The sequence below is a fragment of the Emydura macquarii genome, unplaced genomic scaffold (assembly GCF_026122565.2).
Source record: "Emydura macquarii macquarii isolate MOO-44397 ecotype Brisbane River unplaced genomic scaffold, CSIRO-AGI_Emac_v2 contig_2897, whole genome shotgun sequence".
Classification (NCBI taxonomy): domain Eukaryota; kingdom Metazoa; phylum Chordata; order Testudines; family Chelidae; genus Emydura; species Emydura macquarii.
The window spans coordinates 12,443,970-12,732,327 of NW_027133034.1; the positions used below are offsets into that span (position 1 = coordinate 12,443,970).

The 288,358-nt window shown below is 40.8% G+C and overlaps 6 protein-coding genes, 2 long non-coding RNA genes and 1 other non-coding gene across 21 annotated transcripts; 3 read left to right on the forward strand and 6 right to left on the reverse strand.

The window, feature by feature from the left end:
- Positions 1 to 21,503: 21,503 nt before the first annotated feature.
- On the reverse strand, positions 21,504 to 55,145 carry HSD17B3 (hydroxysteroid 17-beta dehydrogenase 3). 2 transcript variants are annotated; one of them, XM_067568552.1, is made up of 11 exons: positions 54,934 to 55,145; positions 51,576 to 51,622; positions 46,120 to 46,195; positions 39,724 to 39,831; positions 38,656 to 38,723; positions 37,491 to 37,526; positions 34,570 to 34,604; positions 33,457 to 33,538; positions 30,472 to 30,537; positions 30,017 to 30,166; positions 21,504 to 23,551 (listed from the first exon to the last, which is right to left on the reverse strand). In XM_067568552.1, the coding sequence occupies exons 1-11, from the start codon at positions 55,085 to 55,087 to the stop codon at positions 23,441 to 23,443; spliced, it is 933 nt and encodes a 310-aa protein (XP_067424653.1). In that variant the 5' UTR covers positions 55,088 to 55,145; the 3' UTR covers positions 21,504 to 23,440. The 2 variants fall into 2 exon arrangements, with proteins under 2 accessions (XP_067424653.1, XP_067424654.1); XM_067568553.1 differs by lacking the exons at positions 33,457 to 33,538; positions 34,570 to 34,604.
- Positions 55,146 to 57,610: 2,465 nt separating this feature from the next.
- On the reverse strand, positions 57,611 to 90,748 carry SLC35D2 (solute carrier family 35 member D2). Of its 3 annotated transcripts, none has more exons than XM_067569305.1 (12): positions 89,836 to 90,748; positions 83,721 to 83,754; positions 81,721 to 81,807; positions 78,703 to 78,770; positions 77,319 to 77,390; positions 76,332 to 76,400; positions 75,373 to 75,475; positions 73,463 to 73,555; positions 68,252 to 68,274; positions 66,974 to 67,052; positions 63,790 to 63,872; positions 57,611 to 63,044 (listed from the first exon to the last, which is right to left on the reverse strand). In XM_067569305.1, the coding sequence occupies exons 1-12, from the start codon at positions 89,970 to 89,972 to the stop codon at positions 62,942 to 62,944; spliced, it is 951 nt and encodes a 316-aa protein (XP_067425406.1). In that variant the 5' UTR covers positions 89,973 to 90,748; the 3' UTR covers positions 57,611 to 62,941. The 3 variants fall into 3 exon arrangements, with proteins under 3 accessions (XP_067425406.1, XP_067425405.1, XP_067425407.1); XM_067569304.1 differs by having other exon boundaries at positions 68,252 to 68,319; positions 89,836 to 90,732; XM_067569306.1 differs by lacking the exon at positions 73,463 to 73,555 and having other exon boundaries at positions 68,252 to 68,319; positions 89,836 to 90,738.
- A 2,104-nt stretch (positions 90,749 to 92,852) lies between these two features.
- Positions 92,853 to 104,038, reverse strand: ZNF367 (zinc finger protein 367). Its single transcript, XM_067568760.1, has 5 exons — positions 102,647 to 104,038; positions 99,933 to 100,083; positions 97,493 to 97,612; positions 96,984 to 97,122; positions 92,853 to 95,522 (listed from the first exon to the last, which is right to left on the reverse strand). Exons 1-5 carry the CDS (start codon positions 102,983 to 102,985, stop codon positions 95,285 to 95,287), a joined length of 987 nt encoding a protein of 328 aa, XP_067424861.1. The 5' UTR covers positions 102,986 to 104,038; the 3' UTR covers positions 92,853 to 95,284.
- A 2,436-nt stretch (positions 104,039 to 106,474) lies between these two features.
- LOC137166873 (uncharacterized) lies at positions 106,475 to 109,745 on the reverse strand. 2 transcript variants are annotated; one of them, XR_010923853.1, is made up of 2 exons: positions 109,710 to 109,745; positions 106,475 to 106,772 (listed from the first exon to the last, which is right to left on the reverse strand). It is a non-coding gene; the product is annotated as an uncharacterized lncRNA (long non-coding RNA). The 2 variants fall into 2 exon arrangements; XR_010923854.1 differs by lacking the exon at positions 109,710 to 109,745 and adding an exon at positions 109,331 to 109,411.
- A 202-nt stretch (positions 109,746 to 109,947) lies between these two features.
- Positions 109,948 to 136,046, forward strand: HABP4 (hyaluronan binding protein 4). 2 transcript variants are annotated; one of them, XM_067568686.1, is made up of 8 exons: positions 109,948 to 110,431; positions 120,195 to 120,345; positions 122,720 to 122,881; positions 123,071 to 123,142; positions 125,623 to 125,706; positions 132,073 to 132,241; positions 133,998 to 134,180; positions 135,497 to 136,046. In XM_067568686.1, the coding sequence occupies exons 1-8, from the start codon at positions 110,125 to 110,127 to the stop codon at positions 135,551 to 135,553; spliced, it is 1,185 nt and encodes a 394-aa protein (XP_067424787.1). In that variant the 5' UTR covers positions 109,948 to 110,124; the 3' UTR covers positions 135,554 to 136,046. The 2 variants fall into 2 exon arrangements, with proteins under 2 accessions (XP_067424787.1, XP_067424788.1); XM_067568687.1 differs by lacking the exon at positions 123,071 to 123,142.
- Positions 136,047 to 140,867: 4,821 nt separating this feature from the next.
- Positions 140,868 to 210,832, reverse strand: CDC14B (cell division cycle 14B). 8 transcript variants are annotated; one of them, XM_067569346.1, is made up of 15 exons: positions 210,544 to 210,832; positions 194,313 to 194,406; positions 193,066 to 193,141; positions 188,667 to 188,759; positions 177,498 to 177,574; positions 172,992 to 173,058; positions 171,720 to 171,782; positions 170,378 to 170,465; positions 169,807 to 170,037; positions 167,669 to 167,807; positions 167,357 to 167,510; positions 166,467 to 166,567; positions 150,152 to 150,268; positions 145,426 to 145,485; positions 140,868 to 145,158 (listed from the first exon to the last, which is right to left on the reverse strand). In XM_067569346.1, exons 1-15 carry the CDS (start codon positions 210,695 to 210,697, stop codon positions 145,122 to 145,124), a joined length of 1,551 nt encoding a protein of 516 aa, XP_067425447.1. In that variant the 5' UTR covers positions 210,698 to 210,832; the 3' UTR covers positions 140,868 to 145,121. The 8 variants fall into 8 exon arrangements, with proteins under 8 accessions (XP_067425447.1, XP_067425445.1, XP_067425450.1 ...); XM_067569344.1 differs by having other exon boundaries at positions 140,868 to 145,161; XM_067569349.1 differs by lacking the exon at positions 210,544 to 210,832 and adding an exon at positions 195,397 to 196,639 and having other exon boundaries at positions 140,868 to 145,161.
- Positions 210,833 to 218,502: 7,670 nt separating this feature from the next.
- LOC137167264 (U1 spliceosomal RNA) lies at positions 218,503 to 218,668 on the forward strand. Its single transcript, XR_010924077.1, has one exon. It is a non-coding gene; the product is annotated as a U1 spliceosomal RNA (small nuclear RNA).
- A 2,333-nt stretch (positions 218,669 to 221,001) lies between these two features.
- On the reverse strand, positions 221,002 to 229,086 carry PRXL2C (peroxiredoxin like 2C). Its single transcript, XM_067568590.1, is given in 7 exon segments — positions 221,002 to 221,694; positions 222,366 to 222,497; positions 225,422 to 225,527; positions 225,946 to 225,999; positions 227,889 to 227,957; positions 228,600 to 228,785; positions 228,788 to 229,086. Coding segments are annotated over 7 exon segments (804 nt in total). The 5' UTR covers positions 228,917 to 229,086; the 3' UTR covers positions 221,002 to 221,566.
- A 22,328-nt stretch (positions 229,087 to 251,414) lies between these two features.
- Positions 251,415 to 258,805, forward strand: LOC137166711 (uncharacterized). Its single transcript, XR_010923774.1, has 3 exons — positions 251,415 to 251,676; positions 253,289 to 253,333; positions 258,732 to 258,805. It is a non-coding gene; the product is annotated as an uncharacterized lncRNA (long non-coding RNA).
- Positions 258,806 to 288,358: the final 29,553 nt, after the last annotated feature.

The window sequence follows — 288,358 nt, forward strand, 5'->3', positions numbered from 1 at the left end:
AGCCGTTCTGTATTTCTAATGCTACAACATCTGTCCCGGCAAATGGGGGTGACGTGGCCTGGATAGGAAGGCAGGTGTCAAAAGCACCCTTACTAGTTTTCTAGCTCTTATACTAATCTGCCATAATCCTCTTTGCTATTAGGTTACTGCCAAAAGGTCATTCTTGGTCTTCACATCCGGGCTCATAAATTGGGGGATTTGTGTCTTCGCCTCATATTAGCTTACAAATACCACTTCTAAAATGTTGTTCTCCTTGACTAACCCACATGGGCTAAAGTTTGATATCAATCAGTTTGACAGTTTTAATGTATCTTTGACTTACTCTGTGCTGGCGGCTAAGTCAATTTCCCTTTCCTACAAGAGCAAATGTACTCTGAGCCATCATTATCAAACTATTCATATTCCCCATAGCATTGTCCTGCTTTCCCATTTACTGGTAACTATATTTTCCGGATTGTGTGTGCATTATGTATCAGACTCTTTTTTTTTTGTCAACGAGGAAGAAACTCACACCAATAAGAGTAAGTCAAGGTCAAAGCAGAGGACATGGGGGAGATGAAATACCTTGAACTTTCTCAGTAGCTCATACCACTTCACTCTCTAGAAATTGTATCAGTGTAGGATGTGTTCTTTCCATTTTTTTGTCTGGCATCAGAACTTGCCAGACAATGGAAAAGACTCAATCCCGCAAGGTGATGAATGCCTCCTGTGCGGTGCTGAACTCCCACAACTCCCAGCTAACTTCAGCACACAATGCAGGATGTAGCCCACTGTGATGGACAGAGGTTAGGAGCAAACCCCTGTGAGAAATGGCAATGCTAATATGCACTGTTGTGAACTCCTGTACAGTACTGAATAATGGTAAATATAATACTTTACCTTGTATTGGCACCACATCAGGGCCACTTTCATTTTTGTTTGAAAACTTCACACATACCTTGGAAGAGTCAAAATGGAATACATTTGGTTAGAACAACATGAGTTTTTCTCTTTCCAGGAGAAGCTAATTAGCAGCATTAAAAACCAGGTAGAAATGAAACTTCAAAACAAAGCCACCTGTAATTCACTGACGCTGTATTTTGTAGAGAAGAATCCGGTGGGCTATTAAATGGTAAACAGTGGCAGTATATAATCACTCCAGATACTGCAGCTGCAAGTCAGATTCCAATCATTTTGAATTCTGGATTTGATAAATGCTACAGTATGTGTGGTCCGAAAGAAAGGATGTTTATACTTAAATTTTTCTTGTGCAAGCATGAAACACTTTAAACAATAACAAAAATTCAAGACTACCAATTTTTTTTGTTGTATCACAGTTTTACTCTTGTAGATCAGCAGGACTTGTCACTCATATTGTTTTAAACTCTCTTGATAGCACTTCCTTTATTTTGTCAGAAAATTTCTCTTCTTTTAAAAGACTTTTTTCTCCAAATATTCTATAGCTTTATGGTCTCTATTTTCTATAGCATTACTAACAATAGGTATTATTTTGTGCATGGTACTGCACAAACAAAAAATACATGGCTCCTGTAGTTAACAATCAAATCAAAGATAAGACAGTTCTGACAGAAAAAAAGTTGTTGAGTCCCATAGGTTAGCAGTCTCAGGCATTCTTTAATAAGCAATAGCAGTTTGTGGGATACATTAGGTGAGCTTATGGTTTTCCTCCAGGAAAGTCTTTATTTTCTATGGGGGGGTGTGGGAAAAGTTGCTTGTTTAGACATTGTAAATGTCTAAACAGTAAACCAGCACTGTATTTTTGAAGAAAAGGATAGGAGAAAGGCAATATGGGAGTATGAATTGCACTGTAATTATGGCCAGGTGCATGGTAGTGTTTTATTACCTTAAAGCAGCTGAAAATCATTTATGAACATGTAAGAAATGTACACGAATAATTTTGTGTATGTTTTGGTAATAAATACCAAAAGGCATTGTAAATGACTTGACACCATCAGAAAACTGCCTCAGAGTATTCACTTTTATTCCAGATATTGTATCATGAGTCCGTGTGGATGGGGAGGGATGAGGAGAATACGATACATATTTCATACCTTTATTCCTGTGAATGCTAAGAGAGCTCTGTGTGTGTGTTGAACACACTGTATTCAGAAAAGGAAAGGGAATTACACAGCCAGGGGGCCGCTCTAACTTGTGTCAGGAGGTCGTACTGATGCCAGAATTGAGGACCAACAAAGGTAGCATAAGCACCTTTGGCTCTCTCCTATGAACACAAGTCTGCCAGTAAAGTCTGTAGTAACCAACAGGCATTACCAGCTGATGGTTGTTCAATGACCTCCTGGGACATGAAATGAGTTAGCTGTCCCAGATCAGTGTCTAGCAGATATGTCCCTACATCACAAAATACTGTAATCATCAGTGCAGATGGCACCGCCACCAATACATGATGCCGTGTCTTTCTCTTTGGGCTTGTCTAAACGAACATTTAATGCATATCAAGCTCGAGGGTGAATCTACCCTGCACTATCTTGCTGGGCACAAACTGTTCATTAGTTTGCTTTGAGCTAGTCCTCTTTGCTTTGAGCTAATTCTTTCCAACTAATAAACTGTTAATGTACATCAGCAGGGACACACAGTTAATGAACATAGCCAGTTAGTCCATGGTAGGCTGGTATGAGGTAGATTCACCTCCAGCTTGCTGCAAACTAAATGTTCATGTAGACAAGCCTTTAGTGGTGTCTCATATATTGTCTGATCTGGTTTTAGCAGGAATTTCTGGTCTTCCTGTATGTGCTGGAGTTGGTACTTGCAGTGTTCCAATAAATCCCGTGACGCTATAATTAAGTATTACAATACATTACCACAATTAGCAATCTCGGCAGAAAGAAGGGGCATGGAGACTGAATTACACTTTCATTAACACAGATTGGCTCAGTCACAGATGCTTGGTCTGTTTGTGGCTAGAGCGGGGACAGTGAGTCTGATATGTGTCACTGATTTTCAGTGTATCATGTCTACATGCGTCTGCATAGCCAGGTTCTCTCCCCTCCCCTGAAGTAGGAGGGATGGAATGCTGTATCACAAGAGAACCTGTTTTGAGAGTGGGTGAAATTCATCCTGGTGCACAGAGCCAGAGCAGGCCCTCTGCACCACTTAGGCCCCATATTGGGCTGTAGGGAAGGGAGACCTGGTTAAAGCAGCTGCACACAGGTATGTGCCCATTACAGAGTGGGCCTCTGTAGCAGCCCAGAATGGCCTTCCTCCATAGCCAGAAATAGACTGTGGAATCCATGTTTATGCAGATCTAACAGCCCTTCCACACGGTGCACATGTCTGGAGGGGCTGTAACCATCTCTCCAGCCCATAGTGGGCAGTCATGGCTCTGAGGGAATGAGCTGGTTTTGGGCTGGGAAGATTAATTTATTTCTAGCATCCTATCCTTTGTCAACATACTGGCTAACAAGGGCTTAATGCAGGCGATGTGAATGTCATTCAGTGTTTTATGGACCTATGATGATGTTAGGATCATTAAGAAAACCTGGGATCATATCTAGACTTTTGAATGTTTATCTGGACTGCATCTCAAATCCTTAGCTCACTCCTGAAGCCCATATGCACATATTTGTCCTATTCCAAGTTAACCCTAGCCTAATCTCCAGCGCCTTCTGATGGAGAGGCAGGCCACTAGCTGAAATAGAGGAGAGAAAGGCTTTTAGAAGCCCCGTCTACATTTGTAAGGCAAGCATGTCTTGAAGCAGACTACATCTACATTCAGGAATAGCCGAGTTTCAGCAGTTGGGGTGCCTGCACCCAGTGCTGACCCTGAAGTGAAGGAAAGATTGTACTAATTGAACTAATCAAGGTTTAGTCTGCTTAAACCAGAGTAAATCCCAGTTAGGTAAATTGCTACAAACCCCTACATGTTCTCCCCTATACCAAGGGGTCAACACTGACTGTTGCTACAGGGCTGTACCTGAGAGTAGACAAAGCCAGGAATCCCCCAGCCTGCACTGTATTTGAGTCCCTATTGTACAGTTTTCCTATTGTCTCCCCCCATCCCATTGCTATTTTTGCAGAGAGAGATCATGAGCCAATGAAGGTGCCTCTTCAGGTACCAGTTCAATAATTTCTAGCTTACCATTTTTATGGCCATATTAGTGAAGAAGTGGACAGTGGAATGCTGAGGGGAGGAGAGAAAGGTGAGTCCTGGGACCGATGCATTCGTGTGTAATGCATTTGATGGAAATGGAGAGACAGAAGCATAAAACGTAAGTTGGTTAAAGAAAAATACTTACTTAGTGGCACTTTAACTTTTCTTCATATACTGCTAAGGAAGCCCAATGCTTAAATTACAGAACTCTGTATGGCTCAAGAAAAATAAAAATGAGGAATAGCAGAAAGTCCTTTATATTCCTCTCTGCCAAGCTGTCTCCCTTTCAGCCTGCTGGCTCAATGTTCAGCTCCACTGTTGTCGCAAGGACCTTGTGTGTATCATATCCGAGGATGCCTCAACAGAGGCTCTCCCCTCTTACGGTTTTCCAAACCTCCCCAAAGATCATTATGTAGGAGACAGGATGTTTTCTGACCTGTGCTTTTCATTTCACGTTAGCAGGTTTTCTGGTGAGTGGTGGTGGGCAAAGAGGTGGGGCCGTTAAGCCTCATCATACCAAAGTGAGAAAGTAGGATGGGTAAATTTCAGCATCTAATAGTGCTGAAGTTCAGTTTCATATAGTCTCTGGTGTTACCTAATTAGAAACACTGCCTCCTCTGTGTAATCTGGTCCAGAGAGAGGATAAGGGAGCCACTCTGTTATGGGAGAAACCTGTTTCTCAAGAAGAGGAGGCTAATGGTTTTGGAAGTGAATGACCAGAATCTTAGCACAGCTCTCCCGGTGTGTACATGTGTAATTTATCTACCATAGTTTAATGTAACCACTCCAGGGTAGGAACTTTTTATTTTCATTTTTATTGTAAAGCTCCTAACTCAGAAGTGATTTGAAAATAAGGAACACTTTTCTGGCAAAAATGTCATTCAAAATGTGTCCTTGTCGGTTCCCCCCCACACACACACACAAACCAAAAAACCCTTCTAAATTCAAAAATTTTCAACCAGCTCTAACAAGTAAATTGTCTGCAGACACTTGAATTCATTATGCATTTTCAGTTTTGTCATGCAAATACCCTCTTATAATTACAAACTAATGTTTGTGTAAAAGCACAGCATCTATTTAATATTGACTTGATTACAGCTCTCTTCTTTCTACTGCAAAATCTTTCTTCCAACAAACCATCATAAATCACTTGCTGGCAATGGACCTGCTCAGACTGAAATTGTGCTGAAAACAAACTAAAGTGATTGATTCAGAGTACAATATGTTGATCATGTGCTTGCCATATGCATATGTTGTAAGTGTTGCCAGGTCTACATGGTTAGTCAGTATTAAAAGAATATTATTCAACTTTTACTGACATCCTCTGTGATTTCATCAGTACACTTGGTTTCTGTGATCCAGATGGGATGGGTGACATGGTTTAGTTAGGGAGGCAGCTCTGGAAATCAAGGTGTTATCATATAGGCCACCCACACAGTGCCATTCATTTGGATCTGCCAAATGGAACATGAAGCAAAATTGGCATCTACTGTGCAGCAGCAGCAGAGACATTTTGTCACTGTATTGATCTATTTATTGATTTATGAGGTGGGTGGACTTTTTGGAAGAAAACAGTCTTCTAAAGCCTATATATATATAATCAACATATGATGATAGTTAGAGGCTGTTCTGTGAACACTTATATCCGAAACCAAGGGCTGCTGCTGCTGTTTCTTTGTACAGAATGTCATTAAATATCTCTTTCAAAACTTTTGTCACTTCATTGGAAATTACGTGGAATGCCTTGCTTACCCATTCACAGCAGATCACATATTGGATTCGTGATTAAGAATGATGCACATAAAAAACCTTCAGAAGTTTTCAAACATCAGAGTCTGAATAACTTCCTTACCAAAAATGACAAGTTTTTAATTAAAACCTGGGGCTATTATATAATCATAGATGAAAATAGCACCAGCACTGGAATCGCATGAAAAGGTACATTTAATAGCTAGGAGGGTTTAGCATAAACCATTAAAAGTCAGGAGACTGAGCGTGAAAGATGAATCTCTGCCCTTATAATCTCCGCTCTGCACAGGCTGTGTGACAGTATCTCCTTTCAGTGATTTAGAGGGCCAGGTTTTTCTGGAGGCAGACACTCCTGTCTGAACACAGGAAACGCTGGCACAAAAGTGTCCCCAGCTTCTGCACACTAGAGCTGTCATGATGCTAAGCTTAGCCCGGTATCTTCTGACTTTGGGCAGTCTGTGGCAAACCAATGTGTGTTAAACCAACTTGAATAGGGTTGGTAATTTTTCATTCAAAAAACATCTTGGATTGAAAAATGACCTTTTTTCAAAGTGAAAATCTTCATGCACATTTTTTTTCAAATTTTGTTTTTTCAAAATACAAAAACGGAGGGTTTTTTTTTTTTTTTTTTTTCAGGTTTATAGAATCTGAAAACCGAAAGCTGAAACATTTTTATGAAAATCTGGGGGAAAGGGAGGGGAATACTTTAATTTCTTTTCTCAAAATTTACAGCAGAAAATACTTACCACTTTCAACCAGCTCTAATGTTGATAATATGTAACCATGGACTCTGTATTCTGCTTCTGTGGGTGGAGAGGTTAAAAATACCATTGTCTTTAGAACTGATCAGTTCTAGCAGTTTGTGTTATGTAATAAATGTGCACTGTGAGGTCACATACTGACAATGCTGATGGAAGGAGAATGGATGATTGAGAGAATGGATGAACCATTACTTCAAACGCAGCCCAGGTCAGTATTGATCACTGTCATTTGATAGTTTTTTTAGAATGAGTTAAGTAGTAGACAGTTGTCTACATCAAAAATATCACTGTTGCAGCCAGCCTTAAGTGGTAATCTGGTTAGCAAATCAGGAAGAACGAGGATAAAATACGTGTGGTCTGAACTACACAGTCATCCCTAGAGTGGTCTCTTCAGATCACGCTTGAAACACCTTAAGTTATTTGACCATGAAGAAAAAAGGCAAAAAAGCACCATGATGGCTCACATACTGACTATGGCGAAGAAGTGGTGGGCACAGATGAGAGACATGTATGAAAAGTACTTTAAGCCACCTTTTGGCCTCCCTGATACTGGGATCACCAGGTGCCAGGAATAAATTACATCAGCTGCTAACAGTCCCCAGGAGCCTGTCTGGGAGTCAGATCAGTTAGGCATAAAGGAACCCAGTCAAACCACCTTTACCCCAGTCATACCCTGTCACATTCTGGGTTGCAATCCAGACTAGTGAGGGGTTGTCACCACCTGCCCTGTAACCCTGAGTGCCTCAAAAGGCTCTGCTGCTGTGTTTCTCTTGTCTGATTTCAGTAGGTAGCTTGTTACACCCCAGCCACACTCTGGTTACCCCTGGGGTAAATACACCCTTCCCTTCAAACACAGCACTGAGTTGGTAAATTTAGAAAGGGGCTACAAACAAATGTAAAATACGCTTTCTGTTGCATGTTGGCTAAGACCTAACTTAGCAAGCTACTGTCTTTGTTCAAGGTCCTTACCCATCTTAATTTCCCAGAGACTTCAAACTCTTTGGCTGAAAGACCCATCTTTCTCAGCTTGCAAGAGTGCTGGGCTTTTGTGTCTGTCCATTGATGGATGCCAAGATGACTTCTCCTTTCTCTATGTATCTTCACAAACTTACTGTTTTGTCTCCAGACTCAGGATGACCTCGTCCTTTTCGTCCCAGCCCCCAGCTGACTTGCATGTAAATGGAGTTTCCATTGTTTTTGGTCACACCTGGCTTAATTTCATTGGAGACAAGTAGGTAGCTGTCTTCCCTCCTGTTTGGGGGGGGGAAGACCCATTTCTCCCTGTGTTTGGTCACAGCCTTTAAAGCATTATGTCATAAGTATCCATATTTCCTCATATAGTGTTAATAAAAGCGTTTCACAGTGATATTAATCACCAGTGTGCTACTAGCTTTCTGAAAAGACCTTAGTTGATACACTTTTCTAATACAGTAATACTGTATACAATCATTTGATTCAATTACTTGTCATTTGAGGTTCAGACCTGCCATTTTATAATCCAGATAAAGTTTCTCTCTCTTGCTGAGGTGTAAACACCATGCTGCCTTCTACCCCTGCTTCATGGGTTTGTTTACTTTATATGTAAATAGACCTTAATTATTTCTGACTGATGACCAGGCTGGATTGACAAACCCAATAAATGTTTCTTGGGCTAGGATGGACTGGGCTTAAGCATTGCTTGCCAAACGCATTTTAAGAACACAATTATAGCACATTCATAACTTTTTGTACATAGCCTGTGTATGCATCATGCAAGAATATTAATGATCACTGAGTTACTAGTTTTCCAATGATATCTTACATGCCCCTTTTTTAGATATAACATCAGTGAGTTGAGGTACAGTGTACTGGTCAGGCAGTTAAAACTTACTCCCAGATATCAGTAAGCCCCTTGTCTTCTTGCACTGGGATGCTGTTACAATCACACAACCCCTATATCAGCAGCAGCTGCAGCCACTACTACTATCTTCACTAACTGTGGATTTCCCTACATGGGGGGATGCTCCTGGGACTGGTGAAGCTGAGCTTAGGGCTGCTTTCCACCAACATACTGGCGAATCAGCCCCTGTATGTTGAGAATAGAAAACTTGCCCTTAGATGACTCAGAATTGGCTCAAGTGATAAGCTTCAGACTCAGACCTCTGTTCACATTTGTAAAATGTCAGCCCTGTATGAATATTTAGGACCAGGCATTTTTAAAATGAGCCCTGGGGTCTGTACATACCTTCAAGTCTATGCTGGTGGGGAGTGAGGGGACAGACTCAAGCCCTACTCCCAGGCCTTTGACATCCTGTCTCCTTATCCTTGCCCAACTGAGCTGTTTTAGTGCTCTGCCACTGTTGGGCTGGCTGGGCACTGTCTTTTCTGGATGTTCAGACCAATCAGCAGCTAGCCTTCACCTACACTGCCATGTACCTGGCCATATTCACCACAGGGAACACCACTTTAAAGATATTTGAGGGATTTCCTTCTCACTTTAAAGACAAAGTTTAATGTAACCTTAACTATGGAAGTCACTAGTAATGCATCCATCAAATAGATATTTCATAATGAGGGGGATAAGAAAGGAGTTGCATATGAGAACGTTTCAGCCTTTGACTAGAATATATCAAGGCGGTGAACACTCAGCTAAGCATTCACATGCTATGTTACTAGCCACACATCAAGGAAGAGGCTGCCAAAACCATAGCCAGAAAAAAAATAGATTAAAGGAGATACTGTAAATAATAAAACAATATCACTAGGAGAAGGGGCAATATAACTGTATATGATCACCACCCAAGTATATAATGTTCTTTTGTGTTGCTGAAAGGCAGAGAGACAATATTGATCTAATACCATTTATACCTTTGTTTGTTCTTCCAGATCTTTAAATAGTTCTGCTTGTGTAAAGCATAGTGAAAGACAAGTGCATGTAAAAGTGTACAGTTGGATGAGCTCTTAGCCATGTTAGTCTACCGATAAAAATGATTCAGACCAGCTTCTGCTAGCAGAGCAGATGTACATCAGATCCATGTGTTTCCCTACAGTTTGATTTCCTGTAGAGATGGTCATTCCTCAATATTGTGTTGACATCAGTGGTCTTTCTGTCTGAGCATGCTCAGTTGGCTCATTTTGACATTATTAGGGTGGACTACAGTCTCTTAATAGGTGTATTGATTATAAGACTTCTTGCTCTGCTGTAGCACTGAGTTGAAAAGTGCCAGAAAGTGCTGATATCTAAGTTCTGCACAGGGCTGGATCTAGAATCTGGATTTCAAATTCTGATGTTTTTACTCAGTCCTTATACAAGCAAAACAATCACTGATGTCACAGTTTGACTTTATCTGCTATTGAACACTGCATTTGATCTCAGAAAGATAAGCTAGATGAACTTACAAAGGTTTGCACAACATACAGGGAAGAGATAGATGGTGATGGCAAAATCCCTCTGGAATTTGTTACAATGAAGTAATAGTGCCCTCTTCTGGTAATGTTTGGCGAAATATAAAAATATCTGTTAAAGGAATATACACATTTGTTGTTTATTGAAACATGTTTTCCCCTGAGTTTTAAAGCTAAAAGGGATAAATATTAAAAACATTGCTCCTAGAAGCTGATATTTGCACTCTTAGGGTAAAATTCTCAGAGGCCCAATGTCTGCATGGAAAATATATATAGAATTCTACATGCATTTACTGTGATTGTGCATGCAAACTGCCATTTGCACAGCAATGTGCATGAATTGCATATGCTAATTTAGGCATGCTGTATTGAATGAATGGAGAATGCCTGGCATTATGAATGTAGGTAGACAAAGGAAATCTTAAAAAATTATATATGTCTGCAGTGTCCGTTTCACTGAGCAAATGTCAATAGCTATAAACCACAAATAAAAACAGTGCCAAGATTTTCAGAAATAACTTTAGTTAGTCCAGGCAATTGTCTTATTGAATACAACATAACATACTTACCTTTACATAGTAATTTACATCTTCAAAGCACTATACAACTATTAACCAATTAGATATGTATTATTATCCTTATTTTACAGAGATTACTGATTAACCTAAAGTCATTCAGCAGAACTCAGTTCATGGCTGCTAATCCTGTGCCTACTCCACAAGACTACACTACTGTATTTATGTTCTTATATTGCACCCATTGCTGTGGTATCTCAGCCCATTTACACTGCTGTAACATCCCTAACAGCACTCTAAGGCCTGGTCTACACTAACAATGTAGGTCGACGGAATGCGGCTTCCATTGACCACATAAAGTATGCGTCTCCACTGGCATGTCAGTTCCGCCTACCTAAATTGCAGTAAAATTTGACTTAATAAAACCACCTCCCCAAGTGCTGTAGAACTGAAGTCGAATTCTGTGGGTCGAATGAGTATCAGTGTAGGCAGAGCACAATGTAAATCAACGTCATTGGCCTCCAGGAAGTATCCCATAATGCTCTATTGTGATCACTCTGCACATTCGCAGTCTGCTGCACTGTGGCCACTTAAATAGGAAATAGCTCCCCTCCTCAAGCCCCGGGAAATTTTGAATTCCCATTTCTTGATTGGTCATCGTTGAGAGAGCTTGCCAGAACAACCGATCATGGCGACTGCATGCCCCATATGCACTCCAGACTGGAGGTGACCTGAGGTCTTGGATCTCATCGGTCTATTGGGCAAAGAGTCTGTTCTGGCTCAGCTCCGAGCAAGCAAAAGAAATTTGGATATCTACGAGGAGATATCTCATGGCATTTGGAGAAGGGGCACAACAGGAATGCGCAGCAGTGCCGCATTAAGATCAGAGCTGAGGCAGGCTTATCAGAAAACTATGGAAGCTAACAGTCGTTCTGGCTCCTCACCAAAAACATGCCGCTTTTTTGAGCAGCTGCATGCGATTCTCAGCAGGGACCCACCACGCAGTGTTGATACCTTTTTCTCGCTTATCTGTGACAGGCGCTCTGCAGGAATATGAGATGATGTGTTGAAGGCCACATTGTCCACTGGAAGGGAAGCAAAGCATAAGGTACCCATGGATATCTCAGGGGAATCTGAGGCCAGGATGAATGTGGATGAATCCATGGACGAGGAGAAGGATGAGGAGGAGAACAGGGGGCAGGCGAGTGGGATATTCCTTCTCCCTGAAAGCCAGGAGCTGTTTGCAACACAGGAGCAGCCCACCCAGACACAAGAAACCGTGACTGATTGGGATGCCGGGGAAGGCACATCTGGTGAGTGTGTACTGCAAATTGCATATCTTTGGTTATATCCCCAGTCCAGAATCTTGTACCAGTGGGAAAAAGTGGTGCTTGTGGCAGTGGGGTTGTGCTTCCTCGTACTTGGTGTGCTTAAGCATTGGGTTCACCCCGGAAAAGATGATTTATGTGCACAGGGATGCTCTGAGAATCCTCCATGCATATCTCCAGGAAGCTTTCACGTATGTACTCTGCAATCCTTTGCAGCAGGTTTCGTAGGAGGGCAGCCTTATTTCTTCCACCGCGATAGGACACTTTCCCCCACCACTCTGTTATTAGTTGTGCAGACATCATCGCGGAACACAGCATAGCAGCATAAGGGCCAGGCCAGATGCTTGCAGCAAATCCTCCCTTTCCTCCTGTGTGACCATCAGCAGGCTGATATCACTCATGGTTACCTAGGGAAGATGGCACACATTTACAGTAGCCACTCAAGAAAGTTTTTTTAAAGTGTGTGTTATATCACAGCCAGGGATGGTTTCTTGATTCAGCACACCGCAAATCCCTAAGCAGGACATTGTTGCTATGGGCCTTAGGCATCCGCAAACGGGTTCCCATTCTTTTCCACCAGAGACAGTTAACCCATACCCACCTCTCACCCTTTCTACCACCTGTTAAAAGCCTGATCAATGGGATCCCGACTCCATGTTTCCCTAGGGAGCATGGACTTGTGCAGCATGGGCCCTGGGAATTTCCCTAACATAGATGCACTAGCCCCTCACTTATCATGGCTGGAACGGCACTCCGACCCCTGCAATAGTTAGGCAATGGTATGCGGTTCTAGCCTTCCCTTGTGAAGGCTAAGGGGAGTTATTTATAAATTGTAACATTGCTTCTCCTTCATGGGACAAGTTAACAATGGGTACCTTATGCTTTGCTTCCCTTACAGTGGACAATGTGGCCTTCAACACATTGTCTCCTGCAGAGCACCTGTCACAGATAAGAAGGTGGGGAAAAAAAACTTGGGATGACATGTTTAATGAGATAATGAATGCCTCCGCGGCTGCTGACACAGAGCTAAGAGAGTGGAGGATTTAATTATCTGACAGGCTGAACATGGACATGGACAACAGAAAGGCAGCACAGGAGTATGAGCAGTCAACACAAGATGAGATGCTGCGTATAATGTGTGATCAGTCAGACATTTTGAGGCATCTGGTTGAGCTTCAGGAAGCTCAGTGGCAAGAGAGACCCTCTGCAACCCCCCACAAAATGGCCCCTTTAAAGGAATGTGTGATTCTTTCATTTTCCCCCCTCTGCAAAGGATCACAATAAAAAAAAGTACTGCTTTACTATTCATTACTGTTTATTTATTGATAACAAGGGAATAAAGGCAGAAGTTGGGGGAGGGAATGGATCAGTGGGGAAGGTGGAAGGTTGTGGGAGGAAACATACTGTTTCACAATTCATTACTGTATATTTATTGATAAGAAGGGAATAAAGTGGGGGATGGAAACTGGAATGATGGGTGAGGGGGAAGAGAGAGAACTGGATCAGTGGGGGATGGGTAGGGGATGTGAAGTGAAAGCACAGCACAGATAAGTGATGCACATTACTGTTGTGTCTCGTTGCAAAAGCGTTTTTTCAATGCTTCCCTGAAGTACAGCGCTCCGCGATTGTCTCTCAGCGTTGCAGTGGCATCTGGCTGCTCAAAAGCTGCAGCCAGCCTATCTGCTTCCACAATCCAACCCAATGGGAACTTCTCCCCCTTTGTCTCACAGACATTATGAAGCACACAGCAGGCAGATATAACTATTGGGATGTTTTTTTTCATTGAGTGAGCAGACTGCACCAGCATGCCTTTAAACATCCAAATGCACATTCCGTGGTCATTCTCCGCTTGCTGAGCTTATTATTAAAACGTTCCTTGTCGCTGTCTAGGTACCCAGTGTAAGGCTTCATTAGCCAGGGGAGCAAGGGGGTAGGCAGGATCCTCCAGGATCACTATTGGCACTTCAATCTTGCCAATATTTATTTTTTGGTCAGAGAAGAAAGGGCCCACCTGCTTCTTTTTTAACAGAGCTGAGTTCCTAAAGATGTGCGCATCACGCATCTTTCCAGATCACCTCACACTGATGTTGGTGAAGCGTTCCCTGTGATCCACAATGACGTGCAATGCCATGGAGAAGTATCCCTTTCGATTTATGTACTCTGTGGTTGCTTCCACGGTTGGTTTACTGACTCCAAATTGATTCCCAACTGACCAATAGCAGTCTGGTGTTGCTAGCTTCCACAGAGCGATGACCATTCTCTTTTCCACTGTCAGAGCTGGTCTCAAGCAGGTATTCATGTGTTTCAGGGCTGGGGAGAGCTCTCCACAAAGTTCAAAGAAAGTGGCCTTTCACATTCAAACGTTCTGCAACCACTGCTCATCATCCCACACCTTCATAATGATGCGATCCCACCAGTCACTGCTTGTTTCTTGGGACCAGAAGTGGTGCTCCACCAACTGAAGATGGTGCGTGACAGCCAGCAGAAAATGGGACTTGTTAAGTTCTATGGCTTGTAGCAAGGCAGCCTCTGTAACATCGCAATTTTCAGCACTGCGGCTCCTGTCTCGCTCCTGAAAATACTGCAGAATAAGTCGTGAAGTGTTTGTGATGCTCACAATAGTGCAGAGCTGAGCGAGCTCTATTCCTCTCTGGCAATGGCATGCGCGCGGCAGAGAGTGAAGGGTTTGAAAAAATGGCGCAAAAAGGAGATCGTCTGTTTGGACTGGGACAAGAAGGGAGGGGAGTACGTTGAATCATGGGAGGATGACAACCTTCCCAAACGCCCCTGCAGGTAGTTGCACTGTGGGATAGCTACCCATGGTGCACTGCTTTGATTGTCGACGTAAGCACGGATGGTGGGGGATGCAAGTCCCTGATGCAATGAGCGTGGTGTGATCACGATCCTCTGAATTCTGCACCTCGGCGGGTGAGGTCGATTTAAATTAAATCGTGTAGACGTATTCTAAGATTAACCCATAGCTATACTGCTTTTCCTTTAGGAGGATAGCTGCAAAAGAAAGCTGTCAAGTTTCTTGTAATGAATAGAATATATTTTTCTTTTAGGGGTGAGAGTGAACCCACATAGCTGACTCATACAGCCTGTAAATAATAAACATGCTAAAATAAGAAAATCATGTCTTCTGGAACATTAAACTTCAGGCTAATTGGAATAGTTATGCTTTGGCATCTGAAAAATAATCTCACAATTGATCAGTCCGAAGAAAGCTTTATTTGCAGTTTAGAAGCTATTGGAAGGCAAACAAGCCGAAAGCAAGTGTATAAATATGTCCATTGTGCTTAGAATATCTCCTAAACATGATTCTCATTTGTTCATACATTTGCATTGATTGCCATAATATTTATAAGTTAATAACCCTAAAGTTCTGAGCACACAACAGTAAAGGTCTGAGTTTTCATCCAAACCCTGAATTTTCTCGGTTTTTATATAAAGTCAGATCTTCAGTGTCATTTTAATAAGATGTCATTTTCTGCAGATTATATCCACATACTACTGGTATTTCTCCTATACATGTGCTGCAGGGATATTTATTATAATTATGCACTCCTGTAGTGCCCCTTAGTGGTGAATTTACCTCTTTAGTTATTGTTACACAAGGGGGGAGAGAGGCTCTGAGCAAAAAGCAACATTCATACATTTCAGACTGACTCCAGAAAAACTCAGATTACTGTACATGACCTATTGCACAAAAGCCTTCTCTGCAACATTCATCTACATTAATTAAATTCCCTAGATGACTCATTCTAGCTATTTGCAGGTCCATCCAAGGTGGCAGAGATAATATTCAAACTCCGTGTGAGAAAAATAGTCCAAATAGCCCTGATCTCCTCTTGAAACTGAGGCATTGTTTTGTTTTTCTTTAACCAGTTACCTTTTAGCCACATTTACGTGTCTGAATCATACAGCTGTTCCATTCAATCTACTGTTGCCTGGTTCCCTATGAGCAAGTTGTATGGGACCATCTGGAATACCCTGTTGACACTGAGAAATACTAAATACGCTTTATAGCAGGGGGTTCTCAAACTGGGGGTCGGGACCCCTCAAGGGGTCGTGAAGTTCTTACGCGGGGCTCATGAGCTGTCAGTCCCCACACATGCTGTGGCTGTCGTCCCTGTGCATGGCTGATAGCCAGAGCCCTTCAGAGCTGGGTGGACAGAGAGCAGCGGCTACTGACTTGGTGCTCTGAAGGCAGCGCGTCCCAAGCGGCAGTGCAGAAGTAAGGATGGCATGTGGGGTGGTCATCACTTTTTTGGGTGTGTCATCCCAGCCTGAAATATTTTCAAAGTTGGTCCCAGCAAAAAAAATTTGCGAACCCCTGCTTTATAGCCTGTCATAAATGGAAATCAAGGATCAGCTTTGCCAGAGGTACTCCTGTTTAGTATCTAACTTTACCAGGTAGTCCCTGGGTCCCTATGACCCCAGTCCAAAGGCCACTGCAATCAATGGGAGTCTTTTCATTGAGTTCAGTGGGCTTTCGATCAGGCGCTATTTCCCTTCTAAACACAAGCAGCATAGTTTGCTCTTTAGGACCTCACTTGTTCGCTGAGGGCTCAGAAATAATTGCCAATGGTTTTGATACTAGTTCCTGTAGCACTGTTGGGACTTTCATTAGGTCCTGCTCACTTGAATGCAAGCAAGTTATAATATCAGTCTGTCCTCTTTTTAGTTTGTATCTTTTTCTCTGTGTTTAGAAAGTGCCAAGCCTTTAGGGCACGACTGCAATCTAAGTAATCAACTAGCGATCACACTATGGCTCCATAATGACACAGCACTTTTTAATACAAGGATCTCAAAAATTTTTTAAAAAATTGATAAAAGCCTCCAAACTAGGGGGAAGGTGGGCAGTTATCTCTCACCTATGAGGTAGATGATTCATCTCTATTTTACAGATGTAGAAACCCAGGCCCAGAGGGGCTGAAGGGACTCACTGAAGGGCAGACCATGAATCATTGCTAGAATAAGAATACAGACGCTGTATGATGTATGGATTTTAATGTGGATGAAATCAATAGATTTGTGGGGCGTAACCATCTCTCGCCTGCTCTGGGGAGAAAGTAAATTACAGTGGGTCTATCCCCAGCACACCATGTGCTCCCCACTATGCCGGCACAGCTACACTGCTGAGCACACTGATGAGCTCAGGTTCCACCCCTTGCCCTGCCTCCCCATGTGAAGGAGGAGATGGATAGAATGTACCAACTCTGCAGCACCTGTTTCCTCTGTTGTGCCCCATGATGTGGTTAGCCAGTGCAGGGGCATGGATAACTTTTATTTATTGAGGGGGAGGAGGTGTGACGGGGTGGACTAAGTCCAAAAGCCCCCTGCTGGAGGCCTCAGAATCCTGCCATACCCATCCTACAAAAGGAACAGTAGAGGAGTCCTCCAAGCAGCCTAGAGTGGCTGCAGGGGACGCAGCCAATCAAAGAGGCTGCAGAGAGCAGTCAATCAGGGCCCAGGAGGGCCATATAAAAAGGTGCTGCAGTGTCCACCACAGTCAGAATCTTGATGGAGTCAGAGAAGTGTAGTGTGTTCCTGGCTAGCTAAATGGAATTGCGCTACCACAGATAGCTCAGCGATGGCAGGGACCAGGCAAGTGAAAACCAGCTTCTGACTGGCTGCTGGGCCCTGAGATAAGGGTAAAGAATTGGAGATGGGGAAGTGACCAGGGAACTGAAAACAGTTTTGTTAAAGGGTCCCAGTGGCACATAGCTGCTATTCTTAGGGTCCCTGGCCTGGGACCCAGAGTAGTGAGTAGGCCCAGGTTTCCCCCCATCCTCCATAGGCCACTGGCAAAGTGGCTTACAATTTGATAGTGATAAAGCCCCTCAGAAGAGGATTTAAACTACTCTGTTTGAGCTGGAGAGATGGGCCCAGAGAAGAAGAAACCATTGCCTCCAGGGAAGATGCCCTGGGGGTATGACCTGATATCAGGGCCAGAACTGTTTAGACTACAGCTAGACCTGATCAGAAGGGGGTGCTCATGAGAGGTGGGTGCCACTTTGTTAGAGTTAAACATGATAGTCAACAGCTGTGTGAGAGAAATATCACTAATGAGTAGTTTGGTACCATAACTAAATGTCCATTTTATTAAAGTGAGCTAAATGAGCTTCTGTTCCAAACTCAGTGCTTCCTTTATTAAGAACTTTCCAGAGAAGTTAGATCCCCCACACGCCTCCAGTTGTCTGCCCCTGGATGCCTTACAGGCCCCCCACCCCCCAATCCCTTGTGTCATTGTGCAAGCTGGCCCACACTTGGCCCTAAATTGCACCTATTGTTTTAAAATGAGACTGCATGTTGCTAAATACAGATGTAGGTACATATCTTTAGGCATCCAACATTGGGTTTAAAAAGATCTCTTTATCCCACAACTTTCCAGGGAGAGGGGAGGAGGGTCTCAAGGAAAGCTTTGAGCTGCAGTCCGTTCCAGGCTTGTGTCTCTTCTGTCCAACCATTGGCTATCACTGACATTTTGCATTTTTGAAAATTCCTGGCCTTGGTATTGAATTATTGGCCTACTCTCCCTCCTAGAACTCCAAAGGTGCATGATGCAAGGATTTAAGGATCATGAATAGAATGTGCAAGAGTATTTATAACTGAAGATGTTCCTCCAATAAAATCTGGATAACTGACCCTTGCATGCATTTCACTATCAATGTGCTGCGGGGATGGGAAGATGACCTAATGTATCAGAATAGCCTGAGAGAGAGTTTGCAATCTTGTTCTCCTGGTGCCTTTTAGGAGGACTGTATGGCACTTTTTGCAATATGTATTGCAGCCAATGCCAAAGGCAACCCCATCAAATGCTTGCTCAGCAAGTGCTCCTCACTTCTGTAGCTCTTTTAGGCTGTTGCCACGTAGCAATATATCTCAAATAAATATTTTGGGCAAGCTGCCACATCAAATTCTTTCTCTTGTGGGTGGTCCTTGAGAACAGTCAGGTCCTGTCAGTATTACCAATCTTGATAATAGTGTTTACAACACTGGGATTCAGTGGTTTAGATTTTTTTTTACTGTGCTGTAAATTGCTTGTCTAGACAGATTTGCAGTTCCAATCGCTTTAAAAGTAAGACTTTGACTCATTTAGTGCTATGCCACTGATGTAATGCACTGATTGAGTACATCGTTATTGTTAAAAGCAATCTTGCCCTGAATTGCTTCTATTTTCCTTAATGTAAGTAGTCTTAGTTACAGATTGACTGCCCTTTTTTTACTGAAACAATGTCCACTTTGCTTGTACAAACATACATGAAGCTAGTTCAATAACTGAAATGTTTTGTAAGTAACGATTGGTCACATTTTGAGACAGTGTAAAACATTTTTAGGTCAGTAAACCAGACTCTGTTGAGCCAGTTAACATTTCATTTATTAACTGAGAGCAGGAGCTGTCAAAGGCCACACTCTTACTATTAAGGAAAGACTGTCCAGATAAAATACTATCACAATTGACTGACTTTGTCCAAATTGAGACACTATGATGGGGGGCTGATTCTCAGCAAGTGGGGAGCACCTGCCCTATGACAGTCAGGGCCCTTTAAAATGCCTCAATTTGGACACCCAGAGTCTAAGGCACCCAAGATCAGCATATACTCGGTTTATTTAGCTTTGTATTTTTACTTGGCTTGCATAACAAAATTAAATTGATCATTTTCAGTTTTGAAACTCAATAGGGAATTTGGCTAATATGCAAATTTTTCTAATTGAAATCCTATCTCCTAGAAGCAAATATTTCTTAAAATCTGTATTTGGCATAGGGACATTAATTATACACTCCTGGAGCTCTTGGTTTGTTAATTTTATTGATGGTCTAGTAGTCACTTCCTGAACAATTTCCCAAAATAGCCAATTCTATCCCACCCCTTTTCCAGCGGAGTGAGTGGGGTCCTTGTGTTACTAAATAATGCAGTAATTGATTTACCCAACAAGCAAAGAAAGTGTCATCACTAGAGGAAACTGAAGGCCTAAGTGATAATGCAGTGTAGGCTTTCCCACTTGGGCTGGAGGCCAGGCTCTGAGACCTTCCCCCATCACTGGGTCTCAGAGCCCACGCTCCAGCCCAAGCCCAAAGGTCTGCACTCCTTTTAGCCCTGTAGTATGAGCGCAAGTCAGTTGACCTGGGCTCCGAAACTCACTGCTGCAGGCTTTTATTTGCAGTGTAGGCATATCCTGAGGCTACAGTCCTGCAAGCACTTTAGCGTTGTCTTTACTGAGGGGAAAAGTGTGTACCTCATTAGCTACCTCAGAATAATTCTAGGGAAGACAAGGTATCATGTAGTTTTCAAAGTTTCGTAGGTCAAATTAAAGCCTAAAAGGGCTTCATCCTGCACTAGTGAAATGAATGGTAGAGCACCACTGACTTTGATGGTGCAGGATCACACACTAAGAGACAGTCCTTTTGCTCACACGAGTAAGCTAATGGGACTACTCACATGCATAACATTAAGAATGTACATAATTACTTGTAGATCTGGGTGGCTGAAGGGCTAGAGAAAGAATGTTATTTCCTTATCTTTCCAGGACTTAATTTTATATCCCTAGAGAGAGGGTGTCCATCCCCCTCAATAGTTGATTCCAACAAGGGATTTCCCATAGGTCTATAGGTTTTTGCTCACATGTAATATTTATTACATATTGTAATCCATGTCCTATGTCTTGTTTGGTTGTACAGCTGCACAACTAGCATACTGTAAAGAATATATCTTTCAATCTATATAATGAAATGATGACCAAACCATGTCTATTCCTCATTTTTCAACCAAAGTTAATATGTATAACACAGATGCCTCATTGCCACTTGCAAATGGATGTCAATATTCAGTAGTTCATATTATATGAATTGTTGAACACAACAATGAAATGATTAAATATAAGTAATATAGAAAGACTGTTTAATTTAAACACTTATCAGGTGCAATGGGCATAAAATGTCAGAAACATTTTCCATACAATATTAGTGTGCTCAAGAGAAACAAGGTATTTGGCTCCAATGTACAGTATGTGAATTTCATAAATAGCAGATACGTTCATTTTGGGTTGTATTAATAATAATGTGTAACATTTTCAAAGTCCTTATGGCCCAGCTCCTCAAAGGTAATTAGGCTCCTAACTGCCACTGAAATAAAGGATGGCCCAGCAGTTGGAGCACTGCCCTAAGACACAGGAGACCCATATGTAATTCCTTGCTCTGCCAGGGGCTGCCTGTGTTGGATAAGTCACTTAGAGAACTGAAGCATAGAGAAGCTATCTGTAAGGGATCCCAGAGAAGATAAGGACTGCTAGGATAATATGACCCATTGGAACATCATGAAATTATGTCCCTATGTCTCAGTAGGTTTCAGAATCCATGGATATAGAACTGCCATTGAAATCAGAAGTTAAGAGCTTACATACTTTTGTGGATCTGGGCCTTTAAGTGACTTTGAAATCCTAATGGGATTTAAGAGTAAGTCATAGAGGTGCTTTGGAAAATATATCTATAATCTTTATTTCTAACAATTATTAACAGCACCCTACATACAGTACTGTGTTTTAATGAAATCCCTCACTTGTTTTTCTTCACAAAACAGAAGAATGATCTTTTAATACAGTGTCATTTATACAACTATCTGGATTCCTAAAGCTGGATTCTGGATATTAGAATTCAAATCTACTAACCTCAGATCTCTTACTGAAATAAATGTTGTAATTATTCCTTTCAAGGGAAGTTTGAAGAAATGTTCCAAACAATGAGACTCCCCCAAATTCACAGCTGATGCTACATTGCAATGCTCTCATGCCTTAATGCTTTCTACTGTCTTTGAGGAATCTGGCTCATTTTTCTCTCAGAATGTTTAATTTTCAGCACAGTCAAAAGGCTCATTTTAAGCTTCCAAGGCAGGAAGGACCTGGCAGTTTTGCCAAGATATCTTGTGGGTTTTTTTAAACCCCAGCTTCTGGAGTCATGTGATTAAATGAGAATTTTAGCTTATGTTTAAAAAAAGTTTTGCTCTCATGCTTGCAGAGACATTTGAAAAAGTGACCCCCTAAAGGTAAATAAAATATTTTTTACAAGAACCACCACATCTTATGATTTTGGAGGATTGACTCATGATTTTTGAATGCTTTGGAGTTGGCAACTCTGTCCATCTTAACCCCAGATCATGCAAACCCTGACGCACATGAGTAAATGTAAGCATGTGAAATAGCCCCACTGTACTCAGTGGAATGACTCCTATGTAAAGTTACTCATGTGTTTTGTTTGAGACCTTGAGTCACAATTTCCATAGAATAGTTTATTATACCTTACAGGAGGTGTGATATGTATTACATGACAGCAAAGAATGCGCTTTGTTTGTTTGATTCCCGGAGGTTGAAGCCATGAGAGAGGTTGAAAACAACATAATATTTCTATTATATGTAATGTCAGAATTAACTATTTGTAAATATGCATGCACATGCGTGCACACACACACCATAACATGCAGTATGCTTTGAAGTGTTCCCGCCTGTCTCTTTGAATGGAAGAGATTCAGAACAGTGCGTAATTGGTTTCTGTGGTGCCACATGGGGGGAGTTAGGATCTTTCCTGTCTTGTCCTTCTGATGTAAGTCAGACTTACAATGATATTTTAACATTATATTTTATGTAAAAGAGCTACTATGCTGCACTAGATATCAGTGGAGAGGCAGTATCTGGCCTATGTCACTAGCTAGCTCTTTGGCACAAGGGATCTTAAAGGAACTGTAGAAGTGGTTACATTAATAGGAAGCACAGTTTGCTTACACTACAGGGACATCCTCCGATCACATTTGGCCAACAAATGCAAATACATATTCACTCATATTGGAATGTTGCTTTATTTGAATAGCTGTTTGGAATGCACAAGTAAAACAACCTTGCAAAGTGTGACAAGACACCTGATAAGACAATTTCTGAATGTGATGTTTTCCAAATTATCTAAATTCAAAGCCTTCACCTTGATCTTCCTACAAGCACAGGAATATAAGTCACCATACGGGGTGTCCATCTAGTCCTGTCTCTGACGCAACTCAGACAAGACGCTTTGGAGGAACCCAAAAGCCCTTCCCAGTAATACACACACACTGCTGCAAACTTCCAAAGCCCCTATACACAGATTCCCTCCATCCTCTATAACCTCTTCCCACAATTATCTCCTTCAGCAAAATCTCCTTGTCCTTCCACAAGAATCCAAAGACCCTTCACATGTCATCTAGGTCTTCCTGAAAGCATGAAAACAAACTCACACTAGGCTGGAAACAATGCACAGTGTCTTAGTTGTAAACATCAAACAGCTGAAGATGGTTCTACCATCTGCAAGCTTGATTTAAAGAAGCAACAGCAGCAGCAGCAACATCCCTTAGTAACTGACCCAAAGCCCATTGAAGTCAGTGGAAAAACAATGACTTCCATGGCCTTTGGATCAGGCCCTTAGCAAATCTCTTCAGTAAGCATGCTGGGCCAAATTCACCCTTGATGTAACTGATTGATGGAGTTCAGCAAGAGCTGAATTTAGCCCCCAAAATTATAGCATCTGAAGTTAGGATTCACAAGGTCACACGTTCCAAAAAATTGACTTTGTTAGGGGGTCTTCCAATTCCTCTTGAGGTAAGTCGGAAATGTGTTCAGGAACGCCTCTTGAAGTCTGTCACTGTGGAATACCCACAACGGGATGAGCTGCAGGATGCACGCCTTCCAAAGCATGAAACAAAACCAAAGCAAAAAAGCACAGGGACAAAGTCATTACAGGCAGATAGTAAGAAATCAAATCAGTGTTCTTGTGGGTTATGATAATGTTACCTAGCAGCTCTGTGTTCTTGGGGAACCAGGGCTGGCTCACCTGAATACCCCCCTATACCACCCTGCTGGCTGCTTGAACCAGAAACCAAAGGCATTTCAGTATGAAAAGGCAGTGAAAACCCTCCCATCAAGGGTGATACAACTCCACATGCCTCATCAACATCAAAGATGTAAAAGGGGGCATACAGAAGCCTAATCTACATCGAAGATGGAAAACGCACTGAACTCTGGGATTAAAGCAGGAAATGCTGAAGCAGGGAAGCACTGCATGTTGGGAAATCTCTGCTCTTGATGTAAATGAACTAACACCTGTACACATCCAGCTCCACAGTTATCAGACCATTCTAGTTATTGATATGCAAAACACTGAAACCTGGTTGCATTGTGAGTTCTCTCTCAAGGAAAAGCACCCTTCCAGGAAGGATCAGCTCCTTTTGTCCAGACATTGTTTATCCATAAACAAACGTGAGGTCTACAAAAATCCCCTATCAAAGCTAAAACCTCTGTTCTGATGATTGGATCCAAACTCTGCATCAGTTCCACTGTAACCTGTCTTCTCTTCCTGACTGATTGCGCTAGGGGCTCTGCCAGACTAAAAGCACTCCGGACCCTAAGCCTGTTCCTGGGAACCTCTGAGATGCATGGAGTGGTGAGACTGCACACCACTTCTTCCCTCCTTTTCTCTCTCCCCTCCCCCCCCTCTCTTATTCCACATATAACTTTCTACTTTTGTAATCAAACCTGGGATAGCTTTCTCCAATACCCCAACTGTAATTGTGTAGTATTGTAAACATTTGATTGTTTTTCTCTCCTTGTATGGTATTATACCTAGCAATAAAATAACTGTTATAATCAAGTTGGTTGCCACTTTCTTTCTCTTTCTCTCCAAACTGCATTTACTCCTTTGTGTTCTTGGCCCCTATCTTGCTCTGTAGCAATACTTCTCTTACCTAAGCCAAAGATCTCTGGAGTGCCCAAAAATCCTATGGGGTTTGCTCATCAAGGGGTTACTGCTAGAACAATTGTGGTGTAAAGGGGCATATGAAGGGGACAACCAGGAAGTGCTACTCTGCCTAGCCTATGGGGTCCAGGGGCAAATAAGGGTGTGGCTCAAGTGCTGTTTGACCCAGCCTGATTGAGTCCAGGGGCAGATAGAGGGGAGTAGATGAAAGGTACTGTTTGGACACAGCCTGCTCTATTCTGGTGCGTTGCAAAGGGGCATATAAGGGTAGCCACTGAAAGTGTGGTGTCACCCAGCCTGCTGAGTTCAGGGACACATGAGGGGTCAGCTGACAGTGCTGATAGCGTGGTCTGCTCAGACACACTCAGTTAATCTGAAGTGTGTGTATCTGTGGGGGGTTTATTTGAATCTGGTGCTGGAGGAACCCAGCCCTGAAAACCTTAGGTTCTGCAGGATAGCTCCATTGGGAGGGGGCTTGTAGCCCTGTGAACGCACAAGTAACACAAGCAATACATTAGTAGAATCACACACCCCTTCCAGGAAGGTAACCCTAATAAATGAGCGTACCCCAAGGTGAAGGGCAAATCTGGTAACAAATTGGTGGAGAATGCGGGCAACACATGACCTTAATCGTCGGATAATTGTTGAGTAGTTGCTGCAGAGTGGGGAACTGAGGCACAGATTTGAGCAAGCTTTTTCTTCCTTTTTTTTCTACCAGACCAAGCTCATTTAGTGAGGTCTCTCTCTCTCAAAATACTTAGTAACCTGTAACTTTTAAGTGGGGAAACTGAGGCACAGATCTGAGCAAGTTTTTTTTTTCCCAGACCAAGCTCCTCTCTCTCTCTCTTTCAGAAAATACTTAGTAAGCTCCTGTAACTTTTAAGTAAGAATTGTGCATTAGAAATAAGATTTTAGAGCAATACTGTTTTAGTGTGATAAGGAAAGTTAAGAGATGGCTGGAAAAACTCCCTTGACTGCTCGCTTGAGACAGGAGAACACCAGCAGGCTAGAAAGATGGGTAATGAAGAAAGGGAAATGTCCCTGGGAAAGAGGGTGCTTCCAGGGGGAGAATCCCCTGATTGAGGCAGGTCTAAGCTTTGAAGAGTACTGCACAATCATTAAGCCACGTGGTAGTGCAAAGGATGCAGCTGCAGCACGGGCACTATTTTATGCATGTTGGGACTTGGTTGAAATGGTAAAGGGAATGCAGGAACTGGAACTTGAGAAAAAAGCAGTTGCAGCAGCGTCTGGAGAAATGTGAGACAGATGGGTGTGAATTTCTAGCAGAAAAGCTTAAAATGGTTACTATACTAAGAGATACGCAAGAAGAAAGACAAGACAAACAGTAATGCAGAGCAGTATAGGAAAGAGTTAACACACACAAAAATGTTGTTAGAAGAAGCCAGAGCAGCAAGTCGCTTCTTGGCAAATGAAAACAAGGCAGCGAAAGCATCAGCAAGTCACCAGGGGTGTGAGGCCGAGATCAGTAAACTGCGTGCCCAGCTTAGCGCCCATAAGGGGGTGGTAGCAGCTGTAAGGATAAGAGAGGATTGTGACTTTGGGCACCCTGGGAAAATAGAAATCCCCTCTGATGCTGTCCCCACAAGCCCATTCAACCCCGATTGGCCCCATGTGCATAATGTTGCCCCTGTTTCCACAAGGGAGGTTAAACACCTGATGGCAGGAGCCGATCTCCCCACAGCAGAGATGGTCACAGACATGGTGAGATGGTCTCCCAGTCAAGCCAAGGCTATTGCTGAGAGATTGGGACCATTGAACCGTGACACTGCCATTGCATGGCTGGCTCGCGTGTGGCAAATGTACCCCTCTGCTGATGGCATGGACTTAACCCAATTGGCTCAGTTATGCGCCTCTCCTTGTGATGCAAATGCTCTGGACTAGGCATAGGTTCTTGGGAGCGGACTGCCACTGGACTCCGGGAATGGATGATAAGTGCTCTTAAAATATTACTGCCTGCTTCTTCCCTTAAGAAACTGTATATAATGGAAGAGCAGAAACTAGGAGAGGCCCCAGAAGCTTATCTAATTCGAAAAAAAATGCTGGCATCTCTCTCTGATTCTTTACCCCAGACAGAAGAGAGTGGGATTATTTCTTTCCATTATCAGGGACCTGAATTGGTACAGAACACCTATGCAGGGTTAAATTCTCAGACCAAAATGACCCTGGGGGCAGTGAATTTAGAGCACCTCACCTGGCCTGAACTAGTGGCAAAAATCAAACAGGCAGGAGATCTGCTGCAAGAGACTAGGGCTTTTAAAAGACCACCCAACAAAGGAACTATCTTAGAGCCCGTGCAGGCGATCACCTTTGCAAATAACGGCCCTCACTCTGCCAATCGCACTCCCCACTCTAACCCCCCCACATCTCACAACCCTGGGCCACGCCAACCCAAAGGAACACTCAGAAGTATAGTTTGGAAGGAGCTTAGGGGAGGATATGGGAAAATATGGTCGCCAACCCCTTCGTGTCCTGACTAATGCTTTGTCTCAGGCCATGCAAAGAAATGAGTTAATGCAGGGAGCCACCCCTCGGCCCACTGCCCCAGTACGGCGTGCATCCCCCACACCTACTCCCTGTCAACACCAGACCCCTGCCTTCTCTCCTGAATTGAGGCTCCCAAGGGAATCTGCCAATAAGTAGGGGTGCCCGGTTCCCCATAGGCCTCCCCAGCTGATCGCAAGACTTCATTGTGATGTTTGGGGGAGACCCACTGTGAAGGCTACAGTGAGGAACCCAGGGATTTTAGCCCAGCTGTTAGAATATTTACAGATGCTCCAGTGTCCACTAAGTCCCCGGTGGATCTCTGGAGGGAGACCCACCACTAAACAGGTTCAGCTCAGTGGGTATGGGGGAGAAATCCAGGAAGTCCCAGTTTGGCAGGATGTGCCCTTGCAAATTGACAGACTACAGGGACGAGTGGAATGCTGTGCTCATGATGGAAATGAAAAGGGAATCCTGGGAGTTCCTTTCCTCCGAGCATTTCAGCTAACTGTGGATCTAGCTAATGGAGTGTTATGGAAATTAGAAGGGGGGCCAGCAGAGATCTCAGCTGTGCAGCGTTGTGCTGTTATAAAGGCACCCACAGCCACCCTAACCTCTGGTAATGATCCCTGGGTACAAGAATTTCCCAGTATATGGACTAAAAATAAGACAGAGTGTGGAAAAATAAATGCTGAGGAATTTTGATCATGAAGGAGGGAAAGATCCCCCCTGCTCAAAGCAGGACTAACCTCTGCTATATCATCCCAGTATATAAATACCCAGCTGCAGCAGAGGAAGGCATTAAAAACACTATAGACTGTCTCTTGGAACAAGGGGTGCTCGTACCCATGCAAAGCATTTGCAATTCACCCCTATGGCCAGTCCTTAAGGCGGACGGGGTCACCTACAGAATGACAATAAACTTCCATGCATTAAATGCGACCACTCCTGCAGCAGCCCCTGTAGTAGCTAAATACAATGAGATCTTAGCAGCAGTGGCAGCTGGCTCAAAATGGTTCTCTGTGATTGATCTGGCTAATGCTTTCATGGCTATACCTCTTCATCCCTCCTGTTGGTATAAGTTTGCTTTTACTTATAGGGGGCAACAATATGCATTCAGCAGAACCCCCCAAGGTTTCCACTCAGCCCCAAGTATCTGTCATGCCCATGTCACTAAAATGTGGACCCATTTGTGCCCTGAACACCACTCTTGTAATTTCATACGTAGATGACATTTTGATACACACCCCCACTTCAGAAATGAACAGGGAAATCACTAAGGAGGTGCTAACTATAATACAGGAGACAGGATTTAAGGTAAACAGAGAAAAGGCTCAGTTAGTACAGCAACAAGTGAAATACCTGGGTGTGTGTCTTGGGGAAGATGGCCGGACCCCTGATCAGCACAGGGTAGAAACAATAGGAAAGCTACCTGCTCCCACCAACATACACTCCTTACGAGCTCTCTTGGGAACTTTTCATTTCTCCAGAGAGTTCATTGAAATGTTTTCTGACAAGGCCAAGCCGCAGTACCAATTATTAAAGAAAAACCGGCTTTGGGAATGGGGACCAGAACAACAGACTGCCCTGGCCACCTTGAAACAAGATTTGGCTAATGCTCCTGCCCTGGCTTATCCTGACCCTTCCCTCCCATTTGTGATTCAGTTGGCTTCCTCAGAGACAAGAATCAGAGCCACCCTGAATCAAAGGCAACGTGACAAGCTCAGAGTCATTGCCTATGCTTCCAGGCTCCTGGATCACACAGAGCAAGGCTTTCCCCCATGTAAAAAGGAGGGCCTTGCATTGAGCTGGAGTCTCACACATTGGGAATTTATTACTGGAGGCTCAAAGGGCATTGTTCAGACTGTACATTCCCCACTCAAGTACATCATATCAGGGAAAATACAGGATGGCCAGGTCTCTAACCCACACATTGCTCAGTGGACTCTTACCCTAGTAAATCGAGGAGTAGAGTTTAAAAAAGAGCAAGTGGTTTCGCCAGCCCCATATGGGCTAATTATAGAGGGAGAGGAACATACCTGCCCCCTCCCCCTTGTAAAGCACATTGAATGGCCAGTCAAGGGAGGCAAAAGACTTGCAGAGGCAAAACAGAAGGGGCTTGTAATTTGGTTTACATACAGTTCAAGTTATTACCATGAGGGGTATATAAGGGTGGCCACTGAAAGTGTGGTGTCACCCAGCCTGCTGAGTTCAGGGACACATGAGGGGTCAGCTCACAGTGCTGATAGCCCAGTCTGCTCAGGCGCACTCAGGTAATCTGAAATGTGTGTGTGTGTGTGTGTGTATCTGTGGGGGTTTATTTGAATCTGGTGCTGGAGGAACCCAGCCCTGAAAACCTTAGGTCCTGTAGGATAGCTCCATTGGGAGGTGGCTTGTAGCCATTTGAACACACAAGTAACACAGGCAGTACATTAATAGAATCACACCCCTAGAATCATACCCCCCATCCAGGAAGGTAACCCTAATAAATGAGCATACCCCAAGGTGAAGGGCAAATCTGGTAACAATAATTAGCACTGAAAAAGCTTCCATGATACTGCTACAATCAATATTTCTTAAAGGGTGGGGGGGAATCTTTTTCCAGTTTTCAAATGATGGGCTCTACTCTTCTCTCAATGCTTGTATCAAATTCCCAGCATTGTTAACTGCTGCCATATGTAATTACCCACTTGAGCTTGTACCTAACTCCCAGTATGGTTAATGGGTGACATACTTCAGCATCAATAGTTCACAATCAGCACTAGGCCTGTTCAGAATTTTTCGTTTGGGGCCTGATCCAAAGCCCAATGAAATCAATGGGAAGACTCCTGTTGACTTCAGTGGGTTTTGGATCAGTGCCGGGGAACCCTCTAATAATAATTAAATTTAATTACCAAGATTTCATGGGCTAAACAACCACACGTCTCCTCTCCAACAGTGACGTAACGCAGTGATTCTCTAACAAACTCCGCTGCAGTCTTTGTTATCAGATTGGGTTTTTGGTACATTGTCATTTGAGTAGAAACACCATAAGGAGCCACCACCTAAAATAAAAGATCATTATTGACACGATAATATTAGTGCCTTTCATTCCAAAAGATCCTTAAGACATGATAGAAGATACATGTAACATCAAGGACATGACAGCCACCTCTGGGGTGAAATGAGGAGAGGAAGCTTGTGTGTTTGACAACAGAGAAGAGGAGGAGGAGGAGGACATTTTGGCAGGGACCCTGGGGCACCTAGTGCTTCCACAGGAGTGTCCAGCACTTCATGGGATTGGGCTCTGTGACTGTACTTAAAGTATTCATGAAAATGAAGGCCAATAATAAGAAAGATACTATATCACCTGTATGGTAATTCCCTTTGCCTTATATTCTGCTTGAAGTGCTTTGGAAAATGTGCATACAAAAGCCTAGAACAACAAAATTAAATAAATTTAGTCATAAGGAACTGAAATGACTTATGCACAGAGGTGCACACCTACACCCACACCCAAATATACACGCTAGGGCACAAATGTGTGTGCAAAACGTAGCCATGAATTATTTAATGCACCCACCTGCTGTGTCACATTTAGAAAAGGAGAGCCTGAGTCTGATCCCACAGGGCTTTTCTACACAGAAAAATGTGGACCTCTATTCCAGCCCAAGTCAGACGTGAAACAAGCACTAGTGTACGAGGGACTCAAAAGTATATCCCAGATTATGAAAATACAGTTGTGAGGACAGTGGTAAAAATGCCTGACCTGTGTTTACACTAGTTGCTAGCACAGTTGCACCACTGCTGGAAGATGATACATTTTTCTTTTGATGCATGTGATGGGGTGTCTACCCCTCACAAGACCTGAAGGAGTACATTTGGCCAATTAACTTTAGGCTGCACCTGGAGGAAACCTAGGGCATACGAGGGCCTAATTGCAGATGAAGTCCAGGTGGGGGGAGGAACTGGGCAGCATCTATAGAGAGAGGAAGTTGGCAGGCTGGGTGGGAAACCTGCAGTTCTTCTCCCTGATACAAAGGAGATGAGCAAGAAGCTGCAAGAGCAGAGTAGGAAGCAGTCCAGGAAGGAGCAGTAAGGGCTGGAAAAGTAAAAGCTCAGAACTGCTTGGTGGAGGATCTCTGGACTGGAATCTGGTTAAAAAAGAGGCCTAGGTTCCCCTACCAGGACTGGGGGAATGGCACAGACTAGGCAGTGGGGAGCAGACTGCCTGAGACAGTTTGCCTCAAAGGGCTTGGAATACCGTGGATGGGGGAGAACTTTAATGTGACTTGGCTGGCAGGCTAAGCTATGAAGAGGAAAGTGCTGCAACTCCAGGAGTGTAAGAGGCTGTGGAGTTAGGGGACAGATGGACTGAATAGCCACAGGAAGGGGCATCAGACCAGATGGCAGAGCTAATTCCCCAGATGAGCCACAATGAGGTGCTGTCAAGCAGTGAGTAGAGCAATCCCCAGCTACACTCATTTTATGTGTTCATCAGTAATTAGATGCGTAAATCCAGTACTTGAATATAAGGCTTTATGGCGCTTTCTAGCCATTATGCCAAGGGCAATTGATATTTTACATGTCTATTTTCATGCCAGCATCTGAAAATATAATGTGAGTAATAAGAGAAAGGTCCCTTTCTTAAATTGGGATTAATTACACAATGGTAGGAGATAAATCATTTGTATGGTGTTTTTTAGCCCATGATGTCCACTTAATACCAAAAGGGCATTTAAGCTCACTTTATTTAGAAAATAAAAATCACCAAAAGGCTAGATAGCTGAATGTGCCATTCCAGGCACCAGAGAATAAGGGCTGCATTTTGTGTTTGATTCTCAAGTAGAGGTTGGTAGACAGGCCCTTCGAAAAACAAGAATAGAGATGGGGGAGAAAAAGGATGAACTGAAAATTAAAAATAGCGAAGTGTTTGCCTTCTGGTGCCTCTCTGTTTCCTGTCACATACCGTTGTGAGATAAAGAGCACTGCAATGATGAGAGCCAAATTAAAAAACCCTGGAGTAGAGAAGAACCCAAGCCTGGAAGTGTGGCTCCAGATTCAGATCCATATGTCTTCTGATGTTCATGGACCCAAATTGCAAAATTCAGGTCTGCTGGTGGGTCTAGATCCAAATGTACCCATGGTTCAATGGTGTTCCTGTTGGCACCATCTCCAGTCTGGAAATTTGGAGCCTCATTATCTACCACCTTGCCCCTTGTATAGTATGTTACTCCTGTACAAATTGAGTAAAAACTGGGTGTAAACTACTATCAGATCAGAATTCTCCACTCATTTACATCACTGGTAACATTTTACACCCACTTTGCACAGACCAATGACTATACAAAGTGCAAGTAGAGAAGAAGGATGGTTCGGTTTTTAGGGTACTAGCCTAGGACTGGATCTGGGTCCGAGTCCCTGCTCCACCATGACATCCTATGTGACACTGGGCACATCACTTACCCTCTCTGTGCCTACGTTTCTCATCTGTAAAATGGGGTAATAACATTTCCCAACCTCTTAAGGGTCTTGTGAATATAAATATATTAGAGTGTGAGGTGCTTATATACTGTGGACAAGAGGGCCATATAAGGACGTAAAACAGACACGTCAGTGGGTCATCGGAAATGTTTAGATCATGCTGACCAAGCTTTTTCAGTCTAAAAATATTTGATTGAACTTGGTTCCACTTTTGAGTAAAGCCATAAGAAATTTAGGCAACAAAAAAACAAAGCAGAGTTTTTTGGTGTGTTACGTAGCTGAAACTTGGGCTAGTTCTGTACAAGTTTTGTCTGGGTTTTGAGAGAGCTTGGCTGGAACGTCAAGCAAACTAGAGCTGAGGCTTCAGCATTTTATGGTTTTGAAGGGATTCACTTTTTGACAATTTCCAATCGGTTTGAAGTTAAGATTTTGGGAGTTTTTTTAATTCTGCCTTTGTTTTATTTGGAGGCTTCACTCACTGTGAACTTGGGCAAACTATCCTCCATCCTTCCACTACACAAAAGCTTCACCCTCCGCTCTGCAAGCAGAATCTGTTACGTTTTGTGCATCTTCAGTTTTGAGTAAACCAGTTACCCTGTCCCTAGAAAAGTCACCATTGCCATATTCTTTCCCGTAGTTTGAGGGGAAAGGGGAAATGAATACTGTATTGTGGTGATGTTTAATTGTATCTGAAAAAGACAACATTAAGTCAGATTCTTAACTAGTGTAAATTTGCATTGTTTCTATAGACTTCAATGGCGCTACACTGATTTATACCAGCTCAGGATATGGCCCTATAGTAGTAGTGCCTACTGTGTTTTGGGTGAACATTTCAGCAACACTGATTTGCAAAGCAATATGAAAGACTTACTTTAGAAGCTGAATATATAGTATATAATGGACAAGGAAAGGTGCCCAAACCAGAAGAAAGGTTCAGAATAAGTCCTTTTTGTCTGAAATTCAAATTAAATTATGTTACATTAAATTTGCCTTTTACTATACAATATTACAGTAGGTTGTGGGTCCTGCATATGATTAAAACTGCAATGTTTTCCTGTAGACATCAGAATTCTTCTATTGTACAAACAGAATAGGCTATATTCTCAAAGAAAGGGTCTTAGGAGCTCAGTTAGGTGCAAACAAACACAAATATTTTAGAAGTGTAATTTAAGTGACTAGTGCAACTGAAACGATGGGGAATTTTGCTCATGCTGTTGTACATCTAACATAGTGTGACTATTGCCAGATATTTGAAAAATTCAGAGAGAAGAATTTATGCCCATAACTGCTCCTTAACCAAAACCTTCTTCTTCCCACTGCCTGCAAGAGTGCCTTAATTTTCCCTATACATAGTAAAAAAGCATTTAACAGCTATTTTCACAATCAACAAAGAGAAAATTATTAAAAGGTAAAAGCTTATCTTTATTGTTGCTGAAATAAAAATGTTTATTGGATCCTAAAATTAAATTTTCTCCATATCCCTTTTTAAATTCTTTCAGATGGAAATTAGTTTATCAAAATTATGTCTTAAATACATGTTCCCTTGAAACAGCTAAGAAAAGGAACCCTTTACTCATGAAGCTGAATTCATTGATCTTAGTAAATACGGTTATTGTAATTTTATCTCTAACTCTTAAATACTATTACACCAAACTCTACAGTTATCTTTAGAAAATATTTATGTGCACAAAGGTATATGCATGCCTTATTAGACTCATAATAGGCAGGTTTACATGTGCTACACAAGCATATCTTTTTGTAAATTTAGCCCAGTATATTGCATCTTCTGATCTGCTCTCTCTTTTACTTACTTTTTTTGCTGTAGTTCCTATCATTTGTTCACACAGCAGAAGGAGAAATAAATGAGACTGAGCATCGACACATCAGGAACGTGCGTAGTTATTGCAGAACTAATTGGAGCTGGCAAGTATTTGCTAGAATTGGAACCCACAAAAAAAGCTTAAGGAAAAAAATGGAGTTTTACCTTGGCACCATTTGTTTCAAAATTATCCGTGTCATCTACAAGAAATAAATGTGCCATGGGTTACACTATTTTGATTTTTACAGAGAAAATGTGCTAACACATTAATAAGTTCTGAAAGCACTGAGGGTCTGAACTAGATAGATCAGGTGCTTTAAAAAAGAAAATACTTGAAATTTTAAAGAGAGACTCTAGAAATTTTAATGGTACAGAATAGGACATATTGATGAATTGTTGTCAAAAGTTTCCAAGAATCAATTTGATATGCAACTAACTTTCTCCTGCTTATGCAAAGCTTCTCCAAACTATCTAGATTTCATAAGTCTGCAATATTGGATCAAAAAAATCTAACGAGAGAATCTGTGTCATGGTATTTCAGCAGTTCCACTTCTGCTCCCAACTAGGATCAAAAATTGCAAAAACACATGAAAAGATGAGGAAAACCATTATCAACTTTTTCAAGCCTCAGAGTAAAAACTTTGGGTTCATTCTGAATTTCAAAGGTTCTGGTTGGATCTTAATTATTCAGTCACCCACCTCTATCACTCTAACCCTGTTCTAGCAAAGCACTTTGGTATGTGCTTAATTTTAAGGATGTGCTTACGTCCATCCCTGTTTAGTGAAGCATTTAGTATTAACATTAAGCATGGGCTTGAGTCCCTTTGAACTCAATGGGTAAGGATACGATACTGTCACGGGGCAGGCTTGGAGAAGCTTTCAGCCCCATAGTTGCCGGAGCAGTGGCCCCAGGGCTGAAGCAGTGGCAGGGTTGGGTCTGCCTCTCCCCTACTCCCCGCCTGGGGCAGTCATAGCAGGTCCCCAGGAGAACTGGCGGGGGTTGAGTCAGCCCCCCCCCCCCCCCGGGTCTGGAGCAGCTGCCAGATATCAGTCCCTGGCAGCATTCTGACTGGGTTAGTCCCCTTCCCGGAGTATTTTTACTAAGAGTCAGGGACAGGTCGTGGGCTTCCGTGAATTTTTGTTTATTGCCCATGACCTGTCCCTGACTCTTACTAAAAATACCTGTGACAGAATCTTAACTTTATCAATGGGACATCTCACATTTTCAAAGACTTACACATGTGCTTAGCTTTTAAGGAGAAGAGCCTTAATAGACAACTTAAAGAAAAGCAAGGGCAACAATGTAAACAAGTGCAGAAAAATGGGCTGGTTGATAATTCCAGGTCAATAGAGTGAAGGGGGGTGAGACTGTGCATGCTGGGATTTATAAGCCTTATTTTCAAATGGGACTTTATGGAAGAAAAGATGGCGGTATCTCATATCCGACTGGGTGAAGGGAGACGGTTCCAATCATAGTGGGCCAAAGTATGGGGGAAAAGGTCCTGAGATGAGAGTGGATGGAGGATACCATGAATACAGAAATTTGCCATGAAGTTTCACTGGAACAAGGAGGCCAGAAGAAAGACTACAGTATAGATGAAAGCAGATGCCAGAGGGGACATCCTGCCCCTATTGAGTACAATATCAAAAATCCCATTGACTCCACTGGAGCTAGGATTTCATTCCAGGATGTTTAAAGTTTATATATGATCAGGACAAAAATGAGAAACCAGCAGAGACATTTGAAGAGAGGATGGATCTAGTTAGAGAAGTGGTTAATTTTTGTACTGGCATTTGGGATAGACTGAAGGGGGATGTGTATTTATGAGAAGCCAGAGAGGGGGAGGTGGTAGTAGTTAGGGGAAAGAATCAGGGCCTGGAAAGGGAGTTACTGTAATGGAGGGGTAGAGAAGAATAGGCAGATTTTGTGGAAGCTTTATAGAAAGAAATGCAGGAGGAAAAGTAGATTTACCCAATGAACTTGTTATGATTGGTTTGTGTATGGGTTGGATTATTTATTATTTTTGGTAATACGTATGCTTTTACTATTCTATTCATTGGATGTCTAATATGTTAAATGCTGTTTTTCAACAAAAATAGTTTATTTTAATTGAACAGTATGAACGGATTTATTCTTCTTTAAGGCTTGCCTAACAAGCCAAAATAAGCAGTGTTAGCTGGTAACTCAGCCTTTTATCCCCTGCCCTCGAAGAATTGTTTTGGGGGATGTGCTCTATTTTAAAATCCAAACATCCTTCAAGAAAAGAAATTGTGGTAAGTACTCAAAGCAATTCTCAGAACAGAGTGAGAGTTTTAGTCAAACAGGCTTGAGAAAGTATGTGGTGTGATCAAACAGCCCAAATTTGGTGAGGGAGGTATGATAGATAAGATGAGAAGACTCTTAACACTTAAAGAGGAGAGTCTGTTGATAAAGACCTCAGCATGTTTATAATGATATTAGCTAAGGTTGAGATGAACTACGAAGCATTTAGTTGTAGCTCAGGTTAACATGTTGCCCCAAACAGCAGAGGAACGAAATGTAATCAGAGCTGGGGAGGTGGTGAAATACTGTCTGAAAGGGAAATAGATAATCCAAATTAGAGCTGGCCAGAGAACAACGGTTTTGTTTTAAAACAACTTTCAAGGTTTCAAAATCTGTCTTCATTGCAGATTGACTAAACATTTTCACAAGGTGGAATTGTGTAAAAACATCCATTTTCAAAGCAAAAAAGTCAGGTTTTCAATCTCTCTGTAAGGCCAAGGAAGAAATTTTCTTGTCCAAGGTTTTGTCAAAATTGTTACTTTTCGCAAGGCTTTTTGGCTTTGCTGAAATGGCATATTTAGACAATATTTGGTTGAACTTTTTGAACAGCTGTAACCAAAATGTTTCATACGTAGCAGAACCTAGCATGTTAATTAGCCTCCTAAAATAATGCTTCCATTATGGCTCAGGCTGAGCAGCTATTTGAGAAACTAGACAAAATGCAGGAAGATAGGAAAACACATTGTCACTGTTTGGAACAATATCTTTCTTTGGTAGAAATAAATGTAGTTCTTTATACACTGAATGTTTGTGTAGTATATACCTTGATAGCAGAGATAATGTTGCAGCTGATGAGGTTCTGTTGGAAACAAGAAAATAATGCAAATGTAGACCTCTTTTGAGGAGTCACTTAGCTCGAATTTTCAACATATAAAAGGATTCAGCTTGCAAAGACTTCTAAAAGAGAACATTCAGGGTAAAAATAATTCAAAAGGAGACTACAGAAAAAACACATGCACGTTTCCCATGACACTACATGCAAATAACTATTTTCCTGCACAGTCATCCAATTTGTCGTGCATTCTCACTAACTGCACATGCTAAGCTGGGTACACACATGCACATGAACCTCTTGACTCACTGTTTTATAAATGTGGCCTTCAAAACTGGCAGTTGTACATACTTATGTTTTTTGTGAGCATCACTTTTCGAAGACAAGTCTTTGTGTACTCAAAAACTTGGAAGCTGGGCAAAAAACCTGCATTTTCACAATCAAATCAAGTAGACAGAACGAACAAATCACAGCTGACTCTCAATCTATGGTATGGCTTTTTAGCAAACTGAATGGGTATTTTGGAGGGGGGAGGGAGGAAAGAGTTAGTTATAAAAGCAGTATAAAAATGATAATTTCTAGCATAACAAAAAAATGGCAAGGTAAAGAATAGATCTGGAGATTTGACTGGCAAAACCTAACCAGGTCATTCATTCTCTAAAAATAGTGACACTTGGTATGTGCAAAGTGTTCCCCCAACAAAGTAAAATTCAGGCCCCTATATTTTGTTTCTCAGTTTTCCATTTTCACAAGCAACGATGATTTCAAAGCAGGGAAATATATTTAGAAGCTTTTTATTATTAAACTTTTATATTGGGCCCCATTGCAGTAGATGCTGTACAAACGTATCATGAATCACACAGTAACCAGACGCTACTGATCCTTCACTACATGCTGGGCCAGCAACTCCTACCAGATGGTCATTAAGCCCAAGGAGCTGTCTTGCCCTTCATTCAATATTGCTTAATTCTAACATCCCTTTTCCTTCACAGACCCTTCTGAAAGCCAGAAACCTAAGTATGTTCATTCAGGGCCCAGTTCTCTTCCCCTTGTATTCAACGGTGAAGCTTCTACTGACCTCAATGGACTCAGGATCTGTCCCTTAACAAATTGTTACATTGCAAGAAGAAACAACAGTACCACAGATTAATCCTACCTCATCTGTGTCTGGTCCATTAAGGAAACGACATGGAAGAGGATTATGAAGCATTCCAACATTGTTAACTAATCAAAGGAAGCAGAACAATAAGGTCTGTATTTGGATGAAGTGCACAGTTTAACTGATTGAACAAAAAGTTTCTCCTTAAGAAGCTTTTAAGCTGCATGTGAAGAGAAACGCTATTTCAGTGTCTGATCTTGTTCCCATTGAAGCCATCAGTACTGACCTCAGTAGAAGCAAAACCAGGCTATTTCTGAATTTTTTTGACTCCTTAAAGGACACACAAAAAAAACCTTTATTCCTATTCATTTCACTCCATAAGCTTTAACCAAAAGTTAATTTCTAGTGGCTTTCAGGTTCAATGCATAAATTCCACTCAGCTATAAAACAGAATGAAAATGAATTCATTAAAGCTAAACAGTGAGAAAATCACCACATACTACTCAGCAGGTGCTACTCAGCAGGTGCTAGATTGGCTTACATAGTAAAGAAATTACTGTACCCTATTAGAGAAATAGGGAACCCACAGAGTGTCTTAATTCACCTCTAAAACCTGTTATAAACCACCCAAACAGTGTATTAAGCAGCTGCACACTTGGTTTTAAAAACAGCTGCATGTTATAACAAGTTGTTCTAGTTCAGGGGTTCTCCAACTTTTTATGGGACCCCCTTTGAAAATAGTTCAGGCTGTGATGATCCCCACAAAAGTGACAACCCCCCATGCCATGCTACCTTCTGTGCTGTTGCTGGAGGTGGCATTACCTTCAGAACACCCAGCCAGCAGCCACTGCTCTCTGGCCACCCAGCTCGGAAGGGCTCTGGCTGTCAACCATGCACAGGGCTGACAGCTCACACCCCCACCTCCCTCCCAATAACTTCACGACCCCTTGATGGCTCCTGACCCCCAGTTTGAGAACCCATTATAGTTAGTGTAATATACACCATCTTCTAAAACAAGTGATGCTAATTTGTAGCTGCATCATAAGTTGCAATTATTTACATTCTATAAATACAAATGCATTTATTATCAAAATACTCTTCAGTTAATGGATGTAATTAACTTACCCAAAATTCCAATTTCTAAGCCTTGAAGACTTTCTTCAATATTCTCATATATGTAATCTTTTGTGAAGTCAGCTTGTATGATCTTCACATTTCTACCTGTGGCCTCTTCTGTAATTAACAACAACAAAAAGTGTATTACACTCTGTACTACATGCAGCTGTTTCAACACCCTTGCTTATTAAAAGTAATCAAAAGATAAGCAAAAGACATTTTCTGTAATACATTATCTTAAGGGAAAAGACCTGAAAAAAATATAGGATCAATTTCTGCCCTGAAATCTGTGGGAGCTCTGCTCAAAAATCAGGACAAAATTGAGCCCCCAAACTAGAAATAATACAAATAATGCAAAACTTCTAATATTTCCCCCCAATTATTTTAATGTTTACAAGAGCAGGGTTGCAATTTATTATTGAAAATGAACATGCAGACAGATCTTTGATGTAAACTCCCTATTTTATTATTTTATGCAATTATTTTAAAAGTTTGCTTCTTTGTGAGATGAACATTTTAACAAGCAGAACTAGACTTTGCATTTTGGGGGCAGGTTGTTAAACAATATTTTGCTGCCTCCCTTTGAAATATAGCTTGTTTTTGCTCTTCATAATCACTATAGGATGGGTCAGCATAAGGATTTGGGAGGGATTATTGAGACAACTCTTTGGGATACACCTCAAATTTAACGGACTTTGTTTTATATAAAAGGGGAAATGGGAGAATCTATAATCTCCCCCTGCATAAATACCCTTCTTGCTGTAGAAGCAGAACCCTGCTGCAGATTCCTGTCTCTGAGTTGTTGGTTTATATCCTTTTACATTTTCAATGCTGTCTTCACATGGAAAAGAGGCTGACTGACTGACTTCAAAATTGAAAGCTGAAATTCTCTTTTAGACAGCTCAACTGATAACTCTGCTACCACAGGGGCTCACCTGAGAAATATTTACTATTAAACCTGCTGTCAGGTTTCATGACCATCTTGAACCTCAGGCCAGGTTTGCTGAAAGATTTGCTAAGTGAATCTAGGACCAGTTGAAGGCTCTCCTCCTCCTTCCTCTCTTGACTGGCGATTTGAACGCAAACATGCGTCATCAATGGAAATTCAGAGACCATTTCAGGTGCACACAGACTCCAGAAAGTCTGGGAGCCCCCTTCAGTGAAATGGAAACTGATTCTGTAGCTATATGGAATTGGACTTTGTATCTAACTTTCCTATGTGGTTCTTATATGGGTAAGCTAGTGTCGCCAGAGCATGGTACCTGGGGAGAAAGGGAGACCCTTACTTCCCCAGAAATTGCAAGCTTCTAATTCCACTTCAGCTATTGACATATCTTCAGATTTGGCAAGAGCTTGATTCTCCCGTACAGTCAAACTCTGCTTGGGGCAGGACAGAGGGGCGGTTGTCAGGAAGCCAGTTATGACTCCCTTATTCTGTTGGCCGGTCTGTGCCAGGCCTGGCGTGAGTTAGAGGATCAGTGTTGTGGAGCGGAGCAGAGCTCCAATCTGCTCCCTCCCTGCCCCCCAGTGTGCTGTGGGAGTGAAAATGGCTGATGCAGGAGCCAGCACCATTAGGCTTATGCCAGCTAAGTCCATGCACTTGAGTAGCAGAAAGGAGCCTGAGCCTTTCTCTCTGCAGTGAAAGTCTCCCGCAGCAGGGAGCTGCTGAAGTCTTTCTCCACTGCCTCCCCTCTTCGAGCCTTCCACTGACAGATGTAGCTACACACCACAATGTGGACACAGCCTGCTTTTCACTGCAGCGTGTAGCTATACATACATTACACACTGCTGCCAGATATAGCTTTAGTTTTATGGTTTGATCAATGCTTTACATACAGTACACAGTGTATTAGATTAGTGGCCTAATAGATATAGTGGCTCTACTTGTCTGCCCTCCACAAACTCAATCTCTTTTTATCAAATCTTACCTTGATTTTTTTTTTAAAACCCTTCCTGTCTGAATAGGTGGAAATTTGACTCTACATTCCAACACTTCAGATAAATGTTTTAATTCTGGACTTCTGCCCATGTGGAATTCCACTTCTGGGAACTCCTCTATGGCACAGCTATAACTCATGGGCTGACTGCATCAGAGGAATAATCCTTTTCAACTCCTTTCCAATACTGGAGGAGGGTGTGTGCTCTAGTGGTTAAAGTACATGACTGAGAATAAGAAGAAGTGGGTTCAATAAACAGCCCTGCCGGACATTTATGTGACTTTGTTCAAATTAATCTCTCTGTGCATTAGCAAAGTATTCTCATCTGTCAGTTGGGGCTAATGAGACTCCTCAACCTCACAGGGTGGTATGAGAGTTAATGTTTTTTAAACACTTTGAGAAAGACGCAATAAAAAAAATATTTAGAAGACAGTAAATAAATTCTGGTTTAGATTTATGCTACAGTTTTCATTTCTGTTGCTTATTTACTCACATAAAACCCCACTAGGTTTGACCTTTATTCTTTTCTGATTACTGACATTATTAATATTTCTTGTTTTATTTCCAGCACTGACTAAAACAAAATGAATTCTTTGGATTGAAGTCAAAGGAACTATTTATGTACTTAACAGCAAGCACATGCGTAAGGACCTGGTACAAAGCTCATTTAACTCAATGGAGAGACTCCCATTGCCTTCACCCATCTTAGGATCAGACCCTAAGTGATTTGCTGAACCAGAGTCATCTCTAGTCTATGTAATCATGCGTTTCTATCACCTGTGTTTATCCTACCCCTTCCAATCCCCCCTTTGCTTGTTACATTCACTTGGTGCATTAGGTCTTAATTTCAACACCCATTTTGTAACTTCGGGCCTGATCCAAAGCCCACAAAAATCAATGGAAAAGTGGACTTTGGGAAAGATTTTTTTTTAGGCATATGAGTAGCCATGTTGAAGTCAATGGGATACTCACTTGAATAAAGTTACTTGTGTGCTTAAATGTTTGCAGAATTGGGCCCTGGGATTGTAAACTCTTGAGGGCAAGGACTGTCTTTTGCAAGTGGATTTGCATGGTGGGGGATTTCTGTGTAGTGGAGCCTCAATCCTGATTGAGGCCAGTGGATGATACTCTAATAATAAATAAGAATTTAGGGGGAATTGCAGTATATTGTTTTCCAGCGTCTAATTTAAAAACAATAGCATGAATTGGCCTCATGTACTTTAGTTTTCACTGTTTGGTCCTTATTGTAACCACAACATGTAAAAATGTTATGTTTAAATAGTTTTTATATTTTCTATGTTTTTGGGGAGAGGGGTGTTAGTTTTTGTGGGTTATGTTTGTTTTTTGGTTAACTTCTGTACAGAAATGTATAAAATGACAGAGGGTCTGATGCGCAACTCTCAGTGAAGCCAATGGTAATCTTTCTGTTTACTTAATAGGGGCCCAGAGTTATTCTGGTTGCATGAATATGGTTGTTTATAGCTCTGATACTCAGCCCTTAGTGGTTCAGGAGCCAAATTAGCAATCAACATTATCCAAAAGAGCCACAGTAGTGTGAATTCATTGTTTCATTTACTATTTTTATATATATTATTCTTACAGCAAAATCACTGACCACGTATTGGTTAACAACATAGTAAAATCATCCTGATTGGTTAATATTTAAATCAGTGTTTTAATATGTGCAGCAAAGAACCGCAAAAGACCCATTAAAGAGCAACTTGTGGCTCCAAAGCCTAAGTCTGAGTATCACTGGTTTATAGCATCTGATAATGGGTGATTGATGTTTTACTCTAGTGAGATTGCTCCCTTTTCAAGAAGAAACAAGGAATATCTCTAGCTCTGAGGGAGAGTGTCTGTTTCCTCTTCCAAAACTTCAGTAAAAACAGAGGGTCTTATCCTGCTCTCATTGAAATCAATGAAGGTTTTACCATTGACTTCAGAGGCTACATGTTTCCTCACCCATTGTTACCCCTTTTCTGAGGTAGGCATTCTTTCCCTCTGCAGGTAAACTTATTGGGCCAGATGATCTTTAGATGCAAGTGACTGCTAAACCTCTTTAAAAGGAAGGCACAAGAGTGATCTTGCAGTGAGATAGAGCTGATGTAAGGGCCTCTCTACACCACACATCCATTCTTCATCCAACATGCCAGAGCAAGGGGTAGAAAGAGAGGGTGTGGTGGTAATGCCCCTATGTTACACCAATCATTAAAACTAATGATGGTACATATCCAAATCTTCTAGTTTACTCTGAAACCTTTAACCACCAGTGATCTAAGTGGTTTCCATTGGATTAAGCTGTACATTCTCTCTGGTACATTACAAGAAAACAGACAGAATTAGTTTAAAAAGGAGATCAATTTAATCAAATTATCAAGCACCCACTATAACCTACAAACCTTTAAACCTTCTAAACTAAGAAATAAACCAGCCTTCATTTTATTTTTACTCATGTTTTTGTAACTTCTATTTACATTAATTTTATTGATAAGATTTTTTGCTCATCAAACTAGCACACATGTAACTCCTTTCTCTCAATCAGCTGAACTCGACAAGCAGTAGATTTTTGTTTTTAAAAAATAAATTTGGCATTACTTATGAAAATAAGTTCATAGACATTTAAGGCCAGAAGGGACTATGTAACCTGACCTCCTCTATAACACAGGCCGACAAGCCTCAATCAGGGCTGGTCTAGATAGCAAATTACTGTGCAGCAAGCAAGGGTGTGAATCCACAACACCACGCCAGCTTGCCCTGTGAACATCCCCTGTGAACAGTGCTACAGTGCAGATAAGGTCCTGCAGCACAGCTTAGTATAATGCTGCTTGAAAGCACAGTTTGCCAAGCCATGCTCCAGGACTTCATGTGCACTGTAGTCATATCCGCATAGGACGTTGCTGCCCAGCCGGCTGGTGCACTACAGTTTCAGACCTTGGCTTGCTGTGCAGTAACTTGCTGTTCAGACAAGCCCTCAATTTCTGCATCAGACCCACAACTTTGTAGGCACAACTTTTAATGGAATAGCCAGTTGTGACGTTGGCCTCGGGGGGTAGCCATGCTGAGATAGCTTAAACAGGGCAAAACTGCAAAGAATGAGACAGGTTTTTCTTCCATAAGATATACCAAGCCACCAACAACCAACTTCTGATCACTGGTTATTCAGAAGACAAAAAGAGTTCCCTTAAAGCCATCCAGCCCCCTGGCTTCTACCTAGACAGCCAAGTCAAATATGATGGAGATTACAGAAAATCTTTATCCATCATATGTTTAAATATATATATAAATAAATAAATTCTACCAATCCAAGGGACTGGACATATTACCAGTCAGGTCAATGAATATTTCAGATCACCCGAATACATGCTTTAGAGCCAATGCTTATTAACTAAACTAATGTTTATTAAAGAAATAGAAAGTATTGGTTAAAAGATCATATACATACAGATGAGAATAAAAGTTCACAAGTCAATTTCAAAGTAGAGATGATAAACCGAGTTGCAAAGTTCTTACTTTGCGAAAGTCTCTGGAAATTACCCAAATAGCTTGGGGGTCATCAGTCCTTGTTTAGCGCTTCTTTGTTAAAAATCCAGTCCAGAGAAATGAAGACCAACTGGAGATGATAAAGCTGCCTTATATACCTTCCTTCTTCCATGTGGGTGGATGGGTTTAGCCTTAGCTAGCTTGTGAAATTTTACAGGCACAAGATGGAATCTTGTGTAAGTAAGTCACATGTCCTCGTATGCTTTGTTGAGTCATAGGAGCAGCCATTGCCCACATTCTGGCTGAATAGCCACAGGCAGTGGTGTACTGAGGGAAGCGGGGGGCCAGCCCCCCAGGTGCTGGCCTGGGGAGGGGGCTCTGGGCTGGCCCTTCATGACGCGCAGGGGATGCAGGAGGCGCAGAGGGGCGCAGGAGACTTTGCACCCCCCACCCTCTGTCCGTCGTGAAGGTCTGGCCTGGAGCACACTTAACCACTGCTCCAGCTCGCAGCCCGGCACCGGCTCAGATGGGGCGGCCTTACCCCCTGGCCTGGGTGAGATTTGTATAAGATTTGTTGCAATTATATAACAGCAGTAGCAACAATGTTATGCATGGTCATATTTTAATCATACAATGTCACATTTTAATCATAGAGTGTCACACCAGTATAGACTTAGACCTCAAATGCTGGAGTGGTAATAGATGTGATTCACATTTCCATAATGCCTCAAGCCCCCGACTGAGATTGGGGCCCCATTATTCTAAGCACTGTACAAACGCATAGCAATCCCTGCCCTGAAGATTTTACAATCTAAAAGGCAAGACAGATAAAGGGTGGGAGGAGAAACTCTGAGTAGGTAAGTGATTTGCCCAAGGTGACACAAGAACTCAGTGGCAGAGTTGGGAATAGAATCCAGGGTCTCCTGAATCAAGTGCCCTAATAGATATCACTGGCTGTCAGTTATCTTAGTGTTATCTTCAGACTTACCAATTTCAGTGGCTACTTTCTGCAGTTTTTCAAGTGTTCTGCTTATCATAACAATATTTAATCCATGTTTCGCCAGCTATAAAAGAGGGATTTAAAAATTATTATTAAAAACGACACACTGCTGATGAGAACACTGTAACTTTAGCTTTTAAGACCCTGCGTTTTATTTAGTACTTAATTACTTTTGGGCACCCATCACAGTACTATCTGGAGATATGACAAAAATTAAAACTACACACATTAAACTGTTTATAATAGCCACAAAAACATCCCACTCCCTATAAGAGCCTGACCCATCATAACAAAATACTCTAAGCACCAATCTACAGCCAAACTAGATTGGCCAAAACTATGTCCTTTGAGCCTTCTCTGAAAGGCACTAATTAACTGCCAGGAGAAGAGTATTCTACCTGATATTCCAATGAGGAGCCTTCTGCTGTAGAACTGACTTTCCCATTAATTCACCAGAACCTGAATTTGTTGACTTCCAGGTCACTTTAATCTTTTTCCAAGGTTTTTTTCCCCTGAGCAAATGGACTAAGTGGGTTGTACTGAACAGGGAGAGAGTCCTAACTTTCAGATGAGTTTAAAAGAATTGTATATTTTGGACTTCAGTCAGAATATATATCACATTCCTCCAAAACTTGAATATGAGAATTCTAAAAGTGCAGTGACGTAAATAAACAAGCAAGAGTTTTTGTGCACACAAAAACACATCTATAAAAATTTAGGCATGAGTTTAGGTTTATAGATGCAAACACTGTTTAATATAACAGTCTGCTTAATAGCTGGTGAGGTAATGTGAAAATAATGTAAAACAAACAGTCATTCTCCCCTTATTCTTATGGCTTCTTGTGGTGATTTTTAAAAGCTCTGGGTGTAGCAGCAGTCAGTTTGCTGGCAGCCAGCCTAGAGTAAGGTGGGATGAGTTGTGCCGCTCTGTTTTAGAGCAGCCTGCTTTGTCTCTCTCTGTTTATGGAGTCCTGTGAGTTATAATTCTGAAGTCTAAGAAATAAAGTAGAATTAGGTTGCAACCTTCCAGCAAAAGTACGATGTTGTTAATCTAACTTCTCTCTATACATACCATGAACATAAACCCTTTCACTCTTATCAATCAGACCTTTGTGCACAGATTGAAAGGAGACTATGCCCCAGCTTGTAGACTGTATGTTTTTAACAAGCAGAAGCTGCACTAGAGGTTGGGTGCATCACCAGAAGAGAGAATTCAGCTGAAGCAATAGAGCTGTCCATGGAAGCAGGGTGAGGCAGAGTTAAATGAATGCACAAAGATAAGGCCAACTTCATCTAAAAATACCAGGTTTACATAGAATAATAAACTAGCTGACGAAGCCCACACACTGAAAAGCCTTTCATTTCTGTAATTAACTCCCTGCAATGCTTTCCCCCCTAAATCTATTTGAGGGAAACAGTTTGTCCCATTGAGCTTCCCTGAAACAATGAAAAGAATGTTAAGAAATAAGGACCTTTGTTTAAAAATTCGCTACATCGGGAGTCTGAGAGGGAGATTGTCCACTAAATGTATTGGAAACAACCATTTGCATTTTCAGCACAAAGACCATTCTCACAATTCTGAGCTTTTGGCGACTCTCTTACATAATTGTCCAATGCTCCAAAGAGACATGCAAACACTTAGAAACTGTGGTGGTTTGAAAGCTCATTTTAAGGACTGCATTTGAAGCACTCAGGGAGAGAACTCTAATTGTCTACGTACTGGCAAATTTCCCTTTGTCCACATTAAGCTTGACTCAAGCTGTTTCCAATCCATTTGGAAGGCAACAGAGACATATGGCCACTTATTCCAAGTTGTCATTTTGGGACCATTTATATGTGATATTTTTTTTTTAGCATTCAGATCCATGCTGATAATATAAATATCATCATAGTCATCAAAAATCATCACAAATGAGCTGGTTTTCTGAGCTTCTGTTTTAATAAATACATTTAACTGATTTTGTTATAAAAAGGAAGTGATAATGATTTTCCTTGTTAAGACCTTGCATGCCAAATATCAGCTAAGACTAAATGTTTATGGCCAGTTTATAAAACCCTAATAAACAGTGATCATTATGGGAGAGAGGACATCACTTTAGCTTCTGTATAGCAGGCTAAATGGAAATGTGATGTGATGGTGGCCAATTTTTAAGGCAGAAGAGTTGGAAAATACCACCCTACTTAGGCTTGCATACTATATGACCTTGTCTATACTGGGAACAATTCATTTTTAATCAACAGTCACGTTTAAGGGTAAAATCATGTTTAACATTATATTAGTAAAAACATCTTCGTTCAAACACTTTCTAATACAGTGCATTTTCCTAGTAAAGACAAAGCCTGTGATGTTAGAGAATAAAATTTCCCACTGCAGATGAGAGCAAGCACCAGCTCCCACCATTATGCAACATAAACCTATTTGTGTTAGGAAATCCTGACTCCCAGTGGCAAAGGATTTAAATGCTCATGAACATCTGAGATTCCTAAAAGGCAAGATAATCATTACCACTTCTGTCAGGGACAAATGTCCAAGCATGTGGAAACAGGTTAATAGAAGGCTTAGGAAGGAGGGAGGCTTAGGCAGGTATTGTAGTGTACTGCATGCACACTACCAGAAGGCTTTCACACACAAAAAACCACTAGATGCCTTAGAATGCATTTTTGAAGCTTCCAGAATTAGCCAAGTTTTCAGATAGCTAGAGCCACATGCAAAACTGCACACAAATTTTGGGCCTCATTTGTGCATGCTAGTATTGCAGCTGCACGCAAGCTGGTGACACTCAGACCGATCATAAAAACTTAAAAATCACTGGATTATGATTTCTGGGAAAGTTGTTCTACATTTCTAGAGTACATATACAAAACCTAGCACATAGAATTTTTCTCTAAGGTCTGTATGGTGGGATTTTTGGCAGGACGGGCATGCCTCACTCATTTTTTTTTTTCTTTTCATCTCTCAATGTTCAAACCTTAGACACCTGTATGACTCAAACCTCTCAACAATTATGTGGCCCAGAGGAACTAGGATAGGAGACCAAGATTGCAAAGATGAAGTTCACCAAAAGGAGAAAGAGCTTCTGCAAAACTGTTAAAAACGTTTTCTCCAGTGCTACCTAAACTAGGGATGTAAAAGTCTAAACGTTTATTTGGTAGTCAGCTGATTACCATTTAAGCTGGGGAGGGGGGCAGCAGCTGGGCTCAGCTCCCCCCGCATGTGCAAAGCAGGAGGGGGGAAGGAGGGGTCAGCCTCAGCTGGGCTTGGCTCGGCTCCCCGCGAGTGAGAGCTGCCCAGCTACGGCTCTGCATTCACGGTGGAAGGGAGCCGCAACTAGGCAGCTCTTGCTTGGCAGCGAGGAACCGAGCTCAGCACGGCCCCCCTCATCCCCCCACGTTTAACTGTCCTATTTGTAGAACGTTTAAACGGATTCTTTATTAAACTAATTTTACATCCCTACCGTAAACAACAACAACAACATTTGTGACTGCAGATGGATTTAATGGGAGAGTCCTGCAACACTGTAAAATATTGAACCAACTGGACTAGGGCAATCACGCCATGATTAATTTTCACTCAATTGTAAACTGTAACATGCTAAGTTTTAACAAATCACACAAGATTTTCCAAACACCAAAGCTTATATTAAATGCATGTGTGATTCCACGCGCTCAAAAATGATCTAATGAAACCCCGATTTAAGCAAATCAACCCTTAAATGTTTAGAAAGATGTGAAACTATTAATAAAAAAGGAGAGATTTAGTCAAAAATTTCCCTGTTCAGCTGAGTCAGTGTCCTCACAGAGACCTGTGTGTTCACTTCAGCTGAGCAAGGTAAGGGTGTCCATCCCGTAACATTCCAAAGGCCTTGGCATTGGCATCAAATTATCCAGTTAGAGAGGCTGAGCCACAGGCCTTACATAAATATTAGCCAAGTGAAGTAGAGGTGCTGAGCCAGTACACTCCCAAAGGCCAGTGCCTTGAGATGCTAAAAGTGCAAGGTAGTGACTTCACAGAGGCCTAAGACTTGACATCATCCCAGCAAGCTGTGGCTGCTGAGTAGGGTTGCCAGGTGTCCGGTTTTCAGCTGGAATGTCTGATCAAAAAGGGAACGTGGCAGCATGCTGACCGGATGCTAAAAGTCCGGTTACCTGCAGTAACTGGCCTCTGCCACTGTGGGGTGGGAAGAGCAGTCGCTGCCGCTGGGGCTAGGAAGAGCACTCAGGAAGTGTCCAGCTCCAATGGATGGAGAGAGATACCAGCGGCTCCCCTGCCCTGCCCCTCTCCTGGAGCATAGCTCTCCCTTCCCCATATTGCCCCACTCACCCCTGCAGCATAGAGCCCTGCTCAGCTGGCAGGGGAAGGGAGGTGGAGAGAGCAGCTAGCGATGTTAGTGGGGAGAGAGGAGTGGGAGGGCGGGGCTGCACGGGAAGAGGCGGAGCATGGGGCGGGAGAAGTTCTTTGCATCACTCAAGTAGCACAAAGCAGCTGGAGGCTGGTTTGGGCCCAGTAATAATTAACATAATGAATGTTAAATTATAAATACTAGAGCACTTATATTTATGCTTTGTGTGTTCAAACAAAATACAGTACTAACAACCCCAAATGAGTCAGACCTTATACGTCATAAGATTGGCTTTAAAACGTTATTTTTTTAAAAATTGGATCCTTTTCCCACTCCTTCTGGTTTTTGTGCTGTTAGGGTGCATGTAGGTAACATTTTCAAGCTTATCTGCAACCATGAAGGCTAGAAAATCTTTTTTTTTTTTTTCTTTTTAATTAAATGTGAGATTCTCACATGAACACTTGTTTCCAGGAGCAGAAGTTTTAAGTAAAACACCAAATATAATGGAATTTGCAATAAAATTATGAGAGTTGGCAATACTATTATTCACCTTTGTGAGATAGGTAGATATTATTATCCCAGTCTTAAAACTGCGGAAATGGAGGCAGAAAGATTAAGACCAACACTTTCAAGATTGTGTATTTAAAGTTAGGCACCCAAGTTTGAAACATTTGGTATAACCATTTCTAGTCAAAAAACAAACAGCACACCAATTGGGAATGGACCCCAAGTCAATGAATTTCCAATCCCACACCTAGTCCACTGTACTACATTGTCTCTTTATACTATATAATTATTACAAAATGATGAAATCTTTAGGATTACTCAGTACTTCCCTGTGATTTTCTTGGCACTATGGAAGTGGTTGGGGTATGAATGAATATTTCATGTCATTCTTCTAATTTTGAAAGTAAATGTCAAGTCCAATTCATAAGCTGACAAGTGATAACATGAGTTATGCACATACACAGAAGAAAGATTAGCATGTATAATGCTAGCTCTTAACTGTATAATCAGTCTACTAAATTGCAGAGAACGGTGGGAAGGGAAGAAATTTCCCGTTCATCTATATTTCTACTTTGATTTTCTAGGTGCTTATCTTACCTCAAGGGAATATGCTTTTCCAATTCCATCTCCTGCTCCTGTGACCACTAGGGAGGAAAAATAATTCAATTTATAAAGTTTCTTTTACTTTATTCTTCCTGCCATTATTCAGACTTCATGCTTCAGAATTTCCTGAACACTAATGTCCAGTGCTCAAAGAGCTGGACTAATGGTGCAAATTTTAGTCTCATTTTAGTTTTTTCCAAGGGATCTGCTTCCAATAATCAGTGATTAAATGCACTATAAAGAATGTATGGCTTATAATTCCCCCTAAAGTGTAAGCAGAACAATAATCTGTACCAAAGGTGTTTCATTCTAGATTTTTCATTTATTGCATTGACTTTTTCATCTAAGGATAAGTATCATCTTATTTAGCACTTTTCACTTTCAATAACTTTTCACTTTTTAATAACATTGACTAATTAATCCTTATAGTAACCCTATTAGGTACAGTTAGGTATGTATTATCCCCATTATAGATGGAGAAACTGAGTCAGAGATAAGCCAATTACCAAATGCCTGTGGTTAGGAAGAAATGTCTTGTGTAGGCATATTGTGGCATAATTGTCCATTATACCGGCTTTGCATTTTTTTCGGAAATATTTGGTTTTGACCAGTTGGAGACAGGATACCAAACCAGACAGGCATTTTCTGCAGAAGAATTTGACCAAAATGTTCTAACTTGGATGTCACCGGAAGAGATTTTCAGTGGCACAAAGAGGCAGTTGGGAGCACAACTGGATTGAAAGTCATGTTAGTTGGATCTCTTGAAAATTTCAGCCTTACCCCATTGTTTAAGTACCTATCATGAAGTACCTCCACCTGGAGGAATCTTCAGGTGGCCTCTAAAAATCCCACAGCCCACGGGGTTTCCTCCTCACACCAACTAGTAGCAAAACCAAAAAGTGCAATGAGTGAATCTGGTCCTGCCAGTCTCCACTTCTTCCCCCTGGACACAGCCTGGCCTTTTGCCCCTTCCCCACTCTACATAGCTCAGACCAGCCTAAGGGTATGTCTGCATTGCAGTAAAACATCCGGGGCTGGCACGATTCGGGCTCAGGCTGTGAGGCCATAGAATTGCACTGCAGCCATTGGGGCTCTGCCTGGAGCCTGGGTTCTGGAGCTGCCCCCTCTGCGGGGCCTCAGGGCCCAGGCTCCAGCTTGAGGCTGAATGACTACCGTGTAATTTTATGGCCCTACAGCCTGAGCCTGAGTCAGCTGACCCATGCCAACCGTGGGTGTTTCATACCCTAGGTGGCCTACAAAGCACAGTAGCAAGTGTAGTTCCCCCAGTCTCCAGCTAGCAGCAGAGGGTGCAGAGAGTGAATCCAGACCTGCCAGGCCACACTATTCCCCACAGCCCAGGCAGGAGCTACTGTTGTCATGACTCACCCTTCTTGCACTATCACATTCACTCTGGTGGTGGACCTCATCACTGAGCACCATGACCCTTTCTGTCCATCCTTCCCTTCCTCATCCTCTTCTCTCTGTCCCCCTTGCATCCCTCTCTTTTTGCCTACCTCTTTCCTTCAGTCTCTCCTCCATGCTCCTTTGCTCCGGCAAATCCTTCCCCACCACTTCATTCCTATCTAGTCCATTTCTACCCCACCAAACCTTTAAATACAATATCTTAATTTGTAGGTAACATTTAAAGGCGCTATGATCCTCAGGATATACCAACCATAATCAAAGCAAATTTGCCACCATATCCATGTAACCCTTCTCCCTCCATTCTCCTATCCATTCCCTTCATTCTTGCCTTCACACATCACATCATCACTTCATTTGGCTTGACATATCCTTGCGGCAGGGACCCAGCAACTAGAATGCTTTGGGTGCCATATAAACAAAATCTGACCCTAGGAACAATTCCTAAGGTAGACCCAACAAGTCTTCATAGTAAATTGTGTGAAATGGGAAATGTGAGCATTAAAAGATTTTGTCTTGTGAATGTCTCTGGAAAATACGATTTGGGTAATCTAAATTATGAGAGAAACTTTTTAAGATTAGTTGTTAAATAAACACATTACTTCCCTAATTCATATGGAGCCAGGAGCCCTAAACAAAACAAGCCGTGACTGGTTAGATTTCCTAGTAGACCAGTCATTAAAATGCAGTAGTCTTTTGGGAAAAGCAGCAGACTTAACCAGTCTGAATCTGCCAATTTTAATTCTAGAGCCTTTACATCACATGAAGCAGGATATTCTAATCAACTGTAAAAATAAACCTACCAATCTTCGCTGAGCCCAGAAGTCTTAAAGTTCACAAAGTACGGAGGGTGAACTCCTGGCTCCCTTGAAGTCAATGGCTAAATTCCCATTGACTTAAATAGGGTCAGGATTTCAACCAGAGCACTTCCACTTAATGAAATTCACCCCACACAGAGAGCCAGCGCAGGACTGGTGTCCCCACTTAAGTTCCACTTAATTCCTCAATATAGGGTTTCCATAGTGCCTGGGCCTTGTGCTAACCTTTTGAAAAGGGGTGGATATCACCCATCAATAACAAAATGTGACGTGTACAATGAGAGGTGATGTACTCCCATTAAGTAAATGAGACCAGGATCGTGGGACTCCAATATGGACGGTGGGGAAGTGTTTACACTAAAATTGGCATTTTAGGCTGATGATGGCATCTTGCTAATAAGTGACCTCATCTGTGACACTGGTAATACAGGAACTCAAACTCCAATAAATCCTCAATCCTGCTTAATGCTGTAGTTTAACAATTCTAAAAAACAACAACGTAGCATTCAATATAAAGAAAATGTTTTCTTTTTAAACACTGATACTCTTCCTTTGAGGACATGTGGTACTTTTAAAATAGAGAGGCCAAGTGGCAGATATATTACATTTTTAAGTCTACTGTAAATGTGGATGTTAATGATATTATTATTGACAGGTAACCACTTCAGACAAATTACATTGGAACAACATTACTATGAACATAGGAAACCAGCTTCCAAGGAAGGGGACCAGATGATAATGGTAAACTAGTTGTTTCATCAATGCTAAATCAAGACACTAAGAATATAGGCAATGTTATTAAAATTAAAGCACTTCCAGCAGAGAAAAGGTGTTGGAACAAGGGTGTGTGCAGTATAGGGAAGAATGAGGAGGAAGTTAAATTCCATATTATATATAACATATATGTGTTTTATTACCATTTAGCTTAATTTTCTTATAGTCCCAAGTAAATTGAAATTTCTGATTCATAAAAATTAAATCAGTGGGAAAGAAAAAAGCCCTCAGCAAATTTTGTTCTAAAAGTGGGAGGGGGACAGTAGCACTCATGATTAATAACATAGAAATTCATCACTCAATTATAGCAATAAAAATGTGAGGAAAACTTCCATTACCTGCCCATTCGCCCATTGACCGAAAGAAAGATTGAGGCAAAGCATTCCATACACGTGTGAAAAAATACTTCAGAAATCTAATGCATTTCACCAGAATAAACAGACAAATTAGACCCCCGAAGTAAGTGAACAGTTGCTGTTGGAATTCTCCCATGGTGAACAGATCCAGTGAGTTTGGATGGAATACTGACACTATCTTCCCCTTAACTGCCTCCTAGCGCACTGCTACTCTCAGAGCATTGGCAGCGAAGTATACAGTTTAATCAAATCCACTGTGTCATGTGATTTCTCCCCCCCTCACCCCACCCCCACTGAATGCCCATGGTTTAGATTAAAGTAATTTCACTATACTACACTCAGATTTGTAAACTACGGGGGGAAAATAAATAAACCCAAACTAGGATTTCTAATACCTGCTTTTAAAGAAGGTTACTTTTTTCTTGGGGAGGGGGGGACATCCAGGAACAAAAAAGAATTTTCATAGAGACTAAAGATGAGCCTAACCCAAAACCCTAGATCAGAACAATTCCAAATTCGGGGGACATTCACATCCAGATCTTTTGCTGTTGGACAAACTAAAATGGTCACTGCAGACTGCTCCAAGCTTTGGGCAAATTCATGTTGAACTAGGATCCAGCTCTGTGGCGTGGCCTCACCTCTAAATTCCCAGACAAAAATCTATGTTAAATTGCTTTTGAGATTGAGTGTTCATACCTGTAACATATGGATAACAAATATACAAGAATGTTGTAATTATCCTAAGACGAATCAGTGGAAACACAGAAAATTCAAGGTTAAGCTAAAATTATAAGAAATCCAAACATGTTAAGGTATGGAAATGTACAATTAAGGCACTCAAACAACCTTAACTCTCCTCCTTAGCAACACTATGAAGAGAAAAGAAATTTTAAAAAAAAATCTTTAAATGTCAGTTTAATCTAATCTGGGACCAGAAACACTAAAGGGCATTAATCATACACTTATTGCAGGGCAACATAAAGGTTGTTTATGTACCTGAACTACGTATTTCCATATTTTAACTTGTGTAGATTACCTTCTAACGTAAACTCTTTTAGCCAAATAATCTATGACTGAGAAGTCTTGACACGTGTATGGTTCCCCTCATATCACTGACTCATGTCAGCCAAGAGACTTGCAGTATGCAGATTAGTTGAAGAGGTAATGAAAGGTAATGACTGATTGAGCACAATGCTCCTACTCTATTTATTAGTCTTTAATTAAAACAATAACAATAATTAATAATTTAGCTTAACTGCAACTTGATTTTTCAAATGTAGGCTGTGCCTGAGATTCCAGTGAGTTTTACCAATATGGAAATTTGAAGTGTTTGGTATTTGTGTTATTCCCTTATTCAGATAATTTAGGACAAAAAAAAATCTGAGTGCTAAATTTCTTAAGGTAAAGTAATTTTAACTGAAAATGATTAAAAGATATACTTGCAAATTCTCAGGAAATTCAGTATGTACTCAGTGTGCTGTAAATTTGGGGAGGATATAGTGTTCTTCATACATAACAAGGAGGTTGAATCTCTTCAAGTGAAAATCTCAGTTCAACTTTTACTATGGAGACACAGCCAGTACCTCCGTAATAAGTGGAATATTTTATCAAGACTCTCGCTATCAGAGCAGATTGTTTTCTATACTATATTCTAATGAGATGCAGTATTTTCCAGTCATCAGACATGCAAAACCAGCCTCAGGATTCTTAGGTCTATTTCCAGCTCTGCCAATGACTGAAAGTGACCTTGGACACTTCTCTTTCCTGGGACTGGGTTTACAACAACTGTTTACAGGTTGCACTGTCAGAAAGTGTCTCCTGATATTCAGCATCAGTTTTTCTTTTCTTACTCTCATCCTATTACTGCTAGTACTAGAACAATCAATTCCTATCCATCCTTGATCTCTACAGCCCATAAATATTTGTAGTTATAATGTCCCCACCTCCCACCCAGTCACTGCTTATCCAAGCTCTGTGTACAGAATCTTTCTATACATGTTCCCTGATCATATCAGTTGCTAAATATGTGGCCTGATTTTCAGAAGTGCTAAAATATACAGCAGCTCCCATTAAAGTCAAAGGGAGCTACTGGCTGCTCAGCACTTTGGAAAAATCAAGCCACCTGTTTAGGTACCTAAATATGGATTTAGGTGCCTAATTTTAGGCATCTATTTTTAAAAATCCTGGCCTGTCCGCAAAAGAGAGAGTGGAGCAGTGAGTTCTAAGCATTTACAAAACACCTTTATGCTTTGGGTAAAACAACATATGAGTTTGCATAAAACCCAGATTAGGGTTATCTTCTGCTGTATTGCAAGAGACATTAGAAGTAGTTTTGATTTAGTAAATGGATACTTAATGGCAACTTTGTGTTCCCCACCCCAATCTGGCATTTCAGTTATTAAATACTTGTTAAAATGTTGAATTTAAGAATTACATTTGGTTGAACACTCATTTCTGTAACTTTCACTGATCTAAAGCTTGAATGGCAAATTGATAAGCACTAGAATTATGGATCAAAATTATCTATATAGAAAGAGAATAACAAGAGTACTGTTTGCCACTGTGTGATTAGACTTCAGATTTGGGATTTAATTTCTTCTTGATAAATTAAGTTTTGACATCCTACATTAAGTTCATCCACATAAACGCTGCAAACATCATCACATAATCACTTATTTTATTGTCTGTGATTTCTTAATTATCTTTTACATCTTAACAGACCATACAAATGTATAAGAATTCTCAATGTTTGTATTTTAGCTAAGCAACCCAAAATTCAAAGACTACATCAGACGCCTGGTATGCATAATTGGCTAATTATAATGATTCCAGCTATGATGTAATTATTTTTTTTGTAAACACATTTGAGCTATGGTTTACTTGTGACTTAAAAGCATCTTTCCTCTGTTCCCAATAATAAAAATATATACAAAAGTAACAATAATTGCATTTCTCTATTTATAAACACCGCAAAAAATATTGCAGAATTAAGCTAAACACCAAATTGAATGCAGTTATTTTCCTTGAGGGTTTCTTTCTAAGTGTGCCTCATTTCAATAGGTGCAAGTGCTATACACCAAGCAATGTTGTAATCCCACTGTTGTGTTGATCCTTTGATTATCAGTAAAAGCCATCCTGCCACCTTGCCTACCTGCTTAAAGTTGGACTGACAGGTAGTTTAGGCCCAACATTTAGATTTTGGTGGTAGTGGTGGGGCAAAGGGAGTTTTGTTACACAACATGAACAGAAAAATGTTCAAGATTTTTTTTTTTTAAATGTACAAGAACATTTTAAAAAATTGAAGCTGAACTGGCAGAATTGTGCTAAATCGTAATAAGCAGAAAGTGAAAGTGACTAGCATGCTTTCAAGTACACCAAACTACACTCCCGGACTTTTGGGGTGTGTTTACACTGTGATTAAAAACCTGTGGTTGGTCTGTAGTCAGGGTCGCGGGGCTCGGATTAAGGAGCGGTTTAATTGTGGGGCAGACATTCAGGCTCCCCAAGTTGTGAGACCCTCCCAACTCACAAGCTCTTTGAGCCCCTGCTCCAACCTAAGCCCGAATGTCTGCATCGCAGTTAAACAGCCCCTTAGCCCGAGCCCAAATCGGCTGGCATGGTTCAGCCGTGGGGTTTTTAATTGCAGCATGAACATAGACATAACCTCAGCACACTGCAGGAGTGTCCACGTGGGACATTATCATGCAGTAAACTGGTACGCTATAGATCTACCCCTTGGGTTGCTGCACAGTAACCTACCAGGTAGACAAGCCTTAAGAGAAATTAATTCAACCACAAAACAGTCTAGGCACAGCTGCTTTCTGGATTGGGAAATGAAAGGTAAGATTACAATATGGGTTTGGTTATGGCATGCAGCCCCAACTCCAGCCAGTGGAAGTGCAGGGGTGCTTCACCCAGCAGGAGTGATGTAAGATATTGTACCTCAAGCAGGTAAAATACCTCCGAGCGCTAGAAAGAGACCGGCTGTGCCACCTTCGGGGAAGGCGGTGTGTCTCTGGTCTCCTTGCTTTGGAGAAACTCGTGCTTACGATGGTACAGATCCTGGGAATGCAAAGACGACTCTTGTGTTTGACTCCTAAGCAGAGAGAGGCTATTTGCTCCCCAATCTGGTCCTGGATGTAGGGCTGGCAGAAAGTGGTTACACCTGTGAGAATTTGAAGAAGTTTTCAGTTTTGCCCTAAAAACTATTAAGCAGCAGGTTAAATATCATGCAAAAAAGATTTCAGCAATCAAGCAGCATGGTTTATATTTTAAATTAAGTTATCAAAACACACTGACTAGAGATGGACCAGAGTCAAAATGCTGCCTTCAACCCTGCCAAATTTTGGAGGGTATTTGAAATCCAAACCTGGCTCAGGTTTTTGCAAATGGCCTCCAGTTTTCTGGGCTGAAAGATAACCACAGAAACAAATGCCCCCTCCCCCTAAACTTCAGGGTGTTTAAATCCACATCCATAATACATGGCTCTCTAATACTAACAAAATACAAGGGTGTTGTTTGAACATCAAAATGATGAAACACCATTTCAACACCTGTTCTGCCTTTCTTTAATGGTTCACATACTGGTTTCTGGATTAGGGCTTGTCTGCACAGGGAAATTTACTGGTATAGCTATTCCAATATAATAATACCAGCATCAGGAAACTTATTGAGATAGCTGGGTAGGTGAGCCGTTAGGCCGTTCTTTGAACTGTTCAAAATGCAGTGGTTTCACTTCATGGGACTTCATACAAGCACGGTCTTTGGTTTGATCCACACAGACCTTAGAAAAGAAATGAATAAAAGGGAATATAAAGCATACAATACACTCCCATTTATTTGGCTGGCCTGGGGGGACAGCCCAAACTCTGAGATAACGAGGCATTCGGATAAACAGAAATGCTGTTCTGAGCTGCAGTTTCATTGATAAAGAAATACAGGGAACAAAGGGAGGAATGCCGATATCCCTAGGGGAATGTCTACCCTACAGACACAGACACAGCCCAGCTATGGCTCTGCTGTTGTGCCACTGCAGTGCATAGTGTGGATGCTTCCTACATCAACAAAAGGGACTTTTTCCATCTGTTGTTGTTATCCATCCCTCCGAGAGGCAGTAAATAGGTGGATGGAAGAATCCTTGTTGACCTAGGCACGTCCACATTAGGGGTTAGGTTGACCTAATTATGATGCTGAAGGCATGAAAATTTTCACAGCCCTGGGCAATGTAGATAGGTATAGGTTGACCTAAGTTTTAGGTATAGACCTGACCTAGGATTTCAAGAATCTGTAGTTTCTGCTTGATATCCAAACACAGCTCTTTTTATTTTTGACACTGTCCTGCCGAGCTGCTGAAACAAGATTAGGTCTCACTAACTGCAGGTAACCACTAATAATCACTATACAAATACAAACCTGGTGGGTAGCGCTAACAGGTGTTAAAAAGCTAATTGAGAATTGATCAGCGGGTGATTCATTAACATAGGGCTATATGAGGGACACACTGTGGATTCAGATAAACTAGGATTTTCGGATAAAGGGAATTTGGATTACTGGAATTGTACAGTATAAAACAGTGAGTTGTATAGAGAAGGTAGATTGGACTCTCAGCACAAGAACAAAAAAACCTAGCTGGCTTCAAGGCTGAGCTTGATAAGTTTATGGAGGGGATGGTATGATGGGACAGCCTAGTTTGGCAAATAACGGATCTTTGACTACTAGCAGTGAATATGCCCAATGGCCTATGAAGGGATGTCAGATGGGGTGGGTTCTGAGTTACTACAGAGAATTCTTTCCCAGTGTCTAGCTGGTGAGTCTTGCCCACATGTTCAGGGTTTAATTGATCATCATATTTGGGGTCGGGAAGCAATTTTCCCTCAGGGAAGATTGGCAGAGATCCTGGGAGTTTTTCGCCTTCCTCTGCAACATGGGGCCCGGTTCACTTGCTGGTGCATTCTCTTACCTTGAAGTTTTTAAACCATGATTTGAGGACTTCAGTAATTCAGTCATAGGTCAGAGGTCTATTACAGGAGTGGATGAGTGAGGTTCTGTGGCCTGCACTGTGCAGGAGATCAGACTAGATGATCATAATGGTCCCTTCTGACCTTAAAGTTTATGAACAAGGAGACAGTGAAGGAAACTAAAAAGGTGGGAAGTTCAAACGAATAAAAGGAAATACTTTTTCACACAACACATGATTAAGCTGTGGAACTTGTTGCTGCAGGAAGTCATTGAGGCCAAGAACTTAACAAGATCCAAAAAGAGAGTGGACAATTATCTGGCTATCAAGAATATCCAGAGTTGTCATTAAGGACAACAAAAATTTTGGAACCCTGTGCATCTCTGTTAGAGATCAGGATGAGACATATGTGGCAGATATCCCACATTTGCTGGCTGTGAGATTCTGACACCTTCCTCTGAAGCATTTGGTATAGGCCACTGTCAGAAAGGATACTGGACTAGATGAACGTCGGTGCTGACCCAGAATGCCACTTCCTATGTTCCACATGAGTTTACATGCCCCAAGTTTTGCTGAGTTTGAACCCCAAATCTCAAACTGAAATGTCAGTCAATCAATACTATCCCAATACACCTGGTTCCATGTCAAAACTTCGTGAAATTTCCAACCCTTCTCATGATTTCAACTTGGCTCATGCTTATCTGAAATTGAGAACCCTATAATAATAATAAATCACTGTGTACTCCTATCGTACCATTTGAGGTTCTCAAATGTTTTGTGGAGATTGATTAATTTAGCTTAAATACACACCCAGTGATGTAAGTAAAATATATATTTTCTGCCTTTTCAGATAAGAAAACTGAGGCAGACAGTAGTTATGTTATTGTCCAACATTTATGGCAGAAGCAAGAACAGAACCCAGACCACCCAATTTCAAGTCTTGTATTTCAACCACTGGACTATCCTCCCCCTCATTAGTGAATCTTTGGGAACACATTTTTGAGTTTAGAGTATAGAACAAAACCAGATGAATTCTGGGTGGTTTCAGCTATCATTATGTACATGGCACACTGTGGGACATCAATTCTGCATCAATAAAACATGATGGCATAAAGTCAGTCTTCCACTCTTTTTTTTTCTGCTCCAGTCAGCACACAGTCATAGCATTTACTATACAGATTTCAAAGGTAAGCACTGACAAACAAACCATGTGCAGAGGGGGACCTTTAATATCTAAGTATGCACACCTGAACAGAAATTAATTTACCTTTCTGATCTCTTTCATTTTTCCATGCAGTACTGGCTAATCAGCCAAGAGATTTCTGTTTAAACAATGAGTATTTCTCTCACTGCCCATCTCTTCCTTTTATTTGATCCAGAAGCACAGAGGATCACAGAGGAGGATAGCTTCATTGGAAGGATTAAGCAGAGAATTAGTAGGATCAGAGAGAAACTCCTTATTGAAAACATACTGGGCCATACTCTGAGTTCCTTACTTAGTTTTCGATCACTCCTTATACAGGACAAACACCCAGGGTCCAACTGATCATGGTTCTGCACTTTGTGCAGTCATTTACATTAGTACAAAATGGGTGTAAAACCATTCTGCTTTGGTAGCATGGTACACCCTCTTCATATATGTGAACAAGTCCACAGGTACCAGAAAGTAATAAATCAAAACTGCATCATATTCAGTGAGAGTTTTGCTGATGAAAACTGAGTAAGAACTTTAAGATTTGGCTAATTATAAATATCATCAATGACAAGAAGAATAGAGACAGTTACGACCGGCCCATTGCTTTGGATAGATGCTCCCTTGTTATAAATCATCCTTGGTACAAAAGAATAAAAAACAAAAGTTGTAACACTGTGTGTAAGAATACATCTCAGCCTGTAAGATTTGTGTGTACAATGGTAACTGAGGTAGATTTTTCTCATTTCAGACACATTCCTGCTGCATGTGCTTGATTCACTTTATGGCAGTGCTGCTTAGTGAGCTTGCTTCTTCACTGCCTTTCAAGTTATTCATTTCTGCTAACTCTTTGAATCAAGATGTGTGTTTTCTTCGTCTGTAGGCTGCTTAGGCTTGCTGTGTTCTCGTAACGTTAAAAATGAATATCTCAGTCCTCCTGCCATGCTGAAGAAGAGAGAGCAGACACAGTGTCACGGAGACTTGCTGACAAAAATCATGTATGCATATAACAACTTTACTTCCAAAAGATTTCAAAGGGCTTTACAGACCGAGAGCCAGATTCTCAACTGGTGTCAATTTGTATAACTTAGAGCTACCCTGATTTACATGTGCTGAGAATCTGGCCCTCAATATTTGGGGGGCGGAAGGGGAAATCAATAAATAACCACTCTGTAGCCCCCATATGGGCTGGGATGCAGCAGCCAATCTGCACTGGAAACACAACAGTTTTTCAGAACTGGAAATGAAGAATGATTACTCGTACTGAAAGTACACCATTCTGGCACACAGATTCAGTAACAAGTCATAGGGAAGAGCACATCTCATTGAATCAACATTCCCATTTCCTCAATACTCAGTTTCCTTAGATGACTCAGCCCCAAATTGACAAGACCCAGCTCTGTTCATAAAAACTAATGAGCTACAGCTCCAAGTAATAAAACTGCAGGCATATCTACATAATTAAAATCTTAACATGATAAAATAAATATACAGAAAAAACATAAATAGGCATTCAAATTAGAACTAATCCTAATGAATTTTATATCCTGAGGCAACATGTAGGACTTGCCGAGCAAAGGGATTCAAAATTACATCAGCCAAATTGGGCAACTGTAACAAAAATAAACTGGTCCTCATTAAAGAATAATTTCTCAGTTTACCAAATGAAGACCATTCAAATTCCACTCACCAAATATTGAGCCCTATAAAGTTTAATAGAGAGAATATGTAGTCTCCACCAACCAACATTCCAATATAAGCGATGGATATATTCTGAAAAGAAAGCAAAAGCCGTGCATTTACTAAACTATTTTAGTCTCTGAGAACTTAAATGTCATCAGATTAATTTACTTTTGTAAATGTTTAGTTGTTGGCTCTTCAAAAACTATTACTAGAATCAGTTTCACAGTGTGGTGGTTTTACTAATAAGGCAAAAAACAAGAAAATAAACATTCATCATTTTCCCATATCTGAACAATTCACTACAAGCTGATTGAGGTAGGAAGTTTTTGAAGGACCAGAAATTCCAAGGATTATTTCTGTAACGCTTTTCTATATACCATCCTTGCAGGGCACATTTTCAGCTGAGCCGTGTCTCTTTTTTTCAGGTGTAAATCTCAGCATTTCTGTCTACAGCTTTTTGATTTATGTCTGCAACTGTGTAGAAGTTCAAGTACTCAGATTTGCACTGGCTATTTAACCGTAGGCACAAATTGTGCCCTCCTCCACCCAAAAAACAGATGCTCCTTTTTGCAATATAATGCGGGTTCCTCTTCACTGAAAAAAGATATGTTCTTAACTCAGGTTAAAATAGCAGTGAAGATGCAGCAGCAACTCAGCCTTTAATTTAGACTAGACACTCAAGTCCAACCCCAGCTTCCCCTTTAGGCTCTAGTTCAAGCTTTTAACTTGGGTCAGCAACTCAAATGCCACGTTTTCATTGCCATTTTAAAAGGAGTTAGCTAGTTTAGATCAGCCAACCTAAATTAAGAATGTACCTTTGTTGCAGTGAAGACTTACCCTAAGACTCATTTCACCTCCAATTTCCTGAAAATAAGTCTCATGTCATCCGAGAGGGAAAAAAAGCATGCAATTAAAAAAAAAAATCCATTGTTCTACAAGGTTCACTATTTTGCTTTCCAGAATTAAAAGACAGTCAGATCATTTGGCTGTAGGTCAATATGGACACATCTTTTAATCCAAAAAATTTTTAAATTTCAAAAAAGATTGTTTTTTCTTGGAGACAGATGGAAATGTACTATATGTAGTGTGTTCATTTTGCCAATACTATGGTTTCAAAAGTTTTGGCATCTAATATGGTCAATGACCTCATTTCTACCAGGAGTAAGAGTCAAAGTGCCTTTCAAAATTCAAAAAACCTTTCTGAAATTACTTTCGCTATTTTTATTTAGTCGTCTTCATTCATGTGGCTTAAAAAACAGCAACGTGAACTGTATAAGTCTTGGCTGACAATCCAACTAATTGCTTCAGGTGATGTGTAATGGATGTCCAGAGATATCAGGAGGATAAGATCATTTGGGACTTTATTTGATTATGTGTTTCACAGTCTGAAGTTCATTTCAGCAGTCACAAATAAGATAGCAGATCAGTCCCCATTTATTGGAAAGGTAGAAGCATTTGCCCTGTGACGTGTGGATGCGATTTAAAGTGGACCATATTTCCTAGGGGAATGAAAAGTCACTGGATTCTTTGGTTGGGTCCTTGATGAAGTGTTATTCAGGACTCTGGTATGCTTCCACCTTGGCTCACCATTGATTTTCCAGGGAAAATCCAAGTCTTTGGAGCTTTTACAATGCAAGCTGAAAAGATTTTTTTTTAGATTTGAGTCAGAATTTCAGTATGTTATTTGAGTCTTCATATACTGGAAAATCCTTGTTTCTCGAAAGTGATGAGACCCCTAAAGGATTCTCATGTCACTGCAAATTTGGGGTGGGTATATGTGAACCAGTATGGGAAGCCATGGTTGTGTCACTGATTTTATTGTTCCTGTAATGATCCACATTTATTTAGTTATTATCTGATTTGTAATGTGCCCTGTCTAGATAAGTGGTTCTCAACCAGGGGTACATGTACCCCTGGGGGTACATAGAGATCTTACAAGAAGTACATCAACTCAGCAAGATTTACCTAGTTTTACAACAGGCTACATAAAAAACACCAGTGAACTCAGAACAAACTAAAATTTCATACAGACAATGACTTGTTTATAGTGCTCTATATACTATACTCTGAAACGTAAGTACAATTTTATATTTCAATTGATTTATTTTATAATTATATGGTAAAAATGAGAAAGTAAACATTTTTGCAGTAATAGTATACTGTGACAGTCTTGTATTTTTAAGTCTGATTTTGTAAACAAGTAGTTTTTAAGTGAGGTGAAACTTGGGGGTTTGTAAGACAAATCAGACTCCTGAAATCAGTAGTCTGGAAAGATTGAGAGCCACTGATCTAGATGTCTCAGGGCACATGTACAAAATTTAAAAACAACAACAATGCATGGCTCAGATCTGAGAGATAAAGTTTCCACTTCGTTTGCCAGAATTAGAAAAGAAAACATTGAGAAGACAGCAACTACAATCTTCCTTTGACAAATTTAAACACGTTGGAGGCAGTATTTTTCTCAGCCATCCAGGTGGTGCTTCTCTAAGCTTTTGCAACCAGTCTGACAAAGGGCATTCTAGAAGAGATGCTTAAGATCTTCTCTCCTTCATTCAGCTGGAGAACCAATTTACTGGGTCTTTTTTTTAAACCAGTTCTCTTCCTTCATTTGACAACTCTTAGGTTTTCCTCCATGAATTGGCTGGTGAGAGGTCAGTGACTGTCTCATCATGGACACTTGGGCCTTGTGTACATGAGGAAGTTGTACTTGTGTTATTTTAAATTGGTTTAGTTAAACTGGTGCAAAAGGCTGCACAGACATTCTTAATTCAGTTTAACCCATGCTTTGCTTGGATTATCTTAAATCAATTAGAAATCGGTTTAAGATAAACCAAAATAAGTCACTCAAACTGATATGAGTGTTCACACAAGAGCTTGCATCAGATTAACTAAATCAGTTTAAAATCAAACCTTTAGTTACACTAGTGCAACTTTATCATGTAGACAAGGCCTGAGTAATGTTCATTTCTACAATACATCTGAGTTTCACTTAGTCTGAGGAGAAATTATACTCATTCTCCTAATGTGGATCTCCTGTACTGTCAAATGTAGCACTGCCACCAAGACATGGATTAGCCTTTGTTGAGTTTCCAGCTCATACAGACACTCGCAATACCTGCAAGACACTTGGTGACTGTATACTCTGCACCATCTGTTTCATTGTTCTCACTTTTTTCCTTGCTACCACTTACCTTAATTGCACCAACCACTGATGTCGTAAGTGCAGAATTGTAATGGCTGCACAGGACCGTAGAATACATTAAGAGAAATCTAAGGTGAAAAAACAAATATTAGTAAGTTCATTCCACATTAATCTATTAAACAATTCAGCATTATACAATGGTATTCCTGTTAATCTAAAGTAAAAGACTTTTAAAGTAAAAAACATTTGCCTGACACTGGGTTACATTAAGTACAATACAGAATGGCCTCACTTCAGAGTGAGGCAGGGTACTGAGGTTTACATTAGCACTTCTAATGCTAAATTGTGCTATAGCTTCTTTCATAGAGATTGTGTTTCTATCTCTGTCCATAGGTTTGTGGACTACTCTTCAGCTGACCTAGGTCCCAATCCTTCAAGGCACTGACAATTTCTAAGAGATGCTAAACATCTCTCTCTCTATGAATGTCAATGTGAGCCAAAGATGCTCAGTAACACTTTCAAGTGCTCAGGACCTTGCATGATCAAGGCCCTGAGGAGGGTCCTCAAATGTATCAGTTCCATTAAAGTGCATTTACATTCGGGGGAGGGGGGGGAGATCCACTTTAAAAAAAGAAGACATTGTAGGGTTATTGTTTAGTTTCTTTTAATGACTCCCATACCAAAATCTGTTTAAATTACAAATCTGAAAATGATTTTTATAAATGTCAGTTGTGCAAGCCCCACCTGAGATGTCAGTCAGGCTGCATCTTCTCTGCCTCTTAAATCACCACCAGTAGTACCAATTTCATTATCTGTACTTAGTTGACACTGGTTGGTGATGTACCGAGACAGAATAGAATCCAGTCATGTTCTTATATTTTTATTTGCTCTGCTAACTGTACCAAAGGCTTATATTTTATTACTGTTCATCATTTTTATAGTGCCCAAATTGTGCTAGGTGCTTTAAAGAACAAATAAATAGACATGGTCCCTGCCCTAAAGAGCATTCAATCTACTGAACTCAGTGAAATAAGATCATATATTTTGAAGACAGATGACAGATATGATTGAGTAAGGTGACATTTTAGAGTCATATTTCTGACGACCACAGTGAAAAAACAACAAATGCAAGTAACTGTTCTGATCCTAATCTACATTCTTGGAAATTTCCTGAGCTTTGCCATCTGACATTTCAATGCACTATATTCGCCTAGAAATTCCCAGAGAACTACCTTGAGGACCTACTTTTTTCTGCCAAACTAACTATATTTCTGAGAGATTAAATAAAATTAGTCCAAAACCTCTTCATTTATCATTGCATTCTTACCCCAAGAAGCAGGAGAGAAGAAACTGAAAGAGAAATAAAAAATTTGTCCAGTGTTTGAAATCTGTGGCCTATTAAAAAGAAATAAATATGTAATTAAATAGTGTATAATTAAATATATACATTCATGGAAACATTATTAAAATGAAAATGTCCAAAATAAGAAACAACTGATTACAATTCATGTTAGAATTATGAATTCTCATTGGAGATAGCCTGCTAAAAGTATAAAACTAACAATACAATTGATTTGTAACATATTCTTTAATTATTCTGGTCATTACACAATCTTGTAATTGTGCAGAGCAGAGACATTAGACTGCATGTTGCAAACACTATGCAACCAACAAATAGTTCTTTATACAGAATCTTGATTTGATCTTTCATTCATTGATGCTGTTGCCTTATACTGCATATCATTAATCAGGTTTTTAAGCATTCAGCCCTGGTTGGGATGATGAGGTTAGTCCTGCTTTGAGCAGGGGTTGGACTAGATGACCTCCTGAGGTCCCTTCCAACTCTAATATTCTATGATTCTATGATTCTATGATTCTATAATATGCAACCAACTAACCCTTACACTAAAACCAGTGAAAGAATAAAGAAATAAAATCTTCTCCAAAAAAGACACCTATTCCATATCCATGTATTGCTTATTTACAGCTTTTAGGGCCCAATCCTGCACCTACTGAAAGCAAAGGGACTTTTGCTACAGATATTACTGGATATGGGATCAGACCCCCTCATCCTTCATTTCAATGAGATTTTACAAATGGGTGTATCTTTTTGAAGGTTTTCAAGAATGAGATTTGATATAAGGAGCACTGAGGTCTATTCCCCTCTCTGCCATAGGCTTCCAGTGTGACCCAGGGCAAGTCACTTAACCTCTCTGGACCTCAATTTCCATTGTATAGCTGGAGATGATCATTCTTAACCTTACAGGGGTATTTTGTGGTTAATATATGTAAATGTTTGTAAAGCATCACGAGATCCTTGGATAGAAGAGACTATGGTCCCAATCCTGCAAACCATCCTCATTCACTTAATTAGACCCATTCTACTCAACCCAAGTAAGGACTACTGACAATTCAGTGGGACTACTCACATGAGGAAGTGTTTGCAGGATTCATCACGCAGATACTATGGGGGTGGGCAGCAGTATCAAACACAAATATATAATTTAGAGAGGGAAAAACAATTACTCTTGGAAACTTTATCAACTATTAAAATAACCCACCCTCTTTTATGATATCTTTTATAAAGGTGCTTTTCACAAGTGGGGCTCAAGATCCATAACTTCTTTTATATGCGCACTTACATGCAAATCAGGAATTTATGCACATACAAACAGGCAGGCACTTGTGTAGCCTTATTTACATGCAGTTCTCCAGTTACTGGGCACAGATGGTAAATGTGCATGCAAAGAAGGAATGCAATTAGGCTTCTCTACTTTTTGAAAATCAGACCCCAGGTGATTTGTTTTGGTTCTTAGCTGTAGCCGTTTATGGGGGTAACAACAGTTTGTCCTTTCGACACCCATTATGCACAGCTGTATGAAAAGGAGGTCTGGCTATCCTGAAAGCTCATTTTTCTACCACTTTCATATATGGGTGTTGGGCAATATTTTATTTTGGGCACATGTTTTTGCCTCTGAGGTGGAAAAAAAGCCCTTACTCTGTTCTCTAAAAATATGCATTTGCGAAAAGAAAATCAAAAACACTCGCGTATACTAACAGCATCTGTTCCCAACGTGCAAGGGCAGCACTACACTTTATCTGAAATATTTCAATTATCTAGTCAAACAAAAGGCCCATACATCACTCTGAAGGCTGTTCCTTGGGAAGAAACACAACCAAACCAAAAATTCACATATCAGTCACCACTAAATGTATCAATAAGATTCATTTGCACATTCTTTGATGATAAACTGGAGTCATGATTGTTAGAGTTACTGAAGAGACTTCATTTCTGTTTTGTTAGTCTCTACTCCAGGGATAAACTCCACTAACATTCAGCTAGCTGAGTTAAGGACAAATTAACGATTAAGACACTCCCAGATTACCCTTTCCTCACAGAAAGCTTTACTCTACCAAATGTGTATGAGTTAGCATGAGTAGGAAAAGTTTCCATTCTACACAGACTGAACACAAATATTTTGGTTGGCATGTGGTTGTCTCTTCTCATTACAGGCACATCCTGCACAGTGCCCATGTTGGATTACAGCAGAAAATCCTTGTAATGTAGAACCAAAGCAACGAACATTTCTGTTACATGACCACCAGCTAAAAACAGATATCTCTATTGATCTACAGATCTTTCATCAATGTTTCTACATTACCATGGCATTTTCCACAATTTGAAGTAAATATTCATCATGCTGGATCAGCTATAAAAATGTCTCTTTGCATAGTAATGGGATTTAATTCTAATAGGTAAAAACGTGTTCTCCACAGCCATGATATATTTGGAGGAGGGGGGGAATCTTTTTTTAAAATAAAGTGTGCATGAAATTGCTTACGAAAGGTGCCAGAGGAACAGCCCAGGACAATGAAATCCTTGATGTAGTCACAGAACAAACAGCACAGGTGGCAGCAGAGTAAACTTCTTCATGCAGTCCCATCAAAATGCCTTCACCCTACCTTACAGGGATCACATCTAAGTGTAAGAGAGCAGTTAAATTCCCATAACCATATAAGCTTAGCCTCCACTGAGACTGCCAAGCAGAGGGGCTGCTATGTTTTATTGTGATGTGGATACTGGGTCACTGAACTGGACTAAGGCCACAAGATGATGTTTCACACAGAGGGCTGAACGAAGCCATAATACATTTGTAGTGGGAGAGTGTTCCAGATAACAGCAGAATTTTAAGAATACACCCAGTATGAATGGCACAATGAACTAAGTGCCCAGCAACGTGCAGCAAAGAACATAATAAATAAATAATAATACATACGCTCTTATGTAGCTCTTTCTAGGAGTAGATCACAAAGCACTTTACAAAGGAGGTTGGTATCATTATCCCCATTTTACAGATGGGGAAACCAAGGTATGGAGCAGTGATGATGTCACTTACCCAAGATCACCCTGAAGGCCAGGGATAGAGCCAGGAATAGAATGTGGGTCTCCAGTGCTCTTTCCACTGCACAACACTGCCTCCATTGATGTACTATAATTATCTATGAAGGGCCACTGAGCTGTCATGGGGTTATAACTAAGTGATATATAGGTCACAAGAGGGACTCAGGTCTAGCTAAATCTGAATATTCTTTCGACAGAAGAAGAGATGGCATGGAAGATGCTTGCTTTGGCTACTTCCAGCATCATTTTAGAGCATTTGGCAAAATTAAAAACTCAAATCACATGACACAGCTGGGGCCTCATCTTGTGCACACTAATTCCAGCTGGTATTCTTTAGTCATTAGTAAGTTTTACACACTGACTGAAATAGGACTAGTAATGTGGCTAAGAACCACTCATTATATAGCAAGGGTTTGCAGGATCTTTCTTGTGAAGCAAAAGTGCAAGTTATATGGAATCCAAATATGGAAGGGAAGATGCCTTGTAAAAATCCATGAAGTAAAGAGTCAAAATGAGAGATCCTGAGAGCAGTAATTTCATAATTCGAATTGTAATATAAAAAGGTTGAAAGGAAAGAATATGGTGCTAATTAGTATAGCTTTATTTTTATTTTATCATGGAGAGAAAGTGGGAAAATGAATGTACAATGTTATTACTCATCACTTTGTGCCATTAAACTTCACTACACTGAAAAAAAAAAATCTAAGTGGGATGAAGAATCCATGGCCAGAAACATAGCCAACTAACACCCTACACCATAGTTTCTCAACCTGTGGTAGGGGTACATGAGACACAGGCAGGGGGTACGTGGCAAAAAACCCAGTGAAGGAAGGCGAGAGGCAGCTGCCAATTTCTGGGGAAGCCAGGTGGCAGCCGCATGCTTCCCGCCCGGTCCCAGCTCCCAGCTGGGAGGCGAGTGGCAACTGCCAGCTTCTGGGGGAGGCAGGTGGCAGCCGCAGGCTTCCCACCTGGTCCCACCTTCTAGCTGGGAGGTAGATGGCAGCCGCCCCAGTCCTTGGATGCTAGGCGGCAGCCGCCAGCTTTTTGGGATGCTGGACGGCAGCCGCCTGCGTTCCACCCAGTCCCAGCTCCCAGGTAGGAGCCTGGCAGCAGCCTCCTGTGTCCTGCAAGCTGGGCTCGCAGCTGGGTGGCTACCATCTGTGCCTGACTCTGAGCTGAGGCAGCCTCCCGCGTCCTGGCTTGAAGACGGGCAGCAGCTGCCTATTGCCTGCCCACATCCCCGGATCCCAGCCTGCGCAGAAGCCTCCTCCGCCGCAGCTCGAATTGGGAAGCAGTCGCCCACTTCCTGGGCTGGTAGCCAGGCGGCAGCCACCTACAACTTGCCCAGGTGGCAGCTCCCCTCCCCAGCTCAAAGCCCGGTGCCCAGAAAGGCAGGCAGAGAGCCCAGCAGCTTGCCCACTCCTGGTGTCGGGCTCTACCTGCAGGCTTACTTGTCAATTTCACTGTTCTAGCTGAGCAGTGAAATTGACAACTATGACAGAGGCAGATATTACCAGTATAAAAATGTTAAGAGGGGCCCCACACAGTGTGATTTGCCCCAGGCCTGCACCCCCCTAGGGACAGCCATGAGAAGCGCTGCTATCCACTGGTGGGCCACTACTGCCTGCTCACACCTCACAAGTTCCCGTCTGTGTGAGGAGAACAGCACATGAACCCCACCATCAGGCCATAGTGATTGGCTGGCGTTGACCTTTGCTCCTATGTGGAGGAAGGGAAGGAGGAGAGAAACAGCAGGGGGTTTTGTGATCTGCCACAGCCACACAGCACTGAAGAACTCAGAACTCTCCTACTTTACGAGAAATACAGTCGTCCACAGTAAAGGAGGAAAAGATTTTATTTCTCAGAGTGGAAAATTGAGTGTTGGGGTACTTATTAACATTTTCAGAAGTTAGGGGGTACTTTCTACTTAAAAGGTTGTGAAAGACTGCCCTACACAATCCCATCAAAATTAACAGATTACATAGGGATGTAATTCAGAGCAGAATGTGGCCCTAAATTTGGAGAATGGGGCTATAGTATTTTGGTACAAGGAACTCTAGGTACAGCAAAATAACTAAAAGAGGTGAAATAATGAGGGTAGTGTACTAGTGTGAGATGTCTAACAGTGCTGCTCACCTGCTGAAGGTCTCCAGTAGAGAAACTAATAATCATTGTGGGAATCACCATAAAATAAGCATTATAAAAAAGGACACCATATTTTCCCAGCGCCTGTGAAAGATGAAATACACCTTTTGAACCATTTGATAACAACCAACATCCCTGTAATGTCAATTAAGGCAATTTATTTTTGAATGGGGCAAAATTTCATGCAATACAATTTGAATGACAAATTTGTTACCATTAGGTTCCAAAGCTAAACACTGAGATGAACTACCACTTCAGTTCGCCTTTCTTCAGAGTCAGTAAAGCAACATTGCCCTGGTTCACATATCCATCACCATACAGCTAGAAATTCAGTTAGGCCCAGATCTTGAACTGTTTTGTGTCACACAGCTGAAGGATTTAGCCTGCCATACCTGTCCATGGGAGAACCCACCACATCTAGCCTAGGGGAAATCTGCAGTAGTGTAGGGCACAGTGGCTCCTACATCACCTCCCAGTGCCTGTGCACTGGGTGTGAGGAGGAGAAAACAGAGGATCCCAGAGTGGTAATATGGAGTGTTTCGAGTCACTGGAAGCTGATGTAACTTAGCAGTCCTGAGGCTGCCATATATTTTGTGGGGGGACTTGCCTGGTACAGAGGCAGCCAGGAACCAGGGGAGTGCAAAGGCCATTTTTTAGCTACACTGTGTGGTCCTAGCCAAATATCTGGGTTTTAATTTTTGCTTTAAAATGAAAGCTTAAATTCTGCAGAAATAAATGGAGCCATTAAAAATTGCTGATACAGCACAAAGGACAGAATAGGTTCAGTTTGATGTCTGTGATTACTAAAGCACATATATCCACTGTAGAGGTGAAATCCTGGCCCCAGTGAAGTCAATGGTAAAACTCCTATCAACTTCAGTAGCGCCAGGATTTCACCTGAGGTATGTAATGCTTACAGCCTGCCAGCCTTATGGCACTTCTTGTTCTGGAGAGCTAATTGTTTCTTGAATTACAAGGGATTAGTGCATAATCTGCTTTTTTTGTCTTAGTTTATTCTTGCACTGTTTTGTTTTTATCATTTCTGCATTGGAAAAATGCAAGAAAAATTTAAGGAAAAAAGAATTACAACTCCAAAATAGCTTCATTTAAAAAAAATAACAAACAATCAGAATAAAATTCAAAGATTTTGCTGGTTTGAAAAAAAAAAAAAAAAGTGTAAAATGATTGTGATATTAAGTTGCTTAATAGGGTCATAATACCACCCAAGTGGGTACAGTATGGGAAGAGGCATTCCCTGAACAAAGTCTTAGTAACATGCTTCAAATGTGTGCTTGTGGAACCATCTATTAGGGCAAAATGGTTCATTTTCAATGCACATTCAGCTCTGGGGCTCTACAATGCTACCAACAAGGGTGCCAACTGTTGTGGTGGTGCTGTTATATTTAGCGATAAAAACCACGTGGCTACTTAGAATTGGATTGAGATCAACATCACTCCCAGCCCCTTTCATAGAAGTCTTTTGCTTTGAAAAAGATCATTTGTGGCCAAAAGGATGTTCTCCTCCAGATATGCATATCATAAAACACATTTTGCTTTTTTTCTAGTTTCTGGACAGAATTACTTTTTGAGAAAATTAAGTTTATTTTTTCCTTCTTTAGTAAAACAAGATTATGCTACATTCTGCCTCAAAGGCTAACTCGGATGAAAATCAAATATGTTATTCACTCATGCGTAGACTGAGAAATCCCTAACAGGTTTTCCCTAGGCTAATCTGTATTAAGAGAACATATATTAACTGACCATGAAGGGAAATGAAATTGACTGTATTTATTAAATTTGTTGTTACCCCACTCGTACTCAAGAAGTCACATAACAGCAGATGACTTTCCTTTATCACATGCACAAAATGACTAAGTGCAACCTGCTCGCCACAAAATTACCTTTGGATCCATTTTCTGTTTAGTGTATACTCCATTTGCTGCCGTGAAGATATCATTTAGCAACACAAAGGTGTAGCCTTCCAAATTAAAAGAGAGATCTGATCTGGAAAATATATTTTATACATATATACACACACACACTTGAAATAATATAAACTTTGAAAACCCCAGCAAATTCAGGGTTTTGCCATAAGTCTTCTTTGTATACTGAACAATTTCCATCTAGCTCAGTCCTGACAACTTGTCCAATACTTACTGAACTTTTTCCACACAAAACAGTAATTACAGATTAGAATCAATTTTTAAGTATAATCCAATGGGAAATAACTCTCTCTTCTGTTTTGTTTGGTTACTATTCTCACATAGGGCAATTTATTTAAATGATGGCAGAGCCATTAAGTTCCTGCCAGATGGAAATTATTCACTCAACTATACCTAGCTGCTTTATACTTTGTATGTTGCTAACCAAAATATGCTACATTTCTTATGGCTTTCCATCCAAATAAAATAATTTTCTAACAGGAAAGGCAGAGGAGATGGTAGATTATCCATCTCAAATTTAAACTTGTCCAAAATTATAGGATCTGTGTACATTGACTACTCTACTTACATGACAACCAACAGACCATCCCCTTCTATCAAGGATTAGTTTTTTTTCCCTTATGTTTGACTATGTTATATTTAGTTTTATTAAGGAAAAACAGTTGCCCTCCTTTATTCCTGGCTTGCTGTGTTACTTATATTTTTATGTCTATGCAATACCTAGTAAAAATCTAGATTACAGAAACATTATTTAATTAGCCCTTATATGTTTGCGATCCCCATACACTTTAGTAGATCTCTTCTCTAAATTAATTTATTTAATAGGATTTGCACTCATCTAGGGGCAGATTTGCCCTTAATAACAAAGAAAAAAAATACTTCAGACATTACTTAATGAGAACATATGGAAGCCTTACCCAGCGGCTATGAAAGCCCCAAGAATGATAGCAAATACGCTGGCTATAATACCCAGTGAATATCGTTTTCTGTAAAAAAAAAAAAAAAAAAAAAAAAAATCAGACCAGTTCATATTTAGAATATTAGAGGAGAAACTAAATGGCTTCCAGTCCATTTAAAAGGCTTCAAAAGAAATTTGTACTTGGAAAATAACTAATAGAAGGACAAAACTTGGTGGCCCTAAGCTGGTAAAGTTCTTTTTGACCTCAGGGAGGGTTCTGCCTATAAGACCTTCAGGATTTGATCCTGTGAAAATATAAAACCAGTAAGTAATAAAATCTGCAGTCAGACAGGATGCTTGTTAATGATTTACTTTGCTAACCTTGTCATAATAAGTATGGTCTTGCTTGATATATTGTTAATGTAACAAAATGCTAATGCTCTAATACTTTACCGAACCCAAACATGGATCGATAAACAGGGTCACAAATTGCCAAAGATCCTCTAGATAATTTCCAAGTAAAGCCAAGAGGAAGATGTTTCAATGCTGGTGAGAGTGGGACAAATTCTGTCTCAGGTACACTGATGCAACCGCAGTTGTCCTGCATAGCTCCACTGACTTCAAAAGGGCTCCATGTGGGTATAAGGATCTGCCTCTTCGGCCCAGCTTGCAGGATTGGTGTCTACATGCCTAAAACCAGCAGATCTTAGCCAACTGAATAACAATTTCGATCAAACCCTGCTTATCTTATTCAGGTGAAGTGAAGTCAGTGGAATCACTCCTGTGAAGTAAAGTGAGCAGCTTTGGTCCTCGATCCACAAAAATGGGTTGTGGTTTTTTTTTTAATTTTCACAAATAAATTCTAACTAGTTTCTATATTTTTCTCTGAGTTCTATTAGTCAATGAGAATCAGCCATGCAATAGCCGGACTGGATACCACAAATACTCCACTTCGCAACAACATAAAACAAAAAAGGCATTTTGCAAAGGAAGCAAACAAAATCACCCAAGAATGATGATTTCCAGCAGTAACGTAAGTGGAATGGTAAACTTCCTGAGCACTGTAAACATCGGCAAACTGTCAACAAGAAAAAGAAAAAGGAAAGAAAAATGATCCAAGCATTGTGTCAAATGAACTAAGCATTTTTATTTTTTAAATGTTTGTGTAACTTTACTAAGCAGAGGATGAACTCATTAGACTAGCATGAGAAGTTAGCAGAATGAATTCTCAGCCTCTTCCCATACATAAAAAATGTCAGTCTGACACCAAAGTCAGAATAGATAACCAGCATTGCAAATAAAGAGGCCTGCCAATTTTTTAAACAAACAAAACCCAGCTCCCTTTTACAAAGCAACTTGGAGTTAGAAAAAAGAATAGAAATTGTTATTTTCAAATTCTACCTAATGCGGCCCCTATGAACTGATGTTTCTGTAGAAATCCTGGTTATAATATAATTTAACCCCTGCGTTTGTTCTTCATTTCATCTCCTTCTCCCATGTACTCTGTTTCTCTTAGCTAGAAACAAGGACCATCAGCCACAGCGCCACAGACTACAGTTTGGGAACCTCCAGTATAATATTGGAAATTGCTCCGTGGGCATTATTGCAGCTTCAGATGCTACTTCAAACATGCTGCCTCTATGACACGTATGGTCCCCTTTCATAGGGAGCTTGGTCACTCAATTCACACAGCAGATCCTCTAGGAGGGTCTCTCTGTCCTGCCTATAAGCTTCACTCCTGCAGCACTGGTGTGAAGGGAACCACCATGGGGTAGTGTTCAAAGGCATACAGAAAATAAAAGTATGTATATCTTTTGTATGTCCTCCCCACAGCCTGCCCTTCCTTCCAGGCTGGTTTCACTGCATGTGAATTCCATCCATCCCCTGTCCCATTCTACATAACTCATGCAAGACTTTTGTATACAATGGAAAAATAATAATAATAGTACCTAGTTCTTATCTAGGGATTTTCAGCCATAGATTTCAAAGCTATTCATATCCATGCAAAGGTTTTTTGTTTTTTTTTAAACAGGTTTCATCCTTCTTGTTGGGTTACCCATGGAACGCTGGTCATTCACATGATAAGAGGAAAATAACATTTAAACAAAAACATGCATCTACGCAGTGAAACTGTGTTCACATTCTCTGTTGGTAGAGATCATGCAAATCCCTCCTAAACGCAGCACACAGGTCGTAAACTGATCAGCTGCTTTGGTTGAGATTTTCAAAGCAGTGCAGGGGATTTAGTCATACATCATCCATTAAACTTAATGTGCAGCTAAATCCCCTGCACTGCTTTGAGAGTCTTAACCTTTAACCTGATACTTTGTACCTACAAGAATAAAATAATAAAAACCAAATGGCCTAGCTACAACCTGCATTTACTGTACCTTAGTTTGCTGGTGCTTGATAATCCACTTATGTGATTTCCAACATAAAGCAGAGGCAGAGGAAACAACTGCAATAAAGTCAGAGCACAATCCAGATTAGACCTATGCTTTAAATTACTGTTCGGGAGCTTTCAGTTATTTTATTATGTAAAATTCCTTCAGTCCGAAAAAGAGATTATTTTTCTTAGGGAGAAAAAAAACCCCACATCCACTGAATTTATCAAGCCAGATCCTTAGCTGGTGTTTACTGGCATAGCTCTATTGACTCCAATAAAGCTACACCGAATTACAGAAGCTGAGGATCCAGCCCAACACAGGTTAAAGAAGAAATACTCAGCACTTGACTGGTTTCACTTTTGTAAAATTGATACTCAATTATTAGCCTAGACCTACGGTTTGTATTTAGACTTAACTTCAAGTGACGTTAAGCAACTGACCAGGTGGAATGAAAGCATGACTGATCTTTCTGTAAGGACACAACAGAGTACCCAGAGGAGCATAGACTACTAGGTATAGAAAAGAAATTATTTTAAGTTCAGCAACTGAGTCCTCCTAATGAACAATAATATAATTTATACAGCTTGCTACAAAGAAAAATGAAATGTTTAGGGCTAGATTATATTGCAGGCCATTTAGGGCAGCACCTGCAAAAATGGAGTCCTGACACTGACAGGAGCCATTGGGCCCTACCACAATACAAACCAACAGATTGCATCTAGCCCTAAAAGAGAATGCAAGGAGAATGTATACCTGACACATGGGAGTAGGGTGACCAGCCAGCAAGTGTGTTACATCAGGACAAGGGGTGGGGGGTAATAGGCGCCTATGTCAGACAAAGCCCCCAAATATCGGGACAGTCTCTATAAAATCGGGACATCTGGTCTCCCTACATGGGAGTCTAGTGCCAACAGGGGTAGCCAAGTGGGAGAGAGAAGAGCCATAGCCCTAACCTAGTTCTGCATCAGCTAGAAGAACTGGATCAACATGGGGGAAAAGCACATGCCATATCCTGGAAGGGTGTAAAAGCTGGTGCTGCTGGGTGTATTTCCAAGAGACACGGAATTCTGTGCTTTTAAAGCTCTCGATGACAGAAAAGCATATAGATATGAACATTTTATTTATTTTTTAAATTATGCCGCATTTGCTCTCCAGTGGAAGGGAAGAAACAAGAGACTGAGGTTGAAAGGAGCAACAGCATATTTATAGCTCATAGATCTCTCATAAAAGGATCCTGCAAATGTACAGAAATAACAACCCCCCTGAGGCAGCTTTTTGTATAGCAAGAGAACTTTAGATATGGGGTGAAAATGAAATGGAGATCAACAGAAAAGAAAATACAATTTCACTTCTTGTAATGGTAAAAAGCCACAGACAAGGTCAGCTCACCTCGAACAATCCCAGAGGACAGTGAAAAATTTGCTGAACAAAGGCCAAATGCTGAGAACTCCTCCCACTGAAATCAGCAGTTTGCAGGCTCAGGTCTCAACTTCAAAGTCCAAATTAAATTCATTTGTGATTCACTGATTCTCCATCTCAAACGTGGGTCCAATCATGCCAATTGCTAAGCACCCTCAACTTTAGAGGAGGTGCACCACGCAAGAAGCCTTTTTGTTTCATTTTGTGGCCTCTGGCTCTCCTATGATGGATAAGAGCAATGGTGGAGGATTCTATGCTTGGAATGAGAAGCCTCAGTAATGGTAAGAGCATTTGAAAGTGAAAGGGAATCTAACTGTGCTACGGTTAATTATTCCAGCCGAAATATACTTTACAAGATAAAAGAATCAACCAATACAAATGCAGCTGACTTGTGACTAGGAAAATCCAGTATTATGGCTGGTACATAACTGCTGAAACGTTGCAACTCCAGTTGTTTGAGATATAATCCTGGAAAGCCTCCAAAGCATTAATTTTGAAAAATATAAAAGAAATGCCTGGCCCCGAGGGTACAGCAGGAAAAGCATGTATGTGGGGAGCAGCATGGAAGGGGAACAAGGTCTCAAGGATCCAGTACGTTTGTGAGATTTGTGCCACTGCCCCTTAGAACCAACCTATCCACTAAAACCTTTTCCCTAACCGTATTAAGGAAAAAAAACAGGTGTTCCCCATGGCTATAGGTGACTTTAGGGCTGTTTCCGCAAGACTTCTATACACAGAAGTCCCATTGATTTCAATGGGAATTCCATGTACATAGGGCTCATGGGATCAGGCTCTTCATCTGTAAGGTGTGTTCTTGGTAAAACTTCTTATGCCCATTAGGAAAGATGATTCTGTAATTAAGGCACTGGACTGAGACTGAAGAGATCTGGGTTCAATTCCCAGTTCCGCCACCCACTTCCTGTGTGACCTTGGGCAAGATACTGCAACACAGGATGCACACAGGCACATCCATGCAAAATCCCAGTGACATCTATGAGAGTCTGCAGTGATGCAAGAGTCTTCCTATGTGTAGTTCACTGCAGGATCAGTGCCTTATTCACTCTGTGTCTCAGTTCCCTTCCCAGTATGACAAACTGAATTGTATCCTGTCCTTTGTCTTGCCTTTTCAGACTATAAACACTCTTATTATGTCCATGTACAGCATGTAGAATAATGGGGTCCTGGTTGAGGTTGGAACCTCTGGTCCCACGTAAATAATAAACAATAATAGTGTTTTTCCACTGCAGAATACTGGAGTCAAACTGTGATGCTGATCTGAGAAGACAATTTTATTGTTAGACAAAGTCTCCAAGGCATCCGCTCTCATGCCAAACATAAACTACATAATCAAACTACAATTTAATTCTGCCCCTATAAAATGCAAGATTGTTTGACTGAAATTAAATCATCTACTTGCAATAAATTAATAAAACAAAGATACAAAATCAAAATTTGATGGAACATCTAGAAAAAAATCAGAATATTTGCTATTTTTCTGTTTTACCCTCTCTCCGAAGAAAATATTTTTGAAAAACCACAGCAAGACAACTATCGACAAAGATATAATTTTCCTTCTAGTATCAGAACCCGGACATTTCATACCTTCACAGGGATACTTTTGTCAAAATCAGGGTAGTGAATAATCCTATTTAATTTTGACACATACAGAATAAGTATGGTGGTTGCCATCTAAAAAAAAAGAAAAGCAAGACAGTTGTAAGAGCACAATGCTATTTTAAACCTACACAAAATAACTGCTTCTAAGACAAGCTCATTATATGTATTTGACAAACACTAGACAGCATATCAATTAGGTGTTAGTTTCAAAGAACAGTAACAGAGTACAAAGAAACAACTGGGATATTTTTCTTTCTTATCAGTCCTAAGTGTTGGCTGAAACTACAGTACAAATGTTTTACTGGCATGAGAACATGAATGACACCTTAAGATATTGTATATGTTTACCGGGAAAATGAGCAATCAGAGGAACAATGCTCCATGATATTCATGCAAATTTCTTATTGCTAGTGGATTTTCTCGACCAATCAGAATGTAGATGAAAAAAAGACAACCCAGTATTATAGCTTTTCCGATGATATGAGAGAAAGGACTGTGAGTGGACCAGTATGTTGGCAAAGCAGTTGATAATCAATGAGAGGAGAAAGCCTGGAAACCCCATGGATTCTTAAGTTCTGCTAGGAAACCTGGCTGCATCCCTGCAGGACCTGACCCACTCCCCTAGTTTTTCTACTCTTTATTCTTTAAGCAACACAGCTCCCATAGGAATCATAGCACCACTGGGACTCCACTGACACCTCCACGTTTCAATCTCCTCAAAGAGGGGAGCAGCCACGGAGATCAGTCACTGCACTACATACATAGGAGAAATTATCACCTCACCCACTTTCCAGGAGAAATCTGCATGGTACAGAGGAGAATATATCATGGAGAACAACTGTTCCCTACTCCCATTTCAAGGCTGAGGAAACACAAAGATGTGTTTGTTGTATGGAGATGTTCCCACAGGCTCTGGAGGTGGACAAAATGCCACTGTAGTCCTGCTCTTCTCTTTCACGTAACTGAGCTCTTTTCTGGCCATTTTGCTTTCCTCCATACCACTTAGCAGAGAGGAGGTCATGGCCCACTGTTTCCCTCTGGTTCTCTCTACCTCGGTATCTCCTTGCCTTCATTTAAAAAAAAAAAAAAAAAAAAACAGCACAGTTCTCTTTTAAATTATTTGCATTAACAAATAAGACTTCTCTCTCGGGCTCTGTTCTCCCCACCTATTCCTTCTTTGAGTCATCAACTCCAGAGATTTCTCTCCTTCTCCTGCTACCCCTTTGTGCTCAGCTTTATTGTCCCCTCTGGACTATGAAGCAGTCAGTGGCGTACTGTGGGTCTCAGGTGCCCGGGGGCCAAGTCTACATTTGCACACCCCAGGCCTCACACACCCCCACGCGCACCGGGCAGAAGGGGTCCTGGCGCTGCCCCCCAGCTGCCCCAGAGAGGGAGGAACTGGGGGGCGTGAGGCCGGAAGGAGGAGCAAACGCAGGCTTGGCTCCACTCCCCTCCCCCACCCTCTGCACTAACCCGCAGCACAGCACCCACCTCTCCCTCTGCAGCCCTGCACCAGCTCCAACAGGGTGGCCTCACCACCCAGCAGGGGTGAGAGGGCAGGGCCGGCCTGGTGCCCCCCTGTAGGCCGGTGCCTGGGGGCCTGGCCCCCCCGCTTGGCAAGTCACTGGAAGGAGTGCAGAGACAGTACCACTACAGACATATCCAAGGTCTTCAATGGATCTCTTGGGATCTGTATGGATCTTGGGGAACTAGCAGATTTTGAAGGCTGAACATCTTGTTGACTGAATTCTGCAAGAGAAAGCTAATGGCATTTCCAGTCCTCTGTATGGATTTTCCCCACATAGGGGTTGAATTGGATCCTAATTTCCTGCAAGTTGTTAAGATAGATAAACTGTGAGGAAGAATGATTTATTTCAGTATTATTGCACTGTAAGATGGAACTCTCCTACTATTCCTTACATGAAAGCACTTAATTTCTTTATCAATCTTAACTACAGTATAATACATTTTATTGTTGAACATACCTGGCCAATTCCAAGAACCATTGGAGATGGGAAACTGAAAAGAAAAGAGAACTATAAACACATACAACAACAAAAATGCAAGGAAGCAATACAGTTCCTATTTGAAATTCCACAGAGAAACAAAAAGCTTTTGGCCAAGATTATCAAAAATGGGCATCTAAAGTTAGGTTCCTAAATCCACATTAGATATCAACGTGACTAGCCAGATTTTCAGAAGTGCTGAGCAATCAGTGACTGCCACTGAAGTCCCAGGTAATCTTGCACTATTTCAGTCAAATGCAACCCCTTCACCACCACCAAATAATGCAGTATATCACTGGCTAATTTTTTTTTTTTTTAAGAGTTCACTATGTATAGCCACCTGTACTCAGTGCATACAAACGTGATAATTTCACATTTTAAAAATATATTTTAAAATGTCCTTTTATACATTTTTATTGATAATCCTTTGAATTACACATTTCCAAAGTTGTATATTCAGTTAAAATTCTTGCAGCTCTTTACACTTGGAAGCCAGTCTCCACAGCCAAAAGTTCTAAAAACAATTTTTAAAAGGAAAACTTAAATTATGTCCCTACCTCCAGAACAGTGCTGTACGACCCACCTTGGGGCTTTGACCGTAATGTTGTGAATCATTTTAGTGGACAATTTTCTAGGATTTTAAGTGTTACATTGTTCTTTCATACTAGTTTTTAAAAATAGCTATATGTATGAATAGGAAGACAGGTATAATCAAAGCCTGAATTAGTACAAAGATGCCTGTATAAATGTTGTGCAAACATATAGTGGCTGCTAAAAAAATTGCCTATTTCTCCACAAAGCAGAAATACTTCAATGGAAGGAATGCAACAGTTTGAGTGAGATATTTGTAGAATCACAGAGCCTCCAGGGATTTTTTTTTTTAAATCCATATTAAATTAATTTTAAAAAAATTTAAAGGCACTGATTCTCACTAGTTCCTACAAATGCTTCTTATCCCATAGCAATACTGGCTGGAATCTCTGAGTCCAAACTTGTTAAATGCTGAGTGCCCTCAACTCAATAAAATTTAAATCATCACTGCTTCCCAGCAGCCACTTTGCATCTCACATAACTGGTCTACACCAGGCTTGCAGGACTGCAAAAGGTTGGTCTACACACAAACTTGCACCATAATAGCAAAACATACAAATTACACCCTATTTTGGGGCAAGTCTGCATGTAGCTTAGGAAAGCAGGCATCTGATTTCCTGGCAAACTTTCAAACTGTGCAGGTATCCAGAATCCAGCACTCAATGACAAATGTGATTATGAATCACAGAGGTCACTAAAAACTGTTACAGCACCACTGAGCATGCTAGGAAATACCCTTCTGGCCTGATGTCACTCAGCTGAGGATTGTAGTGTTAGTGGTAGAAACAATCTGAACAGTAGCAGAAAGAATGTCATAACTACACTTGAACCATAATATAAAGAGATGGTTAGGAAGGTCCATAAAAAAGAAAAATTCTGGAAAACAGAGATGAGATTCTGGAAATACAGAAAGGAAGAGGCAGGATATTCATTGATAGATGTATTACATATAAATTAGGTGTTAATCCGTTCTTTATGTTCATCACCATATGAGTACATGCTCTGTATTCATCTATACAACAAATGAAAGCTTGTATTATATCCAGGTCTGGGAGACATGCAATAGATGATATTGCGTGTTTCAAAGAGCACTAATTTTTAGCAAATGCAGAGAAATTGTATATCATGTTTTTTCCAGCTTCTGCTAAATACTGGAATAAATAATAAATTAAAAGAGAGGAATTGAGCTCTGTAAAAATGGCTGTGACAGAATTTTGTTTCAAGCCAAAAGATGTAATAGATTTGTTTATTAAATAATTAATTAATTCAATAAAAGTGTCTTTAATTTTACAGTGGTTTTTCTTTGTATACCTTAAAATGCATGCAGCACATCAAAAAATTCTTTCACCCCAATTCAAAACACAACATTTTGCATAATGTGATTCTTGATTGCAAATTTTTGTAATCAATATGTGAGACAGTGATTACTACAAATAGCTGGACTTTCAGGTATATAGGTAATTAGGCAATGAAGAGGTGTTTAGGGAAAACCCATTCTTTTGTATCTGATGGAACAGTGGTTTTGCCGCTGAACTGTGAAGAATCTTCAAATCAGGATAGTGCTTCTTTATTATTCCCCCCGCCCAAGACAGAGAAATGTAACAACAGTGTTTTTTTCTTCCGTGCTGCTACTGGCAAACAGATTACAACACTGATAATCATATTCACTTGTTCAGTTTATTCACTTTATTTACTAATTTTACATAGACTTGTTCTATTACTTTAATTGGTCTTAATTCTGTAACTGATTTTGTTTTGTAATCAAATCAATGGGACTCTACATGACCACAGGGATCTGTGTTAGTGCGCCTAGATGTAGGATTTAGGCATTCAATTTGCCCTGAGGTTGTTTGTGAGCTGGTAGATAGAAGAATGATTTTATGGATAAGGATCAGCATTGGAATTCAGGAGATCTGGGTTCAGACTCCCTCAGTGACCTTAAACAAGTCACTTAAGGAGCCTAAATTTTGCCTGATGGTTTCAGGTGGGTTTTGACCAGCTATGGAACTGGTCTACATTTTTGAAAAAACATTCTAAAATATTGAAAAAAAAAAATCAAAAATCTGATTTTTTACCACACTGCTTTGATTATATGTGCATATTGGAACTAAACCTGATCTAAAATTTAAGGATTAACCACTCCCCCACCTGATCTTTGCAAATGTAAGGGTTGGTCTATACTAATGAGTTATTTCAACAAAACAGTGGAGGTGTACAATGCTCCTCCCACCTATGTAGCTCCCTTGATATGCCGACATAATAAAACCACCTCAGTAAGAGGTGTAGGGCTTAAGTCGGCATAGATAGGACGATGCAGTGTCAATGTAGACACTGCCTTCCCTGGTACTTATCTGTCTAGCAGAGCTCTGAAATTGACAAGAAAACCAACTAGGTGCAGGGTGACCAGGCAGCTGGACCCTAGCTCCTGGCTGGGAGCAGGGCAAAAAACCTCTGGCGGCTGGACTCCCACTGTGAGCTGGGAAGGGATAAGCTGCAGGCAACTGGATCCCAGCTCCCAGCAGGGAAGTGAGAAGCCCTGGTTAGCTTTTCTCCCTGCTCCCTGCCTGGAGCTGAGCAGCCTTGTCAATTTCATGGCTAACAGCAGAGGGCAGGGAGGCAAGAAGCCAGGGCAGTTGGACCCTACTCCCCAGGGGCAAGAAGTCCCAAGCTGTTTCCCCCTGGAAACCAGGCTGGCTCCTGGTGGAGAACGGGGCGTGTGGGGAGGGGCAGCCGGCCAAGAGCCAGCCTGTGGGGCTCCCAGCAGAGAGCTGACTTCCCGCACTGCCCCTCTTAGGTCACTGTAAATGCTCCTCGTGAGGACACACTCCACTAACCTAAGGAGGATAGTGTGGACATCAGCCACCACAGCAACTACTGCAGTGGCTGTAAATTAACCCATGCTGTTAGGTCAACTTATTTTTTGAGTGTAGACAAGGCCTTACCTTCAGGAAGCTCTTGAGAGTTTAGTCTATTACTACTGTCAGGCTGTCTGGAGTGGCTCACGACTGAGAGTGCCTACTTCAGGGCAGACTGTCTAAAACAGGGCAGACTCCCCAAACTGGTAGTATGTTCTATAACTAGATTGTATCAACCCAGTACCAAATGTGAACTTCTGGATCACTGTAACTGTCTTACCATGGCATCAGACTGGAGAACCTAGAGAGGACGGTCTATCTTGCCACCCAGGCAAGCGGGACTTAGTTATAAATGGTCACTTATACCAAAAAGCACAAAATCTTCAGGGTCCTTCAAGTCCCAAGAGACTGAACACTTAACCCAGATCAATTGGTATCTTAGACTGCACACCAAAGACAACACCTGTGGCCAATTCTATAATAAACTAACTAAATGGTTAACTAGGAAAAAGAAATGAGAGTTATTTACAGGTTAAAGCAAGTAAGCATATAACACAAATAAGTTGCAGTCCAAATCCTAAGAGTGACAAAAACTGTAGTGATTTGTCGATACAGAATGTCTTTTTTCAGGGCTAACTCACGCCAAGCAGCATGAGGCTCTCTATGCTTATGTTTAGGAATCCTTGCCCCTCAGAGTACGGACAACATAAAAGAGATTCCATTTCTCTTTATCGGGGATTTTTATCCCCTTCTCTCAAGAGTCCAAAACTGATGAGATGAGTTCATGCGTAGGTCTCCTGGAAGGAGTTAGGAATGCAATCAACAACATCTCTGTCATTTGATGCTACATGATACGTCAACTGCTTTCAATGGGCCATTCTTGTATTCAAGGCGAGCACTTTACCTTAATCAATGCTGCTTTTCCAGTTTGTTGAATTACACAATTAGAGAGGTTTACAATGCAAACACTCAACATAACTTTACACAATGGGCTATAGAGATTAAAGCAAGATCAATATATGCAGCATCCTACAAACGTTTTATGAAGTCTAAACACTAAACACATCCTTATAAACTTAACATCTAATATCTATTTTGATGATGCCAAGACACAGGTAAATGAGACTGGTTTCCAGCTATGCATTTGTAAGTGTTCAGGGAGGCCTGGGGCCTAGGCATGAGCTGGCATCTGGTCTGCCCGCATCACAAATACAACATTGTATTCAAAAGTACAGACATAATTTATGGTTATGAAAACGTCACTGTGACTGTTGTTCTCACAGTACTGACATCATTGTAAACAACCCTGCAATGGACAAAGTGGTTCCTTTGCAACTCTAGAGATTCCTTGCTAAGACAAACTTTGAATTGTATAACTTGACCAATGCTATCCTACAAGTGAAAATCAAAGAACATATACTTTCCTTAACATAGCACGTGTAATTTACTGCTGATTTATCCTCTGTGCAGAACCAGCATCAGACATAGATGATGTAGGTGGCCAGCTAGATTACATAATCTATGGGGACACTAGATGTTGATGTCTCCCATTAAAATATGCAGAGTTCACAGGACCCAATGGACAGATTCTCACTTCCACCTGTATGCCTCAGAATGCTAGATTCCTTTGCATAGGCTATCAGAACACTTCCTTCTTTAAAGCACAACTGAAGTTGGTGCAAATGAGCCTGGTGAATGTTGGTGGGGGAAAAGGTATTGTTAAATCCCCATATTGCAATGGGCACAGATACACCTTCCTGTTGATGCACCTTCCTGTTGTTGTTGCCTGTCTAACATATAAGTAAAATATTAATATGTTTTTCTTCCTCCATGGTAGTGCACTTCACTCCCTGCTTGCCCCTGCCCTCCACCTGAGAGGTAGCTCCATTATTTCAGCTAGAGTCCCTATCTATAATTTACATAGCACTTTGGGATCCTTCAGAACGAAAGGTGAGAGTGTAAAGTACTAGTACATGGTGTCCACATCACAGCAAGTTGTCAGTGACCCAGCAAGTGTAACTCTTTCGGTGCAGGCATAAGCTTTCCTCAGCTTCAGCCCACTCCCTCAGATGCAGTTGGTAGAAATGATACAGCAACTAGGGAACATATATAGCAGGCAACATTACTGTATATGTGACCTGTTTGCTGTATCATTTCTACCAACTGCATCTGAGGGAGTGGGCTGAAGCTCAGGAAGGTTTGTGCCTGCTGAAATTCAATTTGTTGGTCTTTAAAGTGCTACAGGACTCTGGTTGTTTTTGCTGTATACAGACTAACAGGGCTACCCCTCTGGAGCTCTTTTGGGCAGTACAACTTCACCCTCCCTAGTCCAAGATCTGGCGAGTCCTAGCCAAGAAGGGTTTGCAGACACAGTCTAAGGAAACCCTGGGGGAGGCCAGCAGCCGGGGTCAGATCCCGCGCCCACTTTGGAGGATTGATGGGCCAGCATAAATGTCCCTTTTGCACCCTGCAAATTGCGCGCGTGCGTGGGCGTCGGTGGCGTCTCCCGAGCGAGGCGGGGGCGGGGGGGATATTCCAGCTGCACAGCAAGCAAAGCACAGGGGTGACAGAGCGGGGGTGGGGGCGGCGTCGGGATGAGTGAGTCAATAGCCAGACGGAGGGAAGCGGGCCGCGTCCCCTGGCCTCACCTGTAAGTGGTCAGCACGGTCTTGTTCACCAGGACGATCAGGAAAGAGCAGGTCCCGTAGAAGAAGGCGGAAAGCAGCCTGGGCAGCGGCGGGTGGGCGGCAGCCGCCGGCGCTTCCTCGGTCTGCCTCGCGCTCATTTCCTCCTCCTCTGGGCCACAGCCCGCACGGGCGGCAAGCAAAACCGAGCCGCCGGGCAGCGGGGAGCCGGGCCGCCGGACATGCCCGCAGCCGCGGGGGGCAGCAAGGGTGGGGCCCCACAGCACCCAGGGCAAGTGCAGCCGCCCCCGCCCCTCCTTCCCCCGGGCCGAGGGCCTAGGCAGCGAAACAGGAAGAGATCGCGCCCAGCCAGTCCCCTCCTTCGGCAGCGGGGCGCGTTGCCGCCGCTTGCTTTCTCCTGGGGCGTGTGGCTGGGACAAATCGCGGCCGGGCTCAAGGTCCAGGTGCGCGGCTGGATTGCAGCCGGGCCAGTTGCACTGGGGCAGGCGGGGCCCTGGAACCAGGCAGCAGGGGGGTGAGAAGGGAGATGCCGAGCACCGCAGCTGAAAAAGTTGGGGGGGCCTCTCGGCCTGTATCTGAGCCCTAGTCGAGCCCGGCTCGGGACGGAAGAGAGAGCCGGGCTGATTGGTTTCCTCCCGCCTCGCACTCAGGTGGGCTTCTTTGCCTTCCCAATTTCTGCCTCTCTCAACGATACCGATTTACTCTGAGCGTTGTGTGAGATGCACAGCAAGGTGCACGTCAGCAACAGAAATGGGAAAAGGTAGTTCAGAGCTGTAGTTTAGTGATTGGTTTTATATATATCACTAATCTGTGGCACTTTTTGGTTTTGATGATGAATAAAAGTGGCTAGAAAAATATATTCTGTAGAAATTCATGTGTTAATGAATTAAATATCAATAATTTGAAAAGCAATGATTGAAGTACTGTATTTAGGCTCTCTCTACACCAGAGTTGCTCCCATTTAACCACAAGTGTGATTTTTTAAAACTGATTTCATTAAACGAATGCAAAAGGCAGTGTGTGGACACTTATTTCAGTTTAATGGATGTTTATTGGGTATCTGTTTAAGGTAAATCAAAATGAACTACTCAGACTGATAGAGTATCAACATGGGGTTTTGCACCAGATTAACTAAATCACTTTAAAAACAGATTTAAGATAAATCAGTGCAACTTTCTCATGTAGATAAGATACTTACCAAAGGTCCATGATACTTTAACTATCCAAAAAAGGTAGTTACAAAATAAATGTGTATCGGATATGCTTAATGAGCAATTTCAACTTTAAAAAAAAATGGTAAACTCACTGGTAGCACAGACTGAGGGAACCTAAAATTATAAACATTTATAACCCTTAGTGTAATAGCAGTGATACCAGCCAGCGTCAAAGTAGTATGTGAAGGGGCTAGATCTGCAGAGCAGGCTTTTTTTGTGTGGGCTACCCTCATCTTAGACCAAAGCCCTTTTTTCAGAAGGCCATCACTCTGCATTATCAAACTGATCCCCAGTACAACCGCACAGGCCACTTTCATTGTGTAACATGTAGGAAATCTAGTATATTGCCATCCTGGTATATGAATACTAGTATGTTGATGACATTCATACACTGCTCTGGTCAGCTACATGCAATCTTTCCTACACTTGATACAACATTTGATAAAGCTAAATTATATCAGTACCTTCACAGATGTGATTAAGTGGTACCAGAGAGAAGGAATGGGTGAGGTGATATTTTATTAGACTAACTTCTGTTGGTGAGAGACCAGTTTTGAGCTTACACAGAAGCTCTTCTTCAGGTGGTACTGTCATATAAGTAAGACAATTCTGCAGTTTCTTGTTAGGCTGTACAAATATTCCCTTTTCTGTTATATAGTAATGCAAGATTCTCACAAAAGAACACCTGTTAGAAAGTGTCTGTCTGTGTACACAGATTCCAAGGTTAGGTTTTTAGATAAGTTCTGCCCACTTGTAAAAAAAAGCTAAGCAGACTGCTTATCTTTGGTAGTTGTTTCAGCTATGGCCTTGATCAGTAGTGCAGAAAAGCAGTTACTGTCAGTTTCTTCAGTGACTTCCATTCAGTTCCTGCTAGGTAAGCATGACAATTGCTACTCTTGTTGGTAACTTACCAAAAAGTCAAGGTAGCATGAACTTTCCTCCTGCTCATTTAGGAGAGGGTATGGGAATCTTATCTTTAGAAAATATTTAATTTTCCTCAAGCAATGCTTTTATGTACCGATTTTGTCCCCTCAGAGAACCAAGTGTAGATGTCTGATGAAAGTATAGTTTGTGTTACCAGTCTTGCCACTTAAGTATTCTGGCAATTCCAAATGTGTATCATTAGTTTTCTAGTGCCCACATGCTTACCTTAGTCTAAGATATTGATAAACCTTCATGCCTAACATGTCTGAAAATGAAGAGATGATTAGCTGTGAACTGAATTGTTGGCCATGAAATAGGAGACTTCACTAGCTTGGACTATTTAAAGAAAAGATATTCCCTACACACATTCATTGTGGGCAACCACAATTACTTCAAACAGGATGCTCATTCAAGTGAATTACCTTGAACTCATCAAGTACAATAATAAGGTTCAGAAACCAATTTCAAGTTAGGCGATTAAGTGCATATTTAAGAAGTAAATAGAAAGAATGTAACTAACAGTTAGTTTGCACTAGCCCTTATGCCAGCAAAACTTTTGTTGCTCATGGACAACACTATGTTGGCAGGAAAGCTTTCTCCTGTTGACATAATATGGCTACACAAGTGCTTATGCTGGCAAAACTTATGTCACTCGGAGGAGGAGGGGATTTTCACACACCTAAGGAACAAAAGATTTGCCAGCATAAGGGCTAGTGTAGACAAGGCCTGATTTTCTTTCTATAACAGTGCATTGGTCAGGCCAATAAACCCTTTTAAAGTGTCAAGGAACTATTATAAAGTGATTGGACTATGGGAGTTAAGAGAAACTAGCTTGACAATAGTTAAAAGCATGACCAAGAATTACCACTGCTGACACTTGGATTTTAAATTTAAAATTAAACCAACTTTTATTTGGAGCACCTATTAAAATTACAGCACTTTTACTCTTGCTGTTAAGTCATGCCAAACTACAATTGACACTTATGCAGCACAGAACACTTCAAAATTATGTTAAAAAAATACTCAAAGCAATCTTCAAACACCTCAAACAATTATATTTGGTATTTTCCCAAAATGTATAATTTACACAAACTGGTTAAGCTTCTTGAATGGGTACAGTTAGACAAAATTCAGCATCCTTGAATAATTTGTAGATAGTTTCTTCCAGTACTGTAACTGTTAAACCTGTTACAATTAATAGATTGATTGGGGAAAGTGTCCCCCCACCCCACCTCCAATAAATGGCCCTGATTCTGCAACTGGTTGGTGTTAACAAATCCCTGAGTCCACATGGAGTGCCCATAAAGTCAATGGTGTTCTATGTGGACACAGGGGTCTGCCCACGTGCAGCCACTTGAAGAATTAGGGCCCAAGACTTAGTCTAGAGGTTCTAAGTCTATTGCCAGTAAATTACCAAGTAGTTGTGTGTAGTTAGAATGTCCCAGGTGGCCACAGAAGAGTATTTTGCTTTGTTTAATGTTTTTTTAAAAAGCTGGAGGCCAAATAAATTTACAGGGAAATGAACACACAAAATTAAGAACTGTACTGGTAAGTCTAAAAATCACAACCATTGAAAGTTAGAATATCTCTGACCACTGTTTAGATAAGTGCACCAATACAATTCTCAACATGTGCTAGGTTAATAAAATTCATGCCATTATAGGCATCAGTTATTAGAAAACCTGAATCCAAGAGTTGCATTCTCCTCTGTAATCATGTTAGATTTCTGAATTTGCCCTCATCTGACCAGTTTAAATAAAAATGTACTATCAAGTCATTTAACTACCTTTTCCTTCCTCTCACACTAACAAAAAAATGCCCTTCCCCCCCTTCACATCTATATTTTCTGTTTTTGTTGTGGTAAGAGGGAGGAGTCTAGAGTCTGGGTAATGTTATGAAGCAGGTGGTCAATAATTTGGAAGACAATTGTTTTTTTTCCCTTAATATCAATTAAACAGAAGCCCAACTTTTTTCTTTAAAAAAATTCAAGATCTTGCCCTAGTCACAAAAGATTTTATAATCTGTTAGAATATTATGCATCTCTGGTTATATACGGCTCAAAAGTAAGGCAAAATAAGACCATGAGATAAGCCATGTTGTATGGTAAGTAAGATAAACCCAATATAAAAAAAGAGGTGATGAGAATGTACTGTTAAACTTATTTTTTAGTTTGTGTTTGGGAGCAGTAAGCAGTGTTCTGTAACTTCATTTATTTGGGAAAGATATATGAAACCACACAATTTAAACACACTTGCAACTATCTCTGGAAGCCTATTTTCTAATTGAACAGCAAATATTCTTCTGCAGTGTTTAACTGATAGCTGTATTACTTAGTGAACACAAAAACTTGACATCTTATCCTGAAGTAAAGCAATAAGGTGGCTTTATGCACTTAAAAAAAAAAAAGAATATGGAGGCTTCTATTTGCTAATACTCATATAAAAGCAGTACTTTAAAACTTAGTGTTAGCTAATAGTAAACTATTTTAGACCTACAAATCAATACCACCCTGTAAATACCCCCTTTATTAACAAAACAAGTGCCAAATCCCATTACAGGGTCCAAAATATTACCAATTGTTACCTTTATGTCTAGACTTTGCAAGACTAATTCATTTTCAAATAAGCCCAACAATGTGCAAAAGTTCCCAACATTATGTGCTAGGAAAAACAAGTGCTACTCAGACCAAGAGTTTCTACTGAAATCTCAAGTCTAAAATACAATAGCAAAGTCAGTCTCATACTTCGGACAGTCACAGTGAAGATCCTGAACTATTATAGTTTCTACATAAATGGTTTCTTCCCCGCCACAAGTTAGAAGCTTTGCCCTCTTCTCAGTGATACTAGGTAAAATATATTGCCATTAAAGACTTGGCTGCATCACTGCTTACAGTATTTTCAAACATATTAAATGTAATTTTGTTTAAATAGTCAGATAAATAAGCCTCCTTTTGTCATATGTATGAATCTCCTATTCATACAAGCATTATGTTCAGAAAGTGCTTCCTGTGAGAACTGCTTCAAATGAATGAATTAACCTTGCAAAAAATCTAACTTTCCACAACTTGCAATTTGTCGACCCTGCACTGTGCAGTCCCATATTTACAAAATACTTAAAAACTTTACATCTGTCTTTTACCATACAAAAAAGTGCAATTCTCTCACCCCATCTTGTGGGGCAACAACATTCTTCATAAATTCTACAGAATAGCAGCCTATGATAAGCAAATAAGGTGCTTAGCTTATGCCCAGGATCTAACTGGTTAAGTACCACCAGGTAGTACATTTTTTATACTGGCAGTTTCAGTTCCTATGCTACTGTCGCAGTGGTGCTCCAGCCAGGTTTGCAAGCTCAATAAGAGCCAGTGCACCATGCAGGCGTTCCCGCTGCTCCTGAAGGCGGCGGTGGGCAGCTGAGTGAGAATTATTTTTTTCTTCATCATCCTCTTCATCAGACTGAAGATATTCCATGGGATCTTGCTGTTCCTGGTCAGCTTTCTGAGCGGTTTTGCTTTTCAAAGTAGGAGTGCGCTGCTCTCTAGTCTCCCAGTACCTGTGAAGTCAAAGTTGTACATGTTTTATAAGCCTCTTCCAACTTGCATAACAAGTTTCATTGAAAGCTGACAAGAATCTTCCAGACCAGCATCTTAAAACATGACTGGATCACTCATTTAATTCCAACTGCTAATTTCTCATCTCTTACTTTGTAGCATTTAAACAAACAAAGCTGAATGTAAAGTGATATTCTAGCTCCCTGTCCTCACACATCGATAATGCAAATCCTTTCTACATGTTGTTTCCACACTTCCAGTCATAGAGTCTAAGGCTTGAAGGACCACTGTGATAATCTAGTCTGACCTCCTCTATAAACACAGGCCAGAGAACTTCCCTGAAATAATTCCTGTTTGATTTAGAGCACATCTTTTAGAAATGCACCAAATCTTGATTTTAAAATTGCCAGTGATGAAGAATCCACCACAACCTTAATTAAATTGTTCCAAAGAGAGGGAGTATTGTTATCCCCATTTTACAGCTGGGTTTCTGAAGCATTAAAATTTCTGAGATTAAATGACTAGCCTAAAATCATGCAGGAAGTCTGTGGCAGTCAGAAATTGAACTCCAGTCTCAAGTCCCAATCCAGTACTGTAACCACATGACCACTGGGGTCAGGTCTCATTACACCTACAATCACCTTCCCTCAGACATGCATATTCAACAGCATGAGCACTGCAGCACTAAAGGGCAGCACTGCATTAACAGCTGCTGCATAAGCTAAGAGCCACACAGAGAGAGAATCAGAGAGAGAAGGGAAAACAAGCGGGAAGTCAAAGAAATCTATCCCAATGAAAGAGAGGACCTCTTGGTTAGCCAAGCTGAAGCAACTACCACTACAGAAGTTAATTCCAACCTCTGGAATTTAAACAAACAGCATACTAGGGAACAGCTGAATCATTCAACCTGAATTGAAAATGAACAGAGGAAATGTGTTGTATCCTTTTTGGAGTACAATACTTCCATAGAGTATACAGTGGTACATTCATCAAAATGAAAAGTCTGCGTAACCATGGAGAGAATATTAAGAGAACTTTCTGAGAAATTACATCACCAAAATACCTAAAAGAAATTTGACCCGGGTGGTTGTGCCATTGCAAGGTTCCAAGAGTATCAGAATCGGATACTGATAATTTTCATTGTCCCTTTTAGAGATGCTATGGATCCCCCCTTGATAGAGAGAGAGAGAGAGTGTGTCTGTCATGGCATAGCTGTGAAGGATTCCATTCAGAAAGTGCAACATGAATATGACCCAAAGAAATAACGATGGGGGAATCTTTAAAAATTGCTTCACATAGAGATTGTATACAAAGTATTGTAATTCAAGAAGAATTTAAAAATAGTCTGAGATGACAAAAGACACCAGGAGTATAGAAGTTTTTGACTTCTTCTGAAGTTTTAAACCTCAGTGCTCTCAACAGCTTAATAAATAATTCTAAATAGTCAGTTTAAGAGAACTTACTTTGCTAGCCAATCAGCAACAGCTTTATTGTCAGCTGTTTGTTTTTTACTCAGTCTGCCTGTGGGTTCTTCTCTCTTCAGCCTTGCATAGGGATGTTTGGGACAATGGCGGTTTGCATGTGTGAATCTGCTTAAACATCCTTAATAAAAAAAGGAAGGACAATATCAAGAAAAGCAATCATCCAGCATGTTAGCCCAAAATTTAAGGAACTAACTCATTATTAAATTAACTTTCTTCCCTCTATAAAACCTGGATTCAATTCAGCAGAGAATGCCTTATAATAAAAAAATCAAGTAATTGTTTAAACAACCTGTTTGTACTTTTAAGAACTTGCTTTTAAACTGCACAAGTTTGTGGCTGCACAGAGATTTATTTTCCCCCTTTAAAAAAAAAAAAAAAAAAAAGAGTATCTAAAATTGAGATCCAGGGCACATGTATATGGTAATACTTGCAGTACTGCCAAACTTGCTCATGCTCTGAATAGAGCGAGTTATTTTCTGATGGCTTACCATTTTCCGAGCAGACAAAAGGCTTTTCTCCTGTGTGAAGACGTTGGTGTGTTTTGAGCTGCCCACTCTGAACAAAGGCTTTCCCACAATCTGGATAATCACACAAATAAGGCCTTTCACCTATAAAAATAGTTGAGTAGAATTTTAGGAGTTACAGTTTCACAAAGTCGGGACACCATCTAGTGATGCCCCTTGGCTCAATGCTTCTGCCAAGGATCCCCACCCCAAACAATGATGAAAAAACAAAATCCTTTATGAAAAGATATTAGAAGCCCACAAACTGCAGAAATCCACTTCCACAAGGATATCAACTTGAAATTTTGTCTATTAAGTTTAAGTAGCCTCAGGCACTACACTTCCCCTAATTCCCTTGACAACTGTGATTTTGCAATGATATTTTGCATATTTACACAGCCTTTCCCATGTTACTATGTGAAAAGAGCCACACAACCAAAAGAAAAAGTGACAGCATAAAGGAATAATAAATGCAACTGAGAAAACACAAAGCTTGATCCATGCACAGAAATCCACAGATCCTACCCTTTCCAAAAGAAAATGGGATATTGCCTCCACAGCACTATTAGTGTTTCCTGGACTTATAGAAGCACGAGCTTGACATGGATGGAGCATCATAATGACCCGAGAATGGGGATGGCAATATGCTGCTCCTTACAGTAAGTAATGCTTGCCCTGCTCCAAATTTCAATGTGAAGGTTTAGGAGAAGTAATATTACTGTCTGAAGCTCCATTTCCTCCCACTGTTAAGCCTCTGGCAGCTGTTACTAAGCAGTCATATGGGGACACAACCAATGGTAGAATGGCTCCAGGAAGGCTTTTGTCTTTTCAAGGAAAGGGAGAGTTTCCTTTACAGAGCCCTAATATCTAGGGTTAGGAGGAGCAATTCCAGGAAGACTGCAAAAACTTCAGAATTTCTTCTCTACCCAGCTATTTTCCCCATGCCGTCCATGGAAAAGTGTTAAGACCCTCAGTTATTAATCAAGCAAACTACCACTGAAGTCAATGGGAGTTTCCTAAGAAAAGACACCACGAATTAGAGGCTGAACTTTTTAGGTCAGCTGAAGACAAGTATGCAAATAATGAATACATCTAATAATTTCTGCATTCCTGTTCTACAAGCAAACCTCACAAGTAAATTAAATTGGCAAATGGTATATCTGTGATATTTAAGTGGCCAAATCTATTACAGTAGTAAATCTATTTAAGTCAATACAGCATCATCACCATGGATGAATCTTGCCCAATGAGTTTTCAGTTAAGACAATCTGAAGTAGTTAGCTCTTCAGGGATCGAAGTTTAACATTACAGAGGAAAATGAAAGAAAAGGACATCTTGTGTGACCAAAAAAGAATAGCGAAATTAGTGTTTAATATAGGCAGGCAGGCAGAATTGCCTTATTTTAGTCACAAAAATAAGGGAAGCAAGTTATTTTGAAGGTATTATCAAGTATTGTGATGTTTTATTGCAGAATACAATGTCTCATGTGCACAAGAAAAATTTGTTCAATTATGCTTGGTATAAGGGAACAATGACATCTCACTTTTCAGAAGCAAGATGGGTCCAGTAGGTCAATACATTGTGTTTTAGCAAAAAATTAGCCATTTTCTGTAACTCTCTTACATTATTCTTCCCTCAGAAAGATGTAGTTAGGTGCTAGTCACGTGATCAAAGGTTTGTGTGTGTGTTTCCCCGCCCCCCAATAGCAAGAGCTGAGCAGAACAGGGCATCTAGATAAAGTATAGTTTTAGAAAAAAATCTGATCTTTAATCTAAATGCATGTTAATTTCATAGTTTTTAAATAACTACTTCTAGGGAGAGATTGTATCCTTACATTTAACCCAGAAACATATTTTAGAGTCAAATAATGAACCCAACAAGAAGAGGTGGTGATGAAGAAAATGAGGGGGAAATGCTCTATTTATCAATTGTTTTTTAAATTCAAAGTATACTTGCCCTCAAGCTCCGCTACCAATATTTATAGATTTATTAACATTTTCCTTCTCTGCACTCATCTGTCTATTGCTGTCGGAGAGACCCACACAAGTAAGATGGAAACACAGAGAAAAGAAAGTGAAAAGTACTGTCAGATATATAGATTAAAATTAAGAAAAAAATATATTCTCCTTTTCTTTTTCCGTTACTAAGTGTAACATGTAAGTAAAGCAGATGGAAATGGTCGCTAAGTGTTTCTTTTTTACCATAGCAGTGCAGGTTGTTCTGCTACAATTACTCCAATATAAACACAAGCAGTTACACAAAGATGACATTTTTTGACCACATTAACAGACCTCAATGAAAAAAGTAGTCCATTCAATAACTAGACTGGAATATCAATGGGAAGAATGGAAGACTTTCCAAGCTAAAATCCTGACTATTTGATAAATAAGTTTTCTATGCACAATATTACCTTTGTTTCACTTACCAGTGTGAGTTCTTTTGTGTGCCTGTAAAGATTTCTCTCGTGGAAATACCCTGTTGCAGATGTTACAACGGATTCGACTGGATGAATGCTCTCCCTCACTTATTAAATCTCGCACTGTATCTGCTCGTGGTCGACCACGTCTAATACCATCCTATTAATAACAAAAGCACAATTAAGAAACTACGTTTTTTTTGGTTTTTTTTGTAAAATCAATATAGTATTTGCAGACACACTTGATTCAGTCCAAGGGAAGCTTTTCTTGTCAGGAACAACTTTCTCAAAAGAAAGTATGTACCAACACAACAAGAAAATAAAGTTGTAATAGTTTTTATTTTTCTCCATCTTAATTATTCACAAATCATTAAAAGAACCACATCAAGAGATTTAATCCATAGCAACTATTCTTCCCTACAAACCAGTTCATCACAGAACTCCATCTTAAATGTAATTTTTAAAGAACACAATTATTTAGGTACTAGAAACATGGTATCATTGCATAAACATATTCAACAGCATTCAAGAGACCTACTAAAGTTATACATACACATGTGTAATGAAGAGTGAAAGAGCTGGACCCAGGGATTACACAGATTTAACATGACCTTTTTAGTACCAGTTGGTCTGAACAGCCATGATGAATACTTGGTTAAAAATAAGCATATTTTAAAAGCACAGCAAATATGAAGTCTGAGTATATCTGGCATCCTGAATTATGTTATGGTTGGAAACATCAGATGGCTCTATTACATAATTTCTAAAGTTTTTTTTGTGAGCATTATTCAATCTTCAAATAAATGTTAAATTGTTCTTAATTTTGTGATGTTGTTTCTCTTTGGGATAGCTGCTGCAAGCAGCAGCAGAATTTGCTCTCTGCCTTAATCTCTTTAATTAGAGTAAATTCTTGGGGCAGAGTTGTTCCCTGGGAACCAGGCATTGGTGTTTGGGCTGAGATTCCTGAAAAAGAGGATTGCCTGTGTGCTACTTGAGTACTCCTGTTCAAGGATTGATTAATATAGTGTAAATAAAACCACACTCTGCATCATTGATTTCACCTCCCATGGGAAACCTACCTGTAGAGCACTAAGATCTTGGCAGAGGAGACACTATTATTGGATCTACATTTCTTAATGACTTTTTGTAACTTTAATATATTAAACTAATTCACCTAGCTTCTATCTCAGGGAGTGTCAGGACCGAGAGGGTCCTCCTGCTAAACTTCTCCCTCCCCGTACCACTGACAGCATGCAATTATTGTACAGTAAAACCTCGGAGTTACGAACAACTCGGGAATGGAGCTTATTTGTAGCTGAAAGGTTTGTAATTGTGAACAAAATGTTATGGTTGTTCTTTCAAAATTTTACTACTTAACACTGACTTGATACAGCTTTGAAGCTTTACTATGCAGAAGAAAAATGCTACTTTTAACCATTTTGCTTCACTTCTGAAAAAGAGAGAACTACCACACCATGCATAGTCCTTTAGCTGACAGATTAAAAGTGTGCTCAAATCAAATCCAGAAAATAGGTTGCAATAGCATTTGTATAAATATAAATAATGTACAGAAAGCCTTAGAATGAACTAAGAATAGAACTAAGTTGCTATTTACATTTTTAGTAATGCCCACTTTGGAAGATTCCTATTTTAATTCTGGGACATAAACGAGGTGAAAGATTGTTTTAGATGGGCCTTAACCTTGAAAGAACTTAGAGGGCTACCTGATTCGTAGGTTCATGTATTGAAATAAATACATTCCATCAATTGCAAGCACGAGTTTGAAAGTGACCAAATGACCTCCTCCCTCTCCACCTGGCATCTCGGTTTGGGTTACAGTACAGCCGAGATCCTTAGCTTGTCTACAGAATCAATTGTTACCAAGGCTGAGGCATGTGAAGGAGCACAGCTGGAGAAGCGGCTGGCTATATTGGCCTGGCAGTCTGGAGAAACATTTTAACTTGGAAGCTGAGCATTTGGCCTGGAATCAAGGAGCCACAGCTGGAGTCTCACGGGTCATTTTCACAGAAGCAGGGTGCGGGGCAGGGCTGCTGCACTGCAGAGGCTGGGAAAGGGCCGCGTGTTGCCAACAGGTGACAGTCTACCACTTAATGACCCCGTGCCCCAGAGTTTACGGAGGGGAGTCTCAAGGCAGTGGGCACCCCACAGGCATTAGTGCCTTCAGCCTCGCACCCCCTCCGAGGGAGGCCGCATCCGCTGCGCTTTACAGACGGGCGCCCCACAACTCCGCTGAGAGCCCAACCCTCCGCCCCCCTCGTGCTCAGTCAGGCTGCGGGCGCGCCCCCCAGGTGGAAGCCCAGGCTGACATTCCGCAGCGCCTGCGCAAACGAGCAGTGTCGGTGCGGGCCCGCGCTCTCCCTTGCCGGTACGTGTGACGCACACAACAGGCGAGCGCGCGCCTGGCCGGTATAATTTTGGCGCGCGAAGGTGTCGTCACAGGCGCACGAACCGCATCCGGAAGTGACTTCACTTTAAATCGGGGGGAGCGGCCCCCTCACCGCTTCACCCTTTAAACCAGACAGACACCCGCCTTCCACATGCCCGATAGGGCCCCGCAGCGGCAGCGCCTCCCCCCATCCCTCGCGCTCCGGCCCAAGGCTCCTATGGGCCACCGTGGGCCGGGCGTGCATGGGAAGAACTTAACCCCATCGTGTCCTGTCCGGGCGGCTCCCCAGTCCCTGGCCTGCTCCGGCCGGACTCACCTTCAGGTGGTGGCTGCTGCTGCTGCTGCCGCCGCTATCCGGGCTGCCCGCCTCGTCGTCCTCCCCGCCGGAGGCTCTGGCCGCTCCCCCTCGGGGCTGCTGGACGGAGGAAGGGGCGGCGGCACTACCGGGGCTGAGGGTCACGTTGTGCGCGTTCTCCCCCCAGCGCCAGGGATACACCATGAAGTCGCTGAAGCCAGGGCTGGTGGGGACGGGCGGGGCGGGCGCCGGCTCCTCACCGCCCCAGGACGGTTTATTCGGGGTGGTTTTGATAACGGAGACGAGGACCCGCTTCGGGGAGTCCTGGCAGAAAATCACCGAGGGCGGCCTCTCCGCCATCGCGACCCCCTCGCAGGCAGCGGGGCGGGGAATGTCTGTGGCGGCTCAGCCCCGCTCTCCCGGGCGCGGAGATCTCCCCCTGCAGCCGCCTGTCACCGCCCGAGCTGCCTTAGCCACTCATCCCCAGCCGGTCCTCTGCGGGTCTCAGTGTCTCCTCTCCCTCTCCGGCCGCCGACCAGCGGATCCGCTGTGTCAGTGGCGGCCGCCGGCCATGGCAGCAGCCCGCGGAGAAGCGGCCGTAGCTGCGCTTCTCTTTTGCTGCGGTGCCGGCCTCAGTCACAGTAGAGGCAGAACCCCCTTACCCGAACCGCCGCCACCGCGCGACCCCTCCAAACCTGCGGGCAGCCCGGCCCCGGCCGAGCCTGAGATTTTCCCGCGTTACATTTCGCGCCTGGGCGGAACCAATCACCAAACCCCGTTGCTACATCATAGAGTGACAGCCATGCCTAGCCAATCACCTGAGAGAAAATGGACGGCCCCGCCCCTCAGGGCGGGATACAGATGGGGCTGGGCCACATCCTGGCCCCGCCATTGGCTGAGGATCTCTGTAGCCAACAGAATTCGAAACTTATTGGGATCGCGGGCCAGCAGTGGCGAGCCAGCGGGCGGCACCGCTCCGATCCGCCTCGCCGAAGGATCTGGTCGGGTGCTGATTGGGCAGCTGAAGGAAGGAGGTGGGGCCATCATGGCGCTATAGTGGGTAGAGAGGCCAGGCCCGCTTTCAGTTTGGCGCGCGCTGTTGTTGTCTTATTCCCTTGACCAATCATGGAAGCGGAAGATAGCTTCCCGCGCGCTTCAAGCATTTATGACATCTCATGGTTTGCATCACGTGCTCATCTTAAAGGGGTACTAGGCGGGTGGCTCCAGTCCACTCCTCTCCTCCGCTAGTGGCCGGGAGGGTATGAGCACTGCTGCTCCCCTCCCCCGGCCTAGCTCCTGTCTCGCTCGCAGGGTCCAGCGGGCTTTCAAGTTTCAACCGTTGTGGCAGAAGGGAAACGTTTCATCCGCCCTTCCATACCCAACGCCCGGCCTGCCCCGCCTCCTTGGCTGGGGCTGCAGCCTCGGAAAGAGCCCACCCCCTTCAGCCTCGGGCCCCGCCTCGGGAGACGGCTCCCGCCGCCAGCCAGGAGCGCTCCAGGCCTCATCCTCCCCCTCGCCCAGTGCCCGGGTTCCGCGCATCCCCCGCGCTGGGCTAGGCTCCGAGCGGGCCGCGGGCCGCAGTAGGGGTCGGTACGTACTCGGCTCGGCGGGCTGGCCTGCCTAGAGCTCCCTGTGCTGGGAGGGTGGCCGCTGCTGCTGGCTTCGAGCACCTCGTGCCCCGAGCAGCAGGAGACGTAACACGGACGGCGGTCGGGCTCTTCAGCTGACGGTCCCTTTCTCAGGCTTCCCTCTGCACCCTGCAAGGCCCGAAACTGACTTTCAGAGTGTACGAGCCCGACCCTCTCATGATTCCCCCAGCGCCGGCCGGTCCTTGAAAGGGGGGCCTGGGCAAGGCTGTCAGATGCGCAGGGCAGACTGGACTGCTGGGCTGGCTTTCTCCGCTCTGCAAGACCAAGGTCTCCGAAGGAAGAGGGTGTTTGTTTGCCCCGACACGTGTGGCAGGGCGCATCTTATAACTCTATTAGCACTTCGTTTAGAACAATGAAAAAATGTTAAGGAGACGAATAAATACCATCCATATATTGATGATAACTTCGCTGCCCCCAGTCGTTGTAGATGCGTCCATGCAGAGGTGGAAGTGTGCTTTCCAAGTGTCTGAACCACTGTCCTATGAAAGCAATGTGATAAAAGGAAAAAACGCTGCCTGTGCTTTGAAGGCCTTGTGCTCTCATCTTAAAAAGGCAAACATCTCACCATAGTCAGAGATGACTTTTTAAAATATTCCTGGTATTCATACTGCAATAGCATCTAAAGGCTTCAATCAGGATCATTTCCTACATACTGCATGTCAGTCATGTCAGATGCCCTGTCTTCATCTGTTTTAATTAACATGAGATTTTTAAAGTTTTGCAAGTCAGTTTCAGCAATTTAGAAACTAGCCATCATAACACCTGGGGGACAGTTTGCCACTGGGATGCACAGCAGGGTTTAGAGCATCCTAAATTATTTGGAACTCTTACTTAGTACTGAGTCAGAAGTAATCCATAACAGCAATTGAATTTTATTAGTATGTGATTTCATTACATATTAACAGGTCTATGTGCTCTAAGGTGACCATTGTTTGTAATCTATAGCTAGAGAATTTGCTGAGTGAGTTAACCTTTCTAGCATAATCAATGTACAGACAAATTTGTTCCATTCTGTGATGCTTAAGAGTTCTAGGCATACAGCCAATTTCTTACAATGCTATTTTGCAGAGTTAGTTTCCTAGTTTGTCCATTGATATATCTTTGTTATTTGTTATTGATTCAGTTATTACTTCTATCTTCACAATATGGAGAAATCAGTAGATATGTCCAAAATATGCAAAAGATGTTATTTTGAACACAAGTACTTCAGCATTGATAAAAGTAGAGTAATTTGTCTTTTACATGGAACACACGCACATTGTATTCCAAAACATGAATTAGTAACTAGCTTTCCATCTTTGCAAGAGCGCACATGATTCTGTAAAACCAAAAAGATTCCCAGGTTTCATCTAATATGTAAATTGTAGCAATAAATTGTCTTAAGATGGACAGTGGAATTGTTCTTGAATTACACCACTATTAATTTTGTAAAAAATGTGGTTGAACCTATCTGTCTAACCATTTATACTGTAATCGCCAACATGATACCTGAGCACCTAAACCCTTTTGTTTACATCCTTTCTAGTTAATCCTACACTGCTAGTATGAACACCTACACCCAGGAAGGTTTTCATTTAAATTAATACTACTCCACATAAATCCAGTAATCCACTCTAGCAGATTGCATTACAAACTCGGGGTCTGTATCTACTTTTACTTTATGCATCTGAATTTTAAAAAAAAAAGAATAATAAAAAGGTTCAAAACAGGGAAGCATGAAGACATAACCTTTGAAGCCTGGCTGTTTTTAATAAATACTGCTTATCCAGCTAATAAAAATCAGCATTAATATTCAAAGATATTTAACAGAGAAAAGATTTGAAAATACAAAGATATGCCAGTATATTTGAATTTATCCAACATATACCTGAAAGGATAATTGCATTCCTTTTTTACTCATTGTCATAGCTCTGGTCAAACTCCCCCTTCTGGACACTCATCATGCTGCTTGTTTGGTTCCCACACACTGCCATATGCTTTTAAGTTCCCATTGCCTAGGGCAGGCAGGCTTCAGTCATCATCTCTTCCTTTGGCCTTTCTGGCACACTGTCTGGTACCCCTGCTGGAAGTGGGACCTCACAACCAAGCTGCCTTAGGGCCCTAGGGCCTGTGCTGACCTTCCAGAAGCTTAAGGCAGAGCTCCACTTTGTGGGTAGTCTGGTGTATAATTTAAATCTTCAGGAACATGTGACAGTTGAAAGCAAGAATACACAGACTTTGCAAAAGGAATGCTAAACCAATCACACTTAGCTCAGAGAGCGCAAGAGATACACAGCTGTGTGGAAAAACAGCAAAACTGACACACACATTCCTGCTTTAGTATCCTCCTTACTTCAAGAGTCCCTCGGTCAGTATCTATTAAAGGGAGTCCAGAACTCTGATGCACCCCATCTCCTTCCTTCCTTCCTTCTGCTCAGCCTTGCCTTCTAGTTCTGGTCTCTTCTCCCTCTCTGCTGCCCACAGTACTTCCCAGGGATTGCATTAATTCTGTCTTCTTCCTAAAAAGTACCATATGATCTCACACTAATATATAAACATTTGTATTTTTAATACAATGGAGTCCTAAAAATACTTATACTTAATGTTAAACTTAATTAGTTCTATAACAGTTACCCAACAAAAAAGTTATAGAACTAGTACCATTTTCCTTATGCTCTGTCAACATCCTTCACTGCTGCCCCATTTGCACTCTTTCTTTAGCTACTACAGTGATATCAAATTGCTTTTGCAGCACAGAAAGGACTTGTGTACCTCTTGCCAGCCAGACTACAGCCAAGTGGAAATTGCTGTGAGTAGTAAAAAAAATCTCTTAAATCAAACATGCAGTACGCAATCCATGTTTAGGCATGTAAGGATGATGAGTGTGGGGAGAAAAAGGTTTTCAGACAGGCTATATAGGCAGCAGGTCAGATGTATTAGAGCCTTGTGCAGGACTAGTGTAGTGTGGAACTGGGATTCCATGAGTCCTGCACAACTCGCAGCCATAATAGCAGGTGTAGGATTAAAGAATAGTCCTGCACAGGGCTCTAAGATGTAACACAGAAGTACTAATAATATAACAACTCTGTTTTCTCTCTGTTTCTGACATTACTACATTTATTGAGAGTTTTTATTATTATATTTACATGAGAGCTTTGCCATTGACTTCACAGGATCCAGCTTTTCATCCCTGATGTAGTGCTATGCCACCTCTATTAATTTAATAATATTTGATACTACTACTAAGACTATTTCTAGTATTTTTTATTTAAAAGGGGCCTGGAACCAAAACCTCCACATTCAAACAATTCTGTGTGTTGGTGAAACTCAGAATCAGAGCTGAACTTTGTGGGAGGCCACTTTTCTGAAATGGAATGACCCAGAAACTCAGCCAAACTATAGAGAAATTTTCAGATCCACTTGCCGAGTGGGCCCATCTCTAATTGTATTCCTTGTTGATGATTTTATAAGAATTAAAAATGCTCATGTGTAGTAAAACATGTTCATGACTTTATGTGATTTGTGCACTCTTTTTGTAAATGCAGGTGAGGACAGCAAGTATGCTGGTCTGAGCTCTGCTGGATTGGTTTCCTCATAGTGAGGGTTAGATGCTTTAATAATATGATTCTTCCTCTTTTTTCATGTATGTTTTGATCTGCAATGAAATAGTTAATAATGCTGACATTTAAATTTTCATCATTGAGCATATGAGTCAACACCCAGGAGAGGAGTTCACTCAGAGCTATTCTTTCATGCTATAGGCAGATGCAGGCAGACAGCACTGTACTGGTTTGGCACTCAGACTATGTTTTCATGGTTTTCTTTGCAAACATAAGGACAGGAGATTTAGGGTTTATCTACATGGGGAAGTTATTCTGGAATAAAGTTGGGGAATTTAAAGTGCAATTGCTATTCCACAATAGCTCCCCATCTAGATACTCATTTCAGAATAAGAGTGTTTTTTCCAGTTTATCTTAATTCACATCCAGTAGGTAGTCAGTTTAATTTCTCCATGTAGACAACCCCTTATTTTATTTTAAAGAAAAAAAGCAATTCTGAGATGTCCGTCTCAAAAAAAGATTGCCAAACTGGCATTAGCTAGCCCCAGTCAAGCCTTGCGTGTTCATCACAAGAAAGATGAAGGAAACACTATTTTGGTCAGCCTCCCAGGATATTTATCAGGAATCGCTGTCTCTTCCTTTTAACCTCTAATTTCAGCATTTCAGTTTTATGATCAACTTAATGTGGCTGTGTTAAGACATCCTGAAGATTTCCTTCAACCAGAAGCCTTTAGATGTGCAATTGCTAGAAACAAGTTTTACGCATTCTATTTTTCTCTGCTTCCCCCAACCATCCTCTAATCAAAATGACTGATTTCCTGAGTAATAAGAGCATTATTTTCTCTCCTTGGGTCTGCAAATTTGCCAGCTTGCTGGGATTGCTGGGTAAAGAAAACCTGATCAATTAATGCATTGCAAATGCCTATGCTTTACACTCTGCTGCATTTGCAGGCACCATAATCATTAGTAGGTATAAGTGAAAGGATATAGTAAAAGTTTTACGGTCAAATTCAGTCCTAGCATGAGTGGACAGAACTCCATTGACTTCAATTAAGCTGCACTATTTCATTAGTTAATGTGAAATGGTGCCCAGAGGTCCTCTGTTTTGGCTTTTGCAAAGGTGACCTACCCCCCTTTTACCTATGGCATCTTACAGTAATGCTCCAAGATGAGTAGCATTAACCTTGCACCAATTTAGTACCAGACCAATTATTATTACTCAGGATACATTTGCACTACTAACAACAGTGGCCCAGCTGTGGTTTTCCGCTGTAATGCAGAAACTTACTGCAGTGATGGAAGGGATTTTTCTGTTGCTGTAGTACAGGAGTACTCAACAGGCGGACCACGGACTAAATCCAGTCCGCCAGACACTTTTGAACAGACCACAAAACCTTTTTATTGACTTACTAGCATTATGGTTATTTTAAAAAAATATTTTCTCTGGCATCTGGACCTCAACTATACCATGACCAAGAAATGTGGACCTTGACAAAAAATAATGGACTAAAAATAACCTGCTGTAGTAGGTCCACCCCATCAAGAGGCAGTAGTCAGTGGATGAAAGAGTTCTTCCTTCCACCTACCTGGCTGTGTCTACACAGGGCTTATGCTGTCCTAACTATGGTGGCCAGGGTGCAAAATATTTCACAGCCCAGAGCCAGGCAGCTAGATTGACCCAGGTGTTGGGTGTAGACCAAGCCTTAGCAGTGGCGCCACAGAAAGCCCCCCTCGCTTCCATCCACACCCTGGCGGTGCTTAGACCAGCGCCTACCCAGCCCCGGATCCGGGAGACCTGCTCATGAATAATTAATAGCGTCATAAATAATTAATGAGACAATTTACCACGAGGGTAAATCCCCCCCCCCCGCAGCCGGAGAGCTGAGGCAAAGTTACCTGCAGTGACCACACAGTCGTTAGACGTCATTGGTCGGTGGCGTGTGATTGACTGGGTGGCATCCCATGAATTTGATTGGCTGTCAAGGCACTCAGAAGGCGGGACCGAATGTACTGATTGGTCGCTGGAGATTACACTGGCTGGTATTGGTTGTCTGGGCTCGGAAGGGGCGCGGCTGAATGCGTTGATTGGTTGTGAGAGCGCGGGCCGCCGGTGCATTGATTGGTCATTGGCGCAGTCGCACGCGGGGCCGGGGCGGAGGAGCGGGGGTTGAGCGGCGATGGTGTGGTTGTCTGGGAGTGGGTCCTGCTGAGGCGGGCCCGGTTCTGTGCCAGTTCCCTGCCGCGCTGCGCGGGTTGGTTGCGCGCGCCGGCAGCTGCCGCCGCCGGGAGTGGCGGGGCGGCCGCGGCGGTGATGAAGGGGGCGCTGGGCAGCCCGGTGGCGGCCGCCGCCGCCATGCAGGAGAGCTTCGGCTGCGCCGTGGCCAACCGCTTCCACCAGCTGCTGGACGATGAGTCCGACCCCTTCGACGTCCTCCGCGAGGCTGAGCGCCGACAGCAGCAGCGCAGGAAGCGCGACGAGGCCGCCGCCGCCGCCGGCAGGAAACCCGGCCCCGGCCAGAGACCCGGCCCCGTGGCCGGCAAGAGGGAGTCCCAGAAAGAGCGCAAAGTCCTACAGCCGGAGAGCCCCGCGGCGCCCGCAGCCCCGCCGCCGCAGCCCGGTACGGGAAGCGGCCTGGCCCGCCCACGCCGGGGCCGGTGGGAGGCGGCTGAGCTCTTCCCTGGGGGAGTCGGAGGGTGCTGGGGGCCGGCTGGGCGGCGAGCCGGGCCGCGCCGTGGGAGTGTATGTATCGGCTCGGCGGGCGGAGCGGCGATTGCCCGGCCCCGTGCTGGCTGAGCGGTGTCTCTAGCTGAAAGCTGGGAGTCTCTCCGAGAATAGCTAAGGGCCCGGGCCTGGGGGGGGGGGTGGAGAGCGCTTGGTCCTCCGAGAACGGTCCGGCGCGTTGCCAGTGACTGCAGGTGCGCAGGAGTCCCTGTCCTCCCCGCTCCGCGCCCAGCTATATGACTGGGCCCAGGGCATCCGGTGAGTGTGGCGGAGCTGCCTACCGACCGCCTGACTTCCAGTCTTGACTGGCCTCCCTCCCCGGCTGTCTCTTATTTTCCCCAGGCTTTTCTCCTGCAATCATCTGTTGATGTTTGAGATCTGAAGAACTTGGGGGGTCGTCTGGTTGTCCAGCTAAACACTTTAAAGAGGTTACCTTTAAGTTCAGATACATGGTCCAATGGTTACCCTGGCTCCGAATCAAAAACAATGAGGTTGGAAATGAAGTTATATCTTTGTCCAGCAATAGGGGAACCAGTTAGGGTTAAAATGGGTGTGTAATTGAATTTATACTATTCATGGTTTTTATTTTCATGTCCTGTTGAAAATTGTTTAGATAGCAGGTTAAACAAAGGGGGTGTGATCTAAAGCCTTTACATTTTATCAGAAAGTCCATTTTTCATTGTGGCTAGAGTGGTTCTGCTAGATATGCAGTGAAACTCAAATAAGTAGAGGTAACACTGTTTCAAGTACATGAGCCAAAATAACATAGGAGAGTAGTGACATTGAGATTGAGCATTTATTTAGGTTGTCTTTACTTTTTCGCATTTTGGAGGTGAGCCTGGTTGATGTTGAAATGCAGCTCAGTGATTTAAGGATCTAATATAATAAAGGGAAACTACTGGTGTCTGTAAAGTGATTTTAGAATAAAAGCACTAGTGCTACTAAATAACCAAGTTGTCTACAAACATTTGTGGATCCTATAATCAGACTGCATGTTATATAACATGAGTTGAACGTGTAATGGAGCCAGGATGTCACTTCTGTTTTTATGTCTAGTGTTGCAGAACTTGTGCCAGAACAGTGCACATCTGAAAGTCCACTATTCTTTTCTATATAAGTCCTTATACTGCTTTCATTACTGTAGTATCTGAGCACCTTATGTATAGAATAACTTTTACAGGCTTGCCAAGGCTGTGAGTTCAGTTTCCAATAGAAAATGAGCTGTGCAAATGTAAATATTATATGTCTGTTCTAGATACTGCAATGGGTTCTTTATATTTTGGAGCACTAAACTAGTAATTGATTTATCCGGAGGAGTTAGTAAACTGAATACTGTCAGTGACCTACTGTATCATTCCCTTAATCTTTGGACAGTGGCAAGAAAACTTTAGGGGTAGTCTTATGAATAGACAAGTGGGGAAGAGGCCAGAATGGAGAAGATCCTATCTTGGCTCACTTAGTATAACCAAAGAATAGGATGGGGTTTATCAGTAGGATTGGAGAGGAAAGATTGGATTATTGATATTAAAGAGGAGAAAGCAACTAATTGTCTACAGGATAAACGCAGCTGTGTGTGGTTGGACAGAATGACCCAGTTTCCGGTAATTGGTTGAAAGAGTCTCAAAGATGTCAACACCATGAGCAAGGAACATGATTTCTCTAAAGATACTATTTTCCAGGACTTATGCCCTTGATTTTTCTATCTTCCTTAGTGGAAAACTTCCTAATCCCTCAAAAACAATTTTCTTCCTTGGACTTAATGGCTCACACCCCATCTAAATATCATCCTCCAGATATTTCCTCCTTGACCACAGTTGATGTAGGAGCTACCTATTTGCTAGACTTCTGTGTCGTGCTAACTTTTCACATAACTTTCATATGTATCCTTTTTATAATGCTCCTAGCATTCAGTCATTTGGGTACAGTTGACTAAATGGTGATGTCTTTGTCCCAAGTAATGCACCATGGGGTGGTTCTGTGTGATGCTTGTCTTCAGTGCTTCAGCATGTGTTTTGGCTAGTGCTTAGTATTTTGGCACTCATCATAGTTATTTGAAGCTCCAAAGGTTGTTGTCTTGATGCATCTGCACTGGATGTGCTAAAGAGCTGACTCAAACTTTTCAAGAGCAGAGCAGCACCTGCTTTGTGAGTTCAGGTCCATTTGTCTCATGCCTGCATTGGTGGTGTAGCATAATTTCAGTCAAGATAAACAATAAATCCCTCTTTTCAGTTGATTTCTTTTCAAGTATGATTTCAAGTAAGGAAGGAATGCCATTCTGCAACTTCAAAACCTGTCTGAGGCAGAACAGTATCTAAGACTGTTGACCATGTTTGTTGCATTGTCTGCTTTGAAATTGACCAAAATGCTCTGGGGTGGTCAAATGTTTGCCAATGTCACCCTGAATGATCACTGAAGATGCATCAGTAAAATCTCAGGGAGATTACAGTGAGAGTGGTGCCAGGCTGGCTTTGGCTACTTTGAAGGGTAATTCCTTGAAGCTAAAACCCTGAGTTGTCAAGACTGCTGAGTTGCTAGGATGTGGTGCTAGAGTTACTTGAACCATGCAGGCCCAGCTCTTCTCTGTTAAGTCTGACAGGGCAGCTTTTCTATCAAAGTACTTGGCAATGTCATCTTCAAAGCTGAAGGCTCTGCCAGCTATAGAGGTCATTAGTATTGTGCTTCAGGTCATTGGATGAGACTCTCTACTAAAGAGGGAAGAGTGGCTAATAGCACGCTACTGCTCAGTATTTTTGCCTTGTAGCCCTCAGACCAGTGGTTCTCAACCAGTGGCCCAATCCGCACACAGCTGTGGCCCATGTGACATCCTCAGGGCAATACAGGTAGTATTGGGTGCGGCCCACAATGGTAAATAGGCTGAGAACAACTGCTCTAGACTGTCCCTCTCAGTGCAACTAACAGAAGGGGATAGACCTTGCCTGTTCACAGCTGGTCCTCTGAAAGGCTACCATGAAGCTAATAGTATAGTTTTTCCTCTCACCCTAAAGGCTGACATTGTACCCTGAGATTTGGTGTTTCTGGTAGAGGAAGCGCCATTTTAGACATCAGCATCTTGCACCAGATGTTATGGTGGAAACTGTGCTTTACAAGGCATTATCAATGTTCCAAGACTTTATTGCTTAGACTCTTTCCAGCCTTTTGGGTGAGGTCAGGCTGAGTATTGGAGTGCAGAGGGCTGCTATTTGAGCTCAGATGAGCCAGAGTCATAAACCAGAAGGGACCATCATCTCTAGTCTGACCTCCACAGGCCACCAGCACCACTCAATGCCTGCACACTAGATCCAGTAACTGAAATAAGACCAAGATATTACAGCCCACAGGAGACTAGATTATTATGTGCCACAGGCAGGGAGTAGGAGAGACTGAAGTGCACCAGTGTCTGAGGCCCCTGCAATAACAGGACTTATGGTTCCAAGTATGTCCACTATGGAGGACCTCCACAGAGGATAATCATACACTTCCTAGTTTCCTTTATTTGGGGAATGGGGTGGGGGAGTGTATCAGGTCCATGATTGAGAGAATTGTGCTTGGAAAGCTAGCTTTCACATCAGCAACTGGCTTAAAGGGAGTTTTAGTTTGAACAGCATCAGAAGCCAAAGGGTCTTCAGCCCTTCTTTAATGAGCAGCAAAAGCTGAAAGCTTTTTGAGAAGCTCCATCACACTTCACTTGCTGATGCCAGTAGCCTGCGAGAACCATCCTGTTGGAGGCAGATGAGGAGCTTTTTACCTCCTGCTGTACTTTTGTCCCCTTGAGCATCAATCAGTGGGATGACATGATCAGGTTTTCAGAAACCTGTCACAGTATCTTTTCTCTTTGTTCCTGAATGCTCTCTGCTGCCTTAATATCAGGAAGACCTGATGCAAGAAAGCCAATCTTTTTCTCGCAGAGAGCTATCAAGTCCATGCCTCTAGCCAAAAGAGAAAAAGGCCAGGATCAGGGATGGCGGTGTTGTTCCAGATACTTCTTGCTAATCAAAATGACAAAAGAGCTTTGACCCATCCTGGATTTCAGAGAACTAAATCAGTATGTTGTTAAAGAGAAGTTGATGGTCACCCTGAGAATGGCCATGCTGGTTCTAGAGGAAGGCAGCTGACTATGCACTCTGGACTTTGACTGTGTATATGCACGTAGAAATACTTCACGAGCACTGAAATAATCTGATTTGTAGTTGAGGAACATTGCTACCAATTTTATGACTTGTCTTTTGGGATGGTGTTGGCTTCCTGTGTTTTCATGAAAGGCCCATAGCTACCATCAAGCATATCTGCATAGGCAGGAAGGGCACACATTCTTTATTTGAACAATTTATTAAGGACACCACTCTGAAGAGTTTTGGATGACTGATCTGTGTCAACACTGATGTGTTCCCAGCTTTGGCGTTCATGATGAATTACCAAAAATCCAAACTTGTACCCAGTAGGCAATTGGAATTCATAGGAGCCTTGGCTGTATGTGGCTTGATTGGAAGCCTACTGCTGGACTCAGTGCAGGATCCAAGGCATCATCAGTCTGGTAGTAAAGAATAAGCAGGAGCTTGTTAAACGCCTTCTAGGCTGAATTTGGCATAACTAGAGTTTTCTAATGATGCCCACATACCTGGAAGGTTACATCTTTATTTTAAAGGTAAGTGACGTGCTTTCTTGAATTGGCTTGTAATAGACTTCAAGGGACTTGTTACTAGACCCTTTGCAAATTAAAAACATAAGTGCTTGAACAGCCAAAACTGATTATTAGGGTTAAAGTGCTACTGTGCAATTTTCATTATAATAGTTTGATCTAAAATACTGCATTACATGGATTACTTGGAGTAGAAAAAAACTAATTGTTCCTTGCAACATGTAAAATCTGAATATAAATATTCAGCATTTTTCAGAAAGATTTGAATTTCACTTGTCTACATGTCATGTGCAACTTCAGATCTTCAACTAGTAAAGCTGTCTCAGTCTGCTCAAAAGTTCTATGTAATATTAGTTTTTTAATGTCATGTTTTTTGGTAGTTTGAATGGAGGTTTTGTTGTATTTGCATAATACTGTAAATCAGCGGCTTTTTTTCTTTGTTTTGACTGGTTCTCAACTTTTCCTAAGCGAGTTGCCACTTAATCATTGAGGTCACCTGAAAGTGAGCAGTTTGTAAAGCAAATGTAAGTCATAAGTCCAGTTGTCTTTTTAAGGTGTCATCTTTGCACAGCTCAATAGTAAATCTTTTTGAATCCAAAGTACTCTCTTCCTAGGCTTTCTGCTGTGAATTATTAAATCTAATAATTTTGGAATCTAATTATTAGATGACACGAGCAGTACCACTTGCGGTAGTTATTTGACCTAATTTTTTTTAACTAGATCTCCATTCTTCAGACTATCAAGTTTGTGGTACTTCCTTATTCTTTCAAAATGGTGGATATTTACTATTTGATTGCAAATGCCTTGTTCTTTGGTTGGTCCTTGAGCTGTCTTTGTATGTGGTGGTAGAGGACGGGTATGAAATGTAGGTATTATAGCTTTTGTAATTGTGTCTCTTGATGTTAGCTCAACTCACTCATTCTTAGAACAGAGATCAAATTGCATTTGCCAGCTCTTTATTGAAAGGGCCCAGTGAAATGCAGAGTTTGCATTCTCTATCAGTCCAGGCAAATTAAAGTTGCTGATCCTGCAGTAATAAAAAGCTCTGTTCAGTTTGTCTCTAAACCTATTATGAACATTTTAGATGATTCTCTTCCTGTCTTTAGCATGTATACTTCGGAGATGGTGTAGTTTAGACATTGTCCCTGATTGCTTAAAGATTGACTGTATTATCCATCATTTTGGGAGGCATTAAGATGCTGAATGTTTTAAGGAATCCTAGATCATGATGGTAGCTGTAAAAACAGCAGCATTTTTTTAAAATGACTAACTCCAATATAATTATTCTAGATATATGGGCAAGAGGCTGTGTAGGGGAAAACAGCTGTAGGCAATTCTGTTACAAAATGCTGGCATATCGAAAGCACGAGATCACAAGGTGGAAGTCTCTCTGTTTAGTTCACTATGTTATATTGTATGAAATATCTAAAATAGTCTGACTTCATATTGCAACTTTCATATTAGACATAAATTTTCAAAAAAGATTGCAAAGTCAAGCATTTAAAAGGTAGGAAATGCTAGACTTAAGGTTTTATGGACCACATTAATTCTGCCCCCTTCTGTATTCATTAAGGTTGCCCATAAAAACTTAAATATGCAGCCTCAGTGGCCTTTTAATGTTTCTTTTTTATGCAATTTCCTGTCCTTTTTAAAGGAAAAATGAAAAGCAAATTATATTGGTTACAACTATACTTCTCCTGAGTCATTAGTGAATTAATGCCCTTCATAGTGCCATATCTCATGACCGTGACTTCTGAATTATAGAGCACTATCCCTCTAGTTGCGCTCCTCATCCCAATTCTAGTCAATCAAGACAGTAACCTTGCTTTGATATTTAAATTTATTGTATTTTGAGGTTTTCCAAAACTTTCAATTTTGTATGCCACTGATTTTTATATTGAAAATAAATGGCATTGAAGACTTGGGGGTAGCAGAGAGGTATGATAGCTAGATGTTTTGACAACTGAATAGGGAATATTTGGGGCTGGGGAAGGTGGTTGGGGCACCTATTAAGTGTGAACATTGGCTTTGTGTTTTGATAACCACAAGACATTTGAGGTTTTGTTAATGGGCGGGGGAGATAGGAATTAAAAACCCACTTATTTTTTTTCCACCCATATGTCATGACAGCAACTAGCTGCCCTCCTACTCATTATCAATGTCTGTTACTACATGCAACAGCAGTGAAGTATGTTACCTTGATATTTCTGCAAAAATGGTCTGCAGTGAAAATAGTTAAGTGTTGACAGTCTTACCATTAGGCTTCAGTGTCTGTAGCCCAGTGGGATGAATGGGGCAGCTGTGACCCCCTTCAGAGCTATTTGTTTTGATCTGCCTGCATGCTCATGCAAATTCACTCTCTGAGTTAATATTTTGAAGCTAACCTTCATAACACTAGGCTAGAGATTTACTTTTTCTTAGTTGTGCTCCAAAATCTGTTTTAATTTTTGTGGCAGACTGAGCTATATGGACAGTTGGGGGGCAATTTGTATGGTCATAATCACATTATTTATAGAGCCCTGTGTTAAGATTGATGGTGGAATTGCACTGTCAGATGAGATGTAATGGTGTGGCTCTGATCATTTGTCTTATGTAATATTAGCAACCAACTTGCACTAGATTAGGGATGTTAACCTCAGCTTCTGGACAGATTCTAACTTTACTAAATAATACATTCCGTATATCCACATTTTCCCCTTTAGTTTCAAATTGATAATGTTATTCACTTATTATACACTAGAACAGTCTGTTGGCTGGACTTCAGTAATGGGCAGAATGGTTTATGCACGGTTTGTAAATTGCTTTAGTTTCCAGTTCTGTAGGAAAGATACTGTATAAAATGTTTGCTCTAAGGCTAACTTGTTTGAGATTTTCAATTTAAATTGGGATAGTAATTTTCAATGTAATGACCTGCATTCTGTGGTATGAACTCCCAGAATCCCATACCTTTCTGAGAGGGTGAAAGTTAGTGAGTGATAAATAAGCCACAGTTGATGAAAATGTTGCCCATGGAACATTCATTTAGGCCCCTCATGTTCATGTATTGTGAAAGTCCTTATTTACATGATGATATATATGACCTTTTTCATGGGACCCCTGCCTCCAATTGATTGGGTAGTTTTTTAATATTCTCTTCAGTGTCCCCAGGCATTGTTTAACACTTGTCATGCAAACTTTACATTGAACCCATTATTTTCTTGTTTGTGTTTCTATAGTGCCATCATCATAGTATCTGAGTGCTTCATAAAGATTAATGAATTCATTCTCACAATATCCATTTGAGATTCAGTGGTGGTATTCCCCTCATTTTATAGATGAGGGAACTGAAGCATGGAGGTCAGAATTGCCAAGTGACCACTAATTTTGGATGCCCAACTCGAGACACCTGTATTATGATTTGTTTTAAGATCACTTAGTGTTTTTATAGCACTTCATATGTACAGAGCTCATCTCCCATTGACATCAGTTACAGAGATGTATTGAGCATACAAATGCATCTGGGCCTTCGGTCTCATTTTGGGCACTCAAAATAAAAATGACACAACTAGTGACCAACTGTAAACGTTTGAAGTGACTAGGAATTCTGTGGCAGACACAGGGATAGAACTCAGTTCTCCAATGTGGCATTAACTCCAAGACTATCCTTTTGCTTTCTGCGATTCCATGCCTCGTTCACTACACACATTCCAACTTTTGCAACAATTGAGGCAATGATCCTATATATGGAATCATTGCACTGAGTCTTATTCATTACAGAACACTAAGCATCCTGTGCTCTGAGTGAGAGATAGGGGTACTATGAAAAAATATTATGGGATCATGTAATTAAAGACTGTATCATAGTGAATACATAGAAGGCGGGCAAATTAAGATTGCATGAGCAGCCTCAATTCCAGCGTTTCCTGATTCTTGAGTGCTTGGCTTTGCAACCTTTACATACTCCCATATATAACTTGAGTAATTTCCTAATTTAGAATTTGGTTTTCAGTTTTTTTATCATGTGGCATCATAATCATACCCACATTTCATCAGCAGGTTAGGTTCATCGCACAGACTTATTCCATTTGAACTAACGGAGTAACTGATAGCAGTATAATTAGACAGTCAATGTGGGTGAGGTAATATCTTTTATTGGACCAACTGCTGTTGGTGAGAGAGACAAACTTTCAAGCTGACACAGAGCTCTGTGACCTGAAGATGATCTTTGTGTCAGCTTGAAAGCTTGTCTCTCATCAGTAGAAGATGGTCCAATAAAATATATTCCCTCACCCATGTTAACTCTATAATATCCTGGGACTGACATGTCTATAACAACACTGCATGCATCAGTAGTAATTATCACTTTCTCTGGACCACCACTACAGAGGGATGAGACTTTGCTGGTGGGTTTCACATCTCTTTACTGATCGTAGAGGAATGTAGACACTGAGGATTGCGGAGAAATGTGTTCTAGGGGTTATAAATCTGCCTGTTCTGTCTCCCTCTGCTCCTATTCACGTCCAGCTCCCTGAGTCCTGGTTCCCCATCCTCTGGCTCTTGCAGCAGCCTTGCTCCCCGTCTGCCCATTCCTCGTCCCTTTTTTTGTTCCAGTCAGGTTGCCTGCGTGCCAGCAGAGTGAGCTTTGCAAGAGCACAGGAGAGAGTTCCTATAATATATTTTTAACATGAGTAAACTGAGGTATTTTCCCTAATCTTGTTCTCTGAAATGGCTGAATTGTGTTAGCCAAAACACTCCAGAATTTTCAGTCTGAGACAGATGCCTGGCATGGGTAATTTCAGCCTGAATGGCTAAAGTTTGGAGTTATAAGCAACAGAAAATATGGTCTTTTATAGTATGAAGTGTTAGGCAACCTTTACCATAGGTAGTGCTACCAGCTCCTCATACAGTATTTTGGTGGGAGTGAAATAATAGAAAACTGAATGGTGATAGTCATCTCTTTTGAGCCAGTAGTGCAGAAATTGCAAATTAATCCATTAATGCTGCTTGTATTTAGACTCTTCATAATTTTTTTTTTGTTGTGCAGGTCAGAAGCGAGCTTCTAAAAGGGGAGAACAACAAGGATGGAATGATAACAGGGGAACAGAGGTAAAACAAGACAAAGCTGAATGGAGACCTTCTTTCAGGGAATACCGTCCCTATGAAAAGGAGAGACAAGTGGAGTTCACAGCAGAGAAGTATGTACCATCTAAGAAGATGCAAGGTAGCCCTCAGTGAAGGGTTTGGTGTCCCTGAGAGCCTTTTATGGACTACCATTTATTTAGCACCTAGTAGTGTAATAGCCCAGTTTTGGCTGTGTAGGGACTGATATAGCAAAGAACCTATCAGCTCTCACATAAATTATCCTGTATTTACACTGCAGTCAGAATCTTATGTGTGTCGAATGTCTTCATGTGAGTTACTTTTCTAACGGAATACAGGGCTTTTTGGTAACTAAGCAATTGGTATAAAGGTTTGTTTTCAGAGTCTGCTATGCACTACTTAGTGTTTCATGATTTCAGCACATGGATGTTATCACCAACCAGATTTTAAGTAATTGTATCTAGGCCCTATATACTCTGCTGCAAAATGAGATCAAATGCTGTAAATCCTTAAATTCTGTGGCAATGCTCACTGATTATCTCTATGAAATACCCCTGCCCAAACATACACAACTGGCTCATAGTTAAGTTGTACATCAATGATTATTTTTATCAATGCTTATTTTCAGCAATGACTGTGTTTGTGAGGTCTGTTACCTATTTTTGTATTACTGCATCTGAAGAAGAGAGCTAGCCTCTCGAAAGCTTACATCTCCAAATATTAAATCTGTTAGTCTTTAAAGTGCCACAGAACCCTCGTTGCCATTAGGAAAGGGATAGATAAGACAGAAAATATTGTATTTCCTCTTTTAAAATCCCTGGTACGCTTACATCTTGAATACTGCGTGCAGATCTGGTCACCCCATCCCAAAATAACATGTATTGGAATTGGAAAAGGTAACCAAGCAAACTAAGAAAAAGGCAACTAAAATGATTAGGGATATGGAAAAACTTCCATATGAGGAGAGATTAATAAGACTGAGACTTTTTAGCTTGGAAAAGAGATGACTAAGGGAGGATATGATAGCGGTCTATGAAATCATGACCAGTGTGGACAAAGTAAATAAGGAAATGTCATTTACTCCTTCTCATAACATAAGAACTAGGGGTCACCAAATGAAATTAATAAGATGCAGGTTTAAAACTAACAAAAGGAAGTATTTCTTCACACAATGCATAGTTAACCTCTGGAACTCCTTGCCAGAGGATGTTGTGAAGGCTAAGACTATAACGGGGTTCAAAAAAGAACTAGATAAGTTCATGGAGGATAGGTCCATCAATGGCTATTAGCCAGGATAGGCAGGGATTGCTGTTTGCCACGAGCTGGAAATGGCTGACAGGATGGATCACTTGATGATTACCTGTTTTGTTCATTCTCTCTAAAGCACCTGGCATTGGCCGCTGTTGGAAAACAGGATATTGGGCTAGATGGACCATTGTTCTGACCCACTGTGACGGTTCTTACGTTCTTCTTGTGGGGAAAGGTGCAGAGTAAGAGGTAATTTCAGGCAGATCCCGGCAGGGAGACAGAAAACAATGTGGGTTGCCTGGTTGCAGCAAAATAACACGTGCTGCAGTAAAAGTTGCTGAATTCTGTGGTATCTTGAGGGGGAATGCCAGATTCCACAGTTAGTCTGGGGGCCCTGAGTGAGATGATTGGGGCAGCTCACACTTTTCAGAGCTATAATTTTCTACTCCTTGCAGATGCAGATGGTTTATTGGGTACTCATGGCTCACATTTTCAAGGTTATTTTTGCAGCCATAATGATTAGAAACTTAAAAAAAAAAAAATTAAATCAAAACTGAGATTCTGGAGCACAACTCGGCAGCAAGGGGTGAATTCTGCACCAAATTCTACGATTACAGAATATATTGCGGGGGAGGCCCTACTTATATCCATATTAGGTAATAAACCAAATCTGCTCCTCAACATGCTGTATGCTGCTAGGTCAGTGAACTCAGATAAGTCAGTCTTGCTTTTTGTGTTCGTACTAGAACAAGTCCTTTAGAGTTTCTTATACTCATTGGGTTGAAACTGTTTTATTTTTTAATTATTATTTCTCATGATAGGCTGACTTTAAAAAAAAGTCCAGAGTTTACACCCGGCTACATGCAAATCTAAGATATGAGGGCAGTAATGGTGCCTAATAAAATGCTTTAAGATGGTTGGCATATTTAGAAAAAAGTAAGCAGTTAATAGTCACTATTATTGATATAAGAATGGAGACCTAACACTCTGTTCATATTTCGCGTCTGTCTGTTTTTAATATAGACCAACAAAATACTAATCTTGGTTTAAGATCGGTGTATGCTAGTGAAAGAAGTGTTCTAAAAACTTCTAGTAATAGTGAGTGATTATAGTAATTGGTCTATTATCACAGTTGCACTAAAGCATCCCTTTAAGACCAGATTTTCTCCTCTTAATTTTTCTGTAGAAGTAGACAGACTAGAAATCATCCTTTTCTTTCAGGCCAGTTGACAGATTTGACCGGGAAAGACCAATGAGAGGTCGTGGGGGAGGAAGAGGTGGAATGCGAAGCCGAGGAAGAGGTGGTGGAATGAACAGAAGTCTTAATGGCTATGACCAAAGAGGGAAACGGGAATTTGAAAGGCAGAGTGGGAGTGATAAAACGTAAGTGCTTTGTGTATCTATTACTCTCATCTAATACATTGGTAACAAACACACGCCTCAAGCACTTCGGTATCTTTTTGAAGGATTGGGATGGGGAACAGTATAGTCAACAAATTAATACTGCTTTTGGTTCGGTACATCAATGAGGAAGGAATTTCTTAATTTGAAGAATACTGTTTCTGTCTCTAGAGGAATCAGAACAGAAGACAAAAGGGGTGGAAGTGGAGCTCGCAACTGGGGAACAGTTAAAGATGATCTGAGGTACAGTGCAAATCTGTGCCCGTTCTAGTTTATAACAATTTCTGTAAATTTAATATGTTTGGTTACAGTTGTCTTCATTTCAAGCTTTATCCATTCACCCTACCTTTAACTGTTGTGGTGAACTCAACTGTTCAGTTTTCTGAGTGTCATACTGGTCCCTTTGCTCAAGCTTACTGAGTAGATTCTAGCCTGAAGGAGATCATTCATTTAAGGCAGGCTTGCAAGTATCTATTTGCCTAGGGCCATGTCATCTTTTGACTGGAGTGAAAACTAAGTGGCTTTTCTATTTACGTAAATGGTGGGCTTGGAGACTGTGACTGGCCTGGGTAAATTTTAAAGAGAACTCTACAATGCTAACTAAGGTCTTGTCGACTTATGTTTTTTAGTGCAGACATGTTAGGTCAACTTACAGCCATCACTATATAATTACAGTTGTGGCTGATGTCAACACTGCTCTCCTTGGGTCAGTGGAATGCATCCTCTCCAGGAGCACTTCCACTGACATAAGGGGCAGTGTGGGGAGCTGAGAGCCCAGTCTCTCAGATCCCTGCCAGGAGCCCACAGACTCCCAGGCTCCCTGTGGGCTGCCCTCCCACACCCCCATCTCAGCTGGGAGCTCGGGGCAGCTGTTCCCTGCTCTCCGCCAGAAGGGCAGCCAGGACAATCTCATTGCTGCCCAGGCAGGAAGCAGGTGGAGAAACTACCTGACTTTTGGCCCAGGCGCCAAGCCAGGACCGGGAATCAGCAGACCCGGCTTCTCAGCTGGCAGCTGGTTCCCAATCCGGTCTGAGAGCAGGGCAAGAAGTCAGGGAGCTTCTCCATGTGCTCCACAGGGGCAGCCATGTCAGTTACGCTGCTGAGCCATGAAATTGACATAGCTGCCAGACCCAACCTGAACCAGGGCTTGCAGCCCTCCACAGCTTGCCCAGGTCCCGGCCTCTCCACCACTGTAAGAGGATACAGTGTCTATATTGACATTGCGTTGCCTTAGCTATGCTGACAAAAGCCCTACACCTCTAGTTGAGGGGGCACTTTTGTCAGCCAGGGGGAGGAGGGGTGATTGCAATGTGTACACCAGCACTGTTTTGTCCACAAAAGCTGACTTTTGTTGACAAAACTCTCTAGTGTAGACCAGACCAAAATATCTAGGTCTTAAAAAATGTTCTGTATTCTTTATCTGGTTCTGTTTGAAATCTCCTTGAACTGGGAACAGGACAACAAGCCACTTTTCCTACTCCATGACACAGCGGAGATGTGCTGTTATTTCAGCTAGATCTTATTCTGGTAACTGCATAAACCAGCTTTCCTCCAAACCATTTGTTTCAAGTGGACATAGCAGGACTAAGTTGCTTATCTGGGTCCACCTGAGCTGGCTTACCCTGGGGTGTTAGGGAGACAAAACTTTTAATTTATAGCAAAAGTCTCTATAATGGTCATTAAAGCCAGTGGGGAAAAAAATGAAATATAAAGCTTATTAGGATATACTATCTTACGCAGCACACAACTAACTTGCGGAAATCCGTACCACAAGATGTTGAGGCGGGTATATGTGATTCTAGAAGATATTCATAAATTTAGAAAATTCATATGGGGGGTGTGTGTGTGTGTGTGTGTGTGTGTGTGTGTGTGTGTGTGTAATATATATATATAATGATTCTAGAAAATTCATGTAAAGGTCAACAAGGTCATCTGCAGTTACCCTCTTACACTAGCTACAAATAAAGATGTGTATCAGCTCTTACTTCAGAATATAAGCAAAGTAAAGAAACAGCTTTCCTCACATTTGTTTCAATAATTGTTGATTATGGGCTTTTTACATCTTTCTTTGAAACATCTGGTACATCAGATAGGCAAAAAGGAATTGCCATACTAATATTAGTAGTCATTACAGTCCAGAAGCTAAAGTACTGCAAAGATGCATATTAACTTTAATACAACATTAGATGTATTGTCTCAATTAAGTGCTCGTTTTCCATGGTGACAAATGAAATATAAACATTTAGTACAACTAATGTTCTTAATTTAGATCAGTTTCTCTTCAGTGTTAGGAAAAGTACTGTGAAATTCATGTTGACTTAACGTAAAATTGTTGTGCTATGTAAAGTGATCTAACATTGGCATTAGGTCTGATTGCTGTGGAATTTTCTCATATCCTGAACATGCACATTTTTGGCTTTCACGTATTTGTACCTCTTCCTCTAGCCAAGGATTTCCAGTGCATCCCATTATACAATCTTGTATTACTTGCCTACAAACCAGTCTCCTTTATTTGTTTTTTTTGTTGTGGGTTTTGGATGAACCGTAGAATGGGAACTCTTAATGGCCACAGAAAATTTCTAATAGAACTCATCTAGTTCCAGAAGGGTGTTCTCTTCAGTTTGCCATGAAATATGCATATCTACCCAAAAAAAAGGGGGAGGGGCGGCTATTGATCTGTATGCTTCCAGTATGACCTAGGTGGTTTTTTTGCTATTTTGCAGTGAAATGGAACAGACTGCTCCTGTGGAAGAGACTGCAGAATCAGAGGATCACCAAGGAGCACCTGAAGGAGAACCTCTGACCAAGTACAGTCTCTTGAATATCTTAATTCTAAAATGTAAACAAAATAACTGGTCAGTGCCAATATTCTTGATTCATGTTGGGAGACATTCTAAGACCATGCCTCTCGATGTGTCACTTAGCAGACTTTTGGCACTCTAGAAATGTTTTAAAATTGAAATGTTGGTGTATGTTTCCTGGCAAAATGGGACTCCAATCCCAAGTTGGGCTTTCAGATGGTACCATACATACGTACTACTACTTTCGTAGTAATTCCAAGGAGTGGCAATATTAACCTGTAAAAACTCTAGCTCAGTAACTAAGATGATACATTTCTGTAACATATAAACTTGTATTTAATTAAGAGAAATAGTGCTCTCTCAATTATTTTTAAACCCAATAAGGAATATAAATGATATAGTGGTATTCTAGTTCCCAGTTTATTTTTAGATCTATTATAGCAGACATTTTACTTGTAAAACAACCCCTCACCAAGATACTTGTGGAACCATAAAGTGATAACATGATTGAAATACACTAACACAGAAAAAATTCCCTTATGAATCAGTCAATCAAGGGGGTCTTCCATACAACAGGATCTTCTCCCTTGAGATTCATACGGGGGCCAAGAGTTGCCTTCCTCCACTAAATCCAATTAAAAAAAATGACTGCTTGGAAATAGTGTTGCATTGTTTCTTAAAACTAAGGTAAATTGAGATGGATGTTTGCATCCTGATATTCAGTCCTTGGTTCTGATCAGTGTCCAGATGTAAAAATTAATTTTATCAAGTTAGAAATTAGATTAACTCAAATGTTCTTAATATTTCCAACTTGAACACTAAAGCAAATAACTTGTAGTGAAGGGGGATGGTGACATCAAAGTAAGGAGTCATATTTCAGCCAACATTCCTTTACATTTGAAGTTGGGAAAAATATCACTGTCTGACAGTGTTTGGGTCAGCCATTAGACAAAAGTTGAAGGCAGCTAGTTATTGCTAACCACTTCACTACAATTTATGTACATTAATGTTCAAATTGGAGGTATTTAAAAATATTAAGTTGATTTGACTTTTTAAACTTATGTAATTAACATATTTGGATTACTCAGTGGTTTAAAGTAACTGGAGGTGGGGAGGGTCTCTTGGACAAACTTGAGTTAAGAACGTTGAATTTCCAGAAACTTAATTTTCAGTAGGCTTAAATCATGTGGGCAGTGCAGATAAGTTTTAGGCAGACTAACTCTTATGTATGCACCATATCACTTTAACAGAGCTAAATATATTAAAAATAGCAGTTAAGCCTTTTTACTTGAGTGGCCTGGGTTCGTATTTCAGAGTCTTGCATCATTTTCCTCTTCATGGTGGCTGAAATCAAAATCAAATCCAGCTGTCCTAACTCTTTGTAAGTACATGTGTTCTGACATCAGTGTTCTGTGGAACATAGACATGAAAAATACATCCAACTGTAGTGGTCAAATCCAGTTGGCTTTTAATTATGAAACTTTATTAAATGTGTAAGCTTATCACTTTGTTGCTGTTTCAGACTATTTCTCTGCAGAATCAATAAGATTGCTGTGTATTTATTTACCTTGTTAGGGCTTTCATTGCAGACAGGAAGGCTAGAAACTTTCCTCCTAAATGAAAATTGAGATGTAGGAGAAGTCCACAGTAATCTGGGAGACAGCAGTATATGCAAAGGTTCTGTGAAAGGCACACTATCATATAATATCTTACATCAATGTAAATGACTCCCATCCTGAGGATTCTCAAAACTGTGTGCAAACTAAATACATATGAAATATATGGACCTCACGGTGGCTACCTCTGGTGGAAGAGAGCAGCACAATAAGTCCACACTTTAGAAGAGCAAGTAAATGCCATATCTAATAGAGAGAGAATATATAATTAGGGATTGAATTTATTCAGAACGTCTTCTAACACCTGCACTCTTGCACAAAGACAGTACCTTTATTTATGACCTTTTTGCTCTTCAGAAGCAGGGGTTGGTTTGTTTAAAATGACTTGAGTTGTTTCGGGGCTCTTATGCACCTAATGCCCCCCTTCCTCTTGGAGGCTTTGCCCTCCAGAGTTCCTGTCTGTTGGGAGGTGGTGCAGTAGCAACAGAGCCCTCCTGCACTGGCAGCTCAACATGGGCCCCAAAATAACTTTTACCCTCCCAGACTTACAGTTAATTTTGACTACTTAATATAGCGAGTTCAGTGATTCCAGATGCCTTTTAATGACCACTTGCAGTCAGGCACTTGGTTTCAAGTGTCATTTGAAAGTTCTCACTCTTTAGTCATTCCATCCCTTCTCAATTTATTAGAACTGATTCTGTTGGAAAAAAAAGACCTCAGAAATTGGGTATAGCATTTGTGAGGCTGTAGAAGTATTCTTGTCTTGTATTTGATAACCTGGGAGGCTTTTAACAGTATTGCACTGCAAGCTTGTGTATAACTGGTCTGCTGTCATCACTAGATCCTTGTCCATGTTACTGTTCTTCAACTTTCATTTTTATACTGGTTCCAGGCAGCACAGTTTATCTTGTATTTATCTAAGTGTAACCTTATCTTAGTTCTGTTTGCCCATATTTCTGAATTGTTTAGATTCCTTTCTAGCGTCTGTCTTTGTTTGCAGCCCCTCCTAACATAGTGTGCACACTATTAAACAATATGCATGCTATTGTATAAACATGTGTTCCATGCTGTAATTAATATATTAAAATATAAAAACAGTACTGGTCCCAATTGTCCTTTATACTCCCATTTTTATAATTACCTGATAGACTTCTATTGGGCTTGTCTACTCAGTTAGTTTAGGAACTTGTTAAAGCATTTTTTGAGTAGTAGGTATAATCCTCTATCTTCTTATTTTAATCTTGTTGAGATTAGATTTATTTCTTTGATCTGTTATTTACTCTTGGTATTACATCCTTTTTAGTTCTCTGGAACCTAATAAATTCACAGTTAATTACCATTAGCGGCTCTACACTTTCCTCTGATCTTTCTTTAGGAAACCTCCATTTCCCATCATCTAGTTTGCTGCTGTTTGTTTGGCTACCATTTTAATAGCCCTATAAAACTAATCTATAAGTCTAGCCAAATCCTCACTAGTCTTTTTTGCTAAACTGATGATGTTGAATGTCTCAACAATTAGAGTTGCTGTATTGTAGAGCCGCCTATTATCTTGATTAACCTTTTTTTCTTAACCCTTTGGCTAATTGTCTTAATTTTAACCTTAATTTTGGCACTACAGTATATTGTTGCTGATCCTCCCTCCCTTGGCCCACATCAGCTAGTTACACAATGTAGGCTGAATTTTTTTCAGCTGAAGATAAAGTAAATAAAGCTTTTGCTGCCACCAAACTAACCCATATTTTTAACATTTACCATCTCTTAAGGTTTGTTTCTGGCTACTTTTATAACTGATAGTGTGCTATGAAGACAGATATGTTTGTGATTCCAACCCCAGCCCCTTCTATTTTATTACTGTTTGTTCAAATAAAGCAATCTCTCTGCAAGTAAGAGAAAAATACGTTTTAAATGGTTGCTTAGTAAAGAGCTATATCCAAAAAATAGAAAAGAGAAACAGACCTGAAAAGCAATAGGCAGCATTATTAAAAGCCTCTTAAGTATATACAGGAATACCAAACTAATGGAATAAAAATTGTATTTTATTACAGTCCTGCCCTGGGGCCTCAGTCGGGGACTCTGCTAGGTATTGTGCAAATGTGTTGTAAATGGTCAATCCCAGCATTCAGGAGCTTATAACTTCAGTTAATGAAAACATTCAACAGCTGGATAAAATAAATAGGTAGGAGTGGAGAGCAGGAGGATGAAGTAACAATATGAATACCCTTTGTGCACACTGCATGTCTACTTCAATGTAGTTTGCCACAATGATATCATTATCTAAAATTCTAAATTGAAATTCTTTTCACTGTCTTTTGTTAATAGGCGATGCTAGCCCTTGGTAGTGTCAGAATTTCAAACCCTCATCTGGACCTACTTGTTACTTGTCAAATAAAAGATCCACTCAGGCTGCCTAACTGATTTTATCTTCCTTCAGGAAAATCTCCAGAATGTATATCCCCCTGCACTTCCTTGGCAATTGGCATGTGGTCAGTTTTGATACAGATGTATACCTGTTAAATATCACAACTCCCTCATTGCTTTACAATCTTCAGCACTTAGTCTTCAAACTGATCTCTTGTTCTTAAGTAGTAGAATCTCCTCCTGTTGTACTATAATCTGTAGCATTTTTGAGATACAAAGAGGATTCAGAAGGAATCCCAATACTTTTACCCATGGAACACAAGCAATTGGCTTTCTTCTCCACTTCTTGCTTTCCTGAAGGAGGTGATGTACCGTTATATAGATTTCCATCAGATCCCTCTTCAACATAATGAGCAAACCATATAATCTTTCCCCATACTACTTATTCTCCCAGGGTCACAGTTAAATCCTCTTACTCTGCACTAGATCCAAAACTCTTTTAACTACTAGTTACATTCAACTTTTGGTTTGTGTAAATGTAACATAATTTCAGAAGGTCCTGGATAAGACTATTGAGATATGCCAAGAGGTAGGTTTATGTAATTTTTACGAATTTTAACTGATGATTTAGTTATTTTAGGAAACTTTTTTTTTAAAAAAAATTAAAAAAAAAATCTTCAATCTGAGAGCCCTTATACAAATTTTTCTTTGCTTGTTTTCTATATTATCTTTCTTGATACTCAGTTAAATGCTTTTTCCTTCTACCAAGCTTCTCCAGCTAGATCCTGCAGTAAAGTGACATCACATTGTTGCCATGGAGACAGATCTGTCAACATTATGGCTTCTACTGTAGGATCAAGTTGAAAGGAATAAGCCCTTTCTCATATAATCTAATAACTTTACATTTATAGAATGTGCCTATCAGATGTTCACTGAATGCACTCCTATAATCTAAAAACAAATGCACAATATGTTACTGAAGTTAGTTCTGACTCCACACCCTTCCAAGATAACTCATTCCCCCTTTCATCTTTCAAATTTCTATTTATAAATTACAAAGTGAAATAAATCTACTCTATCCCAAACCCTAATGTTGGGGCCAAAAAGAGAAGCAAAGTGCAGATCTTGAGGGCCTTTCACCATAAAATGGCCTAACACAAGCTTTACGACATTCAAAACTCATTCATAAAAATACCTCAGTTTAATCTCTACTGTTGTGACAATGCATTGTGAAAGAAACAGCTTCTCAATTGGCCATGATCCAAACCACGTTTATATCAACACCTTGAATTATATCCAGAAACGAATGTGGTGAGCTCCATGCAGCTAACACCATGTAGTGAGCGATGGTTTTCTGCACTAGCGATAGCTTCCAAGTGGCTCTTAATGGTCATCACATATGGAACGTATTATAATAGTTATCTGTACCAGACTGGGTTGTGTCATGGTCTACATTTTAGAGATTGTGGGAAGTCTAGCCAAATGCTGATAGAAAGGGGCTTCTGGCCGCTACTAATCCCACTCTTGTGTATCCACAAGTGACCAGATATAGAAGCCTCTCAGATTATGAACTTACACAAAAAAGCAAGCATACACAGGGCAGACCATCCCTGCCATACTTCAGATGCTTTCCTAGACATACCAGCATTGTCACTCTTCAACGTGATTGACCTTTGGCCACCTTGATTTCATCCATGCCTTTCTTGGGCAAGTAATGAACCACGCCATCTGGGCCTGACAGCAGAGCTGCGTGTTACATGTATATTGATGACTACACAGCCCAAATTCCCTCACTCTTCTATACACATTTTATAAAAGGGCAAAGTAGAATCCTGTGGAATTATTCAAGAGAAGGCCATCAGGGCAGATAAGTGATTATCTAAAACAGCATCCTGGGATCTCCTGAGATGTGTGCTTCTCTGAAGTGTGATTCTGTCTAGCCTTGTCAGTCAGTAGGACAGGCCAAAAAACCTTGTGCTCAGTGGTGTCCAAACCTACTGACATGTTGGTCTCAACTTCTTGCTGAGAATAGATCCACCAGCAGAACTGCTGGGTCTGTGCTGTACCAGATCAAAAGCAAGACTGGTTTAATCTGGAGTTCAGGTTGCTTGATCCTTGTTAGCTGTCCCACCTATGCCAAACCTTTCCACAATAAGGGAAGTTAGAGACAGCAGTAGTTGACAACTGGTTTCAAACATAGCATGAGAAATTATGGAAAAATAAATGGGTCTATACTATTTTCCTTAGTATTGAAGCTCTTCAAATACAATTCAGAGATGGCAGAGAATTTGAAGTATTCAAAATACTGTACTTAGCAAAGTAGCCTTACTGTAGGTTTTTTGTTCTTCCTGGCATGTCACAAGCTAATGATTTTTACTTTACAACTATAAACCTTTAGAGTTGCTGAAGGGGAGCCAGTGGAAGAAGTAGCTCAAGAAATGACGTTAGATGAGTGGAAAAATCTGCAACAACAGAATCGACCAAAGCCTGAATTCAACATCCGGAAGCCAGAATCCACTGTTCCTTCCAAAGCAGTGGTGATTCACAAGTCAAAGTATAGAGATGATGTAAGCATTGCCTTAGGAGTCTCTAAATTCTACTTTCACCCAGGGTTAGGACACTGTCTGGGTCCTACGTTAAAACTGACTCTGAACAAACTGAAAATCTGTATTCATATTTTAAGATGCTTTAATCATGCGTGCAAGAAAACCATCAGATTAATTTTTTCCAGTCTTCAGATATCCCTTTTGCATTATGAACATGGAACGCTTGACATGTCAAGAAGTGCTTAGCTTGAGTTAAGTTTCAGTTCTGCTTATTTTAAGGCTTAGTCATAGGAGATTGAAGTCTGTCTCCTTGCTTCTGCCATCTCATGTGCAGTTGTAGGCACTATCAAACCGTTTACTTAGTGTTTCTTATATTTTAACTTTGAATCACATTGTCATACACCTGGTGTTTAGCTTACTTATCACTGTACTAATGCATTTTTATCTGGATATACTGGAAATTAATTTCCCAGCATTATCAGTCTAGGTACTAAGTTGTCCTGTATCTGGTCACTATTGCATCACAACTATCACTGAACCACTTAAGAAAATCTGAACGATTTTTATGAGGACTATGGTTCTGCTTCTTAAAGTGATCCGGGAGAGCTTGTTTTATTTTCCTGAACTCTTGTTCTGCTCAGAGCCACTACGCTGTTATAACTAAAGTTGAAAGGTGAAATCTTGGCCCCATTGATGTCATTGGGGCTGGATTTCTACCATAGATTCTTTCATACTTAGACTGTAAGCTTTTCGGGGCAGGGAAGTCCTTATGTTTGTTCAGTGCCTGGCACAATGGGGGGGCTTGATCCTTGATTGGGACCCTTATACACTACTGCATAATTAATATTTTAGAATCTGAATAAAAACATTGACTCAGTATATGCAGGGTCACTGTTGGACTGTAAACTTATTGGGCAGATTGTACTTAGTAGGCTGTTTTATTGTCCTATGTTTGTGTTCCTTTAGTGTGGTTTTAGACTTCCACAATTATAAGTCTAGTAAGTTTAGGACCTATCTATTACAGGAGCTGAAGATTGTGCCTTACATTTTATTTTACTCCTAAATAGACTTTATAGCTGGCAGTGTAAAGGTGCCTCAGTACAGTAAGAATCGGGCCACAGAGGAGTAGTGATTTGTCTGGTACAGGTATTTTTTAACTTGGGTAATCTGTTAGACTTCAAGATGGGTATGTGGGGAATGTGATTTGTTGTTCCTTTATAGCACACCTATGCACTACTGGTATATGGTAAAGGCTGTTACGGAAAATATTCTCAAGTGCACTAGCTATATTAATGCTAACTAAATTGTTACCCTCTCCACAGTAGCACTATAGCTATAACTGTAGCAAAGCCAGTACAGGAATGGATCAGTGGTAGCAACTGATAACTAAATTGCAGTGCCCTGTTCTTATTCCTTTCCAGCCCTTCCCTAGCAGGTATCTCATAAGTAAACACCTTGGGCCAGATTGTCTGGTCCCTCTGGAACTGGCTAACTCTTGCTGCAGAGAATTTTCTCAGTGTGGCAGTCCTCAAGTGGTAGGAAACTGGTATGCCAGCTGTATAAGTGCTTATGCTTAACTGCAGCAGAGCCAGCATAGAGCTAGCCTGAGAATAGGGGGGCTGTCACAGTCTCCCTTGTTACCCCCACGGCCACACACAATTTAGGTCTCCTGTCAATCCAGGGAGTCTGACTTTACTGGTGTGCTATTTGGTTTATTATACAGTAACTTTTTTGAAGCTCAGAGCAGCATGCTAATTGCGGATACATTCACTTCTAGATGTTAAAGGAGGATTTTGAGGATGACTCTCACATCTTCCGAAAAGCAGCTAATGATATAACTTCTCAGCTGGATATTAACTTTGGGAATCTTCCTCGTCCTGGGCGTGGAGCCAGAGGAACACGAGGAGGTCGTGGACGTGTCAAAAGAGTTGAAGATACAGGGCCTAGACCAGAAGTGGTGGTAATTTGATTTTGTGACTATATGCTTTTAAATGACATGAGAATTTGGGATCTTTATTTTTTTTTAATGAGGACTTGTTAGTGTTAGCCTGGCTATTGTAAGTATTCAGTCCATAGTATATTGCTATATGTGATGCAATTGCCATTCAGATTGCAAATAGCTTCTTATTTTTTAAAGCATTGACATTCAAAGGTCCAAGTTCTGGTCACATTTATGACAGCTAGAAGAAGGGACATACAGGAGAGGTTAACTTCAGAAAAGAATTCTGATAAAATCAGGGAAATAATTATGCACTTAAAATTACCAAAGGCTGTAGCCTTCAAGCAAAATTACTGTGTAATAAGGTTCTAATACTTCCTCTAGCTTACCAAGAGTAAAGTTAATAAATGTTGCATGTCTGATCCTGCAAGTTAAAACACAGGAGTTACAACACTATTAAATGAATGAAAGCCAGATATTATGGCAAATTGTTTCAAAACAGACGTAATTTAACTACTAAAGATTATAGTACCTGCCACTTTCCATTGAATCCCCCTGGTTTCACATACTCAAAACCATTCTCCTCATAGAACTGGTTTCTTTCACACTTGGTATCTGCCCATGGTTGCTACTGCTAAGGTATGAAAACCAGAACATCTGGGATGATCCTGAGCCCATAAAATGAGACAGCTGGCATTGTGAGCTGAGAACCCATACAGATTTCCTGGGGCAGCTACCTCAAAAAAGGGGCAATCCTGAGTGGCAACCTTATGCTGCTCGGAGGTGAACAAATATAGAGGATTTTTTTTAAAGCAGAATCATCCCCATGGTTCTTTCAGTTCAGCAACAGTAAAATACTTAGCCAAAGTTTGGAACTTTAAAAATAACATAGAATTAATCCTTCTGGTGCTTTTGTTTGGTAAAGCTACGTCCTGAACACACGTAGTAAACCAAGTGAGCATCACTGTAGCTTTTTGCACACATCTAAAAATTAACTGTTTGTTTTAAACTTTGAAAAACTGACTTCTTTCACTTTAAATGGTGAGCTGCTTCCTGTGTCTGTCTAGATGTCCAATAGCTAGAATCTGAAGTATCAGGAAAATGTCAATTCCCAGTCAGTCACCATCCTTGCGCTATGAATTATACTGCAGTGATAGGTGCAATTCTGTTATCTGCGTAGAAATAGTGATGGATACAAAACAGCTTAGAAATAAACATCAGGTGCCTCTTTCCATCATTTAGCAAATAAATAAAATTGAACTAGTTCTGAGTTAGCAACTCCAGATGTGTCCTAGATATGCATATTGGTTTTCTAAACTTACTTCCTCCTTTTGTAGACACAAATCGTTGCTCCAAATCCTGATGACCCTGAGGATTTTCCTGCTTTAGCATGAAAGAACTGTCCTGAATTGCAGCATCTCAAAGTAGCTGTGAAGAGACCAGTTTTATGTTGCTGTGAAAAAGGATCATCTGAGTCTAAAGAAAAAACAGATTTTTTTTTTTCTTGTGTGAAATGATTGCACTTCTTTGGTAGTGAGGGAAGGGGGGTTCTGGAGAGACCAGTGGACTGGAATCTTTCTACAGATTCCAGCACCTCCTTTTGAGATAACTGTGTGAAGGCTTATGGTATTATACTCAAGGGATTTCAATAAAGTTCAAGAATCCAGTGTTTAAAATGTGTATATAGAGATTATATAGACTTTTCCATGAAAGCACAGTGAAATGTAAGCTGTACAGCATGGTCTGCTATTGGGACTCTGTAGCAAACCCCTGTAGACACTTGAAAGCTGCTTTCCCTACTCCATTGAGTGAAATGTACCTTGGCATATTTTAAGCAGTTATACAGCAATTTTCATAAGTTGACAAATAAAGAAAACTGCTAATTGGTTTGGGTGTGAAGTGCTGTTATCACTTACTTTACTGTTCCTTGGTCTTGGAGCAGCAAATTGTGACTGCTTCTGCATTACTGCATCAGTTTGCATTTCTTTTACAGCTCTACCTTGCTTGCACAGTTTCCTTTGTTTTTGTACTAAAAACCATCTTCATAATGTAGGAGGAATATTTAAATGTAAACTGAAAGCTTCTCTGTGACACGTTTACACGTCTAACTTTTTAAAAATGGTATGCTTTAATAGAGTGTGAGAAATGGAAATGGGTACCATCGAATAGCCAGGTCCTAACCACAGCTTCTTGTATGTGGAAGAGTCGAATGTCAATTGAAGTGTTTGGTTCTGCCCTTGTTGTAGAAAACTCTGCATTAAGAAGCAACTCCAGCTTTTTTCAGTTGCTCACGTTAAAGTGAATTCTAAGACTTTACCTAAAGTCTCCTCACTCATGTGGACGCTTGAGTGTGGAAAGAAATTGGGCTCTATTTTAATGCTGAGGATAAGAGATCTGAGTGTGGCTGTCCAAGCTGGGCACTAAACGACCCTTCCCTTATCTAAGGGAACACTACACTTTTTTCCTCACAGCTATGGCAAAAGCTTAAATATGAGCTGCGAGAGGAACATTAAATTGATAAAGTTGCATAGGAGCTGAGTTGATTTTTGGACATTGACTGCAAGGCAAGGGAAGGGGGGCTTGTTAATGGCCAACAGGAATAGCTACCACCAGCCACGTCTGGTTGCTGCTTCTGAGGCATAGAGAAAAAGCCTCTGAATTCCTGCACAGGCTAGGTTCCTTTTCTACCTGCTCTTGCTGCAGGTTCATACAGTTTTCTTCTTCCCATGCTCACCATTCCTTGCACATCTAACTGCAACAGAACAAGGTAAGGCATGGAGTAAAATTTGTATCTGCATTTGAGGAGAGCAGGTAGCAGAGTGAGACTTCACAAAAGCATCAGTGGTGTATACTCATTGCAGAGTATATTTAAATGTAAGGTAGTGTGTGTTAGAAATAAGAGCAAAATTAAAGTCAGCAATGATGTGACAAGAACTGCTTTGTTTATGTAGCAAAGACCTGTGTTTTTTCTTAAGCGATCCTGTCATGTCTCGTGCAGTGATACTCCAGCCAAAGGACACTGCATCATCTCAAACTGTACCAAATGAAATAGCTGCCTGAAAGTTTGAAAAGGCTTAAAGTACACAGGAAGCCCTGTTTAGTTACACAACCATATTCTGATTATCAGCATGTGGCAAAAAGAAATGTAGACAAACTGCCAAATGGGTAACAATGAATAGAGCTGGGGGGTATTCTGCTTCCTATCAGTTTGGTTTAACTGCCTCTCTGAGAGTAAAATACCTCTCTGAATCATAGTAATTTGATTAAGGCTGAGCTGCTGCTCATTAAAATCTGGGCTGGCTGAGTGTTCTGTTTTTAAGATGAAGACTGAAACTTAGGCAAATGTCACTGTAAAGGGTGGTGGAGCCAACCAAGCTGCTGTGCATCTCTTGAAGATTTTTTTTTACTGGGGAAAAGTGGAGGGTAAATTCACCTTTTAATTTTTTTGGCTGTGGAGAGGACGATGCAAGGCAGCAGCATGGGCACACAACGAGACCACCTCTGAAAGAGAGGACTGGGGCCTGTGACTTCAATCGGGATCTTTTTTTATCTGCTTTTCTCCTGTATTCTTGTTTCAGTAACACCTTCCATTGTAAAGGCAAGGTCATCTTACTCAATATCAATGGGCCTGAGATAAAACATGCAAAATCTTTTCTTCTAGGCTCTGAAACATCAGCTGAACTTTGTTTGAGATCAGACTTTCATATCCAGGTTGTAAACTACTTGAACACAGGTGTTTGAGTGAAGAGTTGAGACTACAGATAGTGGCGCTGCAGAGCTGATCAGCAATGGCTCCTCAGCCAGATCCCGCTCTTTCCAAGCAGAAGAACACAACATAAGAATGGTTCATCTAGTCCAGTATTCTGTCTTCCACTGTGGGCCAATACCAGGTGTTTTTCAGAAGGAATGAACAGAACAGGTTATTCAAGTGATCCATCCTGTCATCCATTCCCAGCCACTGGCAAATAGCAATCCCTGTCTATCCTGGCTAATAGCCGTTGATGGACCTATCCTCCATGAACTTACTAGTTCTTTTGGGAACCCTGTTATACTCTTGGCCTTCACAACATTCTCTGGCAAGGAGTTCTACAGGTTGACTGTGCGTTGTGTGAAGAAATACTTCCTTTTGTTCATTTTTTAACCTGCCTATTTCTTTTGGTATGAGGAGTAAATAAAACTCTCCTCACCAGTCATGATTCTATAGATCTTTTATCATATCCCCCTAGTTGTCTTTTTTTCTAAGCTGAAAAGTGTCTCAATCTCTCCTCATAGTTTTCTGTACCCCTAATCATTTCTTGCCCTTTTCTGTACCTTTTCTAATTTTTTTTTTGTGATGGGGTGACTAGATCAGCACAGAGCATTCAAGATGTGGGCATGCCATGGATTTATAAGGAGGCAATACAATATTATCAGTCCCTTTCCTACCGATTCCCAAAGATGTTAGCTTTTTTTGACTGCTGCTGTACATTGAGTGGATGTTTTCAGAGAACTATCCACAATGCTTCCAAGATCACTTTCTTAAATGGTAACAGCTAATTTAGACCTCCCTCTCCCCGATCATTTTATATGTATAGTTGGGATTATGTTTTCCAATGTGATTTTGCATTTATCAACATTGAATTTCATCTGCCATTTTGTTGCCCAGGCCCTAGTTTTGTGAGATCCCTTTGTAACTCTTCTGTCTGCTTTGGACTTAAAACTAGCTTGAGTAGTTTCATCTCATCTGCAAATTTTGCCACCTCTGTTTATCCCCTTTTCCAGATCATTTATGAATGTTGAACAATACTGGTCCCAGTACAGACCTGTGGAGGACACCACACCATTTACCTCTCTCCATTCTGAAAACTGACCATTTATTCCTCCCCTTTGTTTCCTATCTTTTAACCAGTTACTGATCCAGCAGAAAACCTTCCCTTTCATCCCATGCCTGTTTACTCTGCATAAAAGCCTTTGGTGAGGGACGTTAGCAAATGCTTTCTGAAAAATCTAAGTACACTATATCCACTGGATCTCCTTGTCCGTGCTTGTTGTTTTCCCCCCCCCCCCCCAAAAAAAAATTCTAGTAGGGTGGTGATGCATGATTTCCCTTTATAAAAAACATGTTGACTCTTCCTGAACAAATTGTATTAATCTGTCTGATAATTCTGTTCTTTACTATAATTTCAGCCAATTGCCTGATACAGATTGGTAAACCTAACTTCAGTAATTGCTGGGATTGCCTCTTGAGCCTTTTTTAAAAAAACTGGCATCACATTAGCTATTCTCCCATCTGGAAGAGCAGCTGATTTAAATGATAGGTTAGAAAGTACAGTATCTAATGTGGGCAATGCTCCTGGCAGTGTTGCAAGACATGACAAAACTGAAAAAATCAGAAGTCTTTGTATCACTTTAACTGTCATTCTCTCACCATCAGTCTGCCAAACTTGTGGAGTGCAGATTGGAAATGCTGGAGGAGCTTTTTGCCAGAGATAAACAAAAATGTGAAGCAAGTTCCCCTATCTGATTCCATGGCAGTGCAAAGATTGGAGGTAATTTACAAGGATTGTCACTGCATTGCTTTCCAATTTAAGAAAATGCCAAATCCATGTCCTTTGCAATGGACTACTCAAGCAATTTAAGTGACACTGTCCAGCTATTGCTGTTAGATTTTAATGCTAGTGAAATTTTCAAGAAAGAATTTGTGTTTAATACTATTAGAAACTTCCATGACAGGAGAAAGCATTTTTGAAAAGGTAAAAAGGTTTTTTTTTTTTTTTTGTTTTTTTTTTTTTTAAAAAAATGCATAAAGTAACTTTGCTTGTTAGAGATGGAGGTCTCTCCCTGATAGGGAAAGAGAAGACCTTCATGTCTGGCAGAGAGACACTTCACTGCATCATTCACTAGTTGGTCCTGTGGGGTAAGTTGTCAGGGGACTTATCACAGGAGTCTTTTTTTTTTTTTTTTTTAAAGATATGTGAATTACATACACATAGCTTGCTACATCTTTTTAAAGCTGTTTTACAAGACATTTCAGCCAAATGCAGTGACCTGCTGCAGCACAATGAGGTTTGCTGGTTAAGTGGGAGGCATGTGTTAAAGTGAGGTCTGTGTGCTTTTAAAAAAAAAAAAAAAAAATCACCCAGAAGACTAACAAGGCTGGTGAGTTCCTGGACTTTATGAATGATACCCCTGTAGCACAGGTACTTCTGTGAGTTATTACTAATCATTTGAATTCCTGCAACTTGCAGTTGCAAGGCAGTGTAAGCAGTGTCTGGGATCTGTTTTTTTTTTTTTAAAAAAGTGCGCCTTTCAGAGGAATCTTAATCTTTTAGACAGACTTAAGAAGAAAGATGTTGCACTTTCCCACATGGGATGGTGTTGCTACAGATGATGAAACAATTCAAGAATTCCTATAGAAGTTGACTGAAGATTTTAAAATGTGATTTGAGAATTTTAAAATTCCAAAGGATGGGTTTGTGATCACTTTGTCTCTACCACTGGATCGTGCCTTTCTGCAACACAGAACATTCTTTACTAAAGAATTAGAAATTGTAATACTCCAGAGCTCAGCTGTCTTGAAAGCAAAATCAATCAGGGTAATAGTTTTATTTGTACACAAATCATATTTACAATTTACTAATCAATATTTTGTATAAAACAAGTTACAGTATGCAAGATCTCCAAATGACAAATGCATATCACACTAAGTTTACAAGACATTATGAAGCTTTATCTTAAAAATACCTTCAGCAAAATAAAACTCCAATTCTGTCATTCAATCTGATTTAAAAAAATATGATTAGAAATATACAATTTAAAAAAATCAAGATGAGCAGTAATGATTAGTCAGTAAGTTTAACTTTTGAGAATCTGTACAAGTTTACACACAACAAAAGTCTGCAAGCCAGTACTATAAAATTGCAGAACAATCTGATGAACATGATTGTTCACAATTTTTCTTCCACTTAAAATGTGCGTCTCATTTTATGCAAATCATAGCTTAATGGTTTTTGTCCAGTCTTTAAAACCAGCAGCACATTTGCGGCACTTCCCTATTTACAATCAGAACAACAGGTCAAGAGCTGGAAGTAACTTTAATATTAATTACTGACACTTTGCTGAAAAGCAGCAACTTGACCTTAGCTACCCTAATAGTTGTTATGGAATTTAAATAGAATTTTCACTATATAGCCGTATAAAAAGGGGGATGGGAAAAAAAAAGACTATTATCCCTTCCGAATTATAAATTCCTCACAGTAGGGATAACGTGTAGGTGTCCACCTGCCTGTCTTACATGTACATTCCATTTGGCACACTTTCATAAATCATTAGTCCCCCTCCCTTTCAGAATTGGGTAGACACAACTTTGGTACATACGGTGCAAATGCAAGGCAAAATATCAGACAAAGTACAAACTAAATATTAAAATTACATGGGCTATGAGGAGGAGGTCATTAAGTCACTGAACAGCAAGGCTGATTTGAATATTCAAATGCAGAATGGCTGTAGCATTTGTGTGTTTCTCAACAATCATACGATGTACTGAGGTGAAAAATGGTAGCCTAGAATCTTCATACCGAACATAACTTTGTAACTTTGGTTAGGGACTTTCTCTAATGTAACAGCTATTTGTGACTGACTTTAACATTAAAATCAGTATTTGATCGTTAAAACAATACACAACTGAAAATGCTAGAATTCATCTGGTTAACAACAATATGATTTCAAAGTTTGCTAAAACTTCATCTGCTAGGAGGTGATTCTTAAAAAAACAAAACCAAACCCCAAGCCTGATTTTTTTTTCAGGTTCAGCAGATAGTACAAACAACTCAACCTGTGCATACATATAATCAAAGTATGCCTATTGTTTTTGAACAAATCAGTTGAGCATTTTCTAAGAATACACTTCCACAGTTTCACTCTAGTGCTGAACCAAAAACAAAGGAAAGGTACACAAAAGATGAAAATATCTAGCAAGCACAGAAATGAGTAGGCAGCTGGGATGTTTAAGACTAGTGCTTATTGTTAAAAGCTGCCTTGTTTTTTAAATCTAATCCCCCCCAACTCCACCGTCTTCCTCTCATTCATTGGTTTGGGCTTGTCAGAAACTTGAAACTGTCCTTTGCAAGGGCCAGGCATTAAAAAAAAATTGACTCGTACAGCATGTAGCACTGTCATGTCCAACCCTTCAGCTTTAGAGCCCATTTTATTTTAAAAAGGTCAAGGAGCTACAGTTGTAACACTAGTAAAATCTCTTGCTTTGCATCCCTCAAGTAACAGAAAGAAAGTGGAAGACCCTCACAATCTCCCTGCTGGGGATTCTACCTGCCTTGAGAGCATGGAGCCAGTATAGTAGGGCATGGCTGCCCAGACTGGAGAGCTGGGAAAGGTGAATAATACTCACCCTATCCTCACCAGGCAGATGGTCCCGCTAGCAGAAGAGCAACCCCCAGGCTGGCTCTGACCAGGACTGGGGTAGAGAATCATGAGTTTTAACTGACTGTCTCTCTGCCTTTGTTTTCCCCCTATTCCTGGGCTGCCCTGGTGTGGGTAGCTGCTGGGCAGGATGGGGCAAAGGGGAGTTACCTTTTGCTAGATGCTCCTTTAGGTTCAGGTAGAGCCAGTTAATTTCCTATCCTATTCTCCAGGAAAGCATGGTAGTTGAGCAGCCAGAGCTACACCTTCGTTTGTACCCTGCGACACCACAGCCAGCTGCTCAGAGCACTCCAGGGTCACCCAAGAATTACTCCTGCAGCTGCAGAAGTGAGAGGTATAGAGGAGGCAGCTTTAGGCCTGGGCTGACACACACATACTTCAGTTTAAACAAAAATCCACAGGGATGGATTCAGGGAGCACATTTTCAATTAATCATCAAATGCACATTTGCTCTTCAACAAGGTCACTGGTGGAAGTCAGACATGCCAGTTTATCACCATAGGACCCTAATCCTTGATGTGAGTGCAGAGCACTCCTGTACCCCAAATAAAAAAACCAACAAAAACCCAAAGGGGCTGTATTACCAGAAAGGGATTTGTTTAAAACCCCACTAACTCTTTTCCTCCTCCTTTCTGTCCCTCCTCCCCTCACAAGATTAGCAAAGCTTCTGTCCCCAGAATGATGTGGGCTCAGCCTCCCACTGCCAATTGTTCTGAAAGGTAATAAAACAAACGACTGCCATTTCCCTAGGACAAGAGCCTCTCAGCTGTATAAAGCAAAAGAGCAAAGTAAGAGGAGACCAAGGGGTTTCTTCTTTTTTAAAAATGTTATTAAATACTTGTATTTTTCAAGGTTTTGATTCTAGCCTGGAAGAACCTTTTCTTCTATCATCTTTACATTCAAGTTTGCATAATTCAATGTTTCAGAACCTGGGAGGTGCTTCTGTTAACAAGTAACTGTTATGTCCTGGATTAATACTCTTCCGCCTTTAGCATCAAAGGGTAGTCAAGCAAACACATTGTTACACAATGTAGGGAACACCTTCGAATTACCATTACAATTTTGTAACGCTTTAAAGAGCTATAAATTGGAACTAAGTGTTGAACTTTGCCTAGCACTGTTTAAATTTAGTAGGAACATTGCCCTCCCCACTGCAATGCTGTGGGTCTTCCTTCAGGACAAAAACATATGTTGAGTAACATTTCAACTTTCCTCCCCAGAACCTACACACAGAACTCAAAACAAGCCTTTTTTTACTCTTGGCTATGCAGTACCAGATCTATTCTGAGGGCAGTGCATATGTCAAATGGCAGACAAAGATACAGGGAGGAAAAATAAGCTGTTCACATATGGGATAAAGTTGAAGGAAAAACATTTCTGATTTTGAAGAGGGTATTGAAAAGGAAATAAATAAAACTAAGTCCTAGACAGGGTCCCCTTTAAAAAAATTACAACATTTAGCAGATAATTAGGTATCTAGGGCTTTTTTTTTTTTTTTTTAAACCCACAAAATACCTGGATGTTTGAAGGGCCACTGCCACCTTGAAATAACCATTTTTTTTTAAAAAAGTGACTGACTAAACTTGCTCCCCCCCATGGCTAATTTCAATGGTTTTACAATCACAAGTCCCTATTTTTTAAAGTGTGTTCTCCCTCTCCCTCTCCTTATGGAAGAAAAGTATTAAACACAGGAAACTGTGACAATGACCATAAAGCATGATCGGATCCATACTTCAGGAAACATTACCATGTCTCAAAGATTGAGAACCTTAGGTATTACATGTAGCACAAGTCGGTAAAAAGTTTTCAGACAGCACTGTAATCTTTAAATTGATGGTGCTGCTTTAAATGATAAACTCTGGTAGGAAAATCAATGGACCAGATTTCAAGCAATTACTACTGGCTAAAGGAGTCACTGCCTTTTGAGCAACTAAACGCTATTACTATTACAGTTAACAGCTTTTTGTTAAATTGTTTTTAAACAAACCCTTTGAAATAAAGCACTCTTTGGTGGACAGTAATTAGTTTGAATATTTAACATTACAATTTTGTAAAAATCCATACAAAATAAGGAAGGATATCCAAATAAACAGCAAAGTACAATGTTATGAGAATAAAATCTTGCCTTCCCACGCTTTGCTTTCTATTGGAGACCGAGAACAGCTCAGATGGACAAGGAGTGAATTAAATATTTAAAAGCTCCCATCACATCTTCACTTCTTATGGTGGCCAACAGCTAAGTGATTGCCATCACAATTACACACATGCATCATATGCACCAGTAAGCCCTCTTTATAATAGAGAGTTTAGATATTTACACCTGAGTCTAAATTTACAAGTTTTTTTAAACATTTGAGAATGTTTAGAATTAGAAAGCTGAACTGTTGATCAAGCATCTTGAACAGCCCGTTTTCTTCTACACATGAGAAAGATCTTAGCTGCATTTTACAGTTAAAAAGTTTTTCTTTTCAAAGAAATGTTATTGTTCCATAGCGATATTCCTTCCCCACCCCAGCATCCTCTTCAGCTGTGGTCACTTCTTTGACTTTAACGCAACACTGTCCTGGTCCTTGGTATGGAGTGACTGCTGAAATGACAAAACGTATATTTATGAGGAATAAAAACCATCACATCTGAAATTCAAAGAACAAAGCAAGCACAAAATCTTTCAAGCATTTTGTCACTATAAACTAAGCTAAGCTAACAATACAAAGAAAAAATTGTAAAGAAAAGACTTGATACGTTTAGAGAGAATACATTATCAATTGTAAAGAATGCACAGACTACTCGTCTGATTACTAAGAATAGAAAAAAAAAGTCTTTTGTAAAGAAAAAGCAGAGGATTCAGTACCATAATTTCATTAAGCGCATTTGCTGTAAAGCATTCCTTTTCTCCCTCTGAGGTATCAGACTGTGGGAAAAGTAGGAAAGAATGGAAAAGAAATATTAATTGTTTTTAAAGCTACAATTAGATCACATACAGACAAAGCTCTGGTGCGCTGCATGTCGTCTCCATTTTAACAAGGAGGCAGAATGCGGTTTAACAGCTCCCTTCAGTGGTGAAAGCATACTGAGTCAAGTATATTCCTCTGTTAGTTTTTATGACATGCTTCTCTGGTTAAGAAAAAAGCCAAGAGACCGATAAAGTAATTGTTGCACATATTTCCCCTTTCATGTCAACAGGGTAACAATTATTCCTTTGTATAATGATTCCTATAGTTCAATTCCATTGAAACCCTAAAAACTTCACTACACACACTCCTAAATACTTCTCTCCTAAATCGCTAACTACAAAGGATATCAAGCACGTAAATACATGCAACTCTAACAGTGTAATGAGTGGGACAATAGGTTAATTTCTATCTGTTTTGAAGGGAAGAGTGTTCTATTAGTGTCTTTACTTTGTTCAGTTGGTGTTGGAATTTCTTAAGCATCTCAAGAGCGTGGTCTACCCAGTGGCGGCGGTCAATGGGAGATATGCAAGCTACACCATGCTTGTGTATCTCCCGTCGATTTACGTAGCGCGGCGTCTTCACTGCGCTGTGTCAACAAGAGATGCCCTCTCGTTGATGCAGCCTTACTCCTTTCGGGGAGGTGGATTAATGGAGTTGACCGGAGAGCGCTCTCCAATCAACTGAGCGGGTCTATACAGTCCCACTCAATCGATGTCATTGCATCGATCCCTGCTTCCACAGCAGTGAAGACATACTCAAGGTTATAAGCCAGAGGGCTGAGACACGGGGGTCATTTTCCCAGCTCAGACACTGACTTGTGTGCCTCCATTTCCCTGTCTGTAAAGTGGGGATACTAACACTCGCTGTGGCCACCTCTGTAAAGAACTTTCAGCTCAATGGATGAAAAAGTAGTATAAACGTTCAGTATTAGGATTACTCGAGTTTTCCGGGTTTAAGAGGGGATAATTATTAAATGTTGTCTCGACTCTAAATGGTCCAAGTAAACAGATTAACAATAAGAATTTAAGGAGTGTCTGCATTTTAGAAGGAAGAAAGAGACAAAAGGATGAAGTTTCATATAAAATGATCTGATAAATGTATATTATAAAATATGAAGTCTGACCTATCGCTTATGGGCCAATCTACACTAGCCATGTCCTACCAATGGGGGAAAGGAGGTGCTGATGGACCAGATCAGTTAACCTAAGATCACAGAGCAGATCATGACCCTAGGCTATAACATGAATACCATGCAGTCCAATCAAATTCTCCCATCCACACTATGAAGTATCATGTTAACGCACAAATACTACCTCTCATTCTGGACAACCAGGCATTGACACAGGTAGATATGTAGTGCAGATGGCCACCTGCCGGAAAAGTCATGAATATTGTACATATTGACTTGATAGAACGCTCCTGAGATGGCTTCATAAATCTCATCAGAAAACTTGAAGCAAATATTGTAGTTATAAAATGTTTTGCTGGGAGAGGAGTCTTTCTGGATCCACTATTTAATAATTTCTTCACAGTTTGAAGATGGACTCAAAATTTGAGGATATTATGCTAAGAATGATAAAAAAATTCATAGAATGTGATTCAGCTACAGCAAGACTGTGAAATCTGAATAAATCAATGCAATACCTATAAATAAAACGAGATTAAATGAAAAACTGACAACAATGGTCATACAGGAAAAACAAAATACGCACACCAAATGGAAGAATATTGGTCAGGCAATGATGTCTGAAGAATCAAAGGGTTTATATTGGATGATAAAGTTTACATAGATAAAACAACACTGTCTCACAAAAGACAAATGCTGAGTTAGATTAATAGCAATACTACAGTATTAATAGAAGTCAGAATTATTCTCTTCTACTCTGCACTTATTAGGTTTAAATTGGAATAATGCAGTCAATTTGGGGGACCACTATTTTAAAAAAAAAAAAAAAAAAAAAAAGATACAAAGTTGAATAAACTTCAGGCAAAAAGGATGGATGGGAAAGCCAGTTTTTGTTTTGTTTTCAAATAGACTATTGAAAGCTCCATGATGTCACCCACTGATGCATATCCTTTACCGAATAGAGTGCTGCAAAAATCATCTCATTCTGTGGTAGACTGGCTCCATATAAGATTTCTCCAAAGGCTACAGGTAAATAAAGCACATCCATATGATAGAGAGGACATTCTTTAAAATGCCCACGAGAGGGTATAAATTTAACCATATGCTGTTTAGAATGAAATAGAGGTAAAACAAGTAGCCTCTAAGAGCTCCAGAACTGTGACACTACGGGATGGCACTATTTTGAGGTATCTTTAATGGATAGATCTGATCAAAGTTAAGTACAAGAAACACCATCTAATACAGTTTAAAGTGAAAAATCTGGGGCAGAAGTTTCAGAAGCAGTGTGTAAGAAAACTAATTACAAATACTCTACAAAGTTAGTGCTCATTTGTGAACTGACAAATCCCTCATCTGTAAGAATATAAGTCTTTTCCCAGAGACATCTGGCATCATGCCAGGTCTGTAGAAGATTTATCCAAAGTGGCAGCAGTTCATATAATAAATGATCAGAAGGTCTTTTTCATTGTGACAAATGAGAAAAAAGGAAGTGGGGAATGCCTGCTGTTCTCTAGGAGAAGGGATCTATGGGAAGGATGCTTTCCAGGAATTGAAGAGGTATGTCACTGAATGGAAAACAGCTACAGAGCTAAAAGGCTCAAAAACATGAGAGGCACGAAGAACATAAGTAGCAGCCAGAATCAGAGAGGTCAGCCTACACAGAAATCAGCACTGATAAGAACAATGCAGTTAAGGAAACCTAATCAAACCAAACAAATATACAAAAACTAAATTTAGTGTTTCATAAAACTGGCATTTAAGGTTAAAAAAGTTGCTTTTAGCTTTTAACTATTCATTAATATGAATCAAACAGTATATAATACAACTGTCCCTGAAAATTATCTCAAATGTTATATTAAAAGTGTTCTGCAGGCTATTTAATAGGATTTCCCTCTTTTAACAACCCTTAGAGGATTTTTTTTGTTTATTTTAAAAATAGTTTTCATTTCCCTTTAAGGAACAGGGCAGAAGGGAGAGAAGAGAAAAGGAAATTCTATGGAACTACTAGCCACGTATTAAGTTTGGATTTATGACATTTAAACACCAACTCAAGTGCTAGATGCAAGTCAAATGACTCACTCCTCCCAACAAAATAATGCTCTTCCTTCTCTTCAGCATTTGTTGAAGACCAATTAAAAGTTATTCACAAGAACCACAAGACAAAAAATTGTCACTGGCAACAATAAAAAACTATCTGAAAATGCCATATACCATATAAGCCGCAGATTGTGCACCTTTTGGATTTAATTTGCTTAGTTCTTTCATTTTCAAACTGAAAGTTGCACGCCCTCATGGCAGTTTCACTCCCAAAACAGAGAAATATAAATTTGGTATCCCTCTTCTGCAGCGCACTGATGGCTGTGAATATGGAAGAAAACAGCACTGGGGGAAAAAAAGGGCAATGGCTTTAAATTCCCCTAATGGTTATGCAACCTACAGATCTGAGACAGAACCTCATGCCCATTTCAAGCACAACCTGGGAGGGTTTGGGTCTACATGCTATTTTAGACATGGATGGACATAAGAACTCATGTGGTAGCTGCCAGAAGTAAATATGATTGTACCCATGTACTTACACAGCAGAAGGCACTCATATTCTTGTTCAAAACCATCCACATTCTTAATTTCTCATGTATTTGTAAAGCAGACTATCTACTTTAAATTCTGAATACTTTTTTCTTTGGCTTCTAAGGTTTCTTCTCATGTATCTCATTAATGGTCAGTCTAATTCCTCTTAGTTTTTATATTTCTCTTTTCATATTAATCCTTGCCAAGACAAAGGAGGAATCCCTTCCCTCAAAGAGGACTGTGAAACATTGCCTAGAGCCTTCCCTCAATACTGAAGAATCCCTCTTTTCCACATAAGACAAGGAGATAGATCTTTCCTATGCTGGATGGCTGGATTTGAACATCTATGTTCTTCGACTTTCCAGAAGAAGTGGAACTTTTAATGTTTATTTTCTTATTGGATGACAAGACAAAATAGAAAAAAGCATGACAACAAGTCTGATCTTACAGGAGTAGAGAAGGAAGTTAAAGAAGAGATATTTATGAACATTTGACTGAAGCCAGTTCTTTACCGTCTGAATTTGTAATTCGTTGCACTTTTACTGTTTCTCAGCTCTCCTCTGCACCCTTCCCATCACCCACACTGCCATATACAATCCTCACCAAATTTTTAAAAAATTTGTTTCTGGAGAGGTCTCTTCAAAATACCTGTAGATATTTTGTTGAAAACGAGGGGACTTAATTTTATTAAGTCACAAAACCCCTAAATTCAGTAATCCTTAATCATACATAGCCACAAAACAAGTCTTCCAATTTCCAGTAATCACTCAGGAATGTATGACATAAGAGATTCAAAGCTCCAGACAGCCTCAGCACATGATACATTTTAAAATATTTTAATTAATTCCTTGTCACTAGGAGGCTGATTTTCCCCGACACAAAGTCCATTATCACTAATGGACGTGCCAGCTCAAAAGAGTAACTCTCACCTTTTTAAACTGCTTTTTCTTGCAGCAGACCTGGTAGTTCTTTTAGTAATGCCTGTACTGCCAGAAATGCTAGGTTCAGATGTTTTACTTTTCTGAACACTGGACTGTAGAATTACTCTGAAAAGAGTAGGAAAAAGAAAAATTATACAGCCTGAAAGGTTCCAGAAAAAACTGACAAGAGGATATAATATTGTAGCACAATGAACAGATATATCAGTGTACATGTCATATGGCTTCCCACAAACAATTCTTGAAAAAGGGTTCTGCAGATTGAGCTGTACGACTTCTCCTTGGTAATGCTTTGTTAGTAATTAAGTTAATTCTTGCATTCCTAGTTTATTTTTACTTTCAAGGATTTGCAGACCATCCAGTAAGAATGTTGAAGTGTTTTTCTTTTAGCATTATTACCTTTTTGGGAAGAAGGGGAAAAGGTAAAAATGAAGTGAACGAAAAGCTGATATTTTAAGTGTTTTGTACTGAAAAAAAAAGCAATACGAAGAGCCTAATAGAGAAATAAATGTTATTTCCCCACGAATGACATCTAGACAGATGCAAAAAGAATCACAACTCAACAACTCCTGAAGGTCAGAGTCAAAATCTCCAATCATCAATATAGCCCATAACACGTTCACTTGGAACACACAATACTAGTCTGGAAAAAGCTTGGTTACCTTGGACCAGGGATACATTTTAGTTGACAATGTTGGTATTTTGCTGTTAGAGAACAGGGAGTGACTACACCACACTTGTGGCATGATTTGCAAAAATGCTTGCCCCCAACAGCTTCTAAGAGAGTCACTGGCAGCAACAGGCACAAAACATCCTTTACAGATCAGGTCACTTGTACCCCTTTGCCATCCCCTAATCTTCCTATCTCTTTTGTTTTGCCTTACCATGTCCTGCCATGTTTCTGCTTAGAGTATAAGCTAATCAAGGGAGAGAGTTTTTTTATTACTCCCTATGACACTTAGTTAATTATTATATATTAACTAAGCATCCAGAAGTGTACTAACAGAAAGGTAGGAGGGACCCTCCTCTCCTTACATCAATTACATCATTTTTGTAAGGCATTTCCTACTCAATTTGAATTCTGCCTTCAAAGAACCAATTAGATTCTGAAACTATTACAAGTCAAATGTGTCCATGAAATTAATTAGTTCATTGTTATGGCTGACACACATTCTAGTTACTTTACCTTACAGTAACCGAAGTTCTTTGAGATGTATAGTCCCTATGTGTAGTCCACTGGAGGTCACCAGAAGATTTTTCATTAGCAGTGTCTGTGCCCTCTGCCTCTGTATGCTCAGAACATAGGGTATAAGGGACAGCATGGACAGGCCAACTCTCCAGCTCCTACAACACCAAAAATCACCTTTGGAAAGGATCTGAAGCAGAGGGAAAGGAGGACAGGTAGTGGAATACACACAGGAACCACACATCTTAAGTAACTCCAATTACCATAAGGTAAGTAAACTAATTTTCTCTTCGAGTGATGGTCCCTTTGAGTATGTCACTTGAGGTGACTCAAAAGCACTACTCATTGAACAGGAGGGTGTGATGACCCCTGCTGTACCACAGATTGTGGGACTCCTGTGCCAAAGGATGTTTCTGTTGAAGTAGCTTGTACCAGGGCATAATGTCTAGCAAAAAGATATGCACTGAGACTCATGTTGCTGCTCTACAGAAAGGAGACATCTTGAAGAGAAGCTCCGAAGATAGCCTGGGTTCTGGTCAAGTGGACTCTCTCATCTTGGGCAGGTGTCACCATTAGCTCATAGCAAAGCAGGATGCAACCTGCAATCCATGTGGAAAGTCTCTGTGAGGAGATTACTTCCCCTTTCCTCTGTTCAGTGAAGAAAATGGTCTCAGATTTCCTGATTTGTTTTGTCCTTTGCAGGTAGAAAGCCAAGACTCAGTATACATCCAGAGAATGGAGCTTCCTGTCTTCTCTGGTGGTGTGAGGTTTTAGGTAGAAAACAGATAGATATATGATTTAAGTGGAATTTAATTTCCACTAATTTAAAGTGGAATTTGGAGGAAACTTTTGCAATGAACTTAGTGTGTAGCCTCCAAGAAACCTTATACTTCCAGAAGACTGTGAAGGGAAAGTCTGACTGCCATAAGAGCCCCAAACTCACCAACTCTTCTGACTGCGATGACTGAGGTCAAAAAGACCACCTTCACAGACAGATGAAGGGAGTAGGAAGCTAAAGACTGAAAAGGAGGATTAATGAATGCTAACAACATGAGACTGAAGACTCAAATCGGTACAGGTTTTGGTACCAGGAGGAAAGTTTCTACCAAGGCCTTTTGAAAACCTCACAGTGGATGAAGACCAAAACAGTTTTCTGCTAGAGGATGGAAGGCCCTATTCATTGCCAAATGCACTTGCAGTGAGCTGAGTGATAAATCAGACATTTTTAATGTAAAGGAGGTAGTCCAGAATGGAACAGATCTGAGAGTCCTTTGGAGGTATCTGACAATACAGACAATGGACAGAAAACTTCTTCCATTGCATCATAGAGACTTTTCCTGCTATTATTAAGAATAGATTGCATTGCCTCTGAACTTAACCTCTCTAAGCTCATCATCCATCCAAAGACCAGGCTTAGGCTGAGGGATGCTGGATTTGGATGGGTGGTCTTGCCTTTTTCTTTTGTCAGCAGGTTCAGAAACAGCTGGATATGTATGCATGGACAGGAAGCCATCGGAAGGATGCTGGAGAACCAAAACTGCCTCAGCCACCAGGGTGCCATTAGGATTATCAATGCTTTTTCCTGCTTGATTTTCCTCAGACTTGAGGTAAGAGGAGGATGGGTGGCAAAGCATACATTAGCAGCTCTGACCATTGGAATGCCTCTTCTCTGGAATTGTGCCCCTGAGCTGCCAGAGAACAGTAGACCAGGCATTTCTAGGTTTTTTTTTTTTTTTGTTTTTTTGCCAAGAAAGAGTCCCACAACAGGAATCTCCACTATTGGAAAATGCTCTGTACCACGAGTCGTGACGCTTCCACTCCTGGTCTCTGTGGAATTGCCTGCTGAGGCTGTCCACCAATGTGTTCATTACTGCTGGAAGGTGCACTGCCAAGAGAGTGATCTGGTGTCAGAGACACCAATTCCAGAGCTTGATCATCTCCGTGCAAGAGTGGTGGACCTTCCTCCTCCACTTTTGTTGATGTACTATACTGTAGTCATATTGCCCAATATAAACTGAATGTGTAGGACATGGATAAAAGGCTGTAGCCTTTTGCAGGCTTCGAGTATTGCCTACAATTCGAGGAGACAGATGTGAAGTTTGAATCTTGCTGGGTCCAAGAATCTTGAGCCACCTGTTCATCCAGATGTGTTTCCCCACCCAGTAGGGAGCCATTTGCAATTAATTTCTTTGGGGTGGAGAGGGAACAAAGGCGACCTCCACACACACAGCTTTTCTCTTCCCAAAGGTCAAAGATGTCAGAACACTGTAAGAAACAAACTCGCTTGCCCAGGTCATCTCTACTCCGAGTGTAAACTCTCTCTAACCACACCTGAAGACACCAAAGATGGAGCCTTGTGAAGGGTATCACATAGGAGGCCATACAGCCTAGGAGAACAAGGCAGGATCACACTGTTGTCTAAGGGCTCAGTCAAAGCTGTGTGATAAGGTCCCTCAAAGCTTAGAATCGGTCCTGGGTTAAGTATTTTTTGGCTGTAATCAAATCCAAAAATTGTTCCAATAAAGTCTATAGTTTGCATAGGAAGTGAAGTGGACATTTCTATGTTTCCTCAGAGCCCTGAGGACTGAAAGAAGCTGAGTAGGGACACACCCGCCAACTGTACCTCTCTCCCAGTATGACTGACGTAGGAGCAACCAGTCATTGAGATAGGGAAATACTTGGGTGCTCTGGCGATGCAGGTATGCTACCCCCAAGGATAGTATCTTCATGAAAACTGTTGGGCCATCAAGAGATCGAAGGAAAGCATTTTGTACTGGTAGCCAGCTAGGCACACCGTAAAGTGAAGCAACCTCCTACGTGCTGGGTGAATGTCTATGTGGGAACAGGCATTCTTCAAATCTAGAGTTGCAAACCAGTTGTCTTTGTTTACAGAGGAGACTACTGAGGCCTGCGTAACCATTCTGATTCTTGCTCAACAGATGAAGACATTCATTTGATTTAGATGGGTCCCAGTCTCCCTTCTTTTTGGGTTTGAGGAAATACCTTGAATAAAAGCCCTTCACCCTGTGCTGGAGAAGAAACCAGTTCCATAGCATCTAGCTGAAGCAAGGAGTCTACCTCTTGTCTAAGAGTCCACTTGTGAGAGGGGTCTCTTAAGGAGGATGGGAAAGGGGTTTTGAGACAGGGATGGATAGAAATTCTATTGTATAGCTAGTAGTAATGATCTCTAGAACCCATCTGTCTGACATGATCTGATGCCACACCTAAAAGAAACTGGTCAAGCAGCCACCAAGTGGAGCATGGGTGCCAAGTCACAGGAGAACTGGTTTGCAGCTCTTGAGGGACCCATCAAAAGGATTTCTTGGTGGGAGGCTGTGGCTGGCCAGAGAATGACGGAGGATTCTCTCTCTGCTGCTCTCTGAGGCACTTCCTGAGAAGTTCGTAGGCCCTGTGGTAGTAAAAGGGCCGAGAAGCAGGACATTGTTAATATGGTGGTGGCTTAGAAGGTTTTTTCCAAGGTGCTGGCGTTACATACACCCAGGAAGCAGAGGGTTGCACAAGAGTCCTTAAGGGTTTGCAGTGACTTATCTGTTTTGTCACTGAACAGGTTGTTGCCCTCGAAAGAAAAGTCTTCCACAGTAACTTCAACTTCCTTGGGAAACCCAGACGATTGAAGCCATGACACTAATCTCATGATGAGAGAAATCACCATGGAGCAAAAAGCTGTGCCAGCTGCATCTACTGAAGCTTGGAGGGATGTTCTATTAGCTTACCCTCATCAATTATGGCCTGGAATTGTGGTCTAAGTTCCTAGGGTAATTTATTGGTGAACTCAGAAAAAAAACTTACTATAATTAATAAAATCACATTCAGACATCAAGACCTGATCATTTGTAATGCAAAACTGTAGACTAGCTAAGGTGAAACGCTTTCTTCTGAAGAGGTCTAATATTTTGTCATCCTTTCCAGAGGAAGCAGACTTAGGTTGGTGCAACTGATTACATTCAGTGACTGCCTGATTCACTAGGAAATTTCCCATGGGGTCCTAGTAAACAAGTATTCTTCCCCCTTGGACATACAAAGTATTTCTTCTCAGTCCTTTTCGGAGTGGGGCACAAGTAGCTCGAGCATACCAGACCGTCTTGGCTGGCCCTAATAAAAGCTCATTGACTGGAAGTGCCAGCTTAATAGGGCCTGCACTCTGGAGGATATGCTGCAACTTTTGAGTGGTATCCTGTATGTCCTCCAGGGGAATCTGGAGCCCATCTGCAATTCTCCCCAGGTGGTCCTGGGATTGTTTATAGTCATCAGATGGCCAAAGTGCCACAGGGGTGAGTAGATTGCTCAGGTTGTTCTTCCTCCTCATTAGTACTTCTGAGTGGCCTGTGGCTTTTCCTTATGGGGAACCACTGTCTGAATTCTCACACAGATCCTCTGAACTCAGGAGGTCTCAGATACAGATTCCAGGAGCTCCAAAAGGGCCAGTGTGAAGGTTCATATGGTTGAAGAAAGGTACCACTAGTCCCGAGCCAGACAGAGTGTCTTGCAGGAGTGAGAGGTACCCAAGAGACTCTGGAACCTCTATTGGGACTAATCTTGCATCTCAGTATGGTCAGTGGAGCCTTCGTCTTGGTCTCAAGTTCGCTGGAGAAATACGAGTCTTGAGATTCCAAGACTGATGACATAGGATTGGACTGGGGTGTTATCAAGCATTCAGTCACAAATCTTCTGTACAAGAACTCTTGAGATTTCCAGATTTGATGGGGAAAGGAATGACAAATATTGCATTTGAAAGGGATGTGGGACTCCCCAGAGCAATACAAACAAGTGTTGTGGAAGTCACAAGCCAAGAAGCCTGAGGGCAAGCCATGCAGGACTTGAAACTGGAGATCTTGGGCATAACTAAGTACCCCAAATAGTGGGGGTATTGAGAGGGGAAGCCTCCCCAAGTCTAACAACCCTACCACTAAAACTAGATTAACTATGTAGAAAAAGGTAAAACTATCTACAGTTAAACTTTAATTTGAAGTAGGAATGCTAGCAAAGTGCGGACACTGTCAGGCTCAGACCACAGGTGGTAGAAAGGAACTGGAGGGGCAGTGGTTGGTCCACCCCTCCTTATGCCTTTGGTTCAGAGCACAAGGGGAAGGGGGGGTGCAGGTGCACATCAATGGACACTGCTAATGAAAATATCTTCCAGTCTCAGGAACACAGAACGTTTGTGCACCTCAAGAGGAATATACACAGGGACTATCACTCAAAGAATTTCTAGTTATAGATTTTCAACACCAATCTATGTGCTCACTACTTTGCTAGTGGTAGGCATACATATAAGCCCTAACACTCCTCATTTTTTCCCCTGCTGTGATTTAAGTAAGTAGCTCGCTCTCTCTGCACTTTCCTTAACTACTGTACTAAATTAACAGATGCACAACCATGTTTTACAATGATTATGCAACTGATAACTATATCATCCTACTTTTCCTCATTCATATAAAATCTAACATGCAAGAAAGAATCATGCTTTTGGGATAACTGTACGGTAGCAGGGTCCCTGTCATGACAGTTATTTTTAATAAACATTTATATTGTGGTTGTGCCCAAAGGCTCATTTTGGGATTTTAGACCCATTATGCCAGCTGTTTTACAAATAGTTTGAAAGATATTCCCTGCTCCAATAGGCTTACAATCTTAAAATCACAAGCACACAAGGGGTTGAGGATTATAACAAGCAAAATTAATATTTTTAGTGTGGACAAGCCTAAAGTAGCCAGTTTTCTGCTTAACTAATCACATTCTGCAACTGAAGGATCAAATATGTATTTTTTTTTGTATGCATAACAGCTTCTAGCAAAATTACTATAGTCAAGAGGTAAAACAAGTCCACTGCTATTTGTTCACTGAAATATTATTAGTGAGCTGCCCCTATGTATATTCAGCTCTGTTTTCTATTTGTTCTATTATGATATGATGGGGTTTACAGACCCTATAGTAAACAGGGCAAGCACAGAGCAGTACTGGGCTAATGAGGCCCCACACCTCAGCAGCTGCAGGGCATGCTCTAGGTGGAAGGATAGTTTAGAAGGATCCTAGTAGCGCAGGGGCATGGTAGAAGTGCACCAGGTTGCACCAGAAAGTCAATTGCACCAGAGTAGCCTTAGGAATGTTGCAGCTGATGCCTGGGGCTGTGAGAGCAGCAGCTGCAGCATTTCTAAGGCTACTTTGGGAGCAGTGATACAGATTCTCTCCCTTTCCTCCTTGAGAGGTAGAAGACTCCCAAGAGACTGTGAACAATGGGATACTGTCCCACTGACAGACTAAACAGACACCCCTGAGTTTGTGATCATGCCCCAAACAGAGAATCCATAACCTGGTAGGAAGTGACACAGGGGGAGCATAACTTGGGGTGAACCAGCAAGTGATCCAGATATTGTAATGCCCCCTCTAGGGCCCTGGGTCCTCCCACCTTGCTCCCCAGTACCTCACCAAGACAGGACCCTAAGGGGAGTGGAAGAGACCCTCAGGAGCGATTAAGGCCCAACACACGACAGCCAGGGCCCCACTTGAATGATCAGGCTGGAAAGAACGAAGGAGCCACTGCCTAACCACAAGGTCAGCTGCCTATCAGACTGACCACCCCCTCCCGCTGCACATCATCATGAATTTGTAACTATGATCATATTTTGGGGATTCGTGCCTGGAGACCTCTGGATCTCACTGAGGTTCCAGGCTCAGAATGGTTCCTCTGCAGATGCAGGAATATTTCCCACATAACATCATCTGCTATCGCTGGAGAATGCTTCAGTATCTTCTCCTTTATGGATCTTTGGGTGAAGTGGAAAGTGAAAGCTACACAATCTGCACACTGCCTCAGGGACTGACCCTCGTGCAGGCAACCAGAAATGCTGGTCAGTTAGCAACATCTTGGCACTGACACACAGTTTTAAAAAAAATCTTCCAAGGCAGATATTTTATCTCCAGATTTAGATTTAGAACTCAGAAAGGGTGCTGGAGACCACACCAAATTGAACACCAAGTTTACCCACAGAGCCATACAAAGAGAGAAATGATATTAACACTGACTACACTATTAATACTAAAGCAAACATTCACAACAACTGTCATAACCATATACAAAGTAATGGAAGAAAATGGTCTAGACAGCTCTGTTTCCTATAGTGGTCAGAAGAGATGGAGTATCAAAGATCCTAATTCATTACATAAACTATGGTCTGAATGTTTAATGCTCCAAGGAAACACATGACCCAATGGTCATGACTTCCAAATGTTTCCAGCTTCTATCCTGAATGCATCTGCATACCTAAGAAAAAGGCAAACATTAACAACAAACAAGGGAGAACCATTTAGAAAAGTAGGTGTTTGAGAATCAAACATCTTCCGATATAGAGAGCCAGCTACTTAAACAGAAATTGAACAAAACTAAGATATCAAAGTCAATACACATGTTTGAGACCAGAACTACATCTACTGAAAGATCCTGGCATGTCACAACACAAGATTTCACAAGAAGCTACATTTAAAATCAATTCTTGAGTAAAAATACAATGTATCTTATATCATGATTTTATTATCTTGAACTTTGGAATATTTCTCTATTCTGCACCAATACAATTGATGGACTATGAACGTTTCTAATCCTACACCAGATTTGTTTACATCCTACTCCTACTTTTAAATCGCCAAGCAGCAGAGACGGTGGCTACAGAACTACAAAGTGAGCAGTTGTACTTTTATGTATGAACAATTCATTTTTAGTTTATGTTAACTTCAGAATACATAGCAAATTATTTAGGGGGTGGGGAAGAGGGAGAACAAAAACATAGAACATTTAAAAAAAAAAACAACCCAAGAATAGAAGGAAGTAATGGAGTAAAAAAAAAAAAAAGCCTAACTGATTCCCAAAAATTAAGGTTTCTTTGTAATTTATATTGCACTATAAATTGTTATGTAAATTCTAAGATTTCATATGAAAAATAATTGTATCTTCTCACTGCTGTGGTACAATTATTACAATGTGAACAGATCTGCTCCCGCTTTGTTAATTCAGCTCAGCAAGACAGTTGTCTCCAAGCAAACTAACAGCAAAGAAGGTTGGCACTCCCTCTCCACCAAACAAGTCATTTCACAGGCCAATTGGAACAAGAGACCCTGCCTACCCTACAAAAAGAATCATTCTTACATATGTCTATGGCTAAGTCATGTTACAACATGGTTTATTCTGGCTTGTGTGGACAGAAAGGAAATTAACTAGCAAAACATGTTTTAGTCTTAGTGGGGCTTAAATGTTAAAGCAGCATAAGCAATCTCCCCTCCCCACATAAAATAATATTACAACATCTCCACAAGCATCAGTGTGTAAGTATAAAAAGCGAGGTGGGGCTAATGCAACAAAGGTTGCCAAGTTAATATTCAGTGTGGGAACATTTACTTAACTCTCCCACATTGCACATTCTTTACACTTTATAGTCTCAACATTGTACAACATCCAGAAACTTGGCTACACACTTAACTAGGAAAACAGGAATATAATATATTAATAAATATGCATAATGTGGCCAAACTAACATTACTATAGGAATCTTATTTTTTGCTTTTCCTGGCTTTTATATTTTAACTGTGTAACCTTAGCACTTACTTTATGTGCAGTTAATAAAGATCTCCAAATATAAAAAAAGTGTTAAAGCAAATGTTAGCAATTTTGATCACCTGTTGGTTGTGAATTTTATCTGAAAGACATATGCTCTTCCAAGATACTATGAAGTTAAGATGATTATCCAGGAGAAACTTAATCCTGCTTCTAGGTCAAATGCTTAACTATAGGAAATTGTACAATTCTCTTAAACAAGCGCACACACATCTACACACTCATAGATTTTAAAGGACAGAAGGGACCTTTCTGATATTCTAGTCTGACCTCCTGTATACTACAGGACTTCTCTGTATTAGCTCCTGCTTCAAGTCCAATAGCTCTGGTTGAACTAGAGCGTATCTTGATCTGAAAATTGTCAGTATCGGAGGGTCCATCACAACCCTGGGTAAGTTGTTCCAATGGTTAATTATCCTCACTAAAAATTTTGCATCTTATTTCTAGTCTGAATTTGTGTAGCTTTAACTTCTCCAACCACTGGTTCTTGCTACATCTTTGACAGCTAGATTGAAGAGTGCCCTTATTATCAAATTTCTGTTCCCCATATAGGTACTTACAGATTGTAATCGAATCATTCCTTAACCTTCTCTTGATAAACTAAATAGACTGCTCTCCGTAAGCCTATCACTACAAGACATGTGTTCCAATCCTTTAATCATTCTCAAGACTCTTCTCTGAATCCACTCCAATTTATCAACAGCCTTCCTCAATTGTGGACACTGTACTTGAGTAGCAGTCGTACTGTAATGCAAGGAGTCTCCATTTATAATTAATCTGTAAAGGACCCTTCACTTGTTCCATTGCACAGAACCTCAAGTTTCACAAGGCAACAGAAGTACCTTCATTACTCAAACATATTAGTTCTGTTTGGGTTAGTACAACATACTACTTCTGTTTGGGTTAGCACTTTAACAAGCTAAGAATTGTTAAATGGGACAATAGCAAGGTTGGTAGGTCCAAACTTCACACAATTTTATCAACTGTCAATGCTCTAAAAAAACCACAGAAGCCCTAAAATGCTAATCAGATAATCTGTACGTGATATGAAGGAAGGAAAAGGTCAGAAAACATTTTCATGTCAAGCTTCTAAAAGTTGCAGTATCATAGGGAAGAAACATACAGGAGTATCTCTCCTCTGAGCTCCCTAATGGAGTTTAATTCTTGTCAGGAAGTTTGCTTTGTGAGGCCCATCGAACATAGTGATGCTTTTTTTCTCCCATCCAAGTCTTCCAGAAGTGCTGTATTAAAAAGAATCATCGGAAGTTTCCCCCTTACAAGAAGCTCCTAGTTAAATGAGAGAACAGTTTTTCAGGAGTTTATCTTGAAGGACTCTCTGGATAGCAAAGAAGTGCTCGTTAAACAGGTTGACAGTTTGATCAGCTGCTCAGACATACTAAGCACATTAGCTCTAACAGAAAGTGAAGATCTGTATGCCTGCTAAGGAAGAGCGCCTAAATTTTCTTTTCCATCACAAGGCACCATGTGATACCAATAAGGCAGACACAGCAGTAACCCAGTTGCTTGCATAATGGCCTACCCAATTACATCCATCAGAGTGTTTATTTGATTTTTTTTAATCAAGTGAGTTTTTAGATAGAACTTAGAAATGTTAAAAGAAAGGAAGAAAGTCTGAAAAGATTTCTTTTGTGCTAAAGGAAACGAAGACCAAGGTTTTTTTTAAAAATGGGTGCCTAAAGTTCAGTTTTTAAGCTTCTCAGGCATCTAAGTAAAGATTTAGTTGTCAGAAGTACTGAGATCCTAGCAGTTCCTACTAATCTCAATTCAGAACCTTTGAAAATCAGGCATTTTATTTAGGTGCCTAAATATGGATTTAGGAGCCAAACATTTTAAAAAATGGATGCCTAATCTCTGCCAAAGTCTTCTCTGTAGACTACTAAAGATCTTAGCTGGCTAAGATTATAATAGGACAACTGGGTTTTATCAGGAGGATGGCACCATTTTCTTCATTCAATGGATGGACATTTTTAGTCTGAATTTTCTTCCTTAATAAAAGATAAGCCCTTCTTTTTTGATGGTGAGTTATAGGGCTGTGCCATCTGATCAAGAATTGCCAGCACTCCCAGAGTTCTGAATATTCAGATGTTCCCGCACCGGTTGTCTTGGGCTGCTCTATTTTTATTCCTTAACTATAGAGTAAAGAAACAGTTACTTTTTTGAGTGCTGTGATGAAGCCAAAGTAGCAGCAGACTGAAAGGCTTAGCTTTCATGTTCAGCCCGAGAGCATAGAAGACCCTTTTGAACTATGCTTACCACTCTAGGATATTACATTTTGAACCTACTTTTTCTAGCAGCAACTGAAGTTTCGAGAGTGCTACCAGAGTAATTATTCTTGCTTGCCAGAGTTCTCTGCACAAGCAAACTCCGCAATGACAAGACTTACACAGAGGGAGAGGAATGTGCAGTGGGTTTATCAGGTAAATTTCTCTGGTGTATACATCTTACTTATCGAAAAGGTTGAGGTTTCTGGGGGATTTTAGGGACAGGGAATCACACCAAAAAAAAAATCAAATTTAATTAAAGTAAAAAAAAGCTGGTTTTCACAAGAGCTGTTCATCAGAGTGACCATTCTGACAGAAGAGGTAGTCAGAGGAACCTCTAGAGGGCATGAACATGCAGAAACCCAAATGGCTACTGAAATCTGGGTGACAGGAAGGACGTACTATCTTTACAAAACTCTATTCAATAAAATATCAATTTTTCAATCATACAAAAGGGCTAATAAATGTGTGGTAATTATGCCTGGCTGGACTGAACGCTGCAGGCCCATACCAATGGCAGACAGATTGTAGAAAATATTTTTGTCCTGTTTTACTCTGACTCCAATTGTATGCACAATGTAATCCATTAGCGAAAGCAGATCTATTGCCAGAAATTCAAAATCCCAAACTTCGACATTAAAGCAGTTAATATGGGCAAACTCATTCCTTGGAAACCAAACAATTTCACAGCCAGTTCATGAAATCCAAACTAAAACTGGACCTAAACCTCTCCAGATGCATATTTAATAGACAAAGAAGAAAAACCAAACTTTAAAGAACTGTAATTTGTTTTTAAATTTATATTTCAGAATATTTGCAGTAGCATGCAGAGAAGAAAGCTTCAGAACTATGAACTGTCATACTTGTAATTGCTCTGCATCTTTCAAAAAAATATTGCAAGCCAGCCACAGTCACTTTATTTTAATCACTCAAACGAACGTTTTCTTAAAAAAAAGGTAGAGCAATGAAAATTTACCCTTGCAACAAAGCCAATAAGAAAGCTGATATGAAAGCATGCATTTATGAAACATATTGGACAGAAAAAGTGAACTATGGTAGAGAAATGGAATGGGACACTTACACAGTGGCTCTCTCTCAGGAGGTCCTGAGGTTACTATGTTCTTAAACCATCTAGACTGAATAGCAGGCTGGGAAGAAGGGAGCCACAAACAATCCACCAGAGGACAATGCTACACAGTGTAGAGACCAGCATAGCTAGGAGCCATCTAGAAAGGGTTGGAAGCGGGGAGGAAAAGATCAACAAAAATTCAAACGGGAAAGCTATTGGTGCATTTCAGCCAGTTACAAGTTTTTTAAAAAGTAAATCATCCTTTACCTTGGGCCAAGCATTTTCTCCCTTTCTACTGTTACAACAGTCCATGCAGTCATTTCATGTGGAAAGTTTTATCCATGTGTTACTTGGGATCAACTTAAACTACGTTTTCTGACAACATGAAATAATCCTACAGGGGCTTTCCATTCCAAGGAAAGACTACTACACTATCCTAGTGAAGAGAAACAAATTATAATATAACTTAATGCAGCAATATACATTTGTTGCCTTCTCTTCAACCATATTAGCAATCTAGCCAGGTCAAACTAAACAGTCTCAGCATGCGTCACTGGATTCACCACTTCTGCTTCTCTGCTGTATGTTATTGTAGTACCAAAGTATCAGTCAAGGCCATAGCCATCTACTAAAATAGCAAACAGAATAATACAAGACATCCAGATGGTGAGGGTCAAATTGCCTTTCTACACTCAAAATTACAACTGACAGCTCAGTAGGTCTTTTGCCTCAGATAAAACGTATTTCTAAATGTAACAAATACAAAGGATCCCATTCATCAAGGCATAGAGGATTTATGCAAGTAACTTTGATAAACACTAATGAGTATTACACACAAATCCCTTGTGCCTTAATAAGAAAATAATATCCCTAGCTCTTAGAGGTCTTAATTCCCCCCAGGTCCTATTATTCCCCTTTTTGTAACAGGGTTTGTTCTCTGAAATGGTCTGACACTAAGGAAATACAAATCTCATTCTCCTTTCTTCCTATTAATAATCTTGCTGTTCAAATGGATGAGGCTTAATTATGTGTAGGAGAATTTGAACTAAAAAAAAAAAAAAAAAAAAAAAGTCTAATAGCTATTTAATATTTTTGTAGTATTGTTATTTTGGGAATAACAAAATTGATTGCATATTATTATTTAGCAAATTGATGCAAATATCTGTATGTATTCCCAATACACATCATGTGGAGGACTGGGAAGGGGGAAGTCAAACTTCCCATCAGAAAAGATTTAAGAGAATTTTTTTCCTTCTAACCACGAAGCGCAGTACACAAGGATACTATTAACCTTAGCTCATTTATTTCAATCTTATGGAAGGCAACCTAGTAAGTTATTTTTTATTAAAACAGTTGCATTATGGAAAAAAATTTTATACTGGCTTCTTGAACAGAACAGCCTATAAGTTAGCAAAGAAAAAGCCATTTAATATATCAATATGATGGCTATGAGTATGTTCGGTATCATACAATGAATACTCATTCCAATGGTGATTCTGGAGATGCAGTTTGTTATGTAAAAGAGGGATAATGCTTTTACTTATGTATTTATTGTGTTATTTGACTTTAGAAAAGTGGTATTCTTGCAACTGCAATGTAAAGGAGCAAGGTGTACCCATGTTTAAGTTGACTCTCTCCTTTGTACTATGACTCTAATTTGCAACATTTTGTGCTTTCTAAATTCTTTATTCACAACATATGCTATAGTTATCTTAAGATGTATTTTTGTGGGGAAAAAATCCTGTATTTCCCTAGTTTCCTAGAGCACTTAAGTTAAAATAGTTATATTTTATGCATTTATAAAAGTACTTATCAGCATAGTATCTAGGTAGCAAAGCAATATTTATTTGGTATACAGAATTAGCTGTCTATGGTAAAGTAATGGAAAATACACTTCGGACATAGATAAGACAGACAAGTTTGGGTTTTTAAAAGATATATTCCTTTACTGTTAAATTAGTGACTACTATTTGCTCCCTGCTTTCCTGATTCAGAAAGGATCACAATATTGTTTGTCTTCTGTAGAACTAGCATTTTTCTGTCAGTCCAGCCACATCAAGGTGATATGAAAGAGAAGAAAGGAAGGCTAAGTCCAAAAAAAAAAAAATGCTGCTAGCTACAGGTATCAGAGAGTAGCTCCCAGGTGCAAAGTCAATCAGTGTAGAGACTAAATTTCCTTTAATCTTGGGCTCAGGAGGAATGGTGGCTGTGAAATCTAACAGGTAATGAAGAAGTAGATAGTAACAGTCCTGGCCATCCTCTCTCTAGTCTCTGATAAAGGAGCAAAGAGTTCCCCTGCTGCTTCAGAGGCTCTTGTATTTCTCTCCTACTATATGTGAATGCAGCAGGAGACCTATTTATCCTGCGGCTGGCAGCAAAGATGCTAAGGCCAAATGTGAATATGTTGCTTCCTTTGCAACTGATGTTGCACTGTCTACCAGAAAACTACTGATAAGTAGCCCTGGGCTCCTCCTGGCCTGTACCCAATGTCTTGGGATCACCATAGGTACACACATCCTCTTTTGAATTTATCCAGTCAGAATTTTATTGAATTTTTGCTACTCCCATGCCTCAACAGAACTGCTCACAGGAAACTGCCAGCAGTTCTCATAAAGTTAGCAACATCTAGGGAAAGACCTTATCCCAGAAAGATGAAATCAATGGGAGTTAAAAGTAAAAGAAACATTAAAAAAGAAATAGTTTCCTCTTCTTTTATTTTATACTTATTTTAATGAATTAAGCACACAAATTGAGTCAGTTGATCAAACACTACACCTACAGAGAATGACCTTTTTAATTTTTTAAAATACCATCATACTGAGTTTAAGGAAGTTTGTAGTCTAATAGATTGAGCTGTCAAAGGCATTCAGAATCACAACAAGGCTAGTAGGCACATGTAGACTATGGTGACCGAGGAAACAGACAAGAGAATGAGAAAAATGGAAAGTTGAATAATATCACTTTTTTTTTTGTGCGCGCTAAAATCTAAAACAAACCCCAAACAGTCACTAAGCCTGCAGTGAATTAGTCAATCCATGCTTCCTTTAATCAATGTGAACACGGGCTTGCCTTCAGAACAGGCAAAACGCAAGAGATTTCCCCCTCTCTCTTCTGGTGTTTACACACACAAAAAATTGACTTACGTTAGTGGAACTGTGATTGCAGCTTTTGCCTGTCTTTTACTTTTCAGGGCACGAAGCTTATCGCCTTGTGTTACACAGTTTGCATCATCTTCATCACTGTACTGGGTAAGTAAACAAATTATAAGACAAGGATTTTAAGTTTTACCCATTAATATCAATGTTTTATTTTACAAGTTCTCTCTCAGACAGACAGACACACACACCACTTCAAGAGCAAAATTTCCAGGTGTAAATTAAAACACATTTACTTGTAGAAATACAGTTATACCTCCCTTAACTCTTAGTTACTACATTTAAATGTGCAAACCATTAAGTTAACTCATGAGCTATTCAATCGGAATACCACCTGACTTTGAAACACAGGAAATATTTCTAATATCACTTATATAGCTTTATCTTGGTTTCTATTCCTTCTTGGCTCTCACATCTCTCTCTTCCCATATTTGGCTTTTAAAGACCACCACATCTCCTTATACACTTAATGCCAGTGGCTAAACAGTGGTATCAGAGAGTATTATAGCAGTCAGTTGTCATGGCAGGAAAAGGCATTTCAACAATAAAAAGCACATTTGAAATATAACAAGGATACTTCTGCTTGCACTCTTCAAAACCTTGATTTGTGGGTCTGTTCTAATATTTACCTAGTGAATGAAAAAGTTTAAGTATAATGATGATGCTCCTGTTTCAACTGTAGAGTGCACTTCCATCTTTCATGCTTGCTGTTCATACCTTTTTGCCCCCAAATCTTTTAGTACGAAAAGGGACATAGCAGAACATACAAAAAGAATCTGATAACTTGAGCTTTATTGTACCCACAGCTTCGTCCAGGTCCTAAGAGATCCTCAACAACAGTTAAAACTTTTACAACAGCAGAACATTCGGATGATTACCAGTTCAGTGCCTTTTCTGTTGGCTCTCCGATTTTTTGCATCATTAATTGAAATATCATCGACTCCTGTGAGGATTTTTGTAACAGCAATTTTGCGATTTCCCTTTAACTTGGCACGGAAAATATCTCCTTCTGTCCAAAGTTCTGTCTGTTTCCTATTATGAAAAGGGAAAGATAACCATGTTATAACTTTCCAGAAATTAGCAGTGTTTTTGTTTTGTTTTTAAAAGGAACTAATTTCTATTTTTTCTATTAAAATACAGTCTTTAATTATTCAAATTATTGAGTCTAGCACAGTTAACAATCTACTTACTCTACCAGGAAGTGTTGCTGTGGTCCAATCACCGAGCCAGGTCTATTTATTCTAATCCAGGCAATGGTTTCCGCAGCTGTCATCCTGTAATGCTTCATAATATAACAGGCTATAAGTGTGCCAGTTCGGCCAAGACCAGCTGTTTAAGATACAAGAAAGGCTTCTTTTCATACACATATTTTTTACACAGAGTTTACAATTTTAGCTAAAATCTTAAGAACTAAAACTAAACTTGTGTTGATGCTTTTCTGGCTGACATATTTAATTGCTCATCTTACTAAATCTATTTCTGGCCAAACTTACATGGGTAACAGTGTTAAAAATTATGTCCAATATTTGTAATGTAACTTATTGTTTGAATAAAAGAATGATAGATTTAGAAAATGACTTTTCAGTAAATCACAAATATGCTTTGGGAATCAAGCCTTTCAAAGCCAGCTGCTTTTTATATACAGGAACATTTTATTTATTCAAATTATAAAGACAGTCATCTACAGCTCTATGTATCAAGACTTAATATACAAATAAAATTTGCATATGAACATAAATTAAATGTTCAACTGAGACTATATGAACTAAAACTATTACCTTAAAGTAGGATAACAACCAACCATTCCCCCAATATTAACCTTCAACCCATCTATTTATCAAAATCTCAGGAAAAAAAAATTAGGCTTTGCAGTGTGCCCTGAAGATAAACAAATCCAAGTTTCTGGGAAACAGAGGCAGGGAGAGAGAGAGAGAAAAAGGATGTGAAGGAGGAGAAACAGGCTTTAGCTTCATTGCCTGGACTGATCACAACTGCTGCATGGGGTAAGAGATTGGTGATCAAGTCCCAAACTATTTAGGAATTTACTAATCAACATCAATATCTTCAACTCTACCTAAAAGCTAATAGACAGGAAAGACAAATCATGCAGCACTGATATAAACAGGCTTGGCAGAATTGGGTTTTTTTTTGTTTTGTTTGTTTTTTTTAAATTTAATGGGTAATATTATGCTTAGCCATTGTTTTCCAATTTTTATCAAGTTAAATTTTCACAACTGTGCAAAGTTATGGGAGAGGGGGGTCAGACAACAGGGGAGCCAGGCAATTATTTAATGACAATAGATATTGAGATTCAAAAAGTTAAAGCTTTATAACTGACAAAATATCAATTGTCAATATCACGTCCAAATATATAGTCAATATTCTTAAATCAAATTCCAAAGTTCTCAAGCAGCATTTTTCTTACTTTGCCCATCTGTAATTTTCTATCATCATCAATGGAAATATTTTTGACTGTGTGTGTGTGTGTGTGTGCGCGTGCAGCAAAAACAATGTTAACCAACATTTACCAACAAAAATTTAAGTCTTCCAAGCCTACATATAAGTGCACTCAGAATGTGCTCTTAATATAGGGTTGGATTGCTCAATAATGAAGACTGTGAAGTATACAAAATTATCACCTCCAGTCAATAGAAAGTCTTCTGGCTTCCAGACCAGCACACCTTTCCTGGGGCAAAGGGCAGAAAGTATTTCTGCTGTGCTTGTGTCCCATATGACATCTAGATCTATATTTACCGTGTAGAAGGCATAGTAGGGTATGGGGACATGCACAGTGAGTTGCTATGCAGGAGCTCTGTAGAGCTAAAGAATGTCCAGTGCAAATGGGGAATGTTCATGTATTTGATCAACAAACCTCCAAAAAGCTTTATTAAACCTCTGCAAATGATGATTTTCAAAGGCTTATCGGTTAGTCAGATTTGATTTAAAAAAAACCAAAAACAACAAACTTATCTCCATTGCACCCAGCATTACCACTCTGCCAAATTTATAGTTTCTGTTGAAAAGCACAGAGATGCCAAAGGTATTCAAAGAGATGGCTGGAAAAAGAAATGTTAACACTGACACTAGGGAAAAATAGGCTTGCAAATCTCAGAAGCAGCTGAAAAGATTTGCTGAAACAAAAACAAAAATCAGTTAAAGCAGGGAACAAGCATGGAAGACTTCAGCCAAAATGGTTACAGTTTGGCTAATTTATAATCAATTGGAAATAAGGGCTTACAATGCAATGTGTCAGGTAATCTTAACTAACTATAGGCTTTGCTACCAACTCTCAACTCCACCTTGTAATATGAACATGCACACAACATACCTTTACAATGAACTGCTATTACACCTTCAGCATTTTCGCAAATATTTAGGAATGTTTTGACTATCGTATCACTAGGTGTGCTTCCATCAGCAAAGAAGAGATCATAATGCTCAAAACCAGCATCTGCAAATCGTTTGGCATCATACATTTTTTTGTTAAGACGTATTATGGTAGTAACCTTATGTCTTCTAAAGTATGGGAAATAGGCCTCAGGAGCATGGTGGGGATAACCTATAGGTAGAAAGAAAGGGACTAATCATGAAAATTGCACACCCAAATAAAAAAACTAAACAACATGTAAAATAACTTTAAAATAAGGTATGTCCAATAGAAAAATTCCATTTTCAGTTAGTGACTTTTTAAACAGTCTAATTTAGATACAGCTAAAGCAAGCATTAAGTTTTTTATTAACAGGCTTTCCTAAATAATTAAATAAAGCCAAGAAAAACATACCATTGGAGGAACAATTTTTTAAAACAATTGATAAAGTTGCTGTTACTCACAACAAATCAATGAAATACATAATTGTAGCATGTGGGTTTGTATCCCCAATTCCCTTTTTTAAGCATACCATTTTCAATTTTACTTCTTGAATGAGGTCCACTGAAGGCAAGGAATTTTTTGGGGATTATCCAGTTAAAATCTCCATTTTCTGCTTTCTGTCAAGAGAAAACACATGGTTTGTCATTATCCATATATCTGCTTCAAAAGTACAAAGCCAAATACAAGCCCTGCCAAGCACATTTCCAGTCTGCCCTTTGATTCTTCAGTAAAATGTCAAATGCTCTCAATCTCTCCTGTGTTTTTTCTTTCTCAACCCAACTTCAAATGATGCAACTAAGTCGTCGCTCCCCCCCCAAATAGAGCCACACAGATTTTTTTTAAAGCTTTTGTAAATTGTCCTATTAGGTCACTTTTTACTATATTACTAATTACACCATGAAACTGCAACAAGTCTGGAGCGTTCTGTACAAATCTATGCTGCTTTGCCTTTAAAACAGTATATTTATCCAAGTACTGTAGTACTTTAGCTGTACAACTATACACAAGGAATTCCCCAAAAATTTAGGTGAATTTCATGGATTTGACGTTCCCAAGATAGGTTAATTACTACTTTTTGAGGTGCTGCACTTCTGTCATCTTTCTATTACTTCCCACGTATGTTTATTTTAGATGAATGACAACTGGTCCTAATGATTAGCTATACCTGAATTTGTTCAGGTTTCTCATTAACTTCCCCAAGAGCAGACCCTGCCGTTGAAACTGAAGTTTATCATCATCCTACAGATAGAGTGACCAGATGTCTCGATTTTATAGGGACAGTCTCGATATTCAGGGCTTTTTCTTATAGGGGCCTATATTGCCCCCACCCCCGGTCCTGATTTTTCACACTTGCTATTTGGTCACCCTATCTACAGAGAGTAAAAATCAGATCGGGGAGGAGCAGGGGGAAGTATCTTTAACTAACTTACTTCTTTCCAGATACCTCAATTCCACTTTACATGCTATGCTCTTGCATACAGTCTTGGCCTACAGTCACAAATGCAACCTTTTAATGCCACTGAGTTTAAACTTAAAATATCTATCTTGCTCTCTTAGAGCCTTAAATAAAGATGTATGGTAAAAGCTATATTAAAAGCAGAAATGGAAACTGACAGCTACAAAATCAATAGTGTATATCACAAAAAAGCTGTCTTAGCATTTATAGTAAGAGAAGCACTACCACCATCTAACACTTAAATTTCATCGGTAGATCTCAAAGAACATCAGTATCATTATTCCCATTTTAAAAATTGGGAAACTGGGACACAGAGAGGGGAAATGAATTTGCCCCAGGTAATTCAGCAGACAGGAATAGAAACCAAGTTTCTTAAGTCTCAGTCCAGTATCTATCCCCTACGCCACACACTTACCTCATAATGCTCATATTCATCTACATCAAAAGCACTGAAATCCAGGAAGCCATATCGCAAAGCCTAAAATCAACAATACAATTTTTAACAGAAAGAACCTTAATCAAAAAACAAAATGTACCACCATTTTAAACGTCTGCATACTCCTTATACATCTATTTTCCCCCACTTTGCCAGAGTAACATTTCCTTAGTATATTAACTCCACTAGCTGGACTGAACTAAAGTTGATCTCATAAACATTTTAACACTTGTGAAAATGCTGGGTTGTAGAAAGGAGCATTCACAGTCTTGGTCCAAAACAACCCCCTCCATTATACATCAAAACAAGGATGGATAAATATGCAAGCCACTCTTTTTTTTAATTTAATTTAAAAATAAAACCAGAATCCAGGTTACAGAAACATTCATGTCAACAAGTCTCAGAGTCACCTCACCTGAATGCTTGTGCTACAGGGCTAAAAACAGCAATGCAGACACTTCCGCTTGGGCTGGATCTTGGACCCCAAGATCCACTACCTCTGACGGAGGTTATTTGGCAAGGAATACCCACACTACTGTTTTTAGCCCCATACCAGGAGCCTGAGACAGTTGACCTAGGCACTGAGAATCACTGCTGCAGCTTTTTCTTCCCCTTTCCCCCCCAATGTAGATATACTAAGAGTTGCAATAAATTCTTGGATGACTAAATTAGTGGTGTAGGAAGGAATGAGGGGGCCTGGTAACTAGTTGTCTGATTCGGGTATTTTGTCTTTCAAGCGCAAATATCAACGTTGAAGTAATAAGGCCACTGAGTAATGTAGGCTCCTTCCCAAAGTCACCATTAAGCTAGTCACAACCCCTTTATAATACTTACTATGCTGACTGTTTGGAAGCCCAGTCATGGAGAGCCATTTGGTCCAGCCACTTACCAATTTCCATATTAATATCTGGTGTTAAGAGGTAAAATGATTGGCCTGAACAGTTTTACACATCTGACTCCATGGCTTCTGCTAAGATTTTAGCTCGATAACTCCCATTCAGGAAAGAACTTGCTCTATATTAGGGTGCCAGATCCCACCTACTCATGCTTGTTGGATTATCCAGATTTCGTTCACAGGAGCCATGGAGTCAGAGGATGCATTTATTATTACAGAGGATGCACAGATTTGGCAGAGTCAGACACATTGCTGTGATGAAGGTCTAATAATTAGGCCATTAGTTTCATGAGCTAATTTTAGCTGTATTATAATTAGCTGACAAACATAACACTAAAAATTATCATTTTACTTACCTTATTTATTGCATGAAAGCAGTCGAGCAATGTTAGATGAAAATTGCAAGTACCAAATGAAGCATCCCTGTAACACAATACATCTGAAATCAACTGACAGCTGAACGCATTTCTAGTTTCATAAGCAAAACTCTAAGAGTTCCCTCATGCAGATCCAAAACTAAATGAATTAAAACGTTATTTCTCAACAGCCAGCAGTAAAATGACTTGATTAAAATACTCTACTGTTTTCCAATCTTGCAGTTTATTAATTTAAGGTTTTTTTATTGCTTTACTGGTATCTTATGTTAACATGCTTAGAGGATCCAACATTAAATTTATTTCAGCCACCTTTTTCAACAGATATGCCACTTTCAGTTTTTGTTGGGAATAAAAAGACTTTGGCAAAGTTTAGTGAATTTGGACAACACCACTTCCCAAAAGATGTTTATCTTATTTGAAAATAAACATTTTTTTATTAAATAGATTGTATACTGTGATTCCTTATGTATTGTAGGATTTTTGGATTCTGATAAAAAACACTGCATGTGTCAATGGATAAGAATAAAATTACTTCTAACATCAACATTCCCTATTTAAGTCAGTACATATAAGGCAGTTTAATTTTTTTAACCAAAAGATTATATTATAGTAATATTTAAAGAGAATTTTCCTAAACTTAGAGCTTTAAAATATTTAGCTGGACTATGTTTAAGCATAACAAGTGTGGTTCTCACTAGAGCTTTCTTTTTCCTGCCATTCTTTTAAAATCATCTTGAGGTAGGAATAGGAAGTTATTGGTATTATGTAAATTATTGGCAAACGAGTCAATTAAACTGCTGAAACCATAGACTTAGAACTGATCAAAGGTGGGAGCTCTTTTCCCTATTACATTTGAAAGGATAATAATAACTGCTGGTTTTAAAACATTTTAGAATTCTAATAATGGTATTGTCAGTGGCAGTTTATAGTGGCACACAATACTTCCTCCCCATCCTTCTCCTTTTCTGCAATAACATGGAAAGAAGCACTTTACATAGTCCGCTTCATGCTGCACTATGGTATTACATATTTGGAGTATCACTGATTTAAAGTGTCTCTTTACCCCACCACTCTCTGGGGTGAGGACCAGATTAACTCTCCCGTGGGCCCAGGGCTATTAGATTTTGTGAAGCCCCTCCACCACACTTGAGAAACAGGGATTTAAAACGCCATCATCCTACCCTCCCCTGATCTTCCCACCTTTCCCTCCCCCATTCCCAAGAGGCTCTCCTGTGCTCTGCACTCCCCCCTCCCCACTGCTGCCCCATTCACAGAGCAGTTCAGTGTCCCCATGCCCTGCCCTCCCTCTTCCACTTTCCTGGGCTGCCCCCTCCACAGGAGCCTCCGTGCCTAACCCCTGCTCGGGTCACAGGGAATCCCCCAGGCTTTCCCCCAGGGTGTCCTTTTGCAGAGCGGCATTGCATTGCCACTGCCCTGCAGAGCTGTTCCATTCACGCCCGCCCCACGCTGCCAGTGGCACTGCGCTGCCTCGGCTCCAGGCAGGCCCTGGCCAATGCATCCCGTGCATGGCCGGTGGGGACTCGCAGTAGCTGCATGGCAGCCCAGGCAGGTGCCAGGCTGGCCTGGTCATGTCTATCCCTCAGAGTAGACTATAGATTTATTACCTACTACTCTCATCAACAACTGTACTAGTTGAGGCATTAGAGTGAAATGATCTCTGATTTCGGGGTCGTTTTTTTTTTAATACATAACAAGAGATACTTGTTATTATGTTCTGACTTTAACTGACAAAAGCAAGAATTTCAGTAATCTGGCTGCGTCTATTCTCTCTGCACTCTCCCCTCCTCTAATGAGTTACTGTGAAGGACGGTGAGGGGGGAATGGGAAGCAATAGAAAAAAAGGAACTCATTCAGGAAATTGATAATAGGATACAGAGAATTACTCTACTAAGACATTAATACAAATTCCTCTATTGGTAGTGACCACAAGTAACTATTATCTGATTGCAAAAGTAGTTCCTCTCTCTCTGGCTAATGAATAGTCAGTGTGGACATAATCTAAAAAGAACAGGACCTAAAGCACCGTCTCATGTCATAATTCTCTTCAGTAGCTTCCCTCTTCTAGTTGCATCATGCTTGAACACCCTGGGCAAAATCCTGGTCCTACTGAACTCAGCAGGAGTTTTATCATTTACTTCAATGTGACCTGGATTTCACCCTGTATCTTCATTTCAAAGGTTGCACACAGCTGGGCTGTTACCAAAACTCAGCTCCTCTCACTCCCCGCCTCATGTCCTTCTCATTCCACTCTCCCTAAACGATCTTTGTAGTATCAAATTTTGTGCTTCCCATCATACCACTTGGGGCAGGTTCCCTCTTGCATGAGGAGCAATTTCACGTTCCTCCAAATCCCTTTGTAACTTCAGTTTTTTGGGGCAGGGTCCACTTTTGTCATACACAAGTGAGCACCTAGCATTATGGGATCCCGATCAAGACCTTTAGATACTACCACAATTTAAATAAATAATATTACGTGGTGTGAATTAACTAGTTTTTTCACCTCTAAACTCTGTTTAAATGTTCTAAATAACGTATTCAAATAGAGATTTTAAAAAAATCCTTTTGAAATAAGTTAAAAAAAAAACCAAAAAAAAACCCCATGATCATCTTCCCTTGAAAAATAATACGCTACCAAGAGCAGTAATCAATTCCATTTGTCTACTGCAATAGCTTCTTTTCTATGTGTTCACCCTAGCATGGTCTGTTATTTTTAACTGTCATCCAATTTGGATTGCAAGGACCTCAGACCTAGGAGGACCCGGTCTTTCTGTAGGGCTTCAAGTCTCCATATGTACCTGTAGCACTATGTAACTATAATAAAACCTATCTTAGGTGACCAGAGGATGGGATCCAAAAAAAAAAAAAAGATCAAGGATTAGGTGGCCTCTTCTACAAGTTTCTCAGTAATACTAATCACAACTGACATCAACCCTCTTCTTGAGGGTGTCTGAGGCCTGAAGGATTCAGTAAGTATGAAGGCTGAACACCACTCAATCCCAAAGCTGGTTCTCTCAGAACAGGGCAGAAGCACATTGACATAGCATGGAAAACCTTGCATTGTTCCACTGCCTGTGTAAGAGCTATTTTATGGATAAATAAAGTCACAGTCTATCCAGCAACTTTCACAGGATGTGTCTATATTAGAAACATAAGTCGACCTATATTTGGTCAACTTACAGCCACTGCAGTAAGTACTGTGGTGGCTCATGTCCACGCTACCCTCCGTAGGTCGGTGGTGCATGTCTTCACCAGGAGAACCTTCCACCAACCTAAGAGGGGCAGTATGGGAGCTGAGAGCCCGGTTGTGACCTAACTGTGTAGTATAGATCAGCCCATAAGCATTAAATTTACTTTATTCACTCTAAAAAGTTACTCCCAGAAATGGATGCATGGACTGCTGGGAGGGTAAAAACCATAGTTTAAAGGAGCAGTGACGTAGAGATAAGAGTTTGGTAGTGAGCTACACCTCAAGAAGAGTCCTATTACTGCCATTACTGGAACTCTAAAAATAGGCAAAAGCAACTCCCAAAGCCCTACTACTGTTGATAAGGGAAAGGGAGCATGACAGAAAAATCAAGACATTACAGATAACCTTGTTGCTCCCAAGAAAGGGAGAAAGACATAAGGCAGTTGCTCTGGTAAGAAATGCTCACTTGCTTTTAGAGTCAGGAGTGAATGGATCGCCCTATAAATCTAAATGTCTGGATAGTAAATTAGAGTTTTCTGGTCCTCCCTTTAACTTCCTGCATTTTATGAAAGCCTGTTTGATTGTTAGATCGTTTTATCTAACTTTTGAAAGCCTTGCTGTTTGAGTTCTTAGGAGAAATTTACAGAATTGTTCATGTTCAGGATCTATCAACCTTGTTTGTCTACTGGATAAAAACAAACTGTCAACAAGAAGTCTATAGGCTGGGATACCTAAAATTATATCCCCTCAGAGGTGAAACAACATTGAAGCAACCTTTTTTAATTTTATTTTATTTTTAGAGACATTTCTTCATTGGAAAAAATTTCATTTTGCACAAAATAATCAAGCATTTATTTTGGGGGAGTGTGTTCAGCAAGTGAGAGAAAAGATATAATGTCAAAGTTATTGCAGTCACCACAAAGAATTTACAAATAGATATTGTAATATGTGCTTAACAGAATTCAGACTGAATAACTAATGGTATCAATTTCAAATTCATTAACTGTTTTAATCTGTCTTTTCAGGGTAAATACAAGAAAGAACAAACTGTTTATTTTCATTAGCTTATGATAGCTTCCCCATGTACTGTAGGTTTGCCAATACATCTAAGTACTGACCTGCAATATCCTGTCACTCCACTACCTGATCTTCTTTTCATCAGAAACTGCCAAACGTGTTGAGATATACAGCAGCCATAGGCAAAGAACCCAAATTCAATACCGCTGAACACCATTCAGAGATCATGACACACAGAATTCTAACATGTTTATATTTACCTGAAAGGAAGATAAGATACATTTCCAGCCAATAAGAGTCTGTACACATTTTCGGGCGATTCTCTCAAGTATATTATCTATTTTTGGAAGAAGGAAAGAAAAGAGTTTTTAATAGATATTTTAAGCTACATATTAATTAATACCTTTCAATGTTAATTGTAAAATAGTAAACTAAATGCCACTGAGAACATATGCTTGATAATGTCTTTTTCCTACAAGCACGGCATCAAGAACAAAAGAACAAGCAGACAAAGATGTGGTGGACAGAAGCAAAGCATATACTACATAACATACGGGCTAATATTAATATAAGAATGGTTCAAACACCACTGTATAGACATTATCAGGATTTTTGTTGAGTTTCAGGTTCCAGCGAAAGTGCTTTTGTGATGCTATAGTACTAAAGATAGGATACTTTTTGCTGTAATTCTCTGTAACGTATTCTGCATGGACAATTTCATAGAAACTTTAAAGTGATTAAAATTTAAAGGAAATTTAAGACCACAAAAAACCTCTAGGGTCGCAGCAAAACAATAAAGCAGCCCATCTGCAAAGCTGTGCATCTACTCATTAGACAAGCTATACAGCAATGAGTGGGGATGCTGATCCTTCTAAAGATGGAGTTGTAGGAGACTGCAGTATTTCAAATCTTGCACCGCCTTCACTGCACAACCTGAACAAACACTAGGTTAAGCAGTGTCCATTAATCAAATCCAGATGTCACCAAAAAAAGAAAAAAGAAAAAAAGCACATTAGCAGCCTATAATTTAATAGAAAGTAAGAAACCGCAAGAACATAATGAGGGCAAAAAAGTCTAGTACTGAGTATCGAAAACATTTTATTGTTAAAAGAAAACAGGAAAGAATGCCAGATTCACAAAACCCAAGTTCATTACAGATTATGTCTAAAAAGCTGTTTGCACCAGGAGATTGATTCCTATTTACCAACCACTGTCAGCAATGGGGTCTCCTGAACCAGTACTATAAATTGTTTTTTTTAATCAGTCATCCTTTCTGTGACTGTACTGAAAATAATTTTGTCCTGTCTATATCAGCAGTTACACCATTTTCAGCACTGGTTAAAGGGCTCCTATTGTTGACAGGAGTTGTCAGCAACGGCTTCGTTTCCAAGTGTAAGATGGGGCCAGAGAATTTAAGGTAGTCCTTGTGACGAACATTTGCCATCTCTTATTAGAATCCTGGTTTCATATGGACTATGTTTTTAAATATAAAGAAAAAACTTTATATAATATCATCTCTGTACTTTTACTGAAGTATAAATCTTAAATACTTAAATTGTTAAGTGATGTTTTTATATTTTAACTTCTAAATTACTTCCTAAGTCTCTTTACTTGTCAACAATGCAAATTAAAAAACAAACTATAAACTAAGTATTGTAAAATCATTCAAATTAGACAAACAATTCACATTTCTTGTACTAACAGCCACTTTCCCCAAGATTTCTGCCCAACAGTATTTTTGTTTTTAGACAGAAATAAAGTAAAAAAGTATCTACTTAAAATAAAAATTTCCCCTCACCATTTAAGACATTTTCTAGGCATATTTTCTTTTCTTTAAGTTAGCATTGCCTTGTAATTACATTTACACAGCTATAAAGTCAGATCTAAATACAATCATGGGTGAGGGGAACCATGTTGTAAACAAAATTGGAAACATTTCCAAAAATAAATAAAATTAAAAAGTGTATTGACGTTTACTGTTTTTCTTCTGACCAGGGGAATAAACAGGAAAATATTTAACATTGCTGGTGGCAGAATGAAACAAAAATAAAACTTTTTTTAAACAGGAACGAATTTTAGTTTACTTTTGGTCATTTAATTTCTCAATCTGCAAAACAATTTGCCTTCTTTCATTCATAAACATCCCAGGAGAAAGATGAGACTAAAATTAAGTACAAACTGTTGTTCAAGGGCTATTCCTCAGATGTCCAGCTAGTAGCATTTCCCGGACTATGTAGTTTAACACCATAATTATCTGTTACATGGTTTGGATGTACAGCCTGTATTTCAAGAACGGTCAAGCCTGCTTTGATAAACAAATGTGGCTACAATGCAGGTTATTCTCAACCTTTAACATAGTGCCAAAAGCTGTACACCGCACTCCACAATCAATCAAATATACTAGGAAAACAATATCCCTGCCCCAAAGAACAGGGATAGCAACCAGAGGTGCAAGCAACCAGTAAGGGCCTACACTAGGGCCTAGTCTACACTAAAAAAAAAGTAGAGCTATGGCTTATACCAAATACTCTCCTAACATAGATGGAGCTTATACTGGCAAAAGAGTTCAGTTGCCCATATGAAATAAACTATACCGCCCAAAAGCACTTTTTGCCAGAACAGAAGTGTATTTAAACAACAAACAAAAATCACACTCCTAACCAACACAACTATACTGGCAAAAGTTTTAAACAGAGACCTGATTTGAGAAGTAAAATGATTATAACACAAATTGTTAACATATGATCTTAACACTCAACATACAGACAAGGATAATTTTTTAAAATTATTTCAGCTGATATGATTTTCAGCATAGCAGTCCTTAATTACACTGAGGGCTAACATGTCTAATGTCTGTGCGCACATTCACAGTAACAGGATGTCATTTTCCAGTGTAGTCAAACCCTAAATGACTGCAGAGCAGCAAAATAAATCAGCATGGAGCACAGTCACTGAAGGAAACTGCTTCACAGAATAGTTGGGTTCTTCAGAGCTTGTGCAGACAGGGAAAGATCTTGATGAACTTCAGCAGACAGACTGTTCTAGATATAAGATGATGCATAAGAAATTAAAAAGAAAAAAGTTGATGAAGGAGTTACATGGACCTATCAGTAAAAAGTGGCTTGCATAGAACTTGGGTAACAGGATACGTGTGCCTTTACACTCTAGATGAAAGGCTATGAAGAGACTCTATACATATAAGAAATATCTTTGCAGTTTCATAATGTAGGAGGTTGTACTAGTCACAGTGAAGCATTAGTGCCTTGCCAGCGCAGATTTTAAGTAACAGTCAAATTATAGAAGTACTGTAGAGCAAGCAGCAGTGAGATTTGATGATGATTAGATGGGAAGGGAGGGAGAGGATAGACAAAGATGATGTTGAACTTATTGAGAGCTTGGAGTACAAACAGGATTGTATGTAAACAGTGACAAAGGAAGGGGAAGAAGAGTGTTTAGGAAAGATAAATTCAGTGTGTCAAAACTGAGTTTAAGATGGCAAGAGAACCAACATTCAAAAGGAAATCTCAGACATACAAGCAAACATGCAAGACTAAACCAGAGAATGAAAGGTGCGAGAAGTAAAATAGGTTTGTGAATCACTGACATAAAGTGATTGATTGAATCTATGGGAGTAAATAGAGTGTAGAGGAAGCAGGAGAAGACTGAAGTATGCTAACAAGGAGAACAGAGAGACAGGTGAAGCTGCATCCCCAAGGAAACACTGAAGGAGTGTTTGATGAGGTGATCTAAAGAAACAAAGGATTTGCAGAAACCAGGAAGCAGAAATTGTGCAGGAGATTGATTAACAGATCTGATGACAGCTGAGAGATTTAAGGATTTGCCCAAGTGACCACAAGGCTTTACCAAGAAGAGGTCATTTGAGAGTTTAATGAGAGCAGGTTTATTGAAACGAAGTGGGTAAGCAGAGTGTAGGGGACAGAAGAAAGAACTGGAAAAGAGAATTAGTGAATGGGAAAGACCACTCGCTTCAGGAGTTTGAAGGCAAAGGGGAATAGGGAGACGAGCAACAGTTGGAGGCAGGTGGGAGCCGAGAGAAGGTTTCTTTAGGAGACAGAAGACAAGTACTTGCTTCAAGGAAGAGGAGAAGGAGCTAGAGAAGTGTAACTGTAAGGGAAGGAGAGGTAACTAAGACATATCGTAAGATCAGAAGTAGATTTGAGATTTCAGAGTACAAGATAAAGAAAAAAGATGAAGGAGTTGGGATGATGAATAGGTTAGGATGAAGACAGATTTCCTAACGTATTGTGCAAATTTAGGAGGCAGGGAACTAGGTCTTAGGCCAAAAAAGGGAGGAAGAAAGAAGAGGGTATGCCTTTCAGGGATAAAGACACTGAAATTGAGACTGGTGTTTTAGGATACTAGAAAAAGCTTGCATTATGTAAAACCAATGCATATTTTCTAGGATTTCAAGGGCAAGGACCCACCCCCCAACCTTTTTGTGAAATTTATAATTTCACTAATGCAACAAATAAAAAATGGTATTAAAAAGAACAGGCCACATAAAATTTCAAGCTGTGATTATAGCAAGTGATATATCTACATATATCTTGCTACCAAAATACAAAATCATACAAAAAATGAAATGGGAAACAATCCTTACAAAAATTGCACATACAACTTTTCTGAAAACTGTTTATGTTTTCAATCTATTCATTTTCCAAGTTTTTCATCCACGTGACAACTATTTGCTCACTAAAAGCACCTTTTAAAAAGAAGAAAAATTCCATTCTCTAACATCAGTAGAGTAAAAAATACTTGTATAATACATATATTTTATATTTATTTTAAATGTGAGTGCATATACACAAAAATTTTCACTCTAAAAGACTTTGGGGGTTACTGTTATACAAAAGCATTGTTTTAAAAGGATTTTTTAAAGTATGGTAAGTAACTGTCAGTGAATTTATTAACACAGAACTGGCATTTTTCAATCGACAATAATAATCCATTGCAGTTTTCTCAAATGATCATAAAATTCCCATTTGTTTTACATACATAAAAAAATCCTGACCTCAGAATACATAAATAATATACTTGTGATTAGCAATGGGAGCATAAATATCACCCTAGCTAACTACTTTTAAAATTAAGGCATCTGTTTCTAGTTAAGGCATATTGGGTGTAAGTTTGTTAAGAGTTGAGAGAACAGAAGAATTTTTTCCAAGTAAGTGTACTTTTCTACAGATACCTACAAAAACTGGTCCTGCTCCTACAAACCCTTACTCTTGTACATAATCCTATTGACATCAATTGGATTACACAACTGTGTAAGGTAAGGGTCTGGTAAAATAGCCAATCTTACTAACAAAAATTTGCTCTGCAGGAAAATTTAGGAAGTTACCCTTTTGTGTAGCAATATATACCATGGGATGAAGGAAAGAACAGTTCTTTTCCTAGAACTTGTTAAAACTGTAGGTTATCACCAAGAGATATTTCAAACCGCAGTCCAATTATTAACTACAGGTTTCCTGGGATTAGTGATAGGACTATAAAGAGAGGATGGGACCGAAGATTAACAACAGCACGGGAAAGGAAGTTTCAACTGAATGAGGCATCCTAAACTTTAGTACACAGGGCTATCAAAGAGGAATTTTACCTTGTTCTGTAGTGTCACCATATACATTATTTTACACTGCTACTTTGCCTTTTATAAAAGATTAGCCTATTTAAATCTAATTCAAAATAATTAAAAATTGCAACAAACCAACTCTTACCCTAGTGATATACAACACTTTAATAGCACTTGAAAAGAAACAGTGCTCGTAAACACTTTGAATATTCAAACTCCATCTCCACTCCCCCCTCAACAAAAAATCCTCAACTTTAAAATCTACGTAAGATGGTAAATTAATCACACCATTTACAAAACTCAAGCACTTAAAAACAAGAAAATAATGAAATATGCTTGTGGGAAGTGTAAGATTTATTATGTCATTATGACACAACTGCTTGAACACTTATCCAAAAAAATTATTCTAACAGCTGTAAACTGAAAATAAACACATCACAAACCCTTTATTAACAAACAGAGAAGCTACAATACACAACACATTGATCAGCCTCAAATGCAAGTCCACATATATGTGTATATTTTAAAATAAATGAATAATATTGAACAGTTCTATTACCATAATAATTGCTGGTTTCTCAAGAATATATAAATACTTTACAAAAAAGATTCTAAACAGCTGATTAACTGATTTTTCCAACCTAATAATAGTTCTTACAAGAACATATTTAGATAGGCAAATCAAGATAAAAATACATCAAATTAACCTAAAGGTCAGAGTTAAATTTGTTGTGTTGTGACATAACATACAGGTGGCCAATGAAAGACAACAGTTAGTTGTTTTTAAAAATTTAAAGTGGATCAAAACAGGTTCACAAGTAGAAAGACCCTCCCATCTCTGAAAAACTCACAGTTCATCTTAATAAAGGAAGAACCTTAAAAAGCCTTGCAAGTGAGGAGGGAAGATAGCCCAAGAGATCCATTAGCTGCGGAGAGTCCAGTGAGGACAAACTAGAAGGGAGCACTGTCTTAAGTACTAGCACATCCAGCACAACCTTACTTCTACCAAGCAGGAAGGGGCAATCTGGTAAGTACAAGAGGGAGTAAACTTCAAGGCTACCAGAAGAACCTGGTAGATAGAACTGGGAGATAAAACTGCTACTGTGAACACTAGTTGTGGTAACAGTTTTTAAAATAAGTCAAAGTAGGGAAACGTAAAGGGTAAATTCTGAAGAAGACAGGTTTTGCTTAAATGAAGGATAGGCAATGGAGTGTTATACTTCCTCCCTCCAAAAATACACTGCTGCCAACTCCTTTCCATATACACCCCGTAAAACTTTTGCCAGAGATTAATCACTACGCAACCACTAAAAGAGAAACTGAGCATGGAGTATCACAAACAGAGGGACTACTGCTTCTATAGCTCCCTCCTTCTCTCCAAAATACTCTCTTTCCTAGGTGTGGCATTATCAGATTGAGATAGCAAAAACAGAATAGCACTATGGATCAGAATGGGTGAAGGAAACACTGCTTACCCTGAAGAAAGAAGATGAGAAAATAGACAAAGTACAGAGATGAGTCCTGGAGAAGGTGACCTGAATTACAGCAGTTCTTGGGGTGGTACCCATGGAGGGTTGCCCTCCAAGTACATAATTAGTGGCAAGCCTGAGAAAAGAAACACTGTTACTAAGTTAATGCAGTAAAGGGAGGCAGGAATCAGGGAGGAGGGGCTGGGAACCAGAAGGTTAAATTTGGTTTATCTGAGTATAGACAAAATAAAGACGGAAGAGGAGGCTTTCTCTATCCACACCTAAGTTCTAGTGAGGATCAAAAGAAGGCATTATAGAGATCAGCTCAAAGAATCACTTTTTGGTGGAGAAATAAGGCCTAATTAATGTTTATTGTTCCAGATATAGTTCTGCCTTAAAGGTGACACCAAAGTTTTGTTTTTAAATGATTAAACCAAATACTTTTAGCCACCAGACTTTGTGTTTCAGTAAGATACATTTTCTGTGCTGCTGATCATGTTAGGTACACCCCAATCTCATATGGTCAGAAACTTGCATCCCTGCTGGTGCATTCTGATAACTCCAATGAAAATTTAACAGACTGTGACATTACAGAACAGAAATGAAAGGGGTTAAGATCCCAAATCACTAACAATAAATCTAGTGATATAAATACACACATTTTGTTACTGATCTGGGATCTTAAACACGCTGTTTAGAAACAAAAACTCTGCCCTTTATCTTTAAGGTCATGTTACATTGAAGAACTCCTGCCGCTTGAGTTAGGCCTGGCTGACACAATAGACACACCTGGAAAAAAAGCAGTAGATATAAAAAGAAGTGTTTAGCCTGGATGGCCCATTCAGAAACTATCTTCACTGAAGAGGAGGGAAAAAAAGTTGTTAAACGAGAAAGGATGGTAAAGCATTAAAAACATAACTGAAAAAAACCAGACTTTGCTCATAAACCAAATCACTGATCTCAGTCCCTCAACCTCACTATCATTAACTAGGACTCACATAATTGTTTTAGAAAGTCAGGAACAACATAGCTCATCCCATGTCCATCCCCCCCCCCCCCCCAAAAAAATTGTTTTTTCCTTTTTTTGGAAAGAGCCGAAATGACAAATGTTCCTATGGTCTGTCGATGCAACAAACTATTGATAGTTGCAATTTTAAGGACAAACAGGTTTCAAAGCAAGAGGCTTTCAAGTTAATAGTACTGCTATATCACTTGAATGCTTACTATTGATTGTTCCTAGACAGACAGGCTCTGAGAAGGAGTACTAGTTATTTTATATTTACCTTATAAACTTGGGGTACCACCAAAGTTTTATACAGCTTTCTAAGTGTTAAGAAAGAGTAAAAATTCAATATCAGTACCATTCTCGAAAACTGGAAAAATCTTTGTGTAATAAACAATTTTTATTTAGCACATCTACAGAGATGTGGCTTATACCCCAAAAATGTACTTATCTTAAAAAGAGTCACTTAAGATTAACAAATGCAAGTGTGATCTTCCCCCTAAAAGTAAGTCTTAAAATGGGCCCCAAAATTTTCCTCTTACCCTCCAAATTAAAAGCTTCAGCAGTTTTAAAATCTTATTTACAAGAGCTCAGTGACCCACCAACAAGCCCATGTTGCTGTATATGTTGGTAACAGGAAGTGAATGTTTGACTATTCGAGAGGGACAAGGTGGGTAAGGTAATATTTTTTACTGAACCAACTAATGTTGGTGGAAGAGACAAGCTTGCAAGCTGCACAGAGCTCTTCTTTAGGTCATTTAAGTATATTCTTGTGAACTGGCAAAAAGTGTGAAATGGTAAGAACCTTGATCTTTCTCAAGAATTAAAAATTCCTTTTAACTTCTATATTTTAGAACAGACCTATTTAACAGAAAATTAGTGTAACATTTTAACACACTTTGGTTTGTATTCTTCTCCATCCCATACAGTAAACACCCAGCACCCTTCATTTCATTGTTGCATCTCTAATGATTTCCTCCCCATCTAATTCCCACCTGAACTCCTTTCCCCAACCTGCAGTGTGGCCAATACATTTCCAGAACTGGAACAGAAGCAGGCTGTAGAAATGAGATCCCTTCAGATATCTAATACCACTCAATTGACAGAAGTCAAAATGTCATGAAGGATTTACAATCTCAACAGCCTAGGAAGCAAGACTAGAAACTAAACCCAGATCTTCAACGTAACAGTGAAGAGCACTGTTTTTACACTTTCCTGTGCTGAGCTTTAGAGAATTTTGTCCATTAACTGAATATACTCTTGACTACCAGAGGCAAGAACTTACATTATTCTAAGCAGAGGCCTAGTTACTTAAACCCATATAAATTTAATTCAAACAAACAACTACATGCTTAAATACATATATTTCCCTAATGAAATAAAAACACAAAATATTTAACAAATTAAATAACTATCTGAATATACATTGCCATACATACTGGAGCAGTCCCTAAGTCCTTCTTCTCTTAAAGCATGATTCAGTTCCCACTAGACAATGGAAAGACCTGAGCCAGGCTCCATGTACAAGTATCTGAGTAGTTTAAAATAATTCTGCCTTTGCGTGTACAGTTCTGTAAGGTGTGGATGATCTTCACATAACCCTCTCTCAGTCCACAAATCTAGCTCTCCATGGAAGATCTTCTATGGGGCTGGGGTATTCCTCAGAGGCAGTATTCTATTCATCTGTGCCCTCCCCGCCAATATCCACCTGGGGGGAGAAAATATGGCCCTATGTATTTCTGAAGGTCTATACAAACAAACCCCTCCAACTGTGCGCTCCTGTGTGTGGTGATGTGACAGGAAAATTGAATGGATGATCAGAAGCAGGATTGTTAGAAGTTAAATTTTAAAAGTGTAGTTTACAACAAGTTACTCAAATCATAGATTACTTTGCCAATGATTACTATTATTTCTGCATTTTGGGTGCTGCACAAGATGACCATGGCTAAATGGATATCATGGTACTACACAGTTAGGACAAAAAACAAGAAGAAGAAGAATAGGTCCATATTATACTGAAAGCAGTTCACATTTACTTTTTGTCCTATGATCAAATTACTCCTAAGGAATGTTTTTTCTTAAAAAGTGTGACTGATCAGTTGCTTTAGTATCTTGACTCTAAACAATTAAGCTGAACCAAGATATGTTGCATGTTTTTATACAGTTTCAGAATGCTACAATGAGAATGTAACATTTCTAAATCCCTGGAGGTTTTAGTTAAAAGAAACTGTCACATTTATAATGTCAAAAGCTTCCTTTATAAATATAGCAGAACAGGCAACAGAGAGACAGACCCTGGGGAGCAGGAAACAGACCCACTCCGTAATACAAACCAGCAGCAAGGAGACACTCAGAAATGCATGAGCTTTATAACCTTCCTGAGCTATTAAAGGGGAATGACACAGGGCTATATAAACTCTAACACCCTCCTCCCGCAAAGTCACCAGTAAAATGAAAAGCGCAGCTCCTTCACTCCATTCTTTATTTTTAGTCAATGCTCAAAGATAAATGGAAAAGTCAAGAGCAGTCAAGGTTCAACACAAATCAAATACCATAGAGTTAATGATCTATAGTATGTTGCTACTTTACATTTCAAGCACTCTGCATTTTAGACCTTCACTACCCATTTTTGAGGTTCCTGCCACACATTTAGTCTTTCAGAGATTGAGCAGTATGAACCCAATCAGTTTTTAGGTTTTTCCCTACATGGGCAAGCACCTGACCCTGTGCATATTCTGGCACTATACTGCCCTCTCTACACACCCGGCATTCTATCCATTCTGAGCACACCACATACGGCCTTCTTCCTTCCCCGGCCTGTGTCAGGAAAGGGACAGGCTGGAGAAGATACATTTCCCAACTAATACATTTGGAAATAAAACATTTGTCTTTGAATAAGACGGTATTTAGCCTTTACAAAAAGGATGAAATAAGATAAGGTATCAAGAATTTGCCAATTTTCTTTTAAAAAATGAAATATTGGGAATAAAAGACAGAAGATGTGTTTTCCAAAAGCACCTAAGTGACTTGGGAAAAATATTCAATGGGATTTGTGCACCTATATCAGCTAAGGGATTTAGGAAACACCCACCCACAAAAATTTTATGCAGCAGAGGAGCAAAAATCTCTAGGGGCCTTTCCTATCAAACTGATCACTTTATTGGGAAAAAAATTTGGGTAACCTCTATAACAATATATATTTTTAATGTTAAGAGCAACACGAGAATATCAAATTCTTAACCCTCTCCAGCACCACTTTTTAAAATAAGTGGAAGGTATTCTTCATATTTTAAGGACTGCATATGGGAGAATGATAAAAAAACAAAACTTAGCAAATCAAATTTATAGTAAAAGGTTAAATACTTACTGAGTAAGAGCCTATGAGGAATGCAGCATTTGCTTGTTTTTTCTGATCAAAGCCAGTATAATGAATTATTTTCTTCCTTATCAATGTAAACGACTGCATCAAGAAATGAACAACAGTATTATAATTTGGCACTTTGAACTTAAATCTGCATATCCTGACAAAAATTATTTTAAAATCACAGCAGCAGAACAGCTATATATACATAGCAACTGGACTTTTTGGAAACAAGGTTTCCAAAATTAATTAAAATTGTTGCAATGCCTCTCTAGTTAAGATATGATCAAGTGTGTTATTCCATTTTCAATCCTGAGAAATGATATACTGGTTGATAACATCAAAGCATTAAGTCTATTGATAACCCAGTTACATTGCACCATGTTAAGCCATTCTAAACGAGAATGCAAAGTGAACATTTTTACAAAATTTCAAATATAATTTTCATTATGAAAAATAGTAATTTTATGATAAAGGGAAAAGCTACTGTGTTCTTTTTGGTGGTATTTTCTTCAATTATTTTAAAGATTAAAACACTAATATTAAAATGTGATATTGAAACATTTGAAAGTTGTGGTTATTTTAAAACAGACATACACAAGTAAGTATTAAAAAACTCCAAAATTCAAACTTAAGTTTCCACAACCAACCTTAATTCCTGCCCTGCATACTTGCCCAACAATGTGGTATTTTAGTCCAGGGCAGCCAATTCATTCTCATGAGCCCCATCAATCATTTTGCAGTATTAATATTGCCTTCTTCCTAGCAGCTCACAATTTCTACCTGAGCTGTAACTCTTTCTGAAATTCTGGCTGCATCCACCAGAGGCAGCTGTTGAGAACCTGATCTGCAGGCGAATAGGCTGAAGTCTCAGTTGCCACCAACAGAGGCTGCTGCTCTACCTGCTACCTCCTGCAGGGTCTTTATTCCTCACTGTTTTTGCTATCTGTGCAGCGATCCATGAGGACAGGCAAAGTAAAGGAGAGCTGGATTGGGACCAATAGGTAGCTACTATTAACCAACAGTTAGCATAGCAAAGGTGAGCACTGGGTTAGGGGGATAAATGATCCAAAGGGTGTGTGTATCATCCCCCCTGACCTTCTCCTCTCCAGCCTGAAGGAAGTCAGCTCTAGTCCACCTGCACTCTCTTCACTTCCTCCTCCCACTGTCAAAATCCTATACAGAGGGAAGTTGGGTGTGGGCAATACCTGAGCAGAGAGGGAGCTGGGCAGGGGCAATATCTCAGTGGTGCTAACTCTCACTATTTTAATTTCAAGGCTTGGGAGATTTCAGGATTCTCTTAAAGCTCTGCTCCTTAAATTTTAAGATTACATTAGATTATCAGCTTTCATTTTTTTTTTTTTTTTTTTTAAAAAGGGTTTTTAGGTGATGTAGAAAACTCTGAAAACATGAACCCGGAAGGCTCAAAACCAGGAGACAAGAACGAACCACCCCAAATTTACTCATTAAAACTCATGATTTTGGGGGACTCAACTAATGATTTTTGAACACTTGGAATTAGCAATCCTGATATCCTGAAGGGAGGGAGGAGTCCAGTGGAAGCAAAGCATGAGGCAGGGGTAGTGTCCACTGAAGGGAGCTGCAAGGAGCCTAGGACAGTACATTGAGAAGGGATTAGCCCCACCTATCAGCCAAAAGGAAAAGGAGGTCTCTCAATTTGTATTTATTGCACATCAGAAATGTCCACCTGAAAACGTGTAAACCCAAAGACGGGCAATTCCACCCAATACTTCAAAAAAAAATCAGAGAACAAACCATAAATCCAATGCAACTTTTAAAAACAATCTTTTTTTAAACTAGTCACATGAATATTTTTGTCTTTCTCATGGTTTTGAGCTTGTGGAGTTGGCAATAATGTGAATCGTATTAGGAAGTTTCAAGTATGCGCTCTATTACAATCAGTAAGTGTAACAGAAGTTGAATAATGTAGACTGGATACTTCAGCTCAGTGGAACAAAGGCTACAAAATGGTTATTTGTGGTTAGCAGTCTGAAGCTTCCCTGCATCTGAGTATTTTGGCAAAATTTAAGTCTATCAGATAAGACAGCCTTAAAATAAGCATTCTGCTGCTATTGCCCATGGCTCAGAAGCGGGCATACAGGTGGAGATCCACTGCTCCACTCTCCTTTCCCATCTAAACAAAGCTGTTTCCCAGTATTTCTTAAATCATCTCAAGGAGACATTCCTCCCTCCCCTTCAGCAAACTCATTCCAAGGAAATTTTACAAATATTGGGGGCATAGAAGAGGTTAGCTGTATTGGTTCACACGGTGTTTGATGGAGAATGCTGGCTGTTTCTACTATTGGCACTGCTGATAAATGCAATGAAGTCAAAAATGGGTATTGGAAGGAAATTTTAGGAGATTAAGATTAAACTGCAGCTTGTACCTATCCCTGAAAATGGATGGAGGAAAAGCCAAACACTGCTAGGAACAAAAACTGAAACAGCACCTCTGGGTGGCTGTTACTGGAGGTGATGGGCAGGCAAGAGGCAACACCAGCAATGAAAACGGGTGAGACAGGAATTCTGTTATTTCCCCCATAAAGTTAGAAAAAGTAGCCATAAACACCATAACCCCTATGACCAGGTTACATTTTGAAACTATACTCTGCATGGGAGGGTTCTGTAGACTATCAGACCTTTAGCAATATTTTTAAAATTCTAGTAGGACATGAATTCAAAATATCCATATGAAATTACTCCAACATTTTTCACTTATCATAACCTTATGCCCTAGAGGTAAAATTTTCATAAGCGCCTCAGTCCCATTTTCAAAAGTGCCATAGGTTCACAAAAAACAGGATTTAGGTTTGTCTTAGCTAAGGGTCCTTGACAAGATCTTGGGTAAAATTTTCAAAATAGTCTATGTTTTTACTGCAAGCTCTTTGTGTGATATAGCTTGATCAGAAACCTTAGAGTCATTTTCAAAATATGAATTACGCCCATATTTTTAAAGTCCTAAATCAAAAACCACTTGTGTTTGATGCACCTCAAATTTTGCCCAACCACTCTCCTCTAACTACATGTTACACCTCGTTTGGAGGGAGACAAAATTGGACTTTCAATTGAAAAATTAAAACTGAATGAAGTGATGGCAAGATGTTTTAAATGTGCATTACAAATGAACAATTTCTCTTATCAGTCCATTCTGTTAGCCAAAAATACCACGAAGCTTTAATAGTGAAATGAGTCACTTAGATACCACTCTGATCAGTGCAGGATGAGAACAGTAGATTCTAATCTATCTGAGATCATCCCTTTAAAACATCTAGCATGCAAGTATATCAGTCTCACAAACCAACCCGTTTTAAAATAATCACAATATGGAATAGTTTTCAAGCAAAATCAGAGCAAATTGTCATGGCCAAGAAAATCTACTCATTGCACCACTAGCACTACAATGACTCTGAAGCAGAAAGCTTGACACCAATGCTGGACAGCAATGAACATTCACAAGATGCAGATTTTTTTCTCTGTTAAAGAAATATTGTGTTGCATACTTCCAGTTTTCACAGTTCAATGGAGGGTTTCAAGATCTGACTAACAGGCTCTTGAACAAGCAAAGCAAGCGCCTGAATTAATTTTAATAAGCTTTGTATTTGCCTAACATGTTTTATACTCCAGTCTCTGTTAGAGGTTGGCAAACTTGCATTGTGATCACTAAACGTATGACTTCATTATTTTGATTTACAGAGAGATAAAAACGTAACAGCTAGATAAGTATCTAAAGCCCAATTCTGAAAGGTACAGACAGGGTGCCTCCGTAGCAAGTTATCACAACTCCAGGACTGAGGGTGCTCAGTCAACTTGCAGGAGTGAGCCCTAAACACATTTTTAAAAAGCAAATGTGGCTCCCAACAGAACTGTTGTGAAGGTCCAAAGGTAAAAACTAAAAATAAAGCCAATTTGAAACAAACCAAACAAAAGCCAAATCAAATAAATGCATCTCTCAAGGAGTCCTGAAGCTCACTAGACACTGGCAGATTGCCAGGGAGACTGAATTCCAAAGGAGGGGGGCCTCTGCTGAAAGAGACCTTTGCCTGCTAAAAGTTCTAGCTGTTTCTAACAGTACCAATATTTTTACAAGTCGCACTTTCACAATAATTACTATCACAACAATTACAACTTCCTAAAAGTAAATATTTCTCCTTCTCTTCCATCCCTCACTCCCTGTTTCTTCCCCCAACCATCACCCTCCTCAAAATATGATCTGGACAAATCTGAGAATGTACACTGCAGACTGGTTTAATGTACACATTCAAAATACAAGCCATATATCAATTTGAAGATATTTCCCAAACAAGGAACATTTTTTCACTTCCCTACTTTTACAAATAGGCCGATTCCAATATTTTATATCCATGTGATATGAAACAATTTTTACCTTTAATTTCTTATTTAGCTTGCAACAATATCTGTAAACCATTGCCAGATTAACAGGTCCAAAATCTGCGTAGAAGCTTGTGGGGAGGGAAAGAAAGAAAATATTTTGATTGTACATGTTCTGTAGAAATGCCTTTAAAGAAATCCACATGCACCAAATGAAAACTAGTAATTAATGCACACATTATATTAGGCACAAAACTTCTTTAAATTGCATACTGCAACTTCTTGCATACTGTTAGTTCTGTAGTTTTTCCATCCGCTTTTAAAACTTTATTTTTTTTAAATTTATGCTGCTTTCATCTCCACACAAGACCTCCTAAAAGGTCAATGAAATGAAGTGATCAAATTTTTGAAAGCTCATAGTAAGCTAACATTTCTTGGCACCACATAGGAACTCTTGATTTTAACAACATTGCAAAAGTATGCCTTCAAAAACAAGGTTATTAATTCCACAAATGCTTCTGCTGGCAGTAGGTTTAAAAGCTATCAGATTTACATCAAATTATTATTTATATATTTACTCATTAATGCACAAAGCACTCTACTGTATACAGAGCCCCACTGAAATACAGAAAATAAACACCACATCACAACCTGGGAAGGTGAGCACAGAAAATTTTAACCAAAGTTACTCTTATTCTTTTCAAAAGTACTAAAGGATCTTTAATATCTATGCAGGGTTTCATAACAACATTTCAAGGTCTCATCTGAAAGACCTATGCAGTTCATTGCAGAGTACTGAATGTGTTTATGCTGGGGTCATGAAATGCTGAGTCAGCAACAGGCAGATTTTTGGGGGGAGGTTCGGGGGGGATCCATCTAGGAAGTTTAGATATTCTACCCTTTGTCTTTGGGCAACTAGAAACATCCCTTTGGCTAAATATTACAGTTAATGCTTCTTGTTGTAAAGTATTCCTGTATCCTCCAGTAAGAATGAGGTATAAGTTAGAAACAGAAAGTTTTTGAAATTTTTCAAGACAGAAATTGATGGGGAGCCAACAGGCCCTCTCACAGGTATATGGTCTCATTGCGAGTGAAATTAGCTGGGACTAGTACACTAGTTTTGAGAATAAACTCCACATAGTAAATTCTATAAAATTCTATAAACTATATGAAGTTTTAACTTTATTTCAACTACCACTAATAAAAACAGAATAAAAATTATATCATTTGCTTATTGGTGCTCTTTTTACCAATTTACTGCAATGTTCTGTAGAATGCAAGAAGAATAAGGACTCTACTTACTTCTCGTATACAAGTTCATCATCTATGCAGAAATAGTGTGTGTTTGCAACACCACTCTTTGGTTTTTGGCAGAGAATTGCAAAATAAAGGCGACCTGAAATGCAAGAGATTTTAAACGAATAGTACCCTTAATACTACAAATTTCTACAGACAATTTGAAATGTGGCTCTTAAATGCAATGACTTATGGTTACACTCGAATATCAAATTTTCCTTTCAGGCTTCCGGCTTAGACATTATTTTTCAGGTGCTAGGCAACAAGGCAGACAATGATTAAGTTCTAAGGTTATGTTTTTGGTTACCAAACAAATAATTTAAAACTTACTTGTAATTTAGTCAAAGGTCTGTATGGTTCTCCTTTGGCAAACAAATTGTTTGGAAGATAACCAGCATTCCCTCCCATAACTGTTTTGGGAGATTTTTGTGTGCCTATATACACATATATATGTTTACTGACTACTGTATTTCTGAAAGGTGGACACCTGGGTTGTCCTTTGAAACCAGAAAGCAACCAATCACACAAAACCCCCTCAGATTATGTTCCTGAAGTACAAAAACATGGACGTGGACACTCTATTATACCTAACCTAAAACAAGATATTTTCAGCCTAATACACGTGTGCTGGCGGAGGTGGGTGGAGAGTGTAAAAGATACCAAAGAGGAAAGTGAAGGATAGTAAAATTCACAGGACTTTGATAAATGACAAACAGAAAAAGAATGTCTCAAGTTTGGGTTCTTTCAGGGAAGTTTCTTTGTTTGACAATGCACACGCATGTGTTATGCAACAAGTGATTTACCTTTATTAACTTTTAACTAGCTTAGGTAGAATATCAAGCCGCTGGAACAGGCAAGGAAGTTACAGACATCTGCTGTTAAATCCCATGTACATTTAATTTATAAAATAGTTCCAACAAAAGAAAAAGCGTTTTGTTTCAAAGAAGCAAAGGCGACAAAGTGGTGCAGCTAAAGTGATGACGATGCCACTGGCAGTGTCTCCTTGTTCACACGCACCATCGCAAAACGAGTTTCGAAAACTGGTTTCTTTAAAAAACAAAATCACAAACTGGCCTTTGAAATTGCTCACCTTTGATGAACTCCACGCAGGGGCGCGAGTCCTTTCCGACGCTCATTGCTTACAAAGACTACAAGGAGCCAGCCAGCCCCCGAAGGTTAATACTGCGACGGCAAACAGCCCGGCTGGTTTTTTCCACGGGAGTCTGACGGCGCTGAAGAAACGAAAGCGTCACTCCCCGCAGCGTTTTAAAGATTAAAGGGCAGCCTGGCCACGAGGTGTACATCCAAAGCCAGCGTGAGCCCTGGGGCGTCTGCCCTGCGCCCCGCTGCCTACCACGCCCGTCGCCCCCCGTCCCGCGCTCCTTCAGCAGGCACCACGGCTAGAAGGGGGTCGCCAGCAGCTGGCGGGCTCGGCCCCACATCTCCCCCCTAACTCCAGAGACTAGTGAGTTTCCAGCTCCGGAAGCTGCGCTACGGGCATTAAAAGAGAAGCGCCCTCGGGCCCGATCCTGGCGAGAACGAGCCTGATGCGCCCACAGACAAACCCCGGCCAGCCCGCGCTAGGGGAGAAAACCAGAGCGCGGCGCGCCAGCCTCCGTCGGGAGTCCGGGACTCGCTCGCTGCGCCCGCTGGCGGGGACTGAGCGCAGCAAGCTCGCCAGCGAGTCCTCCCCGCGCAGCAGCCATTGGCCGGCAGGCGGAGCAGCCAGCGGGGCCCGGGCCGCTCCTCTTCCTAGCTGGGGAAAACAACTCACTAGGGGAAGTCTCAGCTCAGCCCAGCCCAGCCCACGCCGCGGGCTCGGGTTGGAGACCGCCCGGCATCGGCGCTGCTGCACACAAGCTGCCGCCGGCAGGCGGGCGACGGCTGCTGCTCTGTCTAAAGGGACTGCGTTAGTTCCCGGCTGAGCCCCTCGCCGCACAGGGCAGCACCGCGCGCCTTGGTTTGTATCTTTAAACGACAGCCTGCGGCCCCGGACTGCACGGGGCGACTGTAGCCCGCTTTCAAAGCAATCCCCATGCTGCCGGCTGGCAGCGGCCTGGAGTGCACGAACCAGCGTGGCGTGCTGTGGTCCCTGCCTCTGCTGGCTCCAGGGCCCTAAACCCAGTGCCTTGCAAAATGCAAACACGGCAAAGATGCGGATATTGTTAAGAGACATTAAGCTACTCGTGAGTCATTTTCGCTCCGCTCCCGTTGCTTTTCAGTGACCGCCTGCAAAAGCAGCATCAACAGGTTACAAAACGTTCCCCAGAGAGGGAGTTGCTCCAGTTCCTAACTTATTGTGGGACTGGGAGGACTGTGAAGAGAAGAGTGGAAGGAAAAATGAAAGGGAAGAGCCCTGTCCAATTTAAGGGAAAGGCGGAGGGGGAAGGGAAGGGGAGAGTTGAAAAGGAGAAATGGCAGAAAAACAAAATCCAAGTTAAAACACGAAGGCGGGGGCGGGGACACGACGGCTTTAGGCGGAGCTGCAGAGGATGGAATGGCGTTCAGTAGTTTGACTTGATAGTTATTTTGAGTGTAACTCCTATAACTTTTCACCCATTCGAAAAACCATGATATGCCAATACACAAAAATAGACCCAAAATAGCATCTTATTTAAAAAAAGAATATGCATGCCTACATTTCCCCCCACACTCCCCCATAAGTTGTATGGTTATTTTAAAAATGAATAAAATGCAATTGCCACTAATTCATATTTGAATTTGTTGTATGGGGTGTTATAATAGTGAACATCAAACCTTTAGTAGGTAGCAGCTATATGGTGTATTGCTTGTGGTAATCAGGCCCTAAAAACTGTGCCTTCTACTAGTATGCAAATACTTTTTCTTTTCTTTTGAAAAACACCACTGTAAAATTCTATAACATCCAGCTAAAATTTGAGCCTGAATGATGGAATTTGTTTGGTGCAGGAAACGGTTTACTTTAATACTGCAATAAATCTGTTAATCTAAGTGTAAGTGCATAATTTTTTATAAATATACACTGCTTCTCTTCTTTGTGTTCTCCATTCCTCAAAGATTCTGCTCATTCATTTATTATATATCTTGAAGATTTTTAGCTAATTTTTGTAGCCTCGCTAGCATCTTGAAATCTTTAGCTGTGTTGTGACACTGCACTAAAGGAATGTATAAGCCAACATTTGACCAGAGAATACAAAGTTAGCCCCAGTATTTATCACCTTAATGTGAAACTGTGAAATGCACAAATATGCAAAGCACTGGTTCAGAACAGCAGCATAGTGTACACATTTTTAAACACTGCCCATATATAAATGACAAGTCAATTTTTGATATCTTCAAGCCAAAGGAGTTTAAATGTTCAAAAGTGCCCAACAGATTTAGGAGCCTAAGGGCCAGATTTAAAAAAGATATTTAGGTGCCTTAAGATACAATAGACACCAAGCGGGATTTACAAAAGCTCTATGTGATTATGTCTCTCTTGAAAATGTCACCCAAAAAGTGCGTACGCTCGAGCAGAGTATGAAGACATAATGCACAATACAAGTTTTGCCACTCTTGCACGGCAGGCCAAAGGCCTAGTGCAGTTTAATACTTTCGCTTCATAACTGGTTTGCAGCAAAAGACAGGGTTTCTGAACTGATTTTAAAACTACACAATCCTAACGATTTAGTTTTCCCATTCATGATGATAATCCATAAACACTGTTAGAATTCTTGACTAGCACAACATAATGATTCACTCAGTTTGCAAAACTTAAGCCTAGTTTACATTACATACTTTTGTGGAACAAAGTCAGCTTTTTGTGCCATACAAGTGGTGGTCTACACACTGCAATCCACCCCCCTCTGCCCCACCAATTCCCCTGATTTTGTGACAAAATAAAACCACCTCAAAGAGAGGCGTAGAGCTTTTTGCACCAAACTTTTAGCAACAAAGCATCAGTGTAGACACAGCACTTGGTTATGTCATGGTAAATGACCTCCAGGAAGTGTCCCACAATGCCCACTCTGGCCATCAGTTTAAACTCTGCTGTCCTGCAGCCATCCACCACTCCCCCTTTAAAGACCCAGGAATTTTTGAAATTCCATGTCCTGCTTGGTCCTTGTTGATAGCTCACATTTAATCTTTCCAGCTGACCATGGCAGCTCTACTCAGCAAACGCTCACTTGGAGCACACCAGAGTTCCTGGATCTGATCAGCATTGCGGGAGAGGAGGCTGTGCAGTCCCAGTTCCACTCCAGCCAAAGGAACTTCAATATGTATGGTCACATTTCTCATTTAATAGTGGAGAAAGGCTATGAATGGGACACACTGCAGTGCTGTGTGAATATCAAGGAGCTATGGCAGGGGTACTGAAAGGCTAGGGAGTCAAACCGTTGCTCTGGTGCAGAGCCAAAGACCTGCCGTTTCTATAAGGAGCTGGAAGCCATTCTTGGCGGCGACCCCACCTCCACCGCCACGAGATCCATGGATACCTCCGCAAACCCGGAGGCAATGGACACCAGACTCAACCCTGATGAAAAAGTCATGGATAAGGAGATCGAGTTGGAGGATGATGTGGAACAAAGGACCAGCTTGTTTGCTGACATGGGGAGGCAAGACCTCTTCTCGACCCCCAAGGGTTCAAGTCAGTCCCAGCCCTTCAGCTCTAGGATGCAGGGGAGGGGAGCTTGGCTAAGTGATTTTTCTGAGCTGATGCTGCATGGTTACATGAGGTACAGCTGTCCTTTGCTTTGTTGCACTGTACAGCTGGTTGAAGGGATAGAAATACACAAGAGTAGCTGTATTTGCATCTGCTTTCCCTTTCCCTGTGCAGCTAGACAGTGTGGCAGAAAAGTGTTAATGTACACCAAGATTTCACAGAAATCTTTCAGTGAGGTCTCTAGAAAACCTTCCTGAAGGTACTCGCCAATCCTCTGCTAGAGATTCCTTGGCAGAGCTGTTTCTTTCTTCCCCGGTTGTAAGAAACTCTCCTTCGTCAATGACAATTACTTGTGCAGGGACCTGATTTGAAGCTGCTTGTATGGAGGAGATGGACCCTAGCATCTCTGCTTACTCTCAGGAGTGAGATATCAACTTCTATGGCCTCCGCCTGTGAAAAATGGTGGCACAATTTGAAATTTTGTCCCTATATACCTGCATCGTTACCCTAAACAACCACCCATAACCTTTTCCCCCAACGTGTGTGTCTCCTCCCCCTGGGCACAACTCATCATGCCCTGGTTGATTATCGAGTGTGCTCTTGGCAGGAGACAGTGAGAAAGAGGTGTATTTTGCAGTAATGAATCAATGCTGTTATTGCACTCACAAAGCTTCTGTTCATTGTTTATTGTGCTTCTATAGATGTGCTCTTGGGGGGAAACACCTCCACACCTGCTAAGCTGTGTGATGAGCCTGTGGCTCATCAGAAAACAACCATGGAGAAACAGAGGAGATGTTCCAAGAACCCTTCCAGTCCACTGAGGCAGGAAAAAAAAAAAAGAAAAGAAAAGAAAAGAAAAAAGGGCATGGAGACATACTGTGTCCAAAAAATTTGATAGGCAGGAAAGGAGGGAAAACCAAGAGCAAGTGAAAGCAGATCACGAGCGTATGATAAAAGCCATGGAGGAGCAAATGTAGCTGCTAAAGTCACTCAATGCTGCAGACTGAATTCATTCAGGCTCGCCCCTCCTTGCAGGCAATCCAGAACTGCTTTCCATGCCCTACCAAACTCCACCCACACATTCCTACCAACTCCTGGCCCATCTTGGTACCCTGTTCACTCCACTCCTTCAGAGCTTCCAGAATGATAGCTGAACTTACACCCAGTTGTCATAGCTCACACTACCTCACTGCTTTTTCCCCTCCAGCTCAGATTTTCATGTGTTGTGAATAATTATTATTTAATAAAGACATACTCTGTGAAGAATAAGCAATCTTTATTTTCTCTTGCACACGGTGGTTGCAGCTCACATTGCTATCAAGCTTGCACTGTGTATCAATCATAGCATGGCACAGTGTTGTTTACAAAGAGCCCTTATTGGTGCTCATTGTCAAAACAGTTTCTCAAGGCCTCCCTGATTCGAATGGCCCATCCCGTTGAGCTCCTCTAATAGCCCTAACACCTGGTTGTTCACTGTCAGTTGCAAAGCAATTCACCTCTGCACTCCATGCAGAGGGAAACTTTTCACCCTTAGTGTCACAAATATTATGGACCACACAGCAGGCGGCTACAACCATGGGAATATTTTTCTCATTTAGATCTAACTTGCCATAGAGGCATCGCCAGCAAGCTTGCACATCCAACAGTCATTTGGCACCTGCTCAACCTGTTACTGAAGTGCCCCTTACTGCTATCCATGTTGCCTATACAACATGGCAGCTGGATCTCCAAAGATCACTATGGGCTGTGACATTCCACTCTGCAATCTGGACTGGTGTGTATCCGTGTCACCTCAATTCCTCACTCCTGGGCCCCAATTTATCCCGCTTTGCTGTGTGAGCCACCCAATCCTGGGTCAGCCCACACCCAGCCTCCTGCAAGTAATCAGTCCCTGACCTAGTGAAGGAGCACTTCTGGCCAGCCACTCATGGGATAGACTCCCAGCAAACACCCCCAGTCCCAGATGCAACCCCGGGAACTGCCATCTTACAGGATTCAGTGCTATACACTGCACCCTGCAAGCTCATTTACATTTGTCCGTCAATTTATCCAAGAAATTGATATGCACCAGCTCTGTCACTCTAAGTGAGGTCTCTGCACACACTCAATCCACATACACTGTTTTAGATAAAACAAGCAATTAAGTTTATTGACTACAGCAAGATTTTAACTAATTCTAAATCAGATTAATGTAAATCAAGAGATTAATAATAAGGAGATCGTTACAATCAACTAAAAGGTAATTTGTATCCCTAACTAAGATTAATATTTCAGTAGCTTTCAGTCTATAACGTTAACTTACCCATAGCTGGTTGCGATGCCTCTTGCAACCAGACATCCCCTCCCCAAGTAGGTGCCCATCCCTGATGCTGCTTAGAAGATGGATTCCAGGGGAGAGCCTTGAGACAAAAACACCTCAGCTTTTAAAAAGTTTCCTCAACACCCCGTGGGGTCAGGTGATCAGCTACATCCAACAATGGGCATGATTTCTTCTACTTGAGCCAAAGTGTTCACAGGTGCTTAGGTCAGAACATTGTTCCTGTCTGCATGCCTCTGCTGGGCATAGAAACACAGCTTTGTGTTTGTCTGCATCTATTCAAGCCATGTGAGAGACACATTTGGGGATATGACATAGCAGAGTTTCATATCTGTACATATGTATGACATTGCAGGAAACATGCTACCACAACAATAATGTTCAGCATGCCATGAGCATTCCAAAAACACCTTACATGACATACTTTGCATTATAGACAATGCACAGTTACACTACAAGGGTGAACGTGAGTGATACACAAATCACACTATAAGGGTGTACATGGGATACAGCTTGTCACATGGGCATTTCAACATCCCCCACTGAGAATCTTTTGGTCTAGAAAGAAAGTCCCTGCTTGCAGCTTTCTGTACAGTGTTCCTGAAGATATGTGCGTCGTACACCATCCCTGACCAACTCACATTGATGTCAGTGAAACGCCCATGGTGATCCACAAGTGCCTGCAGTACCATAGAGAAGTACACCTTTCTATTGTCACAAGATGGTCTGGGGCCAAAAAAAGGGGATGTATGTCCCATCTATTGCCCGCCAGATAGGGAATCTCATCGCTGTGAAGCCATCCACTATTTCACGCATATTTCCCAGAGTCACAGTCCTTCTTAGCAGAATGTGATTAATGGCCCTGCACACTTGCAGCACCACAGTGCCAGTGGTGGACTTGCCGACTTCAAACTGATTAGTCTGGTAGTAGCCAGCTTCCACACGACAATCGCCACAAGCTTCTCCACAGAGAGGGCAGCTCTCATTCTGGTGTCATTGTGCCACAGGGCAGGGCAAGCTCTGCAGTGTTCCATAAAGGCGGCTTTGTGCATTCAAAAGTTCTGCAGCCGCTGCTAGTCATCCCAGACCTGCATAACAATGCAATCCCACCACTCAGTGCTTGTTTCACATTCCCAAAAACAGCAGTGCACCATGTGCAGATGTTCCATGAATGTAAACAGTAATCCGGCATTGTTTGTTTACATGGCACACAGCAGGTCAGGCTCCTCAGATTCCTGTTCTGATTGGGAGCTCATGATATACTACATGACCAGCTACGATTTGTTCAGAACACTGACAACAACAGTGGAGAGCAGTGCAGGATCCATCCTTTCCGACAGAGACGGTGGGCACACAGGAAACTAGGACCATTGAAAAATGCTGTCAAACACAGTCAGAAACCTATGGAATGACGGGATGGAAATCACTGCATCATGGGATGTTGAGCCCACACCCATGATGCACTGCAATCCTCTCCGCCTTCCCACAACTCCTAGCGGCACAAGGTGGCAAGTTGTACAGTGGAATAGCTGCCCACAGTACTATGCTCTCAATGTCTATGCTACAGCACCAACTGTGGACATGCTTCAGTGACACAATGAGTGCTGTGTGGACAGGCACAAAGGTTTTAATTATAGTGCTTTTTGATTATCACTGTAACTTGTGTCAACAACACTTTCTAGTGTAGACAAAGCCTTGGTTGGCATTGCAGGCAAAAAACTTATTGATTAGACTGAAACAGACCACATTCTCTTGCATCCGCTCATTCTCTCATACATTTGTTTCTAAATGAATAACAGAACAATTTGTTGAAGCATAAAGGAAGACAATTTCTTTAAAAAAAAAAAAAAAAATTCAACAGCCACCAACCAACCACACCAACAAAAAAGAAATAATACAGGATTTGCTCAAGCAAAATAGAGGCTTCCAACCAAAATTTTCCAAAAAAATAGGTGCTTTAAGTTAGGCTCTTGAAGTCTGTGTTTAGCAAATAACGCTAAGATTTTAAAAGGAGCCTAGAGGGAGTTAGGTGTCCAAATCCTGCAGAAAGTCAGTGGGCATTAGGTGCCTAATTCTCTTAGGCCCTTTTGAAAATCCCACCCTAAATAAGTGACATGGCATTCCTGAAAATCAAATCAGTTGTTTAAGTACATAAATATGCACTTATGAGCTTAACTTTAGACATCTGTGTTTGAAAATAGGGTTTTTCATTTTTTAACAAATCCTTAGGTTAGCCAGGAAAAAAATCTACTGTCAAATGTTGATCAACTTATTCTTTTAAAAGTGCATACATCTTACATAAGCTAACTAAATGTCATTTTTGGGGAAGATACAATTTATACCAGTAAGAGTGCGCTTCTGCAGGTATAAATTACTAGTTCCCTGAATTAAATAAGATATACCAACAAAAGATCTTTTTATTGTTATAACTGCATCTACACTAAGACTGTTGCTGGCATTGCTATGTCAGTCAGGGATGGGGAAACAAAATAAGCCACACCCTGACTGACACAGCTATACCAGCAAAAGTTCAGCCTAGACTAGGCCTTCCTTGTATGTTAAAGAAAAAAAATTATCTTATTTAAATGCACTCACTTGTAGTGTTAAGCCTAAATTAACTCATAATGTTAATTCTAAACCTTAAATGTTCATATCACAAAAAATTCTAAAAGATTGACTGGAGAGTCTCCAATATTGGCATTACAAATGCTTTTTTTTTTTTTTTAAACTGAACACAGTGTAAGCTGTTTCTAATAAGCTATAAAAAATATAGTCAGTATTTGGCTAGCTTAGCTTTTTCCCTTTATGTCCATTCGAGGAAAGGACTAAATGATTTGTTTAAAACATGATTTTAATTTTTCAAATAATTAAAACCTAATATTAGTGCATAATAAAGTAGAAACAGCCATTTAATAGTCCCTGTACACTGTTCACCCGAAATCTGAATCCCATTTAACACACTGTTTCACATTAAACTGAGTAAGTGTGAAATGAGATTCAGATTATGGGTGAACAATATACAGGGACTATTAAACAGCTGTTACCCCTTTATTATTCAGTGCTATCTTTGGAATATTTTAATTGTTGCTATATTCAGAACAGCTGAATAAATTTAAGAAGAAATGCAAGGTTAATATTCTTAATTTAAACATTAGCCTCAAAATAGAATGTCTGTATTAAATGCCACCACCCAGAGAAGCTGTTAGTTTAAGTGTACTCACATCAACTGCTCTGCAATAAAACTGTAAATAAGCTCCATATTTTTAAAGGTGTTCCCTACTGGGAAATTTAAGAAAGGAATATAAAAAGAAGTCATTTCAGAACAGAATTAGATTATTTACTTTCGCTTACTCAGACTGCTATCCCACTACAATGCTGAGAATTTTGGCCTCAATGACAGTATCAGCAGGATGAGAAACTACTCATTAGAGCTATTTTATTAAGGTTTCCTCAAAAGCATTTCCGGCTGTTTTACAGTAGCCAAGTATTAACCTGTTATGTTTTTAAATAGCACTATTATACACATTCTGAAATGATTAGCTATGATTACAACTGGATCCTGTCAGCAGATTGTTGTGGCTGAATGCCCTACCCCCATGCCCCACTGAACTGCATTCAGTAGGGCTCTGTAAGGGTCCTGATTGCAGGAGCAGGGCCTAAGTTTTCTTTCACTTATTTATATAAAAGTAGTGCATCTTAAAAAAGTAAAAGCCATGGTGTTTTCTTATTTTATTTACAACACATTTGGAAACTATTTTTAATATACATTATTTCAACAGAAAAGAAAGTTATAATGATGAAAATAGATTAATTTTACACTGGCAGAAACTAAGGGGATCTTGCTAATCCTGTGTCAAAGGGTTAGGGCTGGTTGCCTCACAGAAGGGAGTATTTCTTGTCTCTATGAGCAGGCAGTGGCTATGGAAATATCTATGCAGGGTATAAGCAGGATACAAGCAGCTTCCTCTTCATAATCTTGTTTACTAGATTCTGAAAAAGGAATGAATAGCATCTCCCAAAAAATATTCTCCTTTCCATTACCCACAACAATCCTGATGTCCCTAGAGATCTACAAGTCAAAAATCTTTATAGACAGAATTCTGAATTCAAAAGGCAGCTCATACACAGCAGCACTTTAATATTAGACAGCAAGGAAACATGCTCAGTTTTAGCAGACAGATTATTCCTGAAAAGTCTGAAAAGTGAAGATTTATTTGTTCTTTTGATAGAATGAAAAGTTCTTGAACTTGATGGTAAGGCAGCTAACAGGTCCCTCAGAAGGTAAGTGCACAGACTGGTTGCAGTTATATAATAAGATATTACAGTCTTTAAAAAAAATCTTAAAATTATTGTAATCTGAAATAGTATTGTTCATAGTGAATTATAAAGAACATTATTTGGGAATCATTTACTATAAGTGTTTTATAGATCTGAGCTATGTACATAATATTTATTAAGGGTTAAGATTAAGAGACTCCAAACAATTCTTTCTAAATCTAACAGTTATCAAAAAGATGCAATTGATAACATAAAGGTATAACACTATGTGATGACAAACTGATGTATATAAAACTGAAGGAATTTTTCAAATCAGTCATCTTATATTATAAAGGAGTGCTCACTCATCACTGCAGAAATCAAAGCCAAGAGATAATAAAATTGGTGATCATGACAGAAGCCAGGTATCAGCATGCTTTTTGAACAAGAGAATGAGGATACAGGTAGAAATTAAATATAAAGTTAAAGACACTGTTTGAAAATAAAAGGCTATGAAAAATTGTTTTTTTGCCAGACTGATCAGACCTGTTCCACAATCCTGGCCCTACTTTCCTTATAATAATATATAGACCCTGTGCTTTGCTGCTCCCATGTAATGCAGACACGTATATCTGACAGGAGTTCCCACACTTTCACAGCACTGGATTAGACAACAAAAGTCTTAGCCACTTTCTCAAAACAAGGAAGATTTTGAAAGAGTCATAAGAAAATAGGTTGATAAAATGATTACATGCTGCTCCTGAAAGGAGAAAGATTTACAAAAAAAACCTTATTGAAAATGTTTATAAACAGCAGCAGTCTGAAAAACACAACTCTCAATATGTTCCTATTATTCCAGAAAATTATGATTTCTCCATATTGCAACAATATCGAGAGAACTGTGAATTAAACTGTTCACATAGAAATTATCATCAATGCACATATTAAGCCAGCAGAATATTTCATTAAAATTCCAAGTGACATCTTAAGTAGAGACAAAATCAAACAAAGCCCAAATATATTGCAGTACTTATCTGTATAAATGAATTTCTCAATGTAAACAAAATTTATACCTCTCCTAAATAAAAGGACAACAACATATTACAGTCGTTTTGAAAATTGCAATTATTGCTAAAAGCCTAAATAAATTTGTTGGAAAGGTAGCCAGAATTACAGAATTACAGAAAAAGGTATTTAAAAAAACTTGTAGCGTTTGGTACAATGCCATACAACTCGCTTTAGAATCTTATTTCTCAGGTAAAGTTAGAGAACTGTACAGAACATACATATCAAAGATAGGAAATCAAAACCTGCCTATTATCTTAAATGAAATCTCTAAAATTTCTTTAGATTGTATATAGCTACTGCTTTGAATGACACAAGGACATGGGAGATTACATTTAATAAATAGAGATGAGCTCAGTTTTGGCAAATAAATTTCAGATTATCTGAGTGTCATGTATTAGTTGAAGAAAAAAATGGTGGCATCTGAAATCAACATAATACAGCACAACAGAAAACTTTAAGGAATTGTTTTCTTTAGTCAATCATTCTTCAAACAATTTTCAGAGTTAACTGAAATATTCAAACCTGGCAACATCCAGCAGAATCTGTTCATAATGGAAATTAGCTATGTAGCTAAAACTACAGCTCAAAGTATTACAATAGAATATTCACCTTTTACAATTTAGGATTAAAAAGAGTCTATTGATTTAAAAAAACAAAACAAAAACTTTTGCTCACTGGAAAAGCCTCATAAAATACATATTTTGTTCTTGTGATGGCTGCAGAACAAAGTAATCAAAATTTATCCCAGGATATTTCAATTTAATGAAGATGCCGAAAAACAAAACAAAATTCTAAAGCCTGGATCTTTGAACACATACACGAGTGGTCTCATTGGCTTGAACAGGACTACTCACTTACATGTGTTTGCAGAACTAGGGCCTAAATTAACTGCAGATAACAGCACTTTGTCACAGTTCATTTTATATGGATAAACCTTCTTTAAATAAAAGGGTAACATTTTCTTCTAACTAAAAACTGTCTGTTTTAATAATAATTTTTAAAATGCCAGCACAATACCTCTAGACTAATGTGCTATGTGTTATTCAGTTTAACAACCTTCTGCTCTTGCTACCAGCGGTTCATTAAATGTTATATGGTTGAGGGGAAGGCTGCAGGAATTGCTTCTAGTGATGAAAAGCCACCAAAAAGTATTATATTGCACTATCCTTACATCCCTGATGTTTTTCCTTGGCTGTGGCACATACCTACCATGCATTCACAAGACTATGAGAAAATCTGCAGTGTTTTCCCAGTCAGTGCCTTTTCTTACACCAGTGGTTGCCTACAGAGTAAAACATCTCAAAAGGTGTTAACATTGCAATGGAGAGATTTACAGGGGGAAAAAAAAACAAAAAACCTGAGTATGAGAAATTACTCTTTTAAAAAAAAATTCTTACTGAAGCTTATTCTGACAAACAGTTATTAGGAAATATAGTAATAACTGAAGTACTATAACATTTATAGATTGTAGCATTAAACACACAAATATCATGCACAACAGAATGCGACATCAGACCACCATGATATGTTACACCCACAAATTACAAAGATTTTTAAATATTTATGTTTGTTTAAAGTTGTTGCATTAGGAGAGAAGAGGGAATGAAGGCAACATGCAATATTCACAAGTACTTTGGCACTGATTTTGCAAACAGATGCTTTAGAGCATATTTGTTAGCCTGGAGAGAATCCCATTTACCAGTGAGTCTATTTGCAGGATTGGGGCTTTACAGCTTATCTATCTTTAGTTAGATGAACTAATGGTTGTGCCTTGATCAGCAGTGTGAAATGGTGAGGATGTTAGTTGTCTAGTTGCTAACAGTTGTCTACATAAGGAATTTACCAGCAGAACTATACTAGTATAACTCGCTGTGTACACTATTTTCCAGAATAAAAGTGCCTTTTTCCAATTAATCTTATGTCACTTTGGAGGGAGTATAAAATACCTTGGGAAAAAGACACTCATATTCTGGAATACAAGTGTCCACACATGGAGTTATACCAGTGTAATTACAGAGGTATAATTGTATCAGTATATTTCTGCCAATAAATTTCCCTGTATAGACAAGACTTAACATTATTTATTATTTTAGACTAGTTTGGATTACTTTCCTTTACAACACTTTTGTTTGTTTGTTTTTAAATGGGAGACAGGCATAATCTGAGTTTACATACTCGTAAGATTTGGGAGACAGGGCATGGTGGACTTAGTGTTTTTCCATGATAAAACTATGTGAACTTGACATGTCATTTTGAGCTTTGTTTTAATTTCAAGGAAAACCATCAACTAATTGAAAAAAACCAAACACTTCTATCTGGTTTTTTTAAACCTGCTATTGTTATGAGTACAACCTCACTGTAATGGAAAGACTTTTTTCAGTTTATTTACTTTGTGTAGTGTCAATATCACTCTCTTCTATAGAGAGAGTTTCCCATTTGCATTGGTCTTTCACACAGGAAAAGGAAAGGGTTTTATTTTTTTTTTTTGTTTATTTTATTTTTTTTTAAAGTAAATCATATCATACACAAAACTTGACAAGGAGACTTAGGGGCAGCTATAATTTCCAACTGTATTAGTTTAGTCAAGTTTTTTTTTTTTTTTGAGTTCAAACATCCCTTTAAACTAGGAAAGAGCAACCCAAACCCAGCATGCTGCTCCACACAGGTAGACTCCTTTGACAAAACAAAGCACAAATGAAGTCACTGGGGCTCTGTGCACCTTGAGCAGTTTGTGCAGAACTAACTAGAGGAGTGGGGCCTGGGGTTTACCCACCATTTTCTTTGATAAGGCAGAAAGCATGAGATTAAGGGTAGACAAAGAACTAGGCTGGTTTATGAAAAAATTGAAATTATGAAAATTATTGAATTAGGAAAAAATTTAAATTATATCCCAAAGATCAAATATCAATTTCTAAAACATACAAAGTCATAGAGTTTAAGGCCAGAAGGGACCACCAGATCATCTAGTCTGACCTCCTGTATATCACAGGCCATTATATGGTCACAAAGAAGACTAAGATGTTTGAATGATTGAACTATATTTCTATTTTTCTTGTCCCTCAGTACTGAAAAAGAGTGCAAGACCCCTGTTTTCTAGTGAAGTCCAAGTGAGCTGTTTAAGAGTAGACTCTCCTGGACTTTTGTGATGTGGATAATACTAAATTACAGATGCTTTTGGCTGCATTTTTCTGCCATGTTATAAACATCTAAAAGTGGAATTTGTATAAAACAATTACTGCACCAAACAGCCTGTCAGACATCTATTAAGTGAGAGGGCTAAAGACAACAGAGCACTGTTTCCCATGCAGGAGGCTGGGCTGAGGAAAAAGAGGGGAAGTGGAAGTAGAAAAGCAAGCAGCAGCAAGAAGCAGGAGGGGAAATAAAAGGTTTCCCTTTCTTGCAGGCACTCCTTTCACTTAGGAAAAGCAAAACCAGGAATTTCACCCAGAATATTTCACAGCTGACCCTTGGCTGAGCACCACGCTGAAGTCAGTACTCCAAGAAAGGGCGGGTAGGCCCTTCCTATGCACATTTCATACGGTCTGCTAACGATTTTTAAACGGCAGACACCCCGCAGAGGCTGAGGCTCCCCCACGTTCTCTGCCAAGTCCCCTGAGCCCCGTGGCCAGCTGTTACCCCAGGGAAGTCGTCACACGCCTCGGAGGCCACCCTAAAGTTTGACAGCAACCTGGACACCGACGCCTGGGGGCTGAGCCGGCCACGGGGGGAGCAGGCGGGAGCAGGCAGAGCTCAGCCGTTTGGCTGGGACACGTTACCCGGAGCACGGCGCGAGTGACAGGGAAGGGCGGGCCGGTGCCTCCCTCCCCCGTGGCGCCGGGCGAGCAAGTTCGGCAAGTTCCTCCACACACGAGCCCCGCTCGCTCGCTCCCGCCCCGTCCCGTCCCGTCCCGCACGGGCGCCGCCGTGGCCGTAGCGGTGCCCAGCACGCGCGGGCTGCCTCCCGCCCCGCTCACCGGTGACTTCCATGCAGCGCTCCGGCCCGGACGGGGGCGGCTCCTCCTCCGCCCGCGCGGGTGCAGCCGCCGCGCTCCGGGTTTTCTTCACGGCCGGCGGCGGCGGCGGCGGAGCCGAGTGTCGCCTGGCCCCGGCCCAGCTCTTCCGCTTCATGGCGGCGGCGCTACGGCGGGCGGGAGGCGGCCGGGCTCATCCCCGCCGCTGGAGCCGCTCCCGGGGGCCGGGGCGCTCGGGCTGCCGGAGGGGAGGGACGCCGAGCCAGCCACAGCCACTGACGCGGTCCGCCGCCACTTCCCCGCAGCGGGGACGAGGGGGCTTCGCGCCCCCTCCCGTACCTCTGCGCGCCTGATTGGATGGTGGCGATGTGACGTCATCGTGACCTACCGCATCGGGTAAAGTGACGTCATAGTGGTCAGTGATAATCACGGGTGGGCCGAGGGACAAGGAGCCGTGACCCTCCCACGTGCCCGCCGCATCCTTTCCCATCCTCTCCACCCCCTCTCGACACCCCTTGCCGTGGCGCCATGCATAGCCGACAGTCTCTGCTGCGTGCCTCCTTTCCACCCCCCTACACACAGACACGCCCCCCCGACTGTGTTGTTATGCGTTATTTCTATTATAATGCTGCCCGAAGGCTCCAAGCACCATACACCCATGCTAGAAAATTCCTTCACCTTCATATAGCCCACATAAAGACCACTGTGCAGCCTTCCACACACAAACATCCCTGTACCCTTTCCTTACACCATCATATACACAACCCCCATATACACACATACATCCACTCCTCCCACCCTCATACAAGCCTACGTACACCTCAGGTACACTCTTCCCTATATAAAATATAACTTCACATCAATCTCACATCTTCAGACACACATCCCCCTACACCTATTCAGTATCTCTATCCTCCCCCCGCTACACACTCATTCAGACCCAATTATGCCACACACACTTTACGCATTCATGTACCCCCAACACACCCATGTAAGCTCTTTGGAATAGGAACTGCCTTCTCATTCTGTATTTGTATAGTAGCTAATACAGTGGGATTCTGGTCTATGAATGGGATTCCTAGGTGCTACTACTACTACCATGACAACAAAAGAAAGAATAATAACCTCTGATATAGCCACATTCACATACAAAACCATCTTATCCTCTCTTCTTAGAGTGCCCAAAATGACGTCTTATGTTTATATAGCACCTTACATTCCAAAGAATTTCAAAGACTGTCACAGATTACACATACTACACTTCTGAGATTCAGCTATTTCTGGAGGCGGAGGGTGCCAGCCAAATGGCACACAATTTACCATACAGCTATGTAGGGGAAGGAACTTGCTTTTATGAAAAGAACACTTTTTCCCACATAAAATGGCCTTTGTTGGAATAGGATATTTTAGATTTATTTTTAATTGTAATCTACCTATTACCATACATGAAGAGTAAGCAATTCAGTTTCATTCAATAATATTTTATTGGCATGAGAACTTAAGACAAGTGTTGCCAAAATGTAAAAAAGAGAGAAACTGCTCAAGTAGCTCTCAGAGGAAGGTATAATTTGCCCAGGATTAGGCTTTACAGCATATGTGTGATATTGTCTCCTGTATCCATTTGTCATATAAGTACATTCTCAATACAGAGACAGGCTACTTATTATACGCCGTGATGCCATCTCTGCTGTCTCTCTCCATTCTCCTAGGTGTAGGCACAGTTTTCTCTCATTGCTTTTACATTAAAAACCTTTAATCATTTTTAGTGTTTTGAAGAAATATCTTTTTTTGCACTCTATTGTATTTTGGACACTGGAGTAGAGTATCCCTCCATCTCAGTCTCCTCTCCATCAGACTGGTTGCCCTGCATCTCTCTGGGTTTGAAGTGTGTTTTGTGTCTCCCTGTTTCTATTTCTAGTTTATGGTTAATGATTTTGTATTTGGTAAGGCCCGCCTAAAGTTTGCACATTTTAATATTCTGAGGTCACCAGCTGGTGTGATAGTTCTGTGCAGGGATCTGAAGTATGGTTGGTTTTGATGTATACTTTCCAGAGATTTCTATATTCATGTTTTAGGCGTTGGCCTAGTGTCTTGCGCATTCTTCAGTTTTGGAGAACTTGTTTGCTCCACTGGTTGGGAAGTATTCAATTAAATTTTCCACCATACATTGTGCAAACAGTGACCCCAATCTACCATAAAAGAAACCCCTACCTAGCAGCATCCAAGCAAACAGATGGTTGATCAAGAAGATGGGTTTGGCTTTCTACCCTAAAAGTAAAAAACTCAGGGTCTCAGACTGTTGCAATATGAATTTCACAGACAGTAATGCAACACACACTCTGCCTCCAGTCCCAAAGGCCCTATCTACACTGGGTGGGAACAAATGTAAGCACATTTGGTAGGCATGCAGCACAGGTGCAGCTGTAATGGTATTAACTTTTTAAGATGTAGTATAGAGAGCTTAGACATTTTTAGTACTTTCAGCTGACGGAGCAGGTCAGAAAAAATGACCAATGAAACACCTCTCTCAAATAGCAGTTTTCCAGGCCACGTTTGCTTATTATCTTTCCTTGTCTTCAACAGCATCTTCTGTTTAGTCTCCATGCCCTGCTGCTATGGATTTAGGCAGGTACACTCACTATATGCATTGTATATTTTCTAATTCCCTTCAGGCAATAATTCTTATAACAACTGGTTGAAGGAGTTTGTTCACTACCAGGCCTTTTATTAAAACAATGCTAGATCTTCCAGTCTAACTGCAGTCTCTGATGAGTTTGGTCCATTATGTGTAATGGCATGTCCACCTTAAAAGACTATGGTGGTATCATAGGGGGGTGAACTGGCAGGTTTATGAGCTCATTTAAAATAGCTAGCAAAGCCATAGCCAGTTGCATGTACAATTTATGGGCCTGATCTGCAAACATTTACACATGATTCGACTACAGTGGGATGACTCACATATGAGGGCCTGATTCTGCTGCTCTTAGTCCTTGAGTAATACCACTAGTTTTAATGGGCCTACCTTCCTTGTAAGGTACTACTCAGTGTAAGCAAGGGTGTCAGAAGTGAGTTTCGTGGGGGTTGAGGATACTCAGTGCTTTTCAGAATTGGGCCCAAAGTGAAGAAAGCTGCCTGTGTGAAGCTTGCAGCTGAGAGCATAGGCACCCTTTGTTGACCTGGAGTTGTAGCTGGCTTCTGCCTACTACTTCACCATTAAGTGACCCTCTTTCTAAAAGAAGAGACTTTCAAATATAGCTCTATTTTTAAAAAATGTTTTAAAATTAAAAATTTGAAAACAGACTCAACATAGTTGAAAATAATTATTTTTACATGCATGCTTCTTGTCCTTTGTACTACTTTTAAATAAAATTGTCACTTAAAATGGTTAAAAAAATAAAACAGAAGTGCAGTGTAACACAATGGCTGCCAAATAAGCACTCCCTGGTAGCCAGGGGTGACTCAGCTGTGCCCTGCCTCTGTTTTCCCCTTCTTCAGGGATTCTTAAACAAACTCCACTCAGTTTTTGTAATCCGATCACAACCCATCTTGGGGTCTGGTTTTTATTAACACAAAGTTCCAGAAAAAGCAAACACACACACAAAAAAATCTTCCTTCCAGCTGTAAACTGGGCACAACCTCTCCTCCCTGAGGAGCTGTGCCTTCCGACTCTTTGAGCCCTTGCAGAAAATGCAAGGGCTGGCATGCCTTCTTTGCCTTTTCCCAAAGGCAAAACAAAACTTTCAGTTGGATCTTCTTACCTAGCCCCAACTACCTTCTTCAGGAACCGCTGCAGGTGCTCCTCTCTCCCTACAATTTCATTGCAATCCTTCCCCCTTCCAGCTCTGTCCTCACAGAACCATCCTTGGACCCTTTATAATTCAGGGGTGGTTCCACCCTCTTAATTAGCTTAACTGGGAACACCTCCTCTGACCCAGGGGCACTGGACTGCTTTAATCACGGGGGCCAGCCACCCTGTGCCATACAGTTGTTAGACAATTTAAATGCAGTTTTTGAAAAGCAGAGCCGTTTTCTCCCTCTCCACATCAACATCTGATGGAGCATCTTGATAAGTGTATTCTGCCATCTGCTGGTATGAGGTGACTGATTGTCTCCTGCTGGTTTTTTTCTCACTATTCACTGTGTCCATTTTTAAAAATATTTAAAAAAAATTAATGTTAAACTATCACAAGACCTAAAATTATGATCACGTTTTGTAAAACATTTCACATTGCTGTTAACATGGGCCACATTCTTGCAATTCATTGTGCATGGGCCGACTGCTGTGCCTGCACAGAGCTCTAGTGAAGTCACTGAGGCTCTGTGCGGATGCAGCTGATCACTCAAAAAAAAAAAAAAAAAAAAAAGGAAGGACTGAAGCTTTAATTAGTTCTGTCCTATCCTATTGTCCTTTTAGTTCATATTATTTTAGAATATCTGGATTTTGGAATTATTTTAGAATTTGTCTACGAGTTTAGAGTTTTTAAACATCAAATGTTTGAACTAATAAATTTTTCACAGGGCAGTACGCTTTCTCTGTGGTTATGCTCTGCTCTACCAGGTAAGGGTTTGATTTCTGACTCAAGTTCCTTACCCTCCAGGCCAGCAGGAGGTAGAAGTACTTTGCATCATTCTGTAATGGTGTATCTATCTCAAACTTTTTTTTGCTGGGACCCCCTTTGCAAATATTTTAGGCTGTGATGACCCCCCCAAAAAAGTGATGACCTCCCCCATGCCATGCCACCCTTACTGGCATGTATGAGGGCTGACAGCTCGCGACCCCCCTGCATAATAACCTTGCGACCCTGTGAGAGGTCACAACCCCGTTTGAGAACCCTTCTGGTTTAAGAGCAAGGATTATGGGTTCCAAAAGTAAAATTGCCACTTTTTCATCTGAGAAGAAACTAAATTTTAGCCCCATCATTGCACATCCCACCAACTCACAACTTTATCCTAAGCTGTACCAAATCCTTGTGGACTTCTTTCTCTTTCTAACGGTGTGCTGCTTGTTTTCTCTCCTTGATCTCTAGTTTTCATCTGGCAGCTATCTGGCTCTTCACATCAGTTCCAACTTCTCACGTCATTTGCCTATTTTCATTACTCCTTTTCTGTCTTCCATCTGCAGTCTCTTTCCTTCGTTCTCATACAATCTCCCCTGCATTCCTCCAAGCAAGCAGAACATCTATCAAAAGACAGAGGCACAGCAGAGGAAGCAGACTAGCAGTGTGAGGGGAAGTGGGGGAGCACTCCTGTAATGTTGGGAGAATTGGGAAGTGGTGTCTAATGGAGGAAGTTTATAATTTAGGGAAACGGGAGGGAGACTGGGTGACCAGGTAATCCATTTTAAAACCAGGGAGCTGACCATCTTAAAAGGCAGACTCATTCAGCTTTCTGCATTTGTATGAAAGAATGTCCTTTGAGCTCAAATGGCAGAATTTAGATCCGGTGGGTGAGGTAATATCTTTTAAATAGGACCAACTTATGTTGGTGAGAGAAACAAACTCCTGAATTACACAGAGCTCTCCTTCAGGTCTGGGAAAGGTAAGAGTCAGTGTCACAGCTAAATACAAGATAGAACAAATAGTTTAGCATAAGTAGTTACTACATATTCTAAGGGACCATTCAAGGTGATGTGGCCCGTTAATGTCCCTGTAGTCATAGGACTGCTGAGACTGCATGACGGGATGGATCACTCAATAATTGCCCTGTTCTGTTCATTACCTGTGAAGGTTCTGGACTGGCCACTATCGGAAGACAGGATACTGGGCTAGAGGGATCATTGGTCTGACCCAGGATGGCCGTTCTTCTGTTCTTTTGACAAAAAGGGGGTTAGTGGGTTACAAATTGTTGTAATAAGCCATAAATCCAGTGTCTGTATTAAGACCATGATTTTTAGCATTTAGCAAAGTTATAAATTTAAGCTCCCAGGCTCATCTTTTGAAAGTGTTGTGCAGGCTTCTGTTGAGGATGAGGACTGATCATATAGGTCATATATAGCAGGGGTGGCCAAACTGCAGCTCACAAGCTGCATGCGGCCTTGTTACAGTCAAAGTGCAGCTCACAGAGTCCCCCGGGCTCCCATCTGTTCTCCACCTACCAGACTAGGGGGAGCTTGGGGCTTCTGCCCTGTGGTGGGTTAGTGGGGCTAGGGACCTCTGCCCAGTGGGGAGGAGAGTCTTGAGGCTTCAGTCCCACAGGGCATCCCTACTGGGGCTTGGGGCTTCAGCAGAAGCAAGGTTGGAGCCTCAAGCCCTAGCAGGCACCTCCCGGTGCCCCACCACCCCATAGCAGGGCTGAAGCCCCAAGCCCCAGCAAGCGTGTCCCAGCTCTTGAACTTCTGAAGATGGTTGTATGTGGCTCAGAGGGTCAGTAAGTTTGGCCACCCTAATATATAGAGAGATCGTTTTATAAGTGTTCACCCACAGGTGATGGTGTTTTTGTCTTTTATCATTTTCCTGTGTGAGTTCATTTGAGAACGTAGTGATTGTCTGGTTTCACCCACATAGTTGGTATTGGAATATTTAGTGCACTGGATGAGGTACACTACACGTTGTGACAAGCATGTGTAGGACCCCTGGATCTTGAAAGGTGTGTTGTGGGAGGGGTTGATCATAATGTGACCCTTCCATGCCTAGGGTAGCCACCTGAAAATGCCAAGGTCAGGGCAGGCTGTGAAAGGAGAGCAGATTCTCTCAACACTCGTGAGTGACACTGAAGTCAAATTTCCCAACCAGTCACAAACAGTGCTTCTGATTCCCCAAATCGGTCATCAAGAAGCCAATATACAAATACACACAGCCCCCTTTACTTCATTTCAGTCTCTGGCTCCCAATCAGCCACGAGGTCCAGTAAAGAGACCAGTTATTTAAACTCTATGCTCTTTACTAAAACGGTTCCCCCTGACCCCAGAGGGTCAGCCACATTACCAGATCAATATAAGTTTGGATCTTACCCAAAATACCACGCTGCCAGCCAATCCTTTAGTAACTAAAACTAAAGGTTTATTATAAAAAGAAAGGAACAAACAACAAGAGAAATGTTAAAGGATTAAAGCAATCAGATACATACAAATGATTTCATCAGGTTTCTAGAAGAATTGTGGCATTTACAGGCTTGAATAGTTCCTCTGGTACACATCCAGTATCTGGATGGGTCTCAGTCCTTTGTTTCCCAGCTTCAGTTGGATGACTTGGTCCAGAGGTAGATAGGTGGCTGAAAGCTGAACAGGATTGATGACCAAATAGATTCCCAGGCCTCTGCCTTATATATCCTCTGGCCCCTGCCATGCTGTTTGTGGAATTTTACAGGAACCAAAATGGAGTTCAGAGTCACATGAGCAAGTCCTGATGACTCATCAGGTATACCTCTGGCTTTTCCCCCTGGGCCCCTTGCATCTGTGAATGTCTCAATGGGCCATTAAGCAGGCTATTGTTCTGCCGCCACCATGTCTAGGGTGTGTCTCAGACAGCACAAGTTGAAATACAGATATATCAAATATATCCGTAACTCCCATTACACATGAGCATAAGTATTATCATCTTACTTAGCATATTTTAGCCTTTCTAACAGTACCTGACATGGCATACCTTACATGAATTATTATGATTTTGACATACTGATGTCATACAGTATAATAAATGCCCCCTCTCCCCCCCAATCCAGCCAGCATGACACATAGTACCAGTGGAAAAATGTCTGCAGGTTTTGTATCTGTTGTTCTGGTAGGGTCGGGTGCCCCTTTGAGTTGGTGAGTCCTGGCCAGTGGAGAGTTTGCTTCTGATGAGGAGCTTGGAGAGGTTGGGGGGTTGTTAACAGTGGTGTTAATGGGTCACTTCACCTTGAATGGTCTCTTAGAATATTTATTAGCTACTTGTGCTCAACAATATGTTCTATCTTGTATTTAGCTGTGTCAGTCTTAGTACCTTTCCCAGACCTGAAGAAGTCTGTATAGCTCGAAAGCTTATCTCCCTCACCACAAAAGATACCACGACTGTTATCGTGAAGGTGGTTTTCCCAGGGTGAGGCTCATCCATTGTACTCCAGGTGTGCTGACCCCTGCGATTTTCTCAAATGCAGGAAACTCGACTGCATAATTTGTGGTAGTTGGGGACTGCATTTGCACTTTCCCCTGAGAAAATAAAAAATAGAAGTTGGTCCAATAAATGATATTACTGTACATCACCCACCTTGTCTCTCTAATATCCTGGGACCTACCTGGCTACAACATTGCATACACAATTTAGGTTTCTAATTGATTGCATTCATGAGTCATGTAATTAGATGTGTAAATGCTATCATCTTCATCTACATTTGACTTCCAGTGCAAAAATAATTAATTAAAGGCTGGATCAAGGCCTCTTTAAAGATGTGCCCCTAAATGTCTATGACACCATAATAATGATTACTACTATGCTGAACTTTAATACTGCTGTTAAACCTATGGTTCTTTATTCTGAAGGCCAAACAGACATTCTTAATGGCATTTGATTTCTTACAGAAATTCATAAAAAATGGTTGGTTCATGGTGAACTGGATTGCTTGGGACATTAATAATGAGCCAGTCACCCCTAGCTCACTGTTTGGAGTCTGGCCTATTTCAGTAGTGACAAAAATGTATTTGATGGCTGTTTGGTAGTATGTTCTTTTTAGTCAAAATCAGTTTTGTAGCTGCAGTTCAGTTTCTAGCAAACTAGTGTCTACTTAACAACCATTGTACTTGGCCCTAGCTGGTTACATTGAGTCTCCATAGAGAGGCCAAGGACTGAACAGACATAGAGACTGACCTAAAGGTGATCCAAATCAGGATTAAAGGACACTGATGGGATAATGTAGGGAACTTGGCATTATTACAGCCTGTACCATAATTAAGGATTGATGAGTTCAGACTCCAGTGCTGTCAAACTAGCATCATTTCACAACCAATAAACCCACTTTTTTTTTTAAATGGGACACCATGCACTTAGATGTAGTTCAATTTTAAACTTTTGTAAAAATAGTAAAACTTAAGACCAATAGAAATGTTTTCAGATTTCTTTTTTGAAATTCTATTGAAAGCATCTATTAAAAAGAACCCCCCCAAAATTCCCCTTCAGTATTTGCCAACCAAAACATTACAGTACTAAGAACTGGAAAGGGAAAATAAATCTAAAGAAAAGTGAAACTAAATTCAGTTTCATTGGATGCCAAAAGAAAACTGAAGGCATAAACGGTTACAAGGACATGGATATTTAACATTCCTTCTCTTTTAATAATCTAAAGTATTATTCATAAGACAGGCAAAAGTGTGTTTGATTAGCACACATGGGATGCAATTCCTGGGTCTGCAACAGCTGCTTTTAGCTATTCTGGCACCGTGAAGTATCTGGAAACCCAGTAGTAGAATTCCTGGGTGGCACAGAAGCAAAGAAACCCTCTCACGGTTGAGTGAAGGGAACACTGCTGGAGACAAGGAGGTTTGACTGGAGCATTCTTACTCCCTGGTGATCCCTTAGTTGGCAGAATGGCTCTTGGGACTGCAGAGGCATTTTACACTGAGTGCCAGATAGGTCCCTAGATAGCTCTGGGATCAGAGGAGTTCAAATTAGTGCATAACTATCTTTGCTCCTCCTGTAGTGAGTGCAGCTTGCCTAGAAGAGTGAATCAAGGACAAGATTTTCAGACTGACAGTATCTCTTTAAACATTTGAATCAGTTACTATAAACAATGGTAATTAAAAACAAACAAAACCCCTCACATTTTAGGATATGAAATCCAATCCTGGCTATTGGGTTGCTCACAATCATTATTTTTCTAACATAAACTACGTATTTTCAGTCAATGAATATTTCATTTACTTTCAAACATATTTCAATGGTGCAGAACTCTGAAGAGTTTATTCTGGGACTGACAAGAACCTCAATGGATGCAGGAGCAGGCTGTGCTTTGTACAATTGCATTTTTGGGGGGAGGCTTAAACCTCCAGAGAGATTTTGCACATGACATGTAAGATATGCATAAACAGGAGCAATTTACAGCAGAGACCAAAGTCCAGAAATTGCAGGGGAGAATGAGCACATGCTCCTCCATAAATAAATTTGCAGTTTCATTTTTAAATAGGTAAAATGTGATTGATAGATGAAAAAGGACATGATATATTCAAATTAAAGCAATGGATTCTTAAAATAAGCAGATACTGAAGATTCTAAATATCTATATGATAAACACTATTGTACTAAATACCTCTGTGACTTGTGACGAAAATAATCAGTGATATATTTGCAAGGACCTACTGCTGCACAGACCAATGGAGATTTTGCCATAAGTGTTTAAGGGAATACAGTTATTCAACTTAGACCCCAAATTTAACCTATTTTAATGCTGACAGTCTGATTGGGAATACATTTAAAATCCACCACTGCCTTGTTTATAAAATGCTACCATTTTGATGTGGCAAACCAGAAAAAAAAAAAAATTGCAAACAATGAATCTTGTAAATCAAACATTTATTTAGAACTACAGAAACATGTTTCGTTGTGTCTCTTTAATACCTGCTATAGGAATAGGCATACTTTTGTGTCAGTTTCCTGTTGCTCAGACCTGTTTTTGACCGCTTATTTTAATGTATGAAGTTCACATAATGCTGAAAGTTTCAAGCCACCAGTGAAAAAAAATATGACCTACTGAAAGGCAAAAATTCCAAGCTTTTCCTTCTGAACAAAGCGAGTTCTTAGAGTTTTGTTTTCAAGTTGCTTAGTGCTTCATATTGAGTCAAGATTTGTGAATTGCATTAGCAAAAATGTTTTGAGGCAGAAAAGAGAAAATAGGAATTATTTTGTGGTAAGACAAGTCATATCTTAATTATTGCTTTCTTCTCTATGTTGAAAGTGTGAATTAATCTCCATCTTCAGCACAAGGCAATTTACTTGGTGCTCTGAGATCCAGCACATGCTATCAGCTATTATATAAGAACATAAAACATGACATCCTTGACAATTCTGTGGAGTATTTTTTGTCTTCTTATATCAAGTTTAATTTAATTTTTTCTGGCAAGTCAAATGTCAATAATTTGATGTTTGTTTGTGAAATTTACAGTTTTAACTCCTGCAAGCTGCAAAACTGTGTTAATGGGAGCATGATCCAACCTATTTTTATCAAGATGCACAAAGTGGACATTGCTACCTGGAACAGAATGAGAATAAAAATGGTAAAAATTGAATAAAATACTGTTTTATTACAAGAGCTAATTGGATTAAGGAAGCATCCTGAGTTCCCAGCAATTTTTCTAAAACTGTGCATTAACTATGATTTACATAACATTCTTTTTTTTTTTTTTTTTTTAAATCACAGCATGTATATTTTCATCACATTTTAAAAAAAATATGATCGCAACAAGGCATGACAAGATACACGGTCGAATGAGACCAGTATTTTTCTGCTTCCTAGTACTTCAAGGGAATGATTTTATCATGATAACCACCTTTCATGTTTTGTTGCTTTCTTAAAAAACACATCAAATAAAATGCCTGGAATCAAATGTAATGGAAGAGACTGATTCCAAAATGTCAAAAAACAAAACTTAGGCCCAATCCTTTTCCTACTCAATTCAAAGGCAAAACTCTCACTGGCTTCTATAGGAACAGTTCAGGTCTTTGTACCATCTTTGTAAAAGATGGAACTATGCAATGAGACTTATAGACTTTGTTTACATAGCAGAACCATACACAAGCACAAGACTATCCTTTCTCTTTGGGAATCTTCAGGGCTCTAACAGGAATGAAGAGGACCTCTTGGAAGTGTAATAAGAAACAGCGGGGAGAGAGGAAGAGGCTTTTAAAATAAAACAGGCTTACCTGGACCTAAAATCAAAGTCCCCCCCTGCTGAGCTGGATCTCCCTGAAAATCAAAAGCAGGGCCAGTCATTGCTCTCCACATGCTTCTAATACTTCCTGACAGCAAGTTTGATTTCACATGAGAGCTCTGCACTAAAACAAAGGATATCTTATAACAAAATACATTTTACCTAAAGTAGTTTAAAAATATTACTAGATAATTTCATCAGTGTCATAACAGAAATCCAGATAATAACAAAATACTATTACATAGAGGTATACAGTACTTTACAGCTGTTAAAATAGACAACAAAAAAGCATAAGAATGGCCATACTGGATCAGACCAGCGGTCCATCTAGCCAGTGTCCTGTCTTCTAACAGTGGCCAATGCTAGACAGCTTCAAAGGAAATGAAAAGAACTGGGCAATTATTAAGTGATCCACCCCCTATCATCCAGTCCCAGCATCTGGCAGTCAGAGGCTGGGGTTGCAGCCTTCCCAGACCATCTTGGCAAATAGCCATTGATGGACCTATCTTCCGTGAATTTATCTAACTATTTTTTGAACCCAACAAAACAATTTCAACAAAATGAAGTCTCTGCCATGAATACCTCACCGTCTCCCAGTCAGTGAATCAGACAGGATTTCTGAAAGTTTTAACAGAGCAGACCACAAGCTAATGGAGAGATTGTCTCATGGAAAGCTCTCCTCTCCCATTCACAACTGCTCCATTTGAAACTGCATAACATCCCTAGGACAACTACAGCACTTACTTACATGGAAAAATAATATTAGGGAAATATTTATGAATGGTTAGCTTCTTTTAATGTGACTAAGCTTTTGGAAACAAGGCGGAGCAAGCACCATGTGACCAACTAGCTCTCTGTGAATCTGAACCCCAGTTTGGGAACCAGTTGAATAAGAAAATCAAGGATTTTCCATCCTTAGATCTTTTTTAAGGTGTGGCTTGACAAAGCCCAGGCTGGGATGGGGTTGGTCCTGCTTTGAGCAGGGGGTTAGACTAGATGACTTCCTGAGGTCCCTTCTAACCCTAATCTTCTATGATTCTATGATATGGAATCAACACTAGTAGGAAAACAACCAAATCAAACCAGAAGAGTTAGACATCTTACTTTAAAGATAATGTAACAATAATCATGATTCACATTTTAGTGCTAGTCTACTGGTATTTGGACTGCCCATATGGCTAAATTCCTGGAATGATACTAACACCAGTAGGTAGATGTATAATATGCCTGTGTGTCTTTTCATTTGCTCTTTCTTCTGTCTTTTCCTGTCTTTCAGTTTTGTTTTTTAAGGGCAAGGTATTATAGCAGCGGATAAATCTTTAATTACTGCTGCATCTTTGCCCCTCTCACTCATTCTTAGTTTGACTCCTAGCTGCTCTCACAGATGCTTTCAGTACTATTCCATGGGCCCATCCCCTCCTCAATTTTCATTGTCCAGTTGGGAAAGGTACAGAAAAGGGCAACTAAAATGATTAGGGATATGGAAAAGCTTCTATGTAAGGAGAGATTAATAAAACTGGGAATTTTCATTTTGGAAAAGAGACAACTAACGTGGATATGATAGAGGTCTATAAAATCATGACTGGTGTGGAGAAAGTAAATAAGGAAGTGTTATTTACTCCTTCTCATAACACAAGAATTAGGGGTCACCAAATTACATTAATAGGCAGCAGGTTTAAAATGAACAAAAGGAAGTATTTCTTCACACAATGCACAATCAACCTGTGGAACTCCTTGCCAGATGATGTTGTGAAGGCCAAGACTATAACGAGGTTCAAAAAAGTACTAGATAAGTTCATGGAGGATAGGTCCATCAATGGATATTAGCCAGAATAGGCAGGGATTACTGTTTGCTGGAGGCTGGGAATGGCCAACAGGATGGATCACTTGATGATTGATTACCTGTTCTATTCATTCCCTCTGAAGCACCTAGCATTGGCCACTGTCAGAAGACAGGATACTGGGTTAGATGGATGATTGGTCTGACCCATTATGACCTTTCTTATGTTCTTATGATTCTTTCCCACTACTGTTTGTGTCCTGTTCTCCATCCCTGCTGTTGCTTTTCTTTTCCCTACTGTCCATTCATTGTAAGTCTTTCTCATCCTCCTGTCTGAATTAAGGTTTGCCTACACTATGGAGACTATACTGGCATAGTTACAGAACCATAGCTCTGCTGGTATAACCCTGTAGTGCAGAAGCAGCCTACACTGCCAGAAGGCGTAGGAACACCATCTTCCCAAATTATAGTCGCTATTGTCAGCAGAAGCATTCTTCTGTTAACATTGCTGTGTCTACACTGGAGTTAGGCTGCCATAGCCATGCCAGTCAGGGGTATGGATTTTTCACACCCCTGACTGATGTAGCTATGTGGCCTAACTTTTAAGTGTAGAACAGGCCTTTGATTGGAAGGAACACCATTTTGTTTATTTATCTGGAACTTATGCTTCCTTGACCACACATTCACACTATAAGCAAAGTGAACTCCATTATAATAAGGGCCTGATTCCGATCTCATTTGCACCTATGTAAATCAGGCATAACCACCGAAGTCAATGAAGTCATACCATGCATAAACAGGGTGAGATCAAAATCAAGCCATAAGCATCTGTATTTCCCCATTATTGGATATATTACTAAGAATAGACACATCAATGGATTTAACAGGCTTATTTCTCTTCTGTTTTAAAACAAATATAGGAGTCTGTAGATTATTAATGTTGGACCTAATGTTGCCTGAGGGCTTCCAGCCTTATCTGTTCTTACATGAGCTCCTAACAGTTTAAATGTAATGCACTAGATTATAATCAGATCTTAAATTAGGGCTTCATCCTGCATCACTGAAATCAATGAGAGCAGGATTGAGTCTGTAGTGAGCCTCTTCCAAAGACATGAAAGATCCTTTAGAATAATGTCGTTAAAACTTTCAGCACTGTTGTCGTAGTGTAGCACAGTGAGCATGTATATAAATGTATTACTGTTATGCCAACAGAGCATTTTAAATGAAGTTTTCTGTGAAAGAAATCAAGGGGAGAACGTGGTTCCTACCTGATGTTGTGGCTGATTCACCTCTTTTCATGCCAAGTATTTTATAAATCTCCCTCTCTGGATCAACATAGATTTCATGGGGATACCCTGTCAAACTGCAAAACGGCTGTACGGCACATACATACATAAAATAATTATATTAAATGTGAATGTTTTGTAAAAAAAAAAAAAAAAAATAGTCACATGAAAAATACTGATTTAGAAACCCTCTGAATTCTTCATAATATGTTCAACCAGCACTAAGGGCCAAACCGTGAAGTTCTGACTCAAACAAAACTTCCAATGAAATCAGTGGGAATTTTGGCTGAACAAGGTCTGCAGGATTCGAACCTAAGATTTTAAATACAAATTAGAATTACTTCATGAAAAGTAGTAAGGGTCTGCTTTTAAGGGATAATGAACATCTACAGCTCCATTTTAAGTCAATTAAAATAATTGACTCTGAAAGCCAATCCTTAATTAACTATGCACTCGTTACAAGCATGATACGATATGTTATTTATCTTACTGAATACTTTATTTACCTTAATGTGATGGTAAGATGACTGTCCAATAACTATCAGTCTCACTTTTGCATCCTAGAAAATAAATACAGAATATAGATATCAAAACTATTAATAAGGACTCAGGTGTTTTGTATGCATATCAGCCAAACAATAACAGAAATATTTCTATTTTAGCTTAATGATCTGAGGATACAGGACACAAAAGGTGTTAGTCAAAAGCTACTTAAACATCTAGAATACCTATTTTCCCGTATCAGAAACTTACATTAATTAACAGGGCTACATTTCCATTAATATTGTAATATTGTAGATAGCTTTTTTTCTTTTTAACCTACAGATGATTTATCTGTTTTATTTTCTGTTGCATCGATAGGATTACATTTTCAGTTGGCCTCAAAACTGCTTACAATTTTGTACTTGCAAAAATTCACACTCATCTGCATCTGAAAAATTGTATTTGCAACTCCATTTGCATATTAGAATACCTGATTTGCATGCACAAATACCTATATCTCTATGCAAAATACATTCACATGCACTGTCATGTACACTTCTTGTAAGTGCAACATTGGGGATTGGATCTGAAGCCTTGGCCAATAATGTTAATTAATTAGGATTCTTCACTCAGTAATGCATTCAAACAAATCTTTCATAGAATTAAGGGTTATTAGTAGTCTATGCAGTGTACTTCTTCCATAAACAATTTGAATAATGTAAGATGAAAGATGAGGAGGTAATTATTCCTGAAAATACAGAAGAATGTAATTCTCATATTTTTATCTGAGCAGCTAGTTTTTTTAAAAAAATCCTATTAAATATGATTAATTGAGTACTTTAGCAAAAACCTAATTTATGTCCAGCGCCAATGTGGACATAAGAACTAATGGATATAAATTGGCCATCAGGAAGTTTAGACTTGAAATAAGATGCAGGTTTCTAACCATCAGAGGAATGAAGTTCTGGAATAGCCTTCCAAGGGGAGCAGTGGGGGCAAAAAACTAGCTGGCTTCAAAACTCAGCTTGATACATTTATGGAAGAGATGGTATGTTGGGATAGCCTAGTTTGGCAATTGACTGATCTGTGACTACTGGTGGTAGACATGAAGGGATGTTAGATGCGGTGAGTTCTGAGTTGTTACAGAGAATTCTTTCTTGGGTGTGCAGCTGGTGAGTCTTGCCCACATGCTCAGGGTTTAACTGATCCCCATATTTGGTGTTGGGAAGGAACTTTCCCCCAGGGCAGATTGGCAAAGGCTCTGGGGGGGTTTCGCCTTCCTCTGTAGCATGGGGCACAGCTCACTGGCTGGTGGATTCTCTGTATCTTAAAGTCTTTAAACCATGATTTGACGACTTTAATAACTCAGTCGTAGGTCAGGGAACTATTACAGGAGTGGATGGGTGAAGAAGTTCTGTGGCCTTCATTGTGCAGGAGGTCAGACTGGATGATCATATTGGTCCCTTCTGACTTAGAGTCTATGAGTCCAGAGGCAAAGTGCACCCCCTCTCACTTTAAGAATCCTCAAAGTTCTGCTTCTTCTGGAGTTTGTTGTCCATGAGGCTCTCAACTTCTCTCACCAGCCATATGCTGATGCTGGGAGCCAAATGTGGCATAGCTTCCATCAGCAGAATAGAAAGAGGCAGACTGAGCTTTTTAATTTAGCAGGCGAATCACAATCTTACTCCCTACTCACCAACAGGGGCTGGGTACCTAGTTCTTTAGAGGAAAGCAGAAAAAAAAAAACCCCAAACAATACAAATAGCAAGATGTAAGGCTGCACATGGTGGAACAACAAATTCCTTCTTAATTCTGACAGGCAGGTATAATTGCCGCAATCTGTGAAGCTCTCCTTTCTGGGCTTCCGGTCATCCAACCTCAAGCAAGGAATTACAGATGTGGGTGAACCCTCCTACTCCTGTCTCCCCAAACACCCGCCAACACAGGTTAAGGGCATCTGACTTACTTGTAACAAGTTCTTGGGAATTTTTGCCAGATCTTCTACATATTCTTTACAGGTGTAACATAGGAAATGCTGAAAAGGCAACACAGCCAAGGAGGAGATGTCAGAAACCAACATAACCGCGTGGCAATGAAGCAGAAAACAGATTTCAGACACTATCCCACCCCAGACACCTCGGCTGGGAGGACGTGGCCTTAGAAACTAGAAGCAGAAAGGAGCGTAGTGCTTCTTAGAGAGGCTAGCTGCCCAGTTCGGACGGGGATCCATGTTCTGCCAAAGTGTGAGGGCCCTGGGAGCTTGGCGTGGGCTCTGGCTAAGAGGCGTTACTGTCACTGGGGGAAGCAGAGAGGGTGAGCGCTTCTCCGCGGGGGAAATCGAAGCCCTGCAGCCTCATTTCAACCAGCGCTTGAAACAAGACGTTCTCTCCCCTCCGCCTGGAGCGTCCCATTCACAAAGCGCTCGGGGGCCCGTGCAAACAGCGTGCCTTGCGTGCAGTGTGTTTGCTTGTCTCTCTAGCCGGCCCCGACCCCTTTTAAGGGCCCTTGCGGCTGACGGCCAAGTTCTTATTAAACAGCATTTCCCCCCAGAGCCGCTTGCACAGGGGCGGGTGGGAGGATCGGCCCTTTCCCCCCCACGAAGCGCATCTGGCAACCCGCGAAGCAAGTCCGAGTTAGGACGACTCGGTGCAGCCCTGGCCCCAGCGGCTCCTCTCACCCGCACGAAGACCACGATGGCTCGGTGCTCCCCGTACAGGGCCCCGAACGGGATGCTCTGCCCGTCTCCATCCACCACCAGGCGCCGGGCGGCCTCCGGCAGCTCCCCTGGCTCCCGGCTGCTGCTGCTGGGCCGCTGGCCGTCTCTGCCGCCGATCTGCTGTGTGATCGGACTTGCCATGGGGGGAGGTTTGCTCTCTGCTGCTGGCTTTGCCCAGCCTCCCGGGCCCCGGAAAGGGGCGGCGGAGGGAAGTCAGGCGGGGCAGGCAGCGGCTGAGCGTGGGGTGAAGTGCCAAAGCAGTGGCTGGAGAAGGGCATCGTCTCGCTTTCTTTCCTGGAGCAGCTCCACCTCCAGTAACAGCCGGGTCCGCTGCTGATCGCTCCTCACCAGCCGCAGCCGCTTCACTTCATTTGAGGACGAGCTGCAGACTAGAGGCTGGTGCCCAAAATATGTTCCCCAGACGGCACTGCGGGCCTCAAAGCGATTGGGAGTGCTTCGTTACCCTTCCCGTCAGCCGCAGGCTGCGCTCTTGCTAATGTAAACTGCACGGCTTGGCAGCCTTACAGTGCAGGATACTGCCCTACTTCTAAAAGGGAAGTACGCCAACTTGAGAACTTCAGTTTTATAGTACAGATTGATCTGCCTATTCCTGAAAAGGCAGGCTGCTGTTTTCACTAGTGAAGTAAAAGATCGAATTGCCATTGAGTTCAGTAGGTGCAATGGCAGGCCCATACTATGCAGCACCTGCGTGCATATATAACTAACAGAAAGGAAGAGAATGAACAGAGCAGACTTGTTTAAAACAAGAAACGCCTTAAGGGAAGACAAATGTTGCAAATCTGACAGACTATTAGTGTTGGCATGCATGAGTAGCTGAAAACCGGCTGGAAGAGGAACAGCACCTTCAGTCCACTACCTGGGGAAAAATGATCATCAAAAATAAAGGAAATAAGAGAATAAGGAAAAGGCATTTCAGGCAAAAATTATAATCAGGTCCATGAACTTGCCCATGTGTATGTCAGTGAAGTATCACCAGAACAGCTCAAATACATAGTTTGTTCAGTCTGGTGAAGGCACTTTCCTCAAACTTCACAACAAAAAAAAATCCAGTTAGCTACTTTCAGAGTCATCTCACTCTTTTTACAGACCAGATATTTATCCATGATGAGCTGGCTCAGTGTGACTCTCCATTTGGAATATCAATCCAATTCTGTTAAAACTTCTTACCAAAGAGACTTTAGAGCCCACATAAGACACATTAGAGTCCCCTGTTGTTTTGGCATTTATTACACTTCATTTGCCAAAAGGTGCATTTTAAGAAGTTATGTTCAATCCAAATTGCTTTCTGAATTATTTTGAATTATTATTATTTGATCTCAAATCCACAAAGGATTTCTGAATATAGTGAAAAATGATATTCTATTAAGATTGGGAAAGGCCTTGTGCAACATGCCCCCAAAACTGTTCTCAGAGATGTATCTGAGTTCTTCTGTTCACTTAGCAGTTTGTATATATTAGATCCTAAATGCTTAGATTTAACAAAATAATCCTAATATATAGCATTTTTCATCCAAGGACGTCAAAGCACTTTACAAAACAAGGTAATGGTATAGCACTTCGCATAAAGCCCTGGTCCTTGATTTAGGTGCTTAGGTGCTATTGTAATATAAATAATAATCATCTTGGGTTTTACAGAGAAAGAAAATGAAGTAGAGATGGTTTAATGCTGACATTTTCACAAAAGATGGAGGGTCCCCAAATTTACAAACCACTTTTGAAAATTTAACCTTGGGCCCTGATTCAGCAAACCATCCAGCTACGTGCTTAATTTTAAAGATCAGTTTAAGTCCCATTGGCGTCAGTGGCAAAACTGAAAACAGAATCCAGGTCTATTGACTTCAGGTCAGTTCCCGGTCTACTGGACCACACTGGTTTCCTGAGAGCACTGGTTCACTAAATGCAATAGAGCATTCCAATATTCCGTGGATTTGATTAGTGACATTCTCCTTCCCCCTTCCCCCCCCCTTTCTCCACCTTTCTTTACACCTTCTAAATGCAGAAATGTTAATCATCGGCTATCTCTCAATACGGGGATGATGTCTGCCCGGGGGAAAGTTGTTGATGAGACTTAAGATGGCTAAGGAGTCCAATATGTGCTCCACAGATTTTTTCACATATGTGACATGTAGTTGCATGAGAAAGCACAACTGCTAGCCAGGATGCTGTACACTTTCCTTCCTTCTCTGCCGTTTCCCAGCCTCTTGAGCAAGGCGATTCTCTTCAAAACAGGCTGAGGCTTGATGTATGATGTGACGCCATTGCAGTTGATTGCCAGCCAGCTCTTCCCAATTCGTGGGGTCAAAGCCTCCCTTCTTAAGATATACTTTCAAGGTGTCCTTGTAGCGTTTCCTCTGTCCACCATGGGTCCTCTTATCATGACTAAGTTGAGAAAAGAGGACTTGCTTCGGAAGATGAGTATCAGACATCTATCCACACACAATGACCCACCCAGCAAAGTTGATGTTTTATAATCTTTGCCTCAACATTGGTGATGTTGGCTGCACAGAGAACACTGGCATTGGTGCAATGGTATTCCCATCTGATACGGAGAATCTTCCTAAGGCAGCGTGGTCGGTACCGCTCCAGATGCTTACAATGGCTTCGCTATGTCACCCATATCTTGCACCCATAAAGAAGAATGGGGACATTAGAAGGTACAACTTGCCATATGGATGTTCATTATGTTGTCCTAAATTTGAAAGACATTTTAAAATCTATGTAGAATGGATAATTAACACACTGACATCTGTGCTTCTGTTTTTACCCCAAAATATATTTCAAGGGATATGCCAATTTCCCACGTTTTCATACAAATGACACAGGTTTTTACGCATATTGGTTAAAGGAGAAAAGAACACGGATGTCCAGTGATGAAGATTTTCTTACAGTGTGATCTACGAAAAATACTGAATTAGCAGCTGAATTGTGTTGCATCTTGGATAGGAGATTCAGATTCCTGAATTCATGAGAAAAGAGAATAACTAATGTCACACAGATGTAGAGCAACATGCCTATTCTACAGTGGTTAATGAAACAATGTAACCTGAACATTTCATTGGTATCAGCTGAATAGTGTTAAGCCAGGGCACCACTCCCAATAATAGTAACATAATGCATCCACTTAATGTAGTTTGTGCTTGTTTGCAAGACAACATTATTCCCACTTTATTTCAAGATGTGTTATCTGGGACTTTACCTAGGTCACAGCTATACTTCAAAATTATGTTGATATAAATTATGCTGGCATACAGCTGCCACAGTTATTACATCGCTTGTGTTTGTCCATACTATACTCCTTGTGTTGGTGTTACATGTCCTCACCAAGGGTGCTTGTATTGATGCAGAGTGCAGTGCATTGTGCGTAGCTATCCCCCTGTGCAACTCACAACCATCTGGTGCATGGTGTTTTGGAAGTTTTTGCAATGTCTCAGGGAGCCAAAACAAGTTGTGCAGGGGTGGCTGGGAGCAGGCATTCAACTTCCCATAATGCAGTGGCCTTCATCCGATAATTTCATCCGTATCCCATAATATTTCATGCCTCCTTTCAAAATCCCTGCAAACCCATGCATCTCTCCTTGCTGTCTGCCATCTGTGACAGAAGCATGGATCCTGCACAGCTCTGCACCATTGTGATGAGTGTTGCAAGCATTTGAAGAGCCACAAGAGGAGCCACAGGGAACCTGATGATTCCTTGGGGGCTAGATTGCTGTAAGATATAGACAGAAACAATTCAAGGTTGTTGGTGGCATTCACGGAGCAGCTGGAGATGGTGGATCATGGGTTCTGGGCCTGAGAAATAAGCACTGACTGGTGGGATCTCATTGTCATGCAGATTTGGGATGATGAGCAGTGGCTGCAGCCTGCAGAAATTTTGGATGCACAATGTCACATTCCTGGATCTGTGTGCCAAACTCACCCCAGCCCTCTAGCACTGGGACACCAAAATGAGATCCACACCGACAGCTGAGAAGCGAGTGGCAATTGCACTGTGGAAACTTGCAATGCCATATTGCTACCAGTAAGTTGGGACTCAATCTGGAGTGGAGGAAATCCATCATGGGGGTGGTTGTGATGCAAGTGTGCAGGGCCATTAATCGCCTCCTGCTATGTAGGACTGTGATTCTGAGCAAATGTGCAGGACATAGGGGATAGTTTTGCAGCAATACACTTCCTGAACTGCAATGGGGCAACAGATGGCATACATATCCCTATTTTAGCACCAGACCACCTTGCCACAGAGTACATCAACAGAAATGGCTACTTCCCTATACTAATGCAAGCACTGGTGGATCACCAGCGATGCATCAACGTAGGTGAGTCAGGGAAAGTGCATCTTTAAGAACCCAAGACTGCTCAGGAAGCTGCAAGCAGGGACTTTCTTTCTGGACTGGTGGCTTACACTTGGGAAAGTTGAAATGCCAGTAGTGATCGTGGGAGACTCAGCCTACCCCTTGCTCCCATGGCTTCTGAAGCATACACTGGCTATCTGGGACTGCTGCTGAGAGTATGGCCAAGAAGGGCATTTCTGGCGAGACTGCCATCATATGGGCTGCTGTTATGGCCAAGTCCAGGTAGCCAGCTCCCGGGCCCACAGAAACTCCTGGTCCTGTACAGATAGACAGGATCCTCACAATGGCCTTAGTCAGTTCAGGCTGCAGCCAGATGCTTATTTGGGAAGGATTAGTTCCCAACCTCAAGCTGTCAGGGAGAGAGATACACCTGCAGTGTACCACGGGGACATATGGCCCTATCTGTCTGCCTGGGTAAGGCTCAAGGCCACTACTGTGAAGCCAACTTCCAGGTCAGTGTAGCCCCCAATTTGGCCTACTCTGTGGTGGTGGCCAGAGTTCTGGGAAATCCTGCGCAGATGTGGCTGATGACCCCCGGAAGGGGGGAAGGAATATCCAGCAAGGAAGGAACTACTTGGCCACCCCCCTTGGGGCCTGACCGGTAGAAGGACCAGCCCAACCCTGGGAGAATCCTTCCAACCCACACCTGGGTGTGGAACATCCTGTGGAAGATGCCCAGGTGTGGCTGGAACATGACAGGGACTTTGTCTGAGAGCAAAGGGAGAACCTGAACTTGTGTAGAACCTGGGAACAGGCCATGACCCCAGACCAAGAAGAAGGCAACACTCCCCAAACATTACAGGGACCGTGATTCAAGATTCAAGTTGTGCAGGATCCTCAAACACACAAAGATATCTGGCAACTGTTGGTCACCCAGAGACTATGCTGGAGCCTTCTGCATCTAGCTCACGCAGTGCCGTGGGCGGGACACCTGAGTGGGAAAAATCTCTCTAGTGGGTAGCCTGACGCTTCTTTTGGCTGGGCATACACCAGGAGGTCCAGGACTACTGTGCTTCCTGTCCCGAATGCCAGCTGGCTGGACCCAAAGGGTACCTCATGTTCCCTTGCACCCATTCCCATGGTTGGCATACCATTTGACCGCATCTGCATGGATCTCGTGGGGCTGTTAGAGCAAAGCAAGGCAGGAAACCACTGTTGACTGTGCAACATGGTATCCCGAAGCCATCCTTTTGCGCGCAGCTACCGCACACAACATCGCTACAGAGCTCATGAAGATTTTTGCCAGGGTCGGGATACCCAGGGAAATCTTAACCGACCAAGGCACTAATGTGTCTTCCTGGTTGATGGCGAAGTTGTGCCAGCTCCTGAACATTTGAGCGCTCAGGACTTCCATATACCACCCCATGCCAATGGACTGGTTGAGTGGTTCAACGGGACTTTTAAGGCAATGCTGCAGAAGTTCATAGAAGATGACCTTCAACATTGGGACATGTTGCTGCCAGACCTACTGTTTGCTATGTGGGAGACCCTCTAAGCCTCGACCAGGTTCTCCCCCTTTGAGCTCCTCTATGGGAGGCAACTTTTGGTATCCTATATCTCCTTAGGGAGGACTGGGAGGAGCAAGAACCGTGTGTTCAGGGGACTACCCACTATGTCTTACAACTTCGTGAGCAATTCTAAACCCGGGGGGCTTTTGCTCAGAAGAATCTTTTACAAGCTCAGCGGACACAGTATAACAAAGGAACCAAGGTATGTAGCTTTGAGCTGGGGGATCGGGCTCAAACCCACTGTTGTTACCTTCCATGGAATCCAAACTTTTAGCCAAGTGGCAAGACTCCTTCAAGATGGCATGCCATATAGGGCTGGTGGACTATGAGATCAAGTTACCAGGACAGTGAAAGGAGGTTTGCACATCCCACATGAACTTATTGAAAGCCTGGAAGGCCAGGGACGACCTGTTCATCGTGCCTTACCCTGGAGCCAGAGTTAGGACTGTTGGCAGGAGAACCCCTAGAATCAAAGCCTGTCATAGTGAGAATGAGCCTCAGCCCCCCACAGCAGGAACAGCTGCAATGACTTATGCAGGGCTTTCCAGATGTGTTATTGACATACCCAGTGCAGCTAGCTAGCATAAGCCACCATATCGCTATGACCCCAGGGCAGAAGATGTGGGAGATCACCGGCCCCTGCCCAGAAAGATGTGGGCTACCATCCACCAGGAGTTGGAGATGAAGCTCAAAATGGAAGTTGTAGAGGAATTGCTGAGTGAAGCCTCATCATCCTGGTCCTAAAACCGGACTGGGCTATAAGATTCTGCATCAATTTTCGAAAAACCAACACCATCTCCCAGTTTGATGCATACCCGATGCTGTTGGTCAAAGAACATCTAGAGAAGGGGTATCAAACTCGCTGATGGTGATGGTCCAAATTCGCATAAACTGCACTTCACAAGGGCCATGCAATACCTTCCACCGAAAAATTCGCGCCATCTTCCCCTTTTCGGTGTCGCAGCATCAGCCCTTTTCGGCGGCAGGATTTCGCGGGGGACCGTGTTACCAGAGTGAGTGCATTGCCACTTTAAGGGATTTCTCTGCATCCAGCATCAACGCTTTAAGACATTTCACGGACTCTTAAACTGGCAATGCCACAGGCAGAGAAATCTCTTTAAGTGCCAATGCCCTCACTTTGGGCGGCAGCACGTCTCAAAAAAACGGGCCGGACGTGGGCCAGATCAAAAAGGTTCACGGGTCGGATGCGGCCCGCGGGCCGTATGTTTGACACCCCTGTTCTAGAGTGTCTAGGTGGAGCCAAATTCCTATCAACCCTCAATCTAATGAAAGGGTATTGGCAAATTCCACTGATGCCCAACTCATGTGCAGAAACAGTTTTTCCTATACCATACGGTCTATTCCAGTTCGTGACCATGCCATTCAGACTGCACGTTGTGGCCGCCACCTTCCAGCGGTTGATGAACAGAGTACTTCAGCCCCATGACCAGTATGCGGCGGCCTATGTAGATGACATCGTGATTTATAGTGCCAGTTGCGAGGACCACCTTCAAAACCTCCCTAATGTACTGGGGACCCTTAGGGACGCCACCTCATGGCCAACCCTGCAAAATGCCACCTTGGTCAGAGGGAGGTGACCTACCTCAGGTACATAGTGGGAGAGGCAAATTGCAACCTCTGATCAGTAAGGTACAAGCCCTGTCAGACACACCGATGTCAATAATGAAAAAACAGGTGAGGCAATTCCTGGGACTAGCCAGGTACTATTGTGAGCCATTCCCAGGAGCTGTGCAAACAAATCAGATGTAGACTTCTTGTTTTATTGTATAAGTGAGATAGAAGTAGAGAGAGATTTTTCCTTTAGTGTTATGATAATGGTATAGTACTGTTTATGTAGCATAAGTGGACTCCATCTTGTTAGTTTCTTGAAGTAAACTCTTTCCTGAAACTTGTACTATGGAACCTAAAAATATCTTGATGAATTCTCTTTGTGTATGTGAGTGAGGAATGTATGTGCAGGGCATAAAAAGATACCGACCTAAACTGTTCTAACAACAGAAAGGGGAGTAAAGAGACCAACTGCCATCCTAACCCTGAAGGCCAAAGAATACCTATCAACACCCTAAAGTGCAAATAAATGACCCTGAAGTATAGAAGGATCCACACTGGGAACAAACAAAGTACAGAAATAAGAGAATAGTCATGCTTGCAATTAGCTGGTGAATAACAACTATACTGAACCTAGAGGCAGCATGACACAGCAAGGCCCATAGACTTACATGGGAGCCAGCAAGTATAAAAGATGGGTAAAAACATGGAAACTTTGGGTCTCATTCTGCAATTGTCATCTGGAGCATCGGATTCGCAACCAACAGAGGCCTGGCTCTCTCCTCATGCCCAGTGTAGCTGGGCACTAGGCTGGCTTGAGCAACGCATAAAAGGACTGGTAATTATATCACACCAGCTTGCGGAACTTTTTGGCTATGAATGTGTGTGTGTGACTGCTTTTTGATAGTCTTACATTTACAATAAATGTGGCGTACTGCCTTGACCTCCCCGAATAAGATCCTGCTAGTCTTTTCTTTTACAAGTATAACACTAACACCAGTTTGTGTTCCGCTTTGCGACACTTGCAGTACCCCTCTTGGACCTGACTAAGAACTCCCAGCCACAGTGGGTGCGGTGGTCCGATGACTGGGAAGCGGCCTTCCAGGCCCTAAAGAAACAACTGACTCAGTCCTTGTACATCTGGATTTCACAAAGAACTTCATACTTCAAACCAATGCCTTGGAAGTAGGGCTCGGGGCTGCTGTGTCCCAGGAGGTCGACGGGGAAGAACAATCTATCTTATATCTGAGCCATAAATTGTTCCCCAGGGAAGCACACTATTCGACCATTGAAAAGGAGGCATTGGCTGGAAAGTGGACCGTCGGTGCCCTACGCTATTACCTACTTGGGAGCTCCTTCCAAATGGTTACTGATCATGCACCACTCAGATGGTTGAACAGTATGAAAGATACCACTAACCCCAGGATGTGCTGGTAACTCTCCCTCCAACCGTATGATTTCCAGTTACTACATCGACCCGGTAGGGTACATGGGGTAGGGTACCTTAACCCAAAACTAAAGCACCTAAATCTGGGGTTTAGGTGCCTAAGTAACTTTGTGCATCTGCCCTGGGATTACTAGAGTTAAAAATATCATCTCATATTAAATAGGAAAGTAATTCTCTAAATAACAGGTAAGTGGCTTCTGTTAACAGTGTGTTTAATAAAAATCAGCAAGAGCAATTAAGTAAAAGAAAAACCTACAGTTGCTGTAGTTGTAAATTTTGAAATGACATTACTGATATGATAGATATATGAGCTTCTTAAGTATTTAAAAGTACACTTGGCATTATAACTTCTTAAATTATGGTAACAAAACACCTCCCCCGCGTGATACAGCAATGATGTACATCTACAATTTCTTTTCCAAATTTCTTTTCTCTCCCTTTATGACTATCTGTTCCTTACTATCTTTCCCCAGTATAGTGTTGTCCTGCTGTAGAAGCTTCTTGTTAGCATGCTGTTCTGGGGACTGGCCCTTTAAAACTGGCAGAGGGAGTCAGCTGTAGCCTTGAAAAGGTCACTTTGCAGCTAGCTGCTTCATCTCTCTCTTTCCCAGATAGAAAGTACTCTTATCTCCTAAAATAGTTTTCCTTTTATTATCCTTGAGGAGATGCTACATTTTCAGTCCCTTCCCAAGAATTTCCAGATAAGCTATTTGAACTTGTAACCTTTATTTCTATGAGTTTCATTCTTATTTCACTGATTTATTGCGATTGTTTATGAGAATAAGAGTAACAAGACTGGGCCCTTAATAGAATTGTCTGAATTAGTCACTGCCTCTATGCACAAATAATTTAAACATCATTAAAATATTTTTTCTTAAAGGGTAAGAATCATAGTTATATGTGGAGAAAGGTAGTTTTTTCCCCCATGGATCTTGTCCGTATTCGGTTTCACAATGTTAATGCTGAAAGTAGTTACTCTGGGGGTAACTACAGACTTCACAGCAAAACTAAACATAGAAATGTCAAGCAAAATGTGCACCATGAAGATATTATCTGGAGGTATAAGCAGAACCTTCAGTGCTCTTAACTGGAACTCACCATTTTCCCTTTCATTATGTTGTGGAGCTATCAAACCCAAATGCTCTAAATGAGAAACAGAGGTGAGCAACTAGATGTAAAGGAGAAGATGTTGTTGAATCAAGGAAACTAGTAAATTACATGATAAGAGACCATTTCACTTTTTTTTAAATACAATGCTACAGGTATGTATGGTGCCTTAAAGAATTATAAGCAATCAAGTTCCCTTCCCTGAAGAAATGATTTAAATAGACAAAATACAGAGGAAAGGGATACAACATAAATACAAAGTGACTGAATAGTTTGTCATGTGTCTTGCTAGCATTAAGGGATTTTAGAAAGCAAACTAAATATTCTTAGTGTTTAAATTGTAGTGTAAGCTAAATTAAAGGATTATGAGGTGAAGCATGAGAGTAGCAGGAGATTGGTTATGACATACTTACTTTGGCTTGAATTTAGCCCTGTTATTTAACACTCCTACACTGGTGTCTGATTATCCAAACATTTCTGAAAAGGTTAAGCATAGTAATTATTTTCAATAGAGGGAAAATATTTTGCTCACAGCAAAGTAATCTGAAGCCAGCTTTTCCTTCAATTCTATATTGCTTGTGGCTACACTGGAAGAGCGTACTGTAGAAAATACATTTTTTTCTTTTCTTTGTATTCATATTTTCTGTGTATAAATGAGAGATGGGTGTAATTAGTAAAGGATTCAGTCAGGGTGGCTCCATTTATAGCAGCTGTGACTCTTGGCTATGCTTTAGGAATTCTCTTCCTGAGGCCAGTGAATGGTATAATATAATAGCTGGGGCCATAAGCTCTTGCTAACTTTAGCACAGATCAGTGCTTTGCCTGTATTCATTTATATGCAAGGGTAGTATCAGTCTAATATAAGAAATATCTCCTGTCCTGTCTGTGCTGGGGGATTAATTTAGAATCCAATTCCATTCCCACTGTAGTCAGTGGAATTTTTGCCAGTGCCTAGTCTAATAGGATTTTTTTTTCTATCTTTAATGACTACAAACCTGTGATACTATACACATGTATATTTCCTAATGAAAATGAATAAAATATGTTGCCCTATTAACCTTCTTGATTACATGTCTGCTTGGGGTGATATATGTGCCTACCCCAGGACTATAAACTTCATGGTTTTCACTTTTGTGCCCGTCCTGAAGGAACAGTAAAAGTGGGTGCCTAAAGGTGAAAGACTTTCTCTCCTATTTCCAGTCACTTGAATTATCTAGTTGTGAACTGTGTGGAATAAAAATGGTGGCCTACAGATGATGGTCTCCCCATCCCAGAATTGTGGTGGTAGCCTGAACCATTAGCAGAGAGATAGGGGGTGAAAGTACGGTGGGACATACATTGGAGAAGCCATGTTGATGGCCCTGCCTCCATTTCCAACCTGATCCTAGAGGGACTTCCCATCTCAGAGCTGCGACAGTGTCTGTAACCACTCAGGAGAGGCTACGTGAATATGAGTTGGATTAGCAGAAAGTGGTGACTGCTGGAGATGTGGCAAGGTACGTTCAAATTCTGTGCTGATCCCCAACTGATTTCAGTGGGATCCCGTGTATTCTGAATCAGCACAGATAACTTAGTATTTCTTTCCAGAATTTTACTTGGCAGAATTAAAGGGTAGCAGCATTGGCACAGATATTTTTGTTATAAATTGACTAAAGTCCCAATCCTGCAAATTATGTTGTATAATCGAAACCCTACAGAAGTCAATGGGGCTCCCTCTGGGTGTCTATGAGGTGTTCGTTGCAGGACCAGGGCATAAGTGCCAAAGGATCCAACAAGAATTTTTAAACAGTGGATGTCAGTTGCTCTTTCTTGTGCCAACAGAGTAATTCTACTCAGGTGGAGAAATTATATGATCCCAGTATCAGAGGCTGATATGGAAAAATGTCAGAGATTGCTTTATATAAAATATTTATGTATGAAACAATTTCAAGGCAACAAAATGTAAGTCTTTGTGGAAATAAGTTTATAAAGTCATAGCAGGAAAAAAGCAAGCAGATGCTAACAGGGTTTTTTGCAGGGGGGAGATGATATGATATAGGGTGTGGTCAGCCTGGTGATTCTCTTGTAATTTTCTTTTCTTGTTTTGGTTTTATTTTCCTATTCTTCTTCATGTATGATATCCTTGGATGTAGGCAGGGAAGGTTATTGTATGAGTTGACTCAATATAATAAACCATGGCGTAATGAAACAACAATATGTGAGTGAGGATAACTAATGTAAATTTTTTTTACCAATCTGCAAACATAACATTGGATCACTCACAGACACTTCAGTTATGGAAGAGTGTGTTATCATTGATATGTTAACGCATTTTTATTCATGATTCCCTGTACCTAGAAAAGTACATTTTACTTGCATTTTACTGCATTTCCTCCCTATTATCTGTTAGCCTTGTGTGTGTACATAAATCTACAAATTTTAATATCAAGAAGAAAGATTAATGGAAGTACTGAGAAATAGGGCAAACTATGGAAACATAAATAATTCAACTTCATTAAGAAGTTAAATAGTATCTTTTGAAGCTGATTAACAACCTTGTTGAAGCAAATAATGCAATTATGAAGGAAGCAGATGAAGGGAAGGAAGATGTCTTGTTTAAATATAGACAAACTACATTGTATGGGGCCAGATCCTCCAGTCTTTTGGAATTAAAAATTAAAGTGAACTACGGCCATTTTACTTCTGAATGAGAGAGACCATCCACAGAGGGGTTTACTATAGTTCACTGTGCTTTAAATTTGTACCTTTATTTAAATTTTTTTTAAAAACTTTTTTAGTGTCTCTGTGTAGACATGCCTCAGCACAAGTACCATAAGCACGGTAACCATCTAGTTTCTAACTTGGTAACTAAGGGCATGTCTACATTCTGAAAGCTAGTGTGCGAATTTAAAGTGCAATAACTATTCCAGAATAACGCAATGTTTGGACACACTTCCTTGAATCCCACTTATTTAAATTTACTTTCAAAGCTAAACTGGAACAAGGCACTCTTATTCCAGAATAAGAGTGTCCACACAACAAGTTATTCAGGAGTAATTTTTTGGAATAGCTGCTCTACAATCAGTTTTTTATAGCAATTTTGCAGGTCACTTAAATCTCTTGTTTCTGCATGTTTTTCTCTGATGTAATTTTACAGCAAATACATTTTTTTTGGTTTTGTTTTATCTAAAGTGGACTGAAGTCAGCTGTTCTCTCTGGGAAAATTCTGAGATTTGAGGTGGGACCATGGTTGTGTCCCCCACCCGCTTGCTGAAGGGAGCAGGCAAAGTCTCCCTACACACCAGACTGCTTGAGGAATGATTGTGCTCCATGGAAGCACAAGCTCTCACTTGAGTTAACTGGGTCCACGTGACGCCCAGTGTTAGCCAATGCCTAACTGGCAAACTGTGCCTTTTGCTGTATTTTGGTTCGTTTCACCTAGACTCAAGTTACATTTCACATTCTAGGAAACACTTCAAACTGAAAAAACTCAGTCAGGGCAATTGCATTTCTTATTTGGTAACAGCAAAATATATTGTATGCTACAGATTAGCAACTTGATGGAGAGCATCCGCAATTGATGCAGTCAGGACTGCAGTGACACTGGTGAGAAGAGAAATGCTTCAAGGATCCAGCCACTCCGCCCTTGAAGGTATCTGCCATCCACCTGCCTAAGGCAGCACAGTCTTATTTGACTTTTCACAAATCCAGGGCACTGAGTTAGCATTAGGAGTGAGAAATGCTTCTTTCATATCCAGCTTGTTAGGTAATCATGCCTATTTCTCTAGGATGAAAATCTGATCACTGTGATCTGTGTGTTCATTACCTCAGCACAGGAGTATAGTAACTCATTATATCTGGGGTTAATGGTGGACACAGAAACTACCTAGTGTAGAATGCTGCAGTTCACCTCCTTAACAGAAAAAAAACACTGAGCACACATCACCCAAGTCCTCTGTGGCTTCAGTGTCACTTCCAGTGTCAGTTCAAGGCCCTGGACTTAATCTTTCCCTTTGCATTTGTGGCTCCTTGTGACAACTGTCATTTTGGTTTAAAGGTTTTCATTTTTAAACTGGGGGAGGGGGGACAGACCTTATATCTCTTGTTTTGTGACCTAGTTTTAAAAACAACTGTATGAGGTATTTATTGTAGTCTGCTTGTGTGATTCCGAAGAGATGTGTTCCTTTTTAATCTATTGATTTTGCTCTCCAAAGTGAACACAGTCTTAAGTACAAATAAGTGAACATCCCATCAAAGGGTGAAAGGAATGAATAAGTATAAGACCCACAATTGTTCTTTGGTGGCAGTCTATTGGAAGAGAGAACTTTGGTCCCAAGGTATCTGGGGAGACGGGCAGCTATGAGGCTGGGGAAGCAGTGTTGCCCAGTGGCTAGAACACTGGAATGGGTTTCAGAAGACTCGGGTTCTGTGCCAAGTTGTGTCACTGTGCCTGCTGGGTGACCTTGGCTAACTCACTTCCCTGCTCTGACTCCATTTCCCACTAAAAAAAATGGGACTAATGATGATTACCTCTTTTGCAAAGCACTTTGAGATCTGTTGCTGTGAAGTACTCTCTAAGGACAATATTATTATAATATTCATCTCAGATAATATAGAAATCATTTTCAACACATTCTTAACATTATTCTGGAGCACAGAATAATAACTGACATGCAAGTTTGCAGGTTAACCACTTGGTGTCATAGAAGCACAGCACACCATTGCTTATATGTTCTGATGTCTGTTTTCCCTGAATTGCGTTAACCTGCCAGTTGTAGCTAACAGCATTTAGGTTTATTTTTAAGATGGTGCTTCAACAAAAAGATCATCTTTGCTTTTTCTTATTCTGATTTCTGTTTTCTATGACAATTTCTGGGTGTGTCAACTTCCATTTCTTTCTTTCTTTCTTTCTTTCTTTCTTTCTTTCTTTCTTTCTGCAGTATGCTATAATAGTGGAAACAATACAGGCCACTGCAAGGTTTGTGACAGGAGCTGTTCATAAGAGATGCACTCGTTTTCCCTAGGGATGTTTTGCAATATGCTTATAATTTCCCATAAAGGTATTATGAACATTATGTGAAAGAATGTATCTTTTCAAATGAGCTCTTAGAGTCATAAAATTACTCATACTGGAGAGTTCATTAGCATAAATATGCATCTATAAAAAGAATTAATAACCCCCTGTTAGGATAAATATGAAATTAAAGAATTAGGGTTAGTTTAAGTTTGGTTAAGAATATATGCGTGTGTGTGTGTTGTAAAGAAAGGCCCTGACTAGCAAGTAGAAGGGAAGGCCTTGAAAATAATATGACCAGAAGGAATAAAGTAGGTAGTATGTCTGGTTCAAAGAATAACTAATGAGATAAGGGAAAGTTTCTAAAAAGAAGGCCTCCTTTTAGACTAATAGGAGTGACTGCAGATGTTTTAAATAAGACAAAAAATCTTTCTTAAAATAGGCCAACATGGCTTTTCCCAACCCACATACCAGCATTAAAGCTTATGTGAATCCAGGTGCAATGGAAAAGCTGCTGATGAGCAAGGAGTGGAGGAGACAGGGAGGAATGGCCTGGGGAAGAAAGGAGATTGTACATTTTATCTGGATTAAGATTGGAAATAAGGAAGAACTGTCTCAAATTGGTTTTAGCTGTAATTGGCAATGACATCACTTGTTTGTTCAAGGGTATAAAAAAGTAAACTCTGGAAAGGTTCATTGCTAATAGCTGCTTGATTACATTGGAGCCAACCAGTATGGGTCTAAGCACTGCTGGGTTTATTCCATTTGTAAATATCTTGGTCAAATGCTTATAAATGTTTTGTTACTGTTTGGATGTAGTAAATTGGTTGTTGTTTAGGCTTTTTAGGCATGTTCAGAGTAACTGTATAAAATACCAGTTGGCCTTTGGATTTAATATAGGAATGTATGGTTGAATTAGGGTTGTGGTAATACCCTGCATAAATAATAATAATTCCAAACCCTCCCAGCCCTCACTATCCTCCTTAGGAAAGGGGGAGCTATAAACCCAATGAGGAAGAACATCCAGGATAGTTAACTGGCAATCTTATGTTCCTTTTAAGAAACGGTGTGGATCCATCCTCTCTTGGGATTAGATAGTCCCTAGCGCTTGAATGAGCACTCAGGCAGGGAGGAACTCAGTGGGTTCACACACTCTCACTCTCACACACACACCCCTCTCCCTTTTATGCCCAGTGTAAAGGCCAAACACAGTTGCAGTTTTTGCACTTGCAGAGCAGAGGGATATGCACTCTGAGTGCTCCCCGGGAAACGTATCACCCCAGAGGAGATGAGGAGGACGTAGGGCCATGGCCCTGCTTCCCCTCTGCACTGGTCTGTGGAGTGGGTGCAGCACACTACAGGGAAGAGGAGGGTGGGAAGCAGGCTACATCATCCAAATGGACCGAGCACTGCACTCTGTAAAACAAAAGTCTGCAAAGTCTAGAAGTTAATTCTAGAAAACAACTTTATTTCTTCTTGCAAATAGCTCATTGACAATAGTTTAGAGATGAGCCCAAATCGAACCCCTGGATTTGGATACCCTCATGTTTAGAGTATTCAAAATCTGAGTCTGCCTCTAATTTTTGGGTGTCAGTCCATCACTTGGACAATTATAGCTTTACCGAGGTGCACTGCCTTTCTTCAAGATAGAGAAGAATTTGAACTGATACAGAATAAGTTGTGCTGAATACTCCATTGTTGTCTACCTGCATGGTCTTGTGCAATTGGGGGATCCTAACTCCCTGCATCCTTAGAGTTTTAACATATTTGCTGTTCCAGAGTCTTCTCTTGATCTTTCAGTGCAGTGGCATTTACTTTTCCAGGAAGCCTCCCTAAGTTATTCTTCAGTGCAACAAAGATAAAATACACTTGATGGTTGCTTATTCAAGCAAATATTCACTCAGAAGTGACATTTAGACATGGATATTTAACAAGGGTTTCAATTTACATTAGGACTCATTGAAATGATGGTCCATGGGATGTGTCCTCGGGAGTACAGGGCATAGTGATAGAAGGCACCATCTCTAACAAAGAACAGACTAGATAGGATTAGCTTTAATTTGCTACCATCTAAGACTATTACTACCGAAACACAAGCTCTTTCAAGCAGCCAACGGCTCTGCCAGATAAACAATCACAGACTACAGTAAAATTTTATCATCATTGTTGCAAAATGATAAATTGGAAGCTGTGGCGAATTCTGAGAAGTGGAGTACTCAGACCTCTTAGTTTTATGATGAAGTATTAGATAAGATATGTTTCAGGAAGATCCAAGTAAAAAATGAGATTCATTAGTGGATGAGTGGTAGGACTGTAGGGCACTTGTGCACACTTTCTAGTCATTCAACCAGCCCTTTGCCACCTCAGCCCAGTCCTCTCTCACCACCATCCTGCTGCCTAAACATTTACTGTAAAACTTTGTTAGTTTATCCCTTTACTGCCTTGAAATCCAGTTGCAAAGACATTCACAACACATTTGTAAGTTCACTAAAAAATTGTGGCCACCAGGAGAATTGTAGATTCCACAGTTTTCATGCAGCACTACGCATATATTGTCTTTATGACCCGTTTGGCTAATCCATTCTTTATGAGGGTATTGGGACAGTTAACAGCCTTTCCCCTTCCTCAAAAGCAAAACTGGCGATCAGAATCCTTCTCCAAAACCACTAATGCTGATTAAAAAAATGGATCAACTTAGATACAAGATGTGGTCTATTGGGAAAAATTATTTTGGCTGCCCAGATCTAAAAAAAAAAAAAAAGAAAGAAAGAAATATGTAAATTTATGGGAGCCTTTTACCCCTGAGACACCATACCCGTGTCACTGTTCCCTGCATACCCTCCTGTTCTGTGTTAGAATTTCACTGGCCATTAGAATTCTGAAGAATGCTGCATATAATAGAGAAAATAGTGCTGTTGGCAGCAATGGCAAGGAGTTGTTTAATATTCACAGTGCATGCTTTCAAAAAAGATAGAGCATGTTTTTCAAACTTCACTGTATATCTGTGCATCGCTGCATGTTTATTTTAGGCCATCAGTTACACTGGTATCAATTTGGAGGAATCCCACTATTTTTAAAAGGGGTTACTCTGGATTTATACCAGTGTAGCTGAAGGCAGATTAGGTCCGCTCTTTGTTTCTGGCTGCTGTACTCTGGTGATGGTCTATGCTTAGTGTTATTACAGGCCTACGGGGGTGCTTGTACAACAATCTCAATTCAATTTGCTGATTTTAAATAAACACACTTCATTGAGACGCTTGTTAGGAAGTCGTGGAAAAAGGAATGGGCCGGAGCTCCAACCTCTCTGATTTCCAGACAGGGTCCTTTCAATATTTTTCAGAGTCAGAGAGGCCTGATACGAATGTAATCACACCTCCTCTACTTATTTTTCTCTCTCTCACACAGATGGTTTTACCACTTATATTGTTAGACTCTTAGATAACAGTGTTGAGATGCTAGTATAATCTATGTTCACACAGTGCTTTCAACCCATACTAGTCCAGAAAATGAGTGACTGTCTCTTGCTATGTTTCCTAGCACAATGGCACTCCCAATCTTAGTCTGGGCTCCTATGCACTGGTTATAAATAATAACCAGAACCTGGAATCAAACACAGAGCTCTTATATGGTAGCAGGGGACACTGGCTCCAGCACACTTAAACTCATTTAATTGCATTAATGAACAGTAATATTTTAGCTTAAACAATATAGCTACAGTAAAATCCAAACCTTGTGTGTCAGATAGCTTAATACCCAGAAAAAGTAATAAGCAAAACTGGTTTATGTGAAACTTTTTCTGAGTGCTTACTTTGTTCTGACTTGTTTAGTTTTACATTCTATTTATATAATTGCCCTTTGCAGCGATATAAGTTTCAAGGTTAACTTGAAGCTGAGTTGTATATTGAGGAAATTGAGATGTGCACAAATGTCACTGAAACGTGATTTTTTTTACCCTTTGTGTATTTGTTACCAAAAAAAGTGATGATTATTTAGCTGTTCAAGAGCCGAGAAGCTTTATATTTTGTGGCCTCTATAATTTAAGGACACAAAATAATTCTGGAATTGGCTGTACATGAGAAGAAAACTTGAATGCCAATTGTTGTCAATTAGAGAGACAAGGTGGGTGAAGTAATGTCTTTTATTGGACAAGCTTTTGAGCTTGTCTCTGTCACCAACAGAAGTTGGTCCAATAAAAGACATTAGCTCACCCATCTTGTCTCTCTAATATCCTGGGACCAAAATAGCTACAACAACACTGCATACAATTGTTGTCAATGACTAATCTAACATATGGACGTAATCTACAATGGTCATAAGAAAAAGCTCTGTGAACACTGCAAAGAGGTTAGTATTTTTAGACATAGGTTTTTTGGAACCAGAGAAATATCACATGTATACTGTAGTTAGAAAAGTGAATTATTTATCCAATCTATTTTTCTAGCTCCTGTCACTACAGTATATCCAACGCTTGACTCTGTATCACTGACATTATGGGGTACCATATTTGTTCTTTCATGATATCCCTGTTCGTTAAATTTCAGTAATTTTTTCTGCCTGCAAATTCTAAATGGGATCTGAAACTCAAGCTGTGTTATCTCTGTTTTATTTATCATTATTTGTAAATATTCTGGAATTAGAACTGAGATGATGATTTTGATGATCATATATGAGTGTGATGGGGTGTTCACCCCACACCATCCCTGAATGGGTTCAGGTGGCTAAGAAGGGGCTATTTAATCTGGTAGGCTGCACCTGGGGGGACACTTTGGTTTGCCTGACAAACAGTAATTGAAGATGTAGCCCACCTGGGCAGGAGTAGGCAGGGGTTTGTATAAAGCCAGGAAGTGTGAGCAGAAGGGGCTGCAGTTTGGTGGTCTGCAGTCACTCTTTGGGCCTTTGGAGGTGAGAAGAAGGAAACCTGGTGGGGGAGGAGCAGAAGCTCTGGGATCCTGACCTTGAAGGAAGGGGTTTACCGAGAGGGGTGGTTGACTTCCCAGCTCTCTGAATTGCACAGAAAGATGCTAAATAATGTTGATAAGAGGACTGACTCTTTGGAATGCCCATAACACCCTCTGGGTTGGGTGAGCTCTGAGTCATTTCAGGGCATTTCCATTCATCCCTACAGATTCTTGGAGGTTGGCTCTATCAATTTGAGTAGGATGAATACCTGTCTTGTCTATTGATCAGCTCAACAGAAGAAGATTGGGTATTGTAAATTCAAGGGCAATAGACTGAAATTACTCTGAAAAAGAACAATGCAAAAGAATAAGAAATAGAAGCGTGGCATCTCTAATTTCTCTGATGTTATGGTTACCACTGGTTTTATTGCCATTTCTCAAGGCAATAGGCCATTTCTCAAGGTAAGATCTTATTTGGAATACTGTGCATGATTCTGGTCACCCTATTCAAGAAAGGTGAATTCAAATTAGAACAGGTGCAAAGAAGAGCTGCTAGGCTGATCAGGGGACTGGTGGGCCTATCTTATGAGAGAAGACTGAAAGAGCTTGGCTTGTTTAGACTAACAAAAGGAAGGCTGAGAGGGGATATGACTGCTGTTTGTAAATACAAGGGAGGGTAAAGAGCTATTTAAGATAAAGCCCAATGTTGGCCCAAGAACAAATGGGCATAAACTAGCCATGGATAAATTCAGGCTGGAAATTAGAAGAAGGTTTCTAACCGTCAGGGGAGTGAGATTCTGGAACCAGCCTACCAATAGGAGTTGTGGGGGCAAACAACTTAATTAGTTTTGAGAGCGAGTTGGATAAATTTATGAATGGGATTGTATGGCGGGGTTGCTTGTGATGGTAGGGGGCAGGCTCAACAGCCCTCAAGCTCGCTTCTGGTTTATATCTTATGTTCCTAAAAACTCATGCCTCAGGGTTTCAGCTGGCCAGTTGAAGGGGTCACAAAGGGATTCCCTTCCCGGCCTCTTTGGGTTTTTTCCCTTCCCGATTCTGTTCGGGTTTCTTATCATCTCCTTCTTGTGAAGCATGAGGGATGGGCATGGCTAGAGATGGGATGTTGGACAGGGAGAACCAGGGCTTTGAGGTGGCACTGAGCATTCTTTCTCTCAGGTATTTGGCTGGCTGGTTCTTGTTCATTCGCTCAGAGTCTAACTGATTGCCATTATGTGGGATCGGGAAGGAATTTCCCTTAGGTCAGATTTTCCTTTGCAGTATGTAGGTGCTGGGCACTTGCCAGGATTATCTGGGTATATCTCACTTAATCATTTACCTGCCAGTGCGGAGACTCAGGCACTGGTGCACCTTGGTCCCTCCTATTCTCTGCCTCTGGCACATCATAGTGTAGTGTCATATGGGCTATAATACTTTGGTTTAATTTTGGATGTTAGGTTTAATGTGTGGGTGCTGAGTGGCTCTAAAGGCCTGTGATATACAGCAGATCAGACTAGATGGTCCCTTCTGGCCTTAAACTCTGACTCTGATTGTATGATTCTTCCCTCAAGCACTCATGGATCTCAAGAAAAATAGCTCCATAGCTGTTAGTACTAAAATTCTCAATTTTTAAAAAAACGAGAGTCCTGTTTTGCTAAAAACAGACTAACACAGCTACCCCTCTGGAACTCATCAATTTTTCAAGTAATTTTAGTGCTGGGGAAAGCTGCTGGACTGACGGGGTGGTAAAATGAAGCCCTTGGTCTGTATCCAGACAACTGATATAACATAAACAGCAGCATTTCAACCATAATCTGAAGGGACCACCTCTGTACAGTCTCCATTCAGTGTTTGACAGTTAGTGACACTTGTTGTGGATTTAAGATGTGAAACCCAGTCAACTAGGAACTGGACCCGTTTCACACAGGTCCCTGAACAACCATGATTATATTTACTTATGATTTAAACTACAGTAGAATCTCAGAGTTATGAACACCAGCATTACAAACTGACCAGTCAACCACACACCTGATTTGGAACCGGAAGTACGCAATCAGGCAGCATCAGACACCAAAAAAACCCAACCAAACGAAAAGGAAGTACAGTACTGTGTTAAACATAAACTAATACAAAAATAAAGGGAAAGCAGCATTTTTTTTCTACAAAGGAAAGTTTCAAAGCTGTATTAAGTCATTGTTCAGCTGTAAAATTTTGAAAGAACAACCACAAACATTTCAGAGTTACGAACAACCTCCATTCACAAAGTGTTCGTAACTCTGAGGCTCTACTGTATGCTGCATAGGTTTTGCATCTTAATCCCCTGAGCTATCTGGCTCTAGACCCAAATGAGCTAAGTCCTCCAATTCTCAACTATTTGCGCAATCCACATAAGGTTGCGTATGTGCCACCGAAGCTTATTTCTATTTCATATTTTATAGCCTTAACAAAATTAACAGTTAAACGGTCATTTATTTTCCTATCAGCTATTACAGATTTGTTCCTAAATAAACGGATTCCTGCAGGTCTTTGCAGTATGCTATCTAGAGAAGGATTCCACTAGATGGTGCTGTTTATTAAGATTAGGTTTCCATCTGATTTAATTAGAAGGATAAATATATAGATGCACTTTAAAGTTTGTAGAGAGAATGGAATATAAAAATGGCCAAAGCTGTTCATTCAGTAAAACTTGATTATTTAGTTTGTTACAATGTTTTAATATTGCCAAATGTATATACAATTAATTATTTTGTAAACTTAATGATCCTTTTTTTTTTCTTCATCACTATAATTATACTTTGTCCATACAAGTATCATGTCATTGACACAGATGATCCTGCATCACAAAATACAAGTGATTGTCTTTATTTGTAATCCAGGTGATCATTACTTTCAGTGGAGGGAAGGAATAAAGGTTCCAAATGAATCTTGCCTGTTGGATCATATTCTCCTCCAGTTCGTTCCACCTCAGTTCAAGGTAGAACTTGAGCATTGCCTCAGATGTACATGCAAGTTGTAAACCACTTCACATCTGGCCAGTTCCCTAGGGCTTGGGGAAGTCTCTGAGGTCTTGGGCAGGGCAGGAGGACTTTATCAGGAGGGATGGAACAGGCTTTTCCCAACACTGCCGATCCTGACCCACTTTCTCACAGGTAGGAACTGTCTATTCTCTATAACCCATAATGACTCCATACTCCAGAGGCTGCTTGCCAAAGAAGCAAGGTGGGAAAATGAAAGAAAGGGGGTATACAGGAAGGGAGGGAGGGCTGGGAGATGGAGGAGGCAGAGAAGAAACTCAGCTTCTGTTCCTTCCTTTCGAATTCCAAGGACATTTATTGTTAAGGATGTCAGGGATAAAGTGTCCCCTGTGCATTTGTCATGTTTAATATTTTAATATAGATGTAAAATATTGTGGATGCTGTGTACTCATCTGAAGTGTATTCTTCAGCACTGTTAGAAATGGCCTTGCTCCTGTTTTTCTGTGGGTCAGCTGTCTCCCTTCTTTCTTCCTAGACCACATCCTGGATTTTAATTTATACCTCTAGAGCAGTGGTTCCAACCTGTGGCCCAGGGGCCAAAAGTGGCCCGCGGGGGCTTTCAAAGTGGCCCACAGCTCCCCTCCTGCTGGCTGCAGTAACGAGCTGCTGCCTAAGGACCCAGGTGGTGTGTGTTTCCACAGGGCTAAAAGACCGGTGCAGGCATCTTGCAGCAGCCAAGGGGATGGGAGATCAGTGCTCCCCTCCCCCTGGCTGTGGTAGGGGGCATGGGAAAGTGCTCTGCCTAGGTGACCCATAGATGCTGGGGTCCCTGCTGGAGCCAGAGGGAGGGAAGCACTGATCTCCCTCTGGCTGCAGAAGGGAGCCCCTGCCTAGGGACCCAGGTGGAGAACACAGGGCTAGAGAACAAGTGTGGTTTCCCTGCTGCAGCCAGAGAACTCCTGCCATCTGGTTGCAGTGCGGGGGGGAGGCCTGCTGGCGGAGACTGGTGGCCCTTCCGGGTTGTAAAAATGATATCTGTGGCCCGTTAGCCAAAAAGGTTGGGAACCATTGCTCCAGAGGCATTTTAGCATAGGTCATAAATTATTGCTAAATTCTTATATTACATGAATTGTGTGTGTACATACATGCGCACAGGTATGAAGCATCTTATACAGTTAAGAACCTTTTGGCCTGATTCTTATTGACATGAAGACCATTTTGCACCACTCTTGCAACATAAAGTGGCCTTAGAAAAGATGTCAATATAACCTACAATTGCTAAAGCAGTGTGAAAAACCCTTAGTGTAAATGAGAATTGCCTGTGCCACCTAATGTGGGTTTTGTACCTCCTCAAAGTGTGTGTGTGTTTTAATGTTAAGAGGCCCATGCAAGCTTGCACCACTGAAAGCCAGCAACCACAGAGACTGAAATACCTGCCTTGCACATTGAAAATTGAAAACAGGCAGCATGCCAAAACATCAATCAGAAACCGAAACACTTATTTGCTGTAGACCGCAGCAAAAGCAACATATGTTGCACAGCATATGAATAAATCAAAACCCATCCATGGCTAATGAAAGGCTTTTCAATATGCTTAACACCAGATTACTTTTGATTAAAAAGCTTACTGGGGAGACAAACGTAAACTATTGCTAGGTGTGCTCACTTCAGACAGTTATGTGCTGAATCTAATTTGAAATAGATAACAACTAACACATTTCATTTCCTGCATACTTAGTGTTGTAATGTCTTTTGTTTGTTTTGTTTTTTAACCCCCCCCCCCCAGGAATTTCAGGTGTCTTTCAAAATGTTGGAGTCAGCAGCACAGCTAGTATCTTTAGCAGAATGATCATGCAAATGAAGTTCAAATGATTTTAATATACTCACCATCTCAGGTAGATAATTTGATCTATAGTGTACTTATGGTGATGGAACAAGTTGGGTATATCAGTGGAGTATTTCAAGCAGTTACTATTCATAACAAATAATGTTTTAAGGCAGGCTTATCTTTAGCAAGAAAAACTTCAGCAAGGAAAACGTGATAAACAGTAAAATTATGAAAGCAACAAAAAAAAGTACTAGAGTCGCTGTATTGTTTACCTTGTTGAATTAGTAGACAATTAGTAAACAACTAATTGTTTAGGTTATACTATTACTATAGATCTTCATAAGGCTCCCTGGGTCAAATTATGCTCTCTATTCAATGTATGTAAACCTAATGAAGTCTCTTATGGGTGTAAAGGAGATCAGAATTTTGTCTCCCAACTGGAATATCGTGCACAGTGCCAAAAAAGCTATTTATTGCTTTGAAAAGGGTGCAGCATAGGATATCCAGAATCTAATAATATTAGGGCATGTGTCTCAGCAGTCTGTGATTAAAAATGTAAATTGGGCCTTATTAGAAATGAGGAAACTTTGAAAAGGATACAAAAGGACATTTCGAAAGTATGAAAAGTCTTGATCAAGTTGGTAGAAATACATCTTCTACATGGGTAAAAATTTCAGAAGTTAGAGGCTCCAATAAAAAAAGAAAACTAGGAAACTATGGGTAAATGCAGAACGTAAGCAGAACAATTTCATACAAAGAAATTGTATTGCTTTAGAAACATAGTGATGGGCAAGTCTTCTTACCTCTTACATTTTCTTCCCTGGTCTCTTCTCCTTAAAACATTGGCATAAAGCACTGAGTGCACTTTGTTTCCCCAACACCAATCCTATTAAGCTTATTGACCTATATAACAATTAAATGGATAGAATTTTTGACTTAGGAAATATGTTTCCTTGGGATAGGGTGTGGTCCTTTGTGAATCTCAGAAGGCCCAGACAGAGAATTTGGAATGAAAGTAAGGTGGGAGTGTGTGTGTATATGTTGACAGCACTTAATATTTTCATAATGTACTGAAGTTACTGTTTGCATACATAAATATATTTCCATAGTCTACCTATGTCCCCATTCTTCTATATGGGCCAGGCTCTCTGGCTGGACTACATCTCCCATGAGGCACTGCAGTCTCTCCTCTGGTTGATTCATTGTCGTGCATCGTAAGAAATGTAGTCCAGTCAGGGACGCTAGTTTATAGAAGAAAATAGGGGCACAAGGCAGCTGAACTACAACTCCATACCGTGGCAGTTCCAGTGGACTCTGTTTAATGTCAAATGGAGCCAAAACAAAGTGCTTGGACGTATCCAAATAGAAATTTTCTGAACTTTCTATTCTGTGGAGGGAAAAAATTGATATTTTGACTTTTTGGCCCAATTTGGTCCAGATACAAGTTCAAAATACTGGAATTACCTGCAGGATGGAAATTCCAATTTTTTACACAAACTCTTATTACCATGGTATCTGAACAGCTTTTCCTGTTTCTGGACTGACTGTATATAATATAGGACATGTCTAATTCCTCCCTGGTTATGTAATTTAAAATGTCAGGGCTAAAATACATGTATCTTCAGTTTCTACATAGTGACTGGATCTTATTGATTTGAAGTCTGAAAAAGGACTAACCAGTTAACTTATACCAGTACCAATGGAGAAAAATATCCTGTCACTCTGCTGATCCAGCGGTTCAAAACAGGAGAAATACACTTCCATGCCCTGATATAGGAATCCTCCTGACAGGATGTAACAGTTGTGCTGGAGTCTGATTGGCCATAAACAGCCAGCCAGCTTGACTACTTAACCAAACCCATCTGTAAAGGAGGGATGACAGGCTGTTCTTTTTCTGTTCAGTGATTTGTTTAATCAGTGATGGATAAGTGCATTTTGTCAACAATTTACCTAATTACTGTGAAAAAATTTACTGTTTTTGTTTTTTTGAAGTACAGCAGAGGGGAGATAAGCCAGGCACACTGCATACTGTCTATTGCTTGTCCTCCAGTCCAAGTACCAGCTGTGGTACTGTCTTCCTCTCGTCATCTCCAGTTTGAATTAAAAAATCCCTGCACTTCATACCAAAATCAATGACTTGAAATCTCTGGTTGAGCTAGACCCATCATGCTGCTCAATTACCTATTCCAGAATGATGCCATTATTTTAACTGCATTAAGGTTATTTACCCTTGTCGTGTTTTTAATTGTGTATAGTTCTTCTTAAAGATATTGCCAATTTATACTCAAACTTTAGTTTGTTTGGGTTTTTTTTGTTTTTGTTTTTACTACAAACCTAATATACATGTTTTTTATTTTCTTTAAAAATGTTTAAAATGAAGATATATAAACTTTAAACTCTCTCTTGCAGTGTTTGCAACCCCGACAAAAACATCCATGTCAGGGCATGGAAAAGGATGCTAGCTGACTAGAAAAGTTCTAAACATAACTAGTGAGTCTCTCTGCAGTGTCAGTACAAGTGAAAGGCGCATAGTAAACAGCATAAATAGCAAAGAGTAAATAAGAATGTAGCAATGTATTGACTTTATGAATATAAACTCATTTAGTTAATATGATCTAAATTACTCAAAAGTAAATACCTTAGAAACTGTACTATTTGTAACCTGGGAAGTGACTGCCCACTGCTAAAGGCCCCTCCCCCATCCTAAGGGGAGGAGTCACTGAGCCTAGGATACAACTGATTATAGAGGACAACTAATGAAAAAAACCAGGAAGGGGTGTGGGGGTCACAGGTTTAAACGAAGGGAACCAGGGCTCTTATATAGGCTAGCTAGTATGAATAAGTCATAGCTAGAACTGCCAGTGCTGCTATTAATTTCTAGCTGTATGACAATCTCTTTTTGTATATCTTTTATTATTCATTTTAACATTTTAAAATGTTGACTTCTGAAAGTTCGTGAGTGAACTTCCTCAAAGGGATTTAAATAAGCTACCTATTTCTGAAGATCACTTTGATAGTTGTATTCCCCTACACCATGATATGGATAAAAATTAAAATAAACAAAATAGTTCAGATTCTACTTTCCATCTGAGAAACTCTGCCATCTAAATGACATGTAAATTAAGTCAGCTATATCTTTCAGTGCAGTCAGAAGGAAAAAATAACAACTTCAGATTTACTCTCACAGGTAGGATTCTGATCTGCATCAGACTACTGCAGGGAGAAAAAGTCTACTATACAAACTAACCTCATATCGAATGCCTGTTAGAGCAGTCATCTCCATCAATATAGAAGTAAATGAATATCAATGATGATAAATACTTTGACCCTTCAGTTACCAATTACCCATCCAAAATGCTTACTAAGCATTTCTGTTAAATGGGAAGTGTGGCATTTGACTTTGAGGGCTCGGGGGAGAAACCTGTTGACTTTACTGGTTTTCTGTTCAGATTAACTTTTATTTAGTAACCAGTGGAGGAAGTTTAGATGTTGCCATAGGACATGGTAAATCATATCAGCGCTCTCAAGACCCTGAACCTGATACTACACACTGTTGCTCCAAAGAAATGTTACTCTTGGTTCTCCTGATCATCTGGAAATATACTTGTGTTTTCCCTGCCTTTACTTCTGAGTGTATGCCACAAGAGGAGACAGGGAACAATGTTAGTTTCCAAAGAGAAGCATAAGGGAAAAAGTCTTTTACAAACCACAAAGAAGCCTGTAGCATGCTGTCTGGGGAAAGAGGGAAAAGTAGAGAATAAAAAATGTGCAGTGATAGGAGTTGGCAGAAGGAGGAGGTGGCAGTGGTGGCACATGAGAAGAATGAAATGACACTACATGCCCTACTTAAAGTGAAGGAGATGGCAAACTGGGGACAGAACAAAACACTACTAGTAGCAGGGTCGCTTTCTAAATCACTTTATCAGCAATATGAATGAAAAGAGGTTTCAGTCTTGCTTACGTTTGGGAGAAAGGACAGTATATATTTTAGTAGCTCTTTGTCACATTTCAATTGGACTATTCTTTGTGAAAAATAATACTGTGGAATACTAGTTAAGAATTTTAGAACCCAGAGGCTGTAATTCAAGTGATCCTATAGGCTGATGACAGGAGTAAAATCTGAGGATTAAAATTTTAGAAATACTTGATAAGCATCCTACTTTTATTTTTATCCTATGTGAAAAATATTTCGACTTAAGCTAATGCACATGTTATTTCTGCAATGTTATTTTTCTTGGTAAGTACTTCTTTTCTATAGCACATTAGGGAGTTCCACCAAATGCAACTTTATGCTCTATAGCATCTCTTATGTCAACTATATGCCCAAAAAATTGCAAAATTAAATAGTACAATGTCTAATGTACTTACATGATCCCCATTACTAGTAAGGAGAGGCTCTCACAGCAGCTGTGGTGAGGTTGTGGAGAGGAGGCCAGTGCTGGTTAAGCAGAGAGACTTGGGAGGGGAATAGAGAGACAGCTTCTGCAAGGTAGTCTGAGAATTTCAGAGTTTTCAGAACAAATTGAGCCGTTTTGAGCTGGCTTCTGAAATGAATTAGTAGTCAATGGAATTATTTGAACATGGGAACAATGCGGTCACATGTTTTGGTGTGAGGAAAAAATCAGGAAGTAGAAGGCTTCACATTAATGTTATTTGTACCTGCTGCTGCAGTTGTAGGAACTGGGTCTTGGGGAGGCCACAGTAGAGGAAGCTGCAATTGTCAGGGCAAGAGGAGATGAAGGTATGTATGAGGACTTCAGCAGAGGTAGAGATGTTCACAAACATTGTTCTAAAGGTGGTGAAGGGAAGATTAACAGATATGCAGAAGAAGATGAGAGGAGGTAGAGAGAGGATGCCAAGGTTACAGACTGCACCAGATAATATTCTGATTTAAATTCTGTATAATTCGCTTTGATTTCAAAAGTAAATCATGGCAGAATTTGACTCAAAGGAGGTTGGATATGGAGTTATATCTGAGGATATTCTTTCTGGGGGGGTCATTTAGCAGTAAGAGGTTGAGTTGAAATCACACATTCACTGCCTCAAGATAAGCAGAGGGAGGAGTCATTAAAGTTATCAGACATCTGAGTATCATCTTGACAAAAATGACAGCAAAGGATTAACACTTCATAAACTAACTGCATTTCTACAAAACTGAGGCTGTACCTTTTATTTCAAGGATTCTCAAAGAAGGCAGGAGCTTTTTTAATTCAAGGTGTTTTGTTTTCTTTAAAGAAAATTGTTTCATTTCAATTTTAAAAAACATAATTAGAAAGAAAAGTATCAAGCAATCAAGCCTATACTCCAGCAGGTGCAGGGCTTCTGCCATGGGTCACTGCAGAGTAGAAACTATGGTGGTGGTATGGATCTGTTTTGTACTGAAGCTTAACATTTTGGCCAGATCCTACAGCATAGTTCTTCTGGAGCTACACTGACTTATGCCGGGTGATTAGCTGCCTGTTCAAACATTAAAATGACATTTTAAAAACATTTTCACTTGATTTGAAATCTCTAATTAAAACAAACACTAGGAAGTAACCCTTTAAACATCTACGCAAGTGAGCAAGATTTTTTTTCAGTTCTACATTTATTTCCAATAGGTGGTGCTATAGCAATTTCTTTAAGCAGAATGCTATTTGGGGCTTCACTCTTGCAAAAAGAAAGTTGGCTAGGCAAATCCTGAAAAGTTGATTTGTGTGTGATGTGTAAAATACAATGGGTGTCCATTCCTGAATTTTATGCTCAGATCTATCAGCTGGGGAAAGAATGAGAAAAGAAATGAGTCATTTATTTGTAAAATATTGTGCAATTTATCACATTAATGATTTGATTAATATAATTTTACCAGCACCTGAAAATAGCCTTGTTTTCTCACAGGAGTTTTGGGATTCCTGATGTGTGGGATGCAACCTTCTCTTCACAGAGAGCATTGGTGTCGTCTGGGGTTAGGGCAGGTATTTCTCTGAGCTTCAAAGGAGCTAACTTTGGTAAACAAGAAGGAATTGGTGGGGAAGAAAACATTGTGGGGAGAGGAGGAAGAGGGGACAGAGTAGAAAAAGAGCTGTGGGGAAGAGGAAACTGACACTTGTCTATCTTCTCTCATAATAATGATTAAAGATTCTGGGTTGGTTACATTGCCAACCTGAACATTTACTGAACCTAACACCATGCCATTCCTTAGCTGGTATTCTTAATCACTATAGGTGAAATCTTCCATTGATTTCAGCAGGGCTGGGTTTTCATCTCATGGCACTCTGTCCCTGTGTTGTGAAGAGTAGCTAAAAAGTGGGAAACACCTAGACTTTCCTGTGCACTCTGTGGCCCCAGTCTTGCAAAGACATATGTATGTGCTTCATGTCATGCACTGTAAGTAGTCTAATTTAAGTCAATGAGTCTACAGTGTATAAAGTTAAACATGATACCAACAGGGGAGAGATCACAGAGCACAGCCTGGCAGCCAGTGGCAGCATGGCTATGAACCAGTTATACTGCCATTATCACAGGCGTGGTCCTGGAAGGTGCATGGTGAAGCGGTCCAGTCCCTCTGTGTAATGGCTTGGCAGCTGCAGACTTGATATCAGCATTTCCTATGGATCTCTGGTCTTCACAACTTTTTATGGTCTCACTCCATGATCTCATTAGTCCTGTACAGGTTGTGTACAGTATGGAGGGCTGATGGTAGATCAGGAGATTCTAATCCAATGGTTTCACGTCAGAACCCACATGGGTTTGTGATTTTTTTTTTCCCCACCAGTGTACCTTTACAAGGGAGGGAAACACATGACCCTATATAATTTTGACAGTAGCTACTATTTGCAATCTCTCTAAGTGAAACTTCAATCAAATAAAAAATTAGCTGTTTAGCTATCTCTAAATTTGTGGGTACAACGGTAGGCGTGGGATATTGGACTAAATTATAAAACCTGGAAATATTGCCTCAAAAAGGAGGAGAAATCTGTTCTGGAGGAAATTTTGTTCGAAAGGAATCATGCACAATATGGAAAGCATTAGCAAAACTCTAAATGATTTCCTAACAGGCACAGTGTGGAATGGTTTATGGATGACAATCCAAATTGCTGAAGGATAAAAATGTATTTCAGATAAACATGTTGTAGGCAGGCAAGCCAAATACAGAAGTCATTAATTAATACATTTTGTCATTGTGTCGATTAAGTTAATTTTATAATAACGGGCATGGGAATATAATTCTCCACTGCAGTTTTGCTTTGATCTTGGAGAATTCTATTCCTTATTGAATGTATTATTTTTAATGTAGATAGGGTAAGTGAGCATCAATATGTGAAAACAATGCATCACCATGCAGTGCCTCATTGTGGAAAGCTTTTTACAGGCACATAATGGGGAACTTTGTGGAACATTAACCACATTGTGGAAAGACTGCCCTTTTGACAGCTGCTCAGATTGCTTCTTTGCCATGCCCTTCAAATCATCTGTTTGGTCAAAATACCTCACAATCTTTTAGAGCTGTTTATATTTGTGTTGATGAATCTGTTACACCAAGTTAAACAGCACTATAGCAGGATAGCATGTAATACACTTTATTTTTAGGATTCTAGTAAAAGATTCCCCCCTCTCCCCAGTCAGGTCAATGGGAAGGCATCATTGCTGAGGAATCCTAAGCCTAAATTAAACCACATAATTTCCCCCACCACCCCCCAATTAGTAATGTTATGAAAACATCAGGGAGATTCAATTTCAAAAGCGGTGGCAGTATTCCCTGTATTCCAGCTTGTTTGTCCTTGATTCATCTTTAGTACCGAGGAAAGAAACTCTTTAAAATGAAGCAGATTCCATACGTATGTGTGCCACTCAATCCTATATTAGTTTTAAAAGTTCATCAGTTCCTAGTGTTACACTGGGTATTTGAGCAGGTATTTAAGTGTAGAATGTTCATTAATATGCCGTTAGCCCTGCAGTGGGCTCTATTCCTTACTGTGCCCGCCTAGTGCTGGCTAGATGGCTTTAACACTTTAGACCTTACTTTTCTACATTTCCCTTTCCCCTTGCCTCCCATTTCTAGTTATTTATTTCTAATAATGCTAACTGGCTCCTTGGTCATTCAATGTGTATTAATAAGTCTACCTGTCTGTCTGCTGAGAAGAGTTGCAGTTGGTGCTGGATATGCCAGCCAAACTTCTTCTTCTTCTTTTTTTTTTTTTTTTGCTACTGACAGGCATCCTTTCAATGAGCTGGCTGTCTTTAACAGTTTGGGTCTGGGATTTAGTAACACCAGTAATTAAGCTTCTTCTCTTGCATTGCACCAGCAGGTCAGTTTTCATTCTGAACAACAGCAGCAATTAGTTTATTATATAAGAATACAAAAATATACTTCTGAGAACCTCAGAGTACTTTAAAGAATACTTCACCTAAGGGCAGCGATAGCAATCTGTATTTTATAAGTGGGTAAGTGAGGCACAGAGTTGGTAAAGCCAACATTCTCAAACTTGCGTGCAGGAGGTGGGCACCCAAGTAAAGAGGCCTGATCTCCAAAGGTGGGGAGCACTCCCAACTCCTTTTTTTTCCCCATGGGAACTGTGGGTGATGAGCACCTTTGAAAATCAGGCCTCTTGTCTAAATATCAGGCTAAAAACGGGCCATATAGTGAATGGCCCTTACGTTGCTATGTGGTGAGATTGGGTTGGAGTACAGAAAGGAGGGAGGAGCATGCAAGGAGCCTCTTCTCATTATGTTGGAAGTGCTGGACACAACTGCAGTTTGTGCTCAAAGGAATACAGAGACTCCGTGCTTGAGCCGAAAGCAGGTAAGGAGGAGGAATGGCCATAGTCTCTCATCCCAGCCACACTGAGCTGTGGAATGGACCAGGGGAACTCTGGGGAGCAGCTTGCACCATCCCCACTTGGGCCAGTCAAAGCCCAAGCATAATTTTTTCGGGCCCAGTACAAACTTTTTAACACGGGCTCCCTCCTGTAGAGGGGGTAATGGGGGTTGCAGCCTGGGCTGGGTCCCCCAGGGCCTCTGGACCCCAGTAAAGTGTACCCTTTCCCCACCCCCACATGTGGGGGCTCTGGAGCCAGTTCCTGAATGGCATAGCGTGGCTCTACAGCTATAGACCCCTAACTTCAGGCATGCTTGAAAAGTTTGGCCCCAGTGACCTGCTCAGACTATGTGTTAAACTGAACGTGGGAATACAGCAGGTCAAAAAGTAATAACTCTTGAAAATAGGAGGGAGGCTGGAATTTTGTATTGACTTCTAAGGGGTGTGGGGGAGAAATTTATGAAAAGTTTAATGGGGATAAAAACTAATTTGTCTCGCTATTTTAGTCCCCCTCTTTTTACAAGAGTTGAAAGGGAGTGGAGGAGGGAAGTAAAAAAAGGCAAAGAAATAGTATATTTCATTTTAGTAATCCATTTTTACAAAATCCATGAAGAACAAGGAAACTTTTGGCAGCAAATATACCTTTAAACAACTTAGCTTACTTACCCTACAGAAAAGATTTCTTACAAATACAAATTCTTTTCTTGTGTCCTTTTACATGTGATATTTTGGGAAGATTTTTACTAGAGTATTTTGATACCCTCTCATAAAGGCCAGTAATGTGTGTGTCTCCTGGGGGTTTATAGCCAGCAGCTACTAGAGATTTTCTTCCTGATCAGGAACAGTGAAGTCCTGTGTGATAGAAGCAAAACCTCTTGTCAGGCAGAAGGTAAATTAACTCTGACATATTTTCCAGAAATTAGAACTATGTAGAAGAGAGATGCATTTAAAACTGTTAATTAATAAATGAATTGTGCCAAATGGGAGCATTGGCCTAACCATAATTAACAAGACAAAGTTCAGCTCTCAAAACTCAGAACGATTATATGGAAAGTTGTCTACTCCTCAAAGAATTAGTGAGCACCATGTTCTAATGATGCCCTCTCTCTTTAGGTCTTCACCAGAGTTAACTCAGGTTCTCACCTAGATTTCAGCCCAACCCTCTATTTCCCCCCTATTGTCCACACACAAATCTTTTACTCAGGTTTATATGTATTTGAACCTTGACTTACCCAGCTGGGGATATATGTTAGACCCTGGGTTTTGCATTAGGGAGGGCTTTAATCTGCTTGCTTTGCAGTATGGTTGCAGCTAAAACCTAGGTTACGGTACTACAGGATAGTCCTCCAGTGCCTTCCCACAATTCCCTAAAGGCTCTATTTCCTGTTCTATTAACTATTCACCTCCTAGGCACCAGAAACCACCTACCAGTTTATATACACCAGATTGGTGTTCAAACCCCTCAGTCCACATAGCCTGCTCCATTGCTGCACAGCTCATCTTATTCAAACAGCTCTGGAACAGAGATGTCATCCAGGAGATCCCCAACTCATTGTGCTGCTAGCTGGCAGAGGCATACAGCAAGGTCTTGCATAGCAATTAAGTGCAGGGGTAGAATTAAAAAAACACTGTAGGGTGTGTACTACTAGGCAAAGGCACTGAAGTCAAGACTGGAAACTCCCAGTCAACCTGCACCTATTGTGATTTTGACCAAGTTCACAACACTACCCTGAACACGGAGCCTACTGTCATGTTTGATGGTCTTTTGAGGCAGAACAGTCTGATCTTTAGACTGGGGATAGAGGGACTAACAGAGCTAGAGGAAACCCTTGTGGCAGAAAGAGTAGAGGAACTGGAACAGACCCCCATGGCCAGAAGGACTGGAGGATTTCCTTGGCCTGGAGGTCATCAACCTGTTTGGGGAAGGGTCTGGGCGGGGAACAGAATAGAGAGGAAATGGCATTGGAGCTGGACCACAGCCATGCAAGAGGCTGCTGTTGTCTTTGTTGTTGTTTGTAGGGGAGGGAAAATTGCAGCATAAGTGGGAGGAGTTCACTGGTTTATGACCAATGCTTTAGTTATGGAGTATATTGTGTGCTATGCTGTGGTGTGCTTCAGTTGAGGGTGGAAGCCACGCCATTTCTCTAGCCCCTCCTTCCCCTTCCCCCCCCCCCCGCCCCCATGTGTGATCCAAGATAGATTCCAAGTGGGGGGAAAGAAATAAACATGAAATTAGTGATTTATTCTTGCTAGGATTTAACCGATTAGTATTCACTAATTTATTCAAAGATGGGACTACTAGTTTAGCAAGCACACATGCAAATATATATGCTGCACTCTGTTTATAACTCTGTTATGCTAGTACTAGCATTAAAGTATTGTCTGAGGCAGCCTGGATATGAGTAAACTCTGATTTGAAGACATGGCCTGAGACACAAAGGGATGTTAAATGATTGTCCCTAGCTTCTTTTGAATCTCTTACTTGAGGTCTTTCTGAACCGCTCAGTTCTCTTTCTGCTTTTCTCCTTCCCTTGATGCAAATTTTATTGAAAACTCACTCCATGCAAATTGGATTTTAACGTATCTTTTTAATTTTGTCAAAGGGCCCATAAAGCTACTAAGAATGTCTATCCATATTTGATTCTTTTCATGCTATTTCAATAGATCAGTGAATTATTATTTTACTAATTTATGTAGTGCTGTTGCTCTGCCATCTGAATAAAATATTCATATGCTGCTTTGTAACCTGAAGGCTACTACATTTGGGCTCTGATAGACTACCGGACGGGGGACGGGGAATTTCAAAGATCCAGGCCCTCAGCTGAAAATATCCTGCCAGTAGACGTGGAAGGCCTGATTCTTCTTTCACATACAAGTGTAAGTCAGGAGTGACTCTGCAGAATTCACAGTCTTTTTCAGTGGTATCAATAAGATTAGAATATCAAAGTATTAGAGTATCTAATAGAGATTGAAGTGTCAGAGTATTCAAACATAGGTTCTTGCAGCAAACATTTCCCAACCAATCTTAATTGCCTAGGAGATAACTACACCCCAAACCATTCAGGGCTTTAAAAATCATCACCTTGAAACAAACAGGGAGCCAGACAGTGTCGATAAATGCTATATGTTCATCTTTGTCATGATCAAGATGGGAATGGGAAGCTGTGTTTTGCACTAATTGGATCTCTCAGTGGACTTCTTCAGTAGCTCTAAATACAGTCCATAGTAGTAGTCCAGGGTAAAGGTAACAAAGGTGTGGCTGGTGATTGTCTGGATAGTCAGAGATGGTGAAAGGCATCAGGTCCAAATGGTTAGTGAATTTAATTAAAATTCTTAGTACAAGCATGTTGTGGTTTCAGAACACTTCATCTTCCTTTACCCCGTGAGGCAGGTGACAGCAAGCTCTGCAGGCTTGGTGCTAATGTGTACCTCATTTGAAAGTGTCACAAGATGGTGCTGTTAACATAGTTTGGCTTTGGGGCAGAGAAAAGTGACATTTTGTTACAACTGGTATTTTCAGTGTAACAGTTCCCTATGGGAATGCAACTCTCAATTGAGGTTGCAAAGTCTGGCGGTTGTATAATGATGCTTGTGGTATTTGGTGCTTTGTGTCGTCGTCGTCGTCCCCCCGAATACCCAGCTCTGGAGTCTAGTGATTTTATGAGAATTTCAGCTTTCATTTAAAACTAAGGCATAAATGTGAGGATCTGGAACCTGGGTCTGATGGCTGCTGCGTCTACACTGCCACCTGACAGCTTAAGGAAAATGGGCAATAGCAGCCTATGAGCCCTATGGGTTCAAACCCCGTCCACTTGATGTCCCAGCCATGGAGGTTTTGACTATTGGAGTCTACCTTATTCCCAGATTGCCCCCAGCATACTATTTAAGGCCTAGGGGAATCACCTGTAGGGTATCTGTGCAGCTAGGTGGATCTTACTGCAAACACATCTTGCTGAGCGCTCCTGATCCTGAGACTTGCTCCTGGTCCCCTGCTCCTCTCCTGATGCTCCCGAACCCCTGCCTTGGTTCTTGGATCCCTGCTTCATTCCTGACTCTTTGCCCTGCCTGTGTTCCACTAACCCCACTTTTGGCTGGCTTACATGGTTTTGACCTGGAGCAGTTCATCAACCTCAATGCTGACCTGATCTGATGGTGTGACACTAGTACAGACTGCTGCTTCTGGCCTTGACCCTCTAGGTTGGATTTGCACCATGTTCTCAAGTCCCCCATACTTGACCTAAGCCTTTGTAGCTGGGGTCCTGACAATAAGGGCCAGATTTTAAAAACATATTTAGGTTGCTAAAGATGAAGAAAGGCATCTAGTGAGACTTTCAAAGTGTCTAGTAAAAATCTGGTCCGCAGCTTCTAGCCCTTATGGTTGCAGGAAAAGCCTGAAAATATGACCCAAGTGCAACTTGAAAGCTAATATAAAGCTCCCAATGTTTTTAAAATAATCTCTTGATTTTTTTTTTTAAAGCCAATATCATGATTTTCTGGGAGGCCTGGCTCATGAGGTGGTAATACAGTGGTTTGGAGGTTCTCATTATCTATTTATCTGTTTAAAATTTTGTATAACTTAAGCAAAAGAGAACTGGAGAGCAATTTTAATATGAAAGAAATGTTTAAAAATGCTTTTTTTAAAATAAATGTTTAAAAAAAACCAAAACAAAACAAAAAAACATGTTTGTGCCCTTTGGTCTGAATTATCAGCTGAGCAGAAAAGCTGAATGCCATGAGAACAAGAAGAGAAGTTTGGGCTTACATGCCACAGGTCCCTGCCAGCCCTACATTTTTATAATTCCATACCACTCCCTCCAGGAGGCTGTTTCTCTGAGCAGACGTGCACAGATTTGCTCCAAAATAAATCCCTCAAACTACCTATATTTATATCATAGCTAACTGTACCCTGGTAAAAGTTAAGACTTGGGAGGGAATGTTCAATCAGCTTTTTACCTTGTTTTTCTGGTACAATGGTGTACTTTTCCTTATCGCTCTTTTGGATACTACATTCCAAACCAGTTGCCTGCAAAGGTACCTCTCAACTTGTACTGGGACAAAGAACAAGTGTATCTTGCCTTTGACAGGTTTCCTATTTTTCATGCAAAAGCCAGTTATTCCCCATTTTGTGCATTTGATTTTTTTCCCCCTTCCTGAGGGTAGTACTTTGCACTTGTTTGTTGAATTTCATCTTGTTGATTTGAAGTGATTTCTCTAAGTTGTTAAGGTTGTCTTGAATTCTCCAAAGTGCTTGCAACCCCTACTAGCTTGGTGTCATCCTCAAATTTTATAAGCATACTCTCCAGTCCATTATCTAAGTCATTAATGAAAAATATTGACTAGTTATGGACCCAGCACTGACCCCCTACAAGACCCCACTAGATACACATTCTAGGTTTGACAGTGAATCATTAACTACTCTGAGTACAGTCTTTCAACCAGTTGTGCACCCATCTTATAGAAATTTCATGTAGACCACATTTCCCTTGTATGTATACCTCCTTTTTGTACTATACTATTTTCATTTTTAGACAGTAAATTGGCTAAACTTGGGTATTTGATCTCTTGAACATTTTTAATATTGAACCTCAAGTATAATCAAAATCAGTTGGCTATAATTTTAGCAATAGTACCATTGGAAATCAAGCAGGATTTGGCCAGAATCTTACGCCTGGATGCAAAACAAGAATACCGTTTCATGAAAAATATCAAGGTTTCAGCATTTCTTTGTTAGGATTTGGAACAAAACCAAGACCAGCCAAAAGAAATGTGGCGGAGCTCTCAGAACAGCCAGTAGCCTCATAGTCAGGGCACTCACCTGAGATATGGGAGAGCTTAAGATTCAAGTCTTTGGCCTGGAACTGAAGCCTGGGTCTTGCATGTCACAGGTGAGTATTCTAACCATAACTCTTCTGCCAATTGGAGTCAACAGCATCAAGGGCTGGGTTCAATATTGAGGGATTCCTTTTAACAATACAACACCAAACCGGCTTGAGCCCTCCCAGTCACCTGGGAAATTATACGCCACCCTTCCCACCCCCCCCCCTGTGCCTCCAAAAGATGATACTTCCCCTCTCGTAAGCATAGAGTCTGAGTGTAGAAAGTAGACTGCTTAATAAAAGGAGGGAAGTAACTCAGCTTTAATGTGGGAAAACAGTGCAAGCAAGATTCATAAATATAAAACTATGAGCAAAACCTCCACCCCAGAATACATTGGGCAGTATCCCCTCCTTTCTTCCTCCCCCCACCGCAGTAGTTGTCCTTGGTCAGTGATGACCCAAAGTTCAGGGATGCATCTGGGTGAATTCACCTCCAACCGTGGTTGGGGAAAGGGGGAGAGAAAGAAGGCACCTTGCTGGCCCCACCAACCATCACTGCTGCACCACTCGCCACACCATTGGCCGTCCTGCTGGCCACGTGTTGCTCCATGGCATGCCCTGCTGCACACTGTCACCTTCTGCTACCCCATGCTTCTACTATGACCTCTGCAGGTCAGTCTCTCGAGGTTCCACCCAGCTCTCAGTGATTCTCAGCTCTTAGTGATTGTCAACTCTTAGTGGGTAAGCTTCAGTGCTGAAGCAGGCGAGAACACTGTCCCACAGTAGATGATGTCAGCTCTAGCAAGCACATAACAAAACAAAAGACTCCTAATGGAATTTTAATTAGCTCTCTATTTGAACAGTGGGAGGGGGAGGTTAACCCACACCTGGGGCTCTTAGGTAGAGCCCACACTTCTAGGCAGGAATACCTCTCCCCACCCCTATTAACCTTCAGAGGGCTCTGACATCTGAGCCCCTTACTTAGCCAGTTCTGTTCAGTTGAGGGTGATCCCTTCATCAGAACAGGCTTAGCACAGTTCTGCTGCCCTTTATTCATACAATAAGGGGGACAACATTCCATTACCCCTCCATTTGGTGTAATTAACACCAAAATGATTTGTAGCCCAACACCAGCCAAAATGATCATTTGGGCAAAGCAGTCCAACCATGCTGAGTACCTAGGCAGGGCACGTGTGCTCATGCAAATACATTCTGGTCCTGACGCCTTTAGCCTCCCTCCCACCTAGCTCATCGGGGAGAGCTCTTTCAGACCCTGCTTATGTAACCACTGGGGCTGGGGTTTCTCTCAGACCAGTACTCCATCCTGGGCCATCAAAACTGACACTTTTCTGGTAAACATTTCAATTTTTCACAAATCAGCATTATCTATTTGAAAAAATGTTTTGTTGAACAGTTCCCAGCTAGTTCTACAAAACACTGTACTTTTCAAAGCTAGTGTACAGGTGAGGTAGCTAGTCTATGCTCAGATATTCTAGTGGACAAAGAGAGAGAGAACTCACATGAGCAGGTGAACTAAGCATGTGGCGTGATTAGTGTAAAATGATTACAGGCAGATCATATCCCTTTTGTCTGCACATTTATAATCAAACTTTCCTGTTCACCCCTATGATTCTGAGACGTGACCAAAACCTCTAGTAAGTCAAATACTATAGCTAATATAATTGAAGCTGTACTTGGTTGTCTGCATCATTAATCTCTGTAGTAACTTTTTTTTGGTGCTAACCCATCGTTGTCAAAATCCGTGTAATGAAGCTGTAGAACATACTAGTACCTAGGCTTCACCTCTTCGAAAGGTGCTCTTGGGTGAAAAAAGCCTGTCTTTTGAGGTGTTTACTACAACAGGGGCAGAATATTCTTTAGTCCCTCATGGAACCAGCAAAACATAATAGAGCCCATGAATCTTTAGCATCTCATTTCCACACAGTGAAGTGGTACATGTTCATTACCTCCATGTTGAGCTCCTATTGAACCATAAAAGCCAAATCAAAACCAAATAAACGAAACATCTGCAGAGAATGTCTGAACCCAAACCATGCTGCACGGCTTTGGTATAGCTCCAGAGGGGCCGACTGTGGGCAGGAAGTGCTGAAATCCCTGGCCCGTGATTAGGCATAAAACTTTCCAAATGTGGCTGCACTCTGTTACTTTGTTGACACACACATCATTCCACAGGAGTGTCAGCCCCCCAGTACATATTATAGAAGGGTCATTAGTTCTGGGAAAATGGTGTATTTTGTCATCACTGCAGCGAAGTATGTACATATCATAAATGGAGCCTGAAGGGATTTAGTTCCAGGTTATTAGCTGTTCATTTGAGATGGTGGATAACTGCTGTTTCTGATATCATATATTAGGCTGCCCTTGTTGGGCTTATTTTTTTGGTGGTGGTTAGGCTTGTTGTTATAAATGCATATATAATAAGACTATGTGAACAAAATCAGCAATCACATGTATTGAATGAAAACAGAGCATCAATAAAACTTTGGAATACAATTCATTAGTTACTGCTTTATCACTAGATAGGCCCTAATAAAACCACGACTATAGCAATACCCAATATTCATGGTAACATAACATGTAGTCAATTTAAACTGTGTGTGTGTGTGTGTGTGTGTGTGTGTGTGTGTGTGTGTGTTCCTCTTACTAGCATTTCTCCCTATATAAAACCGCTGGTATACATTGTTATGAGCACAATAAAAAGGACCAAATTAATCCCTGGTGGAACTGCACTGAAACTAGCATTACCTTGCAAACATACCAAGGCCTGGTCTACACTACAAAGTTAGGTTGACGTAAGCCACCTTGCATCAACTTAGTTGTGCATATGTCTACACTTAAATTTGTGTCCCACCAATGTATGTGCCCAATTACGGTGATGCAGTATCACCACCTCCCTGAACAGTGTGGAACCAGGGTTGATGTACTGAGGTCAACGCAGCACGAATGTAGACACTGCATTACTCATGTCAACCCTAAGACCATGTCTACCCTCCAAACTTTGGTCCATACAAGTTACGTTGGCATAAAACCTGCCACTCTTATGCATGTGCATACTTGTCTCTTTGTGTTGGTGCTGCATGGACCTACAAGGAATGCTTGTGTTCATGCACATTGCAGAGCACAGTGGGTAGGTATGCCAGTGTGCAACCTGCCACCCTCCAATACACTTCCAGGAAGTTTTTGGCAATGCATGGTGGAACAGAAATGAATCACGCAAGGGTGATTGGGAGCCCTGGGTCAACTTGCCAGCATGCAACTGTCTCCATCCCATGATGTCATCTATACTCTATAGATGCTTGTGCTTTTTTTAAAAAAACAAACAAACCCACAAAACCAGGAGGCCCTCCTCACTGTCACCATCTCTGACAAGCACGGAGCCTGCACAGCTCTGCAGTAACAAAACCAATGCAAAGAAAAATTTTGTGCAATTTAGAAACAAATACATTAAAAACGTAATAAATGAATGGAACAGAACTTAACAAGGGGAAGTACATTCATGTCAATTTTACCTACACATACAGCAACTGGGGCTTTCACACACCACTGTATGTGAAGCTGTGGTTGTCCTTAGTGTCCCCCAGGATGGAGTGGTAGGGGTAGGAACGTGACCTTGGCACCACGTGGAATGCTGAGGGGGAATGCAGGGAGGTGCCGTAATGGAGTTCCCCCTGGACTGCAAAGGGAACTGAGCCTGTGATTGTTGAACCTGTAGGTCCACAAGAGTGTGCAGCATCTGTGTCTGCTGCCAGAGAAGCCCTATTGTGTTCTAGTGCATCTCCCTCTCTTTTTCCTGCTGGGATTTTCTCCTGTCCGCTTTTTCCCTCTCCAGGCTGTCTTCACCTTCCAGGCCCTTTGTTCACAGTCTGGTGCAGCACAGGCTTCCAGGATCTCATTGTACATGTCATCCCAAGTCCTCCTCTCCATCTCGCTCAGCTGTTCCACAGGTGTGGAAGCAGAACCCCACAAGGCCTGAACAGCAGCAGCTGCAGATAAAACACACAACAGTACATTGTCAATATAGTCACAATGGAAATCGATACTTAAGATTCAGAGCTCCCTGCCCCGGCTGCCCTGAAGTTTTAAACAAGACATGCTTAATGACACTTCTGTTTGGGAATGCTTTTGCACGGCTCCACTCAGAGCTTCAGCCATGGTGAGTATGGCCAACCAGGAATAAGGGAAATGAGGAGGGAGTTAAATAAAAATGAGCAATTATGTATATAAGGCAATGGCATCGAAAACTAGCACCATTTCCACAGTTTTCGTGGAGATCTCACTATTGAGGGTAATAGAGGCACAGAGAGCACAGCTACTGCTGGTGTCCCGAAGCTGCCTGGGTCCATATGTTGCTAGCCTCTGTACTGCAATGGTGCCGGCTGAAGCTATTGCTACCTGGTGTGGGAAAGTGTCTGACCGCAGAGGAAGAAATAAGGCTGACATCCCCACAGACCTTCAGGGCAGGATTGCAGAGGTACCTTCATGAAAGTTTCATTGAGGGCTCTCAGAAGGATTCAAGGGGCATCCCTGTGTACATAAACTGGACCACAGTTGAAAAGCAGATGATGCTATCTCCCTTTCTTTTTTTTTGGTACCGCCACCTCTTCTAGTATGAGTAGACTAATGAAAAGTCAGTAGCTGTGTCCTGCTAAGTTGGGGGCGCCATCATTGTAATGGCCATGACCCGAGGCTCCATCCCCTGCATTGGGCTTGCCCTTTCTTGTTAACACTTCTGTTTGGGGATGTTTGTGCACTGTGCCACTCACAGCTCCAGCCATGATGGGCATGGTCCACCACGAGTGAGGGAAATGAAGAGCTTCTTTCCTCTGCATTGGGCTTCCCTTGCTTGACTGCCAAGACTGACTAACCTGTGGCGAAGTGTCAAGCAGATCCTGGCTTGTAGCATATCTGGATCCGTCCACCTTCTCTGGTTGCGCAATCTTTCTCCTCCTGCTTCCCCCACCTGCTTGTCCTTGCTGTTCATGCCAGGGGTCTGTGACTTGGGATCCTAAGCAGTATCGATGATGGAGGATGGGGTGGTGCTCAAGTATGGCATGCGGCTCTTTGTATAAGCAGCAGCCCTGTGGCTCAGCACCGAATTGACTGTTGGCCTCCCTGGCCTTCTGATATGCCTGCTGCAGTTCCTCTTCTTTCACATGGCACTTCTGCTGGTCTCTGTTGTACCTCTCCTCCTGCATCCCTTGCATCTGCTTGAAGATGTCCATGTTTCTATGACTGCGCCATATCTATCATTGCACAGCCTCTTCTCCCCGCAGACCCAGGAGATCAATATCTCCTGTGGCGCGCTTCTGGAGTGTGTAGCCAGCATGGTCAGCTAGGCAATGGTACACAACAATGGAGAGCTGCTAGGTGTGCTCTCTTAGCTAGACAATCAGGAAAAGGCATCTTAAAAAATCCTGGGACTTTAAGGCAGGGGGTGGTACTTCTAGTCTTCATGACCTCTGAGCAGTGGCGTTCACGACTGTGACCAGAGTGGTCAATGTTGGGCATTACGGGACAGCTGATGGAGGACTTTTAGAGTCTCTAGGTAATGCAGTGTTTCGACTTGTGCTGTGTTGACCTCTGTACATCGACCATGGATCCACACCACTCCAGGAGGTGGTGTTACTGCATTGCTGTAATGGGGCACTTACATCTGTGGGAGATGTACTTAAGTTTAGACACATGCACAACTAGGTCAATGCAAGGTGGCTTACATCATCCTAACTTTGTAGTGTAGACCAGGCCTAACATCCTTCAGCATCTGTCCCACAATGCCAGACACTAGTTGGCGGCAAATACAGATGCTGCACACTCTTGTGGACCTCCAGGTTCAACAATCATGGGTTCGCCTCCCTTTGCAGTCCATGGAGAACTCTATTACAGCTTCCCTCAACACTTCATGTGGTATCAAGGGCCACATCCCTATCCCTACCTGGGGGATATTAAGAACAACCACAGCTTCAGATACACTGATGTGTGAAAGCCCCAGTTGCTGTATGTGTAGGTAAAATGGACATGAATGTTCTTCCCCTTGTTACATTCTGTTCCATTAATTTATTACATTTTTAATGTGTTTGCTTTTAAATTGCACAGGTTTTTCTCTTCACTGGTTTTGTTACTGCAGAGCTGTGCAGGCTTCGTGCTTCTGTCAGAGATGGTAATGGTGATCGGATGGCCTCCTGTGTTCATGGGGGGGGTTGTTTTTTTTTTTTTTAAAGGGTGCATGAATTATAGGATATAGATGACATTATGGGACAGAGACAGTTGTATGCTGGCAGGTTGACCCGTTGCTCTAATCATCCTTGCGCGACTCATTTCCCCTTACCATGCATTGCCAAAAGCTTTCCAAAAAACAGTGTGTTGGATGGTGACCTTTTGCACACTGAGATACCTACCCCCAGGCGTTGCAGTGTGCATCAACAAAAGCCATGTTGGTGAGCATGCTCAGGGCTGATGCAAGGAGCCAAACATGAATGCGCACAAGCGAGATAGTAACTGTAACAGCTTTATGCTGATGTAACTTGTGTCGACCAAGTTTGGAGTGCAGACCTGGCCTAAGAGTAAGAAGTCACTAGTGCACCTGCAGCTCCTTTCCCAAAAGATTATGTTCAGAAGTTACAAGTGGTCACTCCAAAGATACTATTGTTCTCTTACCTAGGTATATATGAAGCCCAAAACCTCTAAGCACAATCCACAGTTTAACTAGAATGGGATTTCAAACAAAAATAAAATGGTAATAAAATCCTGTAGAAAACATATTTCTTTAGCATTAAAATATGCTTAAAGGATCTCATCAGGTTAAACACTACCTGTATATGTTTATTTTAAAATATCTTCCTATGTTTATAGATATTCAAACGAAAGGAATTTTGAAAACTTATTTTCACTATTAAACCTGTGAGGTTTCTTTTGATTTTTTTTTTGCATTGTTCTCAAGGATAATTAGAATGGACTAGCCTGGTCAAGTTCTAATCAATTTCACATTCAGGTTCTCATATCTTAGCACAGGGTCTCAATATATGAGTTGTAAACAAAACAGGAGAGAAATTTAGCTGGTTTTTTTTTTAGTTCCATTGTGTGTGTGTGTGTGTGTGAGAGAGAGAGAGAGAGAGAGAGAGAGAGAGAGAGAGAGAGAGAATTAATGGAAAAGTGAGTATTTACAAAATCAGAATTTTTGGGTCAAATTTGTCAGTGTTCCTTTAATGACCTGCTGATGCCTCTTAGAAAAACACTTCATTTAGAGAGACGAAGTGGGTGAGGTAATATTCTTTACTGGACCTTTATTTCTTAAGAGTTCAGCTGCTCTTACTTCTAATTCTTTCTTTGAAGCTATAGTTCTCTGATACTACAATGAACTGCTGTGGAAAATGATGATCATGGATGCCTGATCTTGCAAACACAACTGAAAGTAGTGCTTACTGCCAGGAGTTTTCCAGCTGAAATCAACGTCTGGTAGTAAATATTTTCATTATAAGGTCCATAGTCACTAAAGTTATGTCTACAGTGCAATTAGACATCTGTAACTGACCCATGCTAACTGACTCAGGCTAAGGGACTCTGGATAAGAGGCTGGGCTTGGGCTAGGACCCTGCAAGGTGGGGGGAGAGCCCCAGAGCTTGTCTATAACACAATTAAACAGCCTTGTAGCCTGAGCCCAAGTCAGATGACCCAAGCATAAGCTAGCTGTGGGGTTTTTATCTGCAGTGTAGACATACCATAACGGAGTATGGTGATCCCAAGTGAGAAATAGTATGTCATGTAGATGTCCTTAGTTATAGGTGTAGCATATCACTCATTGAAAATCATTATGCTCAGATTCCATATGTGGTGAGGATATTTGGGTTGTGGTTTTATATATTTTTTTTTAGATGAGTGATTCACAAATGTTCTGATGGTCCATTCCAGCTGGAATTGTGACTGATTTTTCCCAGAATCTGTGGTTGCTGCTTTCAAAGATGTTTGCTAATAATTGCAGAGCAGAGGGCATGAGCTAAAGTGCTGGTACATCACTTTGTCTTGGGTTTTGTCCATGGCCTAGTGTCCATTATGTCAAGGCACATCTGGCTTCTAAATGTAATAATTTCTAGCACTTGATTTTTTTCAGAGGCTGACTCTTATGTATAGTAGCACCAAAAAAGTGGCAGAACATATGTATTTGGGGACTAAAAGTAGAGGCTGCTCAATACCGTAGGGTTGCTAAGATACTGCTGTCTTGTAAAAAGTATTTGGATAGATAAGCATGTCTAATGCATGTACACTCAGATTCTCTGAAGGACTACATTTTGAATAAAAGTGGGAGGATTTTAGCCTTTCATGCTGGTTATGTGCATATTCCTCTGTAGTTGATGTCGGTGGAACTATACCACTATAAACATGGTGTGTGTGTGTGGACAGTCAGGCCAGAGGGCTGTAGAAAGGGAATCTGCTCTCATAGATTTTTATCAGACCTCACCTCCTACAGACCTCCATAGTAGCTTAGTGGACAGTGTTTGTGCTTTGTGTGCAAATGGGTGCAGATTCACAACTGGCTAATTTGCCATACGAGAGGAAAGTCCTCTTAAATTGATGGTGTTGAAGGCAGTATAAGATTCTATACAGAATATAATAGGAAGACCTCAGGATGCTATTTGTTTAAATCAAAATACAGAACAGAGTTCCTAATAATTTACATAAGTAATAAATGAGCACACACAGAGGAGACGTACATTGCAAAGATAAAAGCAACTACACCTTTATTATAACTCAGCATAGTGATGATTTTCAAGTCCATTGTCTGCCAAAAAGCATGCAGTCACAACAAATGTCAGTTGGTATGGGTTCTTATCAAAAGAGGGCCTTACACTTTGTGGGGTCCGTTACTGCTGTAGAAAAGCAAGTCACTACTAGAGCTGGTCAACTTTTTTCTGACAGAACATTTTCCTTCTGAAAATAGACCTTTTGTCAGAATGGAAACTTTCTGCTGAATATGTTTTTGATTTTTTTTTTTTTAAATGAAAAAGGTGTTTCAGTAATGTCAAAATGGGACATTTTGGGATTTTTGTCTCAAAATGACTTTATTTGAAATTTATTTTATAGTCTAAATTATAACATAAAGTCAAAATATGAACGAAATGTTTGCCTTGTATCAAAATTGAATGCTTTGATTGACCCCAAACAGTATTTTTTCAAAAATGTCATTTTTGTGGGAAATTTTGAAAATCGCTTTAGTTCCAATTCAGAACAAAAACAAATGTCAAGGTGTCCATTTCCCACGGAATGGAAATTCCAGGTTTTGACCAGCTGTAGTCACATTACATTCTCTTAGCTCTGGTGTAAATGACTACAAAGGGTACAAGGTTAAGGAGAATCAGGCACAGCTTTGCTAGAGAAGTAACTGTTTGCACTTGTGCACTGTCTGTTTTCCAGCAAGTGGCAGTCAATATGTGAATTGAAATGATGAATAGATTTTTATGCACAAGAAGTAGTCCAAAAATTGCCAAAGTGGCAGAGTGGCTACAAAAGTATTCTGATGCATCATTAATCCATTTTCCACTACATTTCATCTATCCTATTTATTTTTTTAATAAAAAGGAAATGCAGCAAGTGTTTGGATTATCTCAGACTGACAAGTGATACACTGCAGAGCATGAATATTGTGATAAATTGCATTGCTGCCTTTGCTTCAAACTTTAATTTCTTTACTCTCCTCTCCAGACATTCTTGACATCATTCATAATTACCTCAGTAACCTTGTTCTTATCTAACCCACACCAAGGCCAATTGCCTTAACTTAAAAATGAAGATTTGGAAAATCCCCTGTATCTTGACCAAAAGTGCTCATTCTTTTTTTCCTGATTCAATTTTTTTGCAACTTCTAACCTGCTGATCACAGTAATTCTTTGCTTACTTCACTGGCAGCTCACCAAGGCAGGCAGGACAGCATGTATCTACATTAAGACAGGCACAGTATGATCTCTGTAAGTAGAAATGTGCAAACTGCTCATGCTAACTTCACCCCTAGCCATCTGAATGTATTAAACCCATTAAATAAGTGATCTTCTTTCCCAGGTGTATGTTATCACTTCAAAATGCAAAGCTAAGTCCTACTGCATCAAAATGATACATGGTGTAGAACTGATGATGTTTGGTTCTTGTCTTTGTCATGGCCTGATTTGTGTCAGTCATATATTATAGTCTTGCATCTTCATTGTGATGATTATTGAAATTCAGTAGGGTTTTACTATTATCTACAGCAAGTTTTGCAGCAGGCTGAGCTTTTGAGAGAAAGTGGCCCTGATTTTGATCTCTCACCAGTTTAGTGGAGTTACTTGTGATTAACAATGGTATACGTAAGATCAGAATCAGGCCCGATACGTCTTATATTCCAACAGTAACTTTATGCAGCTGTTTTATCTACTGGCTGAAATGTTTCAATTGACAAGAGGGACATCTGCCCTTCCTGCTCTCCACAGGGCTTCTGTAGCATTTTTATTCGGCCTTCCAGCCTCTGGGTCCATTCACGTCGGAGTCTGGGAACAAGGAGCAAACATTCTTATCAGTAAGCACCAAGCCAAATTTTTCAAATGTATCTAGATCATTTTAGTGATAGCAAAGCTTTCTCCTCTCTTTCATCACCAAGGCACTTGCCTTATATTTATTTACCACATAGGCATCTCTCTAGCTTTCTAGATTAGGAACACAGAGCATGGTGATGGCACTGATGGTATCACTCAACAGTGGGTGACATTCCTGGATTCCTAATGAGTCAAACAACTGCTGAAGTACTCCCATTAGTATGAAATGCTTTGCCTTCTCCTCTGGGGCATTCTCAAGGCCACACATAAATATTCTCTTTCTGGTAAGGTCACACAATAGGCAAATTGCAATGAGAAAACATAATTTACCATGCTGCACTGGAGAAGAAATAACTATGGAGAGGTATCAATCTGTAATTGTGATGTTACTTTGTGTCCTAAACCTTTAAACATAATCAAATCCTTTTTCTTCAATGTCATCAAACCTTATTTGTATGATGAAGGGAACTGATATGGTGAGGGAGAGAAGCCACATCGCTTTAAGATACTGTATGGTGGAGGGAAGGAAATATCACCAGGGTCATTGCAAGTTATCTGTTGCAATTGTAGTTTTCCAGTGGAATGATGGGTATCAAACACTTGACAAAGATAATACTATGGGATCAAATGTCACGCGATGAAGCCAAAGATAGCACTGAATATTTTTTGCAAATTACATTTGATGTATCAATAAGGATAGCAGCTGGCAATTTTATTTCACAATTACCGAGCAGTAAAGGTTATGGATATTTTACACAGTTACTTGTGTTAATTTGGTTTCCAGTTTTGACTGTAAATCATGGTTTACCCTTTTCAGTTTGATCTGTCCTACACTGACATTGGCATTCTCAAATGAGCATAGCCAGGATCTCAAAAATCAGCGTAATTATTTGAAAACATTTGTCATTCAAAGCACAGTATTTTCCCTGCTGTTGCTTGTTAACTAGTATCCCAAGGAACAAAGAGAGAACACTCATCTTCAGTTAAAGCTGCCTGATGCTTCCGGGTATCAGCTATCCTAGGCAGCAACTCTGCAATAACCTCCTGAAGCTATCTTTGATTGAATTAGAGAAGTTTGTGGTCTGGTCAAGATGATCTTGAATGGGATCTGTTTGGTTCTGTGCTGGTGCAGCCAGAATTGCACAGGACCACTCAGCAAATAAAATATCCTTTTTGTACACCTTATTCTTTAGACAAAAATCACTTAACCCCCCCCCCCCCCAAATGTATATTTGAAGAAAAAAGAAACACTGCCATTCCCTCACAAATAACATGACTTTTGATTGCTATGGGAGCTGGTTCGTTCTGCCTGGCCCTCTTTTTGTGGAACTGTAACCCTGTAGGTCTTCAGTCATTTAAGGGATGCTGCATGTCTAGCTGCTCGTAATAAGCGTCTCACTTTGCCAACAACCTGATTATCTTACACTGGGAGAGTTATCTAGTAGTTAAGAAAAGGACTTTGGGAGCAGGGCTCCTGTGTTCCTCTACTTTTGGCATTGCCACTGCCTTGAGATATAGCCTTAAAAAAGCCACGTAATCTGTGTGCCTCAGTTTCCACAACTGTAAAATGGGGCTAATACTCCCTCCGTGGGGTACTGTGGGACTTCATTAATGTTAAGTGCTAAGAAATGCAATAAGAAGTGCTAGAGAAGTGTAAATTATTACTCTAGTTATTAATGGATGGTTTGCCTGTACCCTTATAATGTAACAATTTTCATTTACTTTTTGTTCCAGCTCCAGGTAGAAATCTCAGTATTTCCTGGTTGCCACAAATTATAATTTTTAGGTGGTCCTGCTCCAAGGCCTTTGAAGAATGCCCCAGGGGCTCAAAGGTGAGGGGGATTTGAGTTTCCATATAGTAGAGCCATGGAAATATGGGAGGAAAAATGCCAGAGCTAGCAGAAAACTTGTGTGTGGTGAATACAGGAAACTAGTAATGGGCTGCCTTATAATGAAGCATGTGAAAATATGACAGTGCTGCCATACAAAAATAAAAATGCAACTCACTTCTTCAGGGCGCTTCTGCTTAATCTAGAGTCTTCACCTTGTTGTTGCTGGGTGTGTTTTTCAATGACTTTTTCCCAAAAGTTTTTCAGTCCTTTTGCATCGTGGATGAAGACCGCAGGGCGTCTGAAGCTGATGGTCTTATTCATTTTCTGAAAAGTAAGTTGAAGGTCAGAAGCCCTTTTCTTGTTAAAACTTCTAAACCAATGCACATGCCACATTGCAAAACCTTTTGATGCTTTCTTATAAAATGCAATAAAACAATGGTCTAGTCAGAGAAGAATTGGTAATTGAGGCTTATTCTGCCTAGAAATAAAAAATCAGACAGTGAAATATGCTTAGAAATTGTTTGTCTGATATACCTATATTTTTGGTACAGAATAATAATAGTCTTCCAAGGGACATTGTAGAGGCCCCAGTGTCTGAGACACTTAAAATGGCACTGAACAATCCACTAGAACAGCGGTTCTCAAACTTTTTAAATGGAGCCCCCTGTGGAGTTTCGTGTAACAATTGCGCTCCCACTTCCCCCCCAACCCTCACTCACTTTCAGAAAAAAAACAGGGCCTACATATCACAGGCGGAGTTTGACTGCTTAATTTGGGTGGACAGCAGGTAGCAGCAGCTCCCCTGCAGCTCCGGAGCCCGATGTGACCCTCCAGAGAAAATGGCGGCGGTGGGGGCGGGGAATCACACCTCGTCATCGGGATTATCCTTGGACAGCAGCGCAGACGCTTCCTCCAGGAGCCTGCAGGGTGGCAGCAGCGCAGGGAGTGTGCCTGGCAGCGGCAGGGGTGGCGCTGCTGCAGGAGGCAGGCGGGAGCAGCGCTCTGACTGGAGATGGCAGCAGCTGCGCAAAGTGCTGAGCGTGGAGCTGGCCCAGCTCTGTCCCCTGGTCTGCCAGCAGTGCTGGGCCCACTGCCCGCAGTAGCCTCCCCCGCCTTTGCTCCCCTTCTAAGGGTTCTCTGCCCCCAACACCTGCCCGGGGCTGCCTGTGTGAGATGCTGAAGTCCACACTATTGCCCAGCCTCACTCTCAGCCCGGCGCCCTTCACCAGCAGGGGGAGACAGCTCCATCATCATAAGTTGGGGGTGGCATTGCCCCCCATGCTGTCCCCAAACTCTGCCTATGGTGCCTCCCCACAATTCATCTCATGCCCCCTTAGGGGGCCCACCCCCCCAGTTTGAGAACCACCGCCCAAGAAAATGTTCTGCAGGAAACAATTCTGTCCTGATCAAAGGCTAGGCTAGATAACCTAATGGGTCTCTCCACTTTTTCTGTTGTCTGTGTTTTTGGTAAGAGATCATCGATGGTGGTTATCTATAGGGAATGTGTTTCTCTTAAATAATTCCTATTATTGTTCCAAATAATGTCAAGCACAAAGTATGCCGGATAATTATACATCTAAAATTGCAGTACACAATGTGTGAAGCCTTAGGGAGCTTGTTATGTCCTTGTTCTCTCATTTTTCAAAATGCCAGCTTAAATACCATTAAAAACAGAACTTGTTAAAATAGAGAGATGAGTTTAAAGGAAAAGGCAGGAAGCAGGGGCGTTTCCCTTGTTAAATGTATAATATTCAAGCTGGGGTGGATATTAAAATTCTCCGTATCCCTAGTACCTACTGATAGCACCAAATACTTATAGGATTATCAGGCCTTAATGATACTTTGAAAAGTTAAGGTCAGTTGCTTATTCCCAAAAGAAATGAACAGAAAAATCTCACCGTGCATTATGATCTCAATAGTACATAACACCTCTGCCTTGAGCGTGAAACAGAATCCCCCATATTATTCTCCTTAAAGAACCTCCAATTCCCTCCCAGAATCAAGTTCATGAGACGAAAGGGAGGAAGGGAAAGAAAAATATGCTCTTGGGCCATATATAGTCTCTCATCTTGATCAGTGTGTGCCTTGGTTGCCATTCCCTGCTGAAATCCCTTTCTTGCACCAACCATTTACTTGTACTCTGCTAGCTGTAGAGTTTGCTGCCCAGGTTTCCTCAGTGGGGCCGATAATCGCCCCACTGCTTCATAGGTCCTTGTTTGTATTTGTTGGCCTGCTCTAAGAAGTGTGTCAACCTTTATAAAGCTACTGTAATGAAAATCTAATAAAGCTACGCTAGAGAAAGCCAGCCTGAATTGTCAGCCAAACAGGAAGGAACAATCAGATGTGGCATAAGTAAGGGAAAGGGGCAAGTATAAGTCCTTCCTACATAATGTAGCATTTTAATGCTAAAGACGTTTCAAAAGGCCTTGAAACCTATGATCTCAGGGGTGACATTTGGTACTGGTCGTATTTTTTAAAAATTTATTTTGCTGTGAAAATTCCATCATAATGAATGGCTTTGTCAAACTCTATGCTCAGACCATGCAAAGAAGCTGGCAAGCTAGTACAACCAAAAACCAACTTCCAGATGTAATCATTTTCCTTTGTGAAATCTAGATGCCCAAAGATAAGCATTGTCTAACTGCAGGAAGTGGGGGAGTGAGCATGTGCTGGCCAGTGAGTATGTATAACATAATTGTCTACTGGATGGAATATCAGATCTGCTTGACTGGTTGTGTTTATGTTGTCCTCTACTGGCTAGCCCTGATGGTACTGGAGCAAGCAGATATTTTCCTTTAGGTCAAGAGGCAGGTGTCTGCAGTTTTGGCAGAGAAGGACCTAAGATCTATCCCTGCTGTGAAATCTTGGGTGGACAGAGATCTGACACAGAGAGATATATAGGAAGCTGATTCGGGCCTTGTCTACACTAGCACTCATGCTGGCAAACCTTTTGTCACTTAGGGGTGTGAAAAAGCAAATGTCAAATAACAAATGTTTGTTTCACTGGGCACTGTCACAATGGTATTGGTGCTCCCCAGCTTGTGGCCTTCTCTTACAAAACATACATCAGTGACTCACTGAAACATGCCCTTTCCCTGTCTTTAATGCAGTGTAGTCTTATAAAAAGAAACAATCAAAACTGGCGTCATGCAAATGTTAGAATATGTTCCCCAGTAATAATTTGTTACAAGGGACTGACTGATTATGATGATGTTACTATTGTTACTCCTTAGCAGAGTGGGTCATTACAACATTAAAAGACTCTTCCAGCAGTGGTGGCTGCCTTCTTGACACTCTTCAGATAATTATGCTGTTTCCTCAGATGTCAAATACAAGCTCCTGACAAACTGTCTGAGCTGGTCTGCCCTCTAAATGCTATTCTCCTTTGACTCATGTTTGATTTTGCCATAATGTCCTGGGCTTTCACTTGATTTTTAAAAATCCATTCAAAACTCTTCATGTGATATTAGTGAGGGATTTCTCTATGCTCCACACTGCTGCCTAATTTTTCCCCAAGTGGCTGCCAATTTTGGGTGCCTCCCTTCTTGGGTGCCCAACTTTGAACCACTAGGTTTTGTCATGCTGGGTCCTCAAAATAAGTAGGTTCTTCTGAAAATTTTAATCCAACATCATTCTGATGTGTGATTCTGAGACTGCCTGCTGGCCAGTGGCATTTAGCCAGTTAATACCTCACACTAACACATTCCTCCTCTCTGAAACAATTGAATAATGAGTAGAATTTCTGAGAAGCCAAAGCCAATATGAGTGCTTACCCCACACAGCATTATTGTGGTGTCATTGCGTGGTAAATTCTCTGTGGTAGACATATGGAATGTGACATCATACAGTATTAATCATTCAGCATTTCTGATGTTGCATCACCTGAAAGCACTCTTTCTGTGGGATTGGTATCAGAGCACCAATGTACAGAAGAATTGGTAGGAGTCACATATTCATGGTAATATTCCTTTTTCCTCTAAGGCCATGTCTATATGTACAGTGCTGCAACAGTGAAGCTGTATCAATGTAATTGTGCCGCTGTAGCACGTATGTTGAAGACGCAGTATGCCGACGGGAGAGAGCTCTCCCGTTGGCATAATTTCTGCCATTCACAGAGGTGGTGTTTTTTATGTCCGCAGGAGAAACTCTATCACATAGTGCCTATGTAGTGTAATTTATGTTGCTTGGGGTGTGGCTTATTCTCACCCCTGAGAGACATAAGTTATGCCGATATAGATAGGCTGTAGTGTAGACATTGCCTAGAGCTATTTAAAAGTTCTGCTGGAATTTCTGAGTCAGTCTATATGGGAATGATTCTTTAGTATCCCTTCATGTTTTCTACTTCCTAAATATATATCCTAATAGATCATTAGAATTCTATAAAATTGACAATTAAATTTCAAGTTCTACTCTATATAACAAGTTGCTAATATGCATATTCTACCTACCATATTGATACCCCAGTGTTCAAATGCCACCAAGGCAGTTAAGTCATCTCCAAGTCAAAACTGTCTGTCTTGAGCCCAATCTTCCTCTCATGTATACTGAAGTCAGCTAGAATCCAAACTCATTATGGCCCAAATCCAGAAGTACTTGTTCAGATGTTAGGAGTTTTGCTTGAATAAGAAGACGGCAAGGAATCCAGGAAACAACTTGTCTTTCTTTTCCCCAAATTTATTTTAGATGGCCCTTTACCTCCACTACACATTTCAAAGCGAAATATTAAACAGATAAATGTATGAAAAGTTCAGGAATCAAATTTCTGGCTGCTAAAGGTTAATATGGCATGCTTTTCCCTATAAAGACACAACGGTAAAATGAATTACTGCAATATATAGCACCTGAAATAGCTGAAGATTACACTACAGTAATACTATCATGGGCCCATAGAACTTTCGTCAAGGGGGCTTGGGATAGTTGTGAGTGAGGGGTGTGGAGTGAAGATTCATGCAATGAGCTTTCTGAAATATATTCCCACGAGGAAAATATTTGAGACCACTAGTCTGCGTGACCCTTGTGGCAGGGAGAGTCCATTATTTATATTTCTTAGTAAACGTGAAATAGGTTGCCTTTAATAGTATCTTTCTAAGCTTGCTGTCTTCTGTTTTAGAAGATAAGAATAGATTGATATTTATGTGTGAGGTGTATAATACTAAATGTGTCACTGAGGTTTAATAGCATGTTATTTTTCATGTGAGTTAGGTTGGTGAAACACCATTGTAATAATTACAAATAGTCCAAATTGTGTTTTTGCTGAAACAGGTCACTTACTACATTTGACTCTGCAACTCAACTGGCAGAAATATGATGATAAATGAATGAAAGGTTTTTTACAGTAGCAGGTTATTTACAATGACTAACTTATTTATGTATTCTTTGCTTGATTATTTATAGAGAATATTCGTGCAGAATAAGATTTCAGTACATTAGCAAGGGAACTTCAATCACTGTAAAAGGAAAACCTCAGAACTATGCAGTCTAATGGTAAGTCACTGGGTTGTGCAGTTCACCGAAATGCACTGCTGTCCTGTCAGGTTTACAAATCACACTTGAAAAATGCAAGCATTCAATCTGTTAAGTTACATTATCTGCATCTCTGCACCAGCTTTGTCTCCGGTGGTCCAGGGAAATTCACTCTGAGGGAGACTGTTAGGTTTTCCGCTGCTGTCATTTGTGGCTTCTGCTGGGAGGCAGCTTTGATTGCTGCTGGAAACTAGTCTGCACACAGTTTTTGTACCGCTATCACTAAGGCCTTGTCTTTACTACAAAGATAAGTCGACCTATGTTAGATGGACTTACAGCTACCTCATTAATTACTGCAGTGGTTGATGTCCACACTACCCTCCTTGGGTCAGTGGTGTGTGTCACCACCAGGAGCACTTCCACTGACCTAAGAGGGACAGTGTGGGGAGCTGAGAGCCCGGTCTGTCAGCTCGGCTGGCAGGTCCCTGCTGGGAGCCTGGCTGCTCCACAGGTGTCTGGGCCCCTGGCAAGCTGCCTTCCCTTCCCTTCACTTCCCTATTCCCAGCTGGGAGTGGGGTCCAGCTACCTGGGCTTTTCGCCCTAGCTCCAATCTGGGAGTGGAGTCCAGCCGCCCAGCTCTCCAGGGGAGCAGGGGGCAGCTGGGCTCTGGAACCATGACATTGACAAGAATGACAGCCAATGTAAGGAACGCAATGTCTACACTGACACTACCTAACTACACCGACATGAGCTCTACTACGCCTCTTGTTGAGGTGGTTTTGTTAGGTCGGCATAGTAGGAGGAGCATTTCAGTGTGTGCATCTCCACTGTTTTGTTGACAAAAGCTGACTTTTGTTGACAAAACTCTGTAGTGTAGACCAGGCCTAAATTGGCTTAGAAACTGATATAGTTACAGCAGTACAACCCTGTAGTGTGGCCATAGTTATACTGATATAAAAATGTTTGTTGGTATAGCTTATCCCTGTAAATTTGGTCTGCAGGCAGAGGCTGCTTCAGAAAGGTGTTAAATCAATACACTTCTGCATGCCTGGTCAAACCCCTTCACTATCTTAGGCCTTGTCTATACTACAGGGTTTTGTCAACGCAAGTTATGCTCGAGTACAGCCACTGCTGTAATTGAACTACTGTTGTGTGTCCTCACTATGCTCCTTGTGTCAGTGGAATGCATTCACACTACCAGAGCTGGTAGTGCACTGCTCCCTGTGTCTTGCATCGACACAGGAAGCAGTGCATTGTGGGTAGCTATCCCACTGTGCAACTGCATGCAGGCTGCTTTGGGAAGGGTTTGCAGTGCTTCATGGGGCAGGCACAGCGTCACATCATGAAGGTTTCTGAATCCCATCGTTCCAAGGGCATCCTAGATTGATAGCTGCTTTTAAACTGCCTTGTCAGCCAAACTGACACTGCTGAACCCAAACGCAAGAAGCCCACAGAAGTGTGTGAATGGGGTGGGAGAGTGTGTGACAGGGAGTGAGTGTGTGTATGTGAGAGAGAGACAGGGTGTGTGTTGGGGGACAGCGAGTGTGTCCACACGCTGCCTCTTTAAGTTCAGACAGCAGCCAGAAGTAACCAATCCTAAGGTAGAAGCTGGTGCACAGACAGCTGGTGTACAGCGGAGACCTGTACACTGGCAGGGAGAGAGGAACACCCCGACATCAGCCCCTCTGCACAGCACATCAGGCTTTGCACAGCACATCAGGAGTCTCTCACCCATCCTCCCCCAGCAGCCTGCCTGCCATAGGAGAGCAGGATTGATTCCCTCCGAGTTCTCCCACAGCCTCATTTCCCCACAGGCCCAGGAGAATGATCTTCCCCCTCCCGTCCAGTCCAGGCAGAAGTGCCTTTGCTGCAGGAGCCGGCCTGCTCAGCTCAGCAGTAGCTGTGTGAGCTCTCCACGCTGAGCAATTTCAAAACTTCCTGGTGCTTTGGAAGGAGAGGGGCACATGCTTATGTAGCTTAGAGTGACCAGATGTCCCAATTTTACAGGGACAGTCTCGATATTTGGGGCTTTGTCTTATATTGGTGCCTATTACTCCCCACCCCCTGTCCCAATTTTTCACACTTGTTATCTGTTCACCATAGTGTAGCTGGAATGCAGGACAGTGCAGCAGAGTTCAAAACAGTGAGCAGAGCAGTCACGGTGGGCATTGTGGGATAGCTCCTGGAGCCCAGGTACGGCACACAGCATCTACACTGATGCTTTGTTGCTCTAACTTTGCTGCAAAAAGCTCTATGCCTCTCATCGAAGTGGTTTTAATTTATCACCAAAGCGGGAGTTTTGTCGGTGGGGGAACCGTGTATTGTATTGTGTACACCACCACTGTTTTGTCACCAAAAGCTGACTTTTGGCGACAAAACTCTGTTGTGTAGACCAGCCCCTACTGTTCTGTGGGTTTACTTTGGGTTACAGTGGTTTCCTACTTCAGGGTCCCTCTCAGGTGCAAGGGAGATTATAACCAGTTTCTGTTTTTTCCCACTCCACTCTCTGTGTGTGTGTGTTCCATCTTTGGTGGAACCTTTTGATA

Bases quoted from the DNA above. Each gene is read 5' to 3' on its own strand.
- CDC14B (XM_067569344.1), bottom strand. From the start codon at position 210,697: ATGAAGCGGAAGAGCTGGGCCGGGGCCAGGCGACACTCGGCTCCGCCG. The intron at 177,575-188,666 runs GTAAGTATTTAA...TTCCAAAAATAG, and splicing joins TCCTCATAGGCTCTTACTCA to ATAATATACTTGAGAGAATC. The intron at 167,511-167,668 runs GTAAGTAGATTG...TTTTCATAATAG, and splicing joins CAGCAACACTTCCTGGTAGA to GAAACAGACAGAACTTTGGA.
- ZNF367 (XM_067568760.1), bottom strand. From the start codon at position 102,985: ATGGCGGAGAGGCCGCCCTCGGTGATTTTCTGCCAGGACTCCCCGAAG. The intron at 100,084-102,646 runs GTGAGTCCGGCC...TGTTATTAATAG, and splicing joins GCAGCAGCCACCACCTGAAG to GATGGTATTAGACGTGGTCG. The intron at 97,613-99,932 runs GTAAGTGAAACA...CTATTTTTATAG, and splicing joins ACACAAAAGAACTCACACTG to GTGAAAGGCCTTATTTGTGT.
- SLC35D2 (XM_067569304.1), bottom strand. From the start codon at position 89,972: ATGAGCGCGAGGCAGACCGAGGAAGCGCCGGCGGCTGCCGCCCACCCG. The intron at 75,476-76,331 runs GTAAGGCTTCCA...TATATTTTCCAG, and splicing joins GGGGCTTTCATAGCCGCTGG to ATCAGATCTCTCTTTTAATT. The intron at 63,873-66,973 runs GTAAGTGGTAGC...CTTTCTTTTCAG, and splicing joins CAGTGGTTGGTGCAATTAAG to AATATATCCATCGCTTATAT.
- HSD17B3 (XM_067568552.1), bottom strand. From the start codon at position 55,087: ATGGGAGAATTCCAACAGCAACTGTTCACTTACTTCGGGGGTCTAATT. The intron at 30,538-33,456 runs GTAAGTCTTTCA...TTGTTGTTCTAG, and splicing joins CTATATATTCAGCTTCTAAA to GCTTTTGTATGCACATTTTC. The intron at 30,167-30,471 runs GTGATATAGTAT...CTTTTATTTTAG, and splicing joins CAAAGGGAATTACCATACAG to GTGGTGGCTCCTTATGGTGT.
- HABP4 (XM_067568686.1), top strand. From the start codon at position 110,125: ATGAAGGGGGCGCTGGGCAGCCCGGTGGCGGCCGCCGCCGCCATGCAG. The intron at 120,346-122,719 runs GTATGTACCATC...CTTTTCTTTCAG, and splicing joins GTGGAGTTCACAGCAGAGAA to GCCAGTTGACAGATTTGACC. The intron at 125,707-132,072 runs GTACAGTCTCTT...ATAAACCTTTAG, and splicing joins GAAGGAGAACCTCTGACCAA to AGTTGCTGAAGGGGAGCCAG.